Source organism: Sus scrofa, chromosome 13 (genome assembly GCF_054392235.1).
Source record: "Sus scrofa isolate SSC_HxYL_T2T_F1_AM1 chromosome 13, Sscrofa_HxYL_maternal_Yorkshire_Landrace_v2.0, whole genome shotgun sequence".
NCBI lineage: Eukaryota > Metazoa > Chordata > Mammalia > Artiodactyla > Suidae > Sus > Sus scrofa.
In genome coordinates, this window is record NC_139395.1 from 42,324,239 (window position 1) to 42,588,669 (window position 264,431).

Sequence of the window (264,431 nt, forward strand, 5' to 3'; positions counted from 1 at the left end):
AGCCTACGAGGAAAGATAAGGTCAATAGTTTGGGACCTAACTGGAGAGTGAGGTGCCTACAGGACGTCGAGAAGGCAGGTGGAAAGGGACCCCAGAAAACTCAGGGTAGTGTTAGAAGCCACTGGCTCTTTGCTAGCAACCAGTCCTTAGAGACAATAGGTTGAAGAGGGGCCCCGAAAGGTCCCAGGAGGGTCCGCCGAATGCCGAATGGAAGCTTCTACCGGCCCAGTAGGGAGGCCCCACCCCAGCTCAGTGAATATGGTAGGCGCTGACCACAGAGTCTCGCGGTCCTTCAGCCGGTTGGCCCCGCCGCGCTTCCTCGCTGGGATCCTCGGGCCCCACTTCCGCTTCCGGTACCGGGGCTTAGGTGGCGGGCGGCGAGGCGCGGCGCGGGCCGGGGCGGAGTTGGGGGCCGAAGATCCCTGGCGGTAGGAGTAGACTTCGCGCGGCCGGTAGGCTCCAGCCAGGAGGTGTGGCGGGCCTCTGCGGACACTAGGCGGCCCAGAGCGGATGCGGCGGCCGCCGCCCTCGGGCCCAGCGACGGCCCCGGGGCGTGAGGGCGACACGCGAGGTCCCAGGAAGCGAGGCCGGAGGTCCGGGCCCGAGTCAAGCGAGGTGGAAGATAGCGGTCCTGAGGCCGGGAGGCGCGAGGAGAGCAGACAAAAGAGGAGGATGGTGGCCCGGGCGTCTGAGAGAGAAGAGGTGGAAAGTGACCAGTCGGGTGAGGCGTCTGGGTCTGGGAAGGCCTTGGCGAGGCGGCGTGTGGAGGGGCCTGGGAGCCTGGTGGGCCCTTCAGACCCGTCAGAGCAGACGGGCTTAGAAGCAGCGAAGGAAGCAGCGCTCCCCTTGTAGTCGAGAAGACACAATAAGGAAGCACTCAGGGGTCACTCCCTTTTGCACCCCTTCTCCTTTATCCGTGTTTTATCACTAATGTGTCACTTGAATCTGCATTGGCTTTACAGATGGACACGGTTGACCAGGAGAGAGGAAGAAAACAGAAATTCCCTTAAAAGGTGTTTGCCCGTTAGGATCCCTTGGTCAGAAGTTCTTTAAAAGGAATTCCTACTAGTGATCCACTTTGGCTAGTGTGAAATAATGATGATGCTAGAGGTTGTTCACCTGCCTTAGAATGTATACAGCTTTGTATATAGTTCCTTATTGGAAATCAGGTCTTTGACTTAAAAACAAATGTGTTTCCATATAGCTATTCAGGGAAATAAAAATGGATGGCTTCACAATTTAAAAAAAAAATTTTTTTTTAATGGCATTGCTTTTTCCTTCTCAATATAAAATCTTTTCTGGTATGTTTTGTTGTTTTGATCAGCCAGGGAAAAAAGAAAAGTTACTGAAGTCTCAAGTGATGATCCACAGCCAGGGACTGACCTGGTAAGAAAGGAATCGTTAACCAGTTCGGAATCTTTCCAAAAAGTGGAATACAGTGAATTTCAAAATATGGCTTTCTTGCAGTCTTCGGGTAAGGAAAGTTTGGTAGAAGGTATTAAAAGAAAAATTCGCATTAAAAAATGTAAAAGCTTAGAAAGCCCACCTCTCAAAATAACTGAAAATAAGTCTTCACAAAATATTAAGGTTGAATTCCAAGATGAACTGTACAAGAATACTCTGAAATATTCTTGTAACAGCTTGTCCCCTGGAGTAGAAAATAATCCCATTTTAAAATTACAGGATTACAATTATTTCCCCCATTCCAAGCGTTTTAATGGTGAAAATAGCCTTGCATGTAAACCTGATGGTGGATATATGCATGTACCAGAAAATTCCTCAGAGTTAAAGAAAGAAAACCCTAGGAGTCTTGCAGATAAGAGTGACGCAAATAATATTTTTCAGCTTTTACAAACTGAAGAAAATGTAATGCCAGTAAATAAGTTACTGCTTGAAGAGAATGATTTATACCAAAGTAAAAATAACAGTTTGCTTTCCTGCCTTCAAAGTGAAAAAAATAAATATTCGCTAGAGGAGAGCAGTGTTGGGAAAAAAACCAAAAAAAGGATGAAGGTGTCTGAAAAAGGAGATGAAATGGTTTTTGAGGTGAAGTTCTCTAAAGTGTATAACCAGTCTGAATTGGTGTTACAAGAAAACCAAACAGGTGCTGAAAGTAAAGAAGCAGAGACTTTAGAGGCTAAAAAATGTCCTATAAAGGCTTTGAGAAAGATAAACCATGATACACTGTCACCAGTGAATCATTTATTAAGTCTTCCTGAAACATTGGGGAAAAAAACAAGTCCTGAACATCCTGTAAATGCTATGTTTCAGAACACCCTTGAGCCACTTTTGAAAGAAGAAACAACGATTGCTTCAGAGCCCTTAGGATCTAGAAGCATGGATCCAGAAGAGTATTTTAAGTCTATGAAAAGCTCAGTAGTGAAGTCACCTAGCAGTTGCCATCCTATTGAAAAGAGATCTTCAAGGGAAGACTTGAAGAATGAAGCTGAAGAATCTAAGTTAAGCTGTCGCAGAACAATACCAATGACTGGCAAGAGAACTTGGCCTTGTTACTCATGCGCTAGAATTTCTGCCCAGTGTTGGAAAAAGACTTCCTTGCCACAATCAAATAACTCTCTTCCTGGGTCTTTGGAATGTTTTAGGCAAGATGATTTCCTTAAACAGCAAGCAAATCAAACTTACTTAACTGACGCCAGATTAATGCTACAGAGTTCCCTAACAGAAACAAACAGTGAATCTTCAAGTAAAGAAAAATTGGATTCTAATTTAAATTGTTTATCTTCAGGCTCTGCAGTAGAACCTACTTTAATGGTTAAAAAAGAACCTATAATCAATGATGACAAAAAATTGAAGTCAGAGGAACTTAGCAGAAGTGAGTCAGAGGTCATTTCTAATGCTACTGAAGATACTCCATTAACCTGTATGACTCAAAGCTTAATAGGAAGTAAAAAAAAAGATAGAGGGAATTTTACAAAACTTAATTTAACAGTGGCTTCTCAGGATGGCCAGGAAGCCAATAACTCTATAAACAAAACTATTCATCGAAAAGCGTGCGTGGCTAAGCAGACACTTGTGGTTCCAGATTTGGTCAAGATACTGAACACAGGACGGCTGACTAATTTTAAAATTCCTTTACTTAAGAACAAAACAGAAAAAAGAAAAGAAATAAATGCCAGGTCATCAGAGAGAGAAGTATATAGTCCCCTAGAACTTCTTGACAATTTATCTGGGACAGAGGTAAGACAGAATAGGACTAAAGAAGATGTTGCCACAGTAACTTCAGGACCTCAATCGTTGAGCATACAAAACAGTGTAATTCCAGTACAAGTTGGTACTGACTCATACTGCAGTAAGAGTTCCTGTATTATTTCTTCAAGCTTTCTAAAGCATGGTAAGGGTAGTAAACCATCTAACCACATCTCTAAACCAGGCAATGTTATTTCTAATAAGGAAGCTGTTTCTCTCACAGTTGAGAATACCTTTTCTCATGATCCTGGGTGTATAGAGAAAAGTCCTGCCCTCTGCTCTAATGAACAAAAAACATTCGAACCAGTTTCCTCTGAAGCTAGTGGTAGAAAAATTACTGAGAACTTCGCAGAAATTAAAGTGGGGTTTCCAGATATTCTTAAAGCATATGAAGATGATGTCCTCTTAATTGATGTAATTCAAGATGACCCAGACCTCTTTGGAGTCTCCAATGAAGGGGAGCTCTCACTTTCTTCAGAGGTTCCCATGTTAAGCCAGGAGCCCAGTGTTGCCGAAGAGCGCCTATCAACAGACTCCAAGCACATGAAACTTCCAGAAAAAAAAGAACCAAGAGATGACTTGAGGTATGCATGTTCAAGTATGCCTTTTGGTGCAGATTATTGTTGGGGGTTTCAAAGGCACTTTCTGTTCGTAGGTGTCACTAACTTATTCATTGATCATTGTAGTTCCATTATATTTTTAACCCAGTTATTAAATGTAACACAGTGTACTGTTACTGAGCCTTGGAAGTGTCATTATGCCAAAACTTAGAATCAAAATAAAAACAATTATAATACATTTGAAATTATAATGGAGCAGATTTAGCTGTTCAGAACTTTAAATGGTTTATAGAGTGGCTTTTTAGATTACTGAGATTGCTTCTTTCAAAAGTCAAATTGGTTTTCATACTTTGTAAATTATTATTAATATACAGATATACTTCGGTTTCAGCCAAGTTACTTAAGAGCAGTGCTATATAATTTAGCCGATTTTCTGCTGTTAGATAAAAACAAGGGACCAGAGAAGGCTTGAAAAAGTTTAATTAGGAATTAAAACTTGAATCAAAAGTTAAACCAGCTTTCAAAGGGAAAAAGCATAAAATTATATTCATAATTTTACTTTTAAGGTGATTTTTTAAATGATAGTTAACCCCCCGGAAGAGGGTGAGTTTGCCTGAGTCAACTTTAAATGGAGCCAAGTGATAACCTTCATGTTTAGGAAATTGATCTGATTGGCTCATAATTTATTTAATACTGTGTCATATTTTATTAAATTTTTATAATTCCTCAAGTTCTAATTTATATTTCTATGTTACAATACTTGAATATTGGAATATTTTGTGAACAGACTCAAAACATGAAAACACTTTCCACTCAGATTCATTTGTACATGACTTAAATTTCTCTGACATTTATAAATTTTAGCTACTTTTTTGAAATTATATTCTTCTTGATGTTCTTAGTGTTACAAGAACTTGTAACTTAACACCGAGTAGAGTACTTTCTGTATCTCAAGGGAAGGACCAAGAGCTTTTTATTATTTTTTAAAACAGTGTAATGAGGATGGTAATCTGCCCATTTTGAGGTGGAAAAAATGAAAATGACAATTTGTCAGTTGTCCAAGTATACACTCCTAGTAACAGATTCTAGATTTGAACCCAAGTCTGTCTGTCTTTAAAATTAGTGGTTAACAACTTAACCTTTATAGTCTGACCTAGGTTTTTGAATCTTCTCATTGCCCTAATAGCCGTGTGATGTTTTAGGTAAATTGTTTTACCATATCTGTAAAAAGGGAAGGTACTTGCCTCAGGATTATGAGGATTAAATCAGTGAAGGATGGGAAAGGTTTTGGTGTGGCACTGGTGAGTAGTAGCAGCTCAGTAAAAGGTAGTTATTAAAGGTGCTTTTAGCTCTTGTTATTACTATACTTCCTTTGAGGTATATAAAGGGAAATAGAGCAAATCCTGTTTTTGACAGCAGACCTCTCTGTTAGCTAACAAGATGTTGACAATCAGCTGCAGCCAGAAGTAGAAGAGAGAAATGTGAACTGGGTATAAAGTTTGTCTTTTATTCTTTTTTTTCTTAGAATAATGGCTGATTTTTATAAAAATAATGCATGTTCATTATATTAAAAGTATGAAAGGGAATCCTACCACCTAGAATCTAGAATAACATTAATTACTCATAACTTGTATGCATCATTCCAGATATCTGTCTAGGCATATATATGAATATAATTTTAGAAAAATTGGATCATGCCATTTTTAGTAAAAACATTTAATTTTATTTACCCATAACTTGGGTGAGGAGGGACTGAAGTGAAACTAAAGGAATTAGTGCATCAGTATACTTCTTCACCACAAGAAATTACTTCGTAAAAGTCTCTCCCAAATTAGTAAGAAAGATTATTTATTTGAAAGTTTTAGTTTTGTTATCATGACTTTTAAAAATTGAGTTCTGGGAAGTTCCCGTCGTGGCACAATGGTTAGCGAATCCGAGTAGGAACCATGAGGTTGTGTGTTCGATCCCAGGCCTCGCTCAGTGGATTAAGGATCCGGTGTTGCCATGAGCTGTGGTGTAGGTCACAGACACGGCTCAGATCCCACGTTGCTGTGGCTCTGGTGTGGGCCGGCGGCTACAGCTCCGATTTGACCCCTAGCCTGGGAACCTCCATATGTCACAGGAACAGCCCAAGAAATGGCAAAAAGACAAATAAATAAATAAATAAAAATTGAGTTCTGGGAGTTCCCATCATGATGCAAGGGAAACGAATCCACCTAGGAACTATGAGGTTGCAAGTTCAATCCCTGGCCTCCCTCAGTGGGTTAGGGATCTGGTGTGGCCGTGAGCTGTGGTGTGGGTTGTAAACGTGGCTCAGATCTGGCATTGCTGTGGTGTAGGCCAGCAGCTGTAGCTCTAATTAGACCCCTAGCCTAGGAACATCCATATACCATGGGTGCAGCCCTAAAAAGCCAAAAGTAAATAAATAAATATAAAAATTGTGTTCTAACTTCAGATAGCAGCATTTGCTTTTTTGATATAAAAGGCAAATATATCAGTATACATTCACTTTTTCTTCCAATCTGGCCCCTCACATTTGTAATTTTTTTTGTTTTTTATTGTTAAGCCTTGTGCCATTTATGTTCTCTTCAATAATCTGAATTCCTAAAGACTCTTATTCTTAGTTCTGTATTTAAATTGATTCAGTCCTTACCATCGGTTCTTTTTACTTACATCAAATCTTGAGGGTTTTTTTGTTTTGTTTTGTTTTTGTCTTTTTAGGGCTGCACCCATGGCATATGGAGGTTCCCAGGCTAGAGGTCCAATCGGAGCTGTAGCCGCCAGCCTATACCAGAGCCACAGCAACGTGGGATCTGAGCCACGTCTGTGACCTACACCACAGCTCACAGCAACACCAGATCCTTAACCCACTAAGTGAGGCCAGGGATCAAACCCATGTCCTCCTAGATGCTAGTCAGATTTGTTAACTGCTGAGCCATGATGGAAACTCCAAATCTTGAGTGTTTTGATTTCATTTCCTGGAGAGATTTCAGAGCAGTTTTTTTTTTTTAAGTGTTCATGTTTGCCATGTTTCTTAGGATCTTGGATACATAACAATGACTATTGTCTACAGGCAAATTGGGTATAAAATTCTTAGTTAGTAATTTTTCTCCCCACAGCTATATAGTCATTCCTCCCTGCTTTCTGGCTTTGAGTGTTGTAGTGGAAAAGTCTGAGGCCAAACTAATTCTCCACTGCCCCCCTTAAACTGACTTCTTTTTCTTTACTTCATGCTTTCTGTTTGGGGATTAGTAATTATGTGTCAGATTTTCCTAAACAAGGTGAACCATTTTGGTTTGCAGTATAAAATTTACTTTAGATAGTTTTTTTATTATTGTAACTTCACTTCCCTTCATGGCAAAAGCACCAGTTATACTTGTTAGTTCTTTTTCTTTCATCTCTGCTTCAAGCTTCGGTTTTTAAATAAACTTGAAATTTTCCTTAGTCATTATTTTAGTATTTTTATTTTTCTGCACAGAAATACCAGTTTTACGGTCATCCACAGTGCTAGGATAAATCTTAACAGGGAAAAATGGAGGCATGATGACCAGAGGGTTGCTCATAATTGTGCAGAAAATTGTTAATGGTTCTAGAACTAAATGAAACTTAAAAATATAATTTCATATGTCAGCTCTTTCCCTTTTGCCAGTCATTGCTAATTAATACATTCCTTTTTCCTCACTATATGACACTAAGGGGTTGACATCTATCAGGGTTAGTTTCTGTTTTACAGACATAGAAATTAAAGATGGACAGGATAGGCCCAGAAATTGTCAGAAGCTCTGGACTGCCTCGTATTGGTAAAACAAGTAGACACCCTGGGTTAATTTCATTGTTGTGGGAAGTGTTCTCGGACCTCATTAGGGAGAATTTGTAAGGTATTTAGGTTGTGTTAGAATATTTATTCATTGTCGATCTCCACAGTGAGGGAAGTCCATATTAAAATACAAAGTGTTAGAAGCTTATTAGAACTAATTCATTGACATGAACTGATGGGGGAGTTCCCGTTGTGGCTCAGTGGTAACGAACCCGACTAGCATCCATGAATATGTGGGTTTGATCCCTGACCTTATTCAGTGGGTTAAGTATCTGGCGTTGCTGTGAGCTGTGGTATAGGTTGCTGAAACAACTTGGATCCTGCATTGCTGTGACGTAGACTGGCAACTGCAGCTCCAATTCAACCCCTAGCCTGGGACCCTCCATTTGCCACAGATGGGGCCCTAAAAAGAAAAAAGAAGAAAAAAAAGAACTGATGGATGAGAAAAATTGATAAAATTTTTGAATTAGCCTGTATATATAACTGGAGATCTGAGAATGTCTGTAATAGTCAGTGCTGGATAGTTAATCTGTACTAGAACATAGGATTATCTTTAATCACAGTTTTATTATATGCTAAAATATCAGTTGAGTGATATCATATAACAGATCATTGAGATTTTAAGAATCTGCCAAATATTCAAAGTAATTACTATATAGATGATGAGGAGGAGGCTAATGTACTTGCAACAAAAATGTTTAAAATGAGGAACTAAGAATACTAATAGTTTAGAAAAGTGTGCTGAAAGGGCATCTTGGAAAAGCCAAAATTTGTACTGATCTTTAAAGGTTGGATTGATTTAGATTAACAAAGGGGAAGAAGGAAAAGTTTGTAGGGGAAGAAAAATAATGAAGAAAATGTGGGCAAAAGACAAAGGTAGCTATGAATATGGTTGTAGAGGGCAGATTATGAAGCCTTTCATGACTCCTTCAGACAAAGGTAGGAGCTGTTCTTTTCTCCCATAACACCTTTTGCCATCTCACCTAGGCACTGATTTACATTTCTCACCTGCTAAACTGTGGGTCTTCTTGAGGGTGGGAAGTGCCCATGTCTCATTTGCCTTTGTAAATCCAGTCCCTCATACTTGAGCAAGGGGAGAGAATTAAGGTTTCAATTCCTACTATATTGTATACTATTTCTTGAGCATTGGAATATATGTAAAAGGAGACAGTGAATCCTTTATAAAGCAATATAGATGTTTAAGAATAGTAGGGAATAAGACTTGATAAATAGGGAGATACCAGATTAAGAAGGTTGGAAAATTAGACATCAGAATTTGAACTTGACAGGATTGGTGCTGGTGGTTATTAGGATCAGTTATACCACCTTTGCAACCTGGACTTTAATACATGTAGACTTTAATATATGTAAAGCTATTGTTCATTCTACAGCCAGTAAATAATGAACTTCTAGAAGGAAAAATACCTAGCACCAACATGCAGAAAATTAAAGCCTCTTACTTTTGTCCAGGTATTTGAGTCCAGTTAGACCCATGCCTAGCAGGATCTGTCCTGGGCAAATTATATCATCTCAGCAAACCAACCCCACTTAACTTTCTCAGAATTGTGGGGCAGTCAGTTTGTTCTCCAAGAGACTGGCCTTCTAACACCAGTTTTATCACACCAAATGGCAACAACAACAACAAAAGAATTTCCAACAAAAGTAAGGGTCATTTTCTTTCCCTCATGTGTTAGACTCCTTGGCTTGTCTTTCAAGAAGCTCACCTTGTTCCATTCTCCCTTTCCAGTAAATATCTGAGGTACTCTATCTATAATGCATAATTTTACAATTTTACTTGTAAAGACTGACATTTAGTGTCTACCCTGTGCTAAATACATTACTTATATTATTTCATTAAGTGGAACAATTCTGAGATTGAAACTGGCCCTATCTTTAAAATTGAGTCAAAGTCACTAACTTTCTGAAGGACACACAGCTAATAATAAGTATCAGAGCTGAGATCTGGACCCAGGGCAACCTGCTCCAAAGTCCATCTCCCTGCCCTCAAATAGCATACTGGAAGAGTGGCGTTTTGGTTCTAATGGCTTCAAATATGTTATGCTATAGACTGCCACGGAGTGGTTTTTTTTTTTTTTCCTCTTTTTACATCTGCACCTGTGGCGTATGGAAATTCCTGGAGCTGCAGCTGAGGGTTATGCCACAGCGATGGCATCACTGGATCTGAGCCTCCTCTGTGACCTACACAGCAGGATCCTTAACCCACTGAGTCGCAATGGGAACTCCAGAACAGTATTTACCTTTGACACCATTACTCTGTCATCTCTTCCTCTTTAAAATAGTAGGTGGGGCAGTATGAAGAAGCATCATAATGATTATTACTTTTTTCCCTTGGGCCACATAAGTCATCGTTTCTTTTTACTGAAATAAATGATGTTGTACCTGATGAAGTTCTCATTTGCGATAACAAAAGACCCCACATGTCACATCATGGCATAAGGCTTGAGAACCTCTGGCCCAACGCAGTGGATAATGTAATAGTTCTCTGCTTTTGACCACTAATGTCTGCAGAATAATTGCCTCAGTAAGTTTGTGGTAGTCCTTTTCACAGACTTTGTGAATGTGTAAGTAAGTGAATATTGACCACATTCAGCTAGTTAGCATCTTAAGAGGAAGCAATAACATTCTCAATTTTTCTTGGGCAATGTTTTCAAGCTTTTTCTGCTAATTATTCTACAGCGATCATCAAACTTTTTTGTCAGTTACTATACTAAAGGTATATTTTACATTACAACTTGGTACATACTTATGAATATGTAAAACAATAGATTTATAAAAATATTTTCCTTACTACAAGTGATATAGTTTCATGTTTTATATTTTGTTCTCTTTTATTTAAAAACCAGTAGTTTGCTGGTGGTCTAGTGGTTGGGATTCGGCACTTTGATTGCTGTATCCCAGATCTGGGAGGTAAGATACCACATCAAGCCACTGTATACTGCAGCTAAACAAAACAAGACAAAAAACTATTGAATTTTGTTCGCTTCCTTGAAAAATGTCCTTGTAGAGGATAAACGATGTAATCTGTGTAGTTCTTCAGAAGCCTCTCTTATTCTCTGTCCTTTTTGCTCAGGTCTTCTCTTTTGCTTGCCTGTATTCTGTATCCTCACCCAAGTTTGTTTCTCTCCTTTCCTCCTTCTACCCTTCATTTTTTTATTCCCTTTATGATCCATCAAGGCAGAACTGTAACTTTCTACTCCACTAATGCGAAACTGTAAAATATTTATGGGGGTTACAATTTTGTTTATTTTTTAAAATTTAGGTGAATTTAAATTTTTTGTCTGTTTCTGTCTCTCAAATTCAAAACAAAACTGAATTACTTCTAACAAGAGTAGCATATGCAATTTTACCTTCCTTGTAAGTTAGTTAGTCATAGTAAAAAGCTTTTTACCCTTATAAACTATCTGAGCAATATTAAAAATACCATCGTAATACTTTGACATTAAAGCAGTACACTTGCTATACCTATTTACTTTTTTGAGTTTTTAGCGGGAATAGTCTATGTGTCTGGAGCTATGTCTGTTTATGAATGTAACTTTCAGGATAATAAGAAACCACAGAAACATCCCTCAGTTCTTGTTTGAGTTACCTAATCCTATTCATGCTACTACCTTAGCACCTATTACAATTTTTTATTCCTCTCAATTCTCACACCTATTGTCGTAATTCATAATTCTTCCAGATTATTGCAGTTAGCCCCTGGTTAATCATCCCGAACTCTCATTGTATCCTCCTCCATAGTAATATTTTGAAACAAATCGATCTGCAGAGAGTGCTCCAGTGGCATTCAGCCACCTGAGGATAGAGTCTAAATTGCTTGGCATGGATTTTTATAGCTCATGAATGGATCTACATCCACTCTCTTTGGCAGCTATAGTGTTGGTGGGAAGGAAAATGGGGAGAGGCTAATAAAAGATAAGCAGAGCAGGCAGCTTACTGTTTCTACAATATTTCATAGGTTTGAATCTTTTTGCATGTGTTTATCTGAAAGTTCCTTTCTTTTCATTCAATTGTCTTTTAAATCACATCTGAGATGTTGTTCTAGGGATTTGTTTGAATAGTTCTCTTGGCATATAGCTCAGTATATTATGTCTGCTTATATGTGCACCTCCTCCTATACCAGATGTTCCTAGACAGGAGAGACATGTCTTCATGTGGATCTCCCTAGTGTCTGGCTAGGAGGATGTTAGATGCTAAGTATATGGAGAACAGCTAAACATACGTGGACCTTGTTCTCACAGAGCTTTTAGTCTATCAAGGGAGGCAAATGACCAAGCAAATACAATAAAATGTGATAGAAGTGCATGATGTTAAAGGCCTCATCAAAGTGGCATTTAAGGTGACCACTAACGGATGAGTAGTGAAGAAAAGTAGAGAGGGAAGTACTAGCCTATAGGAAGGCCCACAGGCATGTTACAGCTGAGAGGGAGAAGTAATATCCCATGGCTTAGTAGCAAGAAATGAAGCTGTAGGATATGCAGAAAACTCAGTTGTGCAAGGTTTGTAGATAGGATGACCATAGAACTGATATGAATTGCAAAATTTTGAGAGGGAAATGGGGACCTATTAGTAATTAATATGCCAGGATAGCAGACATAAACAAATCATCCTAAATAAACTAGAATTCATGGTGAGTTTGAACTTTATCCTACGAGCATATAGATTCACTAAAGGACATTGTAAAGAATTTGATCACATTTACATTTTAAAAATCATTATAACTCTGGTGAGGAGAATAAATTGGCAGAGAGCCATTGTGATAATTAGACCTGTAGAACCAGAAGCAAGAGTGAATTTATGAGAGGTTTAGGAAGTAAATTTTGCTTAAGCAGGTGGGGCAAGGTCAGAGGTAGGAGTTAAGGATGATACCTGGTTTCTCTTGTTTCAAAGGACATTGCATTTCTCTGATCAAAACAGGCAGGATTGAGAAGGGATGTTGGTCATGAGGTCAAATTTAGACATACTTAGTTGGAGATACCTTTGAAATATCGAAATGGAGTTATGCTAATAGACAGATGAGTCAGGAGGTGTGAATCAAGGGAGGATATTTGTATATGTATGTGTCTTGTATATATGTACATGTCTTGTTTGTATTTTAATTTTCCCATTCTTACTGTATACTTATGATTAATTTGCAACCTTAGGAGCTTCCCAGGTATGATACGAAACTGCCCCCACTCCCCCCCTCATAATACGTAACTCCCTACATACACACACACACACACACACACACACACACACACACACACACACACTTGAGGGGGCAGGGGGAGACCAAAGAATGAGGTGGACCACTCCAGATTGGTAGGTGACAGGTTTACTAAGCACAGGAATTCTTACAGGGGGCTTGTCTTGGGCAGCAGCATGATGAGTAGATCTTCCATCCAGTCCACCAGAAGTTTAAAAGTTTACGTGGAGGTCTTAACTGGGCTCAGTCATGTATACCATCTGAATGATCTCAGCAACACCTTACTATCTCAAGGCTGTGTCCTTGGGCAGCTCCCAGTGTGGGAAGGCAAGCAGAAGGAATACCTATTCCAAGGATGGGGGAGGGAATGAAGAACCTCACATTGCTTGGGTCCCGCTCATAGTCAGCCAGCAGTCCACTCAGTTACCTTCTCCAACAACTTCTGATTGTTTTTAGGGTTTTTGTTGGGGAAAAATTACTTCATGTTTTCCAAAGACTTCAAAGAATGGTGTATATAAAGTGTTTTATTTTTATTCTTTCTTGGCTAGAAAGTAGTACTGAACCAATGAGCAGTTGTAGAACTGTAGGATAAATATAATCAAACCCATTTATTAAATGAATAAATGGCGGGATCATGGGTGTTTATTATATTTTATTCTATGTACTTTTATATTTTTTTTCTAAATTTTAAAAAATGGAATAGTATCTGGGCCATTTGTTTTTGACTGGCTCCTATAGATGTAGTTTTCATTCATTGAGCCTATTCCATTGGCTTTAAGAACATTTTAATTCATTTGATCCTCACAATAACCTCACGGGTAGGTGGTATTCTCATTTGCAGATATGGTTAGGTTCAAAGAAGTTAAATAATTTTGCCACTGTTGACATAGTAAGTGATAGACCAGTATTTGAATCCAGGTTGACCTAACTCCGATCTATGTAGCTATAACCTTTATACCTTATGTTGTCTGCAGAGACTACAAAAAAAGACCAAACTACTCTCAAACTCTTCCTTTTACATTGGCAGTAAGACGTAAATACACATGCTTGAGAATACATAAATACACATGCTTGAGAGTAGGAGTTAAATATTATCTTGCGTTTGTATGACACTTTTAAAGTTTGAAGTGGTTGGTATATGTCATCAGTTCTGAGTAACAGAGTTTGATTGGCAGCCCTCCCTAACAATTGTAGTTAAAGAAAATGTGATTAAAATCAAATGGAGAATCTGCATGTCCCAGGATAGTATTCTGACCTTGGGGGACCTGAGCTGAAGTTCACCAGCTGCTAAAGCTATATGATATATAATGTCTAGAGAAGTGGTTAGTTCTACCAGAATGTGTTATAATGTGTAAGTTCTGTTTACTTTATGATAGAGAACTCCCTGTGCTAGATCCTGGACCAGTGAAGTCAGAGATCTGTGCTTCCTTATCAGCAGGTAAAGTTTGACATTTTTAAAATGTGTAACACTGAAGTATTTTTATATCTCTATTCAGACCTAGTCAAAATGAATTCATATTCATTAACATAAGAAGCTTTTCATTTTAGAGTCTGGTTAACCATGTTTTACAGTTGGTCAGTTTCCTCAATTTTAATTGCCTGGTTGGGAGATCATATTTTGAGAAATTTTCTAGTTGATTATTTAATAAATAACTTTTTAGACTTTATCTACAAAAGATAATTGAACTTAGAAATTTTTTTTTTTTTGCTTTTTAGGGCCACACCCACAGCACATGGAGTTTCCCAGGCTAGGGATCTAATCGGAGCTACAGCTGCCGGCCTACAACACAGCAACAGCAATGCCAGATCTGAGCCCGGTCTGCGACCTACACCACAGCTCACAGCATCACCGGATCCTTAACCCACTGAGTGAGGCCAGGGATCAAACCCGAAACCTCGTGTTTCCTAGTCAGATTCATTTCTTCCACCATGACAGAAACGCCCAACCTTAGAAAGTTTTGTAGTCTTATTTTAAATTGAAATATGTATTTAAGCTTCACTGCATTTTAAATGAGTCCTTTTTAAAATTTTTTTAATTAACAGATAATTGTAAGTTTGAATAACCAAATCTTTACAGGAAATAACTTAATTTGAACATTAATTTAACTTTGACTTTCAAGCTTTAAAAATATATGGAAAGATAGCTGGACATGATTAAGAAAGATTCTTAAATTTATCTTTATGTCTCAATTTTGTCTCACTGCCAATTCTTTTTATACCATATAATGGAGTTATTTTGGTAGAGAGGGAGGAATAAATGTATAATTTGCTAAAAAGTCTATTTCATATTTGTCACATTGGACTTTAAAAGAGTCATTGAATTCTAACTCATTTTTAGAACAGTCTTTAAATGAGTTGGTTATTTTGTCATTTAAACTTTCTGTTCCACAACTGAATATTGTTTCTTTTCAGCAAATGAGATAAAACATGATTCCAAAGGTGCAAACATTTCCTTAGAAATTACTGATGAGACCTCTGCAGATGAAAAACTGGGAGACATCAGTGAACATACAAAACGTTCAGACTTGGATGAAAAGGTACTAGAGAATCTTTTGCATTTTCTTATTTCGTGGTCCAAACAGTGCTAAGTACAGAAGTTCATCTTAGCAGTGTTGTCAGGTGACAAGTATAACTCCTTCTGATGGAGTTAAAGAATGACATCATTCTGCCCATGAGATATGTGGCTTGATGCTTTGTATAAGCACAGAATTAACAGCATTTCACTTGTCTGGGAAAATGGCTATACTGTTTAATTATATATTTAGCTTTTTAGTATCGCGAGGTTCTTCTCATACCTGTGTAAATCTCTCTAAATTGTTACATATCTTCCTGCCTCATTAATTAAACACAAAGTATAGAATATTATTTGGTCTTTAAAATTTTAGAATATCATAGTATCTGAGTGCTATGAGTGCAGGTACCAGATGTGGAAGGCGTAGGAACTGAAGCTAAATCTAACTTGATGTTGGAGCTTACCATTGGTGTATGATTTGGGGGAAATTGGAGTATCACTTTTGTGCCAGATAATATGTATGATTGTCTTAACCTTTTGAATAATTTAATTGACTCCTAGGCAACTATTTCATACTTCATATTCCTCCTCATTTGTCCTCAGAGTTTTTGTTTTCTACTTCAAAAAAATTGAAGTAGGAGTTCCCGTCGTGGCGCAGTGGTTAACGAATCTGACTAGGAACCATGAGGTTGTGGGTTCGGTCCATGCCCTTGCTCAGTGGGTTAACGATCTGGCATTGCCGTGAGCTGTGGTGTAGGTTGCAGACGCAGCTCGGATCTCGCGTTGCTGTGGCTCTGGCGTAGGCTGGCGGCTACAGCTCCGATTCAACCCCTAGCCTGGGAACCTCCATATGCCGCGGGAGTGGCCCAAGAAATAGCAACAACAACAACAACAACAAAAAAAAAAAGACAAAAGACAAAAGGCAAAAAAAAAAAAAAAGAAATAACTGGAAAAGAACTTCCTAAGCTCCCACCAGTACATTAGCCCACCTACCTGCATTTATTCCCCAAACTCCAGCTTCACTTCTGTTACAGTGGATGAACAGGCCAACGCTATTCTTTCCACCTGTGTGCTGGAACCCACCTCTCTCTCTCAAAGTATAGCTCCAGTAATTCTCCTTTCATTACATGATGATTCTCTTCAACATAAGCGTGCTTTTCTCCCATCTTCAAACAAAACCATAAAACCCTTTCATGGTCCCATCTGCTATCGTGTTTCTCCAAAGCCTTGTCTAGACGTACTATCTCCAGTTTCTTGCCTCCAGTTCCAAAGATAGCCACCTTCACGTCCACCAAACTACCCTTCTTAAACTGTCCAGTGACTTCCTCATTGCTGAATCTAATGGACATAGTTCAGTGTGTGTGTGTGTGTGTGTGTGTGCGCGTGCTTTTTAGGGCCACACCCATGGCATATGGAGGTGCCCGGGCTAGTGGTCCAATCAGAGCTACAGCTGCCGGCCCTATACCACAGTCACAGCCACAGTCACAGCAATAGCAACACGGGATCCTTAACCTACTGAGCAAGGCCAGGGATCAAACGCGCAACCTCATGGTTCCTAGTCTGATTCATTTCTGCTGCACCACAGTGGGAACTCCAGTTCAGTCTTAATCTTACCTAACCTACCACCAATATTTAACAGTTGATCATACTTTCCTTGAAACATTTTTTTCACGTGACTTTTAGCATAAACATACATGCCTGGTTTCCATTTGTCTGCGACTTCCCCGTTGGTTTTGCTGGTCTCTCCTGATCTCTCTGACTTCTGTATGTTGCAGTGACCCAGTGCCTAGACCATGAATCTGTTCTTTTTACCAATCTAGATATGCTAATTAGATGGTCTCATTCAACTCATTGCATCGGATGCCATCTGTGCGCTAAGACTCTCAAATTGTTATCTCCAGTTTGAACTTATGTGAACTGCAGATCTTTATGTCTAGTACCTAGTTGATTTTGCCACTTGGGTGTCCAATTAGGCATCTCACACTTAACATGTTCAGAACTGAGCTCCTCTTATATATCCCCTTCCCTAACATAAACCAGGCCTTCCTGTATTTTTCCCCTTCTCTATTAATGGCAACTTCATCCTTTATAAATTACTTAGGGTCAAGACCTCAGATTTCCTTTCTTCTTCTCTCACTCCATATCCATACTGTAAGGAAATCCTGCCATCTATACCTTCAGCTGATGTTTAGAAACTGTCGACTTTTCATCCCTCCCACCCACACCACTTAGGCTAAGGCCAGCCTAGTATCATCTCCTGCTGAATTATTGCAGTAGCCTCCTAATAGATCTCCAGCTTCTCATATTGTCCTCTTGTAGGTTATTCTCAACATAGCGTAAGTTAGATCATGTTATTCTTCTGCTTCATACTCTCTGATGGCTTTAATATTCAGATTCATAGGCATAGTCCTACTGAGACCTAGGTAGCCCTGTATCTGTTCCCTCTGCCCATTCCTCACCTGTTACCTCTCTGATCTCTTTGACTACTCTCCTTATCTATCTTAATCTGACCACATTAGCCTTCTTGCTGTTCATGGAACAATATGGGCTTTCTCCCACTTTAGGGCCTTTGTCCTTGCCATTTATCTCCTAAAAAAATGATATAGCTGACTTTTCTTATTTCCTGCACATCTTTACTGAAATTTTATGTTGTCAGACCTCTGAGAGGTTTATGTTCTCAGAGAGACATCTGAGAGGTTTTAGGTTGGCCATCCAACCTAAAATTCCAGTGTTCTTCCTTTGGCCAACATTTCATATCCCTCTTCTTGTAGTTGTCGTGATCTAACATCCTATACATTTACTTAAGTTTATTTCAGTCTCCTCCTGCTAGAATGAAACTCTATGAAGACAAGGGTTTTTGTCCATTTTGCACACAAATGAATCTTTAGCACCAAGAGCAGTCACTGATTCAGAGTGATAACACAAAATGATTGTTGAGTGAATATTGAATGTGAGCTTCATTTGAAAATAGTCTGTAAGTGCTAGAAGTGTCCTATAACATGAATAAAAATATCACCAGATATTTGCTTAATGGTTTGATAGTAACAGTCAGTATGTATTGAGGCTTTGTTAAATGCCAGTCAGCCACTTCTAGAGACCTAGCACTATTTATCTTATCCGTATAATAAAAACTCCTATTCAAGAGTTCCCCAAACCACCCTCAGGTTCAGTGATTTGCTAGAAGAACTCATAAAGCTCTTCAAAGCTTTTATAGTCAAGGTTACAGTTTATGACAGTGAAATAGTACAAATTAAAATCAGTTGAAAGTCACATAGGGCAGAGTGCAGAAGAAATTGGGCACAAGCTTCCAGTTGTTCTCTCCCAATAGAGTCATGTGGATATTGCTTACTTCTCCCAAGAGTGATCTGTGGTGACACACAGAATGTTGTCAGCCAGGGGGACTTGCCTGAACCCTGGTCAGGGTTCTTATTGGGGTTGGTCATAGCAGACATGGCTGACCACCTGTGTGACTGACCCTAGTCACTCAGTCTTCAGTCCCTCTAAAGGTCAAGCTGATTCCTCATGGCTTGAGGCCTCCATCACAAATCACATTGTTATCCTAGACTATCTGGAGTGGCCCAAGGCCTCTATCATAAGCTATGCTGTTAGCATACATTATCTGGTATGATCCCAGACCCCCAGGCAAACAAAGACAGACTAATCAAACAGTATATGCAAAGGGCTATTCTGCTTAAAGCTGAAGAAAACTCAGTTCTACAAGAATAGATTTTAGGAGATGTTTGCCCGAATTCATTGAGTTCTTAATGCTATAAATATTTTAAATATATAGACTATTTTCAATATTACCTCTTCTAAAAATAGTCTATAGGAGTTCCTGCTGTGGTGCACTGGGATCAGTGGCATCTCTGCAGCGCCAGTTTGCAGGTTCGATCCCCTGCCCAGCACAGTGGGTTAAAGGATCTGGCATTGGCATAGTTGCATCATAGGTTGCAACTGTGGCTCGGATCTGATCCTTGGCCTGGAAACTCCGTATGCCATGGAGAAACCAAAAAAATTTTTAAAAATCCACAAAATCATTTAGCTGCTTCCTAGCATGGTACTGTTTCTTGGATTTGTTTAAGGGAAGGGGAATGATACTTTTATTCTTCCAATACCATGGTAAGCTTCACAGTACCAACTCTAGAAAATACATGACCTTGTCAGTAATATTTAAGATATCTAGCCCCCAAATCTAGGAAATAACAAACTCTCTTTCACCTTAGATTTTAGGAACTTTAGATGGTTAATAGGTTGATTTATAGGATATATGCCCAGTTTACCACTTTCCTGCTTTTATGTAGGTTTTCTTTGAATTTTTAGAAATGCTTCCTTATACAAATATACATGTATATTTTATAAAATGCTTCCTTATACAAATATACATGTATATTTTGAATATACATGTATACATGTGTATATAAATACGTGTATGTAGACTATAGGTGTGTATATAAACACATGTATGTAGACTATACGTGTGTATATAAACACATGTATGTAGACTATAGGTGTGTATATAAACACATGTATGTAGACTATATGTGTGTATATAAACACATTTATGTAGACTATACATGTATATATGCATAGATAGATAGATAATTCCTGCCTTTTCCACAGGCCTTATTTTTTCTTTCTCTTATGTATCAGTTATATCCAGAATCCATATTTAACAATTTTTAGGTTTGCCGTGCTAGTGATTGCTTAATGATTCTAGTTTTGAGCCTCAAATAGTTAAAATGCTAGTGTACTTTTTAATTTTTATTTTGAAACAATTGTTAATTCACAGGAACTTGCAAAAGTAGTTCTCTCCCTATAATTACATCTTAAGGCACGATAACATAAGCAGAAATTTGATATTAGCACAATGAATGTACTAGTAGTTTGTGCATTTTATCAAGTGTGCCAGTCTTTTCCACCACTGCAATCAAGATAATTATTCCATCACTACAAAGATATTCTTTGTTCGTTCTATCCCTTAGTCACACCTCCCTTCTAGCCCCTGACATCTGTAACCTTAGCAACCATTAATATTTTTTTCCATCTCTGTAATTTTGGTATTTTGAAATAAATGCCCAGGTCTACAATTACTGGGCTGTCTGGTAATTGCATGCTTGGGTTTTAACTTGGGTGGACTCACCCTCCAGATTACTCCCCTGTGGTATCAGGCAGTTGAAATATTTATTCAGTTATTTTAGTCTTTGCTGGGCTGTTTGGAGTCTGCCTTACAAAGTGTAGTTCGAGAGTCAGCTAGAGATTTGGACTGCGTTTGAGGCAGATTTGGGAGCTTGTTCTCTTAGACTTTTTCCTTTCTAGGATTCATTCCCAACCTCACTTCCCAGTTTCTGACTGCCCTAAACTCTCTCTCTCTTGGTTTGTTATGTCAGTAGTGCAAAATTGACCTTCCCAAGTGGTTTCACCTAAGGCCTGCCTTCAAGATTCAAGCCATTAAAACAGGATTATTACTCAGTGTTGTTCCGGCTTTCCCTCCAGATTCTGCCTACGCTTCATATCCCTCCAGTATTTTCAGGCAGAGATTTTTTACATGTTGTCTAGGGTTTATAGTTGTTAACTACAGAAGGATTAGCCTGATAAGAGATACTTATTTGCCATTTCTCAAAGTAGACCTGTTGTGTATTCTTTTTAATTTTATGTAAGTGGTAGCATACCATTCTTTATCTTTTGTAACTTTAATACCTAATGGAGATTGTTTCCTTTCCATGAATGTAATGATGCTCTGTTTTTATAATTATACAATTATCTACTATATGGGCACACTCTATTCTACAAGTTCCGCTATTGATGGATACTTGGTTCGTTTCCATTTTTTGCTATTTTAACATTGTTGCATTATGCATCCTTGAGCATAAGGCATTTTGCATATGTGCAAGCATTTTCTGTATTAATTCTTAGAAGTAGAATTTTCAAATTGCCCTACATAGAGATTGCTTTGAGATTTCAGATTGCTTTGACTTATACTTCCAACAACACTGTATGAGAGTGACAGTTTTCTCCCCCACATACTCACCAACTCAGTATTAAAATTTTTTATTTTTGTCCATCTTTACATTTTTTACAAATGAATTTTACTTTGCTTTTCTCTTATGAGTCTAGTTAAGCATCTTTTAGTATGTGTAAAAGCCATTTACATTTTCTTCTGTGAACTTTTTTATTCCTTTGCCCATTTTTCTTCTGGGATTCTTTAATTTGTAGGAACTTTTCATATATTAAAACATATTTGTTCTTTACTTTTTCTTGTTTTTCATTAGTATTTGATTTGTCTTAGGATCTTTTTACCTTGAAGGAGCTTTTATTTAGTCAAATGTATCAGTTTTATTTTGTGATGTTTGAGTTAAGCATATGTAGAGAAATCTTCCCCATTTTAGGATTAAAAATTTTTGACCATATCTTTTTCTAGTACTTTTTTTGTTTATTTTTTTTATCAATGTAAGTCTAAATTTGATTTTTGGGAGAAAGAATGTAGAAAAAATGTAACCTGGAGTGGCACAGTGGTTAACGAATCCAACTAGGAACCATTAGGTTGCAGGTTAAATCCCGGCCCTTGCTCAGTGGGTTAAGGATCCGCATTGCCATGAGCTGTGGTGTGGGTCGCAGACGCGGCTCGGATCCCGCGTTGCTGTGGCTCTGGCATAGGCCGGTGGCAACAGCTCCCATTAGACCCCTAGCCTGGGAACCTCCATATGCCGTGGGAATGGCTCAAGAAAAAGGCAAAAAGACAAAAAAAAAAAAAAAAGTAACCTTTCTGTTTTTATTTTGACAGATGGCTTTTGTGTATTTTGTATTCTCTTAGTATATGAAAATATTTAAAAGTTTGTATTCAAACCAATTGATACCGAAATTCATGGTATCTTCCTTCGGTTTCATGCTTAGGCTTTCTTGACTCTCCAAATTATATAAACACTCACCTTTATTTTATTTCTGATACTTTTAGTATTTTTAATATTTAAATCTCTAATGAACCTAAAGTATTTCGGCATAGGATAATGGTACCATACTTAGTTCCCATCCAATTAACTAAGCTGTTGTTCTCCTGCTATCGAATCATTTCCTCACAAATTTCAAGCACTGTCTTTAATATTTTCAATTTTTTTGTATCAGATGATTACTTCTTTTTTGTATCATTAATTGCTCAGGTCCTGTACCAATTCCATACAGTTGATTATTTGAAAAATATAAATAGTATGGAAAGCTTGCTTTTAAAAATACTAAGATGTATTATAAATATAATATATAGTTGGCTGTTCTTATGTTTTTCTAAGAAAGCTTTAAACTCACATTGTAAAATCATTTATTTAATGTGTAAATTAATTTGGGGAGAGTTAACATTTGTACCTTTAATATTGTCATCCAGGAACACAGTATATTGTTCTGTTTGTTAATGTTTCATGTTTCTCAGTTGATTTTTGTAGTGTTCTCCTAAAGATTGTAATTGTCTATACAGTGTGTACTATTATTGTAAAATAGGATTATGTACTTTAAAAAAGACTAGGAAGATATAAAGTAAGGCGTTAAATGGATATCTTCGCCTTCCAAATGATGGGTGATTTAGGATTTACTTTCTTGGTGTGTGTTTTTTCAAAAGTCTAGTAATTGAATGTGTATAACTTTCTTATAATTAGAAAATCACAGTTCTCAAAACGTTAATTGTAAAGTGTTATAAGTATATTGATGTTTTAAATACAAGTATTTTAATGAAAAATAAATTTATGTTCATAAATACCACCTAAAAATAAAAATTACAGCTTTTTTTTTCTGAATGAAAAGAGAAATCACTTGAATTGTCCTTAACAATTTGAAATAATTTAAAAATAATATTGGATGTTAGGAAAATTGATTTACATTAGTTTTTCTCAACAGTGGAAACCTTAAAAGTAATATTCAGTGGTTTTTTTTGTTTGTTTGTTTTTGGCCATGCCTGCAGCATATGGAAATTCCTGGGCCAAGGATCGAACCTTTGCCACAGTAGTGGCAACATCTGATCCTTAACCTGCTATACTACGAGAGAACTCTAATGTTCAGTATTTTAAAGAATATAGTGTAGAATTGTTTTCTGTGTTGGCCTTAAGCCTAGTTGTTCAATTAACACCTAATACGTTGTGATCTGGTAAGCCTCAGAGCCTAATAATAGGGAATGCAGAGATACTCACTTACATTTTTTAATCATAATCTCTCTACAGTGTAGATTTTCAGACCAGGTGACTATTCAAGCCGAAAAAGAAAATATTTATGAAGTTTGCAAAAGGTCCGTAACATTTTTAATGTTAAAGTAATCATTCATGTAATTTGTATCTTGAGTATGTTTTTTATTCTCTGCTGTATGTGCTTGAGCTACTATGCCGTAAACAATACATGGGCATAATTTAATTAATGTGTCAGGTGTATCTAGATGTCAGGGGTATTGTAAGTACCTTAAAGTTGTCACTAAGTATTTTGAACCATTAAAATATTTTTTGAGGAAGGAATAAGGAATAGCGATAAAAGAAAAAATGATGTGTGTGTGTGACTTATGAAGGTAAGAGTAACTGAAATCAGATGAACATTGCCATTTGCAGGTATATGTCTGCGCTCATTAGTACTAAGTGTTACAGTATACGCACTAGAACATACACAGGTACCAAATTTAGATTTGGAGGATACCTAGGAGGTCATCTGATCCACGCCCACCCCCATTTTTCTGTTGAGGCAAGTCACAGTCAGGTCAGGTAACAAATATGATCCTTGGAGAGCAGCATCCTGTGGGAACTTGTCAGAAATGTAAATTATTTGGTCCCACCACTGACCTACAGAATCAGAAACTCTGGAAATGGAGCCTGTCAATCTGTGTCTCAAAAGGTGACCAGCTAATCAAGCTCCCTGCCCAAGTTTAAGAACCATCATGTTAAAGAAAATCTTAGGTAAGAATTAGATTGGCATAGAAGCACAATATGAGTCATGACCATTTGAAGATCTTAAAGAAAAGTACAAAATTAACTTTTTTTTTTCCCAATCAAAAGCATTTTGCTTACAGACTAAATAGTTGCAGCCTGCAGAGTTTTGTGATCACCTTGACTCTGCCATAGTGACCAGAAGTGTGATATTGGGCAAGTCAGTACGTTACCCTAGATTTCATCATCCAATCAAAATAAAGGAACTTTACTAGATAATCTTTTCCATCTACAGAAGTAATTCCTATTTCTTTGTTTTTTGTTACCTCTTGTTTTATTTTATGTGGAGGGGGGTTATGTTCATTGCATGTATCAATGATATCATAAGTTAGGAAAGAAGCAAATATCTTTGTGTGAAATTTTTAAACTTCAGTGCTACTAAGTTCCACATGTTATAAGAGTTGACCCCTCTTGTTACGATTTTTACTTCTCTCTGGCCCTGGGAACCTCAGCTGAAAAACCTTATTAGAATTTTTTTTAAGGTAAAATAGTATATAAGTGAGGATATAAGTCTTTCTTCGAAAAAGCAAATTCATTTATATCTGTTAGCTCTGAGGTACTTTCCACCCTTCCCCTTGCTTAAGTTATTTATTTTCCTAGGTAAGCGACCTCCAGATTAAGTATTTTTTTATTTGGCTCTCTTGGATCTCATATATTAGAATATAGTCAAGACTGTTTAAATCAGCAGCCCAGAACAATGTATTTCTTTACTTTCTTCCCAAAGGAGGGTATCAAGTACATGTGTAAATTTATTATATGTACTTGTACTGAAGAATAACATAATTCGTTTATTTTTTGTACTATTAATAGAATCATTGGGTTATGTTTTCTGGATTTGGACCGTAGTCCAGTTCTTCAAACCTTCCATCTGGCATGATCAGAGGAAGTTTACTCTTGGAGTTCCCTGATGGCCTAATGGGTTAAGGATCTGGCATTGTAACTGATGTGTGTGGGATTGATCCCTAGCATCGGAACTTCCACATGCCATGGGCACAGCCAAAAAAAAAAAAATAGTTTGCTCTAGTTTCAATCCCAGCACCCGACTCCTTCCGCTACCCCAGCCATTTATCAAGTATTGGTTTTCTAGTTAAGAAGTCAGAAACAAACTATTGAAGATGTTAAAGAATCATAGTATATGATAAAGCATACAGCATAGTATATAGAATATACATATCACTAGGTTGCGTTTCTACCTACTTGATCTTATTACTTTAATGTTTTTAGAATAAATTTAAATTCTGACTGCTTTTTCTGCTCACACAGCAGCGATTCTAAAAATACAGAGCTTCTGGTTGGTGACTTTCACTTAGCAGCACTGGGTCCCAAACCTCTGTGTTTATCAGTGCCAGTGCCACCTTTGGATCTCATTGCTCGTCAGGAAGACACACTACTGAAGCCCTGGATGAATGGTATGATTTTCTTAATAAAACTTTCTTGGCTTTTGATTATATAGAAATGATACAGGAGATATTTCCACCAAAAACAAAAAGTTAAAAAAATTGAAACAAGTATAAAATATGTTAAGATTAGAAGGTTTGTGTACCTTTAGTTAGTACTTTTTTTTTTTTTTTTTTTTTTTTTTTGTCTTTTTGCCATTTCTTGGGCCGCTCCCACGGCATATGGAGGTTCCCAGGCTAGGGGTCGAATCAGAGCTGTAGCCACTGGCCTCCGCCAGAGCCACAGCAACGCGGGATCCGAGCCGCGTCTGCAACCTACACCACAGCTCACGGCCACGCCGGATCCTCAACCCATTGAGCAAGGGCAGGGACCGAACCCGCAACCTCATGGTTCCTAGTCGGATTCATTAACCACTGCGCCACGATGGGAACTCCCTAGTTAGTACTTTTGATGGAACAAATTCTGAGCTATATATTGTGTGATCGTGGTAGTATAGGTGGATTATAGTTTATACCTAAAATATCCATATGTTAGTTCAGTGCTTAGAAATTTAGATGTACTTTAGAATTTGTGTCAATTTTTTGATAACTCATAGTGCTGTGAATAAAACAAGCTAGATTGAAGAAGGAATTTAGAAACAATAAAATCCCCTTGTGTAGCTCACACTTAATTCTTCCCATTACTGACCCATGCCACCTGGTATAGTATACTATAGCAGCAAGTATACATATTTTATCTTAAAAAGCTTTGCAGGTTTTGTAATGAAAATTACTGCAAAGCTATGCAGCAAAAACCTCAATTTGTCCCAAATTGTATCTGGATGCTGCCAAAGTGAAAAATGAAATTATTTAAGACAAAAAGCATTTCCATTTGTTTTTGATTTATTTTCTTTTTTCGGCCGCCCCACGGCATATGGAGTTCCCAGGCCAGGAATCAGATCAGAGCCGCAGTTGTGACCTGTGCCACACTTGTGGCAATTTCAGGTCCTTAACCCACTGCACTGGGTCGAGAATTGAACCTACATTCTGGTGCTGCAGAGATGCCACCAATCCTGTTGTGCTGCAGCAGGAATTCCAGTTTTCATTTGTTTTATATTGAGGAAAAAAAATCATTTTTAAATGTCCCGAGTCTCATTTTAAAAGACCAACATTAAGGGATAATGATGCCTGGTGTAGTAGTCAGCTTGGGCTGCCATAATAAAACACCACAGATGGGGTGGCTTAAATAAACAGATACTCATTTCACAGTTCTGGAGGCCAGATGCCCAAGATCAAGGTCCTGGTAGAGTTCAGTTTCTGGCTCTCTTTCTGGCTTACGAAAACAGCCTTTTTGCTAAGTCTTCACATGGCTTTTTCTGGTGCATGTGCATGGAGAGAAAGAAAAAAAACCTTTTGTAAGGATGCTAATTTTGTCAGATCAGGGCCTCATTTTTGTAACCCCATTTAACCTTAATTATTTCCATAAAAGGCCCTGACTCCAAATGTAGTCAGATTGGCTTAAAGCTTCAACATATGAATTAGGTGGGAGAGAAAACATAGTTCAATCCATAGCACCTGGGTTTGTCAGTAGTTTTCTTCCGTAAGAAAGGTTTATTGCATGTAATATTTGTCTTAGAGACAATCATTTGAATATAATACTCAGTGCTGCTATATAAGACTTTTAAGAAAGTATCTTCAGTTTATAATGAATGTAAAACGTTAAAATTCAGGAGTTCCTTCTATGGCACAGTGAGTTAAGAATCCAACTGCAGCAGCTCAGGTTGCTGCAGAGGCACAGGTTCTATCCATAGCCCAACACAGGTGGGTTAAAGAATCTGGTGTTGCCGTAGCCATGACATAGGTCACTGCAACTTGGATTTAGTCCCTGGCCTGGAAATTTTCATGTACCATGGGTGCAGCCATTTTAAAAAGCAATAATAAAAAAAATTAAAAATAAAATGTTAAATTTAGACTTAGAAATCCTTAAGGAACACCTAAGATGTAAATCACTCTGTATTTCACAGGAACATACTGTTGCAGCGGTCTGCAAATTGAGCATAAGTAGTCCAAAATGAAACTTTAAGTAGTGGTCATGTGTTTCATTGCTATGAAGGAAATAAGTTATAACAAATTAGAGTGTAACGTCATTCTTAATCATTTCTAGATTTCAGATTTCCAGGAAAACATTCTCTCCTAAAGCTGCAGAATTCTGACATTTATGAACTATTTAAGAGGGAAAAAACTGCGGGGGTAAGTTCCCCCATTTAAAAAAATAGTAATAATCCAAAAAGCATATATTTGGGGGCTTTGGTTATATTTCCCTATCATTTTTAAGCAGTTCTGTACATTTCATGGATTTTAATTGGGAATTGATGGTAAGGGGCAGAAAATGATTGGTAATTTGGAGGATATTCACAAACAAGAGATTTCAGGTGGACAGGTGGGTGGTGGGATATCCGGAACATCATGTACCGGATGAATGGTTCCCTGTGATGGAGAAAGCTAGCAATTGATGGGAAAAGCTTGTTGTAAACAGCTTTCACTCATTGCCTTTTTAAACCATTAATCAGAAAAGGTAAGGAAAACTTTGGTTCTAGTAAATGCATCTGAAACATGCATATTATAATAGAATTAACTTGTTATAAAAGTAAAAAGGACCTGAACATGAGCAGGAAGAGGGAATGTATAAACCTTTAGAAACCTACAAAGTAAAACAGTAGTAATTTTAATTGAATATAAAAGTTTTACATTAAACAAAATTTTAAACATTCAGACACTTTAAATTGATTTTTTCATTATTTTTAAAAATGCAAATTGGTTGGAGTTATTTTTACCAAGTTGGCAAGCAAATTATCTTGATACTGCTTTGAGTATATAGTATTTCTGCTTCAAATGCTTTTTCACATTATTGTAGTAAGTGTTTTACAATTAATACAGAAAGGAAATCTGTCTAATTTTCTAGGTGTTCCAGAAGCCCCTTGGGTTGATGATACCCCATAGATATTGCAAATTTCATTTTAATACATTACGTGGCTGTGAGCGATCACAGTGCAAGTTTGCTCACGTGCCTGAGCAAGGGGATGAAAAGGTAAAATATGTTAAGTCTTCGAAGTAGAAATTGTTTTAATAAGCATCGCAGTCACACATTTTAATTCAGATTTTCATCATTCCTAATAGATGAGCTCTACCTGGTTTATATAAATGGAATCATACAATCAGTATTCTTTTGTTTCTGGCTTCTTTTGCTCAATAGTATTGAGTCATCTCTGGGGTTTTGTTTTTTTTTTAATTAATTGTAGACATTTCTTTCTCATATAAAATTGAATATTCTGTTGTACAAATACATCAAAATCTATTTTATTGATAAATAATACTTTTGATGGGTGGTTTCTAAATTTGATAAATAAAATACTGAAGCTCCCGGCATTCTGCATGTCATTTGGTAAACATTTGTACACATTTCAATGGATTATACTTAAAACTGGAATTAATGGGTCAAAGGGTTTGCATGTGTTCAACTTTAGTAGATACTGCTGGACAGATTTCCAAAGTGGTTTACCAAATTGCACTCTCACCAGCAATGTCTTGAGAGTTCTGGTTACCTCACATCCTTACTAGCTCTTGGTATTAGCAGTCTTTTAATTGAAGCCATTCTGATAGGTGGGAAATGATACTCCTTCCCTGATGGTTGATGAAGTTTGAGCATCTTTTATTTATTTTATTTTATTTTTCTGCTTTTTAGGGCCATACCTACAGCATATGGACGTTCCCAGGCTAGGGATTGAATCAGAACTACAGCTGTCGGCCTGTGCCACAGCAGCAACAATGCAGGATCTGAGCCACATCTGCAACCTACACCACAACTCACGGCAACACTGGATCCTTAACCCACTGAGCAGGGGTGGGGATCAAATCCGCGTCCTCATGGATCCTAGTCACATTCATTACTGCTGAGCCACGACAGGAATTCCAGGAGTTGAGCATCTTTTACAACATTTATTGGATATTTGAATATCCCCTTTCTGTAAATAGCTAAATAGTTTGCCTGTATTCTGGAGGATTGTCTTTTTCTTATCCATCCCAAGAATTCTTTGTATATTCTGGATACAGATTCTTTGTTGGATATATATTTATATTGTAAATGCCTTTTACTACTTTACAAGTTGTCTATTAACGCTCTCAAAATTATCTTTTGATAAGAATTATTAATCTTCATATAGACCAATTTTGTCATTTTTTTCCTTTTAAAAGTGTTGACATTTTACATGCTGTTGAAGAAATCTTTGACGAGATCATGAAAATGTTATTATGTTTTTCCTTTAAAAGTTTTGTCTTATCTTTTATATTGAGAACTGTAAGCCATCTAGAATTGATTTTTATTTAGGATGTGAGAGGAAGGTCAGATACATATTTTTTCCAGGTTAATCTCCACGAAATCCAACACCCTCCTTTCCCTGATTGCACTGCAGTATCACCATGTCATAAATGGGCTGATTGTGAATGAGTGGGTCTTTTTTTAGGCTCTCTGTTCTAATCCATTGGTCAATGTGTTTATCCTTATACCAGTAAAAGATTATTTTTTCAAAGATCTAAATCAGTTTTTTTCAGTTATAATATTCAAAGATTTCCTTCCTCTCCCAAGATTGACCAGAGTCAAGATTGCTTGCTAATCTTGACTCTATTGCCTTGACTGTTTCTTTGACAGAGCTTCTCTAAATAAGGTTTTTGTAATGAGTTGAGTATGCATTTAAAAGCCTAACTAACCTAACATCAGCTTCTTTATTCCATTGCTTTTAATTCATTTAAAAAATAGCAACAGATAGGACTTAAATTTGAGTAGTTTTTATAAAATATTAAATGGTAGTTTTACATTTTTTGTGACTTTTATAGGTTTGCATGGATGTGCTTAAGAAGTATATAAGTATCAACGAGTTGTGTTTGCTACAGCGTGCAGGTATGGGACAGTGGAATGATTACTATAAATTCATTAATGTAAATGTTTCAAACAGTGTGCTGTTGTCTTATAGTTTGACAGTAAATCAAGAACTTCTAAGTATGAGAACTGAATGCCTTAGAGTTGCTCTGTTGGTATCAGAAAAGATTAACAGTAAGTGTGGCATTTTGGTTAATAAAAAAATTACAGTCCACCTAACACTATCTAATTCCTTTAACATACAGGAATATTTTCATGTCATAGAAATTTTATTTACAGGTGTAAGACAGAAAAAAGGATGTTAATTGGTTTAAAATTCGTTCTAAAGGGATTTTTCACAAATTGGATCTTACCTACTTCTTTACTGTTCTCCTTTTACATTTATCCCTTGTAGCCAACACACCATCCGTCATTCTGTGCAGGTCCCTAAACCAACCAGGCTGTGTTATAATAGAGAAGGCACTGTTCTCTCCACCCCGGATGCCTTTCTTTTATTCCCCTTTCCCACTGCGAAGACCTATTCATCTTCCAAAGCTTAGTCATAGAAAATATAATTATCTCCTCTATTAGGCCCTTATCTGACTCCACAACCTCATCCCCTTCTCTGCTCCCATCTCCCCTTACTACATTATGAACCCAAGAGGAAGCAACCAAGCTTTATATTCGTCACTCTGACACAGCCACCAAGACCACATAGTATGGTGGTAATAGAGCACTTTAGCTTCATATCCATCTGCTTAAAATCTGATTTAGCTAAAAACAAAATCTCTGACAAGCTTCTTTGGCTGATAATATCATCTCCCCAAAGGATTAGAGGGAGCATCTGAAGAAACTGGTAGTCTGGATTTAATCCAACTGTAACAAGGATGAAGTAGTTAAGATAGAAGTAATAGGAGCCAATATAGAGAATATACCTGTCACTTGAGGGGTTGTGATAGTCAAGGAGGAGAAGCTACAAATGTTTAGATGTGGATAAACATTTACATTCCAGAAATAATTCCATAATATGAGATGTAGAAGAAAAAAGGATGACATGGGAAAATTGCAGACTACCCAAAATGTAATTCTGGTTGTGTGACTGTGAAATATGGGAACAGGAAAAATATATGTGAATTAGTTTTTAAACAAAAAATTCATAAAACAAAAATAAAAACCTGTAGTGAAGAATAAATGCTGGAACTTGGCAAGAACCTATGTAAATTATGTTTGATGTGAAAATAGAAACTTAGATCAGTGAAAACAGATAGATAGCTCATAATAAAGTCATCATTATGTATAAAGAAGTTTAGTGTTTGAAAGGACCATAGGGTTTGAGAAGGAAGACTCATTTTATGAATGATGATAGAATAACTGGATAGCAACTCAGAAAGAGAAACTCTTAATACCACTGGTATAAATGTAGATCTAACTGCTTAGACTCTACAGAGGGACCTCAGGGACCACCTAGTTCACAAGAGGAGGTACTGAGAGAATGGGACTCCCATTCATTTTTACCTGTTTTATATTTGAATTTCCACATAAAACTCTTTTTCCAGAAGTTTTATGACTAAAAACATTGTGAAAAACTACTTCTGCTTAGCATACATGAAAATGAATCAATATGTATATTAGAAATTCAATAGAAAAAAATAAGATTTTCTATCAGATTTTTTTTGAAAGTTGATCATTTTTGTGGTTTAAAGTAATCAAAGGAAGCATAAAAATATAAATTTGATTATGTAAATTTAAACTGAAAAAAGCTATTGACTTCAAGCATTTTAAATTTACCATTGGTGGACTTTCAATTGTGGCTCAGTGGAAACAAACCTGACTAATATCCATGAGGATGCGGGTTCAATCCCTGGACCCACTCAGTGGTTTAAGGATCCAGTGTTGTCATGAGCTGTGGTGTAGGTCACAGACACAGCTGAGATCTAGCATTGCTTTGGCTGTGGTGTAGACTGGCAGCTGTAGCTCCAATTTGACCACTAGCCTGGGAACTTCCTTATGCCATGGGTGTGGCCCTAAAAAAAAAAAGCAAAAAAAAAAATTGTCATTGATAATATATATATATACACAATGTATTAGAGTTTTTAAGAATAACAAGAGTTTAGTCTGCTATTTACAGAGGCATCAACATTATTTTCCCTGTGAGAATTAGAAATATCTAAAGAGGAAAATCCAGTGTTACTGGTTCACCAAAATTGGGTACTCCTAAATAAATAGAGGAGTAAAAGTACCCAATTCTAATAAGTTACTGAAGTGGCATTATGGATTAACAAAGCTTTTTTAAAAAACAGCATAGTAAGATGGCAGAGTAGGTGGCATCAGGAATTTGTCTCCCCACCTAGACAGTAGTTGTACCAGCAAAACCTGTCTAATATGATTACTGGAGTCTCTTGAAAGCTTGCAACTTCCAAGGGAAGACTTGAACAGTAAATTGTGATTAATTTCAGTCAGTTTCAGCTCTTAGCACAGTAGCAACTACCCAACCTTTAGTGCCGCCATGTGGCAGACAACTGTGCGTGACTTTTTAGAGCAACCTGCACACAGCTTGTGGGAGCCAGAGTGAGCAAAAAAGACCTCATCCTCTCAACATCAGGTATATGTGCTCTGATTACTGACTGCTGCTTCTGCTACTTCTGATCACAGAGGTACATTGTTGTTGCAGTTACCCTCATTGTTGCAGGCCCCTCCCTCTCTTGCTTAAGTGACTTACAGAGGACTAAAAGGGCTAGCATCGTTTTTCCCCTCCTCTTCATTTTCTCTTTTTTGCGTTTTGGGAGCCAAACATTAAAGATAAGACATTACAAAACAACTGCATATTCAGGGAATATTTTTAAGAGACCAAATGTACCAAGGAAATGCTCAGAAAAGACCTGAGAAGATCTTAAATTTATTCTTCAGGCTGATCCTCCCTATAGACAGTCTACAACAGTCAAAAAAACCAAAAGAAATAAAAAGAATAACAAAACCCAGCAAACCCTGGGAAAGGAAGAGACTCTGAGGTACAGAGTTACCACATTATTGCATTAAATGCCCACTTTTCAAACAGAAAGTCATATGATATGCAAAGGAATGAGAAAAATATGGCCCATTCAAAGAAAAAAAATAGCAGAAACTATTCTTGTAAAAAAGATCTGATGGCACCTGTATTAGACAATGATTTTAAAACAGCTGTCTTTTTTTTTTTTTTTTGCCCTTTTAGGGCTGTACCTGCGATATATGGAAATTCCCAGGATGGGAGTCAAATCAGAGCTGTAGATGCTGGCCTACACAGCCACACCAACTGTGGATCCCAGCTGAGTCTGCAGCCTTCACCACAGCTCACGGCATCACTGGATCCCCGACCCACTGAGCAAAGCCAGGGATCAAACCTGGTTCCTCATGGATACTAGTTGGATTTGTTTCTGCTGCTCCACAAGGGGAACTCCCTTAAAACGGCTGTCTTAAAGGTCTTTTAAGAACAAAGGAAGATGTGGGGAAAGTCAGGGAAACAATGTGTGAACAAAATGGAAATATCAACGTGATTAGGAAACCTAAAAAAAAAAATTCTGGAGTTGAAAAATACAGTAACTGAAATGAAAACCTCACTAGAGGGATTCAAAGACAGATTCGAGCAGGCAAAAGAATCAGTGAATTTGAGGATAAAACAATGAAAATTATCAGGTCTGAGGAGCAGAGAGAAGAAAGTTTGAAGAAAAGTCAACACAGCTTGAGGGACCTATGGGACACCATGAAACTGAACACATTGCAGAAGTCTCAAAGGAGAAGAGAGAAAGGGACAATATTTGAACAAATAATGACTGAAAATATCCCAAAGTTAATGAAAGTTATGAATATAAACATCCAAGAAGCTCAACAAACTCTAAGATGAACTTGAAGAGACCCACACCAAGATACCTTTTAATCAAACTGTCAAAAGCCAGAGACAAAGGGAGTATCTTGAAAGCAGCCATAGAAAAGCAAATTTTCACAGAGGATCCTCAATAAGATTATAAGCAGATCTCTCATCAGAAACTTTGGAGACTAGATGGCAGTAGGCTAATATATTCAAAGTGCTAAAAGAAAATATCTATCAACCAAGAATCCTATATCTAGCAAAACTGTCCTTCAAAACTGATGGAAAAATTAAGACATCCCCAGATAAATGAAAGCTGATAGGGTTCATTTCATTTAGACCTGCCCTTCAAGAAATGCTCAAAGGAGGCCTGTAAGGTGAAATGAAAGGACATGAGACAGTAACTTAAGATCATATGAGGAAATAAGGATCTCAATAAAGGTAAATGCTTAGGTAGTTATAAAAGCTAGTGTTATTTTAACAGTGGTTTGTAATTGCCCTTTTTGTTTTCTGCATGATTTAAGAAACTAATACCTATAAAGAAAAATATGTTAACTAGTATAAGAACTAATACTATTATAAATTTGATTGATAACACCAGTTTTCTTTTCTATGTTAGAGACAGTAACACAACAATAGTGGGGGACTTTAATTCCCCATTTATAACAGTGGATAGACGATCCAGACAGAAATTTAACAAGGAAACACAAGCCTTAAATGATGCATTAGACCTAGATGGACTTAACAGTTTTACAGAATATTCCATCCAAAAGCAGCAGAATACACATTCTTCTCAAGTGCACATGGACCATTTTCTAGGATAGATCATGTTCTGGGCCACAAATCAAGCATCGGTAAAGTTAAGAAAGTTGAAATCATATCAGCCATCTTTTCTGACCACATTGCTATAAGACTAGAAATCAGTGACATGAAAAAAACTGCAAAAAAAAAAAAAAAACACAAACGTGGAGACTAAACAATATGCTACTGAAGAAGTGGATCACTGAAGAAATCAAAGAGGAAATTAAAAAATACTTAGAAACAAATAGTAACAAAGATACAACAACCCCAAACCTATGGGATACAACAAAAGCTGTTCAAGAGGGAAGTTTATAGCAACAGAAGCCACCTCAGGAAACAAGATAAATCACAAACAACAAAATATTAGCAAACCAAATCCAGAAATACATTTAAAGGATCATACACCCTGATCAAGTGGGACTTATCCCAAGGATACAAGGATTTTTCAATATCTGCAAATCAGTCAGTGTGATACATCACATTAACAAAAAATTGATGTAAAAAATTGATGTAATTGATGTAAAAAAATATGATCAATAGATGCAGAAAAAGCTGACAAAATCCAACAGCCGTTTCTGATTTAAAAAAAAAAAAAAACTTTCCCGAAAGTGGGCACAACATAATAAAGACCATATATGACCCCCACAACTAATATAATTCTCAGTGGTGAAAGCTGAATGAATTCCTGCAAAGATCAGGGAACAAGACAAGGATGTCCACTTTTGCCAGTTTTATTCAATGTAGTTTTGGAAATCCTAGCCACAGCAATCAGAGAAGAAAAAGAAAAGGAATCCAAATTGGAAAGGAAGAAGTAAAACTATCACTATTTGCAGATCACATGATACTGTACCTAGAAAACCCTAAAGATGCTACCAGAAAACTGTTAGAGCTCATCAACGAATTTGGTAAAATTGTAGGATACAAAATTAATACACAGAAATCAATTGCATTTCTGTATACTAACAATGAAAGATCTTCTAGAAAGAGATTAGGTAAATAGTCCCATTTACCATCACATCAAAAAGAATAAAATACCTAGGAATAAACCTACTTAAAGAGACAAAAGACCTGAACTTTGAAAACTGTAAGATGCTGATGAAAGAAATCAAAGTTGATACAAAATAGATGGAAAGATATTCCATGTTCATGGATTGGAAGAATCAGTATTGTCACAATGACTCTACTACCCAAGGCAGTCTTCACATTCAACACAATCCTATCAAGTTTCCCAGAACCAGATTAAAAATGTTTTAAATGTGTATGGAAATACAAAAGACCCCAAGTAGTCAAAGCAATACTGAGAAGGAAAAGTGGAGCTGCAGGATTCAGGCTCCTAGACTTCATACTCTACTATAAATCTACAGTAATCAAAGTAGTATGGCACTGGCACAAAAACAAATATAGATCAATGGAACAGGACAGAAAACCAAGAAATAAAGCCATGCAGTTATGATCAACTAATCTACAACAAAGGCGAGAATATACAATGGGGAAAGGACAGTCTCTTCAATAAGTGGTGCTGGGAAAACTGGACAGCTACCTGTAAAAGAATGAAATTAGAACCCTCTCTAACACCATACACAAAAATAAATTCAAAATTGATTAAAGACCTGAATATAAGACTGGATACTATGAAACTCTTATAGGAAACCATAGGCCGAACACTGTGACATAAATCACAGCAATATCTTCTCAGATCTTCCTCCTAGAGTATTGAAAATAAAAGCAAAAATAAGCAAATGAGATCTAATTAAACTTAAAAGTTTATGCATAGCAAAGGAAACCCTAAACAAAATGAAAAGACAACCCACTGAATAGGAGCAAATATTTGCAAATGAAGCCACTGACAAGGGATTAATCTCCAAAATATGTAAACACCTTCTGCATCTTGATATCAAAAAAACAAACAGCCCAATCAAAAAATGGGCAGAAAATCTAAATAGACATTCTCTAAAGACATAGAGATACAAAAAATAAGAAGCATGAGAAGATGCTCAACATTGCTAATTATTAGAGAAATGCAAATCAAAACTATAATGAGGTACCACCCTACACCAGCCAAAATGACCATCATCAAAAGTCTGCAAATAATAAATGCTGGAGAGGGTGCAGAGAAAAGGGAACCTCTTACACTGTTGGTGGGAGTGTAAATTGGTGCAACCACTATGGAAAACAGCATGGAGGTACTTCAGAAAACTAAAAATAGGACTACCGTATGACCTAGCAATCCCACTCCTGGGCATTTACCTGGAGAAAACCATAATTCAAAAAGATACCTTGCAGACACGGCTCGGATCCTGCGTTGCTGTGGCTCTGGCGTAGGCCGGAGACTACAGCTCCGATTCGACCCCTAGCCTGGGAACCTCCATATGCCGCGGGAGCGGCCCAAGAAATAGCAACAACAACAACAACAACAACAAAAGACAAAAAAAAAAAAAACAAAAAAAAAAAACAAAAAGATACCTACACCCCAATGTTCATTGCAGTACTATTTACAAGAATCAAAACATGGAATGGACCTATGTTCTCTGACAGAGGAATGGATAAAGATGTGGTACATGTATACAATGGAATATTACTCAGCCATAAAAAAGAATGAAATGCCATTTGCAGCAAACATGGATGGACCTAGAGATTGTCACACTAAGTAAAGTTAGTGAAAGACAGCATATGATATCTCTTATTTGTGGAATCTAGAAAAAAGAGACAACAGAAACAGACTCACAGACTTTGAAAAACTTATGGTTAGCAAATGGGACAGGTAAAGGGGAGACAGGTGGGCTGAGGGTTGGGATTGGCATATGCACACTGAGGTATATGGAATGATTGATCAATGGGGCCCTGCTGTGTAGCATAGAGAACTCTACCCAGTATTCTGTGATACTCTTGGGGGGGAAAGAATCTAAAAGAGACTGGATGTGTATACATGTATAACTGAATTGCTTTGTTGTACAACCAAAATTATCACAACATTGTAAATCAACTTTACTTCAATAAAACTTCAAAAAATGAAAAAAAATAAATAATTGTTGGTTAATATTTGGGATCACACAATATATTAAAATGTAATTTGTGACCTCAACAACTGAAAGGAGTAGGAATGGAGATGTAAAGAAACAAAATTTTTGTATATTATTGAAGGTAAGCTGGTATAAATTTGATTTGGACTGTTATGATTTTAGGATGTTAAATGCAACCCCATGGTAGTATCAAATAGCTATAGACAAGGAAATGAAAAAGGAGTTTAAACTTTCACTCAAAAAATCAGCTTAACACAGGAGTTCCCATTGTGGCTCAATGGATTAAGAGCCAGACATAGTGTCTGCAAGGATGTGGGTTTAAGCCCTGACCTCACTCAGTGGCTTAAGGATCTGCTGTCACTGTAAGCTGTGGCATAGGTCACAGATGCAGCTCAGATCCCATGTTGCTGTAGCTATGGCGTAGGCTGGCAGCTGCAGCTCCAATTCAACCCTTAGCCAAGGAACTTCCATATGCCATAGGTGTAGCCTTGGAGTGGGGGGGGGGGAGAAAAATCACCTAAACATAGAAGAGAGCAAAACAGGAAATGAGAGACAAAAAACTGTAAGACATAGAAGACAAATAGCAAAAGCAAAAGTAACTCCTTCCTTATCAGTAATTACTTTTAAAGTAAATGGATTAAGCTCTCCATTCAAAAGACAGGTTACCAGAATGAATAAAAATACATTATAAAACTATAGGATGTCTACAAAATATTCACTTTAGATCCAGAGACACAAATAGATTGAAAGTGAAAGGATGCGAAAAGATACTCTATACAAATAGTAACCAAGAGAGAATAGGAGTGTCTATACTAATATTAGACAGAATAGACTTTAAATCAAGAAAGTTTGCAAGAGATAAAGGACAAAATATATAGTAATAGAAGATTCAGTATAGCAGCATTATGAAAATTTATTACCTACTGACAGACCATCAAAATATATAAAGCAAAAACTTACAGAATTAACAAGAGAAATAAGCAGTTCATAGTTGGAGACATCAGTACCCTACTCACTATGATGGATAGAACAACCAGATAGATGTTAAGTAGAGAAATAGAGATCTCAACACAATAGTATACCCCCTAGATCTAACACAGATACACAACACTCTACCCAACAACAGAAACATACACATTCTTCTCCAGAGCACATGGGGCATCTTCCAGGATAGACAATATGTTAGGCCACAAATTAAGTCTCAATAGATTTTAAAGGACAGATATTTTACTAAGTGTCTTCTCTGATTCCAACAGGATGGAATTAGAAACCAGTAACAGAAGGAAATTAGGAAAATTAACAAAATTGTGGAAATTGAACAGCATATTTTTAAACCAGTGGATCAAAGAAGAAATAAGGGAAATCAGAAAATACTTTGAGACAAATGAAAATGAAACACAACATTCAAAAACTTATGGGATGAGTGAAAGTGGTACTTAAGAGGGAAATTTCTTTCTATAAATGTTCATGTTAGGAGTTGCCGTGGCTGTGGCATAGGCCAGCAGCTGTAGCTCCAATTTGACCCCTAGCCTGGGAACTTCCATATGCTGCAGGTGCAGCCCTAGAAAACAAAACGAAACAAAAAAAAAAAAAAAAAAAAAAACTGTGCTGATAAAGAGAAGCCTTGCACCTACTAGCTTCACTGCTGAGTTCTGCCAGACATTTAAAGAACTAGTATCAATCCGCAAGCTTTTCCCAAAAATTCAAGAGAAAGGAATTGTTGCTAACTCATTCTATAAGGTTGAATCTACCATTGCCCCGATACCAATGCCAAAGAGCTAGAGGAAACTACAGATCAGTATCTTTTATGAATATTGATAGAAAAATAATCAACAAAGTACCAGCAGATTGAACTCTGCAGTATATAGGAAGGACCATAGACTATGACCAAGTGGATTTATTCTTAGAATTCAAGGATCGTTCAACATAAAAAAGTCGTTTAGAGTGATACACCACATAAACAGAATGAATGGGAAAAAAAACACATGATCATCTTGATGCAGAAAAGTCATTTGACAAAATTGAACACCCTTTCATGATAGAAACACTTTAAAAACTAGGAGTAAAAGGAAACTACCTCAACATTTTAAAAGCCATATCTGAAAACACCACAGCAAACACCATATTAAATGGCAAAAGCTTGAAAGCTTTTCCTCTAAGATAAGGAACAAGGCAAGGATGCCCACTTTTCACCACTTGTATTCAACATAGAAATGAAAGTTCTAGACAGAACAACTAGACAAAGCAAAAAGATAAAATACGTTCATTTTGGAAAGGAAGAATTATCTGTTTGCAGGTGATCTTATATGTAGAAAACCCTAAAGATTCTGAAAAAAAAAAAAAATCTCAGGTAATAAGTGAGTCAGAAGGATACAAAGTCAACATGCAAAAATCATTTACATTTCTATACACTGAACAATTTGAAAATGAAATTACAAAAATAATTTTGTAATTCCTCAAAAAGAATAGTCATTAAGAATTAACCAAGGAACTGAAAGACTTGTACAATGAACTCTACAAAACACTGTTGTAAGTAATTAAAGAAGACAAATTAATGGAAATGCATTTCATGTTCACAGATTGGAAAACTTAATATTTTTTAAATGTCATTACTAATCAAAGTCATCTGCAGATTCAGTGTAATTCCTGTCAAAATTCCAGTAACCGAGTAGAAATGGAAAAACTCATCCTGAAATTCATGGTATATCAAGGGATCCCAAAATAATCTTGAAAATCAATCTTGAAAAAAAAAACTAGAGGATTGCCTGACTTAAAAATTTACTACAAAGCTGTAGTAATCAAAACAGTGTGGTAGTGGTTTGAAGTCAGACGTATGAGCCAATGTATTAGAATCAAGAGCTTAGATGGGGAGTTCCCATTGTGGCTCAGCAGTAACAAACCCAACTAGTGTCCATGAGGACATGGGTTCGATCCCTGGCCTGGCTTAGTGGGTTAAGGATCTGACATTGCTGACATCTGTGGTATAGGTCACAGACGCAGCTTGGTACCCATATTGCTGTGGCTGTGGTATGGGCCAGCAGCTACAGCTCTGATTCAACCCCTAGCCTGGGAACTGCATGTGCTGCAGGATGGGCCCTAAAAAACAAAATGAAAGGCCCGGATATAAACCCCCACATATATGGTCACATGATTTTTGACAAGGATACCACAGCCATTTAGTGGGGAAAGGATGGATTTTTTTTTTTCAACAGTGTTGGGAAAACTGAATATCTACATGCAAAAGAATAAAAATGGGCTCTTATCTGACACTATATACAAAAATTAATTCAAAATAGATTAAAGACCTTAATGTAAGACCTACAACAATAAAACTCAAAAGCATGAGGACAAAAGCATTACAGCATTGGGTTTGGCAGTGATTTCTTAGGTATGACACTAAAGACAGGCAACAAAAAAAAACAGATTGAACTTTATGAAAATTTTGAAATTTTGTATTTTAAAAATCAGTATCAGCAAGATAAAACAGCAGCCCACAGAACGGGAGAAAATATTTATAAGTTATATATCTCATAAGGGATTGATATCCAGAATATATAGAGATCCCTAAAATTCAACAGTAGCAACAAAAACCTGATTCAAAAATAAAGTGCTTGAAGAGACATTTTGCCAAAGAAGATGCACAAATGAATAACAAGCACATATAAAGACGCCGAACATCATCAATCCTTAAGGAAATGCAAATCAAACTACGTTGAGATAACTACCTCCTACCCTTTAGGACGACTACTGTTGAAAAAACAAAACAAGAAGTGTTAGGATGTAGAGAAATTGAAACCCTGTGCACTGTGGGGAGGAATGTAAAATAGTACAGACATTTTAGGAAAACAACATGACAGTTCCTCAGAAAATTTAAAATAGAATTACTATATGATACAGCAATTCTTCTCAGATATATACTCAAAAGAATTGACAGCAGGGTCTCAAAAGATATTTGTACACTCATGTTTATACCAGCATTGTTCACAGTAGCTAAAAAGTGAAACAACCCAAGTGTCCATTAAAGAGCTACTTTCTCAAAGGAAATTAATCAGTGTTATAGTTTTTAATAAAATGTTTGTATTATAAGCTGGAATAAAAAATATCCCAGGGAGTCATCATGTAGGTTGGGTTAAAACAGCAAGAAGGGGTGTGTGTCAAAATAGTCTGTACCCACTCCTAAATAGGCCACTACCCAGAGTCTCCCTGGGAGTGTAGCTCCCTAGAGTTCATAATGAGACCCTGATGTATGAAGCAGTTTGGCCCTATTTTTTGTGGATAGAACATTAGTTAGCTCCCAGTCTAGTGCCAAACATGGTTGGTTAACATGCCGTTACCATTAACTTTTAATTTATTTTCAAGTATTTCTGATACTGGGAATGTATGCTTTTTAAGAAAATGAATTTATACTATTTGATCTTTAAATATAGGAGAGTTGTCTAATTTAGGAAAGACGAATATCTTAAAAGCAGCAGATAACTTTATATTTCTTCGTTTTCAGTAAACATGTTTATGGAATACTACAGAAATTTTCCTCCGGGTATGCACTTTGATTTACAGGTGCTAAATGACCTTTTAAATTCTTTACTCAAACACTGTTTATTGAAAGAAGTATTTCAGGTAGTGAACCTCAGCATAATGATTAAAATGCTGGTAAGTAACCTGAAAATACATCTTTCTAATATCTGAAGTTAATTTCTTTGTTGTATTTCTTCTTTGTATACTTTAGCAGTTAAATTTCTGTTTGTTGAATGCTTGCTAGAGAACACTTGTGTTTTTTAGAATAAATGAATTTGAGAAACTTAAGGTGTACTGAAAGAAGACATGAAAATGAGTGTAATTTTTTTGTTTTATCCAGCCTGCTCTGAAAATATTACTAAAAATATTTGAGCATGTGGCAACTATGAAATTAAGGAATGCTGTACCTGCTCTAATTGATATCTTTTGCAAGGTATGATTTTATTTTATCCCTTTTATTTTTTGATAATGAATAAGCAAGACAAATGATTTCTGCTTACACATGCACCACACAGCATATGGAAGTTCCTGGGCAAGGGATTGAATTTGAGTTGCAGTTGCAGCAAAGCTGGATCCTTTAACCCACTGCGCTGGGTGGGATTGAACCTATGCCTTGGCAGCAACTGGAGCCACTGAATTCAGATTCTTAACCCACTGCGCTATAACGGGAACTCCTGCTTACACTCTTTTTTTTTTTTTTTTTTTTTTTTTTTTGTCTTTTTGCCATTTCCTGGGCTGCTCCCGCAGCATATGGAGGTTCTCAGGCTAGGGGTCCAGTCATAGCTGCAGCCACCGGCCTACGCCAGAGCCACACCAATGCGGGATCCGAGCCGCGTCTGCAACCTACACCACAGCTCACAGCAACGCTGAATCCCCAACCCACTGAGCAAAGCCAGGGATCAAACCCGCAACCTCACGGTTCCCAGCCGGATTCGTCAACCACTGAACCACGACGGGAACTCCCTTACACTCTTAAATTACCTTTTATTCACATTCTTTATGCCAAGGTATTCTTTTTTCAAAAATGTTCTTTTACTCCTGAAGAAGAGTTTATGAACAGACTCCATTGACTGACAGGGCTTCCCCTTAATTAAATAGTTCTAAGCATGGCAGGTGACTTCTTTGAACTAGTCTCATCTCTACTTCTTAAGGATATTTAGAGAAAATTTTCTTTTTCAAAAAGATTTGAGGTCATCTATAAGAAATACACAAATCAGTATATAAATAAAAAATCATTACCAAAGTAGACGGAATTTTATATTTTCTATTAAACAAAAACAAGAATTTTTATGGCATTTTAACATTATATTAAAATTTTTACCTTTGTTGAATATTTTCTAGTATTTAGTACTACCCAGCCATTCATTTCAGAATAAGCCTAATAACAGGAAAATTACCATTTCCTGCCCATTTTTTTTTTAGGAAGCAGCATTGAGATCACTCTAGCAGATGAACAAATATTTCAGTGAATACCTCTAGTTCCATATTACAAAACTTGACAAAATTTCTTGCCTAGAAATTTTTGGATCAGAAATTACTCAAACTTGCAGTTACATAACAAGTGAGTCACAGGAATGAAATGCATGGCATGGGACTATAGTAATAATGTACTATTTTTGTATGGTGACAGATGGTAACTAGACTTATGGTTGTCATTTTGAATATATAGAAATAAATCACCATGTTATGCACCAGAATTAACACAGTGTTGTAGGTCAATTATTCTTCAAAAAAAAACAAACAAACTCATAGTAAAAGAGGTCAGATTTGTGGTTACCAGAGGCAGGGGGGTGGGTGGGGAGTGGGAATTGGATGAAGGCAGTCAAAAGGTACAAACTTCCAGTTAAAAGATAAATAAGTACTTTATATTACACAACATGATAATTATAATTAACTCTGCTTATGTTAGGTAGGAAAGCTGTTAAGAGAGTAAATCCTAAGAGTTTTCATCACAAGGAAAAAAATTTTTTTCTTTCATTTTGATAAATGTTCGCTATAATTATTGTAGTCTTTTCATGATGTATGTTAAGTCAAATCATTATGCTGTATACCTTAAACTTACACAGTGCTTTATATCCGTTATGTCTCAAACTGGAAGATTGATAAACTTAAAAATTTTTTAAATTAGTGAATACCTATAGTAGTTGTAGAAAACCTCAATTCGATACTTCGCAGAAATTTTTCCATCAGGGATACAGTATAACCACCAGTGCTGTACTTGGAAACAAAAGAGTGAGTACCAAAGAGGAACAACTGATAAATTGTTGAGATAACTTGGATTACAGGAAGAATATCCAAGTTTGAATTAAAAAGTATTATTTTCCTTTTTGCATGAATGAGTACCAAAGAAGAGGAACAACTGATAACTTGTTGAGATAACTTGGATTACAGGAAGAATATCCAAGTTTGAATTGAAAAGTATTATTTTCCTTTTTGCATTAAATCCCTAAAGTAAGGTGTCTTATTATAGTTCCCAAATATTTAAAAATATGCTTCAAATTTTTGAAATGAATTTTGATTCTATTTGTCTCCATGTTTCATTTCTTCCATTAGTCTCTCAGTTTTTTCACACACATTGGTCTCAATTCTTTCATATTTTTGTAAGAACAACTACTTTTTTCCTTCTGCTACAGCTTGTTGAAGCTGGGATGGTACTGGACCCAGAATACTTTAACTATATTGTTAAGCTTTTATACCAAGTACAAGCTTCCAAGCAAGAAATAACTGCAGTTCTGGAAATGAAATCCAGGTAAGAAAGATCATTGTAATAAGACTGAAATACATGTAATTTGGTGTGAAGACTCAGTAAAGATAAAGGTGAAGCACTTATCATTGCTCGTATGCCCAAATATCTGGATAGTTTCCCACAGTAAGCCCTTCTCCCTCTCTTGGCTGTGGCCTAGTCACATTGTCATCACCTGCCTCAAGCCAGCCCTCCTGGCCCACCTCACCATGTCTTTTTTCAGTACCTAATTTCATCTCAGTGCCTGGCAGATCAGGTGTAAAAATATGCTGCCAGCCTATACCACAGCCACAGCAATGTCCAGTCCAAGCCGCCTCTGTGACCTGTGCCACAGTTCACGGCAACGCCAGATCCTTAACCCACTGAGCAAGGCCAGGGAGGGATCAAACTGCGTCCTCATGGATACTAACTAGTCAGATTCATTTCTGCTGAGCCACAGCAGAGTTCCAGTTTCACAACTTTCTTAATTCTACCTAATGCACTCTTGCATATATATGCAAGTTACCTTAATGTTTCTTTCTGTTTCACTACTTGTCATGTTAACTAAAAATATTTTATTGGGAGTTCCCGTTATGGCTCAGTGGTTAACAAACCCAACTAGCATCCATGAGGAGGCGGGTTCGATCCCTGGCCTCATTCAGTGGGTTAAGGATCTGGCGTTGCCGTGAGCTGTGGTGTAGGTCGCAGACACGGCTCGGACCTCACGTTGCTGTGGCTGTGGTGTAGGCCTGTGGCTACAGCTCCGATTCGACCCCTTGCCTGGGAACCTCCATATGCCGCTGCCGGTACAGCCCTAAAAAAAGACAAAAAGACAAACAAACAGAAATATATATATATATTTTAATGCCTCTCCCTCATTCCTTCTCTCACTTGTTCACTTTCTTTTATTCTTTCATTCAGCTTATGGACCTCCAAAAGCCTTTAAAAAAAAAAAAAACCTATGGTAATTGTAAGAGTAGTACCATAGTCCATGAAAATAATACTGTTTCCTTTTCAAACACCAGGCTTGAAGATACATTTGAGTCCTTTGAGTTCAAGTTCTATGATTTTTTAAATTTCTTTAAATAGTGGTAATAGCATTTATGTTGTCTGTGAAAATTATGACAATTTATTTGGCAGCCCCTGATTTTGAAAATTGTATCCTTGTACACCCTGCCCCTCCCATGTGCCTGCTTCAAAAACTATTTCGTATTTTTTAGGAAGTATTAACACTCGTGATGTATTTAATGAAGGAGAAAAATAGAAAAATAACTGTGGGTGGTTAAAGAGTGTAGATCATGGTTGGGGATGTGAACCCAACCCCAAGTCAGAAGGGAAAAAATTTAGTATTTATTATTTTATATTTGAGTTTTCCTGATATTCTTTGATACAATTACCCTTTTCTAGGGGAGGGAAATGAATTTTTTTTTTCTTTTTTTTTTTTTTTTTAGTGTTGTACCCACAGCATATGGAAGTTCCCAGGCTAGGGGTTGAATTGGAGCTGTAGCTGCTAACCTATGCCACAGCCATAGCAATACCAGATCCAAGCCTCATCTGTGACCTGCACCGCAGCGTACACCAATGCCAGGTCCTTAACCCACTGTGCAGGGCCAGGGATTGAACCCAAGTCCTGCTAGTTGGGCTCTTAACCCACTGAGCCACAGCCACAACAGGAACTCCAAGAAGGGAAGTGAATTTTAATGGTCATTCTTACTTTGATTTTGATTATATTTTTTAATTAGCTTATATAGTTCATTTGAAAAGCTTTCACTTTCAGTAGCTAAGACTACTACAAAGAACTCTTAACATTTGTATTTAGGACATCAATGAGAATTTAAGTGTGTGTATAATTTAGGAAATTCGTTAACATACATTTAATGACTTAAAAATTGTATTTTGAAATAATCTTAGATTTACAGAAATGTTGCAGAAGTTTGTGTAGAGAAATCCCACATACCCTTCATCTAGCTTCCTCTCCTGTTAACATCCTACATAAAAATAGTGCCAATATCAAAACCAGGAAATTAATTTTGGTTTGAGGACATTAACTTGCTACATATCTCATTGCGTCAGAGTAGGATATACATGGCTTAGTGTATCTTACTACTGGTTATTAGCCTTGATCACTTAGTTAAAAAGATTATCTGCCAAGTTTCTACACTGTAAAGTTGTTCTTTGTCCCATTGTAATTAGTAAATATCTTGGGGAACACCGGATCCTTAACCCACTGAGCAATGCCAGGGATTGAACCTGAGACTTCTTGGATACTAGTCAGGTTCATTTCTACTGAGCCATGGTGAGAACTTCTATAGTATTAGTTTAATTACACTCTGTTCTTTCCCCCCTTTTCTTCTCCTCTTCCCAGTCACTAAAGGGTATTTCTCTCTTCATTTTTGTCTTTTTTCTTTCTCAGAAGCTTCCTATGCATTTCTTGCTTTCTTTAAATCATAGAATTTTTTAAGTCTTTCTGTGTCATTTGTGTTCTGATTTACCCAGACCCTTTTTTTCTTAGCATTTTCAAACTTAGTGTGGACTTTGTCTTTGTAATGGTAATTCCTAATCAATGTTTGGTCCCTTTGGTAATTTATCTTTCTGGTTCTCTCCTAGAACCAGGTATTTTTGTTTGCTTGCTTTGTTTTGTTTTGGTCAGTGTTCGCTTGCCTCATATTCTTGTGGAGCAGTGAGGGTGGAATGGGAACAGTAGAGATCAAGTGCTGGGATGTAATATTTTTGTCTTCTTTTTATTCACAGTTATTTTAAAGTTTTGCCATTCTTTGTCTGCAAGTTAGGCTGAATATGGTTTCATTTGGAATTTGCTTTTTTCTTGTTGTTGCCTATGGTTTGGGAGGAAATAGTAAAAGTTAGGTATCTGTAGTTGCCTTTTCTTCAGCACTAAAGAATTTTTGTATTACTCTTTCTTTAGTCTCTTAGGTTTAAATTATAGAACAAATAAATAAATTGACTTTTGGGGGGTGGTGAACATATTTAACCATTTTCTATTGTTAAAGGTTACAGATGAGGCAATTTAAAAAGAACTGGAAGTGTGATTTAGAGTCAGCCTTGAAAGAAATAGAGGTATGATGCTTATTTTTTAAATAAATTGCTGAAGTTTCTGAAAACCAGTAACAACAAGGAAACTTTGAACAATAACCCAATTTTAGAAAAAGTTTTAAAAATGTGACTGTTACACAGAGAAAAGAAGGAAAAGTTTTGTTTGTAAGTTAATACTTTGAAATGTGTAATTGAATAATTGAATAATTTCTGGAGTTGTGAACTATTTTAAAAATAATTCTAGAAACAGTTCAGTTTTAAATTATTATGTTAATTAATTATGTTAAGGTATAGTAAACTGTAACTTAGCCTGTAATTTTTGTCACTGAGCAGATCCACTCAGTACACAAGTAAGTTGGCTTTCTTGTCATGTGTGACATGACAGGGTAGAGCCAAGGTCAGCCAAGGTGCAGTCTCCAAGCATGTGAGGTCTGAATAAGAAATAAAGGACTTTCAGGATGATTTTAGTTTTCTTTTTCGCCCATGCCTAAAGAATGGGGAAGTTCCTGGGCCAGGGATGGAACCCATGCCACAGCAGTGACAATACCAGCCTCTTAACCTTCTGTGCCACAAGGGAACTCCTGCTTTTAACTTAAGATCATTTTTTTACTCATTCTAGTAATTATTAATCTAGTCTAAATTAGTATTTACATCCTTGAAACAATTTTTTGTTGGTGGAAAAATTTCTTAGTTTAGAATGGAAAATAATAGTTTACTAAAATTTACTTTGTAGCCCCTTTAGTAGAAGAAATGTAATGTCTAAAACGATGTGTAGGCCCTAAATTATAAATGGCCAAATAATTGTAAAATATAGTCTCTAAAAGTAGTAAAATAATGAGTTTCATAGAGGCAACTCAAATCATGTTGCTAATCATGTTTTTGATAAAATCTATCTCCACTATCTAGTTCAGATTTGGGGGTGACATCATTAAGTACATTAGGAACTAGATAATTAAAACAAGTGTACATTGACATCTAGCACTTAAAGAAGCTTTGCTATGGTCAGAAAAGCAAAATATGCAATAGCCTGTCATTGCTATTGTAGTGCTTGTCAGTAAGTTTTAAGATTTACTTAGATTATCTTTTTAATTTCTGTATATCTAATGCTTGCATGTGCCTACCCCATAATGTTTGCATAAATGACAGTGTGCATTTGTTTTTAATAATTTTCATAGCATTGTAAAGAAAAAGGTGACTGGACCAAATTGGGAAATTTATACGTTAATGTAAAAATGAGCTGCGAAAAATTTGTGGATTTCCAGAGATTTTGTGCTTGTATTGCTGAAACACTAACAAAAGACTGTAAAGAAGAGAGATCAGGTGTTCCATTTTGTGAATTTGCTGAAACAGGTAAATGTCACTGTTTTGGTCTGTTTTTTAGGGTGATGCAGTGTTCTTTCTGATTGATTGATTGGCTGACTGATTGACTGATATGGTGTTTTTAACATTTAAGCTCCTAGTGTTCATGTTTGGAATAAGTTAATTTGCAGGTTTTAGATACCTTTTCTTCCCTCTTTAAATTTTTCCATGCATTTATTGTTAAATTGGATTATAATATGAGGTCAGTATAATATCAGATATTTCATGTTATTTTTCTTTTCATTCAGACTGGTAAAACTATTGCTAGCAAATTATAGTGGAACATCTGAATTTTTGAATCATTAAGTTGTTATTCATTTAACTATTACAAGAAAACAAAATCATTTATGTTTGAGACCTTGTTTTTTTTACATGAGGGCCTTTTTTTTCCTTTTTTTGGTCACACTGCTAGCATATGGAAGTTCCTGGGCTAGGATTTGAATTGCAGCTGCAGCTGCTGGTCTATGCCACAGCTACAGTAACTCCGGATCCTAGTAGCACCTGTTACCTATGCCACAGCTTCCTTAACCCACTGAGCAAAGTCAGGGATCAAACCCACATCCTCAAGGACACTACATTGGGCTCTTAACCTACTGAGCCACAACAGAAACTCCTTACATGCGCTCTTAACTGCTGTATTCTCTATTAGGGTCGGCAAATTTTTCTGTAAAGGACCAGATAGTAAGTATTTTGGGCTTTTCACACACAATATATTATCTGTGTCACATAGTTTTCATTTCAAACAACCCTTTAAAAATAAAAGAACCTTTTTGTAACTTCATAGGCTATACAAAAACAGGCCACAGGCCAGAAGTGGCCCATGGGCTGTAGTTTGCCGACACCTGGTCTTTGTGGTAGTATAATTAATTCCGTGTTAAATTTGCCTTTTCCATTATTCACTTTCTTCCATATACCTACTTTGTATTTCAGTTAGCAAAGATCCACAAAATAGTGAAGTAGATAAAACTTTGCTGGGAAGAATTGGAATCAGTGCTATATACTTCTATCACAAGCTGTTGCAGTGGTCCAAGGTACTTGATTACATTTTTGTTTTGGCTTGGTATATAGAGTTTTAGTTTTAAATTTTTGAACAGAATATAGATAGGTTAACTTTGCATATTAAAGATTTGCTAATAATCATTACAGGTGACAAACTGAGATCCAGACAATTTGTGAATTATTATGTGGTATGTTAGGCAAATGTGGAAAAGAAGTGGCATGAGACTGGCTACTATGAAGAATCTCAGTATAGGAAACACTTAGGAAGCCGTGCTAAATATCATAAATTTTTTTTTTTGCCTTTGTTTTTTAAGGGCTGCACCTGTAGTATATGGAAGTTCACAGGCTAGGGGTTGAATTGGAGTTGCAGCTGCTGGCCTACATCACAGCTACAGCAATGCAGGATCTGAGCCACATCTTCAACCTACACCACAGCTCACAGCAACACTGGTTCCTTAACCCACTGAGCAAGGCCAGGAATCGAACCTTTATCCTCATGGAAACTAGTTGGGGTCACAACCTGCTGAGCCACAACAGGAACTCCTAAATATCATATTTGAAGCACCTTTGAATTCAGAATTTATCTTACCAGCTCCTGAGTATTGGTAGCATTATAATTTTGGAAGACCTTTCTTAAGATGAACCTGGGGAGTTCCCATCGTGGCGCAGTGGTTAATGAATCTGACTAGGAACCATGAGGTTGCAGGTTCGATCCCTGCCCTTGCTCAGTGGGTTAACGATCCAGCGTTGCCATGAGCTGTGGTGTGTGGTGTAGGTCACAGACGTGGCTCGGATCCCATGTTGCTGTGGCTCTGGCGTAGGCTGGCAGCTACAGCTCTGATTGGACCCCTAGCCTGGGAAACTCCATATGCCTCGGGAGCGGCCCAAGAAATGTCAAAAAAAGACAAAAAAAAAAAAAGATGAACCCGGGATACTTACAATTAACAGAACTCCTTTAAAATCACTTCTTAGGATGGCCAGGGACACTGTATACCACATATCTTCATGTCTACCTGTGAGACTTAGCTCACCATAGAAACGGTGTAGCAAGTCTTGACCTTACTGTACTACTATTTTTTATACTTCCCTTAGGTGGCGAGCGGAGTCATAGATTCAGTAAAATTCAGTAAAGGACAGGAAAATCCGTAAAAGGGAGGGACTGCTGAGGGATGGAGTAATATGGGGAATAGAATAGTTGAGAGTGGGATTGCCATTGAATCATCTAAATGTATCTTTTATTCTTTCCTTCTTTTTATAAAGAGGTTACATCGCAATTGAAATAACACCTAAGAACGTGGTCACTCATACATATACAAAACTCATGAATTTTTTTAAAAAGAAAAAAATTTAAATAATAGTTGTACACAAGTTCTCCACTCCAATGTCTCCAAGATGTTTAACATTTATTGTATGATAGGCCAGGATGGGCAAAATGTACTTTGTCCTTGCTCTCCTAGCCTAGTTTGAGGTTGATCATAGGATTAATTTCTTGGATATTTAATGCTTGAGAATTTGAACACTATGTAGGAAGACCCTTTTTAAAAATTTAGACTGATTTTGCTGAAATTTTAATGTATATTTTAGCTTTATTTGCTAATTTTTATTTCTTAAGATAAAAGAGGATGCTGAATTTGTGCCTGTATTTTAACTTAAAATGTTCACTATCTTATTTAGAATGACTGTTTTAACAATTTATTTATTATCTTTCTTAGCATGAATTTTTTAAATGACTTCATTCCTTTTTGAACATAAAAGTAAATCCATTGGAATTAAACTTAAAGTATCCCTTGAAAATTGCACTCACTCATTTATACAGTCAAACTGAAAGTAGTTTGACATGATATGCATCTGATTCAAAATAGCATATTATATAATATAAAAACAAGAGTCTGCAGACTAAAAGCCACATCAGACCCACAGCCTGTTTTTATACAGCTTGTGAGCTGAGAATGTTTTTTACATTTTTAAAGACTTAGAAATTTATAAACAACCAAAAAGAATAGGCTACTGACAAAATGTGACCTGCAAAGCTTAAAGTATTTGCTCTCTGTCTGTTTATAGAAAAATTTTGCTGACCTTGGGACAAAGTAATAATATATGTCTGATTTCTAATGTCCACCCTAGAGATAATCTTTATGTAGAAGGTGAAATAATTAACCTGTTGAATCAGAAAAACAATTTCTAGCCAATGGTTTTTTTCCCTTTTTCTTCACTATCATTCTTTGTCAATTTGATATCAAATTATCTTCTTTTCACTGACTCTTTCTCCTGAATCTTAATCAACAGAAGAAGAACAAAAACATATAATGGATCGTTTTTCACATTAAGATATGAAATCCTTTTGGCAAATGAAATCGTTAGAGAGCACAGTGCATAAGATGGGTGAAAGGAGTACTACTGAAAGGGGACCCAGTGGTGGGTGTTGTTAGTGTGAGGCAAAACCCTGCTTGCTCCCCTTCCCTTTCTCTCTTGGTGGCTGAGCAGGAAAGGGCTTAAGGAGAGAGTCTTAAAGCATTTTGACAACTGTCAGTCTAGAATGATGATTCACATTGCATAATTGGCTTCTATATAGTTATCAGTGACTTTATAGTACTCTAAATGATTGGTACTCAATTAGAGTTCTCTCTCTTTTTTAACTCTAGGGAAGGAAGGTCTTGGATAAACTGTATGAATTAAAAATACATTTTACAAGTTTAAAAGGACTTATAGGGCCTGAGAAGTTAGCGCCAAGATGTCAAATTGTGAATATTGCAGCAGAAATTTTCCTAAAAAGTGGAAGCCTAGATGGTGCCATTTGGGTGTTAAGGGGTAAGTTCTGATATAATTCCAGCATAAAGTAATTTGTTAAGCTCGTTATAAGTTCTTGTTTTTGTACTTACCTCAGGTTGATAGTGAATTGTGGGTGATAATTTGGTCCAAACCCCTAATGACCATGTGGGTAGGAAAGATTGTTCTGTAAAATGAAGGGAGAAGAATAACCTAACTTTAGAGAAGAAACTGTATGAATCTTTGTTAAAAAGTTAGTTCTTGGAATTCCCGTTGTGGCGCAGTGGTTAACGAATCCGACTAGGAACCATGAGGTTACAGGTTCAATCCCTGCCCTTGCTCAGTGGGTTAACGATCCGGCGTTGCCATGAGCTGTGGTGTACCACAGACTCGGCTCAGATCCCGCGTTGCTGTGGCTCTGGCCTAGGCTGGCAGCTACAGCTGCGATTAGACCCCTAGGCTGGGAAACCCCATATGCCTCGGGAGCAGCCCAAGAAATGGCAAAAAGACAAAAAAAAAAAAAAAAAAGTTCTTACTTTGGCCTAAGCACCATATAAATGCTTTGCCTGATGATCTCAATCTTCATAAAGACCCTCTGAGTTTGGAGTTATTACAATCCCCATATTATAGATAAGAAAATGTTGTCAGAGACATTAACCAGCTTGCCCAAAATGATGTAATGAGTAAGGAGTGCAGACTGGATTCAATCCCAGACACTCTAGCTTCAGAGCCCCAGCTTCAGCTGCTGAGACAGGGAAATCCTGATTGCAGTCTGCATAAACTCTATTTTGTATTTGCATACAAGCATGGCTTCAGACCAAGACAGTAAAGCTTATTTTCCCTAGTAAGTCAATCCATTTAACAAATTACAATGAAATTAAGCCAGCAAAAACAACTAAGGTTATTTTGGCATGAGGTAAGTAAAAATTTAGAGAGCACAGTAGTAGCATAGCATCTAATGGTAGCTTTGGCTACTTGGACAAAGCAGATTTTATTTGATAAAATGGATAGATAAGAACGAATAAACCTTGAGGATCTCTGAGTTAGATAAAAAATGGAATAAATGCACAGGTAAATAAAATAGAAAACTTATACACTAACAAAACTAGCATGTGTTTCATATATATAGAACACCTGAATCTGTTCAGTGCTGGAATATATGGAATATAGAGATTGTGATCAAAAGCTTGTTGGAAAAGGTTTTCTTCAACTTAGCAAACATAACCAATGAAGTTTCCTAGGAGGGGAAGATTAATCAAAATAGAAGCATACAATACAAAACAGAAATACAAAATACACAAATAAAAGAGTTCCCATCGTGGCACAGCGGAAACAAATCCAACTAGGATCCATGGGGTTGGGAGTTTAATCCCTGGCCTTGTTCAGTGGGTTAGGGATCTGGCGTTGCCATGAGTTGTGGTGTAGGTTGCAGATATGGCTCAGATGTGGAGTGGCTGTGGCTGTGGCTGTGGCTTAGACCAGCAGGTGTAGCTCTGATTAGACCCCTAGCCTGGGAACTTCCATATGCCACAGGGTGTGGCTCTAAAAAGCAAAAATATGTGTGTGTGTGTGTGTGTGTGTGTGTGTGTGTGTATACACAAATACAGAATAGAATGTTTATAAAAATAGAAAGTGTAGTTCCTGTTGTGGCACAGCAGAAACGAACCCAACGAGTATCCATGATGTTTCGGGTTCAATTCCCGGCCTCACTCAGTGGGTTAAGGATCCAAAGTTGCTGTGAGCTGTGGTGTAAGTGGCAGGTGCAGCTTGAATCCCACATGCTGTGACTGTGGTCCAGGTCAGCAGCTGCAGTTCTGATTTGACCCCTTGACTGGGAATTTCCATATGCCTCAAGTTTAGCCCTATAAAGAAAGAAGGGGAGTTCCCGTCGTGGCGCAGTGGTTAACGAATCTGACTAGGAACCATGAGGTTGCGGGTTCCATACCTGGCCTTGCTCAGTGGGTTAAGGATCCGGCGTTGCCGTGAGCTGTGGTGTAGGTCGCAGACACGGCTCGGACCCCACGTTGCTGTGGCTATGGCGTAGGCCAGTGGCTACAGCTCCGATTTGACCCCTAGCCTGGGAACCTCCATATGCCGTAGGAGCGGCTCAAGAAAAGGCAAAAAGACAAGAAAAAAGGGAAAAAAAGGAAGTAACAAAAGGCAAGCCAGGGAGTTTCCATCATGGCTCAGTGGAAATGAATCTGACCAGTATCCATGAGGACACAGGTTCGATCCCTGGCACCGCTCAGTGGGTTAAGGATCCAGCATTGCAGTGAGCTGTGGTATCTCAGATGTAACTTGGATCCCACGTTGCTGTGGCTGTGGTGTAGGCCAGCAGCTGTAGCTCCAATTTGACCCCTAGCCTAGGAACCTCCATATGCCCTGGGTTATGGCCCCAGAAAGACCCTCCCCCCCGCTGCCCACCCCCTGCCAAAAAAAAAGTGCAAGCCACAGGTCACAAGCTCTATGAGAAAGAGGTGAGGCAAGAAATGGAAAATGGTTGAAAAAATGGGCTCTAGGAGTTCCCGTCGTGCCTCAGTGGTTAACGAATCTCACTAAGAACCATGAGGTTGAGGGTTCAATCCCTGGCCTTGCTCAGTGGGTTAAGGATCTGGCGTTGCCATGAGCTGTGGTGTAGGTCGCAGACACAACTCCGATCCCATTTTGCTGTGGCTGTGGTGTAGGCTGGCAGCTACAGCTCCGATTAGACCCCTAGCTCCGATTAGAACCTCCATATGCCACAGGAGCAGCCCCAGAAAAGGCAAAAACACACACAAAAGGGGGGGGGGGCCTCTGAATCTTTCTCAAACTGGAGACTGAAGAAGAGTTTGTGTGAATGGCATGGAATATCTATGGCAATAAAAAATGTTTACAGTTTTGATGTTTCAGTTTTGAGATTATCTTTTATAACTGTTATGTGGAATTTTCTTTTGTAGTAACCATTTCAACTGAAAGTCATTTTCATAAGTAAAATTTCATTTCTTCCAAAAAGGGGCCCACAGGAACATGTTAAGTTGTCTCTGGAATTTTTTTGTTTTTTCAAAGGGTTCTGTGGTGAACAGGCCATTCTCAAAAAAAAGAAATACAAATGACTTGATCTCAGTTGTAATAAATGAGAGTAATACTCACTTGTCTTGAGAGAAGTAAACATTAAAATCCTAACCACCTGTTAGATAAGCAAAGATTAAAGTTTTGTGATACACTTTTCATAAAGGTATAGAGAAATGAGTTTTTGTCTTTAATGGCTTTTTGACAAAATATATCAAAATTTAGTATGCATATTTCCTTTAATCTCAACACCATTTCTAGGAACGTGGCCTATGAAAACATTTATATCTGTATACAAGGGTGTGCAGTGTGAGTTATCTGATATCTTTTTTTTTTTTTTTTTTTTTTTTTTTTTTTTACTTTTTAGGGCTGTACCTGCAGGATATGGAAGTTCCCAGGCTAGGGGTCTAATCAGAGCTACACCTGCTGGCCTACTCCACAGCCACAGCAACATGGGATCCAAGCTGTATCTGCAGCCTACACCACAGCTCACAGCAACGCTGGATCCTTAACCCACTAAGCAAGGCCAGGGATCGAACCCGAAACCTCATGGATCCTGTCTGGTCGTTAACCACTGAGCCTTAAAGGGAACTCCCACGGTATCTTTTTTTTAACTGTCAACAATGAAAGAATTCCAGGAGTTCCCGTCATGGTGCAGTAGAAACGAATCTGGCTAGGAACCATGAGGTTGCGAGTTCAATCCCTGGCCTCTCTCAGTGGGTTAAGGATCTGGTGTTGCCGTGAGCTGTGGTGTGGGTTGAAGACACGGCTCAGATCCTGCGTTGCTATGGCTGTGACGTAGGCTGGCAGCTGTAGCTCTGAATGGACCCCTAACCTGGGAACCTCCATATGCCATAAGTGCAGCCCTAAAAAGCAAAAAAAAAAAATTCCAGATAATTTAAATGTCCATTAAGGGTGTACCAGGCAGTGACACTGTGTGATGGCTATATGGCAGTGTGGAATGAGCTCCAGGAATGTGCTAAGCCATGTATACACAGTATGCTCCTGTTTGTGTAAAAAAATAAAATAGATACACACACATTTGCTTTATACCCTTTGAATACTTGTAGAAGGATGCACAAGAAACTAGTAATAATGATTGCTTCTGGGAAGAGGAATTGAATGCTTGGAGGACAGGGATGAAAGGTAGATTAACTTTTTACATATATTTCAGAGTTTCTGTTATGGCTCAGCAGTTAACGAATCTGACTAGCATCCATTGCAGTGGCTCTGGTGTAGGCTGGTGGCTATAGCTCCAATTGGACCCCTATCCTGCTAACCTCCATATGCCACGAGTGTGGCCCTAAAAAGACAAAAAAAAAAAAAAAAAAAAAAAAACTTTTTACAAATTTTTCTATATTTTTTTCCTTTTAAAAAACATATGCATTTATTACCTACTAAACTTTTTAAAGGAATTTACATCGACTACTTATGTTCGAAAAATGTGGAATATTTTTATTTATTTAGTGGGTGGCAGACATATGGTTAGAAGAAGTCTATTGGTTTGGCTTTTCTCATTTTCACTTTGACATTTTATTTATTATTTATTATTTTTTGGCCACACCCACAGCATATGGGAATTCTTGGGCCAAGGAGCAAACTGGCATCACAGCAGCCACCCTAGCCACTGCAATGACAATACCAGATCCTTAACCCACTGTGCCACAAGGGAACTCCTCACTTTGACATTTTAAATTCTTTTTTTTTTTTTTTTTGTCTTTTTGCCTTTTCTGAGGCCACTCCCATGACATATGGAGGTTCTGAGGCTAGGGGTCTAATCGGAGCTGTAGCTGCTGGCCTGCACCAGAGCCACTGCAGTGCAGGATCCAAGCCATGTCTTCGACTCACACCACAGCTCATGGCAATGCCGGATCTTTAACCCACTGAGCGAGGCCAGGGATCGAACCCACAACCTCATGGTTCCTAGTCGGATTCGTTAACCACTGAGCCACAACAGTAACTCCAGACATTTTAAATTCTCAGCATGGGTACCTTGTATCCTGGCAAATGAGCTATAAATTCCTACTTGCCTTCTCCCCTTACCAGCATTAAAAAGACCTTAAGGAGTTCCTGTCTTGGTGCAGTGGTTAATGAATCCGACTGGGAACCATGAGGTTGCGGGTTTGATCCCTGGCCTTGCTCAGTGGGTTAAGGATCCAGCATTGCTGTGAGCTGTGGTGTGGGTCACAGCCGCGGCTCAGATCCCGCGTTGCTGTGGCTCTGGCATAGGCCAGCAGCTGCAGCTCCGATTTGACCCCTAGCCTGGGAACCTCCATATGCCGCGAGAGCGGCCCAAGAAAAGACAAAAAAAAAAAAAAAGACCTTAAAACCGTAATTTTATAATCAAGGTTTGGAGACTGAAAAACAAATGTCTCAATGTTCTAGTATACAAATTTCATTAAACATGAATCATTTATGTATATATATCCATCATTTTCGGATTGTTTTCCCATATGGAGTTAATTTCCCTGTGCTTTGTTACTCATCCATTCCATATCGTAATGTGTATATGTCAAGCCCAACCTTCCATTTTATCCCTCACCCCAACATCATTTCCCTTTGGTTTTGAAATCACACCGCAATTAAGTATGCAACAGGAATATATGTATATATGTATATATTTTATTTATTTATTTATTTTTTGCTTTGCTTTGCTTTGCTTTTTAGGGCCACATCTGCACCATATGGAAGTTCCCGGGCTAGGGATCAAATTGGAGCTACAGCCGCCGGCCACGGCCACAGTAACACCAGATCTGAGCCGCATCTGCAACCTACTAAATAAAGAAGAACAATGCAGTTTTTCAGAAAAAACTATACAATCTACTTTTAATGTGTCATATACCCAGAAGATATATGATTAACAAAAAAATAATTGAATTTATTTATTAAAATAGTACTCACTTTATAGGGAATGGTGACATAGCTGTTTGACTTTTAACTTTTTATGGGAATTAGGTTTAACATGATTTATGTTAATGGATGATTTATGCAGTCTCTCACGGTATTGCGTTTATTTGAATTATGTAGTAAAATTTAAACAAATTTAGGGGTAAATTAATGCACTTATCTGTCTAAATGAGTTAATAATTATAAAGCACTAATATTTGTAGAATTTTGCTTCATAGGTAGTATAAATCCAGTCAACCAGTCAAGTGGGCTCTAGTGATTTAAAATCAAGCTCCTGTTTCAAAATTTTATACTCAATACTTAAGGCTTTATTTTGGCATTGTATACTTGAATTGTTAAATCTTTCTTCAGTACTTTTTATATTCATTGAGCTGGGAAGGCCACAAAAGAAAAGGGTTTTATGACTCCTGCTCTTAGTCCAGTTGGAAAAGACCCCAGAGATGTGATTTGAATGTTACATAGCAGTGTTCCATTATGTGTCTCACTCTGTGTCTCATAATGATTGGGGGAGCTGGGTAAATGGTAAAATACTGACCTTTCTAACACGTTAGCGCCTCAGTGTTCTGTCCTGCAGTCTCCCACTGTTTTTTAAAACATGAAAATCAGGGCAGAAACTAAGGAACTTCAGCATTATAGGTAATACTCTCTCTTTTTTTAAATTGTGTGATAAGCACCTAAGAGTTCTTTTTATTGTTATGTTTTTATAACTTACATATGTTTGCTATTCTTCTGTACATAGCAAATATTCTATAATAAATTTTAAATAGGCAGATACTGTGGAGGAAAGCTGTTCCCCAAGAATACCAAAACTAAGTAAATTATGTATTCTTTACTACAGAATTGTTTTTAGTTTATCTACACAAGTAGTGTTTTACATCATAATGTATACTTATATAATCTGAATATTTTGTCATATAAAAATAAACATTAACTTCAGAGTCAGTAACTGATTAGTACACCTAGAAAAATGAAGAATTACTTTAAAAAATGGTCATTGGTTTTCATTTTAGGATGATGATCATCACCATATAAATTGTTTCTAATAAGCTTGAGCTATGGTTATCTTTCTAAGTACACATGCTTAAGTTTTGTCGCTTTCTCCAAAAGATATTTAAAAAGATGAATTGTGATTGATTATACTCTTAAGTGTAATTTTTATGGTATAAAGTATTTGTACTTTTTTCTTCTTATAAGAGTCAGAATGGATCATCAGTACACCACTGTGGCCTTGTGATAGACTGGATGTGCTCAACCGGCATAATCTGCTTTGTACAATTGCACATGAAATCTTAGCAAAGAGCCTCTACAGACAGACATTTGAAGTTTTGCAAAATCTACCAGGTTTTCAAAATTCTCAAGGTATGTTTTTTCAGAAGTCTAGCTTAATTATCTCTGACTTATCTGGTATTTAACTGTTAATGAGGAACTGTTCACCACCTGTTTTGGTTGAATTTTATATTCCAGCGTATACTTTTAATGATGTTGTTTTTTAAAAATAGGTTCTCTGCAAATTGAATATGCTTTCTTAACGGTGTTAAAAAATATGAGATGCTTATCTTTGGGTCATAGGTCAGCACTTCCTGAAGGAGCATTTCATCATTCCCCTTTTCCTACCTCTGTCATTAGCAAACAATATGTTTAGTGCCCCCAGCAAGCGTCATACCTTAAAAGAATTTATTGCATTAGAATAATAAAAAAATACTTTTTCTTTTATCAGTTAGCGGATATAGAACTTAGTTTCTATTACCTTGGAATATAGGAAAACATGGAAAAAATTAAGGAAATTAAGGAGCTGATGAGTTCATAAAAAGAGGAAAAAAGAGGATACCATTGTGCGCAATGGCAAGCAGTGCGCTTGAATACTTGCAAGTTATATGTGGGTGGGAAGAGAGTCTGCATCCAGGAAAACAGCTTTGGGTTAGAAATGAGCTGAGTGATGAATTCGGAGTGATGGGTTAATGTTTAATTAAAATGTTACCTTGAAAGCCTACCATCAGTGCTTTGTCTCTATTCTCCCATTTATGCCCCCGAGATACTGTATTGTAATTAGCATTCTTTTCTCTCTTCCTCTAAATAGTAAGCGCCTTAAAGGTAGTGATATTTTCTTTATCTTGGTGTCCCTGGTACATGACCTCTGTAGAACAGGCTTTTGATATACATTATCTTGATAATGCAACAAAAAAGTAATAGATTGAACACATAGCTGTGCCAAATTTTGGAAGACCCTGAATGACGGGCTAAAGAAATTTTCTTCTCTGTGTATAGTAAGGGGTCACTAGGGTTTTGGGGCCCAGGGGTGACATATGAAGTTGGTGTTTTAGGAAAGTTCCTCTGATGATAATGTTTAGAAGAAGACTAAAGGTAAAGAGATAAATTTCCTGCTAAAGCCAAATTTCCTGATAAAAAAATCCTAAAGTGATAAAGACCTAGAGTCATAGACCCACCTGACTGAATATAGGGAATAAGAGTTGGAAGTCTCCAGTGTGAGTTCACTTTTCTAAGTGAAGAACATAAAGGAATAGACATACCCAATAAAGGAAGTATTTTTTTTAAACTTGAGTGAATATTTATGAGGATATGATTTATTTTTAGTCATGGGAAATACAAGTCTAAGGTCTGCACTCTAGATAGAATGCAAACAGAACCATGCAGATGCGTTCACATATGAGGATCATGGACAGAGGCGCTAAAGCAGCCTCTCAAGTCACATTCCTTTCACATTCTCCATTACAAAGTGAATGCATGGTTTTGTTTTTGTTGAATGCTTTTGTTGTTTGTTAACTTAGACAGTATGTAAGATTATTGCGTTTTAGTGACTGTGACTCCTATAGTGGGAAGGAAAGGGCCAAGGGGAACAGAGTGGAAAGGAAAAGAGAGAAGTTTGAGAGATGAAGACAGATCCATTTCATTATATCACTTATTTTTTCTTTTCAGAAACTGTGGAGGTCTCACAGTATAGCCTTCTTTTTAATAAACTTCTAGATGCCTGTATAGAAAGCAATAGTCTTGGTATGTCATCCTCTGTAGCAGAATTCATGATTTCAAAGAACATCCCTATTGATTTTTCCTTTCTTAGAAGATTAATTACTTCTTTGGGAAGGAGTTGTTTATGGCTCAAAGCCAGAGCCCACTACAAAAGTAAGTTATATCTTAAAAATTTAAATTTGATATTTTGGTTTTGATTTTCTAACCCTAAATCCAGGTATAATATTTATGATAAAGCATTAAATATGTTCAAAGGGCACTTGATGCATGTTCAAAGATAGTGGTCTAAAGAGATTTGTGCTGCTTGAAACCTGTTAATTCTCTTGTTTCTAATGACTATATTATTTTCTCTTTGCATATTAGCTTGTCCACTGAAGGATGTGAAAAAGAATTCAAACCAGCTTGGCATATCTTATAAATATATAGAAGTAAAAAAATTGGTAGAATGAAGTTTAAGAAATACACTTTTATCCCTGGTATATCCCTGATCTTTATGGTTAGAATATTCTGTAACAGGCCACATAGGAAGTACAGAGGCTGCTATCACAGTGCAACATGATATATAATAGTTACATGGCTCCTAGTAATAGAACTTTGTACATGCTACAGCTGTTCCTGTAACAAGCCTAGAAAATTAGTGCTTTCTCTAGTCTTAACCTCCTCGCTGGTATTTTAATTAGAAACAGTTCTGTGTAGAATCTAGATCTAGTAAGAAATTCTCTTCTGCCTTTGTGCAGTAATTTGTCTTAAATTTCCATTTCTACCACTGTAATCTATAGAACAAACGTATGAGTACCTGCTCTCTGTCCCCACTGTGCCAGATGTGTCAAACATCCCAACATATGTGCAGATCAGTAGAGTTGTTTGTTCATAACACTTCAAGTTCGTGATTATGTTTCAACTCCTTATACTATTTCCCTGATACTGCTAGAAGTCACACCACAAACACTTTATGTACTATTTACTGTAACTTCCTGAGTAACAATTAATCTCTCTGTCTCTATGGATTTGCCTGTTTGGGGCATTTAACAAAAATGGAATCATTCAATGTCTATTTTTTTGTGATTTGCTTTGTACACTTAACATAATATTTTCAAAGTTTACCCATATTTGTTGTAGCCTATATCAATATGTCTTTCCTTTTTTATTGCTGAATAATATTCCATTGTATGCGATTAGTTTCCCCAGCTGTCAGTTGATGGACATTTGCATTGTTTCTATTTTTTAGCTATTATAAATATGCTTTAAACATTCACATACAAATTTTTATGTGAACATATGTTTTTCATTTCTCTTGGGAGCAGAATTGCTTGCTCATACAGTTTAGCATTTTAAGGAACTGCCAAATTGTTTTCCGAAGAAGAAGAAGCTGTACTGTTTTACATTTTTATTCCCACCGGTTATGTATGGGATTTCCAATTTCTTCACATCCTTACAATACATGTTACTGAGGTTTTTTTTATTTTAGCCTTCCTAGTAAATATAAAGCAATATCTCACTGAGGTTTTAATTTGCATGTTTCTAATGACTAACAATATTAAGCATCTTTTTATGTGCTTTTTGGCCATTTGTATATCTTCATTAAGAAATGTGTATTAGATCCTTCACATATTTTTTCTTTGCACTTTTTAAAATTGAGGACTTTTTCTTATTTTTTCTTATTGAGTGTCTTAAGTATGTGGGTATATATAAATATTTAAGATGCATATATACACACACACTCTCTAGATACAAGTTTTATTTCAGATACATGAATTCAATTTTTTTTTCCATTCCATGAGTTTCACTTTCTTGACTGCTTTGTTTTTGTTCCCTAACTAATCAGGAGGAAATTGTCCAGGGACAGCATAGTCGTCTTCCTGACGCTCCTGGTTTGCTACTAGTCCTAAAAATACTGCTTTTCTCTCAGAGCTGAAAAGTCAGAAAGGGGAGATGTTATTAGTGTATCTTTCCATTACTTTTCCCCACAAAACCACATAGGAGTATTTTTCTTTTCATGTTTGATTTTAGGGGAAAAAGTAATGTTACTAAATTTCTACTCAGTTTGTTGACTTTTGTTTTCCTCTTCTGCTCAGAAAAGTAAAATAGCAATGCATGTAAATTATACCTACCAATAGCTAGGAAGTTTAATGAGTCCAGTTAGTTCACCGGTCCTGGCAGTGATCTAGCGAGGTGAGACTTCCTAGTGGTTAGGATTCCAAAATCTGGAGTCAGAAGGCCAGGGCACTACCCAAAGCCCCCGAGCTATAATATAGGGGGGTGTTGTAGTTAATTTCAAAGGTAGTAAACTGTCAGGTTAAAATTATATAAAACTTATGTGTTTAGCACAGGTACCTGGCACATAGTAGGTCCTCAAAGATTAGGCATCATCCTCCACATTAGAAAGGTTTCTTGAAGAAACTTATCTTAATAAAATATTTTAAACAATTCTTACATGCAGATTTAAATTTGTTTCAGTAAAACACGACAATATAATATTGCCTATATGCAATTTGGATGTCCTAGGACTTGGGTATAGGGGATTTCCCTATATATCACTTGTAATAAGCACCTAAACAGTTTAAAAGTTGAGTCTCTCTTTGGAAAAGTTCATTTTTTAAAACATGAATTGGTGAACAACACAATGAGCACCTGTAAGGGAAAGGTATTTTATTCATCTTCATATCTAGTGTTTAGCACAATGCCAAAACCTATAGTAAGAAAAGCAAATATGTATGGCACAAACTAGGAGCATTCTAAATAAGCGTACTCAAAATAAAACTGTGATGCAAAGTAAAAGCTTCAAATTACAGTCTCTGTTTTCTTTCTACATTTTGAATTCATAATTCAAGATAGGCAGTTATTATAAATATATGTAGTTGCTGTTAGACCCAGATCCCAGTAAAACAAAACCCTATTCTGATTTTTTTAGTTATTCTGAAATTATCGTCTGTTGACTGTGGCTTGAAATTAATAAGCAATTACCACACTGAGGCTCAAAGGTCATTTTTTAGGTTTGTTTTTTTTTTTTCTCAGTTTGTATTTAATGTTTTCAAAACATTTTGCAAAGAATGATTTCATATGCACCAGGATAAGTTTACTACCATATAATTTTTTCAATAAATCTTTTTATGTGAAGAGTTATTCTATAACGTAAGTTCTTATCACCTGTGGATATTTTGGAAGCCTGGACTTTTGAGAGGCTTTAGTAAAGTTTGATCTATTACTTGATTTTCAGGTGCGCTTTCACTGGGTTGCTACCCACCACTGGAGGGAAATTTGTACCGGAAACTTCTACTAATTCCTTCCTATTTGTCTGAGATTGAAATGCTTTTAGCTATTGAAATCTTCCTGGTATCTAATGCTAGTAGTATTCAGAGTCCTGGAACTTCTACACAGATGCTGCAGATAGTTTTAAAAAGGTTGGTTGAAATAACTTTTAACTGAATCCTGAAAGCAGATTGTGGCTCCCTACACCTGCCCTAGGATGTAAATGTTTTTCATAAACATGTATATATACATATAACATTTATATATTTATATACCTGTTCATGTGTGTATTGATGAACTTTGGTAACATTTATTTTGAGAAAGGATTTGACCTATTTGAGACTAAAAACCAAATAAGTTAGTACCTTTCAATAAACACTTTAACAACTTCAAAGATCTTGTTAGATGTTCCAAGAGGTGATTCTTCTTCAGGTATGGATCTTTTCACGTACTGATAGTTTTTAGATCAATATTTAAAAATTATTTATCTTTTCGGTCAACACAAAAGGTCTTAAGAACCAGGTCTAAAAGGGAAATATATGATAATTTGTTAGGTTCAGTCAAGAATCTTGTTGAAAATAAAGCCATCAGCCTAGTTTCAGTATTTTTATTTTCACTTTTTATTATAGTTGATTTACAGTGTACTGTCAATTTCTGCTATATAGCAGAGTGACCCAATTGTGTATATATATTTTAGAAATATATATATGCATATATATATATATATACACACACATTCTTTTTCTCATACTATAGTTTCAGTATTTTTAATTCCTATTATAAATGCACAAATACTATAATGTAGCTGTTGGACCAGAGTGGCACCCCTTCAAATAATTTTGTTCAAAGCCCCAGAATTTAGGTTTATACTGCTCCAATTTCTTGTCACCTCTATCCAGGAAACTTGTAATATAAGGATCTCATGGAGGAGTTACCATTGTGGCTCAGCAGGTTAAGAACCTGACATAGTATTCATGAGATGTGGGTTTGATCTCTGGCCTCTATCAGTGGGTTAAGGATCCAGCATTGCTGCAAGCTGTGGCATTGATCACAGATGTAGCTTGAAACTGGCATTGTTGTGGCTGTGGTGCAGGCCTGCAGCTGCAGCTCCTATTTGACCCCTAGCCCTGGAACTTCCATATGCCACAGGTATGGCCCAAAAAAAAAAAAAAAAAAAAAAAGACCTCATGGGACCCCTGTTTTAGAGTTTCTTGACAAGAATTTTGCTTCAGTTTATTGGTGCTACAAACCAGATCCTCAGACTGAATATTGTTATCTATTACATTGTATAAAATATCCCAAAACTTAGTGGCTTAAGACAGCAAATATTACCTTAGTTTCTGTGGATCATGAATTTTGGAGTAGCTTGTTAGCAGGATGGTTCAGGGTCTCTCACAGAGTTGGAGTCAGGGTGTGGTCAGGACCTGAAGTTACTTGCCTGACAGTGTCACTGGGGTGGGAGAATCTGTTTTCCAGATGCCAGGCTCGCTCACATGCCTGTTGGCAGGAGGCCTCAGCCTCTTACCACATGGGCCCCTCCATGGGTTCCTTAAGTGTCTTCACGACAGCAAACTTTTCTCAGAATGAGTGATTCAGGAGAGAGAACGCAAGGAGGAAACTACAGTGCCTTTTATGACCTACATCAGGAACTGTGAAGGCTGAGGTTTCCCCTATTTTCAGCCTCTAAGTCAGCCTGCCATAGTTACATGGATGGGAAGCATAAGATACAAGACGCCTGGGTTGGGGACAGGACTTTATTACTTGTGGCACAGCTAGCAGCATGATTATCTGAATACTTGTATCTGTTCCTCTTGCTCCTAAGTCCCACATACGGGCCCAGGTGGATACCTGCACATGCAGTGGGTTCCATTACAGGAGAGGAATCCTCAACTTAGGAACTCAGATCTTCTATGATGGGTAATAAGCATGCCTGCCCCTTTCCCCTTCAGGGAAACTCTATCCCCACCTTGTAAATCTGTAAGCACACCTGTGTTTTGCTCTACAAGAAGAACCTATCTCTGTCTTTCAGGGTCATTCACTAAATTAAATGTCCTTGAAATCTGGAACAAGGGTTAGTCAATGTCTCTGCTCTCAAAACTTTCAAGAAATGCTAGGAACCATGAAAAATTGATGTCTAACAATAGTGTCCCAAGTTGTAGACTGTCATTTATGCTTTATTTATTGGTGATAAACAAGTCATTCAGTCCAGCCCATACTCAAGGGGAGGAGAATTGGGAAATAACTTAAGCCCACCTTTTTTTTTAAATCCACTAAAACTAGTTTTTTTGTTAGAGCTCTTTTCGGAGGGCCTCCTCTTTACGACTATGCACCATAGTGATGTGAGGCATTTGGGCTCCCATCATCCTAATAAGGGTTTGGTTTTCTCATAGCTTTCTATTCCCCACACATACACAGTCTCCTTATGCATTATTAGATTAGGGGGATATTTGTAACACCAGTAACATAACTAGTAATACACCTGGATCTTCAGTTTTGTCCAAACCAGTATTGGTTTTTCTATTATTATCATACTGAGCCCTGCCTTGTTACATTAACCTCTGAGAGAAAATTTTATTCATCTTCAGAAGTTCAAAAACTACACATAGTTGGCATATGCACAGTCTACCAATTCCTAAGGCAAAATGTACCAGAAGGGGCCTGACCCACCTTTCTTCTCTGTGACTACTGGTTCCTGTTCCAGATGGAAGCCCTCACTCCCACCACTCTGTGGAACACACTGTGTTGCTGATGCAGGAAGGCTTGTACTTGGGTGTTGTTGCCAGGCCCTTGGGTATTGTAGGTGCTGAGAGCAGGACACAGTGAATACAAAGAAAAAGTGGTGGCAAATAGCAGCCACATCTGTATCTTAAATACTTTCTACTCCGTATCCCATAGAAAAAATGGCCATAAGAATGAATTTTATGAAATTCGGAAACTGGTAAGAAAGTTATTATAAAGTAAATTCTAGTGCTTTAGTGAAGTACCTTAAATCAGGACTGAAAAAAAAAAATAAACCTGGAAATTTAGTAAAGACATATAACTACAGAGTTCCCATTGTGGCCCAGTGGTAACAAACCCAACTAGAATCCATGAAGATGCAGGTTCGATCCCTGACTTGGCTCAGTGGGTTAAGGATCCAGTGTTGCCATGAGCTGTTGTGTAGGTTGCAGACGTGACTCAGATCTGGCACTGCTATGGCTGTGGTATAGGCCTGCAACTGAAGCTCCTGTTAGACCCCTAGCCTGGGAACCTCCATATGCTGCAGGTGCAGCCCTAAAAAAAAAGATGTATAGCTATCTATAATTTGTTATCAAATGTGAGCTACATATTAAGTATACGTTATAACGAAAAAGATCCATATCAAGGTAACACAAGTGAATGTTAGTACCTCCAAACATGATTATATTTAATATTCTTTTATGCATTATAGAGAATAATTGTATAACTATTAATTTTGAAAATACAAAAATAGAGGTTATTAGTTGTGTTCTAGATCAGTATTTCCATATTGTGGCTTGTAGTCCATTTGTGTAGTGCAGTCAATTTAAGAAGTTACATCCATTTTATTAAAAAACAAATGAAACAATAGAAAATAGAGTACATTGTCATAAGAGTAAATCTTATTTTGTGAAACTTAATTTTTATGTATGCAGGTGTATACTGAGTCACAGTATAGAATGTCTTTATTACTGTGTGTCATGGTCAAACAAGTATGAAAACCACTGTTAGAAGAATATAATAAAAAGATTGTCATTGCTTAGAACCAGTAAATGTAAATCACTATCTCTTAAAGAAACTATATAGCTTCTTTTAAGAGTTTCTGACTTTATGAGGTGTTCACTTTGTAGATGCGAAGAAAACAAATCTCGGAGCAAGGACGATTATCAAGCTGCAGTGGAAAGATTAATTATGGCTGCTCGTATATCAGATCCAAAGCTTTTCATTAAGCACATGACCGTCAATGTTAATAAGGAACAGGTTTATAGTTTGGAACATTGTTCTGCCCTCAAATGGTTGAAAGAGAATATGAAGTGGGCTGGAAAGGTTTGGCTTTTCAATAACCGTTAGTTATTAAAGACTTTTTTTTTAAGTTCAAGTAATCATTGTTGAAAATAAAAGGCAATAAAAATAGTTTTCACCATATTCAGCTTTTGTTCTTTATTGATTCATGGTAATTTAATAGTTTTCAAACACTACAAAAAATAATTTTTTTTTTTTTTTGGTCTTTTTGGGGCTGCACCTGCAGCATATAGAAGTTCCAGGTTAAGGGTCAAATCAGAGCTACAGCTGCAGGCCTACACCAGAGCCACAGCAATGTGGGAACCAAGTCGTATCTCTGACCTACACCACAGTTCACAGCAACGCCGGATCCTTAATCCACTGAATGAGGCCAGGGATTGAACCTGTGTGGGATTGAACCCATGTCCTCATGGATACTAACCGCATTCCTTACCACTGAGCCACAACAGGAACTCCATGAATCTTTTTTTTTTATTATACTTGATTTATAATGCTGTGCCAATTTCTGCTGAGTGACCCAGTCATACATATATATACATTCTTTTTCTCATTATCTTCCATCATGTTCTGTCACAAGAGATTAGATATATTTCCCTGTGGTATACTGTAGGACCTCATTGCTTATCCATTCTAAATGTAATAGTTTGCATCTACTAACCCCGGACTTCCAGTCCATCGCACTCCCTCCCCCTCCTCTTTGGCAGCCATAAGTCTGTTCTCCATGTCTGTCTCTTTCTGTTCTGTAGATAGGTTCACTTGTGCCACATTTTAGATTCCACCTGTAACTGATAGCGTATGGTATTTGTCTTTCTGACTTAACCTCACTTGATGTAAGAATCTCCAGTTGCATCCATTTTGCTGCAAATGGCATGATTTTGTTCTTTTTTATGGTTGAGTAGTATTCCATTGTGTATATATCCCATCTTAATCCATCTGTCAATGGATATTTAGGTCGCTTCCATGTCTTGGCTATTGTGAATAGTGCTACTATGAACATAGGGGTGCATATATCTTTTTGAATGAAAGTTTTGTTCAGGTATATGGCCAGGAATGGAATTGCTGGATCTTATGATAGTTCTATATTTAGTTTTCTGAGGAACCCCCAAACTGTTTTCCATAGTGGTTGTCCCAGTTTACATTCCCATCAACAGTATAGGAGAGTTCCCTTTTCTCCACCCCCTCTCAGCATTTGTTATTTATAGACTTATTAATGATGGCCATTCTGACCAGTGTGAGTTGGTACTTTATTGTAGTTTTTTTTGTGTGTGTGTGTGTGTGTGTGTCTTTTGTCTTTTGTCTTTTTTGTTGTTGTTGTTGTTGCTATTTCTTGGGCCGCTCCCGCGGCATATGGAGGTTCCCAGGCTAGGGCTTGAATCGGAGCTGTAGCCACCGGCCTACGCCAGAGCCACAGCAACGCGGGATCCGAGCCGCGTCTGCAACCTACACCACAGCTCACGGCAACGCCGGATCGTTAACCCACTGAGCAAGGGCAGAGATCGAACCCACACCTCATGGTTCCTAGTCGGATTCGTTAACCACTGCGCACGACGGGAACTCCTATTGAAGTTTTGATTTTCATTTCTCTAATAATTAATGATGTGTCCGCTAGCCATCTGTATGTCTTCTTTGGAGAAATGTCTCTTTTGGTCTTCTGCCCATTTTTCTATTTGGTTGGGGTTGTTTCTCCCATTCTGTAGGTTGTCTTTTTGGTTTTTTGATGATTTCCTTTGTTGTGCAAAAGCCTGTTAGGTTTGATTAGGTCCCATTTGTTTATTTTTTTATTTCTATTGCTTTGGAGATGGACCTAAGAAAAGTATGGTTGATGTCAGAGAATGTTTTGCCTGTGTTCTCACCTAGGAGTTCTATGATGTCTTATGTTTAAGTCTTTCAGCCATTTTTTCGAGTTTATTTTTGTGCATGGTGTGAGGGTGCAAATACTAAAAATTTTAAGTTTTACCCAAACTGCAAGTGATTTTTCAAGTTTTGTTTTGTTTTGGCCGAGCCTGCAGCATATGGAAGTTCTGTGGCCAGAGATCAAAGCTGCACCACAGCAGTGACAACACCAGAGCCTTAACCCGCTGAGCCACCAGGGAACTCCAATTTTTCAAATTATTTTTTGACTTCTTTTTAAATTAGGTAAACCTAAGTATGGTGAATCCCAATAACCCAAACAATGGAAAATCACAAACTGAGTGTCATGAAGCATTTAATAAGAAGGAGACATATAGGCAAAAATATGCAAGCAGGTGTCTGGGGCTTTCAGAAAAACCTTTAGGGTTGTGAAGTAGATTTGATGAACACTCAGTCCAATCTCTAATGTCTATTCTACATTTGTAATCTAGAATAATAAAATAATATTGGAAATTGACTCACACAAACTAAAATTCCAGAGTACCTTCTGAGTTATACCAAAAATCTTTAATTATTCTTTGAAGTTTTCCTTTAGTGTATCTATTTCCTTTAGTATAATACTATCTGTATCTTGAAATTTTGTAATTTATGTATGTTACCTTAGGTATGACTAAAGAAATCAGTACTTTAAATATACCAGAACTTAACTATCCAAACAAAGATTGTACCTTTCAGACCGTCTTAGGAGGTTTAAACTTCTCTGAACCCATCTTCAGAAATCTGTAGCAGTCATTCTCAAGGTGATCATCCTCAGTCCTTAGCTTGATACATTAGATTTGATACTTTACACCATTATTTATTTATTTATTTAGGCCATGCCACAGCATGTGAAAGTTCCTGGGCCAAGGATCAAACTGTGCTGCAGTAGCAGCCTCTGAGCCATAGCTGCAGCAACACAGGATCCTTAACCCACTGCACCACAAGGGAAGTTCCTTTAAACCATAATTTTAAATCATTTAGAGAAAAACTCTGAATAAGATAATAAGTGTGACTAGCAGGACTAAACGTATTTCTTAAAGGAGTCCCAAAATAGGGTAATGGCAGCATGATTGGAATGAGTATAACCTCACAAGAATAAAAACGGTAAAGCCTAGCACTAGGCAGAATGCTCTGCTAAGATAAAATGTGGAATGGTGAATACACATGAATGGGATAGAGAGGCAGAAGGTGATGGTCAAGACAGTTCTCTAGTATGAACAAACTGGACTGCCATTACTAAAATTCAGAACCTAGGAAATAGTTTGGAGATTACCACAATCAGTTTGAGGTGACTTTGAGGGTGGAGAACAGTAAGTGGGCAATTATAATCTAGTTTTTTCTATGGCTGATAAGTGAAACCCAAAGAAAAGAATTAAAGAAATATGAGACTATTCAGATGCCAGTGGCATGGATGCATTTGAAAGGATGAAAATGCAAGAGATGACAAACAAGCTTTTAAAGTAAAAATGGGGTTGAATGGAACAGACCACAGGTTGCCCAGATTGTTTCTAATGAGAGGTCAGGAACTCTGAGGGCTGGAACAAATAGAGGTTTGGGGAGGGGGTGGTGTTTGCTTTTAAACCTCGGTCGACGGTGCCAAAAGAGAGAAAAGGAAAAAAAGCTCTAATTGTATTTGCCTTATTCTCTCTGTGGCAGTTTATGCGGGTAACCAAAGTCTTAAAAGCGAAGTACATGTAATATTAAAACCCCCAAGCTGATGGAGAGTGCTTAAGGTTTCAAAATACCCAGATATTGAAGGGGCCCGAGGTTAAAAAGAAAATGCAAACCGGAAAAAAAAATTTTTTTAATTAGCTATATTTATGGGAAAATGCCAAAGGGAATACTTTTAAGACACTTTTTGGTCTGAAGAAAAACTAAAAGCTAAAGGACATGCTTTTTAAGAACTTTAAAATCTGGAGCTTTCAAGTGAGAGCTGTAGTTAAGGCGCCAGCTCCTAACACAGTGTTGGCTGAAACGCCCAGGCAGCCTCCAGCCGTCCCAGGCGGCCAGGGTTGGGGGCACCCGGATCGGAGTGGGGGTGGGGTGGGTGGGGAGCAGAGCCGGCGCATGCGTGCGCGCTCTAGCCCCCCGCTCCAATCTCCCGGCTCCATCTCGCGTTCAATCGCACTTCTTTACACGCCCTCCGCGCAAAGACCTTCCGGCCACCTGCCGCCCAATCATCTTCCGACTCCCTCCCGCTTCGTCCTTCACATCTCTTAGAGCTCTCCAGTCGCACTTCTCAAAGCTTTCAGCGGAGCGCGCTGAGCCTCTTCCCGGCCGGAGGTAAGAAAACGGATCTGAGCTTCCAAGGCTGCGTGCAAGACAGGCGGTCACCTGGTTGTTGACGTCAGCGCGGGGCTGAGAGCCTCTAGGGTTTTAACCCGCGTCTCCTGCTACGCGCAGGCGCCCGAAAGGAAGACTTGGCATGCTTCGGCCAATGAGAGCGCGTTCTGCGACTCCTCTCTAGCCAGCCTCCGCAGCCGGCGCAGAAGGACGGGTGGAGCGGAACGCACCCAGCTGAGATTTCGAGGGCGGGAGGCCGAGAAAGCACTGCGGGTAGGGGCTTGTCAGAGTTTGTCTTCGGGCGGGTGGAGGACCAGGCCGGCAGCGCGCGCTCGTTGGTCCGCCCGGGGCCCCGGTGCGCATGCGCTCCCGCACGGCCCAGCACGGCCCAGCGCGCCGCCGCACACCCCTGCGGTAGGAGCGACTGTTCCTCTTGGTATGTGGTGGGAGGTGGAGCGGGTCGGTGGAAACTCTCTGGGCAGATCCGTGCCTGAACTGTTAAGGAGAAGGTGGGGAGGGACTCCGTTTGTGCCTTCAGGCTGTTGGGCGCAGGAGGGGGTGGGGGCGGCGTTGGGGGTGGGCTGCTCTTGGAGTCCCCAAGTTCCAGCTTTTGAACACAGGCAGTGCCAGGGGCCAGAGTACCCGCAACGCATCTGTTTTAACTTGTTTTGAAATGAGAAACCTAAGGTGATTTAGGTTTTATTTTTCCGTCTGTCATACTTCCCCGAAGTCTTTGACTTATCATAGGAATTGTTATTCAAATCTCATGGCAGATTTAGAAAAGGAATCTTAAAAACCTAAATACTTTGCTACAATTTATTAATTTCTCTAAAGGGCTTCCTGCTTTTACTTTTGCTTTTTCTTGGTCCTTTCACCTTCTCTAACAAGTATTAAACTGAAAAGCAACCAAAAATTGCCTGTTTTTCTCTCTCCTTAGAACTACTTTTTAAAACCTGACAAGATAGTTACTAAGTTTAAATGAGAGTAGCCTGAGGATATTAACTCTTTTAAAATAAGTTACTTTCAAATAAAAATGTGCCAAATGGCCACAGATCAGTTCTAGGACCTCCATTTGGTAAAAATGATTTCAGTCAAAAGTAGTTTAAACAAAAGTTTTTTTCTGAACTACCCATAAGTTGGCTTTCCCACCAATTTAGTTATCTCTCTACCAAATTTGATTTGAAACCTAACAGGAAACTTGATGTCTCTCTTTTAACAGCACAGAATTTAGGTTAAAATCAGAAATGTTCATCTTATGAAATAGAAGCTAGTATCACTATTAAGTGGATTACAGCAGCCATTTCCGATGGTTTTTAAAGGAATGTGGACCTTCTTGCCTTCCACTCTCCATCCAAAGTCTTCCAGAGCACCATTCTTCTAAATGTAGCACCTGGGAGTTTCTTCTAATACTCTGTGCAAGGCTCTGTCATTTCATTTACTGTAGTGTTTTATAATTATCTGCTTGTGTCTGTTTTTTTCACTCCTGCCCTCTTTCCTATAGTGTAAATTTTTGGCGAGGTAGAGTGTCTTATTTTTCTGTTCCCAGTACTTGGAGAGAGCCTGGTACGTAAGTGCCTGGGTAAATGCCTGTTGATGGGTTGGGTGTCTTACCAAGTGTGGTGAGGACACGGGAACCGTTTTAGTTATTTTGTAACATGCCTGAGGCCTATTCCAAGTGGAAGGATGGATAGTGGTTATGTGGAATGTGGGCAAAAACTGTCCATGTAAGAAATTGAAGACCAGAATCTTGCAGTTGATCTGGGTGTCCCAGGCATTTGGATTTTGTCATTTGAAAATGGGAACACCCAACAGTGGGCCTTTTTTTTTTTTTTTTTTTTTTTGCTTTAGGGCTGCAGGTGCAGTATATGGAAGTTCCCAGTCCAGGGGTCAAATCGAGCTGCAACTGCAGCTCGCAGCAACATCAGATCCTTAACCCAAAAAGGGAGGCCAGGGATCGAACTTGCATCCTCACAGATACTAGTCCAGTTCGTTTCCCCTGAAGCCACAACAAGAACTCCAGCAGTGGGTCTTAAATCTGCTAATAGTAACTTGGTTTTCAGGGTAGCTGGTCCTGTAAGGAAAAGAACGCAGTTTTGAATCTTCTAGTCTTCTCAGCAATTACATTTCTCAATTTAAAAGTTATCAGTAAGGCCCCTTATGTTTCATTTTCCCAGGGCCTGTTTATTTCTGACTAAAGTGATAAAATGTGATACTTGGCCTTGCAAAGATGAGGACTCACCCAAAATCTATGCCACATGAAAAGGCAAGCAGCTGTGCCTGCCAAACTCTTGCCTGTATCCTTATTTTCACTTAGTTTTTTTGTTTTAATCTCAAGAAGTGAGTAAACTATACAGGAAGCAAAGAACCAGTTCAAGCAAAACTTAAAATCTTTTTTTTTTTTTTTTGTCTTTTTGCCATTTCTTGGGCCGCTCCCACAGCATATGGAGGTTCCCAGGCTAGGGGTCAAATCAGAGCTGTTGCCACTGGCCTACGCCACAGCCACACCAGATCCGAGCCACGTCTGCGACCTACACCACAGCTCAGGGCAACGCCAGATCCTTAACCCACTGAGCAAGGCCAGGGATCGAACCCACAACCTTATGGTTCCTAGTCAGATTCATTAACCACTGAGCCACGACGGAAACTCCAAAATCTTCATTTGATTTTTAGCATACAATTGAATATCTAAAGATCTCTCTTGGGAGTTGATGTTGTGGCTCAGTGGGTTAAGAACCCAACTAGTATCCATAAGGATTCAGGTTTGATACCTGGCCTTGATCAGTGGGTTAAAGAGTCTGGGATTGCCGTGAGCTGCAGTGTAGGTAACATGTGGCTCCGATCTGGTGTGGCTTTGGTATAAGTCAGCAGCTCCAGCTTGGATTCAACCCATAGCCTCGGATCTGCCATATGCCTCAGGTATAATTAAAAAAAAAGCTCTCCCCAAAATTGTATTGAACAAGGAAATGTAAAGAATTTTAAGTTTCCTGACACCTCAGTCCTGTAAGGTTATAGAATTAGGATTCTTTAAACCAGTGGTTCTCAAACTTGAATTTTGAGAACCCAGTGCCCTACAAGGATGGTTCCTGTTTGTCTTCTCTTTCTACCCTTCTTAGCCCTCCTATCTTTCCCAAAACTGATCTGTCACTTAGTTGTTAGAGCTCCCTCTTAAGGGAGAGCTTATGGGAAATAATTTATCCCATTAATTTGAATAGGAAACGATCATCTTAGAACAATAAGTTCATTGAATGTGTATGAGAATTATTAAGTGAATAGCTTTTTTTTTTTTTTTTTTTTTTTTTTTTTTTTTGGCAGCCACACCTGCGGTATATGGAAATTCCTGGGCTGGGGTCAAATCAGAGCTGCAGCTGCCAGTTCCTTAACCCACTGATTGAGGTCAGGGATCAAACCCACATCCTCTTGGACACTGTTGGTTCTTAACCTGCTGAGCCACAATGGGATTTTTTTTTTTTTTTTTTTTTTGTCTTTTTGCTATTTCTTGGGCCGCTTCCGCGGCATATGGAGATTCCCAGGCTAGGGGTCCAATCAGAGCTGTAGCCACCGGCCTACACTAGAGCCACAGCAATGAGGGATCCGAGCCGCATCTGCAACCTACACCACAGCTCAAGGCAACGCCGGATCCATAACCCACTGAGCAAGGGCAGGGATCCAACCCGCAACCTCATGGTTCCTAGTCGGATTCGTTAACCACTGCACCACGACGGGAACTCCAGAGAAACACTGTCTTAAAAGGAATATTAATTTGTGAAAAAAGGCAGTTCCCACAGCACCATATACTTTATTATGCCCTCTTCAGTTCTTTTACATTTTGAAGAGAGGAGCGCTACTCAAACTTACGTTTTTATCACTAAGTAAGTGCGGACTTTCTTTGTCTTTCGGTAATAAACGTAAACAGCCATGTTTGTTTGCATAGATTGATATTACCCCTAAAGTTGGTGAAATTAAATCGTTCATTTGTACTTTCTGACCTGTATGTCGTCTTGCACTGTATTATTAAATTTATTAAGCATTGACCCCTTATTGCAATAATTCTGAAATTTCCAATTACAAAATTTTCTTACAGGGAAAATGTTTGCATTTAACTGTGTGTTCTCTATGTAGGTAAGCCCTTATTAGGAAGGAGAAAAAGGAATTCTGCAGTTTTTTTTACATTCTAAGTTATGTCATAGTAATAGTTGCCATTTTTATGAGTTTTCTGTTTGCCAGATGTTGCTAAGTCCCTTAAGTTTCACAAAAGTCCTTTAGTAGCTCCTACTTTCATACTGTTGTACTCCTAAAAACATGTACAAAAGTCAGATACCGGATTCCATATCCTGAGAGCTGAAAAAATAATGATGATGTTCTAGATTGTTCCACTTATTTTCAAAATAGTCTTTAATGAATATTTTCAGCGTTTTAAATTTGTCTTTCAGCATTTTTTCTTAAATACACAGCCCCAATTACTTTAGTGAGCATTGGGTAAAGGCCAACAATGCTACATATATGTATTGTTTCATTTGTATTAAATTTGCTAGTCCTTATTGCTAGTATTAGAATTGGAATTTTTCCATTTTTATACAATAAAAACAACTTTTAATAAAATATTCAGTAACCGAATAGACTTTTTAAAGGAAGTATGGTTGATTTGCAATGTTGTATTAGTTTCAGGTGTACAGCAGAGTGATTCAGTTATACATATACATATATTCTTTTTCAGATTTTTTCCACTATAGGTTATTACAAGATACTGAATACAGTTCCCTGTGTTGTACAGTAAGACCTTGTTGTTTATATATAGTAGTGTGTTAATCCCAAACTCCAAATGTTTCCCTCTCTATCCCTTTCCCCTTTGTTAACCATAAGTTTGTTTTCTGTCCGTTAAGTCTGCTTCTGTTCTGTAAATAAGTTCATTTGTATACTTTTTTTAGATTCTACATGTAGGCCATATCATATAGTATTTGTCTTTCTCTGTGAGTAGACATTTCTAACTAAACTACTCCTGTCCAGCAGGCAGTAGTATCCTGTTAGCTCAAATGATTCTCTCAGTTAACAAGATATTTAATGTATGTTAAATTAATTAAAGGGCACTTTAGGGTGACAGTACATATTTTATAGGTGTTTCTGATATGACATCTACAAATTCCTGGAAATGTTAACATTCCTGCAAGGTAATACACTAACCAAGGTTCATGGGGAAAAAATACATGCCATTCAAAATAAGACATGAAAATCTCTAGCTTTTTCACCTGCATCAGCAGCTTCCCAGATTGCCTGATGGAAAATGCAAAGGCACTTGAAACCAGTAACCATATGCTTCTTAAACCAAAGGAAGATTTTCAGGTGGTTTGTTTTTGCTTTTTTTTTTTTTTTAAGGGCCACACCTGCAGCATATGGAGGTTCTCAGGCTAGAGGGTCTAATGGGAAGCTACAACTGCCAGCCTAGGCCACAGCAACACAGGATCCAAGCCACGTCTGCGACCTACACCACAGCTCACAGCAATGCCAGATCCTTAACGCACTGAGCAAGGCCAGGGATTGAACCTGCAACCTCATTGTTCCTAGTCGGATTCATTTCTGCTGCGCCATGATGGGAACTCCCAGGTGGTTTGTTCTTGTGTTTTGTTTTGTTTTTTAAAGGGTTTTACGTATAGCTGAAGGCTTCATAATTGTAGAAAGCCAACCTCGGATCATTTCAGATCATTAACTCCTGCAGAAACAAATGTATATAACACATCTCTTCCCCTCTTGTTGAACTGCACATAAACTAAGCTCTTAAATTCACATTAAAGTAACTTTTTGTAGCAAAACAGACTGCCATTGGACCATCTCTCTTATTTCCTAGATGAGGAAACAGACTCAGGAAAGAGAAACAACTTACCCTTGCTCACACAGCTTGTTAATGATGGGGTCAAGATTTGAGTACAGATCTCCGAGACTCCAACAAACCCCTAACCATTGTTCAGACTGCCTTCTCTGATGGTGTCATGGTAACTGGAATTGGCCTAGATTGGCGCCATCCAATAGAAGTACAACATGAGCCACAGAAGTAATTTAAATTTTCTGAATAGTAAATTACAGAAGAGAGTTAAAACAAGGTTGTGTTTTGCTTTTTAAAAAGCAAGAAGAGGAGTTCCCATTGTGGCAAAGTGGAAATGAATCCAACTGGGAACCATGAGGTTTTGGGTTCGATCCCTGCCCTTGCTCAGTGGGTTAAGGATCCGGTGTTGCTGAGAGCTATGGTGTAAGTCGCAGACTCAGCTTGGATCTATTGTTACTGTTGTTGTGGCGTAAGCCGGCAGCTGTAGCTCTAATTCGATCCCAAGCCTGGGAACCTCCATGTGATGTGGGTGGGGCCCTAAAAAGAAAAAAGAAAAAAAGGCAAGAAAAAACAGGTGGAATTAATTTTAATAAGCTTCATTGATATTTAATCAGTATAAAAAATTATTAATGGAATACGTTGCATTCTTTCTTCGTACTAGATCTTTAAAATCCAGTGGGTACTTTACACTTAAAACCCTTCCCAATTCATAGTAGCCATATGTGCTGGTAGCTACTTTATTAGACAACCCAAGCTTAGATTCTAATTCTCTTACTCTACTGCACTATGAACCTTTTTGGAAATTAGTCGACTCACCAAAAAAGCAGACAGAAACACTTAACTTTTAACCTGTACTAGGCTGATTTTTTTTTTCTTTCTAAATGCAGAAAGCATGATTTAATGTTCAGACTTACATTCCAGACCATTTTATTTTCCTTGGGAGAATTTCTTGTTGCACTTAATAATTTTCTGGACAACTGAAGACCATACATTTAAGTATAGAAACTTTGTCTTTTTTTTTTTTTTGGCTTTGATTATCTTTGCCAGAAACACTTCTAAAACATGCTCCATAATTCTCTGCACAACATACTTCATGCTCCAAGTTCGGAAGTCATTAAGGATACATTTCCTGATTTTTTTTGTCTCTTTAATGCTAATATTTATTTATTTGCTGTTTTTCATTAGATGCACATGGGCTCAATGGAAATATCTGAAAGCTAGAAGCCATTGGTTTTTATTCTTTTTTTATAATGATTTTTTTTCCATTATAGCTGGTTTACAGCGTTCTGTCAACTTTCTCCTATGTGATGGAGCATGATAATGTGAGAAAAAAATGTACACATGTATGTGTAACTGAGTCACCTTGCTGTACAGTAGAAAATTGACAGAACATTCCCTGATTTTTGCAACTTTGCTGTGAGTGACTCTTTGGAGACTAATTCTGAAGTAACTCTTAAGACAAATCCTACTCCTACATGTCAAGATATGTAAACTCCTAAACAGTGTAATTTGGCTACCTGCCTCGAAAATTCTTTGTGAATCAAATGGGAGGCAGCCTGCGTTTTCTAAGTTAATTTCGAAATGTTTTACTGTCTTTTTAGTATGCTTTAACTTTCAAACTTCAAAATGACCCTTTTATTTCAAATCATGGATCATGACAGTTTCTTTTCACTGTTGTGTTTTGATGTCTCCTTTTGGAAAATGTGGAATAGAGCTTGACTTTTGGATCACCTACATTGCTGCTCTCAGATGGAGACATTGTGATTTCATGAACTTCTAAATGTTGCTGCAACAGACCATTAAAACAGGTTGTGTTGTTGTTGCAATGGTAGGTTTAAGTGCTTTCAGTACTTCCGACTTTTCAAGGCTTCATGGAGGATCATTTTATGCTGAGAAAAGAATGTTGGTTAGAGCTTTATGCTTAGCTGCGTATTACTTTCATCTATTTCCCATTCCTATTACTGGGTGATCATATGCCTCTTGAGTATTAGTCCTCATTTCCTGTCCACAGTTTTAGCTCACTAGCATCTTTGCAGTTAAGTGGCACAGCTTTCCTTATTATAAAAAATGAAATATTATTATGTATGAGCAGGAAGAGCTGCTTTCTTTTGGAGCTAGTTTGGGATTACAGTCCAGGACTGTTGTTGGGCAGATTTCCCGGGGGTGGGGGTCCATCTGAAATAATGAATGAACAACAGTCATTCCTCCTATATTTGTTTTCATCATTAACTGCTAGAGGCATTGAATTTTTTTTGTTTTTTGTCTTTTTAGGGCCACATCCATGGCATATGAAGGTTCCTGGGCTAATGGTCGAATAACTGCAGCCGCCAGCCTACACCATGGCCACAGCAACATGGGACCCAAGCTTACTCTGCCCCCTGCAACACACAGTTCATGGCAATGTCGGATCCTTAACCCACTGAGTGAGGCCAGGGATCGAACCTGTGCCCTCATGGATCCTAGTCAGATTTGTTACCACTGAGCCACAACGGGAACTCCTAGAACCATTGATTTTAATTTTTAAGTACACCCTTCATGTGTTTGGTGTAAATAAACTAGGAAATAAAAAATAGTAAAGGCCTTCTATCCTACCACCTAGAGAGAGCCAATTCTGGCTTGGATATGTATATTCTTCTGGTCTCTTCGCAAGCTTTGAGACTGGTACCTGTGATTTCAGAGATAACGGCTAGAAGCGAGATCTTAATTTTCTGCTCAGAAATTGAACCTGGGCAGCCGGGGTAAAAACTAGAAATCCTAGCCAGAGGTGAAAAGCAAAATTGCCTTGATTCTTCCCCATGTTGAAAGCAAGAATGTTTTAAGGAGGCAAAGACTGTAAAAACAAGTACAAAGTTTACTGTCGGAAACACAGGACAACATGTGGGAGAGCACACAGAGGTAGTCTATTTATCTAAGGCAGAAGCAAAGCAATAATACCACCCAAAGGAGGAATGAGGGTGCTGGCATCCCCCTCAGTGAGGAGCGTGCCAGAGAAGTGATTTAAATCACATATATAGGACAGTTCTTTTGGGTCTTTGTCTTCCTTTGGCCAATTATTTTATTTCTCACACCTGATGGGACCCAGCCCCAGCCCCCATGCATCTTTTGGCCAAGATGGATTCCAGAGCAAAGGGTTATGGCACAGTTATCAGAACTTATGGGGGCCTGCCCCCCCCTTCCCTTTTTGACCCCAGGAGTCTTTCTGCACATGTGTAGTTGACTGTAAGAGTGATTGATGTGGTCATCTTTTTCTATTCCCACAGAGCTCAGCTCCTGCCATTAACTTTCTCCTTGAGGTGTCAAAGAGAAGCAAGGTGTAATTTACTCAGCCTAACAAGTCCCAGCTGTTCTCAGCCCAGGGGCTCACCTACATCCTACCTCACCTGTCCTGTTTTAACTAAGCCTAGATTGTTTAGGTGCTTTGTGATTACGCTTGGTGAGAATTCAGTCCATTATAGACAGCACTGAAACTTTAGTAAAAATGGTTCTTTCTTCCTCATTGTAACACCATTTAATCTCAGAAGTCTTACAAATGGTTGGAGAAATTCTGGTTTCTATGTTTGTCTCAAACAGAATAGGATAGTGAATGGCTACATAAAAATCACCTTTTTAAACATTTAAAAGAATAGCTATAAAAACAAATTTCTATATGACATGACTGTACCAGTCAACTGGAAAATGAATGGAAGCATCCATTGTTGTTGGAAAATGCATTTTTCTAAAAGGTAATTTGATTTGTCTTTAAAATACATCTTCCTATCATTCTCTTAATGGTAGTTATCCTTCATTACATTACCCTTGGTTCAAATGTATTAACTACATTATGAAAATAATTTTTAATGCTTAAGATTTGATAGACTAGAACATGAGCCACGGGGTGATTTGTTTTGAGAGAATGCATGCACTGCTTCATAGGGCTTTGAGAATGGAATCATGGAGAAAGCTCAGAGCTTCATAAGCAGAGGAAGTAAGGATTTCCTCTCTGGTGATTATCATGTGAATAATATGGCATTTCAAAACTTTTGTAAGAGGTTGCTTTGAAAATTAACCCATCAATCACATCATTTGCAAATATATTCTCCCAGACCGTCAGGTTTTGTTTTGTTTTTTTTGGGGGGGGGGTTTGTTTGTTTGTTTTTGTTTCCTTTGCTCTGCAAAACCTTTTAAGTTTACTAGATAAAATTTGTCTGTTTTTGCTTTTATTTCTTATGTCTTGGGAGACTGAACTAAGAAAATGCTGCTACATTTATGTTGGAAAAGTTTTGCCCATGTTCTCTTCCAGGGGTTTTTTGGTGTTATGTCATATATCTAGATCTTTCAGTCATTTTGAGTTGATTTTTGAACATGGTGTAAGGAATGTTCTAACTTCATTGACTTCATTGAAGCTTTCCCAACACCACCTGCTGAAGAGACAGACGGTTTTCTCTACACTGGGCTCCTCCATCCAAACGTCACTGGTCCTAGGTGTGCGGGTTTCTTTCTGGGCTCTGTCTTCTGTCCCAGTGACCCAAGAGTCTGTTTCAGTGTCAAGGCCAGGCTGTTGTGATGACTGTAGCTTGGTGGTCTTGTCTGAAGCTGGGCAGCTCATGCCCAGCCCTGGGGTAGATTCTGTCTCTCGCCTGGGCCTAGGCTGGGGAAGAGATGGAACTGGTTGGCTGAGCTGAGAACCACTGGCCTGGAGACTTTTTCCCAGCTTGGCCTCACAGCCAAACCACCAGGGGGCACCACCCACGGGCTCTGATTGAGCAAGTGGGGAGGGACAGGGGACCAAGCATTCACATTGTTAACAGATTGTATCTGTGTGTGTATGTGTAGAGAGAGGGGGTAACACCAGCTGTTATACTCTAGGAGCCAGGCCCCTTACTCAGCATTTCCCAGTGTGTGCCTGGAGGCAGTAGTGTTTGACCTCACGCTGTGGGTTTTCGAGGATCTTAAGAATTTTGGGACAGGAGTTCCTGTCATGGCTCAAGTGGCTTAAAGATCTGGCATGGCTGTGGGTGTGGTGTAGGCTGGCACCTGTAGCTCCAATTAGACCCCTAGCCTGGGAACGTTCATATGCCGCTGTGCAGCCTTTAAAAAGCAAAAAAAAAAAAAAGAAAGAAAAAAAGATTTTTAGAACAGAACAAGTTAAATGGGGCCCGAATTTCTTTCCTGTGGGACTTCTCAGAGCCACAGTGACAGCTGTGACAAAGAGGGGCCGAGGGGCATTTGCAAAACTTTGGTGGTCAAGGAAGACCTTTGGCTCCTTCCAGTGCCCCTGCCACGGGGCTGCCAACACCCACCCCCACTCCCAGAAATCAAGGTCATGTGGACTTGGAGAGCGAAGGCTTTCCTGGGATGGGGCAAGTACAGTGCCAAAGCCAGAAGGTCCTGGGGAAACTGGGACCAGTTGGCCACCTAGGAAATGCCTATGTAGGGGCACCTCCGATCGTGGGTGTTTAAGGCGAAATAGAGGAGCAGACCCCAGGGCTCACTGGAGGCGCCAGAGCAGGGGCTCACATCTAGCCAAAGAGGGTGGGAATAAGAGGCGGGCTTTGAAGTGAGACACAAGGTGCCTTGGGTGTGTTTGAAGCAGCCTCATCCTGGAGCCGGTTGCTCAGGGCACAGCGCCGCCTGCTGGCCACACAAAAGCAGCTCCACACTCCCTTTTCTCTCCAGCCTGCTCCTCCCACCGTGGGGTGGAGTTAGCTGGGTGCTCAGGCGCTATAAAAGGGACTGAAGAATGGCAACACTCTGCTACCTATAGTTTCGAGGATCCCAGGTCTTGACATGCACATGAGTCTTTGTGGTCTAGGGCCTAGGGTCCCGCTAGGTCAGCAGCACCGGGGTGGGGGAGGGGCAGGAGGTGATGGACACCCCGCAGGTCCAGGAGAGCCAGGGCCCTGTGGCTGCTGCTCTGCCAGTCTCACCACAGCCAGGCGGCCGCCCCTCCACCCTGGGTGCCTCTCCCACCATGGAGAGCAGTTTCAAAAGCCCTAGACTGCAGGTCTAGGGTATCCATCTGGCTTCTGCAGCTTCAATCCCTTCCCTTGTGAAATGCCAGATGGCTGTGTCAGCCTTTTCCCAAGTGCTGAAGATGCTTTCCGTACTTATTTGTGTGTGTGTAAGGGCACAGGCACCAGAAGAAAAAAAGGATCAGCCTATCAAATCCATGGTCAAACAGATACTGTTGTGTTATTGCTGAATTTAGGTAAAGGAGTGTATTTTTTCAGCTAGAGTAGTTTTGTTTTGTTTTTTTAATTGAAGTATAGTTGGTTTACAATGTCAGGTTAGTTTCAGAGGTACAATACAGTGACTCAGTTGTTTGTGTGTGTGCATGTGTGTATGTATATCTCTATTCTCTCTCTCTCTTTTTCGAGGCATATGGAGTTCCCAGGCCATGGAGCAGATTTAAGCCACAGCTGCGGCAACACCAGATTCTTAACCCACTGTGTCAGGCCAGGGATCGAACCTGCCTCCTAGTGCTCCCAAGAGGCCAACGAACCCCTTATGGCCACAGGAGGAATTCCTATATATTCTCTTTTAGATTTGTTTCCTTATAGGTTCTTAGAAAATATTGAGGAGTTCCCGTCGTGGCGCAGTGGTTAACGAATCCGACTAGGAACCATGAGGTTGCGGGTTCGGTCCCTGCCCTTGCTCAGTGGGTTAACGATCCAGCGTTGCCGTGAGCTGTGGTGTAGGTTGCAGATTCGGCTCGGATCCTGTGTTGCTGTTGCTCTGGCGGAGGCCAGTGGCTACAGCTTCGATTCGACCCCTAGCCTGGGAACCTCCATATGCCGCGGGAGAGGCCCCAAAAAAGCCAAAAAAAAAAAAAAAAAAAAAATTGAGGTCCTGTTGGTTATCTTTTTTGTATGTAGTGGTGTGTATGTGTTAATCCCAACCTCCAAATTTATCCCTTTCTTCCCCTTTCTCCTTTGGTATCCATATGTTTGTTTTCCATCTGTGAGTCTGTTTCTGTTTGGTAAATAAGTTCATATGTATCCTATTTTAGATTCCAGATATAAGTGATATCATATAATACTTGTGTTTCCCTGACTTACTTCATTGAATATGATGATCACCAGGTCCATCCCCGTTGCTGCAAATGGCATTATTTCATTCTTTTTATAGCCAAGTAATGGTCCATTGTGTATATGTACCACATCTTCTTTATCCATTCATCTGTTGATGAACATTTAGGTTGCTTCCATGTACTGGGTGTTGTAAATGCTGCTTTGAACATAAAGGTACAAATGTCTTTTCGAATTAGAGCTTTAATTATTTCCAGATATATGCTCAAGAGTGGGATTGCTGGATTATATGGCAACTCCAGTTTTAGTTTTTTGAGGAACCTCCATACTGTTCTCCATAGTGACCATACCAATTTACATTCCCACCGACAGTGTAGGAGGGTTCCCTTTTCTGCACACCCTCTCCAGCGTTTATTGCTTGTAGACATTTTGAGGATGGCCATTGTGACCAGTGTGAAGTGCTACCTCATTGTAGTTTCACTTTGCATTTCTCTCATAGTTAGATATGATGAGCATCTTTTCATGTGCTTTTTGGCCATCTTTATTACTTCTTTGGAGAAATGTCTATTTAAATCTGTTATTTTTTAATTTGATACACACACACACACACACACACACACACACGGCTGCATTAGATGTTTGTATATTTTGGAAATTAACCCCTTGTTGGTTGCTTTATTTGCAAAAAAATTTCTCCCATTCTATGTGTTGTCTTTCCATTTCATTTATGATTTCCTTTGCTGTGCAGAAACTTTAAAGTTTAATTGGGTCCCATTTGTTTATTTTTGTTTTTATTTTCATTATTCTAGGAGGTGGACCTAAAAATGTACTGCTACAATTTATGTCAAAGTTGCTCTACCTATGTTTTTCTCTAGGATTTATATAGTACCTGGCCTTATGTTTAATTATTTGATCCATTTTGAAGTTTTTTTGTGTGTGGGCTCAGAGAATGTTCTATTTTACATATAGCTGTCCAGGTTTTCCAGCACCACTTATGTAGGAAGTAGTCTCTTTTCTGTTGTATATTCTTGCCTCCTTAGTCACAGATTAATTGACCATAGGTACGTGGGTTTATTTCTGGGCTTTCTTTCCTGTTCCACTGATGTGTATTTCTGTTTGCAACCAGTGCCATACTGTTTTGGTGACGGTAGCTTTGTAGTATAGTCTGAAGTCAGGAGGCCTGATTCCTTGTTTTTCTTTCTCAATATGGCTTTGGCTCTTGAGGGTCATTTGTGTTTCCATAAAAATTTTGAATTTTTTTTTGTTCAAGTTTTGTAAAAAAAAAAAAATGCCATTGGTAATTTTATAGGGATTGCGTTGTATGTGTAGATTGCCTTGGATAGTATAGCCATTTTGAGAATATTGATTCTTCCAGTCCAAGAACATGGTATATCTTTCCATCTGTTTGTGTTGTCTTTGATTTCTTTCATCAGCATCTTACAGCTTTCAGAATACAGGTCTTTTGCCTCCCTTGGTAGTTTTAGGCTTTTTTTAGAGAAGTTTTAGGTTCATAGCAAAACTGACAGAGTTCCCACATGCCCCCTCCCTGCCACACCTGAGATGTACATGTGTTACAACTGATGACAGTACATCAGCACATCATTATCACCCAAAGACCATAGTTCACATTAGGGTTAACTCTTGGCGTTGTCCATTCCTTGAGTTTTGGACAAATGTATAATCTTACGTATCTACTATTGGAGTATTATTATACAAAGTAGTTTCATTGCCCTAAAAAGTCTCTGTGCTCCAACTATTCATTCCTCCCTCCCAACCTTTCCAGCCACTGATCTTTTCATTATCACCATAGTTTTGCTGTTTCCAGAATGTCATATATGTAATTGGAATCATAAGAGTATTGGCTTCTTTCACTTATTAATATGCATTTAAATTTCCTCCATGGTTTTTTGTGGCTTGATGGCTCATTTCTTTTTAGCACTGAATAATATTCAATTTGCTGACTGTACTACAGTTTATCCCTGCACCTACTGAAGGATATCTTGGTTGCTTCCAAGTTTTGGCAATTATGACTAAAGCTGCAGTCATCACCTGTGTGTAGGTTTGTGTGTACACCTAGGTTTTCAGTTCATTTGGATAAATACAAAGGAGTGTGCTTGCTGAATCGTATGGTAAAAGTGTGTGTTTAGTTTTTTAAGAAGGTCTGGAACTGTCCAAAGTGGCTATACCATTTTGTATTCTCATCAGCAATGAGTGAGAGTTCCTTTTGCTCTACATCATCAGTAGCGTTTGGTATTGTCAGTGTTTTTTGTTTTTTTTTTAATTATGGCTGCTCTAATAAGTATGTTACAGTACCTCAGTGTTGTTTTAATTTGCATTTACTGGATGACATAAGATATGGAGTGTATTTTCATATGCTTATTTGCCTTTTTTTTTTTTCTTTTTATGGCCGCACTTTTGGCATAAGGAAGTTCCTGGGCTAGCTGTCAAATCAGAGCTGAAGCTGAGGCCTCGCCACAGCCATAGCAATGCTGCGTCTGAGCCACTTTTGTGACCTACGTGACCGCTTGTGGTAAGGCTGGATCCTTAGCCCACTGAGCAAGGCCAGAGATCAAACCCATATCCTCACAGAGACTGTATCAGGTTCTTAGCCCACTAAGCCACAATGGAAACTCCTCTTTTTAAATTTTTATCTTCTTTCATGAGGTAGTGTCTGTTCAGGTTTTTGGCTTGTTTTTTAATCAGGTTGTCCATTTTCTCATTGTTGAGTTTTGAAGAGTTTGTGTATTTTGGATAGCAGTCCTTTGTTAGATATGTATATCTTTTGCAAATATCTTCTCCCAGACTATGGCTTGTCCTCTTGTTACCTCTACATTGTCTTTCACAGAGCAGGAATTTTTAATTTTAATGAAATTCAGCTTATTAGTTCTTTCCTTGATGGATCCTACCTTTGGTTGGTATTGTACCTAAAAAGTAATTGACATACCTAAGCTCATCTAGGTTTTCTCCTAGGTACTCTTCTAGGAATTTTGTAGTTTTGTGTTGTACATTTAGGTCTTAGATCTGTTTTGACTTAAGTTTTGTGAAGGGTGTAAAAACAAGTGTGTGACTTGATTGTTTTTGCATGTAGATGTCCAATCATTCCAGCACCATTGGTTGAAAGATTATTATTACTCCACAGTATTGACTTGCTCTTTTGTCAAAGGTCAGTTAGCTGTATTTTTGCAGGTCTGTTTCTGGGCTATTTTGTTCCATGGTTCTTTTTTTTTTTTTTTCACCAGTCCCACATTTTCTTGATTACTGTAGCTTTATAGTAAGTCTTGAAATTGAGTAAGATCAGTCCTCCAACTTTATTCTTCTTCAATATTGAGTTGGCTGTTCTGAATCTTTTTCCTCTACATAGAAACTTTAGAATGAGTTTGTTGACATCCATAAAATAACTTGCTGGGATTTAGGTTGGGATTGCATTGACTCTGTAGGTCAAGTTGGAAAGAACTGACGTCTTGACAATATTGAGTCTTCCTGTCCATCCACGTGGACTATCTCTCCATTTATTTACTTCTTTGTTTTCTTTCATCAGAGTTTTGTAGTTTTCCTCTTACAGATCTTGGACATATTTTGTTGGATTTATAACTTAAGTATTTCATTTTGGGGGGTGCTAACGTAAATGGTAATGTGTTTTTAATTTCAAATTCCACTTGTTCACTACTGGTATCTGCTTAACTTTTTAAGCAATTAATGGATGCCTGGAAGTTGACCTACATATATATCCAGAAATGTTTTGCCACCTGAGACCTATGAGGAGGTAAGCTTTGTGGTTCAATCTGTAATTAGTACGGAAGGGTGGGGAGTTGGGAGAGGAAGTGGAGGGCGTAGAATCTGTCAGGCATTTAACTTATTTCAATTTATTGTAATTTACCAAATTTAAATATTTTGTGCTTATTATGGTGGAGGGTAGGAATTAAAAAAGAAAAAGAAAATTCACATGAATATCCAGCTCTTTATCCCAAGAGTTTTTCCAGAGTAGAAAGTGAAAAGAATACCACCTTTCAAAATAGTTTAGTGTGAAAAATTTGAGGGGAAAAAAGATAAAGTTTGTCTTTATCATGTTGCCCTCAATTCTATTGCTGTCATATAGGAAGCCACTTTACATTTAATTTGTAAAGTTATTTGACTATGATAGTTACTATTCATGTATGTTTAATCTAAATATACCTACTTCAAGAAAGGATTTAAGGAGTTCAGCAATAAAACTTAATCACCACAGTAATAGATACATATTAGGATGATTGAAATGGAAAGCAGTTGCCTTCTAAAGAAAGGAGATTGGGGAGTTCCAAGAACCCAACTAGGATCCATTAGAATGCGGGTTTGATCCCTGGCCTCACTCAGTGGGTTAAAGATCCGGTGTTGTCGTGAGCTGTGGTGTAGGTCACAATTGCAACTCGGATCTCGAGTTGCTGTGGCTGTGGTGTAGGCCGGCAGGTACAGCTCTGATTCGACCCCTAGCCTGGGAACTTCCGCATGCCACAGGTATGGCCCTAAAAAGCAAAACAAAACAAAACAAAATTAAAAAAAAAGAGAGAGAGAGAGAGATTGTTAAAAAGATGGAAGTGATTAAGCAGTCACTGGGGATTTCCCATTGTGGCTCAGTGGGTTAAGGATCCAGTGTGGCTGTGGCTGTGGCTGTGGCTGTGGCGTAGGCCAGCAGCTGCAGCTCCACTTTGACTCCTAGCCTGGGAACTCCCATATGCCACAGGTACAGCCATAAAAAGAAAAATAAATAAATAAATAAATAAGATAAGATAAAACAGTTACTCAAACATCAGATTTAGTTTTGGCTTCTTGGTAGCCAAGTCAGAAAAAAAGGTTAATAAGATGTTTATTGGGCTCAAAGTATATATCCAAAATAGAATTAGATCTGTCACATAAAAATGACAGGTGATGTTTTCATTTTCTAAAATGCATTTTCTATAATAGTACATTTAAATAACAGTTGTGTATGTCAATATCTCAGTAAATAGTCACTGTTAAAAGGAATGTCTTTAGGAGGAAGAGTTTTTCTACCCACTCAGTTTATGATGAGGACTATCAAAGGGAGACTTTCTCTGTTTGAATTTATAATTGTCAAAAAGAAGAAGAAAAGAGAGGGAAAAAACAAAGTGTGTGATACGGGACACTGCGCTAGAAAGTTGCTGGGCAGGCAGGTACTAGGATGTTGTTCATGTTGCAGTTCGGCTCTAGAAAGCCAGGCTAACGTGCTGTGTCCTCGTGCTGTGACCCAAAGAGAAGCCAGAGGAGACTTGGAGGGATGGGTTTTGTGAACATCTCCTGGGCCATTCCCTTCAGCAATGCCCCCCTCCTCACCGCCACACCACTGATGGAGTGAGTTTCGAGTCATGGTGTAAGAGACACATGCTTTTCCAGCTTTTTTGATCCCAGCCTTCAGAAAACTATATTTTAATCATAGCCCATAAAAATAAGAGTTTCCTAACAGTAGTTACCCTTGCCACACACAATATCCAGGAATATTTTTTGTTCTGGGAAATACTTTCTGGGTTGTTGTTTTTAAGTTGGTCACAGTTTACTACATTGATTTCACAATTAAGTTGATTCCATAGCCTGTTTGTGCAAATGTAGTTTTATTCAGCCCAGCCACACTCCTTTATTTCTTCCCTTTACAGCAGTGAAGTTGAACAGCTGCAACACAGGCCACATGGCCCAGAAAACCTAAACTATGTACTCTCTAACCCTTTAAAGAAAAGGTTTCCTGTTCTACTGATTCCTCTTTCAAAAATCTCATCCTTTTCTAACATCTTTTTATAAATCTAAATGTTTGTGTGTTTTTTTTTTTTCTTTTTAGGGCTACACCTGTGGCAGATGGGAGTTCCCAGGCTTGGGGTGGAATTGGAGCTGCAGCTGCTGTCCTACGCCATGGTCACAGCAACGCAGGATCCTTAACCCATTGAGTGAGGCCAGAGATCCAACCCACATCCTCATGGGTACTAGTTGGGTTCATAACCCACTGAGGCACAACAGGAACTCCCTTGTGTGCCAAATTTGCTCCATCTAAAGCAGCACAATATTGTTTTGGGTTGAGTTTTTCTTGATTTGTTTCCTTTCATTAAATACCTATTCTCCACTTATTTATCATACATTAGCTTCCTCTGGACTCTGGGCTATTCTGCCCCTCTGGTCCACCATGGGGTTTGCCTCGAGGCTGTCAGTGGGTGGGCAGAGCTAATACAAAGTCAGGCTCTTTCCAGCAGGACACAGGTGGGTGACTTTGGCTCAAGGACTGCCCCTCGGCAGGGCCGGACCCTTCGTGGGGCAGGGCCACAGCCCCACTCGCCCTCCCCAGTGCTCCTCCCTTGCCTTTCTCCTGCCGGTGTCAGGCCTGAACTGTGGTCTGAAAGCTCTCCCCACCTCCTTCTCCCTTTCCCATAATAATTCTCCTGACATCTAATTCCCTCTCAGCCTCTGCTTTTCAGCAGACCCAAACCAACTTACCTGACAACAATAAATACCTGCAAGCCTGTCTCCTGCCCTCCAGGATGCAGTGGTAGATGAGGAGGATGCATCTATATCCCTGCTACCTTATGGTACTATGTTCCACACATGTGGACCACACAGTGTTTTTTAATTAGAGCTTAGAAGAGGGAAAGGCTGTTTATGATGAGGATACAAAAGGGAAGGTCCTTGGGAGTTCCCGTCATGGCACAGGGGCAATGAATCCAACTAGGAACCATGAGGTTGTGGGTTCGATCTCTGGCCTCCCTGAGTGGGTTAAGGATCCGGCGTTGCCGTCAGCTGTGGTGTAGGTCGCAGACGTGGCTCGGATCTGGCGTTGCTGTAGCTCTGGTGTAGGCTGGCAGCTACAGCTCCGATTCGACCCCTGAGCCTGGGAACTTCTGTATGCTGCAGGTGCATCCCTGAAAAGACCAAAAGACAAAAGGGAAGGTCCTGGGGGAAATAGGCATGTTGTCTCCTGGCACAGAGTAGGACTGTGTTAATTAGTCAGTACGATTTGGACAGGTGGAAGTGGGGGACAGGGAGGAGGTGGGAGGGCTTAGAAATCTCAAAGAAGAAAGGGAAGGATGGGAGTTCCCATTGTGGCCTAGTGGTAATGAAGCTGACTAGTATTCATGAGGGTGCGGGTTCTATTTATGATCCCGCTCAGTGGGTTAAGGATCTGGCATTGCCGTGAGCTGGGGTGTAGGTTTACAGACATGGCTTGGATCTGGCGTTGCTGCGGCGTAAGCCCGCAGCTGTAGCTCTGATTCGACCCCTAACCTGGGAGCTTCCATAAGCCATGGGTATGGCCCTAAGAAAAAAAAAGAGAAGGATAAAGATCTCGGGTCAGGGTGGCAGGGACTGGAACTGAGGGTTTCTGTAAGGAATACTTAGAGACCAGATTGGAAAGATAGATTGGAAATAATTATAGATCCCTGGAAATGCCAGACTAAGGGGCGAGTTTTACTCTGCAGTTGAAAAACCATCAAAGTCAGTTCAGTAGGGAATACAGTGATGTTGGGATTTTAGGAAAATTACCATGTATACAGCATGCTTTGGGAAAGCAATAGGAGGGCACTGATTATGAGGCTGGGCAGCCCAATTTTGTGATGGCAGAGAAGATGGGGACAAGAGATAATTTCAAGGGACTTTGGAAGGTGAGACGAAACAAGACCTCAGGACTGAAAATGGGGTAGGGTTGGTGAGCTGGTTTGGGCAGTGGTAAAGCTGAGGTTGTGTGCACTGGAAGTGTTAAAAATAGGGGTACCTTGGTAACAGAAGGAAGGAATTTAATCGGGGATGGAACTGCCAAGCTCCCTTACCTTTTGCACCCAGGCTGAGTTTAGAAGGAAAGTGATGGCCTCTGCTCCTTTTTTGAGACATGTAAACTTTGAGAGGCTGGCAGGATAGCCATGTCCATGAGACATTTGGCAACGAGGACTAAAGCTTAGATGGGGAGAAAATAGAGTTGTCGCTAATATTTACTTATCCTTCCTCCTATTAAGGACCTTCATCATTTCTTTTACTGTTCAAATTCCTGTTATAATCCTGAATGCACAACCTTTGTAAAAGGTTCAAGTACATATATGTTGCTGGTCTCCAGATTTGTTTAAAAAAATCTCCGAAATGATTCTATAATCTCAATCATTTTAAAAATAGAAAACTTTTCCTATGACTCAGTACGTCTAATGTAGGAGAAAAAAACCTGCACAGCATTTAGAGACTTCCTCATAGTCTGTTCTAGTATGGAAATGGTAAATTTATCATTCAAAACTAGATATCATGGAGGTGCTTCCTAAAAGTTACGAGTAATTTCATTTGGATTGAAAGGTACTTTTTTGTTTTTGTTTTGCTTTGTAGGGCCACTCCTGCAGCATGAGGAATTTCCCAGGCTAGAGGATGAATCAGAGCTGCAGCTGCCAGCCTACACCACAGCCACAGCAACTCAGGGTCCAAGCTACATCTGCAGCCTACACAGCAGCTCGCAGCAATGCCAGATCCTTAACCCACTGAACACAGCCAGGGTATTGAACCTGCATCTTTGTGGATACTGGTCGGGTTTGTTACTGCTGAGCCACAAGGGGAACTCCTAAAACTACTTTTTCAAAAAACACTCCCCAAATTTAGGAACGAAACATCAAGCTATCCAACTAGAATAATTTTAGTCTGCTAGTAATGAGGAAATGAACTAATAGACATCTGTGTCTCTTTTTAAGCATTACATTTCTCAAGATGTTTTTCAGTATAAAGAAAAGATTACACTATTGGTTATTGGGTTTGTTTTTTTTTTTAATCTAAAGAAAAAAATAATGCAGAAAATTGTCATTGTCATTGCAGTGAAGCCCGTTACATTTCAAGGTAGGCTTTTGAAGGGGAAGTTTTATTATTATTATTAGTGTTAGTAGTATTAAATACTATTTTCTCATATAGTATCAGAGGAAATTATAACCACTGTTTTTAGAAACCATGTGTCACTCAGTGCTTGTGAAAACTACTGTAGATTTCAGAAAATCACGAAGTTTTGGCTTCTGTCTTGTTTCCACAGTATTTTCCATACCATTTCCATAGGCGTTTTAATGTTCCTGTCAGTTTATACATTGGGAATGTGTGTGTGTGTCAGTGCTCTGATGAATAATAAATCTGTATCTTTTTAAAAGGTTGTGTCTAGGGAAGATATTTCCATACTGGTTTCTCTGCTCAAGAGCTTTATCAGGAGCTGAAGCAGTAAATGCCTTAAGACCATTCTACTTTGCTGTACATCCAGATTTCTTTGGACAGCACCCAAGGGAAAGGGTAAACATTTATTTCTTTATTTATTTAGGTAATGTTCAGTCTGCATTTTTACTTAATGTTTGGTCTGTGTTTCTGTTTAGTTTATTTACCTTTGACACAATATAATACAGAGTTCTATAAATTTGAGTTTGAGGGAGTTCCCCTCGTGGCGCAGTGGTTAACGAATCCGACTAGGAACCATGACATTGCAGGTTCGGTCCCTGGCCTCGCTTAGTGGGTTAAGGATCCGGCATTGCTGTGAGCTGTGGTGTAGGTCACAGATGCGGCTCGGATCCCATGTTGCTGTGGCTCTGGCGTAGGCCAGCGGCTGCAGCTCCAATTCGACCCCTAGCCTGGCAACCTCCATGTGCCATGAGAGTGGCCCAAGAAATGGCAAAAATACAAAAAAAAAAAAAAAAAAAAAAAAATTGAGTTTGAGTTTTATTATGGTGGTGTAATCAGTGTTTTGAACTATAGATGCTAAAAATTGAAACTAAAACTATTGGGGTTTTGGGTGGGGTTTTTTGTTGTTTTTGTTTGTTTGTTTGTTTGTTTTGGTCTCTTTATGGCCACTCCCATGGCATATGGAGGTTCCCAAGCTAGGGGTCGAATTGGAGCTGTAATGCCAGTCTACACCCCAGCCACAGCAGCACAGGTTCCGAGCCACATCTGGGACCTACACCACAGCTCATAGCAACACCAGATCCTTAACCAACTGAGTGAGGCTAGGGTTCAAACCTGTGTCCTCATGGATGCTAGTCAGATTCGTTTCTGCTAAGCCACGACAGGAACTCCAAAGCTATTTTTTTTTTTAATGAAAGCTGTCATTTTTTACTAGGCTATAAAACTATCATGAAAACTCTTTAGAGTATTGGTGACTGTGTTTTCAGTACATTTGAGAGTAAAACAGGGTTTAAAAGAAAATTTAAGGCATCTATTACTGTGATCAGTCCTTTTATTTTTTTGAAGGTTGATACACCTTTCAGTGCCTGAATGGTTTCCTTATGTTGCATGCTGCTGGTCCACTTCCCCACACCATCAGTTACTGTGTACTCAAGGAATGCAAACTGATGTGAAAAATAACTCAGAATAAACTCAATTAGGAAGGGCAGTGTTTTTTAACATTAGATGCTATAGTACAAAACTAGGTACATTGCAATTATTTCATTGGTTCCTTTTATCTTTCTTAACTTTGATATTTTGTTTAACACCAAAAGGAATTTAAAACACTCGAAAATTAGAACATAATTACATTGCTTTTTTCTACTTGCCGTGGAAAATGAACCATCTAGGACAGGCTCTGAGTGAAGCCCAATTGTTGCTATATTATCCTCTTAATTTTTTGGGTAGGGATGGAGGGCCTTGCCCTGGCACATGGAAGTTCCTGGGCCAGAGATCAAACCTGTATCATAGCAGCAATAATGCCAGTTCCTTAACCACTAAGCCACTAGGGAACTCCTTTATCCTCTGAATTTTAATCCAGTTTTCAAATAGGCAAAACATATATAGGTTTCAAAAATCAGAACTAAACACAGTTTACTCAGCAGTCTCACTCCCATCCCAATTTCCTTTACTCCATTCTATTTAACTTCCTGTAGGCAGCCATTTTTATTTGTTTCCAGGTTGTCCTGCCCATTTCTTTTTGGCAAAAATGGAAAGATGTATCAGAAAATAATTATGAAGATGTAGTTCTACACTAATAGGAAATGTCCCTCAGCTGCTCACAGTACTGCCATGGCTGAGAGCAGTGTATTATAACAAATTACGCATGGAGTTCCCCTTGTGGCACAGTGGTTAATGAATCCGACTAGGAACCATGAGGTTTCAGGTTCGATCCCTGGCCTTGCTCAGTGGGTTAAGGATCTGGCGTTGCCCTGAGCTGTGGTGTAGGTTGCAGACTTGGCTCGGATGTGGCGTTGCTGTGGCTCTGGCGTAGGCCGGCAGCTACAGCTCCGATTTGACCCCTAGCCTGGGAACCTCCATATGCCGTGGGAAGCAGCCTTAGGAAAGGCAAAAAGACAAAAAAAAAAAAAAAAAAAAAAAAACAAAGTACACAAACTTCTCATTTCAGATCACACTATGTATCTTATAAGAAGCATAAATATTTATGCCGTTCCTTACTTTAGCACTGTTCCATTACTAAAGGACGTTTCTTTTTTCCCTTAACAATACATCCTGGAAATCATTCTGTGTCAGTTTCTAAGTATCATCTGTGTCACATTCTTTCCCTTTTTCTCCCCATTTGGTTGGTAGCACTCCATTGAATAAAGACACCATAAATTATCCAGTCTCTGGATAGGCATTTTAAGAGCCCTTTATATAGAGGAAAATTAGCTCTTTGTTGTGAAATAACTTGGAGATATTTTTCTCACAGTGTGTTTTTGTCTGTAGACTGCTTGGGGGAGGGAGGTAGTTTTGTTTGTTTGTTTGCTTTTTAGGGCCACACCTGCAGCCTATGGAAGTTCCCAGGCTAGGGATGGAATCAGAGCTACAGCCACTGGCCTACACCACAGCTCAGGGCAATGCCGGATCCTTAACCAACTGAGTGAGGCCAGGGATCGAACCCTCATCATCATGGATCCTAGTCCGGTTCATGAAACACTGAGCCATGAAGGGAACTCCCTGTAGTTTTTTTTTTTTTTTAAATATGTTCTTTCATTTTTTTCAGTGTTTTATGTAATTAGATTTATCAGTCATTTATTACTTGGGCTATTCAGACATAGGTAGGCTTTTTCCACATCTAAGTTATAAAGGAACTCAGCCATGTTTTCTTATAGTACTTATGTGGCCATGTTTTTTGTAGTTTTGTTGTTGTTTTGGGGGTTTTGGGGGGTTTTTTTTACATCTCATCCCTATGGAGTTCATTCTGTTCCATGTTGTGAAATGTGGATTTAGTTTTATCTTTCACAAAGGAGCTACGAAATCCCCACATTTTTTAATACTAAATTCTTTAATATACTCATTCATGCATGTAGAAGGTTGGAATATAATTTCTGATGTTTCTTTGTTCTACTTTGCGTAAATGCCCTTACGTATTTCTTCCAGGAAGTCAATGAAAATTCTCTTAAGAGGTTAAGTGCCTACTTAGAAAATCTCCAGAAACCAGGCTCCAAGTCTTTGAAACCAACTCAGCTTATGTTTTATGTAAGAGAAACAGACCAGAATTCCTCTGAGGGCCAGGAACACTTCACCACTTCTGGTAGGTCTCTTATTTTTCCTGTGGCATATGTCCAATCTGTCTGACATTGCTGGGATGCCTTTGGATTGAAGTCTTGATAGAAAATAATATCGTTTAATTGACTGCTTTCCTCAAGTTAGATTCTATTCCTGGCTGCATGTGTTTGATGAGCCATTTTTTATTTTTAAACTTCTTTGACTAGTATACTGAAATGTTGCTGTTTGTCCCCTTCCTGTTTCAGTGCTATATGAAATATTAAACGTGTATAGAGCAATTTATATTTTTTTAAATATAGCTTACATTCTCTTAATTAGTTCTCTAATTAAGTGTCTGTAAGGTAGGTAGTATTTCCCCAGTTGTAACTTAGTAATGTTTCAGGACCCTAGAGACAAAATAGGGGTATGTCTGAACCCAGGTCTTTTTAATTCCAGCCTCATGCTGTTTCTAAAATCTGATCAGTCTTAATATCCAGCCTTCTATTTGGTCCTTTGTCATTGCTTTAGCCATGACCCAGTCATACTTAAAACTAAGGGTAAATGTGGATCTGTCATTTCTTTCAACATCCATCCTTTTAGGAAATAATTGATCCTTGAGAAAATAATTTTATTTTTAGAATGAACTTTAAACCAATTTAAAGATTTACTAAGAGTTTTCTTTGTGACTTCATGCTAAAACAAATAGCTGTAGTCAGCTCTGGCTAAATAAAGAGAAAAATCCTTTACTCTCAGTTAATGGTTAACTTTGAATGATTTATTTAAAAAATTGATTATAAAATAAATTAGAAATGGGACAAAACATTCAGTATATATGACAGAAAGATAATGTTTAAAGAGTTCCTTAGAAGTCGAAAAGAAATCAGAGTAACTCTGTTACATAAATGGGCAAACACAATGACTAGACAATTCAGGAAATGATACACATGAATAGCCAATAAGCATATAAAAATATTCAGCCTCAGTAATCAAATGCAAGTTAAAATAATTAGGTAACATTTCCCAATAAAGGACATGTGCAGTCTGGTACAGGCAATTCCACACTGTATAGTAGCCCTTACAATGGATTAAATAATTAATGGAATTGATAAATTAAGACAGAAACTGAGATTTATTTCTTATTTCTTCTAAGGATAAACTGTTTCTTCCTAAACTCAAATTCAGAAATTGAGATTTTCCTTTCTTCTTTGAATGACTAGAACAATTCTCCTACCAGTATTTCTCACTTTACCACCAATGATTCAGCTAAAAAAAAAAGCTTTCTGGAGTTCCCGTCGTGGTGCAGTGGTTAACGAATCCGACTAGGAACCATGAGGTTGCGGGTTCGGTCCCTGGCCTTGCTCAGTGGGTTAAGGATCCGGCGTTGCCGTGAGCTGTGGTGTAGGTTGCAGACGTGGCTCGGATCCCGCGTTGCTGTGGCTCTGGCGTAGGCCGGTGGCTACAGCTCCGATTCAGCCCCTAGCCTGGGAACCTCCATATGCCGCGGGAGTGGCCCAAGAAATAGCAACAACAACAACAACAAAAAGACAAAAAAAAAAAAAAAAAAAAAAGCTTTCTTAGTTTGCTTATTCTGGATTCTGTAAAGCTATGTGGCTAGCATAGTGGGTATCTCTGAGAATGATTTAGATTGTGATGTCAACAGTGACAAACACAAGACAACACATTTCAGCCTTGTATGCAATGGTGAAAAATTAAAAGCAACTTTTGTGTCCATTGCTTTTGGAAATGTTCAGTAAACAACACTACATTGATTATATGGATTAGTATATAGCTTCTAAAAAGAAAGAGGCTGACGTATACATCCAAATGTGGAAGAGTCACAAGGTGACAAAAGCAAGTTCAAAGTAACAAGATCCAGAATGGTACAGTTTATATATTAAGAAGGAACAATTCACACTATGGTTGTGTATTTGTGCAAACACATCAAACACATACACGTGTGTGTCCTTTTTAACACACACACACACACACACACAAAGCACATAGAAAAGGTCTGGAGTAGTGCTGTCCAAGAGAACTTTCTGCAATGATGTAGCTATTCTGTATCTGTACCACCTGTGTCGGCAGCACCAGCTCCCGTCTCCCGTGGCTAGTGAGCACCTGAGGTGGGGCGCCTGTGACCAGGACCTGAATTTTCAATTTTATTTAATTTCACTTAATTTTAAATAGCCACGTGTGGCTAGTAGCTACTATATTAGGTAGTGCAGATGTAAATGCTTGTGTACTTAACTGTAAATAGTGTTAGGTAAAAGTGTGAGGTTGTGTACCTATCAAGAGGAGACTTTTACTTTCTGTACAGTTTTACAATAAGGGTGTACTTATTTCATGCTTACATAATTCTCAAAACCAATTTTAAGTTTTTAAAAAGAAGAAAAAAGAACGTGTTACAATGAGAAAATACTTGTCATGGTGTCAGCTGAGTTAAACCCTCCCTCCCCTCTGTTTAACCTCTTTAAGCCTGTGCTTCTTCACATGTGAAAAGAAAGATATGAATGGCCCTGGTGGGAGTGTTGACTGAAAAATTACATGTAACTTCAACTAGTACCATGGCTAATACTCAATAAAGAAGATAAGGGAGGAAACACAGTGGATTGATGACTTAATAAATTAGATTACTAGCCTGAGCCTGATGATTATGCAGTATTAAAAATCAGATTGTAAAATGCTAACTTTTTAAAAATTGGAAGTTTTAAGTCATGTCTGAAAATACTGAGTTATTAGTTATTGGATGGGGAAGTAAGAGAACACTCTCTTTCAATCATAGAGAAATTCGAGATGGGTTTCTGTGAGCACTGAGACAGGATGGGCCCCTCTCCTCAGAACCACTGTCAGGGCAGTCCCACCCCACCCTCCCCCTTCGCCTTTAGTGCTAGAAACTGTCTTTGCTGGACATTTGCTCATGGGAGAGCTTTTCCATCCCTTAGAGTGTAGAGACCAAATTTATGAACAGCCTTGAAAATATTCTGCATCCCCTTCTTGGGCTGGGGTGAGTTTGGTCCCTGGAGCCAAACTAGGAAAGGAAACTTGACAGTTAGCTTCATGAAGATGAAGATAATGTAATGTTTGGGTTTTGGTTTTTTTTTTGTTTGTTTGTTTTTCTTATTTTTAATTTTAATTTTTTTGTGGTGCAATTTTGGAGAAGGGACATAATTTTCCGTTTACAGATGATTTACTAGTAGGATGAATTTTAATCGGTAATGGAGTGTTTTAAAAGATTTTGATTCTATAAATGTTTTGAAAAAAATGTTTTTAAAGTAAAGCAAGTAATCATCCATATTAATTGTTTGGGGGAATTATATTCTCTAGGATTTCGAGCAGTCAAATTTACTTTGCACACCAGAGATCTGCTAAGCACAGTATTATATATTCTCAACTCCTGCAGTTTATCTGTTGAACATATCCAAAGCTCGAATACTAATGTGCATTCCCAGCCTCTCAAGAAGGCCCAAAGGATGTCTGACAGGCCCATCAAATGGGACAAGTCCTACTACTCCTTTACTGGATTCAAAGACCCTGATGAAGACCTCGAGCAAGTCTGGAGAATGGAAACAACCCTCACGTATGTAAGAGTTTTTCTTTAAGTAAACCTATTTGTGACTCATGTTCAAATGAAAGTCTAATTTTCCAGGAAAAGGAGTGCTATAAATAGAGTTAATCCAGTGACCATTACAAAAAAGGTATTTCATGTTTCTAACTTAAGATCGCCAGAATACTTCTACTGTATTTGACTTTTTTGGCCTTTTGATAGCGAACACGTGCAGCAGATTGTTTTGTTTATGCTTGAAATATCCTATTCCTCAAGGGCTCTGTGCTCATGCCCTTTGCACATGGGTGCACGTTGGCTGCACAGCTGGTCAGGATGCTGAGAGCAGGGCAGGGGAGGAGAGCAAGTTCCCTGGGTTGATCAGGTTAACTGGAGACACAATGCAGAGGAGGGCAGGAGGCTGGCCTGCAGGAGTGAAGAGGCCAGCTAAAACAGGATGGTTTAGGTCTGCTACAGCCAGCTTTGGGCTATGCACATGACCCTGAAGAGCCTGTATCTTCTCAAACTGTGAAATAAAGGTTAAGAAAGTCGGCGTTGAGCAAGCCGGTGTAGTAGAACTCGGCTCACTTCACCTTTGAGAAGAGGGGACCTAGTACTGTCTATCCTCTCCTACCAGTTTTCATTCCTCCCCTGACACTCCACGAACAGCCAGGCTCCAGTGCATCATTTAATTTAATAATTGAAGAGTCAGACTCTTAAAGTAGGACAGTAGATCAGCCTCATCTGAGAACCTGTTAAAAATGTAAATTATCAGATCCCACCCAGAGCTACTCAGTGAGAAACTCTGAGGATGGGGCTGTCCCTTCTATAAGTTTAACATGCTCTCCAGGTGATTCTGATGGCCTGTTACATGAGACTCACTGTTGCAAGACAAAGATTTCCAACTTTGGCTGCATCCTGAAGTCACCTGGAGAGCTTAATGAAGGTTTGGCATCTGAGTTAAAAAAAAAAAAAAAAAATTCTACTCTTCAACTTAGCCCTGCTATATGAATAAAGGATATTACCTAAGACTATAAAAATCATTAATCTTTTTCATATGTTAAGCATTTCCAGTTTCTTCAAAGAGCTCAGTAGCTTATTTTACATAATAAAATCAATATTTTAGTGTAATCCATACATAATAAAATTACCTGAAGACTGCATTGTAAAATATCACCTAGAATAGATTGAGAATTTTTTTAATTATAAAAGCCATGTACAGGAGTTCCCATCATGGCTCAGTGGAAACGAATCTGACTGGTAACCATAAGGACGTAGGTTCTATCCCTGGCCCTGCTCAGTGGGTTAAGGATCCGGAGTTTCCATGAGCTGTGGTGTAGGTTGCAGACGCGGCTCCGATCTGGCATTGATGTGGCTGTGGTGTCAGCCAGTGGGAACTTCCATATGCCATGGCTGTGGCCCTACCAAAAAAAAACAAAAACAAAAAATGCACAGAAAAATTCTCTATCATTTGTCTTGTTTGTAAAGTCACAGTTCATTTTTTTTGAGTACGTCATTGTTGGACTCCGTAAAGACCAACCATATTCTGTTCTTTTGGTTGTATCTGTGTCCAGAGAATCTGGTGTCTTCCCAGAGCATCCTCACTCATTATAGTAAGGGCAAAATGTAGTTATTCTCTGGCAGAGTATCTGCTTTGTGGATTGTCTGTACTAACTCAGGAATTCCTCCCCTTGCTATCTAGCTTGATCCCAAACAAGGAAGAGACAGGAAGGTAGCAGAATCTGAAACAGAAAGGCAGACCGGTATGTGTCTAAAGGCATGTGGTTCGTATCTGTGCCGATGATCCCTTTCTGATATGTTTGTATGTGTAACTGATGGATAAATCTCCTCCCTAAATATGTGGATTTTAATCATTCGGATTTTCTTCTGTAAACAGCACAGAGAGGAAATGTGCTCAGGAAATGATTAACTTAATGATAGGCCAGAAGTAATGAGAAAGTAAGAAATAGGGATTAGAAAACAGAAGAGATGATAGAGCGTGCATTCCACACAGAGGCTGAGTGGGAGTTAAGCAGATTGCTGAAGAGAGGGTCTCAGCCTTGAATGCACTGGGATCCAGCCCACAAAACAACTGCTTTCCCTCTTAGGGGAGATACACTCTATCTCACAGTGTGTCCAGATGAACAAAAGACTGGGAATGTCTGGCCTAAACAGTATGGGGGAAAGTGGGATTGGATAAGTCAAGGCAAAAAAGCAAGAATGAGCATTGTAGGAGCTTAACTCAAGCCAGAGGGGTTAAGGGTAGCATATTAAAGAAATTTAGAGAAGCAGTTAGTCCATGGTTCAGCTGATTGTTTCATAGGGTACAGTTTTGATCTGGAGCTAGGTGTGTCACCATCACGAAGGTTGTCCCAGGGACCTGGCACTCAGACTTAGCCAACTAGCAAACTAATACGAACAGATCGGAACTGTGAAAAGCCAATTCACCAAGGTTAAGTGGTATTCCACTGGATTCCCTGGCCAAGCTGAGTATTGATAATTTCCTTATTTGTATGTAGTTCATCCAATAAAACTCTTCAGTCTTTAATAAAAGTAGACTCATACATTATATTACATTTTTCTAAGTAGTGAGTTTTTTAAGAGAGATAATGATTTAATTAACTTTTTCTACCAATCTGCTTCATAGATTCATAAAATCCAGCCAGCATTTTTATTACACTGAATTAAAGAATTTTTGAATAAGTGTGAATATGAAGCACTGGAGGCTCAGGATGGAGAACTTGGTTTAATGTGGAGATGCAAAGTAGTCAATAAATGATGGTAGCAGCAGAAGTGACTTAGCAATGAAAGTAAAGGGCTATTTTTTTAAAAAAAACACTTCCTCTGTTAATGTCATTAGTGTTTACTAAAAGATACCTGCTGTTTTTAGCAAGAGATACATTGTCTTAAAGAAATTTCTGTGTATAGATGAGTTGTGTTACTAAGAATTCTTGATTTCCTTCAAAGGTATACTTTGTTTTAAATTCAGGTTCTGAGCTCTGTCACACAATAGATAGCTCACTGGACTTCTAAATTCAAGCTCTCATGTTGCCAATTTCCAGGACAAGCTCAAAGCATGTCATTTTGACTTATCTACTCTTAAAGAGGGTAACAATGTAAATTAAATAGACCACTGTGTTAGAAATTGAAATCAGTGAAAGTTTGCTTTCTAATTTATTAATCATTATTATCCAAATCCAGTTGTCAGTAGCTATGTATTTGTCAGACATTGAAGTCAACCCATTACTAGTTGGTTGGATCTTTCTTTTCTTAGCTTTGCCAAAATGAAATTAACAGTGACAGAGCATTACATGTTTTAGCCTTGTTTATAACAGAGGCCTTGTGTTTGCTCAAAAACTCTGATTTAAAATCAGTATTGAGGATGGTGGCTCGGTGGTTAATGGACCCAACTAGTATCCATAAGGACGTGGGTTCGATCCCTGGCCTCACTCAGTAGGTTAAGGATCTGGCGTTGGCTGTGACCTCTGGTGTAGGTCAGATGCAGCTCGGATCCTGTGTTGCTATGGCAAAGGCCAGCAGCTACAGCTCTGATTCAACTCTTGGTTTGGGAACCTCCATAGGTGCGGCCCCCAAAAGGACAGAAAATAAAAACATTTAAAAAATAAAATAGGAGTTCCTGTCGTGGCGCAGTGGTTAACGAATCCAACTAGGAACCATGAAGTTGTGGTTTCGGTCCCTGCCCTTGCTCAGTGGGTTAACGATCCGGTATTGCTGTGAGCTGTGGTGTAGGTTGCAGACGCAGCTCGGATCCCGTGTTGCTGTGGCTCTGGCGTAGGCCAGTGGCTACAGCTCCGATTCGACCCCTAGCCTGGGAACCTCCATATGCCGTAGGAGCGGCCCAAAGAAATATCAAAAAGACAAAAAAAATAAAATAAAATAAAAATAATATTGAATTCTCCTAAATGAAACAGACAGCATTCAGAGTTGCTTACAAAAGAGCTGGAATAGGGTTGTGGCTGGTACTTGGTGTGACACTATTTTCATATCTTTTGCTTTCATCTGTTTTTCTTGGGCTATAGACTATTGAGAGTTGTCTGGTATCACCTTAAATCTTCCTATTCAGTGCCTCTCTTCTAAATCGACCACTTTGTGTTTTGCTTAGCTTTTAAGGCTCTTATCAGAGGTCCTTGGGTTATATTTCCTTTTTTTTTTTTTTTTTTTTTCTTTTTGTCTGTTTTTAGGGCCACACCTGCAGCATATGGAAGTTTCCAGGCTAGGGGTCGAATCAGAGCTGCAGCTGCTGGCCTACGCCAGAGCTACAACAACGCCAGATCCGAGCTGAGTCTGCGACCTACACCACAGTTCATGGCAATGCCGGATCCTTAACCCACTGAGCGAGGCCAGGGATGCAACCTGCAACGTCATGGTTCCTAGTCGGATTCGTTGCCGCTGCACCACAACGGGAACTCCGGGTTATATTTCTTGAGCATTAGTATCTTAGTGGCTTACATGAACCAGATCATCACACCTTAAGCTTTACTAAGTATTATTTTAGGAAAAAAGGCTACACTGGGTAGATAGGAGAGGATAGCTCTGTACTGAAAACAGGCAACAAAGGGAAGATATAAACTGTTCTTTGGGCCCTTTGAGTAAATTGCAGTATAGACTAAATGCTGAAAAAAAAGAAAAAAAGAAAAAAAATCTGTTTGCATTTACCAGCATACCTTGGAGTGCTGATGTCCCAGTTATGACAGCTATACAAATTTGGAGGATTTCATATTTCTTATTTCCATAACCTTACCCAGTCTCCTTGGTCCAGTGTGCTCACATAGGCCCTGAGCCCCTTCCAGCCAACCATGACCTTTTCCCAAATGTGGACATTGCCCAGTTTTTAAAGGAACCCCTGATGAGTGTTTGTTCCACATGTTGTTTTATGTTAGTTTTTGCCAGTAAGGATTCCAGGAGCTTCTGTCATCAAAATCAGGGTAGTATCTATATCAGTTTCTTATTTCAATTATTAGTTTTTTTTAATTTGTGATTATTTTGCAAATAATTATAAAATTATTGAAACGTTTGAGAGCTTTCAGATCATATGTATGGAGTGACTGCCCCCTAGTCAGGAGATTTAGGCTACCTGTAACTCAGCCAAAACCTGTTCGCCACCATGGTCATTTTGGCCATACAGTTTTTTATTTTCATTCTTGTATTGTTTAACTTATCTTTATTATATATGTAGGTTATAGACAAAGATATATAAGGACCATGCAAAGAATTATATAACCGAGAAGGAGCATAAAAATGATAATTTTGGGGAGTTCCCTAGTAGCTCAGTGGGTTAAGGATCTGGCATTGTCACTGCTGCAGCTTGGATCACTGCTGTGGCACAGGTTCTATCCCAGGCCTAGGAACTTCTGCATGCCATGGGCACAGCCCCAAAAAAAAAGGGAAAAAAAAGATAGATAATTCTTCAGATTTACATCAAACTGATCTTCACCTGACTTACAAATTGCATTCACCTGATCAAAATTTATTCTTGAAAACATAAGATATTTCTCATATTTTAGAACATAACATTAGAAAGAGAAAATGGTTTTATTTAGTGTAAAGTTTCAAATAATTTTTTCCTTTGTTTCTGCAGGGAAGTGCAGGCTGAAATTATCTCAGTATTTTGAAATAAAACACAGAAATCATGAAAATGTATCAGTTGAATTTTTTTAAAAAACAACATAGAAGAATTATTGGGTCATAAAAGCTCCATTTAATCTATTTTTCATACATCCGGTAATTATATTTCAATCTACCTTTTAGGACATACTGTATAATTTTGAATTTCTCAGAAATTGTGCTTTATCTTACTACAAAATCACTTTACTAGGTACTGAATACAAAGTATTAAATGAAATGTTTAATACTTAAGGGATGTTTTTAATTGTATATTATAGCAAAAAGAATTTACCAGTCTAAAAAAAATTAGGAAATGCTACTCTGTGTTGTAGCTTTTAGTATTTCCATATTTTGCATGTATTCTCTGATTATCAAGTAATATATAACGAAATGTATTTTAATTATACAATTTATGTTCAGAAGAAACCAACAAGATCTATTTGTATCTAAATAAAATTGTCCCATATGTCATGTCTATCCCGTTGAAAAATCATGTTATTGAACTATAGAAAGATCATTGAAATGCTATTCTGTTAACTACCGAAATACCAGTAAATGTCAGACTTCCATTTTTCTCTTTGAAGTTGGCACCCATAGTTTTATTTCACTTCAGTGTCTTAAGTTCTGAATCAGTCTTAGTGTCCATGTAATGCCACATTGGAAAACTATAACATTGGCATTAGTTCTGTAGAATATTTGGGAATTTTATAATCATGATTTAACTTATATCATGCATTTATTCACTATTCAAGTCAGTGTTTTTCAAATTTCAAGTCATAATTGGTTTAGGTGAGACTTTTGAAATTTCCAAAGATGGTTCTTTTTGCATATACAATTAAAAAACAAACAAAAAAAGCAAGCTTGAGAAAATTATTTTCAGAATTCTGACCTTGAGGGAATAAGTCCTAGGAGAACTTATTTTCTCGCCCTGTGCCTTGAATCTGGGTTCTTGGGAACACTTACCTTATCTAGGCCATCTCTAGTTCCTGAGACTGAAAAGAAAAGATTGGGAAAAGAAGTCTTTGCAAAGCACATTTTTAAACTAATGAGCTTTATTTGTAATATCTAACTCATGGTTAAACTTAGAAAATGAAGCCATGAGACCTCTTTGTCTTTATATGTGCATCATACATGTCTTAACTTTGGCATCAAAATTAAAATGTAAATGAGCACTACTTAATTGGCTTAAAGGAAATTAAGCACTTATATAAATTCTCAAAAATACAAAAGTAACTGGCCAGAATTAACTTTAAGTTGATGTGAACTGGGAAATACTCAGTATTAGAATAATATCTAGCATTAAAGCTCAAGTCTGTTGATCTAATTAATATAGATATGTCTTTAGAGTTATCCACATTAAGTATAATACCTTATTGTATGTACCTAGGTTTAATGGAAGTCATTTGAGGCACTGAGTCATCAGTTACTCAACAGAAACTAAAGTTATTTAGGACTGTTAATCAGTATGTCCAGTGCCACCCTCTAATGTTCCTCTATAAGGAAAACGCATTTTTAGAAATTATAAAAGACAGTCCATGTTTACTTTAGAAAAATAGGATGTGTGTTTTCAATAAGGCATGAGGAATGGAGTTGCATTTATTAAGAAAAGAAAGTATGTCTGTCTTGTAGCTTGTTGCTCTGGATGGAAAAATAAGGGACAGACTAATATGGATACAGAAAATGATACAAGATGTGTGGGAAATGGACACTGAAAAAACAGTTTTGTGCATGGTCGGGACTAAGTTTAGAATAAATTTAACTGTAAATTACTTTTAAAGGTAAGCTGGTACAAAACTTGAATTGGGGAGTTCCCGTCGTGGCTCAGTGGTTAACAAATCTGACTAGGATTCGTCATGAGGTTGCGGGTTCGATCCCTGCCCTTGCTCTGTGGGTTAAGGATCCGGCGTTGCTGTGAGCCATGGTATAGGTTGCAGACGCGGCTCGGATCCCGTGTTGCTGTGGCTCTGGCATAGGCTGGTGGCTACAGCTCCAAATAGACCCCTAGCCTGGGAACCTCCACATGCCACGGGAGCGGCCCAAGAAATGGCAAAAAAAAGACCGGAAAAAAAAAAAAAAAAAAACTTGAATTTGGCTTTTCTCTTTCTGCTAAGAGAACAAAGTCTTCTTGGAATACTGCTTTTGACAACAGATTATGTGAAGTTCTTTTCCTTTAAGTGATCTGGATTTGCTTTTGAGAGCTTTTGTAACTTTGGGCAAAGTATCATCTACAGTGGCCTATTAACCCTCTAAAGGAACCAGGCCATAATTTCTTTTTTTCTCTATAAACAATATGACTACCCTAAATTTAGGAGTGGAGGGACTGAAACTTGTACAGAACCTCCACCGTGTCTTTAGAGGGATTTGACCAGGTATGGGATGGCCTTTTTTGGCTCACTTCTGAATTTGGGAAATTAAGTGACAGGGCACCCCTATATTGGGAATAGAGGAACCATACTGTCTGAAATGGGACAAATTCTACCTGGTTCCTCGGATGGACACCCCAGGGACAATGTCTCAATCTAATCACACTAAAAAGTTGTGACTTGTTTGCCACCGACTGGATATGGAGACTGGAAATCTATCAGAGGGCCCCTAATGGGACCTGCTGGAGTTGAGGAACTAGCTTGTGACCCTGGCTTCCTCTAGGGTGCATTGGCAGATACACTGTCGGTTTCCCTTGGGCCCAAGGTGGACATCTTCATAATAGATGGACTCAAGTCAGTTTTCAGATGGCATGACCACTTGATCAATTTCTTTGTTCCCACCATAGGCCTGGAGAGTGTTATTCTCCGTATAGAAGCTCTAGCTAAGTTCTTAAATGATAGCTAGAGAAGCATTACCTTGTTAAATGCTGAGGTCTCCTAATGAGAAAGGCAATCCTATAAAATAGAACAGCCCTAGACGGCCTCACTGCCTCTCAAGGAGGGACCCGCGCCATCATTCACTCAAAATGCTGTGCTTTTATACCGGATGACTGAAGATATCTCTGCTTTGCTTAATGAGATAAAAGCCCAAGTACAGAAAGTAAATGATGCAAATGCCTCTGAAGTAGTGACTGCAGTTTCAGACTGGTTTTCTGACATGCTAGACTGGATTCCAGAGGTTATTCATTCAGTTCTTTCCAGAACAGTTAAATTCTTTGTCTCAGTCCTTCTTATAGGAATAATTATCTATGCCTCAATTAGACTCCTTCTATGTTGTATTCCATACGAATGCAAAAAGACTACAAAAACTGTCTTTAAGCCCCCATCTGAATGGCACAATGTTTGTTCCTTCCATGAGAAGATCCCCCATTTGCTGCCCCTGTTCAGCAGGAAGCAGCCAGATGATTCTGATGCCCGTTCCCCCTTTTCCATCGAAATGGAAGGAACAAACTAGCCATGGGGAATTAATTTGATGGAGGCACCTCACATACCTAAGAAAGAAAATTATATTCTGCATGCTTCTTTTAGAAAGGACTAGTGTAAGTTAAATAGCATCAGAATCCTTCCTTGTGCTTCTCCCTGGCCCGGTTGTAGCCCAAACACCTTTAGGCCACCCTTTCGTTCTTCCTCTCCTCTCAGTCCTGGCTTTATCCTCCCTCTGAAACTACTGACGACCCAAAATATTTCTGTCTAGTACTGAAACAGAGTAAGGCCTTGTGGGGCCCCTGGGGACAAGCCTTTCTGTGTCCCCCATTTCTTTTTCAGGAAATAGACCTCATTCAGCCTCCTTGACCTTCCCTGAATTCCAAAGGACAGGTTTAAACTGTTGCTAGTCAGGGAAGGGGGGGAGTTAAAATCACTAGGAAAATACATGGAGAGCTTTATCAAATGAGTGATAAGCCTCAGATTAATACAGTATGATGTCTCAACAGTAACCAGAGTTTCTTTGTCAATTGCATTGTAATCAGATCTTAAAAATGCTTTCTTAGGACTTTTGTCATTAGAGGCAGTTAATGGCCTTACTCTGATGTCTTTGCAAAAATGCTTCCTCTTCGAGGAAACATCCACACGCATGCATGCATATATACATACACACAGAGCTATAGAGCGAGTTTACCTGGTATCGCCTCATAATTAGAGTCAGGTTATTTACATTTGGCAGTAATACCCCCAAAAGTGATGCCTTTTGTTTTCAGTGGATTATGTAGGAGGCATATGATCTTGATTTACCCCATTAGTAGTGATATTAACTTAGGTCATTTGATTAAGGTGATGTCTCCCAGTTTTTTTCCACAGTTAAGTAACTATTTTACCCTTCAATTAGTGTCTTTGGAGGAGATAATTAGAGCTATGTAACTATCCTGGTACTCACCAATTTGTACCACTTAGCTCTAGAATTCACTGATGATTTTTGCTGAATCACATATTATGATGGTTGCCAAATGGTAATTTCCTAATCTTATTATCCCTTCAAGCTGGCCTCTGTGTCCCCATCATTTTTTGAGAATTCTCTTGCTTTCTGATCCACCAAGGTGTTCTAGACCCATCTGGACTATCCCTGCCCCAGGGTTTGATTGAGCCATTTTGCCAAGAAGCTCTGGTTCTTTCTAGAAGGGAATGATTTTTAGAAACCAAGATCTAGTTGCCACATGTATTCAGTTGCTACTGAAGGTCTCGGTGGCCAGAGTGAGAAAATATGTATTCTTTTGTGTGTGTGTGTGTGTGTGTGTGTGTGTGTCTTTTCAGTGCTGCGCCTACAGCACATGGATGTTCCCAGGCTAGGGGTCGAATCAGAGCTGCAGCTGCCGGCCTACATACCACAGCCACAGTAACACCAGATCCAAGCCACGTCCGACTACACCACAGCTCACAGCAACGCCGGATCCTTACTTAACCCACTGAGCAAGGCCAAGGATCGAACCCACATCCTCATGGATACTTGTCGGGTTCATTAACTGCTGAGCCACAGCGGGAACTCTGGGACCTCCTGTATCTTTATATCTACAGATAGATTGAATAGATATTAAATGCCTTCATTTTCATCTGAGTGTTTAGAAATGAAACAAAAAATCGAAACTAGACCAGTTAAATCTTATACACTAAATGTAAGAATTCCAAAATCAGATTGTGAATATGTAATCATAAGATAAATATTTCATTCTACATTTTAAGACATTTGGTCCCCAAACCAAACACGGCATGTCATTTGGTAATTCTATTAACGAATCATCCTTTCTCTTACATAAATTGATTAACATGTGTTATTTAACAAATGAGGAAAAGGTTGGGGAATTGCAATAGCATAATACGGTGTAAAGTAAAATACTTCTACTAATTTTCTTCTCATTCATGCATCATGCGGAAATGACACAATCTTTACCAGTTTGTTTTTTTTTTTTTTTTTTTTTTTTTTTTTTTGGTCTGTCTTTTTAGGGCCACACCTGCAGCACATGGAAGTTCCCAGGCTAGGGGTCTAAGCAGAGCTGTAGCCACCAGCCTACACCACAGCCTCAGCAACGGGGACCGAAGCCGCGTCTGTGACCTATACTACACCACAGCTTATGGCAACACTGGATCCTTAACCCACTGAGTGAGGCCAGGGATCAAACAAACCTGCATCCTCATGGTTGCCAGTCAGGTTCGTTAACTGCTGAGCCACGACAGGAACTCCTTTACCAGTATTCTTAAAGGAGGAGTAGGTTGCACATAATTAATGAATCAAAAAAAATGCGGAACACCTTTATCTAGAGGATACGTCCCCCCTCCCCTCACTTGTGGATGACTGATGGAGTGAAGACCTAGCAGAGCTGCTCAGAGGTGCAGTAAACATAAGGGAGCTTTGAAGTATCTTTAATTCTTTAAAAATCATCCCATTTCTGGAAATACAGTAACAGATTTGGTGTAACTTTGGGGAGGGGGCTGTACTTGCGGCATACGGCAGTTCCCAGGCTAGGGGTCTAATCAGTGCTGTAGGTTCCAGCCTACATCACAGCCACAGCAATGCAGGTTCTGAGCCACATCTGCGACCTATATACCACAACTCATGGCAACACTGGACCCTTGAGCCACAATGGCAACTCCAAAATTTAACCTTTTCTGATAGACAAAGGAAGTTGTTGTAGCTAGAATAGGATTTTAATGGGTGCTGGCAGTTCTCCAAGAAGGCTTCTTTAGAAGTAGATATTTACTCTAAAAGGATAAACCTGATAGGAGTACTTATAATTTGGTAAAAGTGTGTATGCATATAATGTGTAAAAAATTGTGATTTCCCTATCATACCCAGTTAACCATTGGGTAACGAACATGTCTTTCAGTAGGCGCAATGTTTGCATTATAGTTAGTTTTCCAATGTGTCTGTTTTTTCTTTCTAGATCCTGGTTAGATAACAATGGAAAGAGTGCAGTTAAAAAGCTGAAGAATAGTTTGCCACTTAGAAAAGAACTCAGTCGTTTAAAAGATGAACTGTCCCATCAACTGGAGCTCTCAGATATCAGGTAATGGAGAAAACCATTAATTTAGAGATTAAAGTAAACATTATTACCTGTTAGTAAAACTCTCTAACAGTTAAACATTTGCATTTCTATTTTGATAACTAAATATTCTTCAATTATCTTTTTATAAAAGTAATCAAATGTTTGTGTAAGAAGCTTAGGAATTTTTTAAGTTAGTGAAGTAAGGTTTTGATACTGACATTTTTAGCTTAATAGTTTTTGTTTTTTAACATTATGAGCTTGTAAGAAAAATATCCTTTTCTATGGCATTCGCATCGTGGCTTAGTGGAAACAGAGTAGCATCCATTGAGGACGCAGGTTCGATCCCTGGCCTCACTCAGTGGGTTAAGGATCCGGCATTCCTATGAGCTGTGGTGTAGGTTGCAGACGTAGCTCGTATCCCACATGGCTGTGGTTGTGGCGTAGGCCAGTGGCTACAGCTCCCATTCAGCCACTAGCCTGAGAACCTCCGTATGCCGCATGTGTGGTCCTAAAAAGAAAAAACAAAAATCCTTTTCTGTATGCATATAATGTGTAAAAAATTGTGATTTCCCTATCATATAAAATTGGCATTCAAGTTTAGAAACAGAAAAGGAGAGGAACAAATGTTGTATTCTTTGGTTCTATTTTAGAGAACATGACTTTTTTTTTTTCTTTTTTTTAAATTAAGGTATAATTGACATAAAACGTTAGTTACAGGCATATTACATAACAATTCGTTATTTGTATACAGTGCAAAATGATTACAATGAGTCTAGTTAGTATCTGTTACACAAATAGTTGGAAACTACATATATGAGAACTTTTGAGATCTACTCTTAGTAACTGTCAAAAATGTTATACAGTGTTATTAACTACAGTTGCCATATGACCTGATTTTTTAATTGTTAGGTTTTCATAAACTCAAAATCACAGTTATGTAAAGATATATGCTGAAGTTTATTCTAAAAGTGACAGCTGTTACAGCTCTAAGGACTGGATCATGTGATGCAAATGTGAGACTCCCCATTTGTAGAACCCTGATATGTGTCATCTGTTCTGATGCTTAAACTGCTGTTGCTGGGGGGTTCCCGTCATGAGTCAGTGGAAGCGAATCTGACTAGTATCTATGAGGATGCAAGTTCGATCCCTGGCCTCGATCAGTGGGTTAGGGATCCAGCTTTGCCGTGAGCTGTGGTGTAGGTAACAGATGCGGCTTGGATCTGGCGTTGCAGTGGCTGTGGCGTAGGCTGGTGACTACAGCTCTAATTCGACCCCTAGCCTGGGAACCTCCGTATGCCATTGGCTCGGCCCTAAAAAGAAGAAAAAAAAGTTTAAACTGCTGTTGCCTTTGCTGTAGCTTATTGTGTTGTTTTCAGCCCTCATTATCAAGACTTTTTTCTTGACTCTTTGGGTACTGTGCTTGCAGAATACAGATAGTACTTGCATGTTCTGTTATGTATTCAAGTCGTAGTTGTCTAAGATAATTCAGATTTCAAAGGAAAGCATTTACACTTAGAGCCTGTGGGATATTTGGGTTTGTGCTGAAAGCTGCTCTCTTATTGTCCTATCCGAGCTTTATAGGGGGCTCCTGCAATGCCATAATCTGGTAACATAGACTTTGCTAACTAAAAACAAGAGTAAGATCCTTTTTAAAGGTCTATAAACAAATTAATATGCATGAAAATAACTTTTTCTAAATAAATTTATGAAGATCTGACAAAGCAGACTGGGATTAGGAAAATGAAAGAGTTTCTTAAACATAAAGAGAAGTACTATTTTATAGTGGAGACACTTCTCAGCTTTAATTCTTACAGAGGTAGATATCCGTAGCTATAACCTACATAACAAAAGCTCTTTGAGGTTCTCAGTGTTTAAGAGTACACAGAGGTTCTGAGACCAGAACATTTGAGAACCATGAGCATGAGGGTTCTCCACTTACTGGAAAATTAACAGTAATTTTAACTACTTTTTAATTTCATTCACAAGTCTCCAGCAAGAGGAAGCATTGTGACCAAAGACTTTGTGGGTTAAAAGAGTAATTTTTAAAGCTAATTTCACTTTATCAGGAATGACATTCACCAGAATTGGTGTCAGGATGCGGAAGGAGCCTAAGTTCTTTGAGAGCCTGTTTGAGTGCTTTACTCCTTTACGAATGTATGGTATCGCCTTTGACTTGTACCACCTGTGCTGTGGGACATGCCCTCACTTTGCTTATAGGAAAGAGAAACCTTAGGAAGACTCGAAGCAGTTTGTTCAAGGTCGCAGAGCTAGTAAATCACAGAATTAGAGTTCACAGGTGGGTTTTCTGTTACCACCTACTACCCGTGCCCTTGACACTTACACAGCAGCCCCTCTGTGACATCACGTGAATATCACGTTCCATTGTGTCTTCACTGAGATTTAATGCTCACCCATAAAATGAGCAGATTACACGATGTCATAAAAATCACTTTCTCTAGGAGTTCCCGTCGTGGCGCAGTGGTTAACGAATCCGACTAAGAACCATGAGGTTGTGGGTTCGGTCCCTGCCCTTGCTCAGTGGGTTAACGATCTGGCGTTGCCGTGAGCTGTGGTGTAGGTTGCAGACGCGGCTCGGATCCCACGTTGCTGTGGCTCTGGCGTAGGCCGGTGGCTACAGCTTTGATTCGACCCCTAGCCTGGGAACCTCCATATGCCGCGGGAGCGGCCCAAGAAATAGCAACAATAACAACAACAACAACCAAAAAAAAAGACAAAAGAAAAAAAAAAATCACTTTCTCTAGAATATGATTTTTTTTTTAAATCTGATAAACCTAACTGGAATTCCTAATTGGAATTTAAATCTAAGACAAAATTACCCTTGAACTGTGTGAAGAAGAAAAAAATTTTTTTCAGAGTTTTTCCCATTCCACCCTCTTATTTTAAAAGAGAAACAACATAGTGTTTTTGCTTGTTTTAAATCTTTGGATAACAGAATTTAGTGGTAATATTTTTACCATCTAGTAAACAGTTCATTTTCCATTTGGTCGCTTCTTAAAATATGAGTTAGTTTGGATATATGTTGTGTGTCTACTTGAGAGGGAAACTCCTAGGCTTTCACAGGCTCAAGCAGGTGGGGCTGAGTGCCCGTCTTCCCCTCGGGGGCACGGGGCTAACAGCCGGTGTGCTCTGTTGGACCAGGTGGCAGAGGAGCTGGGGCATCGCCCATCGCTGCAGCCAGCTGCACAGTTTAGGCCGCTTAGCCCAGCAGAACTTGGAAACACTTAAAAATGCAAAAGGTAAACAATTTCCATTCGCTTTTGATAGACATAATCCCTTTACTGCTATAAGCATCTGTAAATTCTAGAGGAAAACTGTTAAAAGCCTACATAAATGTGACTTTATCCCAGCTGAATTTTTTAATCCATTCCTTTGAAGAAAACAGTGACATAAAATAGCCTTGAAGTTTCTACTGAATTTAATCCTGCATTTATACACAAAATTTAAGTAATTATTTGCACAGTGCTAAAAGAATGAAGCCTCTCAGGACAGTGACCAAAGGGTTTGTGTTTTATCATCAGGATGTACAATAATATTTACAGACCGGTCCGGGATGAGTGCAGTGGGCCATGTGATGCTAGGAACAATGGATGTCCATCATCACTGGACAAAAGTAAGAAAAAGCTCTAAAAGCAAAACCATATCTCTGATTTGCCTTCCATATACTTTTGTTTCAAATTATGCTAATATGTCAGTGAACTAAAAAAGATTTTTAATCATCATTTCAACTGCTTGCAGATCAGATGTGTAATATTATGTAGTTAAAATTGTTAGAGAACTAATTCTGAAATCCATTGTTATTTGGAAATTTTGTGGTCTCTTCTGAAGCATAGCCTAAAGACCTACATTCTGTTGTTCTGTTTTTAACAGATTTTCTGTATAAACGACATACAGTAAGCTGCACATAGGTAGTGTGTATAACTTGATGTGTAAATATCCATGAAACTGTTAGCATAATCAAGATATTGTACCCATCCATTACCCACAAAAGTTCATGCTCCTATCCCTTCGTAAACCCTAGCTTACATCCCACCACCCTCTCCCCAAGCAACTACTGGTCTGCTTTCTGTAACTTAGTTTATATTTCTAGAGTTTTATATAAGTGGAATCACAGAGTATTGTGGGATAGATCTGATTTCTTTCACTCAGCGTAGTTATCTTGAGAAGCATCCATGCTCTTGTATGCATTAAGAATTTATGGAGTTCCTGTTCTGGCTCAGCAGGTTAAAAACCCAACATAGCGTCTCTGAGGATGCAGGTTTGACCCCTGGCCTCATCAGTGGGCTAAGGATCCAGCATTGCCATGGCTGTGGCATAGGCCTGGAGCTGCAGCTATAAATCAACCTCTTAGACCCAGAACTTCCATATGCTGCGAGTGCAGCCATAAAAAGAAAAAAGAAAGAATATATTCCTTTTTATTTCCACGTAGTATTCCATCATACAGATGTATCACAGTTTGTTGTTCGTTTCACTTATTGATGGACATTGGATTCTGCCAACTTTTGGCCATTAGAAATAAAGCTGCTATGAACATTTATCTACACATATTTATATTTCCATTTCTCTTGGATAAATACCTAAAAGAGGAATGACTGGTTAGGTTAGGGTATTTTAATCTTTTAGGAAACTTCCAGTACTGGCTGTGGCCGTCTTTTTAACTTTAGACATTCTAATAGGTGTGTGGTACTGTCATTATGGTACTGTCTCATTGTGTTCATTTGCATTTCTCTAATGATGAATGATGTGGAGCATATTTTCATGTGCTTGTTTGACATCCATATATCTTCTTTGATGAACTGTTTAAATCAAATATTTGGTAGAAAATACTTGCAAACCACATATCTGACAAAATCTTCATATCTAAATATATAAAGAAGTCTCAGAACTCAACAGTAAGAAAACAGTGCAATGAGAAAATGAGCAGAAGACATGAACAGATGTGTCACAGAAGAGGTCATACAGATGATGAATAGGCACATGAAAAACCAAAGAAAAATGCAAATTCAGACTGCAGTATTATTGCACACCTGTCAGAATGGCTAAAATGAAAAATAATGACACTACCAAATGCTGGCAAAGATGCAGAAAAACTGGACCACTCATCCATTTCTGCTGAGACTGTAAAATGGCACAAGTGCTCTAGAAAAGAGTCTGGCAGTTTCTATAATACTTAACAGGTGCTTACCATGTGGTTTGGTAGCTGCCCTTTGGGGCATTTATTCTAGAGAAATAAAAAATTATGTTCACACAAAAAACTGTACACACCTCTTCACGATAGCAAAAAACTAGGGAAAAACCCTAATATCCTTCAGTGTTGGAATGGTTCCACAAATCTTGGCACATCCATGCGAAAGAACATCACACAGCGATAAGAAGGAATGAACTGGTGATGTAGGCAACAACTCAGGTGGATCTCAAGGGCATTGTGTTCAGTGAAAACAGTCTCACAAGGTTATTCGGTGTACGATTCTATGTGTATAACATTTGTAAAATAGTAAGACTATAGAAAAAATAGATTAGTGGTTGTCAGGGGTCGGGGGGCAGAGGTGTCCGTGGCTCTGGAAGTGTAGCAGGGATCCTTGTAGTGCAACTGTTCTATATGGTGACTGGTTGTGTCACATGAATCTACACGTGATAAAACTGCATACAATTAGGAAGTTCCCTTGTGTCACAGCAGGTTAAGGATCCAGCGTTTGCCAAAGCTGTGGCATAGGTCACAACTGCGCAGGTTCAGTCCCTGGCCTGGGAACTTCCACATGCCACAGGCATGCGTAAAAAAAACAAACGAAAAAATGCATACAATTAATTACACCCACACGAGTGCAAGCAAGATTTGATAAAATCTGAATAAGGTCAGTGGAGTGTAGCCATGTCCACTTCCTGACTGTGACAGTATATATACTTTTGCAAGATGTCACCACTGGGGAAACTAGATGAAAGATGTATGAATCTACAGTTATCTGCAAAGCTGTTGAAAAGTAGATAACATTTACACAGGAGTAACCCATTGAGAGAAAAATTGAAAAGTATAAGTAAGATTATTTTTCACAAAGTGTTAGAAGTGTATTAACAACTTGTAGAATTTTTAAACTGCTGTTGCTTTTATTATAGCAGAGTTAATGCCTTTCGACTCTTCTGAAAGTTGTGTAACTGCACCTTTCTATATAAAATCTTATGTCCTTAATGTAGCACACAGATCCTTCCCTGATCCAGCGCCACCTGCCTCCTTAGCCTCACTTCCTCCCACTCAGGCCACACCTGCCACACCAGACTCCTGTGTTTTGAACATGCTGTCCCTACTTGTGCTTCCAGATTTACACAGGCTTTTTTTCTTCCCCTGAAACTTTCCCACATGCATCTAACCTTCTCTACACCTTTTTTTAATTGAAATAGAGTTCATTTACAGTGTTGTGTTAGTTTCTGGTATACAGCAAAGTGATTCATTTATGAGATTCTTTTCCATTATGGTTCCTTACAGGATATTGAATATAGTTCCCCATGCTATACAGTAGGCCTTTGCTATCATCAATTTTACATAGCGTGTAAGTGGTAATCCCAAACTCCTTTATCCTTCTCTCTTTCCCCTTTAGTAACCATAAGCTTGTTTTCTGTGTGAGTCTGTTTCTGTTTTGTAAATAGATTCATTTGTGTCATATTTTAGATTCCATGTATAAGTGCTGTCATTTTGTATTTATCTTTTTCTTCCTGCCTTACTTCACTTAGTTTGATAATCTCTAGGTCTATCCATGTTGCTGCAAATGGAATGATTTCACTGTTTTTTATGGCTGAGTAGTATTGCATTGTATGTGTATAACACATCTTCTTTCTCCATTCATCTGTTAATGGACATTTTGGTTGCTTCCATGACTTGGCTGTCGTAAGCGCTCCTGTGAACGTAAGAATGCATGTGTCTTTTCAAATTGGAGTTTTCATCTTTTCCAGATATGTGCCCAGGAGTGGGATTGCTGTATCCTATGGTAACTCTAGTTTTAGTAGGAACCTCCATACTGTTTTCCATAGTGGCTGCACCAAATTACATTCCTACCAAGTGTAGGAGGGTTCCCTTTTTTCCCCACCCTCTCTGGCATTTGCTTTTTATAGACATTTTGATGATGGCCATTTTGATCAGTGTGAGGTGATACCTCATTGTAACTTTGATTGGCATTCTCTAATTTGTTATTTTGATTGGCATTTCTCTAGTAATTAGCAAGGCATCTAACCATCTCTAAATCCTATTTATCTTTTCATATTGATCGCCTTAGACTTCTTTAGAAAACTTTACATGCCCCTCCAGTCCCTTCACCTTGGCATGGCACTTGATACGCTGAATTCGGATTTAGAAGTTGTTTCCCTGCATCCTGACCATGAGCCTGTGGCTTTATTATACCGTTTAAGATTCTTAACCTGCATCCTTTTATTTGAAACATTTTTTTTCTTCAGTCTCTTCAATTCCTATCTAAAAATCTCTAAGATGTACAAGGGTTTGTTTTGAGTAGTAATATTTCCAGCATTACATCATCTTTTTCTTACCACTGACTTGAACTTTCCTTCTAGGAGAATGATTTTCAAAATGTCTCACTATCATTTATTAGGGTCCTAAACTTGGGTTATTAAAGTAACAAAACTAAGTATTTCTTCCTTGTTTTAAACACTGTAGCTTTTTGAGAGATTACCGAGTTATTTTGACCTGCAGAGGAGGCTGATGCTTTTGGAAGATCAAATAAGCTATCTTCTGGGTGGCATCCAAGTTGTTTATATTGAAGAGTTACAGCCAGTGTTGACACTTGAAGAATACTACTCTCTTCTTGACGTGTTCTATAATAGACTTTCGAAAAGTCGAATACCTTTTCACCCTCGAAGTCTGCGTGGTTTACAAATGATCCTTAACAGGCAAGTATCCAAAACAGTGACTTCTACTCAGTCACTCAGATGGGTGGTGTGTGTACATGCATTAAATTGTTTTGTATTTCCATCTGATTCTTAGGAATTAAAGAAAGCAATGCCACTACCTCTGTTGGCAACACTTTTTTTTCCACATTAGAAAAGCCAACATGAGAGGACTGAATGATCGAGTCTCTAGAACCTTCTGTAAATGTATTGCCACTTACAGGGCAGATCAGTCCTGTGGAAAACTTGAGAGGATTCAATTAATGTTACATCAATAGCTGAGCTTTTGTGTGCCTCTCAGGCACTGTGCTTGGTACTTAAATGCATTCTCTCTTTAGCTCTCACAGCCTCACCATGGAGTGGCTACTGCCCCAGTTTTACAGATGAGGAAGTTCTCAGGGCAGGAAGTGTGTGGTCATCCTGATAAAGTGTGTCTCTGGGGACAGCCAAACTTCAAGTCACTTTTGCTATACCTTTAAGGTGGATTTTCTTTTTTTTTTTTTTTTTTTTTAATTTTCTTGATAAATTCCTTCGCCATTAATCAGATTAATAACACTGTTGATTTGGGTGTAGGGTGGGAGATGGAAGGTTGATGATTTTTCCTTTTCTGTGTGCTTTATTACAGTGACAGATATGCTCCAAGCCTGCATGAACTGGGCCATTTTAACATCCCGACCCTCTGCGACCTAGCCAACCTCCAGTGGTTTATTCTCACCAAAGCCCAACAGGCGAGAGAGAACATGAAGCGAAAAGAAGAGTGAGTGCTGTTAGCCCTCTTCCTGTCTTACCATTCAGTCTAATCTTTAAAAAATCAGGTATTCCGAACTCATAAATATGGGACATTAAAACTATATTAGACTTAGGAAATAGACTGTATTAAACTGTATTTAACTTAGGAATTCCGTATTTATTTATCCCCCACCTTGTTCTGCCAGGGATTGGATGTGGCTGTTTTCTCAGTACAATAACTTCAATTGCGTTACTACCACGTACTTCAATTTGAGAAATAGGTCCTATTAATATAAAAGTCAAGGCAGGAACAGAATGAAAGAACAGAATATCAAAAAGAAATTCTCCTGGTGGAAAAGAGGTGGTGGCAAGGGGAAAAAAAAAAATCAGTTACTACTAGATTAATAGGAGTCTTCACTGTTTAAAATTTTGAAGTCTGCAGGTAGAAAGCAAGCTTCGTCTGCATTGTCATTAAATTTGACATAGGGCTGTCTCTGTGCTGTTTGTGTCTTTGAAGGAATCAGTCATTTTGTAGGCAGGGAGGGCGTGCCTGATAATGTCATATATCTGCTATCAAAAGAGTGTTGTTTTTTTTTAAAGATGTGGCTTAAGGAGGTTTGGTTGCCAGGATTCATTCAGATGCATTTGCTGGGCCCAAAGCTGGGAAGAGCACCCCTGTTAGAAAGATGAAAGCCTGGGCCCGACCTCCAGGAATTTGTTAAGAGGAAGTGCCAGCGCGTCAGTGTAATTTGGAGGTACCGAGGAGGGGGCTTATGTGAGACAGGCCAGGCTGATGCCCTGGGTACAGAACAGGAGCGTCAGAAGGGAAGCTGTGGCAGACAAGGCCCAGGCAAGTGTCCAGAAGGGTGAGGAGGCCTGGGGGTGGAGGTGCTGGCCCAGGTGTGCAGGGTTACTTCTCCCACTGCCAGGTCCCTCCTTGGTCCCCATACATTGCTCGTTCAAAGCCGAGGATGTGAAGTTCCCATTGTGGCGCAGTGGAAACGAATCTGACTAGGATCCATGAGGATGTGGGTTTGAAACCTGGCCTCACTGAGTAGGTTAAGGAGCTGGCATTGCTATGAGCTGTGGTGCAGGTCACAGACGTGGCTTGGATCTGGCGTTGCTGTGGCTGTGGTGCAGGCTATCGGCTTCAGTTCCAATTTGACCCCTAGCCGGAGAACCTCCATATGCTGCGGGTGTGGCCCTAAAGCAAAAAAAAAAAAAAAAAAAAAAAAAAGAAGGATGTGAAACAGAAAGGGCGGCCACAGCAGAGAGCTGTGGACAGCGTCCATTTCACAGGCAATGATGGGGTCGTTTTATGTATAAAGTAAGTGGAGGAGTCGTATCTGCCTCGTGCCTGTAGAACTGGCCACAGTTCTGGGCCAGATCCTGTTGCACCAGTAGTCTGCTTACTGATTGTGGTAAGCATTTATGTTTGTTGTGTTCCTTCCAACATTGGGGCTGATAATTTTGCTGCCTCCTCGCTGCTGCTGTTTCTGGTTTCGCTGTAGGCATCTTATAGCTTTGGAATAGTGCACATAGATTTTATGGAGAGAAAATAAAAGGAGGGAAAATAAAAAGAAATAAAATTCAAATACGTTAGATATTGAACGTTTCCAGTTGCTCAGGTAAAGCCCCTGAGTCATCTCGATTCCTGTCTTACTTCCTCACTCCCCAAATCCTGGCCACCAAGACCTCTCTCACCTTCTCTGTCTCCCCAGCACCTCACCCGGCCGCACTCCTCTAATGCCGCACTCTGGCCTAAGCCTTGAGCCTCCTGTGATGACCTCTCTGGCACCCAGGCTTCCACACACGCCCCTGCACCCTAGGGGGCTCTCAGCAGAGCTGCAGGAGCAAGTTGCCTGCGAAGCCTCGCTGTCCGAGCTGCCTCCTGAGATTCTGCCTCATCCTGCTCCTGCCTGAGAAGCACAGGCTCCCCTTCCTGACCCGGCCCTCCTCCCCCAGTCTTCCTGCTTCACCTTCCCGGCCTCCCCCTTTCCCCTCCACTGCTTCCTCTGCCACCATCCTCTTCTCTGCTGCCTCCTCTGTACCTGCCACCATCCTCCTCTGACATCTTGTTTTCCTTCCTCATTTATTGTCAGTCCTCCCCGGACAGAATGGGAGCAGAATGACGTGCCTGTTCCGTTCCCTGGGGTCAGCCGGGCTCCTATCATGCGGCAGAAACTTCGTCGTTTGTTCCCACCAGTGTCAGGGTCAGTGCCTGGCCCAGAGCCTTCAGTCAGGACCCACCCCTGAATCTGCTGACGCTGCCCTGGCCCCAGGCACCCTCACCCCAGCCTCTCCCCCATGGAGAACCTGCCCCAGACCCTGGCCCTCTGCAGACCTGACTCTGGACCAAGTATCCCTCCCTGTTGGCTGCTCTCCTGCCCTTTGCCCTGTGCTCCCTGCCCTCCCCCAGCTACCTGGGTTGCAGCCCATGCTCCTGGTAAAGATTGCCCTCTTTCCTGCAGTAAGCCATGGTTTTCAGGCACTTTATCTGCATCTCAAGTGAATTCTCAAGTGGAAACCCAATTTATAAAAAAGATAAAGGTTCACAGGTGCCCTGGTTGAAGAGAAAAGGGACTAGAGGCCACCCATACACTTGAGGGCCCTCTGAGCACCTCTGCAGGACCCTCTGTTGCTCAGCGGTTTCAAAACTACTGTTGTAAGTTAATGTCTGGGTCCTGTCCTCCTAGACACCCCCATGACCTTCTCCAGATTGCCAGAGTGGCATGTAGCCCATCTCTTACCCTTGCTGGCTGAGGGCAGAAGTGTGCCCACTGTGCAGGTGAGCAGGCGGCCTCCTCCGGTGCCTGGTCCTGTGGGTGTCTGGGAACCCCTAGAGCATCGCTGTCCCAGGCTGGGGTTGGATTGTGGAGGCTCCTGAAGCTGGGGGTCTCGCTCAGCTTTCTGCTTTCCTCAGTCACCAACAGCTGCTTGGAGAAAAAGATTAAGAGCCTTTTAAATTAGGTATTCATTATTTTTACTCCATTACTGCTAAAAAGGTTGAACAAGGACTTGTAGAGAATACCTGTGGAAGTGACTTTATAGGTGCTGCATGATGACTGCAGACAAGTCTTTGGGCTTTTGTGGATACCATTCTCAGTACTGAGAGTAGAAAGTTATAGCCCCGGTATATACAAGTGTATTTTACCTTTTATGTCCTTTTATTATGGCTTGTGGCAATAATGCAGCTGAAACCCAGCCTCTGTACGCTAGCATCAGTCAAGTCTCAGATACAGGGTTTTGGGTAAAGCAGAAAGAACAGCTTTATTGCTTTGCCAGTCAAAGGAGGCCACAGCAAGTGAACACCTCAAAACTATGGCTCCGCCTGAGAGGTTTTTATAGGTTTAGCTTGGGGGGAAAAACAAAAAAACAGCAGGCTGTTGATAAGGATCAGGGTGCCTGCATTCTCCTTCCATAGATCATTTCCAAGTCATCAAGGCTGGAGTTAGGTGGTCCGGTCACGGTTTCTGGTGGTCACCTTGACCTGCTCTCCACAGTGAAGATTGGTTACAAAAAGAAAGGAGTGTTAGGGCCTGTTTCAAAGGAAAAGAAAACCAACCCAGGCACACAGTGTGACTCTAACTAGAAGATAAATCATTATCATTTTAACTAGTTTTTAGCTGTAATACCATATCCTAATCATTAACTCTTGAGTCAGCCTTTTGAAGACGGAGGGGAGGCCTGGGCAACTAAAGGAAAAAAGCTTTTCATTTCACAGCACCAGGACACAGGGATTTGTACATGGTTTCCATAGTATGTTTATTTTCAACCTAACAGGTTGAAGGTCATGGAACACGAACTGATGCAGGCTTCGACGAAGAAATTTTCTCTGGAGAAGTTTTATAAGGAGCCCAGTGTTTCTAGTATGCAAATGGTGGATTGTTGTCAGAGACTTCTAGAGCAATCACTGCCTTATCTGCAGGGGATGCACCTCTGCGTTTCCCACTTTTACTCTGTTATGCAAGATGGAGACCTCTGCATTCCTTGGAATTGGAAGAGTGGAGAAGCCATTAAATAACACAGAAATCTGTATTCCTTTTTAAAGAGATAAACTTAAGAGTTTTTCTTATTTAAATCCACAATTTGCTAAAACAGTATTATTTACATGTTACAAGAACAAAGTTTCTAACAGCTGCTTTAAAAGCAGGCTTTTTTTTTTTTTTTTTTAAGTAATTTCTGTTAGGAAACTCTTTTTAAAAAGGTTTTATCTCCCAATCTTATGGCATGTCTTATCTGATTGGCAAGACTGAGTGAAAAGATGCTACAATGAAAGAACATATTTGTAGTGGTACGAAAATGGGGGATTCTACAGGGTTCAAGACATACATTGTTTTCTCTTTTTTTTTTTGTCTTTTTAGGGCTGTACCCAAAGCATATGGAGGTTCCCAGGCTAGGGGTCGAGTCTACAGCTGCCACCCTACGCCACAGCCACAGCAACTTAGAATCAGAACCATATCTGCAACCTGCACCACAACTCCTGGTGATGCCAGATGCTTAACCCACTGAGCAAGGTCAGGGGTCAAACCTGCATCCTCATGGATGCTAGTCAGATTTGTTTCTGCTACGCCACGACAGGAACTCCTATATTTTTATTTTCTGTCGAGTGAATGTTGCTAAGTGTAAACAGATCTCATTCAGTATAGCTCTGAAGTCATGAAACTCATTTCCACATGGAACACAATTCAACATGCAGCGTAACACATCATACATGTCAATACACATGTATTTTACAGCCAGTTATGGACAGTTTCAGTCCAAAACAGATGATTGATGGGTAGTAATTTTTTAACCGAATTTTACCTAAAGAGCAACTAAATGGGGAGAAGGCAACTGAATGAATATGAGACTAATATCACAAGCCCTCTAATAGAGTTTTTTAAAGTGTCTACAGTGACAGAAGAGTTGAAGTTTTCCTACTTATTAAGATATTTTTATTATTGGTAGCCTGTAACCAACAGACAATGAATTTTTTGTGACTCACTGAATGAGGTGAATAATTTTTCATGGACAAACGCTATCCAGGAAAATCCTTGTTCCCTGAAGAGTTCCAGCAAATGAAGTCAAGTTTAAAATGATTCAGACCACTCAGGATCTCTGACCCCCTTCTAACCTCGGTCTTCCAATCATTGGAATGCTGATTAAAGCCCCTCTGAGTCACCCCCCATCCATAATTGTGTGAACTTTCCTGGAGCCCTAACACAGCCCAGCCCCAAGCTCTCTAAACACAGGGCTTCTCTCTCTACTGGTATTTCCCTTAGGATAATATTTTATTTTTATTTATTTATTTTTTTTGTCTTTTTACCGTTTCTTGGGCCGCTCCCTCAGCATATGGAGGTTCCCAGGCTAGGGGTCGAATTGGAGCTGTAGACGCCAGCCTAATGCCACAGCCACAGCAACACTAGATCCAAGCCAAGTCTGTGATCTACACCGCAACTCACGGTAATGCCAGATCCTTAACCCACTGAGCAAAGCCAGGATCGAACCCTCAATCTCGTGGTTCCTAGTCGGAATCGTTAACCACTGAGCCACGACAGGAACTCCAATATTTTAAACCATATCCAAAACTTCAGCTTGTTTCTCAAGAGGACAAGGTGAATCCAAGTTTGGGACACCATTTTTGAGGCTCTTACTGCTGAAGAAATAAGGAATTTTTTCCCTAGTGTATTAGAAAGGAGGGGAGATGTTAACCATTTTTGAAGCATGTTTTAAAAATTTATTGAAAGCTAATTATTTAAATGGTTGAAAAACAAATGTGTGTTCTATTAAGTATTGATTTGTTGTAATTATAGTTTTGTGAATATCATCCCTTTTAACCTGTGCCTAACACTGTATGTAATTTTTTTCTCTAATGTGAAAATGTTGCCTGTAAAGATTTCCCAGAGCCAAATGCTGAGAATAAAAAATTCTTTAAAGGTTATGTAAGAAAATTTATTGGAAAATTAGATTTGGATTATGCCATTTCTAAAATCAACTAATACAGAATCATCATAATGTTTTGAATTGGACTTTGTCTCACAATTGTTACATAATAAATATGTCACTCAGATCATTGTTACATCTTGTTAATCATTTGTTAGTGGTTTATAACTATTGCAACATAAAAGAATTTACAAAAAAATTGGTGGCCTGTTTATGCCAATTTGACTTCCTCTCCTAGTCTAACATAAAAAGTTCCAGAAATTCTTTCTCGCCACTGAAAACTGGAACAGGATCAGACCCCTCTAACCTTGAAGCCTCAGTCTACTTGTCTAACATTGTGAGTGTGCGTTATGCAGCAAAGAAAAACAAACTGTGTCCTTAACATGCTTTAAATAGAAAAAGTTATGTACATTTAATCACAATAAAGATATAAATGTAGTGCTGATACATGTTACCATACAGAGAAGGACATCCAGATCATTCTCATTTCCTATACTTTTTTTCTTTCTTTTTTTTGGTCTTTTAGGGCCGCACTCATGGCATATGGAGGTTCCCAAGCTAGGGCTCCAGCCAGAGCTGTAGCTATCAACCACAGCCACAACCACAGTCACAGCAATGCCAGATCCTTAACCACTATGCAAGACCAGGGATTGAACCTGCATCCTCCTAGATGCTAGTCAGATTCATTTCCACTGAGCCATGACAGGAACTTCTCATCTCATGTACTTTCAATTGATAAAGGTTTTGAAAAGAAAGCTGGATCAGACATTTCCCTAGAGTTGTGGCACCTGGTGAAAATTGGAGTGGGCCTATGGATGGGATCATAAACTGGGAAAGATTAAGAATTTCCTCATTGGTAGATTACATGCAGATTTCCTGGAAGTGTGTTTGTCTTGCTTAAAACACACTGGAGTATTTTTGTGTGAAGTGGCAAGTCCAAGAATGCAAGGATAGTTGGGGAGTCTGAGCCTACAGATAAATAGTACTTTGTTCTGCTATTCCAGGTTTACTTTATGTTTGAAATTACTGAAAAGTAGGTAACTTTGCAAAACACCATGTCAATACCCACCAAAAAAAGCAGAGAAAACATCACACTTCCTGAGAGACGCCAAGCTTTTCCCACGTCCAATTCACAAAAAGTCATGACCTTAATCTCCTTTGTAGTAGTCCACATGTAGTCTAAAGGCACTGTGGGAAGTTAATATTAGAATCCACTATCTCTTCCATGTTGTGGATGTCCTGGATATGCTACAAACAGTGGGGTTTTCAAGTTCCAATTTTCTATATCATTCCACCAAATAACTATTAGACTACATGAATTCAGTAAAGTTACAAAATCAATATCCAAAAATCAACTGTGTTTCTAAACACTAATAACCATCAGAAAGAAAAAAGCAATCCAATTTACAGCAGCATCTAAGAGAACAAGATAACAGGAAATAAATCTAACAAAGGCCTTGAAAGACCTACACAGTAAACACTTTAAGATACTGATGAAGAAATTTGAATGAATGGAAAGATATTCCAAGCTCAAGGAATAGAAAAATGAATATTAAAATGGCTACTCTACAAAAGCCATTTTTATGCACAGTGAATAAAATCTCTATCAAAATTCCAATGATATTTTTCAGAGAAAGAGCAAATCCTCCTAAAATTTACATGGAACCACAAAGGACCCCAAATAACCAAACCAGTCCTCAGAATGGAAAACATGCTGGATACATCTTAAGTCCTAACTTCAAAGTATATTGCAGAGCTACAGTCTCCCAAAACTGTGGGAATGGCACAGAAACAGGCACATGGATCAGAAGAACAGAACAGAGGGTTCAGAATTAAACCCAATTCGAAGAGTTAACACCTTTTCTTCTGAAACTTTTCCAGAAAATTGCAGAGGAAGGAATATTCCCAAGCTCATTCTATGAAGCCACCATCACCCTGATACCAAAACCAAAGATACCACACACAAAAGAAAATTACAGGCCAATATCACTAATTAACATAGATGCAAAAATCCTCAACAAAATAGCAAACCACATAAAAATATACATTAAAATGATTATATACCATAATCAAGTAGGATTTATTGCAGGGATGCAAGTATTCTTCAATATCTGCAAATGTATCAGTGTGATACACTGCATCAACAAACTGAAAAATAAAAACCATACGATCCTCTCATAGATGCAGAAAAAGCTTTTGACAAAATTCAACACCCATTTCTGATAAAAACTCTCCAGAGAGTGAGCTCAGAGGGGAACTACCTCAATATAATAAAAGCCACTATGACAAACCCACAGCTAACATCATTCTCAATGGTGAAAAACTGAAAGCATTTCCACTAAGATCAGGACTAAAACAAGGATGTCCTCTTCACCAGTGTTATTCAACATAGTCTTGGAAGTCCTAATCATAGCAATCAGGGAAGAGAAAAATAAAAGGAATCCAAATTGGGAAAGAAGAAGCAAAACTATCATTGTTTGCAGATGACATGATTCTATGCCTAGAAAATCCTGAGTTCACTACCAGAAAACTATTAGAGGTCATTAATGAATTGGGTAAAGTCACAGGATACAAAATTAATACCCAGAGATCAACTTCTTTTTTTTTTTTTTTTTTTTTTGTCTTTTTGCTATTTCTTGGGCCGCTCCTGCAGCATATGGAGGTTCCCAGGCTAGGGGTCAAATCAGAGCCATAGCCACCGGCCTACGCTAGAGCCACAGCAACGCGGGATCCGAGCTGTGTTTGCAACCTACACCACAGCTCATGGCAACGCCGGATCGTTAACCCGCTGAGTAAGGGCAGGGACTGAACCCGCAACCTCAAGGTTCCTAGTCGGATTCGTTAACCACTGCGCCACGACGGGAACTCCTCAACTGCATTTCTATGTACTGTCAGTGAAAGATCAGAAAGAGAAATTAGGCAAACAATCCCATTTACCATTGCATCAAAAAGAATAAAATACCTAGGAATAAAACTACCTAAAAAGACAAAAGACCTATACTCTGAAAACTGTAACACACTGATGGAAGAAACCAAAGAAGACACAAATAAATGGAAAAATACACTATTTCTTGGACTAGAAGAATCAGTATAGTCAAAATGACAATACTACCTAAAACAATCTACAGATTCAGTTCAATCCTTATCAAATTACCAATGACATTCTTTACAGAACTAGAACAAAATATTTTAAGGTTTATATGGAAACCCAAAGGACCTCAATTAGCCAAAGCAATATTGAAAAGAGAAAACAGACTGGAGGAATCAGGCTCCCTGACTTCATACAATACTACAAAGCTACAATAATCAAAACAGTATGGTACTGGCACAAAACAAAAATATAGATCAATGGAACAGGTTAGAAAGCCCAGAAATAAATCCAAACCCCTATGGTCAATTAATCTATGACAAAGGAGGCAAGAACATACAGTGGAGGAAAGATAGTCTCTTCAATACATGGTACTGGGAAAATTGGACAACTGCATGTAAGAGAATGAATTTAGGACATTGTCTAACACCATACACAAAAATAAACTCAAAATGGATTAAAGACCTAAATGTAAGGCCAGACACTGTAAAACTCCTAGAGGAAAACATAGGCAGAACACTTTTTGACATAAATCACAGCAACATCATGTTTGATCCACCTCCTAGAATAAAGACAATAAAGACAAAGAAGTGGGACCTAAAAAAACCTCAATCCTCTGCACAGCAAAGGAAACCATTAAATGAAAAGATAACCCACAGAATGGGAGAAAATTTTTGCAAATGACTCAACTGACAAAGGTTTTTTTGTTTCTGTTTTTGTCTTTTTAGGGCCACGCCCACAGCATCTGGATGTTCCCAGGCTAGAGGTCAAATTGGAGCTGCAGCTCCTGGCCTACACCACAGCCACAGCAACACCAGATCCAAGCAACATCTGTAACCTACACCACAGCTCATGGCAATGCCAGATCCTTAACCCATTGAGCAAGGCCAGGGATCAAACTTGCATCCTTGTGGATGCTAGTCAGATTTGTTTATGCTGAGCCACAGCAGGAATATATACATATCCTGCTGTATAGCACAGGGAAGTATATATCTAATCACTTGTGTTTTTTTTTTTTTTTCAAGAATAATTTTGAGCTGTATTCATTCTTGAGCAACAAAAATAAAATTACAGAATAATTTTCCCAATCAACTCCATACAGAACAAGCCTTTTTATGGAGTACAGCTGTACAAAGAACACAATAAACAACATAATTTAAAAGGATGGTGAGGCTACAAAATAATATATATGTATATATTTTACTATTTTACATGTAAAATACACTAGAGACTAGTATGTGTGTTTGTATGCTAGAGACTACTTACTTACCCATATAAATATTTGTGGAGGAGTTCCCGTGGTGGCACAGTAGTTAATGAATCGAACTAGGAACCATGAGGTTGCCAGTTCGATCCCTGGCCTTGCTCAGTGGGTTAAGGATCCGGCATTGCCGTGAGCTGTGGTGTAGGTCACAGATGCGGCTTGGATCCCGCGTTGCTGTGGTGTGGCGTTAGGCCAGCAGCTACAGCTCCCAATTGGACCCCTAGCCTGGGAACCTCCATATGCCACGGGAAGCGGCCCTAGAAAAGGCAAAAAGACAAATATATATATATATATATATATATATTTGTGGAGAACATAACATTTACCAGCTAACTGTGCTAGGAACATCATTATCTTAGAAATCATCAGCCTTAATACCAATATTTAATTCATGATCATCAATGTCTATCTGGCTTCTCCTCCAGTCCAATATTGTACTACCTTCTTCTTCAAAATGATTATCTAAATCCTAAATATTAAAACTTTGACCATCCTACTTAATTCCCCTTCCTTTTACCTACTTCAAAATAAAAACATTCATAGGGAATATCTCACCTAGTCAAGGTCTACCTACCATGCGCTCCTACTTTGCTACTTCCCTGTTATTTCAATATAAACAAGGGGCACCATTCTGAAAATATCTCCTCTACTTCCTCGACTCCTTCTCTTCCTGCTTTACCAGTGATCTCTGTCACTTACCCATCTCTCCCTGGATCTTCAACATCTCTTCCTGCTAAATCTTTCCTCTCACTTCTGGAACATGTTCAAGTCTCTCCTAATTTAAAGCAACATGCATACATACAAACAAACAAACAAAAAATAGCAAAATAAGCAGTAATTCATTAGTCCCTTCCCTGTCCCCTGTGAGCCAAACTTCTTGAAAGAGCTGCTATACTCACGGCCTTGATTTCCTTACTTCACACTTAACTCCTTTCCTTGCTGCATCAGACTTCTAACCTTACTATTTGGTACCATTTTGGTCAAGGTCACTATTAACTCTCTTTTGTATATCTAATCGCTTGTAATGGAACATGTGGAGTTTAATGTGAGAAAAAAATATACATCTATATATGTATGACTAGGTCACTTTGCTGTACAATAGAAACCGACAGAATATTGTAAATCAATCATAATTTTAAAAAATTTTTTTTCAAATAAATCCATAGGTATGTGGTCAATTAATTAATGATAAAGGGGCCTAGAACCCACAAAGTGGATAGAAACTTCCCACAATAATTAGTGCTGGGAAAACTGGACACCACATACCACATGCTGTCTGCACCACACACAAAGCTGACTAGAAACCCAGTTTTCCACATCAAGCCCCTCCTGGGTCACCTGTAGAAGGAATCTCCCTCAGAATCAGTCACATCCAGGAAGCTTCTCCGCACTTTTCCTCATTTCTCAGTTTTCTCTCAATTTTCCCTCCCAGTATCACCTGGGTTAGCAGGAAACCCCAACATGGATGAAGCCCCATGTTGTCCTGAACCCCAAACCCCAGCAAGTCATAAGGCAACTGAGCTCCCATCAGCTTGAATCCTGACTCACAATGTCCCAACAGAAGGCCTGGTGGTGTCTGAGGAGAGAGAACGCCCTTCAGCTGCCTGAGGAGTCAAGTCCAAGGGTAGGATGTGCATGCCCTGTCAGTCACACCCGCTGGGGCGGAGCTGGAAGCACAGTTTTTGTCTACCTCACAGATCCCTAGAGAGCATTCCCTTTTGGTAGAACCGCTCAATCCATTCAAGTTTGGACCTTCAAACTGAAACAGAGACTTTATCCCATAACATTTCTAAGAATAGTTAAGGCACATTTCATTCTTTTATGGCACAGCGAGTTAAGGATCTGGTATTGTCACTGCAGCAGCCTGGGTCACTGCCACAGCATGAGTTTGATCCCTGATCCAGGAACTTCCACATGCTGCGGATGTGGCCAAAAAAGGGAACATTTAATTGGAGACCGTTTGGCATGAAATGAGCACAGTTGTTACTTTACAAGTTACACTAAATTTACTGACAATTATTCATAGACCAATTTTAAATGCAAAATTGTTCAAAATTATAGAAGAAAATCAACATGAGCTTGGGTTTTGTTACTTAACTTATAAGCTTCGAGTTTTAACACACAACTTTTAAAAAAGCAATCCAGAAAGAAAAACAAGAAATACCATGGATTTTATAAAATTAAATATTACTACTCTCTGAAAGACTTTATTCAGAAAAATCAAAAGTCAAGTCACAAACTATGAGAAAAACACTCAGCACACATATCTAATAAAGAATTTGTCTCAAAATATACCAAGAACTAGAATCAAGATAGTGGTATAAAGGGACATGTAGCTCACCTCCTCCCACAAGTACATCAAAAATACAGCTACATAGAGTTCCTGTTGTGGCTCAGTGATTAATGAGTCTGACTAGGAACCATGAGCTTGTGGGTTTGATCCCTGGCCTTGCTCAGTGGGTTAAGGATCTGGCATTGCAGTGAGCTGCGGTGTAGGTTGCAGACATGGCTCGGATCCCGAGTTGCTGTGGCTCTGGTGTAGGCTGGCAACTATGGCTCCGATTCGACCCCTGGCCTGGGAACCTCCATATGCCATGAGAGTGGCCCAAGAAATGGCAAAAAGATCAAAAAAAAAAAAAACAGTTGCATGTGGAACAGTTCTCACAGAATACGGAACACTAGCAGAGGATAACAGACGCTCAGAAGTGCAAGATAAATGGAACCAGGTTGGTCGGGAAAAAAAAAAAAAAAAGAAGAAGAAATGGGACAGGACCTGTTCCCCTGGGAGGGAGCTATGAAAGACAAGATGTTCCCACAGCCTGGAAAACCCTTTCACCAGCTGGGAGATTGGCTGGCTCAGAAAGAGAGCCTTAGAGGCTCAGAGGAGAGCTCATTAGTCAGTTTGCAGGAGGTAGAACAGAGAGACCGGCACAGAGGATCCCTGCTACCTCACTGCAGTCACTCAGCCTGGTATGTGCAGGGGCTGGGTGCTAAGTCAAGCTTTGGAGGATACCCAGGGAGAGGACTGGGGTTGACTGCACTGAGTCAGTCTGAAGTGGCTGGAGTGTAGTAGAGGCTATAACAAAGGGTATATATCGGAGAAGCCAAGGCCTGCCATAGAAGCAAAACACCATTGCTACAGGGCATGTGAAAAGAGGGGCATTAGGGCCTGCCAGAGGAGCCTCAACTGTGGCAAGGCTATGACCACCATTGAAATCCTAGTGTTGTTAAGGATCCGGCATTGCCATGAGCTGTGATGTAGATCATAGATGAGGCTTCGATCCTGTGTTGCTGGGGCTGTGGCATAGGTCAGCAGCTGCAGCCCCAATTTGACTGTAGCCTGGGAACTTACATACACTACAAGCAGTGTAGCCCAAAAAAGGAAAAACAAAAAAAAAGAAAAAATCCCACTGTTCACAGGTGAGCCAAGGGAGGGGTGGTGCCCTCCACAGCAGCCTTTTCTCAATGCCACCTCTGTGAACTCTCGAAGTGGGACAATGTGTGCTTCCATTGTTTGGACAGGCCTTAGCAGCTGTAGGCTTTGTGAGTGCACACACACAGAGGCTGGGCTGGGGTCTGGGCTGCTTCCATAACTGCCACCATGGGTACAGGTACATGATTTCTGTGGTTGTAGGACCCACCTTCAGTGGACTGGTGCCTAAGAATCTGCGCTGGCAATTTTTCTAGTACAGCATCCAAGGGACACTAGGGCTGATTGCCTGAATCCTCATGGTGGAGCTGGGGCCAAGGGCAGTGCTAACAGTGTACTTTGTGAAAGGTGACACTACAGTGAAAGAGCACACTTCTCTGTGGTCAGCTCTGGTAAAGGGATACTCACTGGCTCCCCTCCCAGCAGTGGTGCTCCAATATTACCTACCTCACACTGCAGCTCAGAAACAGATCTGAGAGCGTCTACTCCAACAACTAGGGAGCAGACTCTGCCCACGACAGGGCAGTGACAGCCAGAGAACAAAGAAGAGACCTCACCCAATATCCAGTGCAGCTTCTGGTCACCACAACACCAGTCACACCCCCTATCAAAGAATTAATAGCCAGCTGTACAAGCACAAAAACAGAAATACAGATCAATGGAACAGGATAGAAAGCCCAGAATTAAACCCACACACCTGTGGTCAACTAATCTATGACAAAGGGGGCAAGAAAATACAATGGAGAAAAGGCAGTCCCTTCAATAGGTGATGATGGAAAAACTGGACAGCTACATGTAAAAGAATGAAATTAGAACATTCCCTAACACTGTACCCAAAGATAAACTCACAATGGATTAAAGATTGAAATGTAATACTGGATACTATAAACCTCTTAGAGGAAAACATAGGCAGAACACTCTCTGACTTAAACTACGGCAAAATCTTCTCAGAACCATCTCCTAGAATATTGACAATAAAAACAAAAATAAACAAATGGGACCTAATTAAACTTAAGTTTTTGCACAGCAAAGGAAACCCTAAACAAAATGAAAAGACAACCCACAGTATGGGAGAAAATATCTGTAAATGAAGCGACTGACAAGGGGTTAATCTCCAAAATACGTAAGCAACTCCTATAGCTCAATACCAAAAACACAAACAACCCCATCAAAAAATGGGCAGAAGATCGGGAGTTGCCGTTGTGGCTCAGTGGTTGACGAATCCAACTAGGAACCATGAGGTTGCAGGTTCGATCCCTGGCCTCATTCAGGGGTTAAGGATCTGGCGTTGCCGTGAGCTATGGTGTAGGCCAGTGGCTACAAATCTGATTAGACCCCTAGCCTGGGAACCTCCATATGTCGTGGGAGTGGCCCTGGAAAAGGCAAAAAGACAAAAAAAAAAAATGGGCAGAAGATCTAAACAGACAATTCTCCAAAGAATACATAGAGATGGGCAAAAAAAAAAACACATGAAAAGATGTTCAACACCACTAATTAGTAGAGAAATGCAAATCAAAACCACTATGAGATATCACCTTACACCAGTCAGAATGGCCATCATCTAAAGTCTACAAACAATAAATGCTGGAGAGGGTGTGGAGAAAAGGGAACCCTATTACGCTGCTGGTGGGAATGGAAATTGAAACTACCACTATGGAAAACAGCATGGAGATTCCTTAAAAAACTAAAAATAGAATTACCATATGATCCAGCAATCCCACTCCTGGACATCTATCCAGAGAAAACTATTAGTCAAAAAGATACATGTACCCCAATGTTCATTGCAGCACTATATGCAATAGCCAAGACATGGAAGCAACCTAAATGTCCATCAACAGAGCAGTGGATAAAGATGTGGTACATATGTACAATGGAATATTACTCAGCCATAAAAAGGAATGGAATAATGGCATTTACAGCAACATGGGTAAACCTAGAAATTATCATGCAAAGTGAAGATAGTCAGTGAGACATAAACATCATATGCTCTCACTTATATGTGGAATCTTAAAAAAGGATACAATGAACTTCTTTGCAGAACAGGTACTGACTCACAGACTTTGAAAAACTTATGGTTACCAAAGAAGACAAGTTGGGGATAGGGGAGGGACGGGCTGAGGGTTTCAGATGGATATGCTGTAAAATTAGATTGTGATGATGGTGTACAACTATAAATATAATAAAATTCATAGAATTTCTAAAAATGAAAAGCTAAAAGACTTCTCACACTCTTGTTCCACTTGGAAAAAGACAAGAATACCCACTCTTACCACTTCTAGTCAACATATTTTTGGAAGTGCTAGCCTCTGTAATAAGACAAGAAATAAAAGGCATCTAAATTGTAAGGGAAATGGTTAAACTGTCATTATATGCAGATGACATGATACTGTATATAGAAAATCCTAATGACTCCACGCAAAAACTACTAGACATGATAATTCAGCAATGTAGCAGGATACAAAATTAACATGCATACATCTGTTGCATTTCATTACACTAATAATGAAAGAGGATAAAGGTAAAAAAACGTTTAAAATCACATGAAAAAAACTTAGTAGGTGTTCCCACTGTAGCACAGTGGGTTAAGAATCCAATTGCGCCAGCTCAGTTTACTGCAGAGATGTGGATTCAATCCCTGGCCTGGCACAGTGGGCTAAAGGATCTGGTGTTGCCTCAGGTGCAGCATATGTCACAGCTGCAGTTCAGATTCAGTTCCTGGCCCAGGAACTTCCCATATGCCTTGGGTGTGACCATAAGAAAAAAAATAGGAATATACCTGACCAAGGAGGTAAAAAACTGATACACTGATAACAATAAAACAATGATAAAGGAAACTTAAGATTATTCAAAGACATAGAAAAATATCCCACGCTCTTGGACTGGAAGGATTATTGTTAAAATAGCCATACTACACAAAGGAACCTACAGATTTACTCTAATCCCTATTAAATTACCCATGACATTTTTCACAGAACTAGAACAAATTATCCTAAAACACATGGAAAAACCAAAGACCCAAAATTGCCAAAGCAATCCTGAAGAAAAAGAATAAAGCTGGGGATATATCACTTCCAGACATCGGACAATACTATAAAGCTACAGTCATCAGAAAAACATGGGGAGTTCCCGTCGTGGCGCAGTGGTTAACGAATCCGACTAGGAACCATGAGGTTGCGGGTTCGATCCCTGCCCTATGCTCAGTGGGTTAACGATCCGGCGTTGCTGTGAGCCATGGTATAGGTTGCAGACGCGGCTCGGATCCCGTGTTGCTGTGGCTCTGGCGTAGGCCGGTGGCTACAGCTCCGATTCGACCCCTAGCCTGGGAACCTCCGTATGCCGTGGGAGCAGCCCAAGAAATAGCAACAACGACAAAAAAGACAAAAAAAAAAAAAAAAATAGTCTTTTACCTGAATCGAGCAATACCACAAGAGTATCCCTTTGACCATAAATCTGATAGGCTACTCATATTTTTCTGGTGCACACACACACACACAAAGTAGTATGGAAAGCATCTTCACCCCTTGGGAAAAGGCTACCACAGCTCTCTGGGCATTTCCTAGGAAAAGGAACTTAGGCCCCGGGCTGGGATGTGACTTGCTTGAGGGCACCCAGGTAGGGCCAACCCCAGGCTCAGAACCCAGACTGGTATCCTATCTGCAGTCTAGGGCCTTTGAAAATGCCCCCCTCGGTGGGAGAGGCAGCCACAGCAGAGGGGTGGCGGCAGTGGTGGGGTCAGGTACAGGGCCGCAGTGAGACTGGCAAAGCAGCAGCCACAGCACCCTGTCTCTCCTGGAGCTGTGGGGTGTCCATCACCTCCTATTTCCCCCCTCAACGCCACCCCCAGTGCCACTGACCTAGCAGGACCTTGGGTTCTAGGCCACAAAAACTCATGTGCTTGTCAACAACTGGGATCCTCGAAACTATGGGTAGCACAGAGTGTTCCCATTCTCCTAACCCTTTATAGCACCTGCTCGCCCCACCAACCCCTGCCCCCCCGCACTTGCCTTGATCCAGAAAGGTGGGAAGAACAGGCTTCAGAGAAAAGAAGGGAGCATGGCGCTGTGCCCAGAGCAAGCCACTCCAGGATCAGGCTGCTTTGAAGAGGCCCTGGGCACATTCTGTCTCTCCCTCACTTCCACCTCTTACTCCCACCCCTTTTGGGTGGACAAGAGCCACTCCCTGGTGCCTCCGATGGGCCCTGGGGTCTGCTCCTCATCTTCCCCTGAAACACTCACTGTTTGAGCTGCCCCTACACTGCACTTCATAGGGGACCAACTGGTTCCTATTTCCCCAGGACCTTCCCAACTTTAGCACTGAATGGCCCACGTCTAGGGAAAGCCCTCTGCATGGGGAAAACCGGGAGGCTTTGTCATGAGAACATCAATGTCCTCTTGATGTTAATAGTTGGGTCAGGGGAGAGTAGGGGAGGATCCAAAGGTGGTCCCTGACCAGGAAAGGTTTGCGAAAACTGCAGATTATAAGCCCCTCTTTGAGAATCATAGCAGACACTGTGGTGCTGTTCTGTCCAGGAATTCTTTGATCATGGACAACCCTCAGCAACGAGCAAAACTGAACACACTCCAGTGCTGGGCGTAACCTGCCCAGCTTCAGACAATACCACCAAACTACAGTCATCACAACAGCATGGCCCTGGCACCAAAACAAACCTGTGTGGTTCTCAGCCCAGCTGACTCTTCCATCACCAGGGTGCACTGAAAATACTCCAGTGAGAGACATAAGCCTCCCAGACTTCAGATAATACTACCAAGCCATATGGAGTTCCCATCATAGCTCAGTGAGTTACGAACCTGACTGGTATCCTTGAGGATACCGACTAGATCCCTAGCCTTGCTCAGTGGGTTAAGGATCCAGTGTTGCCGTGAGCTTCAGCATAGGTCACAGATGGGGCTGGGATCTGGTGTTGCTGTTGCATAGGCCAGCAGTTACAACTCCAATTCAACCTCCGGCCTGGGAACTTCTGCATGCTATAGGTGTAGCTATACAAAAAAAACATTAATATTTGACAAAGGAGGCAAGAATATACAGTGGAGAAAAGACAGTCTTCAATAAATAGTGTTGGGGAACTTGGACAGACACACAGAAGTCAGTGAAGTTAGAGCATTCTCTTACACCATGTTTGAAAGTAAACAAAATGATTTTAAGACCTTCATGTGTCATTACATCATAAAACTTCATGAAGAGAACATAGGCAAAACATTTTCTGACATAAAATGTAGCAATATTTTCTTAGATCATTCTCCCAAGGCAAAAAATATAAAAGCAAAACTAAACTAACAGGACCTAGTCAAACTTCAAAGTTTTTGTACAGCAGAGGAAACCATAAACAAAAAAAAAAGACAACCTACAAACTCAGAGAAAATATTTTCAAATGATGCAGCTGATGAGGGGTTATTTTCCAAAGTATACAAACAGTTCATGCAACTACTATCAAAACATACAAAAACAACAATAACAACCAAACAAGCCAATCAAAAAATAACAGAAGATATAAATAGACATTTCTCCAAAGTCATACAGATGGCCAAAAAACACATGAAAAGAAGCTCAATGTTACTCATTATTAGAGAAATGCAAATCAAAATTACAATGAGGTATCCCCTCACACCCGTCAGAATGACCATCAACAAAAAGTCTACAAACAGTAAAAGCTAGACACAGTGTGGAGAAGAGGGAACCCTCCTCCACTGTTGGTGGGAATATAAGTTGGTGCAGCCACTACGGAAAACAGTATGGAGGTTCCTTTAAAAACTTAAAAGTTCCCAAAGGATCCAGCAATCCCACTCCTGGGCATCTATCCAGAGAAATCTGTGATTTGAAATGCAGTTTTCAAATATGCACCCCTATATTCATAGCAGTATTATTCACAACAACAAAGACATGGAAACAACCTAAATGTCCATTGATAGAGGAATGGATAAACAAGATGTGGCACATATACACAATTGAATATTACTCAGCCATAAAGAAACAATGAAATTATGTGACAACATGGATGGACCTAGACATTATCATATTAAGACAAGTCAGAATGAAAAGACAAATACCATATGATATCACTTACATGTGGAATCTAAAATATGACACAAATCAACTTACCTATGTGGTTGCCAAGGGGGAGGGATGGCAGGGGAGGGATATACTGGGAGTTTGCCATTAGCAGACATATACTATTATATACAGAATGGATCAATAACAAGGTCCTACTGTGTAGCACAGGGAACTATGTTCAATATCCTATGATAAACCATAATGGAAAAGAATATGAAAAAGAATGTATATATGTATTGCTGACTCTCTTTGCTGTACAGAATAAATTAACAAAATGTTGTAACTCTACTATACTTCAATTAAAAAATCTTTAATTAGGAGTTCCCATCGTGGCTCAGTGGTAATGAGTCCAACTAGTATCCATGAGGATGTGGGTTTGCTCTCTGGCCTCACTAAGTGAGTTAAGGATCCGGCATTGCTGCAAGATGTGATGTAGGTTGCAGACATGGCTCAGATCCCACATTGCTGTGCCTTTATGGTAGGCCTGCAGCTATAGCTCCAATTTGACCCCTAGCCTGGGAACTTCCGTATGCTGCAGGTACAGCCCTAGAAAGACAAAAAAAATCTTTAGTTAAAAAGAGCATTATTAAAGCTCTGTAAAATGAAAGCGAAGGAGGCAGGATCAAGATGGCAGCAGAGTAAGACGTGGTGCTCACCTTCTCCCACAAACACATCAAAAAAACCCATTTACATGTAGAATGATTTTCACAGAACATCTAATGAACACTGGCAGAAGAACTTAAACCTCCAAAAAGGGCAAGAAACCCTCCACATAACTGGGTAGAACAAAAGAAAAAAAAAGGGAGAGAGAAAGGGGAGTCAGAATGGGACTAATTCTCCTGAGAGGGAAGTGTGAAAAAGGAAAGGAACCACACCCTGGGAAGCCACCTAACTGATGGGGAGATTGGCCAAGATGGAGAGACATCAAAGTCACAGAAAAAAGTGTGGCAGCTGAACTGAGGAAGGCAAAGCGAGCTGAGATTCACATAGACCATCTGTACCAATTCCCCCAGACACAACAACCTGAGATACTTGGGCAGGGGCTGGGAGCTGAGACTCAGGCTCTGGAGGTAAGTTCTGGGGAGAGGACTAGGGTTGGCTATGTGTTGACAGCCTAAGGGGCTAGGGAGCAGTGCACCAATGGTTGGGGAGCAAAGCACCACAGCCATGGGAACCCAGGAGGAGACCTGGGCCTGCAGGAGAAGAAAGGCACCATTGTTGGGGAAGGCAAGAGGAAGAGGGGCTGACCACCATAGGAGTATCTTTCTCTATGCATGTGCAGCTTCTCCAAGAGCAGAGCTATGGGCGATGAGGCACATCTTGCATTGGCTACAGGTGGCAGTGCCTCCTGCGCAGGCTAAGCATGATGGGGCACCACTTGCATGGTCTACAGGTGGTGGCGGCAAACCACTGCAGTGATCTCAGACTTCAGAAATGGGCATAACCAACCACTACTAGGGGTCAATGAACAGGCACCACCCATTGTTGCTTTCACTCACCCCAGGAATGCACACACCCTGCCACTGCCATTCTGCCAAATGCTCTGAGCACTGTCTACAGCTGCCTGAGGGTCACTGCCACTTCCCAGGGCCCTGCAACTAGGAGCATACTGTGCCACATTCCCATGGGTCCTTGCTACTGTCAAGGGCCCAGCAACAAGACACCAGCTGCTAGCCCTTCCCATTGCCTCCATCTCCCTGGAAGCACTCACAGCACCCTATCAAGGGGATAACAGCCTGCACACTCTGAGGAAAGAGACAGCAATTATCCAAACCAAAAACAGCCCTCACACCAAAAATAAAGAGTAGGCCTTCACAAAATACCCAGGGGCACTCTCGCATATAAATAGCCCCCAGGACCACGGTAGTTGATTTCCCTAAAATCACAGAGTAAGAAAAATAAAAGCAAAATGAAGAAGCTCAGGAAACATTTCCAGTTAAAAGAATAGAATTCCCCTGAAGGAGCAAACAATGAAACAGACTTTTGCAGTCTAAGAGACACTCAGTTCAAAAAGGAGACAGTGAACATACTGGAGAAATTCAGAGTGAACATGAAGGAATTAAGAGTGGCTATAAACAGTGATGCAGATTACATTAGAAAGGAACTAGAAAATATAAAGAGGAGCCAAGAAAAATTAGAAAATTCACTGGCAGAGATATAAGTTGAGTTAAAGGCAATGAAGAGCAGAGTGAATAATGCAGAGGAGTGAACTGGTGACTTGGAAGATAGAATAATGGAAATTACCCAATAAGGACAGCAGGCAGACCAAATGAAAAACATGAAAGCAATATAATAGATTTATGGGATAATATAAAGCAGGCCAATCTATGTATAATGGGGATTCCAGAAGGAGAAGAAAAAGAAAAGGGGACTGAAAATATATTTGAAAAAATTATGGCTGAAACCTTTGCAAATCTAAAGGGAGCAGATATCAAGATACAGAAAGCACAAAGGATCCCAAACAAATTGAAAACAGGTCCACAACAAGACATAATGAAAATGGCAGAAGTTAAAGTTAAAGAGAGGATTCTAAAGCCAGCAAGACAAAAACAAAGAGTTAAATATAAGGGAACTCCCATAAGGCTATCAGCTGATTTCTCTACTGAAACACTACAAGCCAGAAGAGAGTGGCAAAATATATTCAAAATTCTAAAAGGGAAAAATTTACAGCCTAGAATACTCTACCCAGCAAGAATATCATCTATAATAGGAGAAATAAAGGATTTCTCTAACAAACAAAAACTAAGTGTTACAGCAATATTAAACCCATTCTCAAAGAAATACTGAAAGGGCTCCTCTAAATAAAAAATAGCTAAGAAGAAATAGCATGGAGAAAATCACAATTGGAAAGTAATCACTTAAAGAAGCCAGTGTACAGAACATGAAAATGTTAAAAAAAAAAAAAAAAAAAAAAAAGGAGTTCCTGTCATGGCGCAGTGGTTAGCAAATCTGACTAGGAACCATGTGGTTGCCAGTTCAATCCCTGGCCTTGCTCAGTGGGTTAAGGACCTGGCGTTGCCATGAGCTGTGGTGTAGGTCGCAGATGCAGCTTGGATCCTGCGTTGCTGTGGCTCTGGCAAAGACTGGTGGCTACAGCTGCGATTAGACTCCTAGCCTGGGCCTCCATAGGCCGTGGGAGCAGCCTTAGAAAAGGCAAAAAGACAAAAAATAAAATAAAAAATAAAATCATACAAGGAAAGGAAGGAATGAAAATCTAGACTTTTTTTTTTTTTTTTTTTTTTTTAGAATGTGTTTGAGGCTATATGACTATCAGTCTAAAGTGAGGTGATATAGGAAGGGGTTAACATATTTGAAAAACAGGGAACCACTCATCAAACTAAACAACACACTCACAAAAACTAAAAAGAAGAGGACACAAGCATAAAAGGAAATTATCCAACCAAAAAAAGGGGGGTGGAAATAAAAGGAGAAACATAGAAACAACTGGAAAAGAGTGTTTAAAATGGCAATAAATAAATATTTATCAATAATTACCTTAAATGTCAAAGGACTGAATGCTCCAATCAAAAGACAGTGGCATTATAATTTCTAGTCCCATCCATGTTGCTGCAAATGCTGTTATTTCTCTCCTTTCAGTGGCTAAGTAATATTCCATTGTGTATATGTACCACATATTTATCCACTCCTCTGTCAATGGACATCTAGGTTGTTTCCATGCCTCAGCTATTGTATATAGTGCTGCAATCGATATTGGAGTACATGTATCTTTTCGAGTCATGGTTTTCTCTGGATAGATGCCCAGGAGTGGGATTGCTGGATCAAATGGTAATTCTATTTTTAATTTTCTGAGGAATCTCCATAATGTTTTCCACAGTGGTTGCACCAATTTATATTCCCACCAACAAAAACCAAAGTCAGCAGAATGAAGGAAATCATAAAGATAAGAGAGAAAATCATTTAAATAGTAATTCAAAAAACAATAGAAAAAAAATCAATAAAACAAAGAGCTGGATCTTTCAAAAGGTAAACAAAATTGACAAACCTCTGGCCAGATTCACCAAGAAGAGGAGAGAAAGAACTCAAATAAACAATAAGAAATGAAAAAGGAAAAAAAAAAAGAAATGAAAAAGGAGAAATCTTGGGAGTTCCTGTTTGGCACATCGGAAACAAATCTGACTAGTATCCATGTGGATGCAGGTTCAACCCCTGGCCTCAGTCAGTGGGTTAAGGACCTGACATTGCTATGAGCTGTGGTGTAGGTTGCAGACTCAGCTCAGGTCCTGCATCGCTGTGGCCGTGGTATAAACTGGCAGCTGTAGTTCCAATTCAACACTTAGCCTGGAAACTTCCATATGCTCCTGGTGCAGTCATTTAAAAAAAAAAAAAAAAGAGAGAGAGAGAACTCTCAATGGATATGGCAGAAATACAAAAAACCATAAGAGAATACTATGAACAATTCTATGCCAACAAATTTGACAACCTAGAAGAAATGGACTTTCTAGAGACATACAGCCACCAAAACTGAATCAAGAAGAAATAGAGGAGTTCCCGTCGTGGCGCAGTGGTTAACGAATCCGACTAGGAACCATGAGGTTGCAGGTTCGGTCCCTGCCCTAGCTCAGTGGGTTAACGATCCGGCGTTGCCGTGAGCTGTGGTGTAGGTTGCAGACACGGCTCGGATCCCGCGTTGCTGTGGCTCTGGCGTAGGCTGGTGGCTACAGCTCCGATTGGACCCCTAGCCTGGGAACCTCCATATGCCACGGGAGCGGCCCAAGAAATGGCAAAAAAGACAAAAAAAAAAAAAAAAAGAAGAAGAAGAAATAGACCAATTGAACAGACCAATCGCTGGAAATGAAACTAAGTTTTTTGTTTTTTTGGGTTTTTTGTGGTGTTTTTTTTTTTGCCATTTCTTGGCCCACTCCCGTGGCATATGGAGGTTCCCAGGCTAGGGATCTAATCTGAGCTGCAACTGCCGGCCTACACCACAGCCACAGCAACACGGGATCTGAGCCTCGTCTGCAACCTATACCACAGCTCATGGCAACGCTGGATCCTTAACCCACTGAGCAAGGCCAGGGATCGAACCTGCAACCTCATGGTTCCTAGTCGGGTTCGTTAACCACTGAGCCACGACAGGAACTCCCAAAACTGAGTAAGTATTAAAAACACTCCCTACAAACACAAGTCCAGGACCAGATGGCTTCACAGGCAAATTCTAACGAACATACAAAGAAGAACTAATACCCATCCTTCTTAAACTTTTCCAAAAGGTTAAAGAAGGAGGGACACTACTGAAGACAATCTATGAAGCCACCATTACCCTAATATCAAAACCACACAGATACTACCAAAAAAGCAAATTATAAGCCAGTATCTTTGATGAATATAGATGCAAAGATCCTCAACAAAATGTTAGCCAACCGAATTCAACAACACATTAAAAAAGATCATACAGAATGACCAAGTGAGTTACCATGACCAAGTGGGATTCATCTCAAGTTCATAAGGATGGTTCAACATATGCAAATCCATCAACAGCATATACTACACTAACAAAAGAAAAGTTAATATGATCATCTCAATAGATTCAGCAAAAAGCATTTGACAAAATCCAACATCCATTCATGGTAACAATTCTTACCAAAGTGGGTATAGAGGGAACATAACATAATAAAAGCCATTTATGACAAACCCACAGCCAATACTCAATGGAGAAAAGCTGAAAGACTTCCCACTATAATCTGGAACAAGATAAGGATGCCCACTCTTACCACATTTATTCAACACAGTATTGAAAGTCCCAGCCACAGTAATCAGACAAGCAAAACAAATAAAATGTATGCAAAATGGAAGACTAGAGGTAAAACTGTCACTCTATGCAGATGACATGATACTATAGAAAACCCTAAGGACTTCACATAAGCACTACTCAAACTGATCAATGAATTCGGCTAAGTAGCAGGACACAAGATTGACATTCAGAAATTGGTTGCATTTCTCTACACTAACAATGAAATATTAAAAAAGGAGCATAAAAATACGATACCCTTTAAAATTACACCCCCAAAAATTAAATACCTAGGAATAACCTGACCAAGGAAGTGAAAGACTTATATGCTAAGAACTATAAAACATTAACCAAGGAAATTAAAGAGGAGTCAAAGAAATGGAAAAATATTCCATGCTCCTCGATTGGAAGAATTCGTGTTGTAAAAATGGCCAAACCACCCAAAAAATCCACAGATTATGCAATCCCTATCTAATTGCCCATGACATTTTCTGCAGAACTAGAACAAACAATCCAAAAATTTATCTGGAACCACAAAAGACCCAGAATTGCCAAAGCAATCCTGAGGAACAAAAACTAAGCAGCAGGCATAACTCTCCCAGACTTCAGACAATATTACAAAGCCACAGTAACCAAGACAGTGTGGTACTGGTACCAAAACAGACATGCAGGCCAATGGAACAGAATAGAGAATGCAGAAATAAACCCAGACACCTAGGGTCCATTAATCTTTGACAAAGGAAGCAAGAATAGAAAATGGGGAAAAGACAGTCTCTTCCGCAAGTGATGCTAGCCAAACTGGACAGCGGCATATAAATCAATAATACTGGAACAAACCCTCACACCATGCACAAAAGTAAACTCAAAATGGCTTAAGGACTTCAACATAAGACAGGACACCATAAAACTCCTAGAAGAGAACACAGGCAAAACATTCTCTGCCTTCAACCACACAAATGTTTTCTTAGGTCAGTCTCCCAAAGAAATAGAAATAAAAACAAAAAATAAACCAATGGGACCTAATCAAACTTACAGCTTTTGCACAGCAAAGGACACCATAAAAAAAAAAAGACAACTTACAGAATGGGAGAAAATAGTTTCAAACAATCCAACCGACAAGGGCTTAATCTCCAAAATATACAAACAACTCATAGAACTCAACAGCAAAAAGAAAAAAAAAAAAAAGAAAACAAAACAAAACACCAAACAACCCACTTGAAAAATGGGCAGAAGACCTGAGTAGACATTTCTCCAAAGACATACAGATGGCCAACAGGCACATGAAAAAAATGCTCAGTTATCACTAATTGTTAGAGAAGTGCAAATCAAAACTACAATGAGGTACCACCTCACACCTGTCAGAATGGCCATTATTAGCAAGTCTACAAATAAATTCTGGAGAAGGGAACCCTCCTACACTGTTGGTGGGAAGGTAAATTGGTACAACCACTATGGAAAACAGTATGGAGGTACCTCAGAAAACTAAATAGAGAACTACCATATGATCCAGCAGCCCCACTCCTGGGCATATATCCAGACAAAACTTTCATTCAGAGAGATACATGCACCCCTGTGTTCATGGCAGCACTATACACAATAGCTAAGACATGGAAACAACCTAAATGTCCGATGACAGATGAATGGATTAAGAAGATGTGCTACATATACACAATGGAATACCACTCAGCCATAAAAAGGAACAAAATAATGCCATTTGCAGCAGCGTGGATGGAACTGAGATTCTCATGCTAAGTGAAATAAGGCAGACATCGCTTATATCTGGAATCTAATATATGGCACAAAGGAACCTATCTACAGAATAGACACAGACTCACAGACATGCAGAACAGACTTGTGGTTGCCAAGGGGAAAGGGGAGGAAGTGGGATAGACTGGGAGTTTGGGGTTAGTAGATGCGAACTATTGCATTTGGAGCAGATAAACAATGAGATCCTGCTGTATAGCACAGGGGACTTTAGCCACTTGTGCTGAAACATGATGGAGGATAATGTGAGAAAAAGAATGCATATGTAACTCGGTTTCTTTGCTGTACAGCAGGAATTTACAGAACACTGTAAATCAATTATAATAAATAAATTTTAATAAAGGAAACACTTTTTTAAAAAAATGAAACTGAAAATGATGTAAATTGCACCCATATTAAAGATATTATTGAAAATTATAAAATTATTCCTTTGAAGTTAAAAAAAAAACACACGTGGCTACATGAAAGCCTTCCGGGATAAGCCAGGAGAAGAATCTTCTTTGGACATCTGAAACTAAATCACATACCTTTCTATACAGGTAATATTTACATATTCCAGGGATTAAGACATGATCACTTTGCGATCCACCGCACTTGGTGATAGGTTCACCATTACAAACCCTGCTTTGGCTTCATTCTACCCTTGAATGGCTTTGCAGAGAGAACCCACCAGGTGTAGGCTTCAGACCCATTCCAGCTGAGACCGTGGCATTGTTTCACATCTAGTCACCCTCCCCCCAAGTTAGAGCCTCCCACGATTCCAGGCTCTACTTAGCCTGCCCTATTCGCTGAGCACCTAGATTGGTACAAGCCTCTCACTTTTCTAATTCACCTACTGTGAGCTTTTTTGTGCACATCGCTTCTCTTTTCTTCTTGGGCCGATGGGTTCCAGGATAGAGCTGTGTTGTAGGCCTTCTGTGCCAGCTCAGCTTCCCCACACTCACACCCCCAATACACGGTGTGTAGTGATTAACAAGATTCCTTTAAGCTTCTGACCTTCAGAGTGAGCACTATGACAAGCTTTTCCAGTAGAGGACGCTAGAGGGACACTGCAGAGAGGCACCTCCTGTTGGCTCAGGAGGCTGCAAGGTTGGTTGGTCAGAAGTATGGATGCGATGGAATCCAGTGCAAACCTGCCCAGCCAAGGGCTCTCACACTATAATAAGGAAGAACAACTCTGACTCCATATTGGATCTATTTCTTTTATTTAACCTTTATATTATTGCTTTTGATACAAGTGCATCACTAAAGAGATGTTGCCTCTAAGCTTAAATTATACATAATAGCCTACATCTGAGAACTCTGCCTCCCAGGTAATAAGCATTCATCTAAAATACCTTTGTTTAGCCCACAGGAAACCTCCTGACCAGGCCCACCTGTGAATGGCTGCAAGAAGGAATAAATTAACACAGCCCCTCTGGAGTCTGACCAAAATCAGAAATTTTCTCCCTCCTCTTAGCATAAAAGTAGCCTGAGTTTTCTAACTTGGAGATGGTTCTTTGGGACACGAATCCACATTTTCTCAGTCTGCTGGCTTTCTGAATAAAGTCACTATTCCTTGCCCCAACAACTCATCTCTTGATTTACTGGCCTGTCATGCAGCAAACAGTAAGAGCTTGGACTTGCAAACTCCAGGCCCCCTGCTAACACAGTGCCCCACCCTCTGCTTGTCCACAGGCCTGGCCATCAGCTGACCTGACTGCATCTGGTTTGTGCCCCAGAGGGTTGCTTCCTGGAGAGCCATGACCAGACAACCCAGCCCACTTCTTTGCACCCAATGAGGTATGAACACAGGACCTCAACAGGGGACCCCTTCCAAACTTTTTCTTCCTGGGGGTGGGGAGGGGCTCGCCTTCAGCCCTAGGGACCATATAGAATTTTATTACACACTGCAGTCATTATAGTCATTCTTTTATCCAAGTTGTTGGGCTGTACTCCAAAGGCCGGCAAGGCCTCTACTTGCCAAGAAAGAATCAGCAATAGAGACATCATTGGTTGAACAGACAGGAGGTCTTACGTGTCTGAAGTGAGGTCCTGGAGCATCTCCGCATCCTGTGTGGCTAACAGCGGGAAGGAAGAGGCTGCAGGCTTTGCTCCCAGGAGGACAGGAAGATTACCAATTATAGGCAGAACTGACGTCAGATTGGCTCATTGGTTGCCAAGGAAACCAGCAGAGGAGCACGCCCCTTATCACCCCTTCGATAAACCATCACTGTGGAGAGAGTGCTGACTGAAAGATGAGAACAATCACCAGCTGGGGCCAGAGACAAGTATGTAGGCATTTACTGAGGAGGCTCTGTGATTAAGAGGGAAGGTCAGTCAGATGAGTAGGGTGTTTGTGAAGCTGGGATAGATTGAGTGGAGGCTACACAGAGAGCGAGAGAACAGCCATCTTGCGTGGCCTAGTCACATCAAGTTTACCCATTTCTATACTAAGCTTTCCCTGTCTAAATGCGATTTCTGCCTTCTGATTGGACCCAGACTGATGCCCTGACTCAGCAGTGACTCTAGCCTTGAGGCCAAGTTTGGCTCTTCTTGGGTGCTCCTCACCTAGAGGCCCCTGTGCAGATACTCCAGCCTTCTGAGTCCTGCTAGCATACTGCTCATTCGTTAAAAAAAAAAATTACTGGAGTTCCCACTGTGGCTCAACAGTTAACGAACCCAAGTAGCATCCATGAAGACACAGGTTCAATCCATGGCCCTGCTCAGTGAATTAAGGATGTGGCATTGCTCTGAGCTGTGGTGTAGGTCACAGACGCAGCTTGGATCTGGCGTTGCTTTGGCTGTGGTGTAGGCTGGCAGCTGTAGCTCCGATTAGACCCCTAGCCTGGGAAGTTCCATATGCCATGGGTTCAGCCTTAAAAAGAGCCCCCCCAAAAAATGTAACCAAATTTGAGAAAGGGGTCATGAAGACCTCTGATCTATAGCAGTGAAATGCCCAAGTGACAACCTGGACTTAGATTGGCATCTGCAGTGGGGTTGAGGATGGGCCGCCTTGCAGAATGGAACCCTTGACCTGAGCGATCTAATGCTATTTCCAGGTTGAGAAAGAAAAATCAAAATGGGGTTGGTGTTTCCAAGAGAGCTCTCTAAAGCAGGGCCAGGAGGACACTGAGAAAGCTAGGGTAATGCACACTTCAGCCTGGATGGAATCTGACTTTTGAACAGCTATTGTCTTAATGTAGGCATCCAGAACATCTCCCCAATATTCCAGAAAGGATTTATCGGACCGTTACCCTAAATAGTTCATGACAGTCGGTCCCTTAAGGACCAATATTTCCTTTCTTGTATTATAGTATAGCTTCATGCCTTTTACAGTTAATAAGGCCTTGACTCTCTTGTAGAGAACATGCTCAGTTTTACCTGAATCTATGTTTCCTGAATTGAATTTTTTTTTCCACACTGGGGTATGCAGAAGTTCCAAGGCCAGGGGTCGAACCCACACCACAGCAGTGACAATGTGGGGTCCTTAACCCACTAGGTCACCAGAATTGCAATTCTTTTTTTTTTTTTTTTTTTTTTGTCTTTTGTCTTTTGTCTTTTTGTCTTTTGTTGTTGTTGTTGTTGTTGTTGCTATTTCTTGGGCCGCTCCCGCGGCATATGGAGGTTCCCAGGCTACGGGTTGAATCGGAGCTGTAGCCACCGGCCTACGCCAGAAGCACAGCAACGCAGGATCCGAGCCGCATCTGCAACCTACACCACAGCTCACGGCAACGCCGGATCATTAACCCACTGAGCAAGGGCAGGGACCGAACCTGCAACCTCATGGTTCCTAGTCGGATTCGTTAACCACTGCGCCACGACGGGAACTCCAAGAATTGCAATTCTTAAGAACCCAAATAAATTCTTCTTATATGCAGCCTTCTGTGTTTCGTGGTCAACATTAGAGTTTGTATCAGAATTGAGTTGAATTGCAGGACACCTTGTTGGTGCTGGATAATTTTTTGCTGTGGGGGTGGGGGGGATATCCCCCCAACATTGGACCCTTGCATGAACCCAAAAGAGGCTTATTCCCTGGGAGCAAGATGCTGTTCCAAGCTGAGGATACCACTAGGGAGTCCTCAGGGGCTCCTGGCCCACTATCCTCACCCTCTTCCCAGCCACCACCAGGTGCCTGAGCACCAGCTCCCCCAGCAAAGCCCACACCTCAGGCCACTCCCAGACCTGCGGTCCACAGGCCACACAAGAGAGGACAGACCCATGGACCTTGCTGCCTCACCACGGGCACAGGCATGCAAGGAACAGGAACCAGAGCAGGTTCCAGCCACCCCAATACTCTCCTTGACCTGAGCCCCAGGTATTTGTCAAAGGAGCCATTGGAAGGTCTGTTAGAGAAGAGCGTGGTGACAGAGGTAGAGGCAACTGTCACCACATCCGGCTCCCCACCCCTGCTCCAGGCCTCCATGTCCACCCACCCCTGCAGACCTCACTCCATCCCTCTACCTGCTCAGACTGCCCGTCCCTGCAGACACCTGCACCACCTCAGCCCTAGACCCAACCTGCATGGTCTGCTCAAAGGCCTTCAGTGGCTCCCCAGGACCTAAGGGGCTGTTGCAGCTCCTCAGTGTTTCTCTGAGAGTCCTCCCTCCCAGCCTCACCTCTTGCCCCACAGCCTACAGCTGGGCCTACCTTTCACCCTCCTTCTGGGCCCCTCTCCTTCCCCACACAGGCCGTCCCCATGCAGAAGGACTTGCTCGGTCCTCACTCGAAACTGGGCACACTCAGTCTGGGGCAGCCTGCATGGACTTGAGGGACTTGTCCCAGGCTCTGAGCCTGGGGTGGGGAGCTGGAGGCAGCATTTTCTGGGAAGGAAACTGTAGAAGCAGAGCCACAGAGGTGGGAAAGGGCTGGCCTGGTTGCGCCCTTGAGTTGCTTAGCTCTAAAGATGAACTGGGAGCTAATGAAGTAGGGAGAAGGCAGAGGCAGGCATATATCACTGAATGCCTGGTTCTTTGGCCTTGCAGTATCAGCATGGCAGGGGCATCCCTCTGGATAGGAGGGTACTTGGCTCAGGACTCACCCCTCTCCCCGACCCCTGACACCAAGCAGGCCCAGTGGAGAGTGAGGGTCAGTAGGTCCCTGTGGGCACCTGCGGACTGGGAGACTTCAGGTTGGCTGCTTCTAGCCCCCGTAGTAGGGCTAGCCCAGACTCTGCTTGCACACCTCCAATGATGGAGAGCTCACTGCCTTCCTAGGCAGCCCCTTATGGTGGGGTGCAGTTCTGAACAAGCAGAAACTCTTCTCAATTGGAGCTGAAATCTGCCCCTGGGTCTCCCCACTGAGCCCCACAATGGATTTCATGGTCCCTATAAGACAGCCGGACAGACCCCATGTCGCCTCCTCCAGACCTGGGAGACCCAGCATCCTCGGCTCTTTCTTAAGAATCACTCCTTAGAGCATGACCCTCAGAAAACCTGGAGCCCCTCACCCACAGCCCTGTCTCCACCCCATCAGGCCACCCATACCCTGAGCATACAGGAAAAACCAGTCTTTGGGGTTTGGGCCAAAATAACCCCCTATGAGAGCCACAGTGCAGCAAGTTAGGCTTACCTGAGTGGGCTCGTGGAAGAGACCCCGATTGTGAGGCTACTGAATGGGCAGCCTTGGCACCCTCCATGCCCAGGCCCAGTAGATTTTGTCCTTATGGTCTTTGATCCTCAAGTTCCCAGGATCCCCCTAACTCCCACTTCTTCAGCTATCAAGGAAGCAGAACATGAACTCCAGCAAACAGCCCCTCTTCACAGCTCTGTGGTTGTCAAGCTCCCCCACTCTGACCCTCAGGCTCCTCATCTTTGACACTATAGAGGATGAGAACCATCCACAGATCTCTTTTAATCCTTCCCCTACTTCATGCCACCGCAAACACACACAGACACACAGACACTAGCCTATAGTTCGGATTTGGGTGAAATTTCTGGTTTGGTCAACAAAAGTTTAGGGCTTTTTTGTTGTCTACCTTCTTGGAAGGGGGGGAGGCATGTGGTTTACACCCCCTGCTGGCCAGCTTTCCAGATTAGAGAGCCCATGGACGGTCAGGCCAACCTTGGCAGGAAATTCCTGCCAAGCTTTTTCCCAATGTACACTGTCAGTAGAAGTAGCCCTGCCAGGTCATGAGGCAGAGGACCAAGCCATGCTGTCCCAGAAGGGCTCTGGCGGTTTGTCCAGGGGATTTACAACAGTCACTGTCACCCTGGGGACTCTGCAGATGTAGACTGCACCCTGGTCCCTGCTAAGCTTGAATCTCTCTGGGCATCTCTGAAATACTTGTTGGCACTCTTAGGGGCTGGAAGAGAGTGAAGCCAAGAGCCCAGGCAAGGTCTGGACTGGGGTCCTGGCCCCAACAACTGTGCCTGAGAAGTCAGCACCCCCAGCCATGACAATGAGAGGTCTTTGTCAAGGCCGTGCAGCAGGGAGCCCAGAGTGTGTACAGCGGTCCTCCCACCCGCCCTGTGGAGCTAATGGGCCCTGCCCTCTGCACTCTCAGCTGACCCTAGCCTGGACCTGATGTCCAGACCCTTTGTGTCCCCTGAGCCTCACCCAGCCCTGGTTCCTAGGGATATAGTCACAGACTGAGCAGTTGAGCAGCTCATATCGAGATAGGTTTGCACACCTCCACCTTGTGCAGGGAGGAACATTGAGGCTAAGAGAGGCAAGGTCCTGGCTGCGCCACAGGGACACTGGCCAGAGCATCAAGGCTGGACCCCGGCCCTTACTCCCCAGTCCAGACAGCTGGGGTTTCCCGGGGTCCTCAGGCTGGGGCAGAGTCTCAGAGCCCCCTTACTGCATCCTCTCCAGCACAACTGCATCACTAGGCATGGGCCACTCCACCCCTGGAGGGCCCAGAAGCTGCCCACTATCCCACCAAAGTGGCACCCAAACCCTGTTCCACCAGGGAAGGCACAGAGCTGGGCTGCAGTGGGGCTCTCTGTCCAAAGGCTGCCTCCACCTCAGGCTGCCTCTCCAGAACTGGCTCTAGCCCCTTTATTATCAGGCCCTAGGCTGGCCCTCAGTGCTGTCCCCAAGCCCAGGTGGTCCCAGGTTGTGCCCAGGGACACCAGATCTTCAAATCCCAGGTGCATCCCAGCTCGTAGCTATCTCAACCAAGGGGGTATCCTTCCAGCTGTGGCTGGGAACGAAACATATTATGCTGGCGCCAACATTACAACCAAATTCTTGAACTCCAAAAACAGAAAATACCAAGATGCAGGTAAAGGAAGTTCTAGAAAACGTTATGTATCAAAATCTAAGTTAAGTTTATATTGAGTTTGGAAGCTTTGGGCACATTCTTATAAGAACACTGCGGAGGGTCCCGAGTGCTTCTAGGGGAAGCAGACATGTCCTTGCAGAGCGTGAAGGTGACAGGCAGCAGGCCACTCTTGCCACAATGGCTCAGAAAGGTGCTTAGAGAATGTGGCTAGGCAAATTCTCTCAGGCTCAAAAGGAAAATCGGTTATTCCCTGTAAGGACGTTTTTCAGCTTGCAGGTGAAGGCCCAGGGGGCAGAAAAGCTGGGAGGAAAGGTAGAGGCTGCTGGCAGAAGGTCTGGACTAAGGGGGCCGAATGGTGACGGAGCACGTCCTGGCAGTGAGATGGTGACAGGAATTGCTGAAAATGGCAGGGGGCTCCTGACTCGAGCCTTGGCAAGATGGGTTGGTGTTGATGGGAGGGAGTATCTGAAGCCAGTGTCTCTCAGAGAAACCTTTGGAGGGGATGGAGAGGCAGCCTTCTGCACGGACGTGCTGGCCACGCCCACGGGACCAGGAGAAACCCTCTGCAAGCTCCCGGGCTGAGAGCCGGGCCCCTCCCGCGTCTTCTCCAGAGGAGCAGGACAAGCTGCAGGTGCATCTGCCATCAGCGGCGGGTAGGTGATTTCTCCAGTTATCTCGTTTACCCAGAAAAACATATCTAGAGGTTTCTTCCCCTGTTCAAAATGACTCTGAGACATAGCTACAAAGGAGAAAATGGAGACAAGGGGAGAGTGGTTTCAGCCATCCATACAGCTAGTGTCAAAGGGAACCACCCGCCCCTGGCCTTCTATAAACAATTTGTGCTAGGACTCTGTGGTCCCAGATGCTCCAGAAATCTTCCTAGGACCAGGAGCAGGCCTGACTGGAGGCTCCAATGAATTCTAGGGTTTTTATTTCTTAATTACCTTTTCAAATCTTAAAATTGTAAACAAGTATATGAAAAAGCATGCTTTACATCTTGGTCTAGTTCAAGTGTGTGAGAGTGTGTGTGTGTGTGTGTGTGTACTTCTGTGTGAAGACTAAGAATTTCGTGGATTGTGAATGGTTATGGACAACAGTCTGATAGTTTCTATGCAGTTCGGTTCCCCTATATTCCTTAAGAAAATGTTCATTGCCATTCCTTAAACTCATTTTATAAAAGGAGCATCAATGTTTAATGAACTATAGCTTCAAAAATTCTGTCTTCGCTTGAGAGGAGAAGGGAGAGTGCTGGATCTTCTATGAAAGAAGATCAAACAATCACTCTTGCAAATTTTACAAAAACATGACCCTGTGTAGTCAGTGGAATGGTTCTCCAAAGATATCCATGCCCTAACCCTTGGAACCCATGTGTTTTATTACATGGCCAAAGGGACTGTGCAGAGATAATTACAATTATGGACCTTAAACTAGGCAGATAGTATCCTGTATCATGTGTGTGTCCCAGTCTAAACAGCTGGGTTCTGAAAAGTAGAGAGCTTTCAATGGCTGCAGTCAGAGAGATGGGAAGAGAAGTGGGAGAGAAACCAAACCTGAGAGGGACTCTCCAGCCATTGTTGGCTTGATGATGGCAGAGACCAAGTGAAGGCCGTGATGAGAAGGAAAGAAAATCTGTCAACAAAATGAATGAACCTAGAAGTGGATTTTCCCCCAGAGTTTCCAGAAAAGAGCCCAGGGTGAACAAAAGCTTGATGGTAATCTTGTGCGATCCTAAGCAGAGTATCAAGCCACACTTCCCAGGACCTACCACTCTGTGAGATAATAAACGGCTATTGTTCCACACAGCTAAATTTGTGGTCATTTGCTACATCATTGACAGGAGATTCAAGCACCATAGGAACATTTTTCCAGGACCAGCGCAGAAGAGGGGCTATAAAGCTGAAGCTCCCTGAGCTCAGGGTAAGCTCACTTTTGGTGGGGACTCTTAGCCAGTCTGGGGACTGTTCTTACCTTTGTTCTCTCAAGTCTCAATAGATGCTTCACCTTATTTAGAATAGATAGTGACTCGCTCTTGAGAATCATCAAGTTATACTACATGGAGCATCAACCAAGTCAACTGGCTTTCAAGCTCCTGACACCTGCATCCTATGTGAAGTTCCTGACACCTGCATCCTATGTGAAGCCCTCGGGCAGAGAAGGTGCCCTCACCATCCCTTGATGGTCCACAAAGCCAGGAGGAAGTCAGAACGTTCTGCAGGGATTCACAGAATCAAGGCAGCTAGTAGCAAGGGCATAGTGAATTGAACAGGCAGGGGCTACCAGGAGCTAAGGGACTAAAGGGTTTGCCACTCACCTGTTGGAAGGTGCTGGGTGGGGACTGGTGGGCAGGGAGGAGTCTGTGGAGAGAGCTTCAGAGAGGAGAAGTAGCAGTAGAAGACTGGGGGCTCCTAGCAACCTGATCTCTATTGTGTAAAGTGTTTCCTACCCAGCCTAGATTCCGTCTGGTGACCTCAGATTCTCCAGCACAGCCCCGCACACCCCTCACCCCTCTTCCAGTCCCCTCTGTCATAGAGCCCGAAATCCCCATCCTAGAGGTGTTCCCAGTATCCACCCTTCCCCTTCCCATAGTTTCTGACTTCTGCCAGTCCCAACACATGGCTCCACAAGCAGTGTCTTTTTTCTCTAGAACATAAATTTATAGACAAGGTGGGTGTCCTCTCTGGCAGGGTTGGTTCATTATAAGCAGAGTGGTTGCCAAGGATTCTTGAGTCAGGAATGTCTCACAGACCCACTCCCTACTCAGCTGGGTTTGGCTCACCCTAGCCCTCACATTCTCTTCATGGTCTCATGTCCCTACAAATCAGACCCACTTCTCGTGTTGCCATCTGCTAACTGATTCTGCCCCAGCCTAGGGCCATCCTGAATCCTCACCAAGCCATCTCTGGCCTGAGGTCACCCCACGCTGCTACCCAGCAGCTGCCATGTGTCACAGGGTGCTGGTGCCACGTGTCACAGGGTGTTGATTGCTAGCCACAGTAATCAGACAAGCAAAACAAATAAAATGTATGCAAAATGGAAGACTAGAGGTAAAACTGTCACTCTATGCAGATGACATGATACTATAGAAAACCCTAAGGACTTCACATAAGCACTACTCAAACTGATCAATGAATTCGGCTAAGTAGCAGGACACAAAATTGACATTCAGAAATTGGTTGCATTTCTCTACACTAACAATGAAATATTAAAAAAGGAGCATAAAAATACGATACCCTTTAAAATTACACCCCCAAAAATTAAATACCTAGGAATAACCTGACCAAGGAAGTGAAAGACTTATATGCTAAGAACTATAAAACATTAACCAAGGAAATTAAAGAGGAGTCAAAGAAATGGAAAAATATTCCATGCTCCTCGATTGGAAGAATTCGTGTTGTAAAAATGGCCAAACCACCCAAAAAATCCACAGATTATGCAATCCCTATCAAATTACCCATGACATTTTTTGCAGAACTAGAACAAACAATCCAAAAATTTATCTGGAACCACAAAAGACCCAGAATTGCCAAAGCAATCCTGAGGAACAAAAACTAAGCAGCAGGCATAACTCTCCCAGACTTCAGACAATATTACAAAGCCACAGTAACCAAGACAGTGTGGTACTGGTACCAAAACAGACATGCAGGCCAATGGAACAGAATAGAGAACGCAGAAATAAACCCAGACACCTAGGGTCCATTAATCTTTGACAAAGGAAGCAAGAATAGAAAATGGGAAAAAGACAGTCTCTTTCGCAAGTGATGCTGGCCAAACTGGACAGCGGCACATAAATCAATAATACTGGAACAAACCCTCACACCATGCACAAAAGTAAACTCAAAATGGCTTAAGGACTTCAACATAAGACAGGACACCATAAAACTCCTAGAAGAGAACACAGGCAAAACATTCTCTGCCTTCAACCACACAAATGTTTTCTTAGGTCAGTCTCCCAAAGAAATAGAAATAAAAACAAAAAATAAACCAATGGGACCTAATCAAACTTACAGCTTTTGCACAGCAAAGGACACCATAAAAAAAAAAGACAACTTACAGAATGGGAGAAAATAGTTTCAAACAATCCAACCGACAAGGGCTTAATCTCCAAAATATACAAACAACTCATACAACTCAACAGCAAAAAAAAAAAAAAAAGAAAGAAAGAAAAAGAAAACAAAACAAAACAAAACACCAAACAACCCATTTGAAAAATGGGCAGAAGACCTGAGTAGACATTTCTCCAAAGACATACAGATGGCCAACAGGCACATGAAAAAAATGCTCAGTTATCACTAATTGTTAGAGAAATGCAAATCAAAACTATAATGAGGTACCACCTCACACCTGTCAGAATGGCCATTATTAGCAAGTCTACAAATAAATTCTGGAGAGGGGTCAAGCAAAGGGAACCCTCCTACACTGTTGGTGGGAAGGTAAATTGGTACAACCACTATGGAAAACAGTATGGAGGTACCTCAGAAAACTAAATAGAGAACTACCATATGATCCAGCAGCCCCACTCCTGGGCATATATCCAGACAAAACTTTCATTCAGAGAGATACATGCACCCCTGTGTTCATGGCAGCACTCTACACAATAGCTAAGACATGGAAACAACCTAAATGTCCGATGACAGATGAATGGATTAAGAAGATGTGGTACATATACACAATGGAATACCACTCAGCCATAAAAAGGAACAAAATAATGCCATTTGCAGCAGCATGGATGGAACTGAGATTCTCATGCTAAGTGAAATAAGGCAGAAAGAGAAAGACAAATACCACATGATATCACTTATATCTGGAATCTAATACATGGCACAAAGGAACCTATCTACAGAAAAGAAACAAACGTAAAGGAGGCAGAGAACAGACTTGTGGTTGCCAAGGGAAAGGAGGAGGGAGTGGGATGGACTGAGAGTTTGGGGTTAGTAGATGTGAACTATTACATTTGGAGTAGATAAACAATGAGATCCTGCTGTGTAGCACAGGGAACTATATCTAGCCAGTTGAGGTGGAATATGATGGAGGACATTGTGAAAAAAATATTGTATATAAATGTATAACTGGGTTTCTTTGCTGTACAGCAGAAATTGACAGAACACTGTAAATCAACTATAATAAAAATTTTTTAAAAAAAGAATAAAATGCCCAAATTAAGTGAGGTTCCACTTTTGTCACCAAACTATTCCATTAACTCTCAGTCCTTTTGGCATGTACTTAAATCATCTTGTTAGTGATTCTCTTGGATAGCTCTGACTTAATTTTATGTGTTTATATTTTTCCGTATCACAGAAATAAATTCACCCATAAAATAAAAACAACTCCCTAAAATTCAATTCAGTTTCCCAGAAATTAAAGTTCCTGTGAAAAAAATAACTGCACTTGCCCAGGCATGGCAGTTGACACAAGCAAAGAGGTACATATTGACACTGGGAGTAAAGGTGATTTCCTCCACAAATTACCTTAGAGGGCCCATTGTTACAGTGAAGGGGGGGTTGCTGTGATTGGCCAGAGACCTTGATGTCATAAAGGCCAAGTGTTGGTGCCAGAGATTAAAAGGAGAGGGCCTTGGATGGAGAAGGGACTGCCAGTCTTTGGCCACTCCTCCTCATGGTCCTTTCCTTTGCAGCCTTCCTTCACCCAAATGCACTGACAGCTATCCAGTCCCAGGCCTGAAGTCTGCTCCTCAACTGGACCCATCTCTTCCATCCAACAACCAACAGCCAAAAAGCTGCTCAGACCTGGAAACCAACTCTAAACTAGAAGGTAAGGGTTTTGGGATTTCACCAAGAAGGATCATCACTTCATACCTTCATAAGAAATGGAACTTATAAATGCATAGGGAATGGCCTTTGGCCGGCATGTGTCAGTTATACAGAACAGGAGTGAACCTGGAGACATCACACTGAAGGTCTTATCAAACCTAAAAATTAACCTAGGACAGTTTAAGACTTCTTTTGTTCCTGAAAAACTTCTGCAAAAGTGCTGAGAAATGCTGTACTCCCTTAGGGTATGGGGTTAGTTCTTTGAAGCCCACTGACCCTGGGGCTTCTTGCCATGTGAGTAAGAACTCACGCTGTGTGAGGGGTGGGTCCCTCCATTGCCCACGAGTGGAGAACTCACTTAGGTTTTCTCTCCCCTCCTTTAGATGTCTAGAAGTCAGGTGGGGTCAATGAACAGGCCTCTCCCTACATTTATGTGGGTAAATGAAGTCACAGCACAAATTACCTACCCCACGTGGAAGAAAGATTCTCCAGCACCATCTCCTGTGTCTCTGCTGAACCCGAGATGTGAACCGCTTTCTGGATGTGGGGCTGGGGATGTGGCTCCCCCCTGCCCCAGAGGCCCACCTATTGTCCCTTCACAGACATGGAGTCCTGTGGCCCCCCCTGCTGCTACCTCGCTGAGACAAAGTGGCCCACCGAGCCCTGGCTACTCTCCAGCACATGCTGACTGGGTGGCTGCAGCTGTCCACCACCCTCCACCACCTTCAGACATCAGCCTTCCGTGCTCCCCCTCCCCAGGCCCTCCCCCACTACCAAGGCCATTGGTACCACCCCCTCGGCTACTGCCCTCCACACTTTCCTCCCCACAAGGCACTGTCCCAGCTCAAGGACTTTCCTACTTTTATGATTTGTCCAGGAAGGTGATATCCTTCAGCCCCCAGAAAGTCATCCTTCAGGCTCTTAGCATTACTCACAGGAACCTGCACAGGGTCCTCAGAGGCCAGCAGCCTGACACAAATTGTGACCTGGTTTGACCTTTAAAATTCTTCAAAATCTAATATTAAAAGTTTTCTTGAATTCTTTTACATATGTGTGTGTGTGTATACTCTTTTAAATAAATTATTTTAAATAAAACTTTTCTTTTTACAGCCACATGTGTAGCATATGGAAGTACCTGGGCCAGAAGTCAAATTGGAGGTAACTACACCACAGCCACAGCCACACCAGATCTAAGCTGCATCCAAGACCTATGCCACCGCTTGTGGCAACAATGGATCCTTAACCAACTGAGCAAGGCCAGGGATCAAACCGGCATTCTCACAGAGTCAAGGTCAGGTCCTTAAGCCTGCTGAGCCAAAACAGGAACTCCCTTAAGTTATTTTAAATAAGTTTTAAAAATAATATTTTAAAAATAATTTCATTCTTTATGCTACTCTGTGTTTTCCATTTTAAAACGAAAAAATTGGGTCATTAGGAATAAGAACTCAGTGGACAAAAATAAGATAGGACACAGATGGGAAAAGTGTTAAACGAACTTAAATAAAATCTGAAGTGTCATTTTCCTTAAGGAGTATAGTGATGAGGAAATTTGAAGTGACAATAATTCACAGAAAGCTCTAGGAGGACTGAAGATAGTTGGGAGAGGCCACATCAAAGATCGAAAGCTGAGAATTTTCCAAAATTGATGCAAGACAGGAATTCTCAGAGCCCAAGAATTCTTGAATCTCAAGAAGGATAATTAAAAACATCCACACTTACACTGTGGCAAAACCATGGAACCATGAAGACAAATCTTGAAAGAAGCTAAAGAAAGTATATAACTTATGATATCAACAGTGATGAAATTTAGTTGAAAAATATCTTTAACATATTGAGAAAAACCAGTTACCCCAGATTTTTGTGAATCTGAGCCACAGCTGCAAGCTATACCAGAGCTGCAATAATACCTGATCATTAACCCACTGCACTGAGCTGGGGATCAAACCTGTGCCCCAGCAATGACCCAAGCGGCTACAGAAACAATGCCAAATCCTTAACCCACTGTGCCACAGTGGGAATTCCCAGCTAGTATAAACTTGACACAGAATTTAGATAGGGAAAATTAAAAATTACACCCAATGACATTCATGAACATGCATGCAAAATTATAAATATTAGCCAATCGGACCTAACACTGTGTTGGTGCTTTTAAAAATACAACTCTGGATTTATCTTAAGAATTCACAAATGGGATTTCTCTGGTGGTTCAGCAGCTTAAAGATCTGGCCTTGTCACTGCTGTGGCATGGGTTTGATCCCTGGTCCAGGAACTTCCATATGCTGAGAGCATGCAAAAAACAACAACAACAAAGAGAATAGGAAAGGAAACTGTTCTCAACTTGACTCAGACCACCACCACCACCACCAAATATAGCAGCTTCAATTACTGAATCTATGCTATGCCCTAAAATATGAACCAAGTATGTCTCTTGTCAGTACTCAGCCAATTTGAGACCAGATCATCTGAGTTACTTTTATATTCAAAATCATTTTTAAAAGATTTCCAAGTGACATCAATATCATGGTGGCATTAGATACTCCCTTTGTCTCCCCCCTTCAATATAAAACATCCATAACTCAACAAAGATTTCTCTGCCCAACACACCAGGACCAGGGAGAGAACTACACATCTGTACATCTAAGAATGGGTGGATTAGAAAACATAAAGGAAGCAGAACAGGGGAATGGTGAAAGCAGAGCCCCTGACCCTGGGGCCCTCCACCCTCACAACCCCCCACACCCCTGCACCTGAAGCAACTGAATCCCACAACCCCAGAGAACCTAGGAGCCTCAGGGGAGGCAGTGAACATTACTCTGACCTCCTGACTGCAGCAGTGCCCGTGGCGCAAGGAAGCAGGCAGCAGCAGTGTCAGGGCCAAACCGTGGTCTCTCTAGCCATGGCAGCATGCATAACTCTGCCCCCCTACTCCACCTGCTGCAGCAGCGATCACAAACCCGACAACCCCAAATTCAGTGTGGGTACCCATGATCCCAGCCCCCCCTCTCCACTGCATCAGTGGTGCCATGACCCAGGTGACCTTGGACATGGAAAGAGGCACCCTCCATCCAAGTGCTCCCACGATGACACCAGTGACAGCAGTGACACTGGCAACTGCAGGGTATTGGCATACCTCGAGGCACAAGCAGCAACAACAAAGGCACCGGCAACACCTCTGTTGAAGGCAGTGGAGGGTATAAAGTGCAGACTCTCTCAAGTGTAGTCAGAGACAACTCAGGTAAACAAATCCAAAAACTTGTGCTATAGGAAAAACTACTGAAAAACAAAAGAAAGCCCCCCCCCCTTTTTTGTCTTTTTGCCATTTTCTTGGGCCGCTCCCACAGCCTATGGAGGTTCCCAGGCTAGGGGTCGAATTGGAGCCGTAGCCACTGGCCTACGCCAGAGCCACAGCAACACGGGATCCGAGCCACGTCTGCAACCTACACCACAGCTCATGGCAACACCGGATCGTTAACCCACTGAGCAAGGGCAGGGACCGAACCCGCAACCTCATGGTTCCTTGTCGGACTCATTAACCACTGCGCCACGATGGGAACTCCAAGAAAGCCCTTTTAATTACCAGTCTGTTCAATTGTTAGAAAGTCAACAAAGCTTTACCTAAATAAGAAAGGTGTTCACTATTTCCAATGCAATGGCAGAGGAAAAACTCATCACTGTGAAAAATCAGAGTATCATGGTATCACAAAAAGAAAATTACCAGAAACCAAAGTAAAAGTCATGGAAGACTGTGATCTAACGGATAGAGAATTCAAAATCACTGTCATGAAGAAATTCAGTAAACAACAAGACAATTCAGAAAGGCAGTCCAATGAGCTCAGGAATAAAATTAATAACATAAGGAATACATTACCAAAGAGATTGGAACTCTAAAAAAGAATCAAATAGAAATTCCAAAGCTGTATGTAGAACTCAATAAATGAGATAAAGAGTGCATTTGAAAGCATGAGAGGGAGTTCCCATTGACTCAGCGGGTTAAGAATCCAACTAATATCCATTAAGACGTGGGTTTGGTCAGTGGCCTCACTCAGTGGGTTAAAGGATCCGGCATTGCCACAAGCTGTGGTGTAGGTTGCAGACATGGCTCGGATCTGGCATTGCTGTGGCTGTGGCAAAGACTGGCAGTTGTAGCTCCAATTCGACCCCTGGCCTGGGAACCTCCATATGTCACAGGTACAGACCTAAAAAGAAAAGAAAGAGAGAGAGAGGAGGAAGGGCGGAAAGGAAGGAAGAAAGAATTGGAAATACAGCAGACCATATGAAAGAGAACTGGCAAGGTGAAGACAAACCTAGAAATGATTCAGATAGGAGAGAAAATTAAGATTTTTTTAATATGAAGAAACTCTACAAAAACTCCAATTCTATCAGAAAAGGCAACATAAAGATAATGAGTATCCCAGAAGGAGAAGAGGGAGAAAGGAGCAGAGCTTATTTAAATAATAGCTGAGAACGTCCCAAACCTGGGGAAGGACCTGGATGTACAAAGTCCACAACCTTAATAGAATACCTAATTATCTCAACACAGAAAGGTCTCCAAGACACATGACATTAAAACTATCAAAAGTCAATGATAAAGAAAGGATTTTAAAGATAGCCTGGGGCGGGGGGAGGATGACAATAATCTACAAAGGAACCTCCATAAGGCTATCCACAGATTTCTCAGTAGAAACTCTACAGGCTGAGAGTAGAATGACAAACCTAAAATATGAAAAGATCAAAAACTCAGCTGGCTCTCTAGTCGGCAGTTACCCTTCAGATCTGAAGGACAAATATAGGCTTTCCCAGATGAACAGAAGCTGAAGGAGTCCATCACCCAAGACTTATCTTACTAAAAAATTGTTGAAAGGAGTTCTTCTACCCAAAACAAAAAGGCCAAAGTACACAAAATGTTAAGAAGAGTGATAAGTAGACAAACACAATCAGAAAATTGCAACTCTATATCAGAGTAGGTTTAACATTCAACCTATTCATTCAATTACAATAGCATGTAATTATAGGATAAAAGTTAAGGGGGAAAAAAGCATGAAAAATAACTACTTCAATTTGGTAACAAAGTCATATCATTAAAAAGGCATAATTTATGACAACGAAAATATAAAAAGGGAAGAGGAAAAAGATGGAAACTGTATAAGCAAATGAAAATAAGATGCCATCAGCAGAAAAAGATTATTTTTATCTATGAGACATTTTAGGCAAGTCTCATGGTAACTACAAAACAAAAATCTAGAGCAGAGACATGAAACATGAGCAAAGAAAAAAATGAGGAAAAAATAATAGAAAAACCACCAAACTAAAATGGCAGACAGAAACACAAGCAAAAGAAACAACGGATATATAGAGAAAATAGAAAAAAAAAAAAGAAAAAGATAAAATGGCAGTAATAAATCCTCATATATTAATACTTACCCTAAATGTAAGTGAACTGAATTCACCAATCAAAAGACACAGAGTGGCTAGATGGATTAAAAAATAAAATCCAATTACATGATGTCTCCAAGAGACTCATCTCAGCTCTAAAGATAAACATAGCTCAATGTGACAGGATGGAAGATGACATCCCAAGCAAATGGCAGCCAAGAGAAAGAGGTAGCCACACTCATATCAGACAAAATAGACTTCAAGCCACAAAAGGTTAACAAGAGACAACAATAATATATAGTGATAAAGGGGATAATTCATCAAGAAGACATAACATTTATTAATATTTAGGCACCTAACCTGGGAGCACCAACAAATATAAATTATTAACAGATCCATCAATAGAAGAATGGATAAAGAGAATGTGATATACATTAGAACAGCGGGGAAGGAGGCAGAGGCTGGAGCAATGAGATTGCAGCAGAGTTTATTGACCACAGAGTGGTCGGGAGCGCTGAGCAAGCAAGACTCAGGCATCCCCCATCCCTGGTTTTTTATAGACAGGGGTTGTTTTGCTGAGCCATGTAGTCTGCAGCCTTGGGGCTATCTTTGTTCTAGGGATCTCAATCCATTACATGGGCCTGTTCGATAAGGAGTCTGCAAGTCTGGATTCGGCTGGGTTATGCTGATTTTTTGTCCTTTTAGGCCTTGTTTCATTTTCCACATAAGAATATAGGTACATATATACATACACATACATACACACACAATGGAATACTACTCAATCATAAAAAATGAAATCTTGCCATTGGCAACAATATGAATGAAACTTAAGAGTATTATACTATGTGAAATAAGTCAGATGGAGAAAAACAAATACCATAAAATTTCACTCATATGTGGAATATAAAAAATAAAAACAAATACATAGATACAGGTGGTTATCAGTGGTTAACGTGGCTGGGGGAGGGCAAAAAGTTAAAAGGGGTCAATGGTATGGTGATGGACAGAAACTAGATTTTGTATGTGTATGTGACTTTTTAGGGCCTCACCTGCCGGCATGTGGAGGTTCCTAGGCTAGGGGTCTAATAGGAGCTACAGCTGCCGGCCTATGCCACAGCCACAGCAACGCCAGATCTGAGCCTCACCTGCAGGCTACACCACAGCTCACGGCAATGCCAGATCCCTAACCTGAGTGAGGCCAGGGAGCGAACCCGCAACCTCATGGTTCCTAGTCGGATTCATTTCCTCTGTGCCACGACAGGAACTTTTTGTTGTTGTTGTTGCTGTTGGCTCATTTTTAAAAAAGATCTCCCTTGAATGAACGAATGAATGCACAAACAAATGAATGCCAGCTCCAAGTAATGTGATAATAGGTGAAAAGTCATCTAAGAGTTGAAGCTTCAGAGTGTATGAAGGTCACATTTGAGGACAGGAAATCACTAGCTGTTATTGGACTCTGGATTACTCTAGTACAGGTGGCCAAGGCTTACCAATTGGAACAACATTCTTCTATAATCCATCTCATACAATTAAAATCATAAGTAGTAAGACTTTTGATGACAATGCACCACCACGTTTTCTCTCAAAACTCCAACCTTTCTCATGTGTAACTCTTACGTGTTTCTCTTTCTTAACACAAAAAATTCCCTACTTATGTTCACGTTAGACTGCACCTTGGTAGAAGGAGATTCTCAGCTATGGATCTGATGATAGAGCCTTATAAGTATATAATTTCTTTAATTGTAATGGACCAAAAAGAAGGAAAACCTGTGGATTTTCCCAACTTTATATTTCTATATGAATAAGATTCATGCGTACAACTAGTACATGCAAATGGCTACATGAATCTAAAACTACACTTCTTTTAGGTTGCTGACTTCAATATTTAATATCAGTTTATGCACATAATGCCTCCTTAGCATCCAAGAGAGAATCTTCCATAGCCATTTACAGTAAACCTCAGGAGTTCCCATTGTGGCTCAGTGGGTTAAGAACCCAACTAGTATACACAAGGATGCAGGTTTAATCCCTCACCTCACTCAGTGGGTTCAAGAATCTGGCATTGCTGCAAGCTGTGGTGTAGGTCACAGACCCAACAGCTCGGATCTGGCATTGCTATGGCTGTGGCATAGGCTGGCAGCTGCAGTTCCAATCCAACCTCTAGCCCAGAATGTCCATATACTGCAGGTGCAGTCTTAAAAGAGACTAAATAAATAAATAAATAAAATAAACTTCAATGATGTATCTGAGGGCAGTCTGTTTTCTGCTCTCCTTCATACCTAAAGTTACAGAGGGAAAACTTTTGTACTTAGATCCATTTTTCTACCTCTATCCTATATATTTATTAATATAAATGCTTTGATTCACACCAATAGCAGTCATCTGTTGAAACCAAATTTATGTCCTATGAACCTTAACCAGTAGAGGTAAATGCATACATTTACCTTGCCTTACCTAGTTTAAACAGTTTAATAGTGAAAGGCATGAACTGATGTGCTTCCAGGTCATTTGGGCAACAGAGACAGATAGCTCAACCGTGGGATGTATACAGAGGCATTCTTGCCTTTTTAATTGGAAGATTCTTTTAAAATTCAGGCTTATAGGAGTCTGCTGTCTGGTTTCCCCTGTGCTCTGTTGAGGGCTTATCCAAGTCACTGTTCCATTTGAGGTAAATCAGAGTTCTATGCTGTTTAAGTCACAAAATTGCTTTATTAAATTTATTTAACTCTGTTGCAAAATATAAAGAGGAATACCTTTAACTGTGTTCTTAATTTTGAGAAGCTTTTATTAAGTTTGAGCTCATTCCAACAAGATGAGTAAAGTCATCGTCAACAGCTAATTACAAGATCAACAGATAAAATTAACTAAAACTAGCATCTTTAAGTGACCAGTTGGCTGCAGTTTAACACACAATTTTCTCAACAAATATTACTGCTCCCAAAGTTTTAAGTCAAACATTCTATGAATTTTAAAAATAAAATAATTCAGGAAAACTGTGCCATCTGTTGCTTATTATCTCTCTGCTTCAAACATGCCCTTCTACAGATGCTTTGTCATAATGGGGGTAGAATTCTGCAATCCACATCTCTACTTTGCCTACTGGTTCCATTAGTTTCCACAATCAAGGAGTTTAAGAGGGAAGCTGCAATGTGAATGTGATGATCAATTTTCTATGCCAATTTAGCTACAGCACGTGCATACATCTAGTCAAACAATACTCAAGGTATTCCTGTGAGCTGTTTTTTTTGAATGAGATCAACATTTAAATTGGTAGACTGTGAGTAAAGCAGTCTATAATGTGGGCGGGCACCATGTAATCATCTGAATTCCTGAATAGAATGAAAAGACTGGCCTCTCCCAGTCAAGAAAAGAATTCTCCAGCAAACTGCCTTCTGACTTCATCTGCAACATCCAGCACCTGCTCTTCAGGTTTTACAGCAAACAGAGTTTGGACTGGAACTGGGTCTCTTGGGTTTCCAACCTGCTGGCCCACTCTGCGGATTTTAGACTTGCCAGACTTGGTAATCACCTGAGCCACTTCCTTATTCTCTCTTTCCATATCTATCCTATTGATTCTGACTCTGAGGGGGCTTGTTCCTTCTTGGTTTTTGCAGGCACTGCTTCCTATTCCCAGTGCTTCTTAATCCCAGCAGTGGCAATTCCTTCTGGTAGCAGCGGTTGAGTTCAGCTTGCAGTTTTGTCTACATGGGGCCCGCCTTGAGTTCAGCCACTGGCACCAGCCCAGCAGTGCTCTCCTCCTCACAGCCCTGAGCTCAGTTCCACATGGGCTCTATTCCAACATCTAACGTTGTAACAGCTCTAACCACTACTCTGTGAAGGTGGGAGCAATAGATACCAACACCTCAAACTGGTTCAGATGTTGGAACTAATGACATCACACACCAGAGGTTAAAAGTTTATTATTCACATAATAAGGCTCTCTGGGGAGAGCAAGAAGGGTACCAAAGCTAGGCCATTTGCCTTGATAAAGACAGTGGCTTTGGTTTCTACAGTGGTTAGAGGTGAGAATTCCAGTGCATTATCAAGCCAGGATTTGCATAAACTTCTTCAGAGCTGAAAGGTAGTCCTGGGATTTCTTATCAGCTTGCCCAGATGTGAGGTAAGACAGAGGGACAGGGCTTGGAAGCTGTTGTTGCCAAATGTCAAAAATTAGGCCACATTCTCTCACAGCTCTTTCATTTCTGGGTGGTAGCTGCTTCTCAAACTTACCACCTCCATGACAATAGCTTCAGTGTTCTCTTTCTGCCTTTTCAGTTACTTAAAATCTAGTGATTCTTTATAATTGTGTTTTAAAATAACTAGTACGGTTTCTGGCTCCTAATTCAAACCTGGCTGATACTAAAGGTGTGATAGTTGGTATATAAGCATTTATTCACCTACCTAAAAAAACATAATGGATGACTTAGCATGTTCATCCACAGGACCCCATTTCTTCAATAAACAGGAGTCTACATACAGCTTCTGGCATCACTTGTTATTTTTAGGCAAGGGGGAATGAAAGGAAATGGAGCTTATAATTTCCTATAAACTACTTGTCTTGGAGATGATGTGTCAATACATGGGAGAACGAACCCATTCTTTTTAACTATTTTGTTTTTTCTTTTTACGGCTGCACTTGCAGCACATGGACGTTCCCAGGATAGGGGTCAAATAGGATCTGCAGCTGCCATCCTACACCACAGCCACAGCCACGAAGGATCCAAGCCATATCTGCACCCTACCGCCACAGCTTGTAGTAACAAACACTGGATCCTTAACCCATGAGCGAGGCCAGGGATCAAACCTGCATCCTCATGGACAGATGTCAGGTTCTTAAGCCGCTGAGCCACAACAGGATCTCTCCATTTTTAAATAACTTTTAATTTTTTCCATTATAGTTGATTTACAGTGTTGTCAATTTCTACTGTACAGCAAAGTGACCCAGTCATACATATATGTATGTTCTTCTCACATTATCCTCCATCATGTTCCATCACAAGTGACTAGATATATTTCCCTGTGCTATACAGCAGGATCTCATTGCTTATCCACTCCAAATGCAATAGTTTGCATCTATTAACCCCAAACTCCCAGTCCATCCCAATCCCTCCCCCTCCCCCTCGGCAACCACAAGTCTGTTCTCCAGGTCCAACCAACAGTTTCTTTTCTGTGGAAAGGCCCCATTCTTTTAAACTGTTGCCTGGTTTTCCGTCACAGATGTATCAGACCTGTTTAACCACTCCTTTACTAACGGCCATTTGTGTTGCTCCCAATTTTTTCAGGTGAGGAACCAGAAGCTTTAAGAGATGGAGTGGCTCACTCTAAGAAACATCACCCAGTGACAGAGCCAGGATTTCTATAAAAGCATAAATGACAGAACTCATGCTTAAAAATATTTTTATTTTGAGATATTTTAAGCAATCAGTTAAAAAAGAACCAACCACAGATCCCATTAAATCCACATGCTGACCCCATCTACATCAACCTTTTAAAAGAAATAAAACACAACTGAAGCCTGCATGTACCCTCCCTGATTCCATCAGCAACTTCTGCTCTGGAAAGGCAGAGCACGGCTTTCACATATCATTCCAACACATGACTTCACTCTTCACTTCATATAATTTGAATCCACAGGAAATATATTATTGCATAAAACAATAACACTGTTTACTGTATGCCAACAATGCTTACATGCCAGCCACTACCTGAAGCACTTTACATGCATTAATTCATTAACTGTCCCCCTCCCCCCATCACCCTGTGAGGTTGGCACTACTATCTCATTTTACAGAAAAAGTGAAACACAAATAAGTTTAAACAATGTGCCCACAGATACACAGTACATTTAACTTTGTATAAATGGTATATCATATGTAGTGTCCACAACTTTCTCAGCATCACTGTTGATTTATCTGTGTTGAAAGAGCTAACTCTAGCTCTTCCATAGTCACTTCCCAAAGTAGCAAAAACAACCCATTTACCTGTGCTTCTGTTGATGGAAATTTAGGCTTTTGCCAGTCTTTCTATCTACACAGTACTGCAATGAACAGTCATATACACATTTCCTTCTTCACATGGAGTTATTCTAGGGTTTATCCAGGAGTAGAACTGCTGGATCAGAGTATACACAACTTCAAAAGATTTTGCAAAATGCTTGGCACAGTAGTTGTCACAATTTCTACTCCCACAGTATTGAGTTTCTATGTTTCATACACTCACCCACAGGAGGGCTTTTGCCAACTTCATGGGTGTGAGATGGTCCATATGAATTTACATTTCCTGTGCTTGCTTCTCTGCACAAGCCTGTCTGGGCTGACAGTCTGTGTTAGCAAAGTGAGACCAACCACAGTGAACATCTGCCTATTATGACCTCCTGATATCCACTCCTCTCCAGAGTCCCAGCCCACATTGCTCCTGCCAGCCTTAACTTCAGTTCCCCCCAGGGAGTGGAGAGAAGGTGAGGCAGTGTTGGAAGAAGGGCTATGCTCTCCAGGTCAGCCTGGGGTACGAGATGAGCAAGGTGGCTGGGGTCATCAGAAACTGGGTGCCCAATGCTTAGAACCACCAATGGCTGGGCTCCCAAGGAGCAAGTGTACTTGTGGGTGGTCCCCAGTCAACATTTCACTCAAGGACCCCTTCAAAAACCTCTAATCCTGATTTAGCCAAACGAAGTTCAGTTCTACCTTCCTTAAGAGAGGAAACTGTGCAAAATCTACCCTGCCCAGCAAAAGGACAAATAAGCACCAAACCTGGCATCCAGAGGACTCAGTCTGGCTGCAGTGGTGGACATAACTTTTGGAAACCCTGCAACACCTAACAGAGCAATAAACAGGCACCAGGAGAGGTGTGGCCAGGGGAGAGGGCTTAGAGGGACAAGGGTCAAGGAAGGCTGAACCTTAAAGAGTAAGGACCTGGACAGGGTTGTGGCATTCTGGGTGAAGAGAGACAGCACAAGGCAAGCCAGTCCAGGGGCAATGAAGTTAAATTCAGCACTGATTACACCAAAGCGTTTAGTAGTTAGCTCCAAGTAGTCAGACTTTTCCTTCTAGCTAATCTGTATTTACTAATATTTCTATAATAATCACATATACATAATTAAAAACTCAGTCTGTTACTGAACAGACTGCATCAGTACAATCCCAAAATATTAAAGGCTCACCTCAGTGTAGAGGGTTTTCTGTTGATTTTTACTTCAATCTTTATACATTTTAAATTTGACTTAAATGTTTAAAAATAAATATATATCATTTTATAAAAATGGAAGTAAAAAACACCCTTACTGGGGCAGGAACTCTACAAAGTACCAGGTGGCACAAGGAATAGGGAGATGAAAATATGGACAGAAAAGGGTTGTTTCTGTGGTGGTAGTGTCAACTGACATAGGAGCTACAGATCTGTGAGGGCTTAGGTCCTAGAGATCAGACACCTAACCCAGAGCCTTAGTAAACCAAGTCTTGTCACCAATCCTAAGAGTCAAGTAGTACAGCCAGTTACTCTAATTTTATACACAAGGAAACAGATGCTGATGTTCAGTGACTTGTTCAGGATCATCTTGCCAAGAAAAGACACACGAAGCTTTGAACGCAGAGCTGATGACTCCAAGGCCATTCCCATTATCCTAGGGCCTCAACATGTGAGACTCTGAATCTTAATTACATTTTATAAGGGTTCAGATTCAGATCACAATACTCAACTCAAAACTGTCCAAATGCTCTCTACCTCCCTTTGAGGCAGTGGAGCCCAGCGAGGACCCATAATGCTCACACGGCTGAGCCTACCACCTTTCTGGACCCCTCACTTCCAGCCAGCTCATTCCACTCCAGCTCAAGGGCCTACCTGCCATTCCTTAAGGAAACCAGCTAAGACCCTCCCTCCTGTGAAGGGTCCTGTGTGGGATCTAGAGACCAATAGGACTCACTCCATCATCACCTTGAGGTCTTTGTTCAAATCTCACCTCTTCAGCTGAGGCCCTCCCTGACCAGCCTATTTAAATTCTCAACCCACCTCCCAATCCAGCACTCCCTCTCACTCCATTCTGATTCATTATTCATTTGTCCATAACACATGTCACCAGCCAAAATACTACATGTATTTCATTTGTTTATTGTTGGTTAAGGTCCAAGATGGCAGGCTTTTCTGTTCTGGTCACTGCTGGGTCTCTGGCACAGAGGACAATGCCTGGCATAAGGGAAGAGCTTGGCAGATTTCTGTGTAGAACTGTGGGGTGTAGATGACAATGGGGCAGTGACGGAGTTCCACTCTCCAGGTAATCAAGCTGGGCATCCTTTTCTCTGCCGCTCACAGCTAAGACAGCTCTATGCCCATGACAAGTAGCCAAAGCCAACTGTGAAGGCTGCAGCCACAGGCAGAACTCCTCAGGAGGCATCTAGGAAGACCAGGAGTTCTTGCTGCTGGTGGTGCTTTTAAGGTTCAACAGAACAGGCACCATCACAGGCCAAACTCAAAGGGAAACTTAGGATCCAATTGGCCCGTTCCCAGCAGCCACAGCCCATCACACCACAGATATTCTGTCAAACCACAAAGGGCAATGGTCTCTCCCTTTAGAGTCGAAGGAGGAGATCTGGTTGGGGGAGCTCCAGGTCACTGCACAAAGGACACTCCGAGGGAGCCAAATCTCCTTCTGGAACATGGCTGGCTGCTCTTCGCCAGCATCTAATTTTCCAGCTGAAGGATGGGAATGCCTCGAGTTTTTGAATCCTCAGTATTCTCTGCCACTACCTTCCAAAATAGAAAGGGCTGGGTCCTTTGTGAAGGTGTGCACCAAGCTGCCTACCATCAAGGATACTCTCCCCACCCTCCACCCGCTGTTGTCTGGCCCCAAGCTAATCTCTAACATGGCTTTTCATATGCCGAGCCAGATTTGAAGACCACCTGAAGGTCTTCCCACACTCTCTGCATTTGAAGGGCCTCTCTCGAGTATGAAATCTCTTGTGGCTAATGAGTTGTGAGCTCTTGTTAAAAGTTTTCCCACACGTGCTACATTTGTGGCACTTTCCCCCAATGGGGACGTCCTCAAGTCCAGTGAGCCCAGACCTCTGATCACAAGCTTCCTTACAGTCTTCAAGGGGCTTCTCCTCCCTTGGTTTTAATTCCTGCAAACTCACCCTTGAATCCTGGCGGGAAGACAGCCCAGCCACACTGCATTCAGACTGGGCCACTGAGGTGTGTTTTCTCTGATGAACACAGAGGGTGTGTCTTCCAATGAAATCTTTCCCACACCACTGACATTTAAAAGGTCTCTCCTTCGTGTGGATTCTCTGATGATTAACAAGGCGGTGATTTCTGTCATAAGATTTCCCACACAGGTTACATTTATAGCGCTTCTCTCCACTGTGTATCCCCTTGTGATCTATAAGGCTTCTTTTACGTGTAAAGGTTTTCCCACATTCTTGGCACCAGAAAGGTTTCTCACCAGTGAGGATCTGTGACTGCAGATTTGGAGGGTCTTCCCTTTCACGGTACATATATGGTTTTTCCAAAGAGTGAACCCTCTGGTGTTGGGAGAGGTTCGAACTCCAACGGAAAGACTTCCCACACTCCATGCACTTATACGGCTTCTCTCTGGTGTGAACTCTCTGATGGATGAGGAGAATTGAGTGGTTCCGGAAGGCTCTTCCACACTGGCTGCATGTGCAGGGTTCCTCTGTAGTGTGACTGCTCTGGGGGACTTGGAATGCTCTGTCCTGACTCAACGGTGGCGCATCCTCAGGTTCTCTTTTAAAGGTGTGCTGCTTCTTATGAACAACAAAGGTGGACCTGTGAGTAAACTCTTTTGCACATTCACTGCACCAGTATGATTTTTCACCTGAGTGACTTCTCTGATGATCAATGAGAGATTTCTTTTGAGTAAAAGTTTTCCCACACTGCTGACACGAAAAAGAGTTCTCCACAGTGGGGGCCCTCTGAGGCTGACTGTCGTTGGGGGTCTGCCTGAAGTCTTCTCTACACTCGTCTTGATCATAGAACGTCTCTTCCTGGTGCAGTCTCATGTGACGAGTGAAGTTGGACCGCCACCTAAATGTTTTCCTACATTTGGTGCACTTATAGGGCTTCTCCTGGGTGTGAATCCTTTGATGTTCAAGAATATATGATTTACAGTGGAAGGATTTTCTGCACTGGCTGCAGTCAAAGAGTTTCTCCCCAGTTTGGTCTCCCAAATGACGCTCAAACTCTGAGCCACAGGAGAGAGCTTCTTCATACTGATTAGATTCAAGACATTTCTGCTTAGCATGAGTTTCCTGATGCAGACGGTAGGCAGACATGCGTCGGAAAGCTTTGTCACATAAATTGCATTTATAAGGCTTCAATCCAGTGTGAATTTTCTCATGTCGCGCACGGTTCGAACTCCACCTGAAGGCTTTCCCACACGCCCTACATTTAAATGGTTTCTCTTGAGTGTGAAGTCTCTGATGACATGTAAGATGGGAGCTGTGACTGAAGGTCCTCCCACAGTCACCACACTTATAGGACATCCCCACCACATGACGATTCTGCGCATGTTGGTGATGAGAGCTGAGGCTGAAGTCCTTCCCATGAGCATCCTTTGGTTTCCCTTTCAGGCCAGCGTGAATCCTCTGATGCAGACTGAACCCGCCAAGCAAGCATCTGAGCCCTTTTCCATACTCCTTGTACTCACAGTGGTATGAACTCCCTCTGAAGTGTCTGCCACAGCCATGTTTGAGGGACTGTTTTCTTCTGGGCCCTCTCAAATACATAGTATGTTTTAGATGAAGACTATTGCTCCTTCCCGAGTCTTCACAGTCTTTTCCTGTCCCATGGCTGGAATCAGTCTCTTCTTTCTCAACTTTCACTTGTACAGGGTTTCCACATGGCTCCTTTAATCTGCTCTTCTGTTCAGAAGGTTCTCTGAGCCCTGTTTCCTTAGAAATGTTCGCTGAACCATGACACCCTGATGGAATGGCTAAGGTGACTGCTTCTTTCAAAGGTTCATGTTTTAAGTTGAACTTTTTGGTTTTCATATGGAGCTCCCCTCCTGACACAAAGAAACATAAGAGAATGTAGTCTTTTGCCATATTTGGACCTCCAGAAAGCAGATGGGCACAGCTGCCGGACATACACAGAAATCACATTCAGTTGAAAAATAAAAAGGGCTGAGAGGGGAGCGTTAACCAGCGAGATAGGAGGAATAGAGACAAAAGCTTGAGATAGGAAGGCCTCCGAGAGCAGAGGGCTGCAAGGAGGGCTGCCTATAAGGGCTGGAGATCAAGCCTATCGTTTGGTGGGGAAGGACCAAGCACAGAAGAGCAGCAGGAGTGGGAAGAAGGCTCTGAGGAGCATGGAAGGGAAGGTAGCGCAAGACTGAGGAAGAGGACCAATGAATGCAAAAGAGAGGGATAGTGAATCTCTACAGTGGGTAAGAAATTTTACTGGGAGAGCTGCTATGGAAGGGGCAGGGCCAGGAAACAAGGTCTCACAGGCCAGTCTGGAGGGGAGGAGCCCAGGCACCCAGCACTCCTGGGCAACACTGTTAAGGATCTTCCTTCCAGCAAACAACTGAGTTAAGTCCGCCATGATTTATTTGGTATAAAAAACCTAAAGAAAGAGAAGAGTAGATGCGGGAGGAGCATGACCTGGTCAATACTCTGGAACTTACCTGCAACGTCAGCACCTGGATTCCCCTCAGGCTGAGCTCCCTGAACATTCAGGACCCACGGCTCCCTTGTCTCTAACCAGGAGATCAGGGCAGGTTTGGTGAATGGCCCCACTGCAGAAGAGAGAAGAGGATGCAATGTGAAGGTAGATGCAGCATAGAGAACTACTCTCCAGGACCCTCTCAGGCCTCAGCTCCTGGTAGAGGAAGAAAAGCCAGGGAGGCAGGTGGAAGAAGCTGGGACAGGAGGCCCAAATTTCTGACAGCTCTGAGAAAAGACAAGAAAAGCTGAGAGAAGCCACAGCAAAAGGATTTGTAGGATTCTCCAGAACCACATGACAACTTAATTGGTAAAACAGCCAACATTTTTTGGATGCCAAAATGGACTAGGAACTTGACACATGTGACTTTTTTTTTTTTTTTTTTGAGGGCTGCACTTGTGGCACATGGAGGTTCCCAGGCTAGGGGTTAAATCAGAGCTACAGCTGCTGGCCTACACCACAGCCACAGCAATACAAGATCTGAGCCGAGTTTGTGATCTACACCATAGCTCACGGCAATGCCAGATCCTTAACTCACTGAGAGAGGTCAGGGATCGAACCCAAAACCTTGTGGTTCTTAGTCAGATTTGTTTTTACTGTGCCACAATGGGAACTCTGACACGTGACTTTTAATCTTTATAATAATCCAGCATAACAGGCATTATTACCCCTATTTTTAAGAGAGGAGGCTGATATTTACAAAAGCCAAGACATGGAAGCCATCTAAACGTCCATTGACAGAGGAATAGATAAAGATGTGGTACACACAGAGTTCCCACTGTGGCACAATAGGATCACTACTGTATTGGGAGTGCTGGGACACAGGTTTGATCCCCAGCCCAGAAGAGTGGCCTGGGGATCCAGTGTTGCCACAGCTTGTGGCTAGGGTCAAAAATGCAGCTTGGGTCTGATTCCTGGCCTGGGAACTCCAAGTATTGTGGAGCAGCCAAAAAAAAAAAAGATGTGGTACACGTATACAATGGAATATTACTCGGCCACAAAAAAGAGTGAAAAATGCCATTTGCAGCAACATGGATAGACCTAGAGAGTATCATACTAAGTAAAGTAAGTTAGATGGAGAAAGACAAATATATCGTATCACTTACACATGGAATCTTTAAAAATTACTTATTTAAACATCATTTATAAAACAGTAACAGGCTCACAGACCTCCGAAACAAACCTATGGTTACCAAAGGGGCAGTGGGTGGGGGCAGAAGGATTGGGAGCTTGGGATGGCATCTGCACACTATGATATACAGAATGGATAGTTAATGGGGACCTGCTGCATAGCAAAGGGAAATCTCAATATTCTATGATAACCTATATGGGAATGGATATGTGTATATGTACAGCCAAATCACTTTGCTGTATAGCAGAAATTAATATAACATTGTAACTCAACTATACCTCAACTTTTTTTTTTGCTTTTTAGGGCTGCACCTGCAGCATATGGAAGTTCCCAGGCTAAGGGTTGAATTGGAGCTGCAGCTGTCAGCCAACGCCACAGCCACAGCAATGTAGGATCCCACAGCTCACAGCAAGGCAGAATCCTTGAGCAAGGCCAGAGATCAAACCTGCATCTTCACAGATACTAGTCAGGTTCGTAACCTGCAGAGCCACAATGTGAACTCCTTATATGTCAATAAAATTTTTTTTAAAACATTAAAAAAAGAGAGAGAGAGGAAGCTGAGGTACCATATTAAGTGGTTTGGTTAGTAGTTAGAAAGACAGGACCAGAGTTTCCATTGCGGCGCAGCAGAGGCGAATCTGACTAGGAACCATGAGGTTAAGGGGTCGATCCCTGGCCTCGCTCAGTGGGTTAAGGATCCTGCGTTGCTGTGGCTGTGGCGTAGGCCGGCAGCTGTAGCTCCAATTTGACCCCTAGCCTAGGAAGCTCCATACGCCACAGGTGTGCCCCTAAAAAGCAAAAGCAAAAGCAAAAGCAAAAAAAAAAAAAAAAAAAAAGACAGGACCTAAACTCAGGTCAGAACCCTTTCTATGCACCATAATGAAAATTAAGAAGGCAGGAGCAGAGGTAGAGAAAAGTATGGGGATATCGATGCCTTACTCAGAGAGGCTATGTTCCCGTAGTTCTCAAGCATCACATCCCTGTACAGGTTCCTCTGAGAAGCGTCCAGCCACCCCCACTCATCCTGGGAGAAAGTCACCTCCACATCCTTGAATGTCAAAGCCTCCTGAAAAGACATGGTCCCACACTTTAGAGTCAGTCCACAGTTTGCAGCTTTTAGGAGGGGGCAGGGAAATGGGGCTGGCTCTCAGTGAGTACAGGATGGATCTAGTAAGGGTGAAAAAGAAGATCATCACCCAGCAAAAGAGCTCTGGCTTCAGGGGGATAATCTGGTCTCCAGGACATGGGTCTTGGGATGTGAGGTCACTGGACAGAAAGACCCAGGACAAGGGGGAGCTGCAGCTACCCCATTAGGCAGCAACACTGGGACATCAGGAAGAACCAAAAGTCCTGTGGCTCACCTGAGGCTGGGCTGTCACCTGGTCTCCTGGGCATCCTTCTCTCTGGGAAAGGGTAGGCACCTGTGCGGCAGGAGAATCTGAAGGAGAAAGAGCCATGAGAGAGGGCAGCCCAGTTCTCAGCATCCCACTGAGAAGCCCACTCTTCCCCCAACATGGAGGACTCCTGGGCCCACAAGCAGGTATGGACTGTTGTTTAACACCCATTTCCCCAGTGTCTGCCAGGGGCCAGGGAGTGGAGGGGTGCAATGGGAGAAGGAGCCAGGCAGACAAGGGTCACAGATGGATAGAAATGACAGAGCTCAAAGCCAGGACAGAGGGGATTCTCATGAGGACAGAGGGTGAAAAGATGACATTGTAGGAAATTCAGGAAGTATGGCATAGGCTGGGGTCTTAGAGCCAGGGGGCGAGTACCGGGTTGCCCAGCCAGGAAGTCACGCACTCCTATTTCACAGGGAGGCTGCAGGTGGTCCCCCAGAGCCGAGCCGCTCCTGAGAGGTGAAGCAGGGGGCCATATCTGTGTGGCTTGCAGGGCACCTGTGCCCATCCAATGCACATCTGGGCTCTGGGCAGGGGCCGGGTCCTGGCAAAAGAAAAGGAAAAGAGAAAATGCTTTGAGAGGATCCCCATGGGAATCAGAAAGCAAATTCACAGAACAGGCCATGTGGCCAACCTCTAAAACGCAGAGGCCCAGGGAACAGTGAGCTGGGCCCTTTATTACCTACAGGCAGAGGGGAAAGGAAGAGAAGAAAGCCCAGAGTGGACCCCTCACTCTTCCGTCTCCATGGGCTCTAATGTGGACCACAGGGAGACAGGTGGAGCCAGATTTCTGCTCGACATAGGAAAGCCTCTGGCAAGTCAGTAACATCACTGGTGTCAGGCTTCGGGTGCTGCAGTGACACCACCCCACTAGCTCTCAGCCCCCACTCTTGGCCTGCAACTTCAAAATCAGAGAAGAAATTTATCCTTGAGAGTTAAACTGAAAATGGTTCACAGTAGGGATGAAGTCTGATAATGTCTACCAAGGGTTAGCACTGCTCTAGGTAATGACATGCAAAGGGACAGCAAAGAGGCAAGAGGGCTCCCAGACTATACACCTGACTGAAATAGGAGCACTACTAGAGAGGCAATGCTCATTGTGAGGGTCAGCTATGGAATCGCAGAAGGAAAAGACGCAGGTGCAAACAAAGGCAGTGCCCATCCAAGCAGAGACCTGGAGAGAGGCAGCCTTGGTCCTGGGATCTCAACAGTCCCGGTCTCTTGAGGCAGGGCTATCCCTGATGCAGAGATGAGTACAGGAGGGTGCAGCCAATGAACTTCAGGCTTCTCTGGCCCTGTGGCCAAGACATTTTCTACGCTGATATGGATGAACCTCAGCCTGAGGCCACTAAATATTCAATACTGAGCTATAGAAGAGCTATAGACTAAAGATGGTAAAAGCCATCACAGTCCATTATCTCCTATTCCTCCTAAATCCTACCAAAAGGAGAGTAAACAATAAGAATATGGAAGTACTTGGAGTTCCTGTCATGACGCAGTGGTTAATGAATCCGACTAGGAACCATGAGGTTGCGGGTTTGATCCCTGGCCTTGCTCAGTTGGATAAGGATCCGGTGTTGCCATGAGCTGTGGTGTAGGTTGCAGACGTGGCTTGGATCCCGCGTTGTTGTGGCTCTGGCTCTGGCATAGGCTGGTGGCTACAGCTCCGACTGGACCCCTAGCCTGGGAACCTCCATATGCCGTGGGAGCGACCCAAGAAAATGGCAAAAAGACAAAAAAAAAAAAAAAAGAATATGGAAGCACAGCCAAATGAGTGAAAGGACAAACTTTCTTAGGCCCCAGTTTCCCACACTGTGGTACTTTTGACAAACAGGGTGATTCTGTAATTTTATATGCATCTTGAGCATTTCTGTTCATTTTCCAGAACTTGTGAGGCTTTTTTTTTTTTTTTTTTTTTTTTACAGCCTGTTTTTTTGTTTTTCAAATTCTAACTAGCTTACTAACAGGCCCTTTCTGCTCATTTGGCAATGTTTTCATGTATTTTCAAACTACACATCTGACTCTAACAGACCTGAATATAACCAAGCCACAACTGCGTATCTACTGTGTAACCTTATTTGGTTTAATAAGTTATTTTTAAGTCCTTTTGAACATCTCATTAATTAATGAGATGGTAAAAATGATAAACGTTCTTTTAGGTTTTAAAAAATAGTACCCAATGTTGAGAAAAAAAGGTTTTCTTTTTTGGTGGTCATACCTTTTGTTGATTTGTTACCATTTACTGTTGGTAGACCATGTTCAGATGTTTTAATAGATTGATTTAATTTTTATATTAAACTTAGGGGTAAAGTATATCAAATATGTTTCAGAAATCCTAAAAGTAACCTTCCTTTATGTATGAATCATATATGTAGAATTACACAAATTTTTACAGAATTTTAAATAAGCCTACAAAAATGATAAAAAAAACAAAAACTCCAGGAGTTCCCACTGTAGCACAGTGGGTTAAGGATCTGGCATTGCCACAGCTGTGGCATAAGTCTCAGCTGTGGCTCAGATTCGATTCCTGACCCAGGAACTTCCATATGCCATGGGTGCAGCCAAAATAGGAAAAAACAAAAACAAAAAACTCAAAAGGTAAAAGAAGCATTGAGAAGCACTGAGAAGCCTTTGTCAGGCAGAGGGGCAGACAGAGTTCACTTTAACTGACCCTCCTGCCTGCATGGGGACCATTGGTTCTGTTTCCCAATACCAAGGCCAGGGCTGGGCACACAGTAGGCACTCAAACATGTACTGAACTCACTCTCATTGTTAGATCAGTTTTCCATTTTGTTTTCAATAAACTGAGGCTCTGAGAGGTACCACAAGGTGGGCAAGAAAACTGAGATTGTGGAATGCAGTCTCAAACTGAGGTCTTCCCCTCACAACTCTTCTTTTCTGTCTCCCACACACAGAATAAATCCTCAAAAGCTTACTGAGAAAGAAGTGCAAAAGTACATGGAGACTGCTCTTCCAGGTCTCAACATGTACTCAGAAGTCAAGGATCCTGACACTAACTTCCCCACCTATGAGCAAGAGCTACAACTCCGAATTTACAAGTCAGCAACAAGTCAAGATAGATATGTAGAGAGGTCCTTTGTGTCCTCTAAGTCACTGGGTCCAGAAACTCATTCCTGTTATTTCTGGATACCTGCAGACCCTCTTCTTCCTGAGTAGATATTCCTCCGGGAAGGAGGGAGGGGGTGCCTGCTAAAGGGTCCTTGGCTTAGGGTGCAGCTCCTAGCTGCTCAGGTGCCAGGGATAAGAGAAGGGAAGACATCCCCTGAACTCCTTCACACTGAGGGTTTAGCAACCACCTCACCCCAATACAAGCTGGCTCACTGGCAGGCAGAGTTCACTGGACACTGCACACTTGCTCACACTCACCCTCCACGGTGACCCATCGAAGTCCCTCTGTAGCTCTTCCAGCAAGGCCACAGCCTCCCCACCACTCTCAGGATGATGCAGCTGCACCCAGGTCCGGAGTTCCCCTGGCAGGATGCTCAAGAACTGCTCCAGCACCAGGAGCTCTAGGATCTGGGCCTTCGAGAGAACGTCTGGCCTCAGCCACCAGCGGCAGAGCTCTCGGAGCCGGCTCAGAGTCTCTAGGGGCCCAGAAGACTCATGGTAGCGAAGCTGCCTGAAGAGCTGGCGGAACAGCTCCTGGCCAGGACGATTAAGTGTCTGCGGCCTGGTAGCCGGCACTGAAGTGTAGTCTTCATCCTCTTCTTCCTTCTTTACCATCTGAAGGCGTCCTCGCTCCCTTGAAGCCTTGGCCTGAGCTGGATGGACAGCATACCACCTGCCTGGAGGCATCACTCCTGTTCAAGGTCTACCCAGCAGAGTGCAACCCAGTCTGCATTAGCTGTATATATCACTGCTGGATCCTCAGGATTATCTTCTCAGCACTGCTGGAGACAATGCCATTTGCTGGGACATCAGATGTAACTGGCAAGAGACTGAAATAACCAACATTACTGTTCAAGAAGGATGTGAGGAGACTGGTGCAACTTGATGCTGTTAGTTGAGATCATGTTTGGATTTATGAGAAAAGGGCACATGAACATTTGCACGGTGGTGTCTGTCAGGATCAAGCAGACCAGAAAAAGGGATCGGATTTGTGATTACCAGAGATGGGGGGGGTAATATCAGACGAAAGCAAAGGCACAAACTTCCAGTTATAAGTAAGTACTAGGGAGGAATGTACAACATGATAATTATAATTAAGACTGTTGTATGTCAAAAGTTGTTAAGAGTAAAGCCTAGGAATTTTCATCACAAGAAAAAATTTTTTTTCTCTTTAATTTTGTATCTAAATGAGATGATGGAGGTTCACTAAACTTACTGTGATAATCATTTCATGATCTCTGTAAGTCTAATCATTATGCTGTCCACATCAAATTTATACAGTGCTGTATGCCAATTATACCTCAATAAAACTGGAAGAATAATTTTTTTAATTAAAAAAAAATCAATGGTATTTCTACATAGTAGGAATGAACAAACCAAAATTAAAATTAAAACAATTGCATTTACAATCACACAAAAAAGAAGAAAATACTCTGGAATGAATTCAACCAAAAAGAGAAAAACTTATACCCTGAAAACTACAAAACTTGGAGTTTCCCCTGTGGCACAAGAGAATCGGCAGCATCTTGGGAGCACTGGGACGCAGGTTCCATCCCCACCCTGGTGCAATGAGTTACGGATCCAACATTGCCACAGCTGTGGCTTAGGTTACAACTGCAGCTTCGATCTAACCCCTGGCCCAGGAACTCCATGTGCCACAGGGCAGCCAAAAAAGAGAAAAAAAAGAAAACTACAAAACTTTGTCAGAAGAAATTAAAAGTTCAAATAAATAGAAAGACATTCTGTATTCATAAGTCAGAAGATACAACACTGTTAAGATGACAATACTGTTGAAATTTATCTCTAGTTTCAAAAAAATCCTTATCAGAATCCCAGGTAGCTTCTTAGTAGAAATTCAAAAGTTGATTCTAACATAGAGAAATGCAAGAGACCCACACAATACAGTCTTGAAAAAAAGTAAGTTGTTAGCAGATTAAATCTATGGCATTTGGAGTGGATAAGCAATGAGATCCTGCTAATAGCACATGGAACTGTATCTAGCCACTTTTGATGGAAAATGATAGAGGATAATGTGAGAAAAAGAATGTGTGACTGGGTCACTTTGCTGTACAGCAGAAACTGACAGAACATTGTAAATCAAGTATAATAGAAAAAATTAAAATCTTTTAATAAAATTAAATGGGGGAAAAAAAAGTAAGTTGCAGGAGAGGCAGGAGATCAAGACAGTGGAGGTGGAAGACAACTGAGCTCGCCTCCCCCACAAACATATCAAAAATACATCTACATGTGGAACAATTCTCACTAAAACAAACTGGGGACTGGCAGAAAGACTCTTCTACAACCAAGGCTATAAAGAAAGGTCCAGACAATCTGGAAGAAATAGACAATTTTCTAGAATCTTACAGCCTGCCAAAACTGAATCAAGCAGAAACAGACCAACTGAACAGACTGATCACTAGAAATGAAATTGAAGAGGTCATAAAATCACTCCCTACAAATAAAAGTCCAGGACCAGATGGCTTCACAGGTGAATTCTATCAAACATATAAAGAGGAATTGGTGCCCATCCTCCTTAAACTCTTTCAAAAGGTTGAAGAAGAAGGAATACTCCCAAAGACATTCTATGATGCCACCATCACCCTCATTCCAAAACCAGACAGAGATACCACCAAAAAAGAAAACTATCGCCCAATATCATTGATGAATATAGATGCAAAAATTCTCAACAAAATCTTAGCCACTGAATCCAACAACATATCAAAAAAATTATACACCATGACCAGGTTGGGTTCATCCCAGGTTCACAAGGATGGTTCAACATACGCAAATCAATCAGCATCATACACCACATTAACAAAAAAAAAGTCAAAAAGTATATGATCATCTCAATAGACGCAGAAAAAGCATTTGACAAAGTTCAACATCCATTCATGGTCAAGACCCTCGCCAAAGTGGGTATAGAGGGAACATTCCTAATATAACCAAAGCCATTTATGATAAACCCACAGCAAATATAATACTCAATGGGGAAAAACTGAAAGCCTTCTCACTCAAATCTGGACCAAGACAGGGATGCCACTCTCACCACTGCTCTTCAACATAGTTTTGGAAGTCCTAGCCACAGCAATTAGACAAACCAAAGAAATCAAAGGCATCCATATAGGAAGAGAAGAGATCAAACTGTCACTGTATGCAGATGACATGATACTATACATAGAAAACCCTAAGGACTCAACCCCAAAACTCCTTGAACTGATTAATCAATTCAGCAAAGTAGCAGGATATAAGATTAACATTCAGAAGTCAGTTGCATTTCTGTGTACCAGCAATGAAACATTAGAAAAGGAATACAAAAATACGATACCTTTTAAAATTGTACCTCACAAAATCAAATACCTCGGAATACACCTGACCAAAGAGGTAAAGGACCTATATGCCAAGAACTATAAAACTTTAATCAAAGAAATCAAAGAAGATGTAAAGAAATGGAAAGATATTCCATGCTCCTGGATTGGAAAAATCAATATTGTGAAAATGGCCATACTACCCAAAGCAATCTACAGAGTCAATGCAATCCCTATCCAATTACCCATGACATTTTTCACAGAACTAGAACAAACAATCCAAACATTTATATGGAACCACAAAAGACCCAGAATCGCCAAAGCAATCCTGAGAAACAAAAACCAAGCAGGAGGCATAACTCTCCCAGACTTCAAGAAATACTACAAAGCCACAGTCATCAAAACAGTGTGGTATTGGTACCAAAACAGACAGACAGACCAATGGAACAGAACAGAGAATCCGGAAATAAACCCTGACACCTATGGTCAATTAATCTTTGACAAGGGAGGCAAGAACATAAAATGGGAAAAGGAAAGTCTATTCAGCAAGCATTGCTGGGAAACCTGGACAGCTGCATGCAAAGCAATGAAACTAGAACACACCCTCACACCATGCACAAAAATAAACTCCAAATGGCTGAAAGACTTAAATATACGACAGGACACCATCAAACTCCTAGAAGAAAACATAGGCAAAACACTCTCGGACATCAACATCATGAATATTTTCTCAGGGCAGTCTCCCAAAGCAATAGAAATTAGAGCAAAAATAAACCCATGGGACCTCATCAAACTGAAAAGCTTTTGCACAGCCAAGGAAACCAAAAAGAAAACAAAAAGACAACTTACAGAATGGGAGAAAAGAGTTTCAAATGATGCAATTGACAAGGGCTTAATCTCTAGAATATATAAGCAACTTATACAACTCAACAGCAAAAAAACCAATCAATCAATGGAAAAATGGGCAAAAGACCTGAATAGACATTCCTCCAAAGAAGATATACAGATGGCCAACAAACACATGAAAAAATGCTCAACATCGCTGATTATAAGAGAAATGCAAATCAAAACTACCATGAGATACCACCTCACACCAGTCAGAATGGCCATCATTAATAAATCCACAAATAACAAGTGCTGGAGGGGCTGTGGAGAAAAGGGAACCCTCCTGCACTGCTGGTGGGAATGTAAACTGGTACAGCCACTATGGAGAACAGTTTGGAGATACCTTAGAAATCTATACATAGAACTTCCATATGACCCTGCAATCCCACTCTTGGGCATCTATCCGGACAAAGCTCTACTTAAAAGAGACACATGCACCCGCATGTTCATTGCAGCACTATTCACAATAGCCAGGACGTGGAAACAACCCAAATGTCCATCGACAGATGACTGGATTCGGAAGATGTGGTATATATACACAATGGAATACTACTCAGCCATAAAAAAGGATGACATAATGCCATTTGCAGCAACATGGATGGAACTAGAGAATCTCATCCTGAGTGAAATGAGCCAGAAAGACAAAGACAAATACCATATAATATCACTTATAACTGGAATCTAATATCCAGCACAAATGAACATCTCCTCAGAAAAGAAAATCATGGACTTGGAGAAGAGACTTGTGGTTGCCTGATGGGAGGGGGAGGGAGTGGGAGGGATCGGGAGCTTGGGCTTATCAGACACAACCTAGAATAGATTTACAAGGAGATCCTGCTGAATAGCATTGAGAACTATGTCTAGATACTCATGTCGCAACAGAAGAAAGGGTGGGGGAAAAAACTGTAACTGTAATGTATACATCTAAGGATAACCTGACCCCCTTGCTGTACAGTGGGAAAATAAAAAAAAAAAAAAAAAAAAAAGAAAGGTCCACGAGGAATCAGGCAGGCAGGGAAGAGAAGCAGTTAGGTTGGGATCTAAGCCCACAGGAAGAGACACAGAAGAGGGGGATATCACAGGCTCAGGGATCCTTCCTGGGGAATGAGAGCTTCAAACCACATATTGGGCACTCCCAGTCTGGTATCTGACACCAGGAAGATGACTCCCCCTGGGGGTTTGAAAACCAGTGGGACTTTCAGTAGGAGGGCTGTAAGAAACCTAGACTCTGCTCGCATAGAGCACGCACACATTTCCTTACTCCTGGAAACAAGGCAGAGAAAGTGAACTGAAACTACCTGGGGCACTGGCTGGTTTCCGGTGACAATCCCAGCATGGGACCCAGCCCCCGGCAAGTACAAGCACCACCACCCTCACTCCCACCCCGGCCCCTCTAACTCTGGTGCAGCTCCCCACTAGGGTGAGGCTGACTATTGCTGAGGAGAGAGCACACTTGGGTGACAGACCTGGCACTGCATCTGAATGGGGCAGCTACTGCTAGAGTTGTGGAGGTAGTGCATTGGGAGCACTCTGGAACCCTGACCAGTGCCACACCATCCCGTGACCCTTGTCAAGTGCCCACTCTGGCCCCTCTTGTTCCAGGCCTGCTCCCTTCTGTGGTGAGGGTGCCAGTCCTTGGAGGGAGGAGAGCACACACCTAGAGGGAACAGAAGTGGCTTGAACCCAACCCTCAGGGCTTTTGCCCACGCAACTTGGGACCTCCAGCAACTGCAACAGAGTGGTACTGGCTATTGAGCACAGGAGAAGCTCTAACTCCTCCATCTTCAGCCCCATCCCTCACCAAAATGATAGCTGCAAGCACACCCTAAGGGAAGATGTGACTCATGGCTCACTTCAGATCCAGCTCTCCCACCAAAGTCATTAGGCACATGCAGTGTATAGGAACACTCTCACACAAGGACACTCTTTCAAGATCAAGAAAGGTAACTGTTCCACTTAATTTCATAGAGCAGAGAAAGTTATGTAAAATGAGAGGACAGAAGAATTTCTTTCAAGTGAAAGAACCAGAGAAATCCCCTGAAAAAAACAATTGATGAAACAAATATACATTTTACCAAATAAAAAGTTCAAAGCACCAGTAATAAGAATGCTAACTAAAATCAGGGAAAAGAATAAACACGGTGAGAATTTTAAAAGGAACTAGAAATTATACAAAAGAACCAATTAGAACTGAAGAAGACAATAACTGAAATAAAAAACACAGTAGAAGGAATTAACAGCAGACTAGGTGATACAGAAGAATGCATAGTGATAGAATAATAGAAATTACCCAATCAGAACAGCAAAAAGAAAAACAAATTTTAAAAGAGAGAACAGTTTAAGGGTGTTCCCTGGTGGCCTACCAGTTGAGGATCTGGCATTCTCATTGCTGTGGCTTGGGTCACTGCTGTGGCACAGGTCTGATCTTTGACCTGGGAACTTCCACACGCCCCCAGTGCGAACGAAAAAAAAAGAGAGAGAGAGAGAACAGCCTAAAAGAACTCTGAAACAAATATCAAGCATATCAACATTTGTATTATAGGGGTTCTAGAAAGAGAAGAGAGAAAAGGATCAAACCTTTTTGATTAAATTATGGCTAAAAACTTCCCAAATCTGAAGGAGAGATATCTTGGTATAGAAAGCACTGAGTCCCAAACATTAACCATTAACAAAACGAAAATCCAATCTACTGAATGGGAGAAAGTATTTGCAAATGTTATGGTTAACATCTGAAATAGGAGTTCCCGTCATGGCTCAGTGGTTAACAAATCCGACTAGGAACCAAGAGGTTACAGGTTCAATCCCTGGCCTCACTCAGTGGGTTAAGGATCTGGCGTTGCCCTGAGCTGTGGAGTAGGTTGCAGATGTAGCTCAGATCCCCCGTTGCTGTGGCTGTGGCATAGGATGGCAGCTATAGCTCTGATATGACCCCTTGCCTGGGAACCTCCGTATGCCAAGGACGCAGCCCTGGAAATGACAAAAAGAAAAAAAAAATCCAAAAATGTAAACATCTAATATAAGTCAGTATCAAAAAACTAATAACCCAGTTAAAAAAGAACCAGAAATCCTGAACAGGCATTTTTCCAAAGAGCACATGTAAAGTAAGAGCTTTAACTAAAGAACCTCCCCCCTGCCCCACCGGCTGAGGAGGCAGCTACCAGCCTGACAGCAGCTCCTGTCTTAGGTCTTTGCAAGCGGCCCTGAAAATCGGGCTCCAAGCATTGCTTATCAGTTTCGCTTTTGTAACCTTGCTTGCTCAGCTTCTTAGGCAGGAACTCTGCTTGGGGGAAGGGGGAGGGCTAGGACTGCTTGCCCGGGAAAACTTTAGGACCTGCAAGCCTGTATTTTTACACAAAAAAGTTACCCAGAACAAAGATCTGGTGCTCAGACTCTGGAGGCAACTCCTCCAAGCAGGCACTGGTACTGAATAAATCTTGCTATTCCGCATCTCTGAGTGCCATTTGTCTCTTTCTCTGCCACAGTTTCTGCACCATTTTCTGGGGCATTGGCTGGGAAGCCAACAACTGAGCTGGCCCCCTGTGCCACCATTGTCTGGAAACTGGGGAAGGCCGTGGTCACTGGCCCAGTGACAGGCAGATAGCACGCACCCAGCCGTTTTGCCAGATCCTAACTCTCACTTGGGCAGTGCTGGCTTCAGCTCATGCAGCTTCCCAAACGTACTCAGAAGAAGAGCAGAAACGGGTTCCAGGACAAGACGTCAGACTGGTGAGTGCCCTGGGGACATCTGCCCAAGTCAGGACCCGCCATACAGCAGGAGAGACTGATCAGCTCTCAGTGACCAGAGGGTGACTCAGGATAGGATTTGTTCCCTCGGGATAGTGACTGGAGAGAACGAGAGCCCATGCTCCACCGTCTTCAGACTCCGGAGCCTGAGTGGGTCCTAATCTGCAGTTCCATGGTGACCTCATATGGCTTTAAAGCTTCCCCAGGCTCTGAGGCTTCTCTTTCTTCCCTGCGAAACTGGTCCAGGTACAGGGTTTATACAGACCAGTCACAAGCTAAGAGGCCCCCAAAACCCCCAAGAGTAGGGGTGGTCAGGCAGACGAAAGTGAGTGCTCCTCCTACTGTTTGTCTTGTGACATTGTCACAGGGTGAGAATTCACACAATGGGTGAATTCACACAAAGCTTCAAAACAGTCTTAGAATGCATGGTTAAGAATTTTGAGAAAGGATTCTCTGGAGATTATGGTGTGAAACTGAGTTCTGAAAAACTGCACACTCTCTGTACTCTAAGTGGCCCTCCTCCAGGGTCGGATGGCCCTCAGAAGGGACCTTAGATGTGCCCACATTCAAGCAGTATATAACATTATAACAGGAGACCCTGGGCACCCAGACCAATTTCCATACCAATTTCCATTGATCAATGGTTAGAAGTTGCCCAGTTAAAGCCCTCTTGGGTTCCATTCTGTGTCACAGGTCAGGGACAATGCAAGGTCCTAGTAGCTCAGTCCAAGAAGAAAAATCTGCCTTGAGAAAAGGAGCCAGCTATTTTTCAAGGAGAGGCTGGTAGCACATCTATCTAAGCAAACTGACGCAGTTGCAGCTGGATGGCCTCCCTGCCTCTGAGTGCTGGCAGCTACCACCCTGTTAGTAAGGGAGGCTGACAAGTTGACTCTGGGACAGAACCTCAATGTAAAATTCCCACATTCAGTTGTAACCCTGATGGACAATAGGGGCCACCATTGGCTCACACATGCATGAATGACCCAATATCAAGGGTTACTATGTAAAAATCCATGCATAAAGCTGGAAGTTGTATGAACTCTGAACCCAGCCACCTATCTACCAGATGAAGTGGGGCCCCTAGACCATAACTGCTTAGAAGCACTAGATGAAGTGTTTTCCAGCAGGCCTGACTTAACTGATATACCGCTCCAAAATCCAGACCTGATTCTATAAACTGATGGCAGTAGCTTTATGGAGGATGGAAAAAGGATGGCAGGATATGCAATGGTATCTGACTCAGAAGTGATGGAAGCAGAAGCGCTTCCTCAAGACTGGTCAGTGCAGAGAGCAGAATAACAGGCATTAATCAGAGCACTAAAGCTCAGCCAAGACCAGTGAGTTAATATCTATACTGACTCATGACATGCCTTTGCAACTCTACATGTCCATGAAGCCTTATACAAGGCGAAAGGACTCCTTACTGCTTAAGGAAAAGGGATCAAAAACCAGACTGAAATCTTAAAGCTCCTAGAAGCAGTACGGGAGCCTAAAGAAGTGGCAGTTATTCACTGCAAAGGCCACCAAAAGGGAGGCAACCCAGTGGTAAAAGAAAACTGTAGTGCTGATGCAGCCACCAGGCAAGCAGCCCAGGAGCAACCATCAGACAAACTCAAAGTCCTGCTAGACCCAGAAATGCTGGCTGTCCCCAAGCACTCTCTAGAAGGGGAAAAATGGATAAAAGGGGAAGGAGGAACCAAAGCTAAGATGAAATGGTGGGTCACACAAGACCACCGGGTTTATATTCCAGAACAGCTGGCCTACAAACTAGTCCACCAGCAACATGAACTGACCCACATGGGCAAAACTGCCTTAGAGACCTTACTGGGTCAATACTATCTCATTGCACATCTTCCCACACTCTGCTCCTCCATCTCCCAACAGTGCATAACTTGTTTGCAAGATAATGCCCGCCAGGGACCTAGCAGACCAGCAGGGACACAACACTGTGGACTGCCCCATTTGAAGATATGGAAGTGGAATTCACTGAAGTCACCCCAAGCAGGGGATACAAATACTTGCTAGTTTTTGTCTGCACCTTTTCAGGGTGGGTAGAAGCCTTTCCAACCTGAACTGAAAAGGCAAGAGAAGTAACCAAGGCACTCCTGAGAGACATCATTCCCAGATACAGAATGCCTCTGACCATTGGGTCAGACAATGGACCGGCATTTGTGGCCGAGACAGTGCAGCAGGTGGCGAAAGCCTTACAGATCTGGTGGGAGCTACATTCTGCCTATCGCCCTCAAAGCTCAGAGAAAGTAGAATGCATAAACCGAACCCTTAAGCAGACCGTAGCAAAGTTATGTCAGGAGACCAGCTTGCCCTGGGTAGATATGCTGCCGGTGGCCCTCCTAAAAGTGAGATGCTCACTCCGGGTGAGGATAGGATACTCACCATGTGAAATCTTATATGGAAGGCCACCTCTGCTGATCAGTTTGAGAGGCAATACCAGAGAATTGGAGACTTGGATTTACATAAATAACTGCAAAGATTGGGGCTCACTATCTCACAGATACACAAATGGGTCACAGAGAGAATACCTCTATCTTTAGGCATAAAAGTGCACCCCCACAAACTGGGGGACCAAGTATGGATGAAGGACTGGAAAAAGGAGTCTTTGAAGCCAGGATGGAAAGGGCCATATACTGTAAATCTTCATCACCCCACTTCTCTCAAAGCAACAGGGATAGACACCTGGATCCATCACTCCAGAGTTAAACCAGCTGGGCCAATGACTGTGGGGAATGGAAAGATGCACTTGATCCAAAGAAACTTCTGTGCCTGACAATACAGAGAAGGAGACAACGATCTCAAAGCTCTGCTCTGACCACACAGAAAGCTGGTCAGTCAACACACGGCTGAAGCTTGAGGAATCAATTGCCTCAAGAAATAGACTACCTTGGCGTTCCCACTGTGGCACAGTGGTTAACAAATCCAACTAGGAACCATGAGGTTGCGGGTTCGCTCCCTGGCCTTGCTCAGTGGGTTAAACGATCTGATGTTGCCGTGAGCTGTGGTGTAGGTCGCAGACGCGGCTTGGATCTGGCATAGCTGTCGCTGTGGCGTAGGCCAGTGGCTACAGCTCCGATTAGACCCCTAGCCTGGGAACCTCCATATGCCGCAGGAGCGGCCCTAGAAAAGGCAAAAAGACAAAAAGACAAAAAAACAAAAAAAGAAAAGAAAAAGAAAGAAATAGACTGCCTTATTCTCTATAGAGACTTTCTTATTGTCATATACTGTTATTCTATGCCCAACATATATGATTGTTGTTTGCTATTATTAATCTGATCCCCCGTGGCCCTGCCAGGATCCATTTCCTCATGCAACCCATGCATTCGAATAACCTGATCAGATCAGGGGGTTACATGGACTTTACTATTTCTCCTGTTCGGGAGAAATTCAAAGAAGTACTCACAACAAAACCACTTATTCTGTCAACATGAGGGCCAATATACTTGCTTTGATCCACAATACTCACCAACTGAGGAATGGTTAGAGGTCCAATGTTCTCATCAGGCAGGGGACCTGATTAATCTGACCCAAATCACCAACTCCAAATTGCCAGTATCAGTACTTTTTGATGCCTGTGAAGCTATGGATGGATCACAGACTTCCACCATACCATGTGAGAGCCTGTCATAGGAAAGAGATTACAGGCTCCAAGATAAATTTATGTGTGATTCCTCAACTACAACTGCCTGGAACAGTTGCCAAGGTGACATAAGCTTCTATTGCCCCTACTGGGGCTCTGAGTCCTGGAAAACTTGGGATAGAGGAGACAAAAGAGCTGTCCTTCAAAAGGGCACAGCCCCTCCATATTGTCAGACTAGGACTTGTAACCCAATTAATTTCACTATTTACAATTCCAATGAGCCCAAATGGAAGGAGGGTCTCATAATTGGCATAAGCATTCATGGAAGAGGCAATGACCCTGGAGCCCTTTTACACTTCCAGAGAGTCACACTTTTGCTCCAAGCTGCCTCTCACAGGGTCTTCCATTCTTTTTACGAGGAAATAAAGAACGCCCCGCCTCCCATTTCAGCCAGCCACGCCTAAAAACTTATTTTCGGCCCTGGCAGAGACCATAGCACAAACCCTCAAAATCTCCTCTTGCTGTGTATGTGGAGGAAAGAACACAGGAGACCATGGGCCTTGGCAGGCTAGGGAACTGGACCTGTTGGAGTTTCATAATGAAACTACATACCCCCAACCCACCAATGGGGTATGGCGCCTCAAAACTGCTATTATAGGGAAAAACTGCCTTGTGAGGCAGGGAGGACAGTTCAGTGTCTCAGTTGGGAGCCTAACATGTTTTGGCGAGCGCCAAAGGGACTGTATTGGATCTGTGGGAAAATGGCATATTCCATACTCCCCCCGAGTTGGGCAGGGGCATGTGTGCTGGGAACGATCAGACCATCCTTCTTCCTGCTCCCGTTGTCACCAGGGGCACCCAGAGAGACCAGAGGGATCTCCAGATTGGAGACTGGAAGGATGATGAATGGCCCCCAGAACGGATAATTCAATATTATGGGCCTGCCACTTGGACAGAGGATGGCTCCTGGGGATACCACACCCCTAGCTATATACTGAACCGCATCATCAGACTACAGGTGGTATTAGAACTTATAACAAGTGACACTGCACGGGCCCTGACTATATCAGCCCAACAGCAAGCTAAAATGCATGTAATGCCATCTACCAAAACCATTTGGCCTTGGATTATTTGCTTGCTGCTGAAGAAAGGGTTTGTAGAAAGTTTAACTTGAGTAACTGTTGCCTACAGATAGATGATACAGGAAAGGTAATACAAGAAATTGCCGACTGCATGACTAAAATTGCCCATGTGCCTGTACAGACTTGGAGGGGATGGGACACAGTCTCTTCGGTGGATGATTCTCCTGGATGGGAGGAATTAAGATGATGGGCTGAATAATCATGGTCATACCTGCAGGGTGCCTCCTTACTCCCTGCCTTGTACCCCTCCTGACCAATACTGTAAAAAGTTTCATAGAAACCATGGTTGAAAGAAAAACAGCCCCTCACTTGCTACGCATCAAAGGTTACCAACAGGTAATGACTGATGATGATCTCTGACAGAAGCAGATGCACCCTGAACATCAAGAGGGGGGAATGAAGAGTTTTAACTAGAAAAACAACCCTCAGCTGAAAAGGCAGCTAGGTGCCTGTCAGCAGCTCTGATCCGAACATATCACCCTTCTTGTAATCTTGCAGTAACTACATGCCTTATGTCTTTGCTAGCAGCCCTGCAAACCGGATTCCAAGCACTGCTTATCAGTTTCACTTTTGTAACCTTGCTTGCTCAACTTCTCAGGCAGGAATTCTGTCTGCTTGGTGGAAGAGGGAGGACTGGGACTGCTTGCCCAGGAAAACTTTAAGACCTGCAAGTCTGTACTGTATAAAAGCTACCCAGAACAAAGATCTGGTGCTCAGACTCTGGAGGCAACTCCTCTGAGCCCGCACCAGTGCTGGCCTTGCTATTCTGCATCTCTGAGTGCAGTTTGTCTCTTTCCACTGCCAAGGTTTCTGCAACAGTACTTCAAAGGTCACAGGAAGAAAATGAGAAGATAACCCACAGAGAGGGAAAAAACTTGTGGCTACAAAATATAAATAACTTACAATTCAGCAATAAAAAGATAACACAATTAAACCTGGACAAAGCCTCTCAATAGTTCTCCAAAGAAAATATAAAGATGGCTGAATAACAGCTAAGATACTCAACCTTAGTCATCAGGGAAAAACAAATCAACGCCACAAGATGTGTCTTCACACCCACTAGGATGGCTAGAATCAAAGAGTCAGAAAACAACTGTGTTGCTAAAAATGTGGAGATATTGAAATGGTCAAACATTGCTGGTGGGAATGTAAATTGTGAAGTCACACAGGAAAACAGGTGGTTCTTCATTAAGTTAAACATAAAGTTACTCCTTGCAACCCCACTCCTAGACAGCTAAATACAGTTCTCCCCTTCAGTACCCACAGGAGATTACACATAAAATGAATCTGAGCTAAAGATTTAAGTTAAAAAAAAAAAGAACAAACTCTGGGGTAAGTGATGATTTCTTAAGAATATAAAAGGGGAAAAGTGATTTACATATGCATGATTATGTCAGTAGTTTAAAACCTCTTGTTGGAATTCCCTTGGCCTAGCAGTTAAAGGATCTGGCACTGTCACTGCTACGGCACAGGTTCGATTCCTGGCCTGGAAACTTCCACATGTTGCAGGTGAAGCCAAAACAAACAAACAAAAATTAATAAAATAAAACCTCTTGTCCAAAACAAAAACAAAACAAGCACAAAAACAAAAGTTCAAACCACTGTATAGAAGTGAAAATGTTAACACCCACCAGGAAGTTTGAAAGTATGCAGTAAACTAAGAAGTCACATTACTTATACCCCTGAAATTGCACTTCTAGGAAGCTCCCTGGAAAAAAAACTTGGACAGATCTTCAGGCATTTACACAGGTGTTCACCAGAGTGCTCTCTGTAATAAACAGCATTGGAAATAACCTATTTGTCCATCAGCACAATTAAATAAAAGTGTAGCACTTTATAGAATGAAATACTGCAATCTAAAAGATTGTTCTAGACCCTTAAGGAACAATATGATCGTTTCACTGTTTACTGGGTGGTCAGGCTGCAAAGCCCAGATTAAAATAGCAGGGAAGTGCCGCCCACAGAAGAGAACAGAACATAATTCTAAGTTGCTGAGAACAAATAATACACACACTAGTCTCAAGCGGTACAGTCTTCACTCAGAGCAAGAGAAGAAAACAGGGTATACAAGATTCAACCCCTTGTAACTCCTTGGTCTTCCATGACCAGTGGATCCACTTCACAGCCCAAGCCGTGCGGGTAGAATACATACAAGGAGGACCTTAGCACCCTGTCCATTCAGAAAGCAGGAATGTGTCCAGGGGCCACTGAAACAAGCATGTAAGCAGAAAAACGGGGTATACATTACAAACTGAACAAGGAAAAACAGATCTCACCAGGCTGTAAGCCCAGCACACACTGTGAAGGCTCTTGGTTTCTTTGCAAGAAAATGTCCTCGGGAGTTCTCTTGTGGCACAGCAGATTAAGGATCTGGCATTGTCACTGCAGTGGTTTGGGTTGCTGCTGTGGTATGCTTAAGATCCCAGGAACTTCGACAGGCACAGCTTAAAAGAAAAAAAAAACTCCTGGGCTCAGGGCTACTCTTTCGGTACTAGGCAAGAGAGAAGTTGTGCCTGACTGCCTTTTAGATGTAGCTGGAAAAAAAGCCTAAAATCACAAATATGTGTTTAAGTGTGTGTGGGTATGATGTACATATGTCTACCCAAAAGATTTTTTTTTTAATGGTACAAAAGATTTTTTTTTTCTTTTTAGGGCCACACCTGCGGCACATGGAGGTTCCCAGGCTAGGGGTCTAATCAGGGCTACAGCTGCCAGCCTGCGCCACAGCCACAGCAATGTAGGATCTGAGCTGCATCTGCGACCCATGCCACAGCTCACAGCAACGTCAGATCCTTAACCCATTGAGCAAGGCCAGGGATCGAACCCTCAATCTCATGGTTCCTAGTCGGATTCGTTTCTGCTGCACCACAACAGGAACTTCAGATTTTTTTTTTTTTTTTTTTTTTTTAATCTTTTAAGGGCCACATGTGCGGCATATGGAAGTTCCCAGGCTAGGGGTTGAACAGGGGCTGCAGCTGCCAGCCACAGCCACACCAGATCCGAGCCACATCTGTGACCTATGCTGCAGCTTGTGGCAACATCGGATCCTTAACCCACTGCGTGAGACCAGGGATCAAACCCAAATCCTCATTCATACTAGTCAGATTTATTACTGCTGAGCCACAACAGGAATTCCCTCAAAAGATTTTTAAATGGCCTAGGAGTCATAAAAACTCTTAACAGATTTTAGGGGTAAAGAGGTTGGGAATAACATTAAAGAAGACTTTAGTTTATTGTAGTGACAAGATTTTTTTTTTCCTTTTTATGGCTACAACTGCGGCATATGAAAGTTCCCAGGCTACAAGGTGAATCGAAGCTGCAGCTGCCGGCCTACACCACAGCCACAGCAAAGCTGAAAATGAGCTACATATGCAACCTATGCCTCAGCTATAGGCAACGCCAGATCCTTAACCCGACTGAGGGCAGGGATCAAACCTGAATCCTCACAGAGACTATGTCAGGTCATTAACCTGCTGACCCACATTGGGAACTCCAAGGGTTTTCTAACACAATATTAATGTACAAAATCTCTTTCTTCTTTTTAGTATTGCACATCTAAAATGATGATTGCAAAATGTTCTAGTGGTTGGAACAATACGCCTGCCTATTTATTATTTTCTCTATATTTTTTTGTCTTTTTTTTTTTTTTTTTTTTTTTTTAAATTTCTTTGGGCCGCTCCTGCGGCACATGGAGGTTCCCAGGCTAGGGGTCGAATCGGAGCTGTAGCCACCAGCCTACGCCAGAGCCACAGCAACGTGGGATCCGAGCCGCGTCTGCAACTTACACCACAGCTCTCGGCAACGCTGGATCATTAACCCGCAACCTCATGGTTCCTAGTCGGATTCGTTAACCACTGCGCCACGACGGGAACTCCTCTCTTTTCTCAGTGTCCCACAATAAGAAGTAAATTAATAGGCAAGTTTTAGAAATTATAGTTATGAATTCACTTATGTCTTAAACAAAATACAAATAAAGCACAGTATGCATATGCATAAAAAAGCTCCTAAGCCTTGCCACCAAAGTGTGTTCAACTGTCATCTCTTCTGGCAAGTGGGATTAGAGAGCTTTCACTTCCTATTTTACTATGTTCCCTGAACTATACAACACCATTTTTATAATTAGCAGAGTGATCCATAATTCTGCTTAAAAAACAAAGCTAGTAGCATTGAGAACTATGTCTAGATACTCATGTTGCAACAGAACAAAGGGTGGGGGAAAAAAATGTAATGTATACATGTAAGGATAACTTGATCCCCTTGCTGTACAGTGGGAAAATAAAAAATAAATAATAAATAAATAAATGAATAAATAAATAAAGCTACTGGAGTTCCTGTTGTGGTTCAGTGGGTTAAGAATCCGACTAGTATCCATAAGGAAGCAGGTCAGATCCCTGGCCTTGCTCAATGGATTAAAGGATCTGGCATTGCAACATCACAGATCTGACTTGGTTCTAGCATTGCTGTGGCTGCAGCTCTGATTTAACCCCTGACCTGGAAAGTTTCAGATGCCACAGGTGCAGATCTTAAAAAAAATTAAAAAAAAAAAAAAAAGGCTACTGAGTATCATCTCCTGAACTGAAGAGGGAGGCACTGGCACTGAATAGAAGAGATTGCACATCCTTGAAGAGGACTTGTATGAAGATGGTAGATGCAGCTCAAGCAACTGCAAAAGGAAACCCAAGTGACCTTAGTTCTATTTTAGCCACTGAGTCAACAACCAAACTAAAGAAGGCTGGTTGAACTAAGAGAACAATTTAAGACAAAACCACAAAATGCAAAAGAAAAAAGAAAGACACAACATGTTAAAGCAAAACAAAACCAAAAAAGAGTTTGCCAAGAAGTATGTATGGCTGGTGGCATAACTGACACTATCTTGGGCCTATTCAACTCCTCCTGTCCCTTCACTGACCCTACCTGTGACTGTACTATGCAGTAAATCAGTTTTATGTCATCAAAGGCTTTGTACTTAATAGCTATTGTTTCATGATCATTACAGGTATCCTCTATGCTATTAGCCTGCAAACAATGATGAAGATCTTCGCTGCCAACTGCCGTCCCCTACGAGACTAGTTACCCATTCATAAAACCTGACTTAGGAATGCACTTCTTGTTTCCAAGCACCTATCCCCACACCCCAAGTTAACTATAAAACTGTCCCAGGGGCCAATCAGTGGTTCAGAGTACAGCTGCAAATGCTTCCAGATCATCCACTGATCCCACCATGTGAGTAAATCACCCTAAATACTGATCCATTGATGATATGGAGATGCCTACCTTGTTTTTCAGTCTTAAGGTATCATCTCAATTCAATGGACACCTTCCATCCCCTCCATCCTCCAACAGAAGTATGACACAGACAGCAGGCTTTCGTACCTGTTGTAAAGTGGACCCGTTACTCAGTGCGCCAAGTCACAGATGACAACCATGTCCCTGAAGGGGTGGAACCCTCCACCTCCCACCACTTTTAAGAAAATTTAAAGACGTCGTTATTTAACCCAGAAGCCATCATCTCCTACATTGCCTACAAACATCTCCTACACTCAGCAAGTACTGCTAGGACTGACAAAAAAAAAAAAAAAAACGACTGTAAACTAAGATGGGATGAAAAAAGCATGACATCCTTGTGGCTGGACTAGAGTGACTCCATTCTGTCAGCTCCATCTTAGACCTGCAGTCCCTTTTCTGTGTGACTGAGCTTTAACCCACTCACAAGGAATGCACCCAAGCCAGATAAGTATCAACTCTTGCCTTCATCTGTTATGAAAACTAGAAGAATGCATTTTCAGAATGCACAGATGGTTAACGATCCATGAGGAATAACATTCATGAAATCTCAGAGAGGAAGAGAAACCTCCCCATTCCCATTGGCATGAATGTCCTCCCTTAGTGGTCGGATTCTATCATTGGCTTTGGTCCCTTTAAATATTCTCATGCCCTTTCAAGCATCAAGGAGTTCAGATGTGAATGCCTCTGGATGGTTGTCTGCCCATTCTGCCAGAATGTAAGTACCCAAAATAAACTTAATTACTCTTCATGCAGTTGCCTGCTTTGCTTTTCAGTCTCAAAGTTTCTTCTCAGTTGGAAGGATATTTTTCAACATCCCCACTGTACAACACCATCACCCAGAAAAAGAAGCTGCAGTGCTGCCACTAGGGCATGGACAGTCAACTGAAGAACTACTCTGGGATCATGAGTGCTTAGCCGGCTGCTGAAATTTTGCCACAGAAATGAAACTGGGCTGTCAAAGAAGAGGGCAGGGCAAGGAAAGTAAGTCTACAGAGGAAGCAAAGGCAAAGGCAAAGAGAGAAGTGACAAGGTACACACCTGAAGGCCTGTTAGAAAAGACCTGAAGACCCAAGAACAAGACGAGGCTGAAGAGGGAAGGGAGCTTCCTGACTGGGAGGGCCAGGCTCCAGCTCTGCTGAGCTCCAGCAGCACCAAAGGAGCAGAAAAGGAGCAAAAGGAGCTGCTCAGGAGGAAGCTGAGGGCCAGGGAAAGAGGGAGAGACTTTCCCAGCCAAACTGCCAGAACAGACTGGAGAAGAGAAAGACACTCAGGTATGAAAGGACTAGAATACTGCTCAGGGGCAGAGGGAACTGAAAGCCAGAGGGAAACATTTGGAAGAGACGCACCCCGCAGGAAATATAAATGGCGCTGACTTATCTCAAGAAATTGAGACCCAAAGTGAAATCAGCACCAAAGATAAGCCTCCAAGTTGGCCTGTTCTGAAGCAGCTGCTGCAGAAATGTCCAAACAGGCCCGTGAAGTATTGGCAAAGAGGGGATGAGGAGACAGGCCCTCAGAAAAATGAGGGCAACTGCCTGAGAATTTGGCAGGTGATTCTGGCCCTTCAAGCCCAACCAGAAGCATGGACAGAAGCTGATGCCCTCCTGGTCCTTTCAAACTCTGAAGGATGGCTCCACAGCAAAGAGATGGGGAACACTGAGCCGAAACCGCTCAATTAAAGGCAGGCATCCTAAGGTCTCAGGGCTCCTCCCATGTCCCACCCAGATCCTGGGCACAGAAGAAAAGCTTCATTCATCAGTTTGTTAAGGTTGTACTACAAATGGGAGCCCCAGGCCTGGGGAGCAGCCTGAGTTGGATCAGGCCTCTTCTCTCCCGGAATTTCTTCCCTTCACCCAGTTTCATTCCCAAATGAAAATGGCTTTAAAAAGAACAGAGAAACACCCCCCCAAGCAATCCTGTGTACATTTTTCAGGGACACTTTCTTCTTTCTGTCATTTTGCTTCATCATCTCATATGCAATGTGACCTTCCTTTTAAAATCCTTATTAAGCAGTCTTGTATTCTCATGTTTTTCCTGACAGTGAGAGGGTACATAAGGTGAATTTATACACTGATAACAAGCCAACAAGTTTCTAAGATAATCATCATTAAAGAAAGGTTGGTTCCAGTACATATTTAAAATGTTAAGGAGTTCTCTGGTGGCCTAGCAGTTAAGGAGTCACTGTTGTCACTGCTGTGGCTCAGGTTCGATCCCTGCCCCAGGAACTTACACATGCCATGGACACAGCCCCCCAAAAAAGAGTTAAAGTAGTATAATAAATTATATAAAATTATATAAATTATATATATAAAGTTAAAGTATAAATACCAACTTGTCAATTAAGAAATGAGCTCAACCTAGGGCCCAAAATTTGGCTTCTAAATACCATTCTATGGAGGATGGGAATACACACGCACTACTGTATAAAACAGATAATTAACAAGAACCTACTGCATAGCATAAGGAAATGTACTTGATAGTTTATAATAACTGATATAAAGAAAAAAGAATGGAGATATATTTAGCTCCAATCCAAACCCCAGCCTGGGAACCTCCAGTGCAGCCCTAAAAAGACAAAACAAAAAACAAACAAACAAAAAAAACAATTCCCCTCGTGGCTCAGAAGTTAATGAACCCAACTAGGATCCATGAGCATGCGGGTTCCATCTCTGGCCTCTTAGTGTGGGTTAAGGGTCCAGCGTTGCCCTGAGCTGTGATGTAGGGTGCAGAATTGGCTGGGATCCCACATTGCTGTGGCTGTGGTGTAGGCTGGCAGCTATAGCTCCGATTAGACCCCTACCCTAAGAACCTCCATATGCTGCTAGTATGGCTCTAAAATAGCAAAAAAAAAAAAAAAAAGCAAGAGCAGCTTCACTCAGTCTCTAACTATACACACAACATAACATATGTAACAGGGAACAGTCCCTCAAAACAAATTATTGCTAAACCCCCCTCTGGCACATCCTTGCAAAATAACCCACTTGATACAGAGTTTTCTGTTTTGAAATGCAAACAGTTTTAAACAGTTTTCTGTTTTTTTGTGGGTTTTTTTTGTCTTTTCTAGGGCTGCACCTGTGGCATACAGAGGTTCCCAGGCTAGGGGTCCAACCGGAGCTGTAGCTGCCGGCCTGTGCCAGAGCCACAGCAACAAGAGATCAGAGCCACATCTTTGACCTACACCACAGCTCACACCAACGCTGGATCCTCAACCCACTGAGCAAGACTAGGGATCCAACCCACAACCTCATGGTTCCTAGTCGGATTCATTAACCACTGAGTCACGATGGGAACTCCAGTTTTCTGTTTTGAAATGTAAACAGTTTTTTTTTTTTTTTTTTTTTTTTTTGTCCTTGTGCCTTTTCTAGGGCTGCTTTCCACGGCATATGGAGATTTCCAGGCTAGGGGTCCAATGAGAGCTGTAGCCGCCAGCCTACGCCAGAGCCCCAGCAACTCGGGATCCAAGCCACGTCTGCAACCTACACCACAGCTCATGGCAACGCCAGATCCTTAACCCACTGAACAAGGCCAGGGATCAAACCCTCAACCTCATGGTTCCTAGTAGGATTCGTTAACCACTGAGCCACAAGATGAACTCCGAAATGCAAACAGTTTTAAAGAAGACTGGCCACTACTTTAGCTTAGGAAGGTAAATATTCTCTGATTTCTTAGGCTTGTATAAATGAGAAGACAGTAGAGTGGTTTTAGGTTACAGCTGTGCCTTGTTTTTTAAAATGGCATTTTATATGCCACGCTTTCATTCTGAAAACAGAGACAATCACCCTAATACATATCATTCATTGAGCATGAAGGGAAGCCCAGGTCACCCAGGAGGAGATAGAGTAACTTCTGCTGACTCCAGGCACCAGGCAGGAACAGTTCCTGATGGCACCAGACACACAATCACTCTCCGGTCAACTCATCACATTCGCTAAACTGTAACTGATAAAAATAACCTTGACAAAAAACAGGACTTCTAAACTCCCCTACATATTCTGGAAGCTCCAAGACCCTGGCCAACAGTCTGGCCTCAAACCCGACTGTTGCCCCTCCTTGCTGATTAAAGGCAAACTGGTTCTGTTGAAACAGTCTCATTTCTTTCTGTAACCACCTCTTTTCCTTACGCGCATGTCCAGCTTCATGTACTAGAGAAAATAAGCTACAAACAAAATGTTTTCTTTTCATTATACTTGCAAAAATATGTCTCATTGGTGTCATAATGCTGGCAACAATTTTAACCAATATACGAATAAACGCATTCCACAAGTTGAAAATAAAACAGTATGAATGTACTTAATGCCACTGAATTATACATTTTAAAATGGCTTAAATGATCAATTTTCACGTATCGTGTGATAAATGTTATGTTTTACCACAATACTAAAAAAAGGCCTTTTAAAAGCAATAATATACAAATATGAAACCACGTTATACACCTGAAACTAATATGTGGATGACGTCTTAATTTTTTAAAATTAAAATATACGGATTACTTATTTTTAAAGCAGTAAATTAATTCCATTTCTTTAAAACTGTATATGTAATATATTGAGTTTGCATAATCATGCACAAAATTAAAAAGGTCCGGAAGTCCCGAGGAAAAAAAAATCAACGAACTGCATTTACTTTTACTTTCTTACGCTCACTGGCGTCACCTAATTGTAAAGAGTGCGCTTTGTTTGCATAATTGGGAGGTGTGGTAGAACACAGAAACGATTACTCCAAATTCTCGCCCCTGGCGGCAAAACGCAGGCAAATACGCCCTCACCGCGGCGGGTCGGGCTCCCAGGCCAGACCCCCGCCCCGGGCGCGGCCTCCAGGCCGAGCCTCAACCCACCGCCCCTGGGAACCCCGCACAGCAGCCCCCACAGGACCCTCGCCCCACCGAGCCGCTCACCGACTTCTGCGGCCGAAAAACGCTGGCTCCCCAGACCGGACGGCCCAACCCGCGCCAGCCTCCCGGCTCCCGGAGCTCTGCTGGCTCATATCGCGCACGCGCGTCGCCGCGGCGCGGGCCTCCTGGCCTCTCTAGGAAGCTGGGAGGGCCGTAGTCTCGACTTCTCTGGGTGGGCCCCAGTGGTCCTCTGTGCTTCCTCTGAGCCCAGCCCAGAGGGTTGTCAACACACCCTCCACCTAACACGCTGGACGCCTGCTTAGTTATATTCATGCCTTAGAGCTCTGTATTGCAGTCGCTGGAGACCAGGCAGGTTCACTCTAGATTCAGGCAACCTAAAAAAGAGCCGAAGCGCAGTAGAGCATACATCCCTTTATTGGCATCAAAAGCAGCATAGAAAGTCCCGTTTGCCTTTTATATTGGTATACACAAGGCCGGCTATTTGCCAAGACATTAGTTACGTAAGGGGTAGTCGTCATCACATTCTATTCCACAAGCATATACATAGTCTTTTTTTTTTTTTTTTTTCTTCTTTCTTTTTAGGGCCACTCACGTGGCATTTCGAGGCTAGGGGACGAATAGGAGCTGCAGCTGTTGGCCTACACCACATCCATAGCACCGCCAGGAGGAAAGGCCATCAGCGTGTGTATCGGCAGGTCCAATTGGCCAGTAAGTACGCCCACCGATGTTGACCATAGACCCAGAGGTTACCGCAGGGAACAGGGGAAGCAGGGATGTTCATGCAAAGGGCTTTGGGAAGCCATCCCATTATTGTTCCCATGCCTTGCTTTTTAACACAGTGAAGGCTTTTTAGTTAACTCAACATTTGCCTTGCTTTTTAATACAATGAGGGCTTTTTACAGTTAACTCGACATTTTCTAGGGTAAGCCACCCCAGCCCATCCCATACAGAATACCTGTTGACTAAAAAATTACACAACCTGAAAGTTGAGAGTTAAGTTTTATTTGGGGTGAAATTAAGTCTTAAGCCCCGGGAGACAGCATCTCGGGTAGCCCTGAGAAACTGCTCCACTCTGAGGCATGAGGGAGGAGCTAGGATATATGGGGGGAGGGGGTGGTGCAACAAAGGATAGGCAGCAGGAACAAAAGAGGCCTGGGCTCACTGAAATCATTCCTTTGATATGCACCTCCACTATCAGGGCCAGTATCCTGAGTTTTCATAGCCTGCAGAACTCAGTGGCTCTCACCGTTGGAAGAGACTGCTTTTACAGATGACTATGACATTCTTCACCATTAACTACAGACCAGGCAGAAATACCACCCAGGATAGGATAAAGGTGAGGAGGAGGTGCATGCAGCACACACACATTTTATAAAAGTTTGTTGCTAATCTCTTGAAGGTTACTACTAGTCCCAAGGAACAGACATCACCATGAAGGATTTTAGTGTTTTTCTAGATATGGGAATCTGCAAGAATTGGGTACATAAAATCTTCTCATAAAAATATCTATCTGAAGGCCTGTTCTTTCAGTTTTCCTAGAGCACAGACCACTGCACTCCGGGACTCCATCCTGAGCTTCACTTGGGGTGCTGTGGGTCTATGGCTGCAGTGGCTCATGTTTTACTCCATGTAGAGGCTGATGACAAGTGCCAAACTTAAGTTCACATACCCAGCCCAAGGGCGCTAATGATTTACTTGTTCACGTGCCAGAGCAAACACCTTGGCCTTCTTATTATTCCATTGTGGATTGTCATTGCCACTGTTCGAGTCCTGTAACCGGGTCCAGTTCTTTGCTGTGACTGGTCTGACCTTCCATGGTAGCCCCAAGATGCACTGGTGGGTAACTCAGTGCACACCCAACAGGGTGAGCAATTTACAACACGTGCGTACATGTGAGCCCAATCTATTAATGTGTTGGCACATATCAACCTAAGAGCAGAAAGAGAAAGAGGTTAGTGGTACAAATGTCAGCAAATCTCACCCTTCTGGCAAAATACATGCTATTTTTTTGTCTGAAGACAGGACCATGGCAGGCAGAGGAGGCTGTCCTGGCCTAGAATACCATACCCTCTTTGCTAACAGGGAAGCATCACTTGGCTCTATATGTAACAATAACGAAGAACTCATTATTGCCCATAAGGATAACACAAATGCCCCCTTCAGTATCCCCTGCAGGGATATGTGACCTGTATTTGAGGGGGCGATTGCCCCATCACCCATGGAACAATTTGTAGCTCAGCCTCCAGGCCATGTCCCCATGGTGCAAGCAAGGCCACCCATCTGGTAAGAGTTAATGTTGTAGAGGTTTCTCAAAGTCTTGTTTCAAAAGGCCTTTGTACCATTTAGTCATCCCTGCCACCTTGGGATTATAGGGCACATGGAAAATCCATCGCACACCCCATGTTCTTTGTCCACTGTTGCACCTGTGGGCCTGTAAAATGAGTGCCTTGGTCACTTTCTATCACTAAAAGATGATAGACTTTATGTTGCACACAGATGGGCCAAGGTGGCCAGAATACTCTTTTGATCTGGGTGTGGGGCAGGGTACATATCTAGCAAACCTGAGGCAGTGACCCGAGGCAGTGTCCACATGTCACTACATAATGCTGGCATGGCATCAGAGCATGGTAAATGTCCAATTACGTCCAGTTGCCAATGGGTAAGGGGCACTAGTCCTCTCACTATTTGCCCATTAGGTATAGAAGGCCACCGAGGATGCTCCTCGGAGCATTCTACACATTGCTCACAGGCCTCCTGATCCTCTTCTGTTGTTACCAGTAAGCCCCTCGCTCATATGGTGGCCCACATAGTACCTTTGCCCGGCATGTAAAAGGTGCCAGTGTATCCAATGGGCTACATCCTACCCTGGGGCTGCTTCCATCCATCAAACTCACACCAAGGTGTCTGCTTCATCATTCCCCAACGAAGCTAAGGGGAAATGTTCTGTAGCATGGTAGACAGCTGTTTTTGGTGGCTCAGCACCCACAGATTTTTCCATAACAGTTGACCCCACAAAAGCTGATCCATAACAGTCCAATCATTAAGTTTCCAAGTAGCAATCCATAGAGTCTGTCCTCCATAAACCAACTGTTGGTACAGATCATCAATGGGGATAGTTTGTGGGTCACTATGATCTATACAGCATGTAGTTCAGCCCATTGACTGCTTTGTCCCATTCTAGTTTTAAACCAGATGGTGTTAGCCTCTGGTTGCGTGGCGACTGCTGTCCCAAGAAGCTGGCTGACCCGACTGAATCCAACCATGTACCGTGCATTCTTTTTTTGTCTTTTTTTTGTCTTTTTGTCTTTTTAGGGCCACACCCATGGCATGTGGAGGTTCCCAGGCTAGGGGTCTAATCAGAGCTTAGCTGCCAGCCCACACCACAACCACAGCAACACCAGATCTGAGCCACATCTGCAAACTACACCACAGATCATGGTATAGTGCAGACCACTTATCCAATAGCTGGATGGGTAAAGGGTTAGGGTTACAAGCAACACCAGATCCTTAGCCCACTGAGCGAGGCCAGGGATCGAACCCATTAACTCATGATTCCTAGTCGGATTCGTTTCTGCTGCACCATGATGGGAATTCCATACCAGGCATTCTTTAGGATCAGTGGTCACCCCTCCACACAGGGGCTAGCCTCAGGCTCCGTCTCCAGGTGCACTGCCACTGGCTACTTTACATCAGTAAAGGTTATGGGACCCAAAATTTCCTGAAGTTCTGCCCTCAAGGGGCTGGTAGACAAAGTACTCTGCTATTGCAGATATGTTCCCCATTAGCTAGTGTTGGGGTTTGGGTCACGCCACTGCATGGTTAGAATTAGGGTTAGGGGTTGGGGTTAGGGTTAGGGTTAGGGTCTGCACTACAACAGGAATGTGGCTGTTATGCTCAGTCGCCAGCAAGTCTGCATACATGGCCACCAATTGTTTTTCAACTAGCGAGTACTCCACCTCAGCTCCCTTTGATAATTGAGACCAAAACCCTATCATCTGTCACAATCGTTCTGATCTTTGCCATAAGCCTCACCCAAACCCATCTTGGGTGACACGTACATCTCGTTCACATGGGCATGCAAGGTCAAATACCTGTAGGGCTGTGGCCACCTTGACAACGTTTGGCAGCCATAAAGGCAGTCTCTGCTTCTATAGTCCAAAACCATGTTGCCCTCTTTCATATAAGGGCATATAATGGTTGCAACAACTGGGCTAGATGAGAAATAAGTGCCCTCCAATACACTATGAGTCCCCCAAACATTTGCAATTGCTTCACTGAGGTCGAGGCCAGGTACACCTGTATCTTATCTATACCAGCCTCAGGAATAACCTTTGTCTTACCTGACCAGACAATCCCCAAGAACTTGACCAACAATCCAGGCCCCTGCGACCTGGTTTCATTGATTGCCCAACCACATGACTTCAGATGTGTCAACAAAATGGGCACCAACTTTTCCAAATCTGGAAGAGAATCACTAGGTAACAAAATGTCATCAATGGGAGTTCCCATCATGGCGCAGTGGTTAACGAATCCAACTAGGAACCATGAGGTTGCGGGTTCGGTCCCTGCCCTTGCTCAGTGGGTTAACGATCCGGCGTTGCCGTGAGCTGTGGTATAGGTTGCAGACGCGGCTTGGATCCTGCGTTGCTGTGGCTCTGGCGTAGGCCAGTGGCTACAGCTCCGATTTGACCCCTAGCCTGGGAACCTCCATATGCCGCGGGAGCGGCCCAAGAAATAGCAAAAAGACAAAAAAAAAAAAAAAGGGGGGGGGCATCCTATTGTGATGATCATTGTACAACTATAAATGTAATAAAATTCACTGAGTAATAAAAAAGCAAAAACAAAACAAAGCAAAACCAAAAAAAAAAAAAGGGCACCCTATCCCTGTGGGGCTGACACCAAATGGTCCTCGAGGCCCTCACCTATGCTCTTGATTGCTTAATTCCCTCTTTAGGTGTGGCCCACACCTGGTGAACTTCTGATCTTCCTGGCTGCCATAATTCTAGCAAATATGTATTAGGCTTGTCATTTATCTTGGCTGGATCTGCCCTGGCCCCCAAAAGATTTATCGACATTTGGGTGTGAGTAACTCTCACAGCCTTGTTTGTCTTCTTTAAGGAGGTCCCAGCCTGTCTAGAATCCCTTTCCCTAGGCAACTAATCTCTGCCTTGCCTAAACTCACCACAACTGTGGTTACTTTATTAATCCTTTGCCCCACATATGAAGCCAAAATGGCCATTAAAGACCCAAAGGATGCTGAGGGACATTCTGCAGCACAAGATCCCTCATTCCTGCTGTAAAATGCTCCTCCTCAGACCTGTGTAGTAATATTAAACATAACTTATCACATCCCCATTTCTCATAACACCTGCACCAAATCAGCACATGTTTGCCACTTACAGCTTCAGGTACATCTCCCACATTGGCCCATACAGTCTGCTTGGCCACCATTACCCAGTCCAGCAGGAAGCAGTTACCTTGGCTGTGCCAGTGACTATTCCGCGGCTGCTGCTGCAATGAGGGATGCATGGACCCTGAAGCTAATTTTTCAATTTCCTAGGCAAAACAAATAATACCATCCATTCCTAAATCCCATAATCTCAATAACCAAGCAGCCAGTGATTCACACGGCCATTGCCAAAACTGCACATGTCCACAAGCTCAGCCTGAGTGTAAGTGGTGAACTCTGTCATCTAAGGGGGCCCAGCAGCCTACCTGGAGCCATCTTCTGAGTCACTACTGGACATGCCAGTTAGGGTGGGGTGGGATCTTCCTCTTCCTCATCCAAAAGGTCTCTCATCTCAGCAGGGGTACCAGTTCTCTTGGGATTGGCATCCCTCCCGTTGAGTTTCCAAACTTGCAGACAGCCGCCACTTTCTCCCGCAATTTTTGTACTTTGGTCAATTCACACAGAGTAGCCTCTGACTCTGCCCACAGGGCTGTAAGGAACACCCAATCCACAACCCCGGCTGCTGAACTGGCACTACGCTTTTCAAAAGCCTCCCCAACCACATGCAGGGCTTTCTCTGTCTATACAGGGAACCCATCTACCTCAGGCCATTTCTGGGGGGCAAGGAGCAGGGAGCAGGAAGCCAGACAGAGAGGAAGCTGGCGACTGAGTACCACATGCCCTTGGCCAGCCACCCCTCAATTCCTCCCAAAGGGACCAAAGATTCCATACCAGGTTGTGGTGAATCCTGCCAACAACACCAATTGTATTGCAGCTGCTTGAGACCAGGCAGGTTCACTCTAGATTCCCACAATCTAAAAAAGAACCAAGGCACACTGTAAGTAGGTCAGACATCCCTTTATTGGCATCAAAAGCAGCAGTACAGCATGTAAAGTCTGTCTACTTTTTATACTGGTGTGCACAAAGCTGACTATTTGCCAAGACATTACATAAAGGGCAGTCATCATCACATTCTACTGAGCATGCACGTGCATAAGTCATTCTTATGTAACATTTGCCCCATCATTCCTCACTGGAACAATATGGCAGCTAGGAGGGAAGGGCCTGATTCACTCCATTTTCCCCACACACTCTATTGGCTTTTTCCAGTTTTCCTACATCCCTCCCAATGTGTATGCAAGTCTTCCTTCAGGGCTTCCTCCCCCTGAGTATGAATGGGATCAAAGCCAGGGCTCAAATCAGGGACCAGCAGGATCTAACTGACCAGGCTGGCCAGTCAAGGGAGCGGTTCATTACCTTCTGGGGCTCCCTTCAAGGAGGAGAACAGGATCCTAAGGGAGGCTCTGTTCCAGGACAATCTCTTCCCCTAGCTCAATTACACTCAAGTACTTGCTCATTCCCAAACTATAGGCTCACAAAACTTTCCTGCCCACAGCTTCCAGCTATTTTCTCCTGTTATCAAATTCAACTGAGTAAATTTTAAAGATCTTAATTGGCTTTAATCAGCAGTGCATGAATCAGAGAGCATCCCACTTGGAAGATAGAAAGGAGCTCTAAAGAGCCATAAAAAGCAAGAGATTATAGGCAGAAGGGAACAGAAATGAGAAAGTTATAGTAGGCAAAAACGCAGATTGGTTATTGCAAGGTCGCTTTCCTTATAAGGGATGGCAAGAGTTTATCAAGCAATTTACCAGCTAATGCTGACCCGGTGATTACTGATTTGGCTAAGATTCCATTTCTGAGGAGTTACCTCATGGCCTAGCACTTAAGGATCTGGCCTTGTCACTGCTGTGGTGTTTTGGGTTCAATCTCTGGCCAAGGAACTTATGCCTGCTGGGGGTCCAGCCCAAAAAAAAAAAAAAAAAAAAGACAATTTCTGATCATAGGCTCCTTTGCACTGAGTCTTAGTCAGGGAAATAATCTGGCAAAAGAAACAAATTTTGAGTTATGAATCACTCCTAGTAGTTTCATTTGGTTCAGTAATGCAAATTGACTAATGAGATGTCTTGGTTTTATTGTGGGCAATTGGGGTACAGTTACATAACTCAAAAGTCATGATCAGGCTAAGTGCCAGCCATCAGAACTTTCATAAGCCCAAGAAGTATGTTGTTGTGTGTGTGTGTGTTTTTTTTTTTTCTTAAAACCACAGCAGACAAAAATAAATCCAGTAAGACACACACTACTCCTGCTAAAGCACTATTAGAAATGGATTCAGGAGTTCCCATAGTGGCTCAGTGGTTAACGAACCCAACTAGTAACCATGAGGTTGCGGGTTCGATCCCTGGCCTTGCTCAGTGGGTTAAGGATCTGGCATTGCCGTGAGCTGTGGTGTAGGCCTTAGACATGGCTCGGATCCTACGTTGCTATGGCTGTGGCGTAGGCTGGCAGCAACAGCTCCGATTAGACCCCTAGCCTGGGAACCCCCATATGCCGTGGGAGCGGCCCTAAAAAGACAAAAGACAAAAAAAAAAAAGAAAGAAAAAAGAAATGGACTCATTTACTGGGATTTTTCATTGGCCAGTTAAGCCATGGATCAGTTCATTTTTCATCACACTTGGGAAGATAATTTCTTATTTTAAAATAAAAGGTAGTTCTGTACAGCTGTAATTAACCAGCAAGGTACCAGATGTTCTGGCCATAAAAATCAGACTCTGTAAGTGACTCTAAATAGAGTTAGTTTAGTTCACGGTGACTCTGGGAATGGAAGAAAAATTGGCACAGGGAGACCCAGGGGTCTCTGGCATCACGGACAGATGAGGGTTTTTGATGAAAAAATCCATCAGTCTGAAAGGTTGTCCCTCTTAGCAATGGCCTGGTAGATACAGATGATGACATTATCTTTCCAGGCCATAGCTTTCCAGGTCAATGCCAAAGTGAAAGGGAAAGAAGGAAGGAAAGAAGGAAGGGAGGGAAGGAGGGAGAAAGAAGGGAAGGAAGGAAGGAAGGAAGTTGGTTTCATGTGTGAGGTTAGTTAAAGAGTAAAGCCTTGAGGAGTTCCCGTCGTGACACAGTGGTTAACAAATCCAACTAGGAATCGTGACGTTTCGGGTTCGATCCCTGGCCTTGCTCAGTGGGTTAAGGATCCAGCGTTGCTGTGAGCTGTGGTGTGGGTCACAGACATGGCTTGGATCTGGCATTGCTGTGGCTGTGGCGTAGGCCGGCGGCTACAGCTCTGATTAGACCCCTAGCCTGGGAACCTCCATATGCCGAGGGAAGCAGCCCTAGAAAAGGCAAAAAGACAAAGAATAATAATAGCAATAATAATAATAATAAAAAGAGTAAAGCCTTGATCTGGCATCTGGGTGGAGGCTGTCTACAACTTGAAGTGATCAGCTTCCTGTCAACTTGATTTTAAGGTCACCAGTGCAAGAGGAAGACCAAGTGTCAGGAGAATCCTTTTTCATCTAGCCAGAATATCTGGTGCCTTGCTTTAACCTTTCCCCTGACATAAATGCCAGGTTCAGTGCCTTCTAGTTTCACAGCAGTGTCGGTGGTCAGGAGCACTTGCTAAGATCCCTTCCTATGAGTTAGGGCTGTCTTCTGCTAGAGGCGTTTCCAAAATACATAGTTGCCACACTCCAAACCATGACCAACAGGATTTTAAAACTGGGATGTGGAAGAGCTTCTTTAACCTCCTGGTGATAGGTTTTAGCAAAAGACACTAAAGATTTAAAGTAGTTGGTCATATTAATGTGAATTAACAAGGGATCAGCAGAAAGATGTATACCAAGATATACGGTTCTACCAGTGACCGTCTCATGCCAAGTGAGTTTATGCTTCCAAAGGGGTTACTGCAAGCAGTCAGCAAGGCCTGAGGCAATACCATAGGCCAAGTGAGTCCACTAACTTCAGCAAATTTAGAGATTTTTGAGATTGAGGGTTCTATTAATTCTTTTAACCATGCTTGATGGTCAAGAGTGATAGGGATAGTGAAAATACCAAGAAGTTTGCAGTTTTGGGGGGGTTTTTTGTTTGTTTTTTTGTTTTTTTGCCTTTTCTAGGGCCACACCCACGGCATATGGAGATTCCCAGACTAGGGGTCTAATCGGAGCTGTAGCTGCCAGCCTAAGCCAGAGCCACAGCAATGCCAGATCTGAGCCGCGTCTGCGACCTACACCACAATTCACGGCAACGCCGGAACCTTAATCCACTGAACGAGGCCAGGGATCGAACCCTCAACCTCATGGTTACTAGTTGGGTTCGTTAACCACTGAGTCACGACGGGAACTCCAGAAGTTTGCACAGTTTTAGTTAAAGCTCGTATGATTTTCCCTGTGAAGTGGGTTCTCAATTGTGGAGGGAAACACATTTTCCAACAGTTTCTTTGCCACTGTGGGGGCATCAGCCTCACAGCAAGGGAAAGCTTTGACCCAGCAAACATACATACGATTACAAGAACATATTGACAACCCATACTAGGTGTCATTAGAATAAAGTTCAGTTGCAGGTACTCAAATGGTCCAGAGGGAGGAGGTTTGAGGTCTCTGGGAATGAAAACCATTTTTTCAGGATTATGGGCCTGACAGGTCAAATCAGACATTGGTGATAAATGGTTTTTACAACTTTGTAGAAGTTATCCCATCAATATTTATTTGTAATTTGAGTTATCTGTATCATGATGGGTGGATGAGTGCAAGAACCAGAAGAAAGATTTGCCAGGGAACTGGGAAGAATCAAGTGGCCGTCCTGAGTCTCCCATAGTTCTGACTTCATTGAGTTTATGGCCATTGTTTGCCCATTGTGTTTTCTCTGCTCCACGAGCAGAGTGTTGCCATGTAACAAGGACCTCGAGATGATGAAAGGAAAAGTCCTGCAATGACGGGTCATTTTTGGCCGAAGCAAAATGGACTTCATCCACATTGGCCACAAACTTTGTAGTTTCTATTGCTGCTGCCTTTGCAAGAAAGTCAGCTAAGACATTTTTCTGATATGGTATGAGCCTCGTGGTATGAGCCTCAATTTTGTTGAAAGTCATTTCGGAAAAGAAGAGAATGGCAACAAGTTCATTTACTTACCGTCCATTTTCTTATTGGAGTCCCGGTGGGCGTGAGAAAACCCCTTTGTTCCATAGCATCCAAAAATCATGGCTGACCTCAAAGGCATACTGGTTGTCACTATAAATATTAACAAGTTATCCTTCTGATAATTGGCATGCTCTGTTAAGGCACAGAACTCTGCTTATTCGGCTAAGTCACCTTGCAGGAGGTTTCCCATCATTTTGGGTACTAACAGCATAGCCCACTTGGGAATTCTCTTTCCCATGTTTACAGTATGACTCTTTCCCATGTTTACAGTATGACCTATCAACAAACAAAATTAGGTCAGGATTAGTCAATGGAGCATCTCATAAATACGGAGGTGGTGTCACGAAAGGCGTTTTTATTCCTCTTGGTCATGGGGTTCACCAACATTAAGCAAGGGTAGCAACATAGCAGGATTAAGAATGCTGCAAAGTTTATGGATTGCCCTGTGGCACAGCAGGTTAAGGATCCAGAGCTGTCACTGCAGCAGCTCATGTCACTTCGATCCCTGGCCTGGGAACTTCCTTATGTTGAAGTCATGGCCAAAGAAACAAACAGGAATGTTGCCAAGTTCAAGATGCAGGTTAGGAGCTGAAAGCAGAAGGACCTCAGAGGAGGTTAATCCACCCACAAATAAGTACTGAGTTAATTCAGAATTAAGAAGACTTTGCAAAGCATGTGGACTTTTGCAATAAATTTTGTTTCTTAGGGTTAAATCCTCTGTGGTTTCTATTAACTGTGCAGCTGCATCTATATCCTTAAGGAAATTGAGATGGCACAAGGAACTGAATTAAGTTGTATGCTATAAAAGGCAATAGGCCTGCTTATCCCCATGTTCTTATGTGAGCACTCCTAGGGTTGCCTGTCTTTTACACACAAGTAAAGTGAAGGGCTTTGAACAGTTAGGTAGCCTCAAAGCAGGAATGTCTTGCAGTGCTTATTTGTTTTAATCTTTTTTTCCTTCTTTTCTTTAGGGCCACACCCACAGCATATGGAGGTTCCCAGGCTAGGGATCAAATCAGAACTGCAGCTGCCGGCCTGCACCACAGCCACAGCAATTAGGGATCTGAGCTGTGTCTGTGACCTACATCACAGCTCATAGCAATGTTGGCTCCTTAACCCACTTAGCAAGGCCAGGGATCGAACCTGTGTCCTCACGGATACTAGTCGGGTTTGTTACTGCTGTTGCCGCGATGGGAACTCCTGTTTTGTTTATTTATTTTATTTTATTTTATTTTTCGTCTTTTTGCCTTTTCTAGGGCTGCACCCACAGCATATGGAGGTTCCCAGGCGAGGGGTCTAATCGGAGCTGTGGCCACCGGCCTATACCACAGCCACAGCCATGTGGGATCCAAGCCACATCTGCTACCTACACCACAGCTCACAGCAATGCCAGATCCTTAACCCACTGAGCGAGGCCAGGGATCAAACTCGTAACCTCATGGTTCCTAGTCAGATTCATTAACCACTGAGCCACGACGGGAACTCCAAGGATCTCCTGTTTTAATTTGATATCGACCTGCTCATGTTTATCTTCCCAAAGAAGGGGTTCAAGGATTGAATTTTTAGTAATTTCTTAGGGTGGAGAAGTTGATAGAGAAAAATCAGAAACCCATAGACTACAATATCCAGCTAGGTCTAGGAATCCATGAATTATTGCTTAGTAATAGGTCTAGGGAATTCTTGAGTAAGCTTAAAATTCATTTTGGAGATAGCTGGATTCCTATAGCATTTAGAGTATGACCTAGGTAATGAACAATGTCTAAAGATAATTGTCATTTCTCCTTAGAGAATTTATGTCTTTTTTTTTTTTTTTTTGTCTTTTTTCTATTTCTTTGGGCCGCTCCCACGGCATATGGAGGTTCCCAGGCTAGGGGTCTAATCGGAGCTGTAGCTGCTGGCCTACACCAGGGCCACAGCAACGCTGGATCTGAGCCGCATCTGCAACCTACACCACAGCTCATGGCAACCCCAGATCCTTAACCCACTGAGCAAGGGCAGGGACCGAACCCGCAACCTCATGGTTCCTAGTCGGATTCGTTAACCACTGCGCCACGGTGGGAACTCCAATTTATGTCTTTTCTCAGCTAACTGTTGCAGCAGATAAAAGGAATCTGGACACTGTTTTGGTAACTGAGCACATCAAGAGCTGGTCTACATTCTGAAGAAGGGTCGATTTCCTGGGAAACTGGATAAAGATACTTAAATCTTGGCGAAGCACTTGGGAGACTTAAGAAGGTGCCTTAGTGAACCCTTGAAGCATGACTGTCCAAGCATATTGTTGATTTTTCTAAGTAAAGGCAAATGGGTATTAACTGTTGGGGTCAACAGGGATGCTGGAGGAGGCTGAGCATAGGTCTACAACAGTGAACCATTTTGAGTGTAGTGGAACTTGAGACAAAAAGGGGGCTGGATTTGGAACCCTTGGGAAATGAGAAATAACTATCTGGTTAATAGCTCTCAAGTCTTGAACCAATTGCCATTCCTGCCTGTTAGGTTTCCAGACTGGCAAGACTGGTGTGCTACATGACATTGGAGGATCCAGAGGGAATGAAAAGGCACTAAACTGAGAAGGTATCTTGAGGTTGAATTACAAGGTGCGCAGCTCCATATAATCAATGGATAAGTTTATTATAGGGCAACTTACTCACAGAATGGTATCTGGAGCAGGAGGACAACAATCTAGAAGCATTTGCACCTACACATCACACCTTTGAGGTGGCAACTGGGACAATTTTATAGTTAACCTAGGATATGGGGGTAGGTCTATGGAAACAGGACATGCATTCATATGTTAAGATTTATGAATGGGAGTTCCCGTCATGGCACAGCGGAAATGAATCCAACTAGGAACCATGAGGTTAAGGATCTGGCCTTGTTAAGTGGGTTAAGGATCTGGCATTGCTGTGAGCTGTGGTGTAGGTTGCAGACGCTCCTCGGATCTGGCATTGCTGTGCCTGTGGCATAGGCTGGCAGCAACAGCTCTGATTAGACCCCTAGCCTGGGAATCTCCATATGCTGCAGGTGCAGCCCTAAAAGGACAAAAGACCAAAAAAAAAAAAAAAAAAAAAAAAAGATTTCTGAATGGGTAACTAGTCTCCTGGGCACTGGGAATATGTCAGGGAAGGTTTTCATCATTTTCTGGGGACTAACAAAGCATAGAGGCTACTTGGATCTAACAATTATTAAACAATACCTATTAACTACAAAGCCCTGATGACAGAGAAGTGATTCACTGCACAGTGAAGCCCAGGGTAGGGTCATCAAAAAACAGGAGAAACTATAAGGGCCAAAGATGGCATCAGTTATACACAGGATCTGGTACAGGGAATGGTTAGCCCCTGAGCAATTAGGTCTTCTGCTATTAGCGTGAGGCCTCGTTTGGCCCCGGATTTTAATGGATACCAAGATAATTTTGGAAGAGTTTTAGTTATGTCTATCTGATTATTTATAGGTTCTCCCCTTTTTATTCTTCCAATGTCAGTATTAGAGGCAGCCCACAGATACTAGGTTTACTTGATGAAGTTAGGGGTCTTTGGCTAGAATTCTATTCTATATCAAAAATGGATTGTAAGAAACATAAAAATATGTCCTTTCAAAATGCTCAGCTAATAAATGGGATCTAATCAAACTTAAAGGTTTGTGTACAGCAAAGGAAACATAAACAAAGTGAAAAGACAGCCTACAAACTAGGAGAAAATATTTGTGAACCATGAGAATTTCAAGGGCTCAATTTCCAAAATATACAAGCAGCTCAAAGTGCTCGGCTATGGTTTGAGTTTGGTCAGACCTGTGGCTGCCAATCCTATTTTCTGCCTTTTAATCAATCTACTTATCTCATGAAAAAATCTGTTTACCTATAAAGCAGTTAGAGCAGATTGGGTAGTATCATCAATTGTATGGAAACCAGAATGCCACAGGAAGAGAACTACCAGATGGGCTGGCTTGCTCGCTTGCTTGCTTGCTTGCTTGCTTTTTTCTTTCTTTCTTTCTTTCTTTCTTTCTTTCTTTCTTTCTTTCTTTCTTTCTTTCTTTCTTTCTTTCTTTCCTTCTTTCCTTCCTTCCTTCCTTCCTTCCTTGCTTCCTTCCTTCCTTCCTTCCTTCCTTCTTTCTTTCTTTCTTTCTTTCGAGGGCTGTACCCACAGCATACAGAAGTTCCCAGGCTAGGGTTCAAATTAGAGCTGCAGCTGCTGGCCTACACCACAGCCACAGAAACATGAGATCTGAGACAATTCTGTGACTAACACCACAGCTCATAGCAATGCAGGATTCTTAACCCACTGAGCAAGGCCAGGGATCAAATCTGCATCCTCATGGATATTAGTCAGGTTCCTTACCCCTGTTGACACAATGAGAACTCCCCCAGATGGGCTTTAAAGTCCTCTATATAGTCATCTTTCTTTTGTTTGAGGTGTTAAACAAAGTGATAAACCAATCACTGCAGGCATGGAAGACATTAGGAAGAGCTTTTAAAATATACATTGCTATTTTTCGAGGTTTTCTGGTCCATAAGGGCACAAGGGGACCATGTAGTAGATGGAGAATCATTTTTTTTCATGATTTTGTTTGTATTTTTAAAATTTTATTTTATTTATTTTATTGTATAATTGATTTACAATGCTGAGTTAATATCTACCTTACAGCAAAGTGACTCAGTTATAATACTTATATTCTTTTTCATATTCTTTTACAATATGATTTATCCCAGGAGATTGGATATATTTCCCTATGCTATACAGAAGGACCTTTCTGTTTATCTGTTTTTTATATAGTAGTTTTTATTTGCTAATCACAAACTCCCAATTCTTCCCTTTCCCATCCCCCTCCCCCTTGGCAACAACTAGTTTAGTCTCTGTATTTCTCTGTTTGTCTTGCAGATATGTTGATTTGCGTCTTTTTTTTTTTTTTTTTTTTTTTTGGCTTTTTAAGGCCACTGGTATGGCATATGGAAGTTCCCAGGCTAGGGGTTGAATTGGAACTACAGCTGCTGGCCACAGTCACAGCCACAGCCACAGCCACAGCCACACAAAGTCCAAGCCACGTCTGCAACCTACACCACAGCTCACAGCAATGCCGGATCCCACTGAGAGAGGCCAGGGATTGAACCCACAACCTCACGGTTCCTAGTCAGATTCGTTTCTGCTGCACCATGATGGGAACTCCAGGAGCCTTGGATAGTCTTAAAGATATCTGTTTGGAGTTCTCCTGTGGCACAGCAGGTTAAGGACCCAGCATCGTCACTGCAGTGGCTTGGGTCACTGCTGTAGTAAGGGTTCCATCCCTGGCATGAGAACTTCCACATGCCATTGGCATGGCCAAAGTGTGTGTGTGGGAGGGTATCTGTTTAATAGTCTCTTCAGAGTGGAAAGATGATTCAGATAGAGGATTAGTAGACTGAGCACTCAGCTAATGTGAGAAAGATGGGAGTGATAGGAGTCATATCAGTCTCACAGTCTTTGGTTTGAGTTCCTCTTGTGTCTTTAATTTTTTATTAGCCTTTTGCAATGAATCTTTCAATGAAGCTATTTTGGAATCCTGAAGGCTTTTGGAGGCTTTGGGATAGCAATTAAAACAATAGGTATCCCATCCTGTTGATTTTATTTGAGAAATCTTGACTTCAATAGTACTTAGCAAATGAATGACCTTGTCTAACTGGAGTGCTTCCCTCGTGGCCATTGTAAATCTAGGTTGTCTTTAGCAAGATTTTAATATTTTTGTAGGTATCTACAACTTCTAGGACCACAGTTCTTAGACATAAAATAAGCTGGTGTGCCAGAAGGTAGAGCACACAATTCTTTTGAACTTGAGTACCCTATTTCTTTTTTCTTTTTCTTTTTTAGCCATGCCAGCAGCATGTGGAAGTTACCAGGCCAGGGATCAAACCCACGCCACAGCAGTGACCAGAGTCGCTACAGTGAGCACACTAGATCCTTAACCCGATATGCCACAAGAGAACTCCGGGGACCCTATTTCTATAGTGATGTCTTGGGTGTCTTGGAACCAAATTAATACCTAACAGGGATGTGCCAATGGGTTGGGGATTTTGTGGTGTTTTATGTTTTACAGGGCACCTCATTGCACAAAAATTTTCTTGGGGTTGATGGGTGATCTAGTGCTGATCTAAACCATTCCTTAACCAATTTATTCTAGCATGGGGGTCTTAGATCTAGATAGTGAGCTCAGAGCTCAAACAGCTTTTAGGTATACCCATATTTTGTATGTTTGCCTTTGAGGATTCCCATTAACAATAGATCTATCATTTTTTTACCTATGTGTATAATGGCAGAAACCAACAATAACTGAAAATGAAACAGAATGGATGCCAGCAGTAACCAAAGAAATGTACTGGGGAATGACTGACCAAGAACTAAGGACTGGTGCTCTGTTAAAGCCTCCTGTCAGTTCAGACTGCCCTGTTAGCTCTGAAATGGAAAACCAATGAGAGCAGCAAGCTCTGATGCAAAAGGAACAGAGCTGAGATCCAAGAGAAACTTAACTATAGTCTTCAGAAGCAGTGAAAAACACAGAAAACTAAAGGCTTCAGCATGGGAGTTTCCATTGTGGCGCAGCAGAAACGAATCCGACTAGTATCCATGAGGATGCAGGTTTGATCTCTGGCCTCGCTCAGAGCGTCAGGGATCTGGTGTCGCTGTGAGCTGTGGTGTAGGTTGCAGACATGGCTCAGATCTGGTGTTGCTGTGGTTGTGATGTAAGCCAGCAGCTGTAGCTCCATTTTGACCCCTGGCCTGGGAACTTAACATATGCTGTGGATGTGGCCATAAAAAGACAAAAATAAAAAATAAATTTTAAATATAAAACTCCAGTTGGTGGAGTTCCCGTTGTGGCTTAGCAGTTTAAGAACTTGACATAGTGTCCATGAGGATGCAGGTTCAGTCCCTGGCCTCACTCAGTGGGTTAAGTGAGCATCTAGGTCACAGATGCAGCTCAAATCTAGCATTGCTGTGGCTGTGGCATAGGCCTTCAGCTGCAAATTCAATTCAACTCCTAGCCTGGAAGTTCCTATCATGGCTCAGTGGAACTGAATCTGACTAGCATCCAAGAGGATGCAGGTTCTATCCCTGTCCTTGCGCAGTGGGTAAAGGATCTGGTGTTGCCTTGAGCTGTGGTGTAGGTCACAGATGCAGCTCAGATCTGGTGTTGCTATGGCTGTGGTGTAGGCCAGCAGCTGCAACTCCAATTTAACCCCTAGCCTGGGAACTTCCATATGCCGCGAGTGTGGCCCTAAAAATACAAAAACAAAACAAAAAACATAACAAAATTCCTATAGGTGAGTCTTAACAAGGCTCACCTAGTGGGTGAAGAACAGAATATTTGCTAGCATGTACAATCCTGAAGGAGTAGGTTTAGGGGTAGAGCTGCGGCTTCAAGAGCTAAAATCACATCAGGAGTCTGCCATGCCCCTGTAGGAGCCAATGTCTTCTATGAACAGCACCAGAGAACCTGGAGGGTGTGGAGCCAATGCCATAAAGACCACCTGCTGCCATTGGAGGACATGCAGCAAGCAGCTGTGCCAAGGGCAGATAGTTGTCCTGGTTGTCCTCTGCTACATGCCTCACAGAACTAGGCCTCAGCATGTCACCAACTGGTCTTTCAGTAGGAAGGGTGCTTATCTGTTCCCTGAGGCTCTACTACATCCATCTGAAGCACCCTAGGTTCTTTTTCAATGCCACAGTCACCAAGGATGGAAACAGAGAATGGAACCTGGCACCAGGGAATGTTCATGAGGTGGAAGAGAAACCAATGGCATAGTAAAACAGCATTTCTGAGGAGAGTTCAAGGGGTGATATATAAAAAGCGTAATTGCTAAGGAAACAGGACATGGGATGGTATAAAATCCCAGGGCTAGCAATACTTGACATGTTAAAAACAAACAATGATAGGTTCATTGGATTCTGACAGACCTGCCCCCCAGAATGTGGCTATTTACCTTGGAGACCTAAGGCCAGCTGGTGGGAGATTTACCCTCTCCCAGAATGTGGATGTTCAAGTTGGGCAGCAAAAACAATAGCCTGCAGAAAATACCTGCCTGCAAATATTAACAACCTACAAGGATTAACTGCCCTCAGTACCTCAATTCCTGATGCAACAATCGCTCAGCCATGGGACTCAACCCCCTACCCCTTCCTTGGATTTTGCAACCTTCACCCTCTACTGCCGCAAGTTCCTGCCATAAACTCCAGCCACAAATTCCCTCCATGGATCCTTTATAAGTCTACCATCTCCTCACAGTTGGGGCTGGCACCATTTTGAGCTCAGCCCATCTGTTTCAGATGTCCCAGTAAATTTCTCTTGCTTTACCAACTTGGCCTAGTGTATTCCTCCTTCAGCAAACTTAACAAACAACAGGCCCAAATAGGAGTCACTTATGCTAAGCCCTATTTCACCAAACCAAAACTTAATTATAGTTTCACCTCTCCCAGAAATGGAATTATTGCCAAAATTTGGCCTCTCTACCAGTGCTGAATTGAAATGCAGAGACGGAGTTTTGGGTAAAGGAGAAAAAGATAGCCTTTATTGCTTTGCCAGGCAAAGGAAGCCACAGCAGGCTAATGCCTTAAAGACTGTGTCCTCCAATGGAAAGAACTGTGAGGAGTTTTATAGTAAAAAAGAGAAAAACAGGTTTTTAGATAGGAACAAACATGCATTCTTCTTTCTTTGGGGGAATTTTAGTCTTCAAAACTGGAGTAAGGAGATCTCGGCACAAGCATGATGATGGTCTTTTGGTTATTGCCTGGAATAACAGTACTTGAGAAAAGGGCGCATTGATTAGAGATTAGGACAAACTAGGAAATTTCTCAAAAAACATGTGCTAATAATCTTTAACTCACAGGCAATTGTGCTCAGGGTACCTAATCTTTAGCTTATGGGTGATTGTGTTTAGGGTGCAATTAAGCCAGCAAGAAGGACAAGGAAGGACTCTAAGCTGTTCAATTTTAAAGTATTCATTTCTAAAAGAAACATAAGGAATATAACTTTTATGTGTATAAAATGCCTATATTATTATGCATATCCCTTGGGAGGGAACCAGGATCCTGCCCCAAGGCTGGACTATTGTATCTTGAATGTTTCTCCCTTGTCTTTGCATCACCTTCCTTCTCTGATCAGCAACTGTCTAAACCTGCCCCTTGGAACTCAGGGGAGATCATGGAGGCTGAATGAGGCCCATTTCCTAAAAACAAGAAATGGGGGGCACAGAAAGGCTTTTGTGCCCAGGAGCCCAACAGGGCCCTGCTTGGTTACAGAATCTTAAGCAGTCAATCAGGAACACCCTGATCAGCACTAGCTAGGTAATCCACTGGGTAGACAGGCCCCTGCTATTCCCGAAAGGAAAGTGAGGCCAGAGTAATGAATAATGATTTAGGCATTTAGTGTAGGAACATGGGCTTCAATATATTCCCTGACTAATATCCATGGTATAACATTTGTAAAAACTAATCAAGACAAACAGGCCTTGTTTTTTGGAAGATTAATTACTGAGAGTACGTTTGTTTTATGTCAAGATGGAGATTAACCCCTAACCTATACATTTGACTGTTAGCAAAAGAATGTAGAATGACAACTCTAAATCTAGGGAAAAGAAGAGCAAAAGGACTGTAAAACTTATGGAGCATCCCCTAACTGTAAAGTCCCAATTGGACAAGGCATGATATAGGTAAACTGGGCAAGGCCAATGGGAAAAAGTACTGGTATCTGGACCCCACATTGGTACTCCTGACTTTACGAGATTAAAAACCTCGAAAGAATAATAGAAAAGGGGGAACTCTTCCTCCCCCTTCCAGTGTCTGTGCTGGGGGCTATTTGCTCTCCTATAATACTTTTGCTTGCTTGCTGCCTGTGTGTTCCTAAAGTTCATTCTTCAGCTCCATGAACAAGAACCTGGATTCCGGTAACATTTTTCCAGTAACAAAAATAACCTTATGATCAATCCACTTTTTGACCTTGTATAATTTCCTTATTCCTATTCCCTTCTGCTTATAAAAAATCTTTCATTTTGGACAGCTCCTCAGAGCTCCTTTCTGTCTGCCAGGTTGAATGTTGCCTAAATTATGGATTGTTGTTGTTTTTCTTTTTTGGCTGCCCTGTGGCATATGGATTTCCCAGGCCAGGGATCAGATCCAAGCCATGGTTGTGACCTAAGCCACAGCTGCAGCAACATCAGATCCTTAACCCACTGGGCTGGGGATCGGAACCCAAGGTGCCACCAATCCCATTGTGCCACAGTGGGAACTCCTCAACTCATGAATTCTTGGATAAAGCCAATAAGATCTTTTAAATTTGTTCAGCTGAATTTTGTTTTAACACGAAGCTATTATCACCTCTAGAAGCAAGATACCTGACAGAAGCTGTGGCCTTTAGTTTAGGGACACACCCAACCCACAGTCCAGCATAGAGTGAGCTGGGGGAATAAGTGCCTGAAACAGACTCTTTTCTCACCTCCTGCCAGTGTGTACCACTGGCCTGACCCAACTGGAAGCTGGAGGACAATCCAAGAAGGTCAGCTTCCCAAGGCTTAAGGTAGGCCTAAGAAGAACCAAGAGAGAATATTGTAGGGGGCAGGGGACAACTGGAATATATCTAACATACCCAAAAAGGAAAATAGGAATGCTCATCTACATCTAAGTTGCCTTTTGAAATATGTGGAAGGAAAATTAAAATGGAGTCAGTAGTGCTAAGAGAGTTCTCTCAGGGAGTTCCTGTTGTGGCTAAGCAGTAAGGAACCCTACTGGTATCCATGAGGATACAGGTTTGAGCCCTGGCCTTGCTCAGTGGCATTGCCATTATGAGAATTAACATATGTTTTTTTTCTATCAAAGGAAGCCTTGGTTACTCCATTTTGTTCTTGCTTTGCCTGAACAAATTAGCCAACCGAGAATATGAACTCTGACCTGACCAATGGGAAGGGGACAGAGGAACTACCTGCATTAGGGATAAATAGTCAGTTCTTCCTTCTTCACATGTGCTTCTTTGCTTGCCTGCTCATCACCAACAGGGAGCACTCGCCCTTCTGCAGAAGTAAAGAGCTTGTTGAGATCTCCCCATGTTCATGTGTCTTACTTTCTGACACTGACAATTGATCAGAGCTGGGAGTCATTTTTCCCCAACACCATGAGCTGTGGTGTAGGTCACAGACACAGCTCAGATCCCATGTGGCTGTGGCTGTGGTGTAGGCCAGCAGCTGCAGCTCCAATTTGACTCTAGCCTGGGAACTTCCATTTGTTGCACCTGCAGCCCTAAAATATAAAAAAGAAAAAGAGAGAGAGAGAGCACTCTCCAATGGAGCCAGGATCCCACTGAGGAGTGACATATGCATGTCTCAGCCAGGATGGAATCTGAACTTCGGACCACTTACTGACTTAAGGCGTGCATCCAGAATATCTGCACAATGTTCCAGACATTGAAGATATTTATCAGACCTTAATCTAAATCACTCATGACAGCCTATCCCTTCAGGGCAAATCATTCCTTTTTGCATTAGAGCCAATCATAATTCTTGGGAGACAACTTTGACAACCTTATGGCCTTTGCCTTTAGAAGCCTCTGATACTTTCTTTTCCCCAGAATGCTCTTTCGGTTTTACTAAAATCTGTTATCTTCCAAATGGCAATTCCCAAGACCTCAAATAAAGCTCCTTGTTCTACAGGTACAGAAAAATGAGGATAACTAAGACAAAGAGTGCTGCTTACCACCCAACTCTACAAAGGTTAAGTCATAACCCACTGCATTCACTGACCCACAGATGCAGTCTTAGAGGAATTTAAAGACAAAAACAGGCTGAGGCACTCTGTACTTTGGATGCATATAAATAGGCAGGCCTCATAGATAGTTAGACGTATATCTCAGGAAGAATCGTAATGGCCACAGATTTTTTTAAAATTTCCCCTACATAGAAAAGCATTAAAATTATTAACTTCAGACATCTGTTATTTACAATTAGCAGTATCTTTCTTTTGATGCCTGCAGTTGAAATTATGTACCAAGATACATGTTTGTGAGGCAGAATAATTATTCAGGTAGTTAGTGTAAGAACATGGACTTTGATATATTCCCTGATTAATGTCCATGGTTTAAGATTTGTAAAATCAAATCTGGACAAACAGGCCTCGCTTGTTGGAAAATTAACTATTGAAAGTACATTTGTTTTATGCCAAGGTGGACATTAACCCCTGACCTATACATTTGACTGTTAGCAAAAGAATGTAAAGAGTGGCAAATCCCAGTCTAGGGGAAAGAAGAACAAAGTAGCCATAAAATTAATGGGGCATATTTATCTCTAAGACTCCTATTGGATAAGGCCTGATACGGGTGACTGGACAAGGCCAATGGGAAAAAGGAATGATGTCTGGACCCCATGTTGGTATCCCATCTTTAAGAACTAAAAACCTCCATAGAACAAAAGGAAGTAGGGACACCTCCTCCCCCTCCCAATGTCTGTGCTGGGAGCTATTTGCTTTCCTGAAATAAGGTCTTTTGCTTGCTGTCTGTGCGAGTGTGTTCGTGAAGTTCATTCCTCTCCCTGTGAACAAGAACCAGGATTCTGGTAACACTTGGCTCCGTGTATTTCCTAGCCAAAAGTCATGTATAAACTGGCTCCTCTCCTACTTCTTCAGAGCAGTCCTAAGGGATAACTGAGTGGCTCTCTCAGGAGGCTTCAGTCCTCAATGAGACCCCTTAAGAAAATTTAAACTCACAACTTTTATGCGTGTGTCTTAAGTCAACCATTCTTTGCAGCTACTAATTATTCAACAAATAATGTTCTTTTTTTTTTTTTTTTTTCCTTTTTAGGGTCACACTCGAGGCATATGAAGGTTCCCAGGCTAGGGATTGAATCAGAGCTATGCTGATGGCCTACACCGCAACCACAGCAATGCCAGATCCAAGCCATGTCTGTGACCTACCCCACAGCTCATGGCAATGCCAGATCCTTAATCCACCAAGCAAGGCCAAGAATTGAACCTGAAACCTCATGGTTCCTAGTCGGATTCGTTTCTGCTGTGCCACTATGGGAACTCTGACAAATCATGTTCTTGATAACTTATCTCTATAGGAGTGGGGTTGTGGGGTGGGTGGGACTGAACATTCATAACCACCCACAGAAGAGTTGAGTTTTGTCTGTTTGAGAACAAAAATTTCCCATCACAGAGGAACCTGAGCCAGTTGTGTTTGGGGTGTGCTTATGCAACACAACAGGAAGCTAATGTGGACAGCACCCAGATTGGTGAACTCAATAGATCCATCAGATTGGCCCTCAAGTGTATGCAAAGCTGCAGGAGCAGTCTCTGCTCCATTTACTCTGCTCAGAGAGTAGCTCTGTTTTGAAGTCCTGCCCAGCTAGCTGAGGTTCTCCCTCCACCCTCACGGCTCCATAAAAAGGAGATCTCTTCCCTCCTGGGATGGGAGGCCTATTCTTGAGAGCTCTCTCTATTTCCTGAGAGTGTTTTATCTCCTTTCATCCTAGGCCAGTTTGCTTGGCAGGAGCCCTAGGCAGAACCTCTCCAATTTGTATGTGCATATGAATACAAATCACTTGGGCTTAACTGGTTAAACGGCAGATTCCAATTATGGAGGTCTGGGAATAGTTCTGACAAACTCACAGGTGTGCCCATGTTGTGTTCCTGTGCCAGGCTTTGAGTAGCAAAGAATGGTAAATGTAAATCATTGGGTCTTAATTTTGCAGCACAGAATAATCCTCTGGAGTACTTTTAGAGTCCACAACCTGTACCAATTAAATGCAAATCTTGATGGATGGGAACCATGTTTCCTATTTCTTTAATTCCTCAGGTGGTTCCAATGTGTAGCCTAAAGTTGAAAACCTAGGAGTACAGGAGCCTTCCTTTCACCCTGATTGCCTGTAGCATGCAAAAGTCAGGAGCTGAAGGGTTTTGTTCACTTGTTTGTTATTAAATTTGTTTTTTTTTTTTTTTTTTTTTTTTTTTTTTTTTTTTTTTTTTGGCTGCAGCCATGGCATATGGAAGTTCCCAGGCCATGGATCAAATCAGCCACAGCTGCAACCTATGCCACAGCTGTGGCAACATTGGATCCTTAACCCACTGTGCCAGGCCGGAAATTGTACCCATGACACTGCACATCTCATGGTTTTATTTGTGGTTTTATAGTTAAGCAAACCTGCTTCATTCTGATGGCTTTCTTGAGTGAATATTAACTTACAGTGATCTCCCAAATTTTCCTAGGTTTCCCTCTCCATCTATGGTCCCCTACTGGGACTTCTACAACTACCTGTGTAACTATCGTACTCCATCCTTATGACTTTAATTTAAAATCCTTATTTAGTACTTAAATTATGGAGTTGATTGGTGGCTCGATGGGTTAAAATCCAACGTTGTCATTGCTGTGGTGTAGTGACCCTCCCAGAACAAAGGGAAGGCAACATGCACAGTTCTGCAACACATGCACAGTTCTACAACAATGTAGCATAACTTGTATCCATGAGCACAGGTGTATCTATAACTGGTCAAATTTTATAGAACACCTTATAAGAGGGACAAAGAAATTTAGATGTAGTGGGAAAATGAACAGGGTATATAAGGTTATGTCTTGCTGCATTCAGGTCTCAGCCTTTGGATATGAATCCACTGAGCCAGTGCTGGCATGAATAAACACTGCTTCCTGACAAAAAGACTTCAGTGTCTTGTCTCTCTGTATGAGAATCCTACATTTCTTGGGGGCTCGTCCAGGATTTGGAGATGGTGATTTCACTTCCTTTGTTGCTGGGGTGCAACCCCTGGGATGCCAGAAAAGGTAACCTCCCCAGGTGCCAGCAGACCAATTGATCCATAAGGGACTAGCCCTCCTGGTGTGTCATGGCAAGGACCCCAGGAGCACAACGGAACTGGTGAGGCCCAGGAACCAGCCAAGGGAGCACCACCCATTGGACTGGTAAGAACCCAGGTTCAATTTGGTGGCCTGTCCCTAAGAGGCAGAAGGGGAGACTGATCACCTCCCAGAGTTGCCCTAGTAGTCTCACAGAAGTTCTCATAGAGGAGACAGGAGACAAAACTGCAAATCTAAGGCGCTGGGTGGTGGGTTGGAGATGTATAAATGCGAGTGAATGAGATGGACGACAGGAAAGTTTGACTGTCATCTTTTAGGGGGAGGAAATGGGTGGAAAAGAGAGTAAACCTACCCCTTAGAGTGTATGGTGAAAAAAAAATTTTTTTCAAGAGGAGATAGTCAGGAGATTATGGTAAAGTTGACTCCCAGGAAACTCTGGATGGTCTGTGAAATAGATTGGCCTTTGTTCAGGGTGGGCTGGCCTTATGAGGGGTCACTAGATAAAAAACTAGTTAACAAAGTGTTTAGAGTCATCACAGGCAGCCCAGAGCACCCAGACAAATTCCCTTACATTGACTGCTGGCAAGACATGGTCCTTTCTTGGCCACCTTGGCTAAGAGGCTGTCGAAGAAAATCATAAAATCATAATGGCTCAAATAACAGCTCCTTCAGAATGCCAACAGGATCCCAAAAAGCCTGTTTTATCTGAGGACTCAGAGGAAATTCCCCCACCTTATGCACCATTGTACCCTCCAGTGTGCCCGCATTCCCAGCAGCTGGCTGGCTGTACCAGGGGTGGATGCCTCCTCCTAGAACAGCCCCTCTGCTGACATCCCCTCCCTGACTCACCCATAACTTTATCAGTAGCTGCCTCTTCCAAGCTGCCAGTTTTAACCCCATATACACTGGTCAGAAGGCAACCAAAAAGTTCAGCCAGCAGGGACAGTAAATGTGCATGCTTATGCCCAGAGCCAGTCCCCCGAAAAGAGGAAAAAAAAAAAAAAAGTTAAGTACCTTGGCTTTCACATATCCCAGGGACAACGTCAGCTCGACCCTGAGAAAAGCCTGGCTGTCTGCTCAGTCCTGGTTCCCCTTCACCCGACACCAGGTTCAAAAATTTCTCAGGGTCACAGGTTACTGCAAGATCTGGATATCAAACTTCTTCATTCTAACAAAACCCCTTTATGAGGCTGCAAAGGGGGGCAGAAATGGGAACCTCTTGTGGGAACGAGTACAACAAAAGGCTTTTGGAAAAAAATTAAGTGGGCCCTCATCAACGCGCCAGCCTGGGACTCCCAGACATCTCCAAGCCTTTCTTCTAGTATGTACACGAGTGCACCAGGTTGAATGCTGGGGTCATGACATCATCCAGTGGCATATCTTTCTAAACAACTTGACTCTGTTGCCCATGGGTGGCCGCCCTGCCTGCGGGCACTTGTAGCCACAGCATTCTTAGTGTCAGAAGCTAATAAGTCAGCTATGGGTCAAGACCTAACAGTCTGTGTGCCACATTCAGTACTGATATTAATGGGATATAAGGGACAATACTGGCTGACTAATGCCTGGATGGTCAAATATCAGGAAATGTTATGTAAAAATCCACACATATGCCTGGAGGTGGTGAGGACTCTAAACCCTACAACCCTACACCAGTTGGGCCAGGTCAATAAGATCATGATTGTATTAAAGTCATGGATAAAATATTCTCCAGTCAACCAGATTTAACAGACCAGCATTTGTGGCAAAAGCAGTACAATTAGTGACAAAGGTGTTAAAAATAGTACAATCGGTGACAAAGTTGCACACAGCCTATAGGCCCCAGAGCTCTGGAAAGATGGAACGAATAAGTTGGACTCTGAAACTGCAATTAAACAAACTGGATCAGGAGACACACCTACATTGGGACTAGCTCTTGCCAGTAGCCTTACTAAAAATTAGGTCCAGCCCTACTAAACAGACTGGGTTTTCTCTTTGTGGGCATCCCCCCCCTTTCATCAAGGGTATAAGGGGGGACTTAAAGGAACTAGAAAACCCCACCGAGACAACAGATACAGGGGCTAGGTTCCACCCTGGCCACCCTCCATCAGTGGGTTAGGGAGTGGCCACCTGTAAGCCTAACCACAGACAACACCCACCCCTTCAAACCAGGGGATGCTATATGGGTAAAAGAATGGAATGTCCAGCCATTTAAACCTCTTTGGAGGGGCCCATTTACTGTCATTTTATCCACACCTACTGCAGTAAAGGTAACAGAAGTGGCTCCTTGGATCCAACATAGCGGAGTAAAACCAGCAGCGTGAGACTGGGAGTGATCCCTGATCCCTTGACACCATGCAATCTGACCATCCAAAAGAAGCAAGCTACAGCTTCAGAGAACTACAAAGACAATAGCCCTGCTCTAGTCACTCTGGAGGCTGACTAGTCTATGCACCTCAGAAGCTTTAGGAATCAGCCACCAGATGAGATAAATAGACTGTGTCTGTTCCTCATTTTGGTCCCCTTATTGTGATGTACTGCCACCCTGGTACCTGTTATTGTGGTCATTGTCCTAATCTTTGCCATAGGGCTGGTGGAAACTGCCCCGGCCAATTGGAAATGTGGCAAAAGGTTCCTGCTAGCGCTGTGCTTCATCTTCTGGGTAGGATGTTTTGTTGTTATTGGTTGCTTCTGGTCTGGGCCCCTTTTGGTCCTTTGGTAGACTTAAATTCCACCCCTTGTGATAAGCATATGGGGAAGATTTGGTATCGAGGGAAGGTACAGCCAGCTGGTTGTTATCGAGGTACCACCCCCACCCTTTGCACATGTAATGGTAAAAAGTATTGGATGGGCTGGATAAAGACAAAATACCCAGAGGGGCACATTTGCCAGGGACAAAAGAGAAAGGAAACAGGGGCTTGGGCACTGGGACATGTCCAATGGAGGAAAAATTCAAGATCACACCCAGGCCCAGCTATTCAGAGAAACTACACAAAAAATAAAACAACAGGCAGGTTAAGGCTCCCAAGTTCGGGGTCCAGCCCAGTCTATGACCAATCCAAGAAAGACTGGGTCCAGACCAGGACTTCCCCACCCTAGGGAAAAACCTTTTCATTGACCTAGCTGAAAGGACTGCCCATGAGTTCAATGTCACTGACTGTTGGGTCACCTTATGGGTGAAAAATGGCCTTGGAAGGGTACCAGCCTAAATGCATTCCACTTACTCCAATGGAATCATTCCATAATGGAGAGAGAAAATAACCAGCCCCAAATTTGGGGTTTGGCCTCAGAGGTAATTGGATAAGAGTGCATTAGTAGAACAGGTCCCGATTATACATAATGGGTAGGAGAAACTCCATGTAAAAAGAAGGCTTTCTTGGAACTCTACAAGTTTGGGGTGGTGGCCAAACTCTCCTACCTGGTATTAGGCCCTGGCTTCCACAGTTAGCACCTCCCAGTGCCAATCCTCTCCCTATCAAGCCATAGTCAATTGTACTATACATACTGAGGAGGAGACCAATCCATTCTGTGGCATACCTGAAATTAGTAAAGCACTGGGACAGTCTCACTCTTAGCGACACCAAACCCTGGAGGGCACCTGATGGGCTGTTTTGGATATGTAGAAGAAGAGCATATACACAACTCCCCCCTCATTGGAAAGGGAGTTGCACCATTGGAAATAATCCAATGAGGATTTTTCCTCCTGCCAAACCAGGAGGGAGAAAAATTAGGGGTTCCCCTTTATCAGAGCCTAAAGGTTAAAACCAAAAGAAGTCTTGTGATAGGGGGACAACAAAGATGGGGGGGAAATGAGTGGCCACCCAGAGAATTATTGAGACATACGGTCCAGCCACTTGGGCACAAGACGGGATTTGGGGCTACCGGACTCCTATATATATATATGCTCAAAGGAATTATCAGGTTACAGGCGGTCCTGAAAATGAATACTAATCCAACAGCCATGACCCTTGAACTCATGGCAAAACAACAATCACAAAAATGCACAGCTATTTACCAGAACCGCCTAGCCTTAGATCACCTATTAGCAAAAGAGGGAGGGTCTATGTGAAAAATTTAATCAATCCGACTGCTACCTCCAGATAGATGACAACAGCCAGGCCATGGCTAACATCACCACAAACATCAAAAAAGTGGCACATGTCCCCATACAAACTTGAAAGGGCTAAAACCCTGGAGAGCTATTCGAGGGATGGTTTTCAACCTTTGGGGGATTCAAAACCCTCATAGGTATTGCACTCATGATCTTGAAAGGCTGCCTGATCTTTCCCTGTCTGGCTCCTCTAGTTATAAAATCTGTCTCTGGCCTCATTGAGGCCATGGTTGAAAAGAAAATGACCACATACGTGATGATGCTATGGAAATATAAACCCCTAGCCCAAGGTGATGCTCTTTGACCCTAAGAAAGGGATCAGAGCATCAAGGGGGGGAATGTAGTGGGGAGGGGAAAGGGGCCTCCCAGAACAAAGGGAAGGCAACATGCAACACCAACATCTGTGCTCACATGCACAGTTCTACAACAATGTAGCATAACCTGTATCCATGAGTGCAGGCCTATCTATAACTATCTGCTCAAAATTTATAGAACACCTTATAAGGGAGACAAAGGAATTTAGATGTAGCAGGAAAACTAATGGGGTATATATGGTGATGCCCTGCTGGGTTCAGGGCTCAGCCTTTGGATATGAATCCACTGAGCCAGTGCTGGCACAAATAAAGGCTGCTTCCTAACAAAAAGGCCTTGGTGTCTTGTCTCCCTGTACAAGAATCCTACAACAGTGGTATGGGTCACTGCTGTGGCACAGGTTAGATCCCAGGCCTGGGAACTTCTTCTTGCCCTGGGTATGGCCAAAAGAAAAGAAAGAAAAAGAAATACAGGAATAAATAAATAAGACCAAATGAAATTCAGCCCCTCCTCCTCCTCAAGGAATTCACATCCCCAACCCCACCACCCCTCCCCATTCCCATCTTCCTCCAAAGTGAGAATTGTATGCCTCAAAATGCAAGGGGTAGAGACAGGATCAGGAAGACTCTCAGGGAGAGGTAAAATTCTATTGGTAATGGCTGGGAGATCTATCTTTGGGTTAGGCCATAGGCATGGGGAAAACAGATTATGGAATCTGGTTTTGTTTACTGCTATATCCCAAGGGTTGGATGGCAGGGATGTTGAATGATAACCTCCAAACTTTGAGAAGGAACTTTGAGACCAAAAACCAAAGGCAACTCCATAGAGTGCAATTATGAAGTATATTGTGGGTAACTCACACACAGAAAGGATTGTGTAGATGACCATTCAGAGGCATTTGCAGCTGCACTTAGCACCACTCGAAGATATACAGGGGATTCAAAGTGTCACCAAATTGATCAATTAGACTCGAACCAGGGTCCTAGCCTTGAGCTGACCTTTTGTCTCAGTGAGGGAGTTTCTTTTTCCAATCAGATTCTGGCAGCCAATAACTAAACCTATGCTGACATTGGAATAGAACAAGCTTTATTCAATGGCCAAAGAATGGAGAAGCAGGAACCTAGTTCACAAATCAAGTTCTCAACACAATGTGGGCAGAGACAGCAAATATACTAGTTGAGGTAAAAGGTAAGGAACTGGAAAGACTGGGAGGAATATCTATGACTTCTCTGAGAACAGGGCCGTGGCTTGGACCCAGAACTGACAAAACACTCCTTTTCAGTCCCTGTATGGGCTTTTCTGGTTGTAGTCACAACAACTGTTAACAGTCCTGGGGCTGGTGGATGTGTTGTTCAGCATGCTAATGCATTATAGTAACTGTATAATGAGGCTCAAGGTCTACTGGAAGTCAAATCTTCTGCCAACTTGTGCTTAGTTGGCTCTAACCAGTCCTTGTTTTTTTCTCTTTGCAGCATCCTCCTGAAACTTAGGAACGTTTAATTGGTTTCTATTCAAGGGAGGGGCAGGGGTATGATTCTGAGGCAACAGCCTTGGGAACACATCTGGACAAGGCCAAAGATAGAATCTGACCACTAACAGAGAAGCACATCCATACCAGCAGGAACCAGAGGTTTCTTCTCCCCCTGGGGGGTCTTGTTATTCCTCCTACACTTTTAACCATCTACAACAGCAAAGGCATTCTTCCAGTCCTCATATCAGATGCAGATAAGGGTAAGAAATGACGGAGCTTATCTGGACTGGGTGCATTCCTTATGAGTAAGCTAAAGCTCAGTTAAAAAGGAAGGGGACTGTGGGCCTAAAATGGAGCTGACATAATGGTGTCTGTGCTTCAGCCACACACCAACTAATTAAAACAGCACTTGGAACATGGCAACTGCTCAGTAAATGCTGTTGGACTGCAAAGGCCTCTTCAAGAAGATAGAACTCAAAGCCTCTGGGCAAGACAAGAATTACCAGACCTTTATCATTGCCCCACCCATCTCACTGTAATGCCCCTCCCCACCTCCAGCAACCGGGCTTACTAGTTCCTATCCGCTATTAGGAAAGGTATGTGGGAGTTTCCGTTGTGGCGCAGTGGTTAACGAATCCGACTAGGAACCATGAGGTTGCAGTTCGGTCCCTGCCCTTGCTCAGTGGGTTAAGGATCTGGCGTTGCCGTGAGCTGTGGTGTAGGTTGCAGACTTGGCTCAGATCCCACATTGCTGTGGCTGTGGTGTAGGCCGGTGGCTACAGCTCCGATTGGACCCCTAGCCTGGGAACCTCCATATGCCATGAGAGCGGCCCTAGAAATGGCAAAAAAAAAAAAAAAAAGGAAAGGTATGTGGCCCACTCCTCACCCCACCCCTGTAGAGGAATATATGCCTCCAACCAACCAGCAAGTGTACCCTAAGACCCCTTTCCCCAAACAATCAGCAGGTCAACAGATGTATTCATAAGACCTCTCCTCTCTCTGGCCTATAAAAACAGACACGACCACAAGCCTGTGGTTGGCTCTCCCTGTTTATCGAGTGGCCATCCCACAGCAAGTGCAGAGTATCTTATCTCAATTAACTCTTCTTTCTCTTCACCTAACCATGTCAGAAATTGTTCTTCTTACCCAAGTGCAAAGACCACGACAAATACTTTTTAAAAAATTAATGAATATTCTCTAAACCTAAGCCAGGTCATTAGGTCTCTTGTGAATACATCTCACACTTAGCCTATTGCCATAGTTATTTATGTGTTTTTTGTTTGTCTGTTTGTTTTTCTTTTTAGGGCCATACCTGTGGCATAGAGGTTCCCAGGCTAGGGGTTGAATCAGAGCTGCAGCCGCTGGCCTACACCATAGCCATAGAAACACCAGATTCGAGCCATGTCTGCAACCTACACCACAGCTCATAGCAATGTAGGATCCTTAACCCACTGAGCAGAGCCAGGGAGCAAACCTGCATCCTCATGGATACTAGTAGGGTTTGTTACCAATGCACCACAATGGGAACTCCAAAACTTCTTTTAATATTTGTGCTCATGAACAACATAAGTAGCATACAGACTGGAAATTAAGAGAACACTAATGGCTATTTACTGAAAAATGAGAAAAGGTGGGAAATAAAAACAAAAGAAAAACTCTTAAAAGGAGTTCCTGTTGTGGCTCAGGGAGTTAAGAACCCAGCAGAGTATCCATGAGGATGTGGGTTCAATCCCTGGCCTTGCTAAGTGGATTAAAGACCCAGCATTGCTGCAGGCTGTGGCACGGGTCACAGATGTGGCTCAGATCTGGCATTGTTGTGGCTGTGATGTAGGACAGCAGCTCCAAGTTACAGCTCCAATTCGACCCTTAGCCTGGGAACTTCCATGTGCCATGGATGTGGCCCTTGGGGAAAAAAAAAAAACTACCACCACAAAAACTCTTAAAAATAATTTAGCATGGTAATCAGAACCAGACAAAAAACCTTTTAAAGGCATTCCCATCATGGCTCAGCAGAAACTGACTAGCATTCAAGAAGACATAGGTTCAATCCCTGGCCTTGCTCAGTGGGTTAAGGATCTATGTTGCCCTGAGCTGTGGCATAGGTCCCAGATGCTGCTTGGATCCAGTGTTGCTGTGGCTATGGCAAAGGACTGCAGCTACAGCTCCAATTCAACCCCTAGCCTGGGAACCTCCATATGCTGCAGGTGTGGCCCTAAAAAGAAAAACAAACAATTGAACAAACAAACAAAAAACAACCTTTTAAAGAGTTCCACTGTGGTGCAGAGGGTTGAAGATCCAGTGTTGTCTCTGTGTCAGCGTTGGTTCAATCCCAAGCCCAGCACAGTGGTCTACAGATTTGGTGTTGCCACAGTTGTGGTGTAGGTTGCAGCTGTGGCTCGGATTTGATCCCTGGCCTGTGAACTTTCATATGCCATAGGTGCAGCTGTTAAGAAAAAATTTAAATATAGTAATAACCAGTAGAAATTGAGGTGTGGCTTTCAAATGTAGCCATTTTTCTTCCAACCAAGAGCCTGAGTGTTTTTCTAGGAAGTGAGTACATTCATTTCTACTGAACACTGAGCCCAGACTAGTGGTGGGGGTCAGGTAAGAGAGTTACAGTGTTGGATGCCTTCCTCCAGAGACTTCGTGGGGGAGGGTATAAGAAGAACTAGAAGATAAAATTACAATATTCAACAGACAGGGAGTCTACTGAAGGGATGACCACTCATGTTCAAACACAGGTAGACGGATGGACCCATGTTCTCAGATGGGGTCAAGCTCTTCCCTGAAATCTGGGAGCTCCCAAAGTAAAACACTTAAAGAAAGAAAAGTCCTACTGGCATATCTTGTTTTATCTTATTTTATTTTTGCTTTTCAGGGCCACACCTGAGGCATATGGAGGTTTCCCAGGCTAGGGGTTGAATCAGAGCTACAGCTGCTGGCCTACACCACAGCCACAGCACTGCCAGATCCAAGTGGTGTCTGCGACCTATACCACAGCTCAGGACAATGCCAGATCCTTAACCCACTGAGCAAGGCCAGGGATCGAACCCATAGCCTCATAGTTCCTAGTTGGATTCATTTCCAATGTGCCAAAACAGGAACTCCAGGCATATCTTGTTTTTAAAAAATGAAAATAAACACCAAATATATAGCTATAACAGAAATTTATAATATATGCTCACATATGGAAAGTTCCTAATCCTGTCCTCAGTTCAGTAATTGTTTAGTAAAAATCCTTTCTAATCTTATCTGAGATGCCTCAGCAAGAATCATTTCTAATTCTTATTTTCTTGAGGCACAACTCTCTTCTTCCCCACTGTCTCAGACATAAATCACAGCTTGTAAAAACCTCTCCCCTCCAGGTTATATACCTGATATACCCCTCTAATCTCCTCCATCCATGCTGCACTATCAATTCTCTCATATTGCTCAAAGGAAGAGGGCAGATAACAGAAGCTAAGGGTTAAGGCCCCTAGCAATGAGATCCTACTGCAAGGGTGGAAAGAAAAAACTTAAATCTGATATATGACTGTAAAAGAAGAGGAAATCCCCTGAAAAGATCTTCTGTTTCTTATGACTTATGAAAATTGGCCTAGAAGATAATCACAATAATTAAAGGTAAACCTCTCATCTTGAAATCAGATGACAGCTGCAGGTAGACAGAACTAATTGATAAGGAAATAGTGTGACTCTATTATCTTGTCAAAAACTTCATTACTATTAATTCCAATCACCCAAGACTGCTAGTAATTAAAATTTTCAATCACCTTTGTCACAAAAGTGGAGTCGTCTTTGCAGTAAATTTTGATGCTGTTCTTGTTTACTTAGGTAGCAGGGTGGATAAATCTTGCTCAGAACCAGAATCAGTGTGCAGGGCAAAGTACATATCAGTGGAACACCACAGCTGCCTCCAATGCCTAGATACACACACACAAACACAGACACACACTTGCACATTAGCTCTTTGAGGCTGAAGAAACAGTAGCAAGACTCTCAAGGACACATATAGAAGATATGAACAAGACCTTTTTTTTTTTGTCTTTTTGCCTTTTCTTGAGCCGCTCCCGTGGCATACAGAGGTTCCCAGGCTAGGGGTCTAATTGGAGCTGTAGCCACCGGCCTATGCCAGAGCCATAGCAACGTGGGATCCAAACCGCGTCTGCAACCTACACCACAGCTCACGGCAACGCCGAACCCTTAACCCACTGAGCAAGGCCAGGGACCAAACCCGCAACCTCATTGGTTCCTAGTCAGATTTGTTAACCACTGCACCACCACGGGAGCTACTGAATGAGGCCTTTGTATGTGATATCCTATGATATCAATCTTCAGAAGATTTAGGTCTGGTGGTCGGGGGGGGGGGGAGTTCAATTGTTCAGCATAGTTTAATTAGACAGGTGAGGTTTTTTGGTTTTAGGGGCTTTTTGTTTGTTTTTTGGCTGCACCCAAGACATATGAAAGTTACTGGGCCAGGGATCAAACCTGTGCCACAGAAGCAACCCAAAGTTGGTACACTGACAACACTGGATCCTTAACCTGCTACACCACAAAAGAACGCCTGGAGAGGTGAGTTTCAAAAGCTATTTAACAACGAGTATGTACAAAGTGTTATCCACATGCCAAAAGAAATAGATACCATACCCAACCTCAAAGTCTTCTTTAAGTTAGAATAAAAGTATATACATACACATTAGGATAAGAATTGACAAGGCAATTTAATAAAAACTGCAAATTATAGCAAGGGCTAATTCAAAGCACTGAAGTCCAATCAACAGAAGGTTTGAAGGAAAAAAAGCAATTGAAGAAGAAAATCTTTCGGAGAGACCTGGATCTAAAAGTTTCAAGGGACAATGATTATTAGCAAGCAGGAAGAAGAAAAGATTTTCTAAGCAGAGAACACAAGTGATAAGGCTCTACATTAGAGTAGGTCTTAAAAGGGCCACATTCAAGAGTTCCTATTATGGCTAGGTGGTTAAGAACCCAACTAATATCCATGAGAATGCAGGTTCGATCCCTGGCCTCATTCAGTGGGTTAAGGACCCAGAGTTGCCATGAGCCGTGGTGTAGGTCACAGATGTGGCTTGGATCTGGCATTGCTGTGGCTGTGGTGTAGGCTGGGAGCTACAGCTCTGATTTGACCCTTACCCTGGGAATTTCCATATGCTGCAGGTGCAGCTCTAAAAATAATGTAAAATACAATAAAAAGGCCACGTTCAAGAGTTAGCAAAGAATGAATCAAAGTTTTAAAGAAAGACTTTATGTAAAAGACAAAACAGAGAAGGTGGAAGAGAATAGGGAAAAACCTATTCCTAACCTGACTATGAGATGCATAACTAAGAAATGAGATGGATTTTAAATTTTTAAAAAAGTGAAAGAAAGATACCTACGAGCACATGAAACATGTAGTCCTTACTTCCTCAAAAGTGGAGGATACCTACACTGTTACTCCCACTTTCCCACCTTCGTGATCCAGCAGAAAGCACTTAGGGATGGTCAACTTTGATTAGTGGTTCCAAGCAGAGACCAGGGTGAGCACAGTTCTTTTTTTTTTTTTTTTTTTTTTCCCCCCCACTGTACAGCAAGGGGGTGAGCACAGTTCTTATAAAGAAACCTTAACTCAAAGTTCCTTACTCTTTGTCTGGGAGAATTATGCCCTAAGAAATGGACCGAGCCAGCCCTGAGTGCTTCTCTCCAGTGTGAGTTCGCTGGTGGTGATTGAAAGTGGAACGCTGACTGAAGGCCTTCCCACACTCAATACACTCATAGGGTTTCTCTCCAGTGTGAACTCTCTGGTGCACAGTTAGTTGTGAGCTGTCACGAAAAGCTTTTCCACAATCTTTGCATTTATAGGGTTTCTCTCCAGTATGGGTTCTCTGATGTACCATAAGGCTAGAATTATGACTGAAGACCTTCCCACATTCAATACATCCATAAGGTTTCTCACCAGTGTGAATTCTCTGGTGAATAATGAGGTATGAGTTTTGATTGAAGGACTTTCCACACTCTTTGCATTTATAGGGCTTTTCACCTGTGTGAAGTCTCTGGTGTCGAATGAGACATTTACTCAGACTGAATGCCTTGCCACACTCATTACATTCAAAAGGTTTCTCTCCAGTATGAATTCGCTCATGTTCAGCAAGTTGAGAGTTCTGATTGAAGGCTTTCCCACACTCACTGCATTTGTATGGTTTTTCCCCAGTGTGGAGGCTCTGATGTCGATTAAGACATTTACTCCGACTGAAGGCCTTGCCACATTCATTACACTCATAAGGTTTCTCCCCAGTGTGGATCCTCTGATGGTCAATAAGATTTCTGTTGGAACAGAAAGCTTTCCCACACTCATTGCACTTGTAAGGTTTCTCTCCAGTGTGAAGGACCTGATGGCGGACAAGGCTTTTACTCCGACTAAAGACTGCTCCACACTCACTGCATCCATAAGGTTTCTCCCCAGTATGGATTCTCTGATGGTCAAAGAGTTTGGAACTCTCATTGAAAGCTTTCCCACATTCACTACATTTATATGGTTTCTCCCCACTGTGGAGTCTCTGGTGTTGAATGAGATGGGAGCTATGGCGATAGGTCTTTCCACAATCACTACATTCATAGGGCTTTTCCCCTGTGTGGATTCTGAGATGGACGATGAGCTGAGAGGTCTGCCTGAAGGTCTTACCACACTCAGTACATTCATAGGGTTTCTCCCCAGTGTGGATTCTCTGATGCCCAATGAGGTGTGAACTCCAATTAAAAGCTTTGCCACATTCATCACATTGATAGAATTTCTGTCCCTTTAGAACTCCTTGATGTCCTACAGGACTGGGGGATAGATCTGGATGTTCTCCAAGATCCTTATATTCAGCACATCCATCTTCAGTGCATTTATTTTTATCCTCCTGTGTTATTTCCAAGAGATCACTTTCCAGTCTGCTCCCTTCTTCATCTGAGGGCTGAGCTCCGAGCTTCTCTAAAGCCTCTTCATAGGCATCTCCAGCGACTGGTCCTCCAGGAATCACTTCATAGAGAACTCCTGAGGTCCTATCAGATGCCTCTGATTCTTTAGAGCTTTCCTGCTTTGGAGGCAAGTCTGAACACTCCATCCCGTTCTCACCTGCTGCCAAAAGAAAGAAGAAAACAAGGGTTACACATTTCTTGTCCTACTGCGGAAACAGAATCATCAGGATCCTATGTACCTTAAAAAAAATTCACCTTAGAGCTAAGGAATGAGGAGACACATTGAGAACAGAAGAGAAAATGTGAAATAGTTCAAATTTTTCTTCATGGACAGAAAGACAGAATATCCTGGTTAGTGGATAGGATGGAAGAAGTACTATCAGGACAGAGAGATGCTGAGACAGTACAGCCAGGTGAGAAACCAACTGGAAGGCAAGAGACCAGACTGGAAAGTATGGTGTGATCTTCCAGAAGTCACTTAGATGTGAAGACTCCTTAGTAAAATGATGAACTCTAAGGTCCTTTACAAGTCATGACATTGTCTTTCCACAGTTCAGCAAAGATGTTGTGGAGAGACAGTGGTGACAAATACTTCAAATCAAGTGTGAGAAACAATGTGGACAAACATAATTAAGAGAAATTGTTCAAAATGAAATGTTTCTGTTATCATAGACTATTAACAATATTTGGAGAAGCTATGGATTCAGAAATGCTGGGGAAAATTACTGAAGAAGATAAAAGAACTCTAAAAGTGGGGAGGGCCTAGTCCCTGGAGCACTGGACTGGTAGGTGCAGTACTGCAATTCTATTAAAATTAACAAAGGTAGTGATTTGAAATATGGATCAAAGTATGTATTTTGTATCATCTATAATCATAACAAGAATGAAGAGCTGAGTATTTGCTTTTGAATTCTGAAACTTTTAAATATAAATGTCAGGAGAAGGCAGAGCAATCATGGTCATATCTAAAGACAAAAATGTTGGTTCCAAAGCCACAAGCCATGATACCATTTTAGCATATGGAGAGTTAGAGATAGCTGCTTCCTTGATTCCTAATCTCATTGTCTCCAGAGTTGGCTACTGTCCTAGCTTTGTCAACCCCAGAACCTGCCTTGGCAACAGGCCCTTCCAGGAAGCATCCCTGCCTCAGTCTTTCTGAGGGGGAATCTGAGGCAACCATGCTTTGTGCCAAGCAACCCAGCTCATCTCATGATGGACAACAGGTTATTGGACCAGGGCTGAGCACTAGACTCAAGTATACCTTACCTGTAGATTGGTCATCAGCCTCTTCATGGCCAGGGCCAAAGTTCTGCTCAAAGATGATATTTAGGAGTTCCCTTCACAGCTCAGCAGTAAAAGAACTGGACTAGGAACCATGAAGACGCGGGTTTGATCCCTGGCCTCGCTCAGTAGGTTAAGAATCTGGCATTGCCATGAACTGTGGTGTAGGTCGAAGACGTGGCTTGGATACTGAGTTGCTGTGGCTGTGGTGTAGGCCAGCAGCTGCAGCTGATTCAACCCCTAGCCTGGAAACTTCCATATGCCCTGGGTATGGCCCTAAAAAGCAAAAAAAAAAAAAGAAAAAAAAGATGAAATTCAATGACTGAATCACCCTTGGAGTCCCTCCCTATACTCTCTATATAAATTCTGAACTGCAAGTAGGACAAAACAAAGGAAATTAGAAATTGGTTCTCAGAATGAAATGATGCATGGAGAGAAGGCAAGCCATAAGGAACCACAGCAAGCAAACGGGTGAGAAAACTGAAAGCCTACTTAAGAGGGACCTCTGGGGGGGGGGGGGGAGACAAAAGATTCAGCATGATGGGAATGGGTGTCAATTCGAGGAGAAAACAGAAGAAGAAGAAAAAAAAGGACAGTGTGATGCAGGCATGATAGACATACATGAGTGAAACAGAATCTGGAAATACGCCCACCCATCTACAGTCAACTTATTTTTTCCTTTCTTTTAGGGCTGCGACTGAGGCATATGGAAGTTTCCAGCTAGGGATCGAATTGGAGCTACAGATGCCAGCCTACTCCACAGCCATGGGAACACCGAATCAAGCTTGCAGCAGTGCCAGATCCTTAACCCACTGAGTGAGGCCAGGGATCAAACCTGAATCTTTACAGATGCTAGTCAGGTTCTTAATCCACTGAGCTGCAATAGGAACTCCTATAGTCACCTTTTTTTTTTTTTTTTCCTTTTTAAGGTCATACCCGCAGCATATGGAGATTCCCAGGTTAGGGGTCAAATCGGAGCTACAGCTGCCAGCCTATGTCACAGCCAGAGCAATGCAGGATCCAAGCCACATCTGTGACCCAGCTCACAGCAAGGCCGGATCCTTAACCCACTGAGCAAGGCCAGGGATCAAACCAACAACCTCATGGTTCCTAGTTGGACTCATTTCTGCTGTACCACAATGAGAACCCCTATAGTCAACTTATTTTTGACAGAAGTACCAACTGTTCAAAGAGAAGAGACTTAGCAACAAATGGTACTGGGACAACTGGATGTACACATACAAAAGAATAACGTTAAACCCCTACCTCAGACCATATATGAAAATTATATGGACAGCAAACCTTGCCACATGTTGAAAATTGGCCCCATTGCTCTATGTAGCAAACCAGAGATGATGGACAGCTTCTGCTGGGTGTGTGGAATCCTCCATCTCCCGTCACTGTTAAGCACTTTTTAAAAAAGTCACTACCTTCACCCATGATTAAAACAGAGGCCAGCATCTCCTACATTTACTACAAACCAATATCTATTCAATGACTCCTAGACACAGCAAGAGTAGCTAGGACTGACCAAAATGAGATGACTGTAAACTGAGATGAGGAAAAGGCTCACACCAGAAAGCATATCATCACCCAGAAAAAGAAGCTGCAGTGCTGCCACTAGGGCATGGACAGTCAACTGAAGAACTACTCTGGGATCATGAGTGCTTAGCCGGCTGCTGAAATTTTGCCACAGAAATGAAACTGGGCTGTCAAAGAAGAGGGCAGGGCAAGGAAAGTAAGTCTACAGAGGAAGCAAAGGCAAAGGCAAAGAGAGAAGTGACAAGGTACACACCTGAAGGCCTGTAAGAAAAGACCTGAAGACCCAAGAACAAGACGAGGCTGAAGAGGGAAGGGAGCTTCCTGACTGGGAGGGCCAGGCTCCAGCAGCACCAAAGGAGCAGAAAAGGAGCAAAAGGAGCTGCTCAGGAGGAAGCTGAGGGTCAGGGAAAGAGGGAGAGACTTTCCCAGCCAAACTGCCAGAACAGACTGGAGAAGAGAAAGACACTCAGGTATGAAAGGACTAGAATACTGCTCAGGGGCAGAGGGAACTGAAAGCCAGAGGGAAACATTTGGAAGAGACGCACCCCGCAGGAAATATAAATGGCGCTGACTTATCTCAAGAAATTGAGACCCAAAGTGAAATCAGCACCAAAGATAAGCCTCCAAGTTGGCCTGTTCTGAAGCAGCTGCTGCAGAAATGTCCAAACAGGCCCGTGAAGTATTGGCAAAGAGGGGATGAGGAGACAGGCCCTCAGAAAAATGAGGGCAACTGCCTGAGAATTTGGCAGGTGATTCTGGCCCTTCAAGCCCAACCAGAAGCATGGACAGAAGCTGATGCCCTCCTGGTCCTTTCAAACTCTGAAGGATGGCTCCACAGCAAAGAGATGGGGAACACTGAGCCGAAACCGCTCAATTAAAGGCAGGCATCCTAAGGTCTCAGGGCTCCTCCCATGTCCCACCCAGATTCTGGGCACAGAAGAAAAGTTTCATTCATCAATTTGTTAAGGTTGTACTACAAATGGGAGCCCCAGGCCTGGGGAGCAGCCTGAGTTGGATCAGGCCTCTTCTCTCCCGGAATTTCTTCCCTTCACCCAGTTTCATTCCCAAATGAAAATGGCTTTAAAAAGAACAAAGAAAACCCCAGAGTTCCTGTTGTGCAGCAGAAATGAATCCAACTAGGAACCATGAGGCTGCGGGTTCTATCCTTGCCCTCACTTAGTGGGTTACGATCTGGCGTTGCCGTGACCTGTGGTATAAGTTGCAGATGGTGCTCAGTTCCTATGTTGCTGTGGCTGTGGCTGTGGCTGGCAGCAACAGCTCCAATTTGACCCCTAGCCTAGGAACCTCCATATGGTGAAGGTGCAGCCCTAAAAAAAAAAAAAAAAAAAAAAAGAACAAAAAAAAAAAGCCAAGCAATCATGTGGGCGTTTTTCTTTCTTTCTTTCTTTCTTTTTTCTCTTTTTAGGGCTGCACCTGCAACATATGGAAGTTCCCAGGCTAGGGGTCAAATTGGAGCTGTAAGAGCCAGCCTACACTGGCTCTTACAGCAATGCAAGATCCTTAACCCACTGAGCAAGGCCAGGGATTGAACCTGCGTCCTCATGGATACTACTCAGATTCATTTCCGCGGAGCCAGGACAGGAACTCCGACGTAGGCATTTTTAGGGACACTTTCCTCTTTCCATCATTTTGCTTCATCATCTCATATGCAATGTAACTTTGATTTCCTTTTAAAATCCTTATTAAGCAGTCTTGTATTCTCATGTTTTTCCTGACAGTGAGAGGGTACATAAGGTGTATTTTATACACTGATAATAAGCCAACAAGTTACTATGATAATTGCTGCTAAAGAAAGATTGCTTCCAGTACATATTTAAAACATTAAAATATTTATACCAATCTGCCAATTAAGAAATGAGCTCAACCTAATGTTCAAAATTTTATTTCTAAATACCATTCTATAATAAGCAAAACCAGGAATCCTTGGTTCCAGGGCTTGAGGAAGTGAAAATACAAGATGAGAATCTTGTGGTGTCTAGAAATCAGGGAAAAACACTAAAAAGAATGGGAGCATGTATGGGGAAACAGGAGGCAATTTGGAAGAGCTCCCAGTGGCCAAAGAAAGACTAAGGTCAGCCACAAAATAATTAACATTACACTGCATTATAACCAAAAAATAAACACCCAACATCACATACCCACGTATGATATAATTAAATTAAGTTTTTAAATGGGAGAGGAGGCACAACTCTTCCTCACAAAGATTTCCAGTTAATACATGTAGAAGAGAAAACAGAAATGAATGGCACCTAGAAGAACAACACAGCAATAACTGCTGCACACAAGATCCGCCAAAAAATGCTAATTAGTGGGTGAAAGTTGAGGAGAAAGGCTCTTTCTATGCAAAGTCTCAAAGTAAGTGATAATTCCTCAAAATAACTAATAATTACAAAGGAAAGACAGTAATTTTACAGCGAGGAAACTTGCCAAAAATAGTGGATCAAGATTAAAACTACCAGTAAAAAGACATTTCGACATCATCCTCCATTTCAGAAGAACACCTGACAAAACCAAAATATTCCCATCTTTTCAGCTTACTTTTTGAACCAAAATTTGTCTGCCTTTCTTCAGCATTAAAGTCAACATGTAAAAGCAACCTCATTTGCCAGTCTCTGAATAGTACACAGATGTATACATGTGTATAACAAAACCACCACCTCTTTGTAAAATAAACAACCTAACATCAAGGAGTTTTCAGCTTGGAACTTGAGACAACTTGAAAGAGGACTGTGTTCTTTTCCTTGCCACCACTCTTAGAAAGGAGAACATTCTCTTATTTCTTAAGTCTATACAAGTCAAAAGACAGTAGAGTGGTTTTAGGTTAATGCTGTTACTTGTGCTTAAAAACTGCATTTTAGGGAGTTCCCGTTCTGGCTCAGTGGTTAACAAATCTGACTAGGAACGATGAGGTTGCGGGTTCAATCCCTGGCCTCGATCAGTGGGTTAAGGATCTGGTATTGCCATGAGCTGTGGTGTAGACCGCAGATGCAGCTCAGATCCCACATGGCTGTGGCTGTGGTGTAGGCCAGCGGCTACAGCTCTGATTAGACCCCTAGCCTGGAAACCTCCATATGCCGCGAGTGCGGCCCTAGAAAAGCCAAAAAAAAATGCATTTTATATATACTAGCCTCTCATTTTGAAAAGAAATATAATCACCTTTGCTATTTTTCCACATAATGTCATTTGCTCAGCATTTACTGCTTCATGTAATGTGTATTATACAAAACAAACTGCAAACTAAATGGTGTGTTTTTTGTCTTTGTTTTGTGTTTTTAGTGCCGCAGCTACCACATATGGAGGTTCCCAGGCTAGGGGTTGAATCAGACTGTAGCCACTGGACTATGCCACAGCCACAGCAACATCAGATCCCAGACACTTCTGGGACCTAACCACAGCTCAGGGCAACACTGGATCCTAAACCCACTGAGCAAGGCCAGGGATAAAACCTTCATCATCATGGATGCTAGTCGGATTCGTTTCCTGCTGAGCCACGATGGGAACTCCAACAAAATGTTTTAATTATACTTGCAAATATATGTCCCAGTGGTGTCATAATGCTGGTACCAATTTTAACGAATATATGAACAAAAGCATTCCAGAAGTTCAAGATATAATTTTCAAAAATCAATAATATGAATGTACTTAATGATACTGAATTACACACTTTAAAACAGCGTATAAACAGTATACATGAATAGGCTAAAATAGTAAATTTTCATGGATCATACGGTAAATGTCATGAACATATAATCACAGTATTGTTTTATTACGATACTAAAAAAAGTTTTTAAAAGAAATGTATGACCCTATTTCATAATAAAAAACATATGTACGAGAGTTTGCATAATCATGCACAAATTTTAAAAGGTGTCCAGGAAGCCTCCAGAGGAAAACATTAAATGATTGCAGTTACTTTTACTTTTCTTGCGCTCACCCACGTCACCCAATTATCTGTAATGAGTACGCTTTGTTTTCATAATTGGGAGAAATGCTAAAACACAGAAACCCTTACTCCAAATTCTCTCCCCCTGTTCCAAAGCGCAGGCAGCTACGTCTTCATCTAGGCAGGTTGGGCTCCCAGGCCAGACCTTCGCCCCAGGAGCAGCCTCCCGCGGAGCCTCCCTCTCACGCCTCACCCCAAACTCCCCCGCCCACAGGGCAGCCCCCAACGCGACCCTCTCCCCGCCAGCCGCTCACCGCCTCCCCGGCTGGGAGACTCTCAGTCGGCTAACCAAAAGTGGCAACCCCCGCCAGTCGGCCGGCGCTTAGCTCTCCCCTGGCCCTAACGCGCAAGCGCGTCGGCACCGAGCGCTTCCAGGCCTCTCTAGGAAGCTGGGAGGACCAACGTCTTGGCTTCTCCCCCAGGATCCAGGGCCAAGTCCAGGGGCTTAGCCCCACAGCCCACACACTTAACTCGCGGGATTCCTGCCTTCTGTTAGTGCCCCAGAGCCCTATCAGCCTTGGCCTGTCTTCTCACATCCCTCTCAATGACTGTGCAGGATTTCCCTCTGGGGCTTCCTCCCCCAAGGAAAGAATGGGATCAAAACACTTAGGGATCCCTGTTACTGACCAAGGTGCTTAGGCTTCCTTAATCAATAGAAACCGATATGAGGTCAGACAAATTCAGGCAAGTTTTTATTTGGGCCCATGCTGCAGCAGATGGGGGGGCGGGGGGCAGAGCGAAAACAAGCAACTTTGCTTACTCCTGGAGAAGGGGGCAAGATGGGAGGATGGCTTAGGTGTCCTGCCAACCTCCTGGGGGGGGGGGGCGGGGGAGCTGCTGTATGCTGGAGGCTTGGGTGGTACTCTGCTGTTGCTCAGGCTCTTAAAAGTGGCAGTTGGGTTTTTTGGTCTTTTTTGTATCTTGTTGTCCATCTCTTGCTCCAACTGCCCTTGCATGGTTATTTTTAGTCCCATATAATTTCTTTGTTTTTTTTTTTGTTGTTGTTGTTTTTGTTCTATTGCTAGAGGAGATGTTTGAGTAGATTATGGACAACAAGATACAAAAGATACAAAAAGACCAAAAAATCCAACTGCCACTTCTGAAGAGCCAGGAGCTAAAGCAGGATGCTATGTATGCCCGCTGCACACACCACCATGAAAGTAAACTACCTAAGCCACCCCTCTGACCCAAACCCTGGACCTGCCCCTACCTTCACCTCATGTAAAGAACAGGCTCACCTCCACCCTCAGGGAAGCCTCCCATAGTGCTGCTCAGATTTTCTTAAGACATGGCCGTGGGCTTACCTCAATGTGAGTGATCTCAGAAAGAGCTGAAATGTATACTCAAGGCCTTTGGAAATGACACATCATCACTTCTGCCTTATTCTATTTGTTAGAAGCAAGTCACTAAATCCAACCCCCACTAATGGGGAAGGAAATTAAGTTCCATCTCTTGAAGGTACAAGTAGCAAAAAATTGTGGACATATTTGAGTCTGATCAACATATTCTAGATTAGTCAACAGTGGTGAGAAGGATTTCGGTTTCAAGTAATTCTGCATGTTGGATAACCTGAAAATGAGCCCTCCTGCATGGAGATGGAGAGATTGAAAATATGAAAGAGATTTAAAGAGACATAGAGGAAGGAATGCAAAGGTCTCATTTATTAGAAACTACAGAAAAGAATAAGATATAACTGGGTATGTTTAAAGATAGAATAGCTGGTAATTTGCCAAAATTGTTGAAAAGCTGGAATCCTTAGAATGAGAAGTTCCTAGAGTCAACATATCCCAAAGAGGATAAATAAATATAAATCTACACCTAGAGACATTAGAGTGAAATTGCAAGACATCAAAGGTAATAAGGAGATCCTATAATCAAACAAAAATAAAAGGACTTCCTACAAAGTAACTACAATTAAACAGACAAAGTATTTCTCAACAAGACAATAGAAGCCAGAAGATAATGCAGTGTCTTCAAAATGCTTTAAAATAGGGTCAGCAAAATACAGTCTGTAATGGAGTATGACTCCTCTTTTTTTTTTTCTTTAAACTGCACCTGAGGCATGAGGAGGTTCCCAGGCCAGATACCAACCTGCACCATAGCAGTTACAATGTCAGATCCTTAAGCTTCTGAGCCAGCAAGGAACTCCAAGTGACATATTTTAAGCCTACACTGTCCTCTGCCACTTCTCCGCTATATCTGAGCAAGCTGGTAAGAAATCCCAGATGTTCCCTTCATTGAGGTCAGTGGTAAATTCAAACCATTCAAGTTCTGCTCTGTGCAGGAACCCTATTTTGGCCCCAACCCCTAACCACCATAAAAACCTCAAACCAATTTCTTTTTCCTGCTCTCTCAAGTCATTTCCAAAAATCTGCTTGGGAGCCACACTGCTTTCACATAATGCCTCATTATGTGACTAATAAACCTTGGATAAATGTGTGGTATCATTAATCTTAACATACAGGCCAAATTTTGTGTAATGGCTGCACCACAGCTTGTGAGCCAAATCAAGCCTGCTGCCTGTTTTTATAAGTAAAGTTTTATTGGAACAGTCATGCCCATTGATTTTTATATCATTTGTGGTTGCATTTGTGCCACAATGGCAGAGTTGAGTGGTTATGACTGAGACTATATGACCCTTAAAGCTTAAAATATTTACTAACTGGTCCTTTTGAGAGGAAGTTTTCTGATTCCTGCATTAGAAGGTGGCTGCAACCTATAATTAAATACTCAGATAAGCTATCATTCAAGAATGAGGGAGAATATCAAGAAAATATTTGCAATATATATACATTTTTCTTTTCAGGGCCACACCTACAGCATATGGAAGTTCCCAGGCTAGAGGCTGAATCAGAGCTGCAGCTGCTGGCCTACAACCACACCTACAGCAACTCAGGATCTGAGCCAAATCTTTGACCTACACCACAGCTCATGGCAAGGCCAGATCCTTAACCCACTGAGCAGGGCCAGGGATTGAACACACATCTTCATGGATTCTAGTAGGGTTATTACCACTGAGCCACAATGGGAACTCTGGCAAAATATATTTTTGATAAGGATTGTATCCAGAATATATGTAGGGCTCTTACAGCTCAGCAATATATAAAGACAAATAATCCGGTTAGAACATGGGCAAAGGATCTGAATAGATATTTCCCTAAAGAAGATGTATACACAAGTGTCCAATAAGCACATGAAAAATATACTCATTATGATTAATCATTAGGGAAATGCAAATGAAAAACATAACTAGATACCACTTCACACCCATTAAGATGACAGACAGATAATAAACAGTTGTCAAAAATTTGGACATATTGGAACACTTATACATTGCTGATAGGAATGTAAATGGTTAGGCTGGTTTGGAAAACATTTTGGAAATTCCATAAAATGTTAAACATAGAGTTACTATGTGAAAATGTATATATTTGTACCTAATCCCGGACACAGAGTTCCTAACCCCCTTGTAGTTTCCTATGTGATAAAAGCACTTGGAGCATGTTTTTTTAAATTGTTTAAAAAATTTTATGGCTGGATCCATGGCATATTGAAATTCTCAAGCCAGGGGTTAGATCTGATCTGGAGCTGTGACCTATGCCACAGCTATGACAACGCTGTATCTTTTAATGCACTGCACCGGCCCAGGGATTGGACCTATGCCTCCACAGGGCCTGAGCCAGAGCAGTCTGATTACTTTTTTTTTTTTTTTTTTTTTTTTTGCTTTTTAATGTTGCACCCACGGCATATGGAACTTCCCAGGCTAGGAGTCAAATCAGAGCTGTAGCTTCTGGCCTATGCCACAGCCACAGCAACATGGGATCTGAGCCAGGTCTTTGACCTCTACCACAGCTCACGGCAACGCCGGATCCTTAACCCACTGAGAAAGGCCAGGGATCGAACCCACATCTTCATGGATACTAGTTAGATTCATTTCTGCTACACCACAATGGGAACTCCCTGCAGTCATGTTCTTAACCCATTGCACCACAGCAGGAGATCTGAGGAGCTGATTTTATTTTAATAAGGTGACTCTGAGTGGACTCCTGGAAGAGGGCTGGTCACTGGAAAGTAAAAGTCATGATTACAAGTTTGAAATTTTCGGTCCTGCCTGCCATCTTACCTGAGAGAGGAGCAGGGCTGGCAATGGAGTTAATAATTGATCATGCCTACGTGAGGAAGGCTCCATACATCCCAGTGGTATGGAATTCAGAGAGCTTCCAGGTTAGGGAACACATTCACATAGCAGGAGAGTGACATGCCCCAAATCCACAGGAACAGAATCTCCTTCCCTGGGACTCCCCCAGAATTTACCCCATGTATTTCGTTATTTGACTGTTCATCTGTGTCCTTTATCATATCCTTCAATATATTAGTAAACATAGGTAAGTGTTTTACGATTCTGTAAGTGGCTCTAGCAAATCAACCTAACTCGAGGAGAGGGTCATGGAACCTCTGATTTGTAGCCAACTCAGACAGAAGTTCTGAGATCTACTACTGTGATTGACACCTGAAGTGGTTGGGACAGTCCTATGGGACTGAGCCCCTACCTACACACACGCGCACACACACACACACACACACACACACACACAACACACACACACACACACACATTTGTGTAGATAGTGTCAGAAGTGAGTTAAATTGTAGGACACTAGTTGGCATCTCAGAGAATTGCTTGTTGTGGTGGAAAACCCCCATATTTGGTGACCAAAGTGACAGAAGTTAAGTGTTCTGAGTAGTGAAAGAGGCACACAGGAAAAAAAAAGACAGATTAGAGAAGAAGGTTTTTCCCTAATAAGGAGGAGAAAACTAGTGGTTTTCTATTAGAATACCAAAGAATAATGAAAACTTATGTCCACACAATAATTGTACATGAATTTTTATGGCAGCAGTACTCATGATGTCCCCCAAATTGAAACAACCCCAAGTGGGAATCAACTGGCATCGTTGTATGCGACAATCAGAACTTAGGCTATGCCTGGAGATCAGCTAGAAGAAGTCACAGAGACAGCTAATGTTGTAGCAAGCAATAGCCCAAAGAGAAGCCAGTCACAAAAGACTGCATAAGAGTTCCTGATGTGGCTCAGCACTAATGAACCCTACTAGGATCCATGAGGACTCAGGTTCAATCCCTGGCCTCTTTCAGTGCGTTAAGGATCCGGCATTGCAGTGAGGTGTGGTGTAGGTCGCAGATGTGGCTCAGATCCCATTTTGCTGTGGCTGTGGTGTAGGCTCTCGGCTATAGCTCCAATTCGGCCCCTAGACTGGGAACCTCTGTATGCCACAGATGCAGCCCTAAAAGGCAAAAAAAAAAAAAAGAAAAGAAAAGAAAAGAAGGAAAGAAAGAAAGAAAGAAAGAAAGAAAGAAAGAAAGAAAGAAAGAAGGGAAAAAGAAAAAAAATTAGAAGAAGAACCAGATTTAACCACCCAAACTGCCAACCCCCTTATCTCATTCAACCAAGAATCTGTTGTTTCAGAACAATGACTACCCAAACTATACCTTGACTTTTTTTTTTTTTTTTTTTTTTTTTTTTTTTTTTTGCTTTTTAGGGCTGCACCTGTGGCATATGGAGGGGTCAAATTTGAGCTACAGCTGCTGGCCACAGCCACAGCCACAGCAATGCCAGATCCGAGCCACATCTGCGAACTACACCATAGTTAATGGCAACACCAGACCCTTAACCCACTGAGCGAGGCCAGGGATTGAACCCGCAACCTCAAGGTTCCTAGTCAGATTTGTTTCCACTGTACCACAATGGGAATCTTCTGGCCATCTTCTGGTCAATAAACCTACTTGAAGCCTCAATGCTCTGGACTCTCTGCTTCTAATTACTTCTGCTCTGAACCCCACAGCCCCTATCCTGCTCTAACATAAGGGAGGTCTATAGACCTGAACTCAAAACCTTCTGTGCCCTTTCCAGCCAGTAAAATGTTACCGAGCTAGCGGGACATTTGCCAAGGTTCAGAATCCTCACCAGCAAACTAATGACTCTGTCTGGAGTGGCAAGACAGATAAGCAGATACAATGGATGTCTTCATCTCTTTCCCTCCAAGCCCCTCAGTATAGCTGGCAATCAAAGCCCAGACTCATCAGATTCCTTCCCTGCTTAAAAAGCCTTACATGGCAGCCCGGATCAAGGACATATTTCTTAGAAGTTAGGTCAGGCTCTGTACTGAACACTAAGGAAATAAAGGTAGGCTGACTTTGACTTCCAGACAGCAAGACAGATAGAACAAGCCAAGTTTGGACTGCCTCGAGACTCAGCTGTAAACCAGAGAGACACGGTGTCAGCCCACATGTGGCTTACTGTGCAGTGGGGGAGACTGACAGGTAACCAGTATAGTACAACAAATAAGGGCCATGACAAGCACAAGGCAGTTTACCACAGCAGCACAAAGGGAGGGGAACATAGTCCAGATGGAGAGATGGGGTACAGGGAAGGCTTCCTGGAGAAGGGGGTTTCTCAACTAAGCCTTGAAGGACAACTACAAGTACTTAAGGTCATAGGGCAGTCTCTCTGCTTTCTGCTAGGGCGTGGGCCTCTTTCAGTACCATTTAAGCACAGTAGTTAATGTTTCCTGCCCACATTACAAATAACCCTTCCAAAGGAGGGCAGTTCTAGGACACCTAATTTATTTTTAGGGTGTGTAAGAATGTTTGGGCTATTGAAAAGGGGACTGTCCACACAGGTGATGTGAGAAGGTCTGAGCAGTTTGGGAACAAAGAATTTCCAGACCTGACTGTGCTCCTCTCTTTGTGGTCTCCTTAAATCTAAAAGGTCCCTAGGCACATCCTTCTCAGAGTTGCTTTCACACCAGGCAGGGCTTAACAAAAGAGAGGAAGCAGTGGTGACGTAGATCAGTATAATAAGCAGTATAGGTAATTTCTATTATTTTTATTGTGATGATGGTGATGATGAAGGTTATGGCGTTGATGATGATAATTTCACACAAGTGAGGCAAAGACTCAGCAAAAATCTGGATACAGGGTATGGAGAAGTGGAGTAAACATGTTACCAGAAAACACTTGTGGAGTTCCCTTTGTGACTCTGAGAGTTAAGAATCCGACTAGTATCCATGAATACGTGGGTTTGATCCCCAGTCTCTATCAGTGGGTTAAAGTTGAAGTGTTGCTGCAAGCTGCGGCATAGGTCACAGATGCAACTTGGATCCAGTGTTTCTGTGACTGGGGGAGCATCTATATGCTGCAGGTGCAGCCATAAAAGGAAAAAAAGAGAGAAAACAACTGTAATACTTACAACGCACAGGCACCATTCTAAGTGGTTTTTATATATATTATCTCATCCAAACTTCATATCAATTCCACGATTTAGGTACTATTATCCTTATTTTATAGAAGAAGAAGCTGCAGCACAGAGAGGCTAAGCAGCTTGCCTTTGATCTCCCAGCCTGTGGTATGACATCCAGGCTTTTAGTTTGGGCTCTTGGATGAATGATAGTGCCCTTTATAGTGATAAGAATGTGAGTGGAACTTCAGAGTTGGGGATAGATGGTGAGTTCTGCTTTAAGAATGTAGAATTGGGAGTTCCCGTCGTGGCGCAGTGGTTAACGAATCCGACTAGGAACCATGAGGTTGCCGGTTCGATCCCTGCCCTTGCTCAGTGGGTTAAGGATCTGGCGTTGCCGTGAGCTGTGGTGTAGGTCGCAGACGTGGCTCGGATCCCATGTTGCTGTGGCTCTGGTGTAGGCCTGCGGCTACAGCTCTGATTTGACCCCTAGCCTGGGAACCTCCATATGCCGCGGGAGCGGCCCAAGAAATGGCAAAAAAAAAAAAAAAAAAAAGAATGTAGAATTGGGTTACTAGTTCTATTAGCTCTCATACTAAAGCTAGTATGATGGTTTCCCAGAGGGGTATGGATGGTTTTCCCTCAGGTCTTCTGGATTGTCTTTGGCCCAAATATAGGTGTCCCAAGGTACTATATGAGAGGCATCATGGAGCATGTCTCCCATGCTGGGACCTAATCCAGTCATGGTAGGTCGGACCCACAGTATTAGCTACAGAGGAAACTATGAAGTCTGGACACACTGTCTAGATGAAGTGACCCTCACAAAAAATGAAAACTCTGAGGAATGAAAAAACTCAATCTTGTTTTCCAGATCCTTGTGTGTCCTACATACTAGGCAGCCAGAACCAGAGGACAACACATGGTCAGGGAAAACTGAAAACCAGAGCTAACAGAATTTGGCTCAGCCTTGAGGGATTTATTGCTAAAGAATCCCGAGTCTTAGAATTCCCATTGTGGGTCAGCAGTAATGAACCTGACTAGTATCCATGGGGATGTGGCTTTGATGCCTGGCCTCACTTAGTGGGTTATGGATCCAGCACTGCCATGAGCTGGGTTCAAGGTCATACATGTGGCTCATATTCTGTCTTGCTGTCGCAGTGGTGTAGGCCGACAACTGCAGCTCTGATTTGATCCCTAGATTGGGAATGTCCATATGCCGCATATTTGGCCCTGAAAAGCAACAAAGAAAAAAAAAAGCTGAGTCTCTGAGGACTTAAGGGCCCATGGGCCCCCCACAGTGGAATGTCAGGGAGAAGCTAGGACCAGAGAGCCAAGACATCTCTGTGAGGCTTACAAATGTAGAGAGTGACAACTCATCAGGCTCAGTGAGCAAGGACTGCTCCAAGAGACCTCTCTAAAGACTGTACAAACTCTTCTAGGTCTTCCTATGCCTTTATCTCTGTCCTGGCTTGTGCACAGACATGAGGGACACATGAGATCCAGGGACAGGCTGAGAACAATGTTGGGATCTTGCTGATGGCCTGGGCAGCCCAGGTGGTTGTTATTTGGGACCCTGCAAAGGACCCTCTTGCCAGGCTGCAATGAGATACATAAGATACATTGTTAACTCCCTTGGAAAGTGGATAATCATATCTTCTGCCCTTTACTTTGTTTTTCGTTGGAACTCCAGTTTTTCTTGAATATATATATTTTTCATATGTTCTTTTACTGCCTCAAGTTGCATAGGCTTTTCTTTAGCCCCACATAGCATTTGTTTTCAGAAATTGTGACTTCAGGGCCTCCTCAATCATGTTAGCAGCAGGGACCTATTCACATGCTTCTGTAAGCAAACCATTCTTCCAGGTGACGTCTATTTGGGTAACACCAGCCTCCCAGGAACTAGACTAGACAACTGCATGTAGATTGTGTTGGCCCCATAACTTCTCACTTTTTATCAGCTCCTTGGTCCCCACAGTGTTGCCAAAATTCAGCCTCTACACTGGTGCTGGATAAAATCTCAAAGACAGAGTTTTGGGTGAAGTAAAAAGAAATAGCTTTATTGCTTTAACAGACAAAGGGGGCCACAGTGGGCTAATGCCCTCAGGACTGTGTGTCCTGCTCTGGAGGGAGTAGTGAGGAGTTTTATAAGTGTTCAAGGAATAGGGTGTGATCAGCTCATGGAGATTCTTCTGATTGATTGGTAATGAGTTAACTGGGAATTAGCATCATCGACCTTCTGGTTACAACCAGTCTGGAGTCTACGTGACTGTGAGCAGAATACAGTTAACTTCTCTCCCTTAGTGGGGAGTTTCAGTCTATGCAGAACAGTTCAAAAGACATGGCCCAGGAGTTCCCGTCATGGCTCAGTGGAAACGAATCTGCCTAGGAACCATGAGGTTGCAGGTTCAATCCCTGGCATCGCTCAGTGGGTTAAGGATCCAGCATTGCCATGAGCTGTGGTGTAGGTCACAAACATGGCTCGGATCCGGCACTGCTGTGTCGTAGGCTGGCAGCTGTAGCTCTGATTAGACCCCTAGCCTGGAAACCTTCACGTGCCGTGGGTGTGGCTCTAAAAAAAGCAAAAAAAAAAAAAAAAAAAAAAAAAAAAAGATATGGCTGGCCCAAAATATTAATTATAGTCCCTGAAGAAGAACTAAAAATCCTTGGCTTTGTTCAATGGCTAAAGTATTATTTATTTATTATTATTGTCTAGCTTAAATGTTTTCCTTTCTGCATTTTCTCATTTCTCTGGTTAAATTTATTCTTTGGCTAAAGATTTCATACAGACAAAAGGCAGATAGAGGACATGGATGGGGGGGGTCTATTCTGGGAAGGCTTCACAGGGTCCCACTTGGTTAAATTAGGGGGCTGTTGTAGAATTCCCAGAAATCACCTCAGAGGACACTCGAGGAAGATGGAGAATAGCTTTATTACACCAGTGGGTCCATGGGGAATGGCTTCCCAATCATGGACCCCAAACTGAAAGGGGGAAATACATTAATAGTGCTTGCTTACATGTCTAACATGCTACCTTAACCTTTAGTTACATGCAGGATACAGAAAGATGTATAGCTGTACAGAATGTCTTATGTTGTTATTTTAATGATTAACCTCAAGTACAATCTAGCTATTTCAAATATCTTGA

General features: G+C 41.4%; 5 protein-coding genes and 2 long non-coding RNA genes across 97 annotated transcripts; 2 read left to right on the forward strand and 5 right to left on the reverse strand.

The window, feature by feature from the left end:
• The first annotated feature begins 358 nt into the window (after window positions 1-358).
• Window positions 359-69,941, forward strand: TOPAZ1 (testis and ovary specific TOPAZ 1). 33 transcript variants are annotated; one of them, XM_084987886.1, is made up of 21 exons: window positions 359-721; window positions 1,325-1,474; window positions 2,272-3,791; window positions 14,167-14,228; window positions 15,203-15,327; window positions 23,501-23,565; window positions 25,511-25,656; window positions 27,788-27,873; window positions 28,586-28,711; window positions 30,514-30,577; window positions 42,696-42,847; window positions 43,053-43,145; window positions 45,346-45,461; window positions 48,443-48,509; window positions 49,661-49,835; window positions 50,775-50,875; window positions 53,486-53,651; window positions 60,759-60,923; window positions 62,499-62,702; window positions 65,767-65,950; window positions 69,647-69,941. In XM_084987886.1, the coding sequence occupies exons 3-21, from the start codon at window positions 2,338-2,340 to the stop codon at window positions 69,864-69,866; spliced, it is 3,771 nt and encodes a 1,256-aa protein (XP_084844012.1). In that variant the 5' UTR covers window positions 359-721; window positions 1,325-1,474; window positions 2,272-2,337; the 3' UTR covers window positions 69,867-69,941. The 33 variants fall into 33 exon arrangements, 28 of the variants coding, with proteins under 28 accessions (XP_084844012.1, XP_084844013.1, XP_084844016.1 ...); XM_084987887.1 differs by having other exon boundaries at window positions 25,514-25,656; XM_084987890.1 differs by having other exon boundaries at window positions 3,632-3,791.
• Window positions 69,942-73,788: 3,847 nt separating this feature from the next.
• On the forward strand, window positions 73,789-129,458 carry TCAIM (T cell activation inhibitor, mitochondrial). Of its 49 annotated transcripts, XR_014822891.1 has the most exons (13): window positions 73,789-73,991; window positions 74,112-74,264; window positions 90,504-90,576; window positions 95,942-96,077; window positions 99,102-99,255; window positions 102,610-102,786; window positions 114,671-114,793; window positions 117,932-118,029; window positions 118,312-118,403; window positions 122,448-122,680; window positions 123,303-123,434; window positions 127,190-127,801; window positions 128,755-129,458. XR_014822891.1 is itself a non-coding variant. In XM_084987993.1 (12 exons), exons 3-12 carry the CDS (start codon window positions 90,548-90,550, stop codon window positions 127,428-127,430), a joined length of 1,491 nt encoding a protein of 496 aa, XP_084844119.1. In that variant the 5' UTR covers window positions 73,789-73,991; window positions 74,112-74,264; window positions 90,504-90,547; the 3' UTR covers window positions 127,431-129,458. The 49 variants fall into 49 exon arrangements, 21 of the variants coding, with proteins under 21 accessions (XP_084844119.1, XP_084844122.1, XP_084844130.1 ...); XR_014822885.1 differs by having other exon boundaries at window positions 102,534-102,786; window positions 123,303-123,492; window positions 127,190-129,458; XR_014822881.1 differs by lacking the exon at window positions 74,112-74,264 and having other exon boundaries at window positions 102,534-102,786.
• Window positions 76,440-80,377, reverse strand: LOC146397284 (uncharacterized). Its single transcript, XR_014822936.1, has 2 exons — window positions 77,310-80,377; window positions 76,440-77,264 (listed from the first exon to the last, which is right to left on the reverse strand). It is a non-coding gene; the product is annotated as an uncharacterized LOC146397284 (long non-coding RNA).
• LOC146397285 (uncharacterized) lies at window positions 124,554-126,339 on the reverse strand. Its single transcript, XR_014822934.1, has 2 exons — window positions 126,157-126,339; window positions 124,554-124,928 (listed from the first exon to the last, which is right to left on the reverse strand). It is a non-coding gene; the product is annotated as an uncharacterized LOC146397285 (long non-coding RNA).
• Window positions 129,459-157,994: 28,536 nt separating the features above from the next.
• C13H3orf86 (chromosome 13 C3orf86 homolog) lies at window positions 157,995-160,251 on the reverse strand. The gene is made up of 2 exons (NM_001432214.1): window positions 160,214-160,251; window positions 157,995-158,641 (listed from the first exon to the last, which is right to left on the reverse strand). Exon 2 carries the CDS (start codon window positions 158,637-158,639, stop codon window positions 158,130-158,132), a length of 510 nt encoding a protein of 169 aa, NP_001419143.1. The 5' UTR covers window positions 158,640-158,641; window positions 160,214-160,251; the 3' UTR covers window positions 157,995-158,129.
• A 14,175-nt stretch (window positions 160,252-174,426) lies between these two features.
• ZNF445 (zinc finger protein 445) lies at window positions 174,427-209,307 on the reverse strand. 4 transcript variants are annotated; one of them, XM_005657067.4, is made up of 8 exons: window positions 209,226-209,307; window positions 204,320-204,418; window positions 186,636-187,207; window positions 183,624-183,792; window positions 183,213-183,289; window positions 182,791-182,917; window positions 180,682-180,792; window positions 174,427-180,060 (listed from the first exon to the last, which is right to left on the reverse strand). In XM_005657067.4, exons 3-8 carry the CDS (start codon window positions 187,062-187,064, stop codon window positions 177,890-177,892), a joined length of 3,084 nt encoding a protein of 1,027 aa, XP_005657124.1. In that variant the 5' UTR covers window positions 187,065-187,207; window positions 204,320-204,418; window positions 209,226-209,307; the 3' UTR covers window positions 174,427-177,889. The 4 variants fall into 4 exon arrangements, with proteins under 4 accessions (XP_005657124.1, XP_003358435.1, XP_020927385.1 ...); XM_003358387.5 differs by lacking the exon at window positions 204,320-204,418; XM_021071726.2 differs by lacking the exon at window positions 204,320-204,418 and having other exon boundaries at window positions 186,636-187,329.
• Window positions 209,308-244,994: 35,687 nt separating this feature from the next.
• LOC100626731 (uncharacterized) lies at window positions 244,995-254,365 on the reverse strand. 8 transcript variants are annotated; one of them, XM_084988016.1, is made up of 3 exons: window positions 254,288-254,365; window positions 248,513-248,803; window positions 244,995-247,403 (listed from the first exon to the last, which is right to left on the reverse strand). In XM_084988016.1, exon 3 carries the CDS (start codon window positions 247,390-247,392, stop codon window positions 245,953-245,955), a length of 1,440 nt encoding a protein of 479 aa, XP_084844142.1. In that variant the 5' UTR covers window positions 247,393-247,403; window positions 248,513-248,803; window positions 254,288-254,365; the 3' UTR covers window positions 244,995-245,952. The 8 variants fall into 8 exon arrangements, with proteins under 8 accessions (XP_084844142.1, XP_020927386.2, XP_084844143.1 ...); XM_021071727.2 differs by having other exon boundaries at window positions 244,995-247,406; XM_084988017.1 differs by having other exon boundaries at window positions 254,103-254,365.
• Between the last annotated feature and the right edge of the window lie 10,066 nt (window positions 254,366-264,431).

What these genes read in the sequence shown, in the direction of transcription:
- TOPAZ1 (XM_021071723.2), top strand. Translation starts at nt 511, where the DNA reads ATGCGGCGGCCGCCGCCCTCGGGCCCAGCGACGGCCCCGGGGCGTGAG. An exon ending in CTGTGCTTCCTTATCAGCAG is followed by an intron (nt 14,229 to 15,202) that starts GTAAAGTTTGAC and finishes GTTTCTTTTCAG; the next exon opens with CAAATGAGATAAAACATGAT. An exon ending in GTTCTGGAAATGAAATCCAG is followed by an intron (nt 45,462 to 48,442) that starts GTAAGAAAGATC and finishes CTATTGTTAAAG; the next exon opens with GTTACAGATGAGGCAATTTA.
- TCAIM (XM_084987993.1), top strand. Translation starts at nt 90,548, where the DNA reads ATGTTTTGCCACCTGAGACCTATGAGGAG. An exon ending in GGAACACTTCACCACTTCTG is followed by an intron (nt 99,256 to 102,533) that starts GTAGGTCTCTTA and finishes TATATTCTCTAG; the next exon opens with GATTTCGAGCAGTCAAATTT. An exon ending in AACACTTAAAAATGCAAAAG is followed by an intron (nt 118,030 to 118,311) that starts GTAAACAATTTC and finishes TTTTATCATCAG; the next exon opens with GATGTACAATAATATTTACA.
- C13H3orf86 (NM_001432214.1), bottom strand. Translation starts at nt 158,639, where the DNA reads ATGTCTCAGAGTCATTTTGAACAGGGGAAGAAACCTCTAGATATGTTT.
- ZNF445 (XM_003358387.5), bottom strand. Translation starts at nt 187,064, where the DNA reads ATGCCTCCAGGCAGGTGGTATGCTGTCCATCCAGCTCAGGCCAAGGCT. An exon ending in AGGTGACAGCCCAGCCTCAG is followed by an intron (nt 182,918 to 183,212) that starts GTGAGCCACAGG and finishes ATGTCTTTTCAG; the next exon opens with GAGGCTTTGACATTCAAGGA. An exon ending in TCCAGGTGCTGACGTTGCAG is followed by an intron (nt 180,061 to 180,681) that starts GTAAGTTCCAGA and finishes TCTTTGTGTCAG; the next exon opens with GAGGGGAGCTCCATATGAAA.
- LOC100626731 (XM_013990092.3), bottom strand. Translation starts at nt 247,392, where the DNA reads ATGGAGTGTTCAGACTTGCCTCCAAAGCAGGAAAGCTCTAAAGAATCA.